Source organism: Hydractinia symbiolongicarpus, chromosome 10 (assembly GCF_029227915.1).
Source record: "Hydractinia symbiolongicarpus strain clone_291-10 chromosome 10, HSymV2.1, whole genome shotgun sequence".
Lineage (NCBI taxonomy): Eukaryota > Metazoa > Cnidaria > Hydrozoa > Anthoathecata > Hydractiniidae > Hydractinia > Hydractinia symbiolongicarpus.
This window is the reverse complement of record NC_079884.1, coordinates 23,676,265-23,900,019: the sequence shown is the minus strand read 5'-3', so window position 1 is coordinate 23,900,019 and position 223,755 is coordinate 23,676,265. Positions and strand designations below refer to the sequence as shown.

Below are 223,755 nucleotides of genomic sequence, written 5' to 3'. Positions count from 1 at the left end.
GGTGTACTTTTTGTAAAACAATAATAATAAAAAAGTCATTATAATTACTTTCACTTTTTCTTGACTCTAGGTCTATACTTTTTGAAAATACCAAAAAAATTATTTTAATTTTTTATTAACAGAATATAGTTATCTTTTCGCAAATCACAGAATTTGAATTTTATTTTTACGACATTTTAAATATACATTCTTGGTGGAAAATTTAATTGACTTTGAGATACAAACCCGTAATCGATAAAATCTGCGGCCTTTTAATTATGTTCCGCCTACTATAAAAGCAATTGAAGCGACAAATTCACACATAACAACGAAGGTAAAAGGGACTTTGTATTCGTAAGATCATAGAACGTACGCATATAGATGAACTTTGGAAAATTGAAATTATAAAAGCCGTAGTACTAAAGCAGTGTTATGATACCATACTAAGTCATAGTTAAATGTGTTGTGTGCTAACACTAGTTCATTTTCATGAAGATTGTAAAGACACCTATCCCAGATATAAGATGACAATTAGTGCTTCATTAAATTCCAAAAAAACTTATTTGCATTTTACACGTTGTTTATGTGTAATCTTAATGGTTTTTTTTATTATTTTTATATTTCTTTAATAATTATGATCATTATATTTACTAAATATGTCCTATATGTTTGCCTACACGAGATTGATAAGTCTTGCTCTGTATTTTGTGATAAAGTCTGCAACGCATAAAGGTCCAATATTGTTTCAACGAGCATTTTAACAGTACTTAATGACACTTAACAAAGTAGCCATTTATGAGATGAAACAAGATGCAGAAGCTGCATATATTATCTTGCATGTCAATGGCAATAACACATCACTGCAACAATATATTTTTAATTTATTTACGGGGTCATTTCACAAGACTTATAAATTGATAAACAGTTGTTCCTGGCTTAAGGGATATGATGCATGGCTATGATACTTACTGACTTTTTATATTTATCTATTAGACACCTGCATGTGAAATTGTTAGGTCCCGTACCTCTGAGATCCTTTGGCCATTTCTTATGAAATCCTTATAATGTGGAAATTCATTAGGTTATTCTTAAAAATAGAAAGTCGCAACACAACTTTATTTCGTTGAGAGGAATCATTTCGCCAAAAAATTCTAAAAAACTTTGTATTTTGAATCAATAAATCATTTTGCGTTAATTCGCAAGCCGTCAAACCAGTTACACAAATGATTAATATAAAAGCCGTCAAATAAAATATTTTTACTCAAGGCGTAATGGGTTGTGGGTTTTGAATCCATCCGAAGGTAGTTTTGCTGAATAAAATTTACATTGGAAACCAATACTATTCTTGTTTATGCAAAAGTTGTCAAAAAGTCTTACATTTTTAATACAATTGGTTATAAAGTGGTTGCTTATATAATAAATAATTCTAAACGTCAGATTGGCAAAGTACTGGTGATAGTGTGAATCTGGACGCGCAAACCAAAACCAAAAAAGAGCCAAAAGTGTTTAAATTAGGCCTTTTGATTATTTCCACAGAGGCAAAGCTAATTTTGTTAATACTTCCTTTTTTATATACATTTGACTTTCAAATTAGCCTTGTAGCATCTCTTTCAAAGCAAAATTGTTGTTTTGTACTGGTTAAAAGAGCTTAAGGTAATGACGTCAATCTCTGACCTTTTTTAAACAAATTTTAAAGGGGAAATGCACTTTTCCACTTCAGTTTCTCTTGGGTTATAGAAGTTTTTACAAGTAGATATTTCATAGGTAATCTGAAACTTTGATAATCTATACATAGTTGGCAACAGGTTGAACTGATATCAGGTAATCAGTGCAGGCGTAAATAAAACTTAAATAAACATGAAGAATTGTTGTTGTTGGCTTATGCATGTATCAAATTTAATTTGCTGTCCAAATGTGCCCAAACATGCATGTCAAATTTTTGGGTCCCATACCTCTCAGAGCCTTAGATATTAGCTATTGCTTAAAACTACTCCTAAAAATCTCAATTCTTATGATCAGGAAGATATAATAACTTTTGTTTCAATTATCCTTAGGACTTAAAACTTAGAAGGCAACTTTATTTCGTCAAAGGGAATCTTTCTGAGAATTTTAATCATGTGATTAATCCGATTTCCCAACTTTATCGAATTTCGCCCAAAAATCAAATAAAATTGGATTTTGATGCAATTTTTTTTTTGTTTTTTTTTATGCAAACTATGTAAAATATTTTAAAATTTTTTTTTGGCTATCAGAAACTTTAAACATTCGCTTTAGAACTAAATTATTGAATTTTAAGCGGATTGTGGTATTGTGGACAAATTTCAAGCTTCCATAAACATCACAAAAGTCGTTCATATAAGCAAAAACATTTTCCTGCCAATTTATTCCTTTCATTACGTACTCTATGTGTGACAAATTTGATTTATCTGGTAAAGCTTATCAAATGTTATAAAGGGGGACGAAATCAGCCTATCTGTCAATAACATGTTGAAAACCCCGGACCAAATGGCTTCCTTTGAGGGTTTAGGCAAAATCCTACATATCAGACAAGTTTTTGACACATTCGTATCTGATAATAACTTGATATAAGCACACCTTTCCATAATATTTTCGATCCTAGATATTTATAAACAAATCAGGGATATAAACCTATAAAACTTACTAAATAACAGTGAAAAAGTGGCTAAAAGAAGACTAATCCTGTAATCTAATTAATCACGTTAAAAACGTTCATTCAACAAAGATATTCCTTTAAAACAGTTTATAATGCCCATTTTTGGGCATAAAAGCAAAAAAATTCATTTGAAACGGACTGAAAGTGACTGCTTGTGTGTATCAGTACTTTTTATCTTCTTTACGTTGGAATGTTAAAAGTGCTTGATGTGTTATGTGGAAAACTGACAACACAAGTGCTATAAAAAGGCGTCTTAATGAAGCCTTTTTATGACGAAAAGGACTTTATAAAGTAATACCACGAGCAAAAAGAACTGCTAATTTTAAGACAGAAAGATTGGTTTAAAAAGAAAAGTTGGTTTAGCGTCTTTTGAGGAAGACTTCCATCACTACGAATTCTGGCCAATCTAGATACATAAAATCGCCGGAGATCAGTTGAAGACAGTATTTGTATAATCATATGACATTTTTTTGCTCCAGTATTTTCTGAAATCTTACTCGTAGAAAGAAATAATGAGTGAAGTAAACGTAGCAGGCGTTATAAGCATTATTGTTTTTTATTTACTCATTCTTTCGACTGGATTATACGCTGCATGGAGGAAGAAACAGAACTCGCAAAAAGCTATCACTACCGATGAAAAAACCACAGAGGTTATTTTAGCTGGCAGAAATATAAGTCTGTTTGTAGGATGCTGCACAATGACAGGTAAACACTGTACAATATAACACTGTAAAACACTAATAAAAATTACTTTTGCTTTTGCTGCCAATCCTGTTGTAATAAATTGGTATAACGGATAATAAGGAGTTGGTCTATATCATTTTTTACCAATAAATTTCAGACTTTATTCGACTGACAGCCAATGCGTCAGGCAATAAATGAAAAAAGAAAAACAGATTATTTTTAGTGGCATAATGTCAAATACGAGATATTCTCTTTTGAAATATAATTCGCTAATTTGCCTTGAGTTAATTAGACATTGATTTCTAAAGTTCTCACGGTATCTGTCAATATTATACTTCACAGTTATTTGGTCAGTTACCACATTCTTTTATATTGTTCTTTCACTGGTGCCAAAATAAACAATAGAAATTCTTTTCTTACAGCTACGTGGGTTGGTGGTGGTTATATTAATGGTACCGCCGAGTCGGTTTATACTTCTGGTTTATCATGGGCGCAAGCGCCATGGGGGTATGCAGTAAGTTTAACAATAGGTGAGTTCATGTTTACCACCTTTATTGAAGCAGGGTTATAAGTCATTCTAAAAGGTAGACGCGTTTAGCAATTTTGTTTTGTTTCTCCAATAGGTGGATTGTTTTTTGCCAAACCAATGCGAGAAGCAAACTACATGACCATGCTGGACCCTTTGCAAGAGAGATATGGTAAAAAAATGGGAGCATTGTTGTATATACCTGCTTTTCTTGGTGAAACATTTTATACCGGCTCAATACTAGCAGCTTTGGGTGCAACATTAGCAGTTATTCTTGGACTAAATATGACTGTATCAGTTATCATATCTGCATTCATTGCTGTTGGGTATACTTTATTTGGAGGATTGTATGCTGTCGCTTTCACAGACGTTATCCAACTGGCCTGCATTACAGTGGGTTTATGGTTAGCTGTCCCCTTTGCCTTAACCCATGATAAAGTCAATAGCATTGTTGACACAGGCAGTGCTTGGTTGGGAACAATCGAACCAAATAGTGCTGGACTATGGACTGATTATTCCATACTCATAGTAAGTTCTTATTCTTATTTTAATCTTTCCTTTTCGGAAGTCACAAAACACAACTTGGATAATTCTTGCCTTCATTAGATCTGTGGAGGCATACCATGGCAAGTTTACTACCAAAGAGTGTTATCATCAAAGACTCCCCGCCAGGCTCAACTTTTATCTTTCATCGCATCATTTGGTTGTTTCATGTCTGCATTACCGCCTGTTTTGATTGGGGCTGCAGCAAAATCTTTAGGTGGGCGTTTAATAATAATGTAAAATGTTGTAGAACTTCTTTTTATTTAGTTATAAAAAGATGTGCAATATTAGTAAAAAACATATTAATAATTTAGTCTTTTGGCTTCCCGAGAAAGGATTAAAAAGAAATTCAAGGATGTACTCAACGGTTTTGGTTCATGGATTAAATGAAGTTCTCAAAACTTAATTATGATTTATTTAGATTGGACAAACATCACTAATGCAGATGCCAATCTTGTGGATGCTAATGGAACAATCATTGATACACGAATGGTTCTTCCTATGGTGCTTCAGTACTTAACCCCTGGTTGGGTGTCTTTTATTGGTTTGGGAGCTATCTCTGCTGCAGTGATGTCGTCTGCCGATTCATCAGTTTTGTCAGCTAGTTCAATGTTTGGGCATAATATTTATAAGACAATCTTTAAGCCTAACGTGAGTGACAAGTAAAATCATTTTTGAATATTCAAGATATTATCTAATAATATAGCATTGCATTCCCCCAATTGTAAACAGTAAGCGTTTGGTTGCGTTGTTAATTTCCTTGCCTGAACTTGAACTACAAAGGTATGCAGTATAAAATATAAAAAGTATGAAGACGGATTAACCAACCCAATAAGCAAATATAATTGATAAACCTCTTAGGTGATGGCATATTTGACGAAATTTATATTCCATATTAATTTTTAGGCATCTGGAAAAGAAGTTATCTGGGTAATTCGAATCGGAATTTTCGTCGTTGGTGCATTGTCAACTCTAATTGGTTTAACAGTCAAAAGCATATATGCTCTGTTTATATTGTGTTCCGATCTTGTATTTGTTGTAGTTTTCCCACAGCTTATTGGTGCACTACATATCCCTTTTGTCAACACCTATGGATCTATTTGTGCGTATGTGATTGGATTGTTTTTACGAATAACAGGAGGAGAGAGTTTGATTGGCATACCTGCAACTATTAAATATCCTTTTTATCAGACAGATGGAGATTTCCAGAATTTTCCATTTCGTTCAATGTCTATGGTAGTGGCTTTTCTAGTATTGCTGGCTGTTTCTTATCTAACAAATTACTTGTTTGATAGTGGTATTTTGTCGAAAAAATACGATTATTTCAACACAATAGAAAGACGGACTGCAAAGAATGGCGCCAATTCTCACGATATTCCGATGCAGGCAAAGTTTACTCAAAAAGAAACTCTTCATAGTTATGACAACAATGGTGTACATCACGACTAGTTAGAACAAAATCGTTGACACCCTAAGAAATTGACGTCTCAAAAAAATATGCGACAAGGGACTACTATTTTATACCGTAATCTAATTCTTTTATATAATATAATCTCTTATAAAAAACAACATAAACAAATGACTAATAAGTCAAATGTTATTTACTAGCTGTAACGCACGTAAAAAAATCCACTTAGGCGGAAAAGGAATGAAAAAGAATAATGATTTTAGAGGTTTTAATGATGTCGTCTATGTCCAAGAAAATTCTGTTTAGCCGTTTTGAGCCTATTCTATTAGACTCAAACACTGATCAAAATACTGTATAGTATCAATTGACTAATTAAAGTATATTCTTAAAGTTTCTTTAACTATCGAAATAGCAAATCTATTATGTTCTTTTGCTGTATAGTGCGTTTGCATTTTATTGTATTATATTGCTGTATTTTAATTTCAAGAAAAAGAGGAAATAATAACTAAACGACCAGCTTTACTAGTTTTTGTAACCAACTTATTTTTTGTCTCCTAAGTAGTCTCATGCAAAAGAGTGTCAAGAATGTTTTTATAAATAACTAGAATTGTTTTCTGAAGTAGATGTTGTTTTTATCGTCGCTTCAACGTAAATGTCCAAACCTCGCATGATTATTGGTAACAACAGAAATACCAGCAATAACAGCAACAATAACAACAATAACAACAATAAAAACAATAAAAAAACAACAATAACAACAATAACAACAATAAAAACAATAAAAATAACAACAAAAACAACAAAAACAATAACAACAATAACAACAACAATAACAACAATAAAACAACAACAACAAAAACAACAAGAGTATTAAAAACAAATAAATAGTAAAGCATCATGATTGCTATTATTATACTCTTTTTACCATATTCCCTATTAAATATTTCATGTTTTATAAGACAATAATCTTTAAATATTCCAAAATCAAGTTTAATTATATTTTGCTAAAGTCATATTGGAATCGATTGCACATAATCTACGCAAAAACAACATTTTTTAAAAATTTATGATGTAGTGCCCTTCCTTCATGAAACGGTCATCTGTTTAGTCAACTGTGTCTGGATGTAACCTGTGAAACAGGAAAAAAACGACGTTGAATATCGTGAAAAAAACAGGAAACACTATACGTGAAATACGGTCAATTCGGTGTGCCTCTCCAGAGTAAAACTGTAATGGACCAAACGGCTTTAGAACTCTTCCTGCCTCATTGGTTTCCTAAGAAAGAAATAAGTAAATCTTCTAGTAAATAAGGCGTGAGTAAATAAAGAATACACATCTATGTATTTGTATATTTCCAAGCACTTGCTGAAATTTTTCTGGGATGTCTTGAACATAAGTAACAAATAAAATTACCAAAGAATATTTCATTGCTAAATATGTAACAAATTGGTTAATATAATTTCGCAAGAGACTCCAATAGTCATTCAAACTTGAATTAATTCGACATTAATGTCACACTTGATTACGAATCGTGATAAATATTTACAAAAAGCAATGTTATGAAAAAAGGGGAGAATGTGTGGGAAAGAAAAAACACCTTACCTTTGATGTAGTTTCATTTTCAGTACCAGCCTTAGTTGCCTTCTTGATAATACTATTTCTGTCGGGCTTGTGATTCAATTCAATGAAGGCGTACTCCACCACAGATGCAAACACAAATAAATTACACACCAACATATAACAATCAAGACTTCTGAACAAACCAGCACTGGGAGAGTTCTTTTTTACATTGTTTGTAAATGTTACTATGGTTAACACAGTAGTTATGCCCAAAGACACTCGTGCTGGAATGGAATTATCATCAATCCAGAATCCAACCCAGGATAACATCACAATCAGAATGCATGGAAAAAAGTCTCGCAAGACATGTAGTGCTAAGTTTCGATATAACTTCAGGGACATGGTCAGACGGTTGAATTTTCCTATGGTGGATACGTTGAAGAGTTAGGGATTGTTTACAAAATATGTCAACTACTTAATTAAGATTTTTGTCCCCCTCCCCCCTTCGTCAATCTGCATGAACTTTGCTTTATTACTTTTCCTTAAGTTGACAGAGACCTTCAAGTAGAGATTAGGCGTTTAAAACTTTTTAAAACTTTTTAAAACTTTTTAAAACTTTTTAAAACTTTTTAAAACTTTTTAAAACTTTTTAAAACTTTTTAAAACTTTTTAAAATTTTTTAAAATTTTTTAAAAATTTTTAAAAAATTTTTAAACTTTTTAAAATTTTTTAAAACTTTTTAAAACTTTTTAAAACTTTTTAAAACTTTTTAAAACTTTTTAAAATTTTTTAAAACTTTTTACATCTTTTTACCACTTCTTACTACCTTTTACCACTTTTTACAACTTTTGCATAACATTCGCTTTCACCCCTAAGGGTTGGCGTCATTTGTTAACAACCCATTATTGATACAGTATCATCCCAAGTAAACATACTTAAGTTCTGATTTTTACTAAATGTTAGATATTGAATGAGATTTATTAAAATTTCTATGAAGTAATATACATGGACAACAGCAAACAAAAACAATAAAGAGATTTAGAAAAAAGATAAACAAACACAAAGAAATAATAACAACAACAAAAGAACAACAATAAAAGCAATAGTTAAAAGCCAATAATAATCATATTCAAGAGAATAACATTCACCATAAAGCGAACTTGCTTCTCTTTCTGCATATAGGAGTATTTTTACTCCTGAGAAATCTTGTATGTGAAGATCTTTGTCATCTCCTTTCACTCCATCCCAATGTAAATTTACGTAATCTTTATTATATGAATCTAAGAAATTGAAATATTAAGATGCAATAAAGGTATCACAACTCTGCTTTTCCGGCTGCTATAGTTGTGAATATATATACTTACACGTTTCAATAGATAAATTGCATTCTTGAATATCAAATGGATAAAATCGCATTTTCATTGGACAGAACGAATTGAACGACAATCTAAATTTGTAAAGAAGTGTTATAAAGATTCTTAACTTCATTCAGACGTACAAGAAGTTTAAAATACTGATTATGGCGTGTTCGTCAAATAGAAAATGGAATTGAGTATAATCTTAAAATACAGATGGCAAGAGCAAGAATGAAGATAAAAACCGCAACATACCCAAAAATAATATTTTTGGATGTATTTTATGAAAGCAGACGGTTTCCATTGACAGAACAAAAATGTTAGAAATGAGATGCGTTGCCCGAAAAGGCTAAAGCGAGTACGTCTTCATTAAAATCTACTGAGGTGTCTTCATAAAATATGAAATTTTGACTAGTTCACAGCATTTGTAACAAAATTGGTACAATGGCATATTTTTTTTTTAAACACAAGATAAAACTTTTGGAACGTATCATACAATACAAATATTTTTATTTATTAGGTCACACAGTTTCAGTTTTGGGGATGAATATCTTCATACCAAACTAATTATGACCCTCTCCACTCGACTTCGAATAAAACTTTGAACGTATTTTATTCAAATTTCTCTTTTTAAAACAGAAATATCGCAAAAAAAACCTAAAGCAATGTATTACAAACTTTTAGAGAATAAACATAGCATATCTGATGCAATGATTGAAGCATCTTCTTGATAAAACATTATGTTGGAAAGGACCTACGTTTAACCGTAAAAAATATACTATTCTCTACGTCCAACTTTATTACTCCACAGTTATAACTTCTGTTTAATCAATTGTATAGAAAACCTATAGAAACTACAAATAAATAATTGAATAATGGCCTCTGATAAGCACGATAGGTTAAATTAATTCCTTTCATTGCTAGCTATATTGTTGCAATCTATTTCTCACGAAAATTTTTGCTGCAATGTGTATCACAATAAATCAGTGTTTACCTTCTGCTGGTATGCACAGTACCATCAGCATACAACAAAACCAAAATATTGGGTTGCAGCAACGAATGGCTAACACCATACTTTTCTTGGACGAAATATATATTTGGCACCCATAATTTATTGTAGACCTTGTAGTCGAATGGAATTTTAGTGATGTTGGAAAGATGACGGAATTTTAATCGGTAATCTTTCCAAGACAACGCAAAATGACCATCAATACCGAAATTCTAAACAGCAATAAATATAGTAAATATACACATATTTAGTGAATAAATATATGTGAAAATTATTTAGAAATAAAAATTGTAAACAAGACATGCTATATCATTTGGTGCACGCAATGGGATGAATCATGAAATCATTCGAGAAAATGGCACGCCATTATGTGATTTGTAAAATAGTAAAATCGTCAGTCACCAAATGATAAATTAAGTTAAAAACATATCTTTGTTACTAAAAGTTGAAATTTTTTTTAACTTTTTAAGTAAAATAAAAAGAAGAAATAAGACGAAGGAAAAGAAGACTACTTTCCAAGGATATTATTGGTGAAAACTGAACGAAAAGTTAGTATGATAAAATCTATTACCATTTCAGCTTTCTCTAAAGGGATCATATCGTTGATATTGACGGAGAACGTAACATTAATAACTGCAACTGTAAAGAGAAGAAAAGATTGTGCAAAGAAATAGTGTCAATCGGATAGCAGCAGTAGGAAGATACTCCAGTACATTTGATGTGTTACCTTAGATATTAATGGCACTTACTGTGTTTAGTAGGTATCACAGCTTTATCATAATTTTGAAATATGACTTTCTTGATTTCCGCCATTTCAGCTGCATTTGGTATAGTTGTTGCAAAAGATTGACTGAAAATGGAGTAAAGCAGTTTTTAAAAGGCAGTAAAAGTTTTATTCAAGGATGATTTTTTGTTTTTGAAGTTTGAGTTAACACTCTTTATTTGTTTTCCAATATTCTCTTTTTTTCATTTTTCGGAGGTCCACTGAAACTTAAAATGCATTTAAGATGTTCCTATACTCGGTCGAAGTCGACTTTAAATGTTTATAAAATCTCAGTTGTCGGTAAACTAAGTTACTATAAAAAATATTTGTCTTCATTTATTAAGAATCTATAAAAACTTTAATTTTGAGCACTACATGAACTACAAATGAAATTCTTGAAACAAACAAACAAGAAATAGCCAATACAAAATATTAACAAAAAAAGTGTGAAAGAATTACACCAAAAAGGCAAGAGCGTAGATAAATAAGAAACGAAATGTTACACGAAAAGCTGAAGAGCATAAGTAAATAAGGAATGAAACGTCGTACCTGTTAAAGCAGTAAATAAAATAAAATAGGTATTGGATAAAAAGTTTCATTTTTGCTTCACTGTTCAAGAGAGTTCACTGTCCTTCTTATGATCATTTCACATGTTCAGTAATGTTAAAATTTTGTTTCAACGTACAGTCTTTATTAATAAATCTTTAATTGATTTTCAGTGTGTATATTTATAATTTAACAACCTTTGATACCAGCCACACCCTTGTTATTAAAAATAGAAAAGCATTGTGTAGAAGGTTTGTAACAAAAAATCACTAAGGTACGGTGGCTTGTTTGTGCCATAATAACAATCACTTCAAAATATTTTTTTAAAGTGTTTTTTAACAAAATAATAGTTTTACATTTTTAAAGCTTACCTCCCGAGAAAAATTAGGTTGACCTTAATTTGCTTATATCCATTCACGTGACTTACAAATATAAAGTTTATTTTCCTTAATTCGCACTATAAGAATGCTTATTCAAAGATTCAAAAATTCACCTCCGACTCAAGGTAAAACATCCGCAATGCTGTTTCATAAATTTCTTCACCTTGAGTGCTCTGACGTCACCTGTTAGAAGATCGTAATCATCTTTCGCATTGAAATTTTTTACTCAAACCTTACTAGTGAAATTCATTGGCAATGAGTGAAAATATCAGGAAACTTTGTAATGAATACTAAATGATTGAGAAATCATTATTTATTTGCAATACAGAAAAGCTGTGACACAAAAAAAAAGAAGAAAAAAAAGAGCAACAAGGAAAATTGTAGAATTTAAATTTGAGCCTATCAGGCGAAATACTAGACGAAGTACTGACTTGGATTCCAGTTGGAAGAGCTGTGACGAGGATACTATTCAAAAAGAAATCGCTTCACGTGTTGCTGTTGCTGTGAGCACGTGGTGCAAGTGTGGAAAGTGTAAGAGAATGCCGAGCGAAGCGGAGTGTCTTTGCTGTTGCGAGTTAGAATCTGCCAATATTTTTAATTTGATCGACGAGTTTTGATATGCCGTTCATACGCACATGTCAGTATTGCGATTCCAATTATACTCTTTTTAGATAACTTCATTGCAGAACAGGCAAACTTCCACAGGATTATACTTTTGAAGGAGGTTTTATGGACCGCATTGGTAGGAATGCATAACACCTTACGAGCCATCTACGATGGCAAGAAAACGTAACCAACAAGTAAATATCTTCATTCTTTTCAAATAATTACAGAATTAAATATCTAAAGTAAATACAAGTACTATTTTATATTTTTAGGACTAAGTTATAGACAGTTTACTTGGTGGGTGCATAATAGGATAGGGAGAGGAGTTCGTCGATTAATACCTAGTTGTGTTTCAATAAAATAAGAGACGTGTTTCCTCAGCAAAACGGAGTTTATGTTGGATATAAAGATGGTATACCCGTACCCGAAATTGACATCGCACGGGCATTGAGGGAAGAAGAAGAATTGGATTAACATTATAGACACAATTTTACATATTATTTAAGCCATGAATACTTTGTAGATAGTTCGATGGTTGTTTCTCTACTTGGCTTTTCTGCATGAAACGCATATGTACAAAGTCAGAGAAACGAAGTAATTAAACATAATGTAAAAAAGCATTTTCGTCCCCATGCCACTTTCACAATAGCTTCAACTTTCATTGAAACGGCTGAACCCTGGCAGAAGAAAATTCACACGACAATCTCAATTACCTTGATGCGATTCAATCTTGCAGTTGACGGTCGTTCAACAGTGATTGGTTCACATGGAAAAATTGATGGAAGGGAACCGGGTACTAACTTGCGTGCACTGAATGTCTTACCCGTCGTCGTAAAAAAGCGTATTCGAATTAGATAATAGCGTATGAGTTCGATGAATGACGATAAAAATGAAAAAAATATTTTAACATTCTTCTTTTGTTTTCTCTTTCAAACTCAGTTTTAATATCAAAGAACTCGGAAGTAAAATGAGCTTCGCAGATCCTAAAATTCTTTGGAAGTGTAGCCCTTCTCTTGATCAGTTTGATCCATATAGTTCGTTAGTTTAGGACTTTAGGAAAGTTGAAAAAAGATACACCTTGTTTCTTTTAGTGTTTAAAACAACCAGGTACTGCGCAAGAAGCCGTATTATTATTTAAAAAAGGATTCGTCCTTATTCATCAAACTTGTGGAACTATTTTTTTTACAAATCACATCCTATGCGCAAATTTTTGCCTCTCGTCCCGGGGGTCAGAATGCGAGCTAACTAGTGACGGCAGGCGCATAATTATACTGTTAAATGCTCACTTGCAAAATGACGAAAAACTGAGGTGTAGGCGTAAAAACATGAGGTAACATTCCGTCCAACATCAAAAATGAATTGTTGGAGAAATGTTGGATGAATGTTGGGTGAATGTTGGATGCCCTTAAAAGCGTTTAATCGTGTCGTTGATTCATTCATTTCACGAAAAGCCTCAAAGGGGTAAAACAAAAGAGATTTTGAGATTGTTTTGAGGCACATTACGATCTCTCTTCCCCCCCCCCTCCCAAGAAAGAGCATTACGATTGCTTGGAGCAAAACACGGCATGCTACATTAGCTTAACTATTATTGTTATTTTGTTTTTATCTTCTACAAAAGCCTTTGTTTTTATTGTAAATACAAATGGTCACGGGTAATTAACTTTTATTATTCCGTCATTCTATTCCTTTTGTTGTGATTCAGTGCACGGACAAAGTAACGAACACTTTATATGGTGCTTTATAACGTAGTCTATTTCATTGAAAACGTTTTCATTATTCCCGCCTTTTTCAGAACATGAACACGAACAGTTCACGAAAAGAGCAAAAATGATTTGTAAGAAGTTATAGTAAGTGAATTTTTTTACGGGCAAATAACTCTTATTGTTCATTCATTGTTCATTTTATTCTTTCAACTTTATTAAAATTAAAAATCAATTTTTATAATTTTTTTATAATTAAGAAGTTTGAAATCTATTCTGTGAGTTTTGTTTGATATTTAACTATTTTTTTTTTAATAATACCTTGCCGTATAAGTTGATTTTCTTACAGGCGCTACAACTTGTTACTATTATATATACAAAGTTTTTCGAGCCTAAGCAAAAGTTCTCCTTTCTAAATATTAGGAGGCTGTAACAAACATGGTGAGCCAACGAAACCCTCATCGTAACCAGTAGATTTATATGGTATTTTGATTTAGAAAGCTACAAGGACGACTACGAATTAGTGTATCGTATTTGACTAATTTATTGCCCCGGGTGTTTAATCTGAGCAATACTTGGTATGGGCATTTATTTGGAAGTTGTCTTTAAATCTGAACGCCCAAGCATGGGCGTTTATTAGAGTAAGTTATTTGAAAGAGGCGTTTATTAGCATTAACCTAGCTTTACCCCTCGCGTTTAATTGATTGCAGACGTAAATCAGTTAGTGTAGCTATCGAAGAAATGATGAAATATTGTTGTAATTTTACTATATAAACAAAACAAAACAACAAAAATTATATACACTTTAGCGCTAGACGCATGTAGTAGGTTATTAAAATATACCAAAACGATATCACTAACTGTGCTACGAAGTAAAAAATTCCAGCCTAATCAGAAAAACTTTCATTGAATTTGATAAAAAATTTGTAATGGTTTGCAAAAATAACAAGGACCATGAAATAATTATAGTCGCAATTATTCTTCATCAACATTTGTAGCATGAAAAATATGAAGAAGTAGCTTAGCAATCTCAGAAACGTAATACAACACCTTTTACCTTTCACTTAATAAAAGGCTGAGCCATAAAGTTCTTCAATCGACGGTATCAGGGTGTAGCCGATGAAATGTGAAGTAAACGATATTCAAAATGGCAAAAAGAACTGGAAAGAGAACGCGCGCAACCTTGTCTATTATATGAGCTTCTTTTTTTACAGGTCCTCTCTGCTCTTGTAGCAATTGTGCCGGCGAAGCTCTTTTATGTACAACTCCGTTCGAATTTGCATTAACTTTGTTGTTTCCGATGTATGCTTCATTCATATACGCCTCTACCTACAGACACAAACAAAATTTATTAAAGTTGCCTGCTTTAACAAACACCCATGGTGAAAAATAAATAAATTGTCCAAGTACTAAAAAAGCAGTACAGGCCTAATATCTTAAATGATATAATAATATTAATAATAATATTTTAAATGCTGCACAAACGCTAGCTGTACATTAATAAAGAAACACCTAGAAGTCTTCTTTCCATTTGCTTTTAAAAAAATTTTGTTAAAAAGATTTTGTTAACGTGCGTACGCGGTAACAAAAACGCTCGTGAGCTTTTTTCTCTACAGCGCAAAATGTAGCCAAATGAAAAGAAGCTCTTTTGCTTACCTGAGCGCGACTTCCATTCATACCGCCGTTTGGTAAGTTCTCCTTCGTAAGTTTTTGTCTTTTTCTTGATTTTGGGTCCGTCATCCCGACCAAGGCGTATTCAACAAGAGCGGCAAAAACGAATAAATTACAAAACAGCATATAATAATCTAGACTTCTAAATGACGATGCTTCTGGAGAGTTGCTTCTCACATTGTTTGTTAACGTTACCACTGTTAGAACTGTCGTGATTCCCAAAGCTACCCGTGCAGGAGTGCTGCCATAATTTATCCAAAACCCAACCCACGATAACATAACGATGAGGATACACGGAAAAAAATCTCTTAGTATATAAAGAGCCAGATTGCGATATAATTTCACTGTCAATGCCAAGCGACTGTATACACCTGAAATTAAAGTGTATTAGCTTTAATGTTTCTACGAGCAGCATTTTAAGCCTTCTTATATGTCTATACATAATATTTTAAGATTTACTGATGTAAGCAACACGCTTACAAATGTTTTGCATAACAAATGCTATATATTTTTATCGACTTTGCTGCCACAGTCGACTTTCTGTAGATTTTTCCGGGGTAAGAACTATTCTAAATACTCTTTTGCTGATTTATTGATGTAAGTATCAGTCTTATAAAACTCAATTGTTTTAGCCACACCCTAGATGGTTATATTATTGTTTATTACCTGACTGATACAAAAAAAAGCAGTTAGTATGGGAAAATCCGATAATTTAATTAATTTACGGCTTATTTTAACATGTCTTTGTATAAAGCCATACTAAATACAAGGAAACTTTCGGCCACAAACATAACTTAAGGCCAGGTGTGTTGACTGAATAAAAGCCTCTGATTGGTTGACTGGGGGTAAATAAAACAAACAAACTTTAAGAAGGATTGCTTACTATTTTGAATCAAGAGCTGAAGGACCAGAAACCCATGCTTTTAAATTTAGAAATGAGATTTAAAGTTCATCAACATATAAACGGCTTGATAAAAAGATATATATTAAGGAAAGTAATTTTTGTGAAATTTAATTTCGTGAGCATAAAAAGATTTCGATTTTTAAATGGCTTTACTCTTTAGTTTGCAGTGGTGTAAATAATTATTCTATCAGAACATTTTAGCGGGAATAACCTTCGCAATTTAAGTCAAGTCTCAGTCTATTTATTTCAGTGAGACCCCTCTTAAAACGTAATGGTAGGCTCGTTTCAGCAACATAAGTTGCAGAGTTTTTATGTCAGACGCCGTTGCAGCCACCACACGTAAATTTACCTTGAAACTGTTTAGTAAATAGCTACCTTGCTGTTTGTTACAGGTGGTATTTAAGTCTTCCTTATTCCTTATTAATCTTTTAAACTATTCGAGGGTAAAGTCCTGTGAACATTTAGGTTTACCACATGTCACTGGTATCGAAGTTAATGAGCATTTACTCATGGCGTCACACTACAACGACACAATTTTAGTGTCTTAACGTCTGACGTTTATTTTCATAATTTGGAAATAAAAGAGAATCTCTGTATTTTTAAAGAAAACAAAAACATAATTTCATTGAATTTATTTGAATAATATTTTCGTGGGAATTATCAATTTCCTTTTTAAATTTGCAACGTGAAAATATGTAATTATTGTGACCACGACTCACGCATGAGCGGAAAGCCTACTAACACGGATATGTCAAACACATTTTCATTTTGTCTTATCATTTCAGCAAGGTCGTATATTAGGCAAAGGAAACTAGCTTAGTCCTTCGCAATTTTAATTCATTAATTTTACCTATATGTACAACATATACCTACTTGGAGAAGTAAATAAAGGTTTTGTCCAATACAGTTTGATTCGATTTTAGACATAAAGTATAGCACATTACAAAAAATACTAGCAGCTTTTACTCACCATATTGAGAATAATCTACGCTTGTTTGGGACAGCGATATTTCAACTTGGTTAAACTCAGTGATGTATAATTCATCTCCATTTGTCGAGTCAGCGTTTCTTTCCTTTCTCCAGTACAAGCGCAAGTAATCGCGATTGTAAGAATCTTAAAATATGAAAGATTAAGCTTATGTAAAAATATCATAGAAATACAGCGGAAAATGCGTGATACCAGGCCGTAAATTTCAAAACAAATATTGTTTGTCAGCACTCACACCGTAATTTTCTACATATCATTACTCAAATAAGCGCTGATACATGTGTTCAACTATTACTAATCAAAAATGGGCGCTCATTAATTGGTGTGCTTTTAGGTCTCTCAAGTGCTAAATAAACGTCCCCCGCTTGTTAATTTCCCAACTTTTTTCCAACCCCTTAATTCTTATTAAGATACCCCTCTTATTAATTTTTAATAAACATTATCATATAGCTAAGTGGCGGTTTTCCACATTTAAGAGATCCAAATGGTGCTTTTCGACAGTTCGAAAAGCTAACTGTCTAACTTCGACAGTTAGGAGGGCTAAGTGGCGGTTTTCAACAGTTGGCACAGCAAATGGCGGTTTTCGACAGTTAGAATAGCTAATTTGCAGTTTCCGATAGCTAGAACAGCTAACTGTCAAATTTTGACTGTTAGAGGAGCTAAGTGGCGGTTTCCAACCATTGGAAGAGGTAACTGGCATTTTTCGTCAGTTAGGAGAGCTAAGTGGCGATTTTCGACAGGCAGAAGAGCTAAGTGGCGATTTTCGACAGTTAGAGGAGCTAACTGTTTCTAATTTCGACAGTTTGAAGGGATAACTTGCGAATTTTTTCACTGGCTAATAATTATGACCGCCTTGCAAGTTGACGAATAGAAATGCTAATTTTTGCGTCAGGTGGCTATTTAGAGTGCCCATTGGATAATAGGCTGCTTTTGCGTGTATTTTGCAGCATTGAAAACAAAGTTTGTGAAAGTGGGCTTATAGACCATGTTTGTTATTAATTATTATAATCATTGGGGAAGGAGTTACAGCAATACAATAAAAAGTCACAATTTTTATTGGTTGCATTAATTTGTAGCCAATATTTCAGCCAATCATTAATTAGATGCGTTTTAATTTTTTTTCTAGAACAGGCTCTTTATGAATGTTTCACAGTTACGTCTTCTAAGTGCCTAAAACCGCCACTTAGATCTCCTAACTGTCGAAAACCGCCACTTAGCTCTTCTAACTGTCGAAAACCGCCACTTAGCTATTCTAACTGCTAAAACTAGGCAGTAAGCTCTTTTAACTGTCGAAAACTGGCAGTTAGCTATTCTAACTGTCGAATTAAACAGTAAGCTCTTTTAACTGTCGAAAACTGCCAGTCAGTATTTACAATTTTAAGTGTACCTATAAATGGCAAATACATGCCATCGTGCAAATGACTACATAGTGCCTTTTAGATTCCCCAATAATAATTCTATTTTATTTTATAATTTGCAGAGATATATGCTTTTATCTCTCATAAATTCTTTAATGGTAAAACCCCTAAAATTTCTTTAAATAACTATGTCTTAAAAAAATTGGTAAAAGGGTAGTGCCTTTTGAAAGTGAAAAGATCCATAGAAAACACATAATTGACTGAACATACTGAATGTCCTGGGACTTTTTTGCATTTCACAGTCTTTTTAGGAAACAAATTGAGTATTCATATTGCAGTTCTTGAAGATTTTAAATATAGGACTTTTTTTTAAAAAAAAAAAGGTGAATAAAAAAGTATTTTTTCGTTTTAAAATGAATATTCTTAACTTTTGGACAATAATCATCCTGATATATATTAGCATATCCTTAGCATAGCTAAGATTGAAAGATTTGAGAATGCAAAATAGTTAAGGTATATTACAGTTTAATTCTACAGACAAAAAATTAACTTTTGTAGGAAAAATACTTAAACTTGAGAAAAATCTTTTTTACATCAATAAGATAAAAGTTTATTTAGAACGCAGGGAAACTTCAAGATGAGTATATTCTGAGGATATTTTTACCTTTTTTCTAATTTCATCTTGAATATTCTTATAAAGTATGCTTTATTTATACAATATTCATATATTCATGCAAAAAGTTTATACGGTTAGTATAATTTATAATTTATAACCTTTCAACCAAAAGTAAAGTGAGAAAACTTACACGATTCAACGTTGGCTGTGCATTCTTGAATATCGAATGGATAAAACCGCATTTCCATTGGACAAAATGAGGAGACAGAAACTCTAAATGTGCCGCAAAATAAAAATAAAATATTTTGTCGCATTAAAGTTAGGAGAATGATTTTGATTTGGGAGTACCTAATATTTCTGATTTTTTAAAACGTGTATTTTTACCGTGGAAAATCCTAGAAATATGGCATATGAAACTTTTCTTTTGACTTTGTTTGTTTTTAAGGCAAAAACATTTAAACATAAATATTTAGTATGTATCCTGGTAATTTGCTGGAAAAGGCTTTTTATTTTCTGCTGATGACTCAATATATTGTAAAAAAAAAGTGTGTCACTTGTCAAGTTGCTTGATTATTAGTCGCTTTTGTGATTTAGAAAGTTTAAAGCCATGAGCTTAAATAAAGATTAACGATTGATTCAACAAAATTTCTTTACCACGCTGCGACGTTGAATATGTTGAAAGTGGTTTAAATTAAGTTAATGTCCAAAATATATTAAAAATTTATCGCTGTATGAAATACTAAGGTTTTTTTCGGCCAGCCTTACAGAATATCAAATATAAATAGCGCTGTCCAAACTTTAGTACATTTATGGCCATTACATAACCTGATACGAATATACATATTGAAGACTTTTCACTGAAATAGATGAAAAGGGAATAATACTAAACAGAATGAGGTGGAATCTGAAATTGAAAATAATTTAGTCGAGCTTGTGATATTCGACGAGGCCTCGACCAAGTGAAATATCGTCAAAGCGAAACTGAATAATTTCAATACCCGATTTCACCGAATTGAATATCTCTTTATCATCTATTTTACTTTCACGAATTATGCATAGAAAAAGTTTAGTATTAAAATATAACACAAAAAGTTTAAACAATTTAACAAGTTGAAAATACATTTTTCCATACAATATTGGTTGAAAATGTAGTAAGCGATTGGCGTTGACTAGTGTGTATTTTTACTATCATTTTCATTCAGAATCTGTTTGGTAACGCCAATACTTAAGCTTGTAAATCTTTCTGTATCTTTGTTTATTTTTGTTGTTTATTACAACAACGACTGAAAAATATATTTTTAAAAAAAATTGTTTTTACGAAATTCGAAAATAGAACGTTTTATGGTATTCTTTTACCCGCCATTCTCCTTCTGTGATATTATTTAAAAAATAAAGTGTTTTTTCAAATAAAAAGGCGGAGAAATGTTAACATAATTCTAACATTCGATATCGATTACTTCTACAGAGGAATTTACATGCGAGTGGACCGTTTTGCGTACAGGAAAATAATGATTCAATATATTATAAAAAAAGTGTGACGATCAAGGTGCTCACCTTTGTTCCGACAAAACAGTACCATCTGGTAACAACGAAACCATCACATTTGGTTGCGGTAAAGCATGTCTAAAACCTGCTTTGCTCTTTGTGAAGTAAATATCTGGCGTCCATATTTGCGTGAAAAAGTTATGATCAAAAGGGATATATGTTACATTCTTTGTTGCATTGTATTTTAAACGTGGATCTCTCCATTTTAATCCAAAATGACAATCGATTGAAAAATGCTGAAGAAAGGAAGAAATTGATCAGTTTTGTTTTAAAAACCGGAAATAATTATTTCTTTTTCATAATTATCAAATGTTACAAAAAATAATTTATCCATGAAACATGCATTCATAGTTATGATACATTCATTTACAGCTTTTGCTTAAATCGCTTTGATAGGCAACAAATCCTCATATTTTTTACTTAAATTTTGCCTTTATTTTGCTATTTTAACTTTATGTACTTTGCATGTATAGCTGGTATCCAAGTTTTGAGGAGTAGGGGAGGATGCAATTTACCCCTTAGAATTTACCCCCGAAGTTTATTTGAAAACGCTTTCTTCGCACTAGACTTGCAGAAGAATACGAGGCTTACCATGGATGCTTTTTCTAAAGGTACCATGTCATTTATGTTTACACTGACGGTAACATTTAGTGGTTGATCTAAAAAAATAAATACTCGAGTGCATATACAATGTATAAAATATGATCGTTTTATACACATGTAAAAAACAAAAATAACAAGCGCTTACATCAGAAATATTTGGAGGGGCAAACCGATTTTTTAATGAACAAAGTTCAAAGGCTCACAGACATTATTTTAATATTATATAAATATCTATGCTAGATATTTATATTTGTTCACTATTTTATTATTAGGATATTATTATTTATCTTAGTGTACACAAAATATTTATATTTAAACTAATAGAGTTATGATATTAGCTGTAACAACAATGATTAATTATTTCCAATATTGACTGTCCCAAAATAACCTTTCCTAAGTTTGTGATAATGTTATTATTGCAACGGTTGAAAAAAAGGTTAGAAATAATCACTCATGTTTGTTTTTGCAAACGGACTTATTTTAAAATTCCCATCTATTGTACATCTATTCCTTATAATTTGCAAATGATTTGTTCACCAAGATTCTGAAAATCTTGCCAAAAATCGTCCGCCGAAATTTACGTTCTTAGTCACTAAAATTTGTAATTGATTGTTAGGCTCACGAAAAAGATTGCATAAAAATATTTTATATAATATGCTTAATTAATAAATAAAGATACTATTTAAAGTAAAAAGCTTCTTACTATTGTCTGTAGGGATAACATCCTTGTCGTACCCACTTAATAGTTTCTCTTTAATTTTTGTGATATCCTTTCCATCTAACGCCATACACATTGTTGACCTTAAAGAAAATAAAACATGTTACTTTCAAAGAAAAACGTGGTATCCTTGCCACATTACAGAATTTTAAGATCATTATCGTTGCAGAGATAAATTTTTCAAAATTATATAATTCATGGTCGAAGGCAAATTAGTTTCTCTAAATATATTTAAATCTGTCAAAAAATTCACGAATTCGTCCATAAGCATAATGTTTTAATGCTCCGGGGAAATAAGTCTCTGCAAAGTCATTTAAACACATAAAATGTGGGTATTAATACAAGTCTATAGGCAGTGAAAAAATCCATCAATCCGTCGGCCCCCAGATCTTTGCCCTTCTCGCATAATAAAATTACTTCCTTAGCGGTCCGAAATAACGGTGCAGTGCAACCATGTTAAACACACAGAAAACATAGATTATTCTGCGGGGATGCTGGAATAAAGTTGCCCGTAAGTATTTTGAACTCACAAAATATGGGTGTTAATAGAATATAATCAACAGAGGGTATTAACAGATTTAGGCACGGGTTAGTTCTGTATAGATTTATAATTACGGATCTAAAATTGCAAAGAAAAAATAAAATGAAGACCAATTATATAATTTTGATTGGTCATTCTTCACAATTGTTCACAATTGTTCACAATTGTTTTCCTTTATAATAAGTTATTTGTTAGTTATTGATTAATCTTTTTGTGATTCAATATTAAGATACTTTACCCTATTGTACCTGGATTAAAGGTGCAGCAAAAAGTCATAATTTTCTTTATCAAAAATCAACGGAAAAAAGCGCGTGCACTATTTTTGATTTCGTGTTGATATGTTGTCTATTTATAAGTTCTGGACGTTTTTATTTAAGGTGTCAACAATGACTTCTTCATCTTCAGAAAAAAAAAGAGCCAAGTTTAGTTTGTTTATCTTATATAGTAACGAAAAATGGAGATGCTTATTATTTATGTTATTAGAACACCAAAAGTAAATAAGATTTCCTACAATCTGTTATCTTTGATGCTCGTTATATATGTTGTAATTAAGTCATTCCGAATAAATGCACAGTACGTCTTTAGGAGGTGGCGGTTATATATTGGGTAATTAGGTAATTTTAGTATGGATTACTTTTTCACACACGGAATACACTCTGTAATCTTCAAGTCTCGTGTAAGATCTCAGTTATAAATATTACTATTTTTTATTCGAAGAGCGTCCTATTAAAACATGCCACAAATAAATATGTTCTATCGAAGCCAATTTATGACTCTACCTGGAATAACACAGTATGATAAAAATTATTCTCCATATGATTTCTTGTGAATGCAAATGATTCATCTTTGTCATTCTGCTAATGTGAAATTGCCCTGAAATATAATATAACCTAAATATTTAATTAAAATTTTTCATCATAAAAGTGACACCACATGCTTACTAAAGTTTAATTTTTTCATTAAATAGACATTTCTGTTGAAGTTCAATCATATGAATAAGATTTCATAAATATGAAAATATAAATAATATATTTAATTAGGTTTTTGGGTTGGCTAAAAAACTTTATGTTTTTTACCGCTGGTGCACCAACTGAATAGCAATATTTTTATTTCAGAAACCGAGATTGTTTGCTGTAAAAGCCAGTCAAAATCTTTGGCAAAAAAATGGTGTTACCCATACGCTACCCATCTGTTCCATGCATTTAGGCTCGTGTATCAAACATTTAGTTACGAAATCATAATGCATTCTGCGAATGTGTCTGAAAGTTTGTTATTTTTCTTGTTTGTATAAAAGCAAACAAATCTCTGATAATCCTAGAGAATATTTGCACTAAAGTTCGATTAGTGCGTAATCTACATACAAAAACACCTTAGGGCGAGTTTCCCAATGAAGCAACAAGGCAAGTTTATTTTCCATCATAATAATATAGATATAATAATAAAATTAATAATAATAATAGTAATAACAAACCCGTGAAACACATATGATTTACTAAATAATGACAGAACAAGTCGAACCTGACATCATTTTGTTATAAGTATCTGTTGTTTTGCTTACGAAAAAGTAATTTTGAAAAGAAAAACGCCACTTTTACGTATGAATGTATGGTAGGATTTATTATACTAACCAGTACGTAAACAAACATAGAACAAACAACAACAGCAAACAATTGGTTAAAAAAGTCCTTTTTTTAACCAGTTGGCTGTACTTAAACTTTTCCATGTTTTTGTTCTTTGCAGTAAAATCTGTGTTTCATTGAAAAAACCTCTGGTTGAAAGAGCACAAAAATAGACTTAGACAGAAAAGAACATTTTTATCTACATAAAAACATAAAATATGTACTCACAAAAACGCTATGTTCTTTGCTACCACGCTACGTCTTCAAAAATGGCTATTTTGAAAGAAAAATCTTTCAAAACGTAAGGGCATATCTAACAAGGTTTTAACTTTAATAAATAATATATTAGGATTTTTTTTTAGTCATAATAACATTTGAAAAATTAATGACCATTTAATTCGCAAAGAAGAAGAAAGTTATAATATATGAATAGTGATTTTTAAGTGTAAAGTATCAAAGAGTTTTGTAAAAGAATGTATCCAACCAGATGTCTTCTGTTTACAAATAATTCATTGAGGTTCATAACAACAATTTTGTACCGCTTAACCTTTCTTGTTCATAGTATTGTTACTTGTAAGTCTTCAATTTACAAGGGAGTTTTACAGCAAAAATTCTGTTACTGAATTACCACTATGCAACCAAAGTAGTATAAAGAAAAGGTTCCAAAAGCGCACTGCCAATTTCTCTGAAATAGATTGAGCTTTTGGCCCCATACCTAACACACGCTGTGTTATTGTAATCGTGAGAATTGCGTTCTAATTTTATGAACATGCATAATTTCTAAAATTGATATGTTTTCAAAAACAGTTCATCGGGGTAACTTGGAAACAGATGGAAATAACTGATGTCATTTCCTACGTGGGTAACTTGCGACTAGCTGGAATCTAAATTTCTACTTTATTAATACCCGTATTTTGTTTTTGATTATCTACTTTGTGTTAAGGATGCGCGAAATAGCGATGTCCGGGAAAAATCTAATGCTCGGGATGTTTCATGACGTTAGTACCTGAGCAAATCAGTTCGTCGCGAGATATATCTTATTCAATCAATGGGCTTTAATTGAATGACGTCGTTGTTGCATGAGGTGTATGGTCGTACGCACTTTCAGTCAATAATGACGGTGAAGCAATTTTGAAAAAGTGGAGTTGTTTGCTGGTTGAAGCTCTTACTTTTGTTCTTCCCTTTTCTTCCTTTGTACTTAAGGATAGTGGATTTTTGTGCATTTTAGACTTAAATGTAAATTTTTAATCAATATTATTAGCAAGGTATGAATCTTAAACAAACGAATTTTAAGATTTTGGTTAAGAACGATAGTGAAGCGACAGAGCCCAGCTAGCTACTTGCATGTTGTTATGAGTTTGGTGTAAGTGCCTTTTATCCTAACAAATATTATTCATCCTTTTTGCGTCATCTTTCATCTTTACCAATGTAATTTTTCTAAGTTGTGGGTTGGGTTAAAGCTACCTAACTATATCTATTCAAAAAAGGAAGGTAGCCAAATACCGTTGCCTTAGTATTAATAATTTATGTTATAATTATACAAAGGTAGCTACACCTTTCACTGTATTTTAGTGAAGTACGAATTTATTAATTTAATGAGGCATTCCGCACGCAATTCATTTATTTTTCCTCAAACGTTTGTAAGTACGGGCTGTAAGCCGTGTTTTACTTTAACGAAAACTTATCCTGCAAAATAAAATCACTGGGTAACTGTGTTACCTGGACAGGGTACTGACAGGCTGTCGCCTTTGTTTTCATTTAGGCCAAAGTTTTGAGAAGGTTATACGTTTGAAAGGGAAACCTCTGCAAGTACATTACACGAATATGCGTCACGGTTTGCTTGTACTAAGCCCTTATCCTGGTTTCACTCGCAATTAATTTTTAAAATTTCACGGGGATTTATTCCAAAAAATGAAAAAAGAATGCTTCTCAACTGATTTGGCTATGACAGGGTAACAACAAGTTGAAACCTGTATTTTTTATTGAGCGTTTCACTGGATTTGCGATATACCGTATACCTGTAGTAAGCGCTTAGCCTTCAACCCGGATGTGCCACATGCCCTACCTACACTTAGGCGATCATTCTGTCGTTCAATATTTTTGCAAGTGGATAATATTTTAAAAACATTCTTTAACAACTTCTTTTAAACGTCGCCCAGAAACTATTCTATCATTTACGAAACTTTACCGCAAAATTAATATTGACGTCAAAAGAGAAGTTTATTATGTTTGGCGAAGTCATTGCATTGCAGTCATAATTTTAAAGTTAAATAACTTAGAAACAGGTGAAAATAACTGACGCCATTTCCTGAAGGAATAACTAAAGACTACCTGAGACCAAGAAGAGACCAATCTAGTAAAGCTGGGTCAGCCCGACCATTTTGCAACAGGCCGGTTTATGTCGTTATAAGCGTTTATAGTTTTACACAATGAAGCCAATAAGTAAAGACATTTGTTTTTAAAAAATTACATATCGATGATTCTTTACTGCCGTCATCAATCTTCAAATGACGAATGATTTTAATTACTTTTTGCCTAAGGGAGTTTTTTGCAGGCTTATCGACTAGTGGTAATAAAAACACAAAGTATACTGGTGGCGGAAAACGTTTTTTTTTTTCAGAAACGATGTAATTTAGCTATGCATTAGATGACGACGTTTGATGGGGGCCGGCGTATATAAGATGACGGCGTTTTTATTAAAGGGCGAAGTTAAGATTGCGTTGTTTATCAGATGGCAGCGTATTTGAGGTTGAGTTGTTTAATGGAAGACGACGTATATTAGTTGGCCATGTGTATTAAGGGTTTTTTTGTTGGACAAAAATGTTTAATAGAGGGCGTTGTGTATTAGGTAGTTGTGTATGTTAGAGTTGGCGTTGCAAAATGATGATTTTAATAGGAGGGTAGTTTTGTTAGGAAAATTATGATAACTATTAGAATCATAATAGAAATTTGATGTGCAACATTAGGCTCTTATCTACAACCCTGGTCACACAAAATAGTTGAATAAAATGAGTAATTTCAAAGATCGTTACCAGGAGCCATTCAGAGCTCCATCTCTATCTAGATAAGTCCAAAGCATGTCAAAGGTTACTTTGTTTGTCAATAAAGACATCGTTAACATAAAGTACGTTGTGAATTTACCACATTCCCCTGCAAAAGTAAAACTATTGTTTGCACAGTACTGGTCAGGCAACGATGTTTGGAAATTTGAGAAAATGGCAAAAAGAACGTTTAGCTCAACAAATATTGAATATAGGGTTATAGAATTTTGACCACTTAAAAAATGTACTTGTCTGAATAAATTATCGCACCTCTGAAGTTTTTGTTTATATTATGGGCCAAGAAAAAGTCATGATACAGACAATTGCGCAAACGGGAAACGAAACCAAGTCCTGTGTTCTTACAGTCTCAGCGGCAACGTTTATCATTTTTTTTTATATTATGATATAGTGTCTATAAGCATGATTTCATTTATACTCAAGCATGATTTCATTTATACTCAATAAAAGAAGTGTGATTTATGTCTTTCAAAATTATTTATATATATTTCAATCGGTATTTTCACTAAAAGCTATAATCTACATCAACCTTTATAATAATAAAATAATATTCAATCAAAAATGATAACGTGCTTGCTTACATTAGCTTTGGTGCACTATATTTCATGTAATTTGTACCCAAAGCATTTTGAAAAAAGATAAACAACAAATACAGGAATTAAGAGGTAAGATTATTAAATAAGTGTGATAAAATAATTGACAATTATGGTGAATGATTGAAAAATAAGAAAAAATCCACGAGGGCCAATATTTACGAGAGGAATGTTGATCACCTTGCACGTGTAGTTTTATTAACAATTCGTGCAAGTTGCGATCCTAAACTGTAGTACGAAGGATAATTAGTCATCTGTCATTTAATGTTTTCATGCGCAGAAAAGCTAGGAAATTGTTTGTTTGAAATGAATCGTAAAACTTAAATAACTCCTCTTAAGCTAAATTTTAATTTTGATGACTTGGCTGGCAAAGGTTTGGGTTAACAAAATCTAGGGAAACGAAACATTTGTAATTAAAATATAATAAATATATTATTAAATATATTGTACCACGTCTTTTTCACTTTTCTTGTGTGCACAGCAGACGTCAACGTCTACCATAGGACACATATCTGAACTGTCAAACTGGATATGTCATATAATGTGTAGCCAGCTATTACACTAATCTTGCATGTGTGTGTATACAACAAGCTTAGATGATGTCTGCCCAGCAGAACGAAGCATGGATGTTCCAAAAACGTTGTTTCAATTCGCAGGTAGTGATGAAACTCTGCAGTTCGGTAGCACTTGATCTTCAATTTTAAATTCCCACATATTGTTGTTGTTCGTCACGACGTTATTATTGTCGTTATTGTTAAAGTGATCAAAATCATTCCCTTGAAAGGCCATATTAGGTAACCAAGAAGCTGTTGGGAAATTTAGTCCTGTATTATATGTTGTATTTGTCATGGTTTCGAAGTTTCTATTATTGACGCAAGACGTTGCACCAAATGTGAACATTTTTCGATATGCTTTTTCTGTATCGTGTGACATGAACGCATTATCAGGTGAGTATTGACCGAAGTTATAGTTCATTGAGTGTTTAAAGTTTGGTGAGTAATCCTGATGGAACAACGTCGGAGATGGCGTCATTACATTCATGTCGCTATATCTGCGACGTTTGGGCGATAGCGTGTATATATCATCAGCCGAAGGAGAGTGGTCACTGTAAAAAAAAGAAAATTATACTTAATGCATTTTTGTTTCCTGTGTGCTGAAAGGTCATGCTACAGTTTTGTTTCGATCTTATTCTCGTGCAATATATGCATTAACCAATTACTGTGTTCAGTAAATTTTCAATTAATCTTCTTTAATAGTTGTGAATTTACTGTAAAATCCAGACTAATAGCTTTTTGTTTTAAAATTATATGTTCTACTTATTAGTTGTGATTAGTCCCAATGACTTCTTTAATTATTAGCAACATAAGCCAAAATTTGAACGAAGCATGGTTAATGTCTTTTACATTAAATGTGCACGAGCAAAATGGTTTCCGATTGTCTACTTTAAAACAAAATTAGGATTCCTTACCCGACGTCGCCTGTGCTGTCACGAAACGCTTTTGCAAAGGGATTGTGATCTATTTTTAGCTGTGTGATGTCATCATTTTGATAAGCAGTTACAGCGATAAATGCTGTTTCTTTGAATAACACCTTACGAGTGTCAATCGTCTCTTTTTTTTCATTCAGTTGCTTGATCACGATCTGTATTTGGTATTTGTGCATAGAATTAAGGACAATCTAAAGAAAAAAAGGACTTAAAGAATATTTTAGTTGTGGAATTCCTTGGATGAGTTTTGTACACAAATTTTACCATAGTAAAATAGAAAAGTAAAAGCAGTTACCTGGTTGGAGCCTTCTTTTGCACTCTTCTTGTTAGTTAGTTTAATCCTTTTAAAGGCTATACCATTTCTTTGCCAGTATTCTCCAGTTTGGCAACCATCAGGATGGATCATACGTTTATTTCCTTCATGCTCTGAAGCCACACCATTAACACGCCAACCGCTGACGCTGACGTATTTGTAACGGTTATTGTCAGCCGGAATTACTTCAACTTCCATGGAGTATAAGTCTGTTTGGTTTAAGCCAAATACACCAAAGGCAAGAACTGGAAACATTCTCCTGGAAGGAAAAAGGTTAAAAATTTAGTTGTCATAAAAGGCCCGAAATATTGTATTAATATTTATAATGAATTCTTTCTTTACGAATATGTATTAATAAAAAATAAAGGTAAGAAGAAGAAAAATAAATTAAAAAATTAGAAATGGTAAAAAAATATGCACAGGGTTTACAAAATTATTAAATTTCATTTTGGCAGGTTCATATATTCATTTGAAGGTTGTTAAACGACGCAGTTTTAGCTGTTGACCTAACTGAAACGAGTCTATTCATAAGGAAAACATTCAGAATATATTGAAACCTCAAATTATTCAAAGTGATTATGCTATCAAGGAATCAGTTATTAGCAGTTCATTACGTTACTTATGACCACGTTAATTTTCTAAATGTTACTACCCATAATGCTGCATCATTCTTGTTTATGACTGAGCTTGCCTAGTTTTGTGGTTTTACATTAATTGCTCTACCCATGGAATGTACATTATTCCTCTTATGTTATAAAACATAGGAAACATGAACAGATGAAATGGAAAATTTATTGTTATGACCATCTTTGGTATTATTTTCAGTCAGGATTATTTGGATTAACTTTCTCAATTAATTAAGGAAGGATAAGACGTCATGATAATTTATGTCAAATATATATGTTTTTTCTTTTCGTAAGTTGTCATTTCCAGTAACCAAGAGACGTAAAGACGTCTTTTAAGGACAAGTAGTGACGTCTCTAAAACGACCCTTGCCTGCTCAAAAGAGTAACGCGCAAATGCCTTTTCAAAAGACAGAAAAAGGCTTGTTTTGGTGCTGTGTTAAAAGACGTTTTCGTAGATATCAAAACATATTAAGGATACCTTTATTCCCTCATTGCAGACCTGCTTACATGTGATGCATATTATCTATTAAAATTACATTTAGTACTGGGTATTTTTAACTTATGCAACTTATCACTGTTAATTTAAAATTAATCGGATTTTCTGAACCCTTGTTACTAATAATATTATCATTGTGGTTATGAAAGGCTACTGACAGTAGTTCTGATACTAACTTTTTAAAATCATCATATCCAACACGGTGTTCACTAAGGATTGAGTGGGCGATAATTTGATGATTTATAAACCGACTAATGTAACATCCTACGCTTTTGGAGACCATCTTTTTCCGACCAAAAACATTTTTATGACCTATCAAAGAAAGATTAGTCACTTTTGAAGCATGCGCAAATTTCTAGAGATATCAAAACCATTTAATGTCAATGTCGCGTTCTTTTGCTGTACAAATTGACCTGCAAACGATATCTGGTATCTTAAAGATTACAATTTTTAAGTGGTTTTGTTATTCCCATCGATTCAAGTAAAACCGATAGTCTATATTACAAATAATAATCTCAACGATTTTTTCTTGACAGAGATAACTCTATCAGAAACAGTACCGACGTTTGTTTAACAAAAAAAATGCTAAAAAGCCTGTTTATATTAATGCTTGGAGGCAGAATACTTACAGGTAGACAAAAATTTTTTATAATTAATGCCTTTGTATCCTGGTTTAAATAAAAGTTTAATTTTTTTGGTATTTTTTCAGCTTTATAAAACTAAAACCCTGCAACTGTTTCTTAAATAGACAAATAAAAAGTGAATGAACGTAGTCATCGGAGAATTTTCATTAGAAATTATTTATTTAATCTTATTTCGACGAACACAGGTCAGGAAAGTTGCCCGCTTTGCGATAAAACCTATGCCAGATTGTTTTTTAAACAAAACAAAATATTAGAAGTACATAAGCATTTAATCTTATGTCTGCTGATGTTGTCAATACAAGATCATCCTGGGGTGATTGACTACAAGATATAGTGATAAAATTTCTAGACAGGCTTCCTTCAACTTTTTAAAGCAAAAAAATAACCAATTAGACTGTTCTTCCTGCTTTCATTGTAATAAAAAGCTCTAAGGAAACCTTTTTAATTTTCTAACCAGAGATTAGAACTATACCTAAAGTTTTTTTCACAGCAAACGGAATTGTCAATATCATTTACCCATTCAAATCACCATCATAAAACAGCGTAACATTCTTGTTTTGACAACAAAAAAGAAGAGTCGGTATTTTATCATGACAACCAAAAGCAATTAGATGACATAAATTATCTTAATTTTGCATTTTCTATTGGCTATAACTTTAAACGAGTTGATTATTATGTCTAAATAGTATATTTTGAAAGCAGTAATGACTCGTTTGGTTACTTTATATAATTATCCGTCACCACAGGACAACTTCGGAAGTAATGCAAGAAGTGTGAGGAAATAATTCTCACGATGTCCGATATTTTGTAAAGAATGCATATCATATGCAGGTTTTTGTTTGTACCCTATTCTAATGCTTCTCTCTTTTTTACCTTTGAATCTACTAAAGCTTTGCTGATGCTTAAAAAGAGGTTTTTAATTGTATAAAGTTGGAACGGCTAATAGCTTTAAAAAATGTACCGGCCACAACAATAGATTAACAGTACAAAGTAAAATAGAAAAATCACAACACTAATTTTTTTAATAACAATAGCTAAAAAAAGCAAACAAAAAATTGAAAGTAAGATAATATTTCGGAAGTAAAATTTTAGTGTGTTATAGAAATTTCTGCATTGTTTTAAATGTGTTTTTTAACAGACAAACTTCAATCATAAAAAATGATTAAATGTTCTAAACATATATGAATTTATTTTGTTTCTTTGGCACACATTTATCACGTGTATCACGTGTTTTTACGGGTGTATCGTCTTACGACTAATCACAAGCCGATAGAATTGACCCTTCCACCCTACCTTAGATTAGAAGGATATTTGTAGGACATATATTAAGGAAAGAAATATATATGGTATATTTTGTGTTAGATATTCAGTCCTTTCTAGACTCTACTATAAATGATAAAGAAGTAAAGATAATAATAAATAAAGTTATTTTCGTTTAAGGTGTGAATTAGAAAATAAACATATTTTTTCCTTGCTTGTTGTTTTTATCTACACAAGGTTAAGTCCTTGAAATATATCTTACCCGAAAATAGACAAGGAAAATTATTTACTAGGGTGAAAATTTTATTTACGCCTACTTTTTAATATTAAGTTTGATTTTTTTATCGTTTTCATAGTGTACCATGTTTCAAAGGATACAATAATGCTTTGACGAAGTAAAATTCTTAAAGAGGTTCTTGGCTAAATGTAATTGATATGGTTTAATTGTGGGTATCTGTGCTATTAAATTCATTCATCTCAAAAAGTGATTAAAAATTATCTTCTGAAACAAGGAATTTACAAAATCAAGGAATTCTGCTATAGCACAATGGTAAAATGAAGGTCTGTTTAAATATCGATGTCACGAGACGAAAAGCAGATAGCAATTACTGGTTTAGCAACTATCCTGGTATCAATTACAAAATGGAATTTTCCTTAAATAGAAGTACATGAAGAGCGTGATAAAGGCAAATCATAGGATTAGATTACAAGGTAAGATGTCTATGCTTTGTTGTAATTTCACAGGAAAATGTCGCCAGGTCTCAAATAACATAATCCCTAGTATCGATAAGAATAAATACATATCTTACCTTCCCATTTTAGTGATAATCATTTCGTTACCAGACATACTAAAGCGTCTCCACAAACCTTGGTGCTCCAACCATACTTGTGCACATGCAAGGGTCACTTTTGATACTTCTTGCTTCGCCTCTGCGGGAGCTTGATGATTATTTTGTGCAAATCTGAAGAATGGGTATCCCATATTCCCTTTGTATGACGGATATGGTTGACCAAATTGACGGTAAGCGTTGTCTTGAAATAAGTCTTGCGTGGTGTTAGTACACATAATATTATGTACTTGCTCTTGGCTGTTCTGTATATTATGCGAGAGGATATTCGTTGATTCGACCATAGGTATCATAGCTAAACAGCTAGTTGATGTTTGCAGATAACGAGTTCTACAATGAATGGTGTAATAGAGTATTGATTTTGCTTTTATATAATAAATGACTATATTAATTATGGTTAATTAGTGGCTAAATCTTTTTTTTGACAAGATTCGTGTAATTAACTGCTCCGCCTTCTCTTATTGTTATAAAAACGGAGTAGAACAATACAATGTTGGTTAATCACATATATATATAGTACTAAAAACTATGTTTTTCAACGGCGTCATTGTTTATCGTGCACAATAAAGGGAGGGCAAAAGTTGGAAGAAAAAATAAGAAATTCTATAAAATAGGCGTAAAATATATAATATTTTTTCTAAGATGCGTTATGTCATGTTCACACGTTATCAAAGTTGCTCAATATAAATGTATATATAGAAAGTTAGGTTTTAACTAGCTGTTTGCTGAAACATTTCACGAATTTTTGTTAAACAAAAATCTTGATATAATCTAAGACATGAAATGCAAGTACAAAGGCCATTTTAATACTTGGATTTGTAAAATTGTATATATTCACATATTGCAAGAAAATTGATTATTTTTGTATCAGTGATCAGAATAAATCTGATATAAAGAATTATACCCCTCCCCTAGTTACAAGAGGTGTCTCAGCTAAGATACAGCGACGCTGGAATTTTCTCACGTCAATAATTGTTTCAAAGTAGTCAGAAATCATTCAATAAGCTATTAAAAGCAATATTGTATCTTCAAATAAATAGTCGTGTCTAGATAGGGAGTAACTATAGATAGGCCAACATTGATTCATAATCCCCCTGAGATTTTTGGAGCTTTGTTGGGCGTACATTGATCAACTTTAATTTTTTAGTGTCATAGATTACTTTTAACGTCACATTAATAGCACTAGACTATCTTCTTTTTGTGCCGTTGAAAACAGAAGTTTTTAAAACGTATGGCATAAGTTTCTTTCACGTCTGCTATGAAAATAGGCGGATGTTTTACTTTCTTGTCGTGAATGTCAACCTAGAAGCTAATAAACCGGTAGACGATTTACTATAATAGCCATCTTGACTGGTTATATTCACATTTTTTTTAACGTATGTTTTATTCAAATTTATAAAAAACAAAATTCTTTCCAATAAATTCTCCAACTGGTAAAAAATTTTTTATAGTTTTTTACGACTTTTTTATTTCTGTCCACATTGCCACCACAACAAAAAAAGAAATCAAATCCACTTTGACCAATAAGTCTAGTTTAAAATTGCCGCCATTACACAATTTCTTAACTTAATAGCTTTCTGGTCTATAATTATTATTATTCTTTTTTAATTTTCTTTCACACCACTGAATGTAATTTAAGGGTTTTGGTATTTGAATATAATTCTGTGGTAGGCAAGCCATAATCGATCGAGATTCTGTCTCCCGCTTTTTTTCTATTAATACTTTCTTAATGAGTATATTTTTGCACATCGACATTACATATAGCGATTTGTCAGAATATTTAAAATATAAGAGAATATAAATTAAAGGTTTAAAATAGTAACACATGACAAAAAAAAAGTAAAAAAAAGTGAGCATGTGAGGGAGGATAGTAGTAGATTAAATATAAGGTTCAGAAGACATTTAGATTCTTTATAATATATTAGCTACTAATGCATAAAAGATATTGCCTTTAAATCAATCTCACCCCGATTTGTTGCAGTAAAGCTGTTAATGTAAAAGATTGATAATTTTGTTACTGACATGAACTGTGTTTTTGAGGTGTTACGATAACAAGACTTTTTATGTAGAGTGAAAGTTGCATAGAATCAACACCGCAATTTTGGATATGTCATTTCGAGAGAACATTTATATGTAGAAAATCCTTTTCTCAGCTAAAAAAAAGACAATATTAGTAGTAATAATAACATAAATAGAAAATGCAACGCAAAGAATGAATATCCATTTTGCGTTAGCCCTAAGTAACTATAATTTTGAATGGCGGTGTAAAAAAGGCTGATGGTTGGTGTTTTTAATGAGAACTTTTGATTGTGAACGAATGAAGTACTAAAAACAACCCACAGTTTGAAAGATATAACTTTGAAAAGAAATAAAATAACAATTGTGTCTAGCATGTAACATTTGGTAATATTTAAAAGCATAAAAAATAGTTTTCACGTTAAACAAAACACACACACGTGACAATTCTCTCTATTGTTTCCTTGGTTACCATCACCGACTGTTGTATTCCTGAACCTCTTACGTCAGTCGTCAGTATTAACAATATGTCGTAGATTTTACATCTTTTAAATCTTTTATATATTTCTACAGGGTCTAAAGTTTCAACAGTTTTCTTCGTGTAAAAGAAATGCCATGTATTTAATAACAATACCTTATAATTCAATTAGCATCGAAAACAAAACGATAATGTACCTTTTAAAGCTTCTAACTGCGTTGTTTTCTACTGTTTATCCCTTTTTAATGTTTGTGATGAGAAGGCTTAAGTGAAGTGCTACATAGGTGATTCAACGCATGATGTGTAGGAAGAAGATTGATTTCTGGTTTGGTGGTATCACTAATTACATGAGCCAACCAACTTAAAATAACATCGATTAAACTTTTGCTTCCAATTGTGTAATTATAATTTAACTTTTTATGGCCTTGATGGATATGCATCCATTCTTATATACTCTATTTATTTTGGTGTGTTTTATTTAATAAGTGGAGGGAAGGTTCTTAAAAAAGACGAAACCTTATGTATGTTATCTATTCTTCCTGGTTTTATATGGTAACGGTCGCCACATGGCTACATTGTGTCTAGAGTTTTTTTTTGGTTTCGTCTGATGTTTTTATTGCTCGTTACAAGAAGCTTTGTAATTATTTCACTAAGGCGATGTCTTAACCACAAGGATGAAACTATTTACAAAATGAATCAAACGCCGTGACTAAGCATAACTTTTAAAAAACGATGAAAAAAGTTAATTACAATACAACTTTCCCGAATTAGATGTGTTTTTAATTTTAAATTTTTTTTCGGCATTATTAACGTATGTGAAATGACAGAGTAATTTTTTGATAGCTCTATTGTTACGATGAAAACCTTTTCTGTTATCGACTTGTACTTACAAGCCTTGTTTCCTAGAAGAGGTCAATTAGTACTACATTCATTAAAGCTGTACATCTGGCAGGTTTGTTATATGCAGTATGATATTAAGGTTTTACACTTTGAAGGACGCTTAATATTGCATGTTCTGTTAAAATTTACAATAACGCTGCAGCAAACCTTAAGAACAATGTGGCCAAGCGCATTAACTAGAGAGAAGACGGAAGAGAAAAGCTAATAGGTCACAAAAGTCGAGCGTTTTTTCATTTTTGTCATAATTTTTCTTTTTAATCTAGATAACAACTCATAAAACAACTTTTTTTAGAACAATTTATTCCTGAAATATTTTTGTTTGACCTGATTCATCACTTATTATTTTTACTTTGTGTCTCATAAAAATGATTAGCGCCCCTCATGTCTAAAACATTATGGTAGTTAATTACATCATAAACATTTAACAGAGTGTCAGCAAGTTAGTTATACTACTAAGAATTTTAGCTTGATTTTTAAAAGGCTTTAATAGGGTTTTATAAAGAATATGTGAGAGTTCATTTTTCTTCTTAAATTTCTGAAATCAAAAATTTGTAGTTGTCTCAAAAGGCTGACTTAAAATCTTCGTAAAAAAGCGCACTAGTCTAAGCCATTAATGCTTTCAAATCCTTAAAACGTTTTTCCTGCTATTAAATTTCTACAAGCGCCACTGGAGAAACGTAATCAGTGCCATCTTATCGCAGAATACAATATAGCTATTGTAAATTAGGAAATCTGAATCAAATTGTGTTTATGGTGAAACAACGATTAGCATAAGATAGTTTACTGCTATCTCACCCACCCCACCCATAATGCAGTTGTCAAATTATTTTTATATATCGGATATATTAACGTTACTTTTTAAGTACGAAACTTGATGTGGGAGAAACAGGAAGTAGCTATGGTCTGATATGTAATAATGATTGCTATGTGAGTTATGCAACTGAAAGTTTAACGAACTTTTTGTGTTCTGCAAGCACGGATATTATAAACTTTCTAAGGAAAAACAAATAGTAATTGCATTCTTATTTTGTCGTGCTTTTGTTCAGCTCCACTGAAATACTTCCTTTGAAGGATGCGGTAAACTTTGAGGTTACTCTTTGATGCACACCGAAATATCATAAATCTTAACAGTTCTGCAAGTGGCAATTGTTTTTGTACCTATTTTCTTGATTTCTCTGATTTATGGACCTGTCTAACTTCAGCATGATCCGGATATAACTGTTTTGTTCAGGCACATAGCATGCTGAACTACTATAAATTTTGACGTTGTAATTAACTTGACAGTATGGAATACTTAATTCCAAAAACGTAATAAAACTTTTTACAACTTCTCTAAGAGTTATAATATTACCTATCACGTACATAGGAAACAGGCAATATAATATTGACAGACCAGAGTCCTACTAAAACGTTTTTTTTAATAAAAACGTCTAGATTTTCGCTAAGGCAGGATCTACTTATTTTGTACACGTTTTAAGTCTCGAATGTTTTTATGTCCGTTCGCAACTAATAATGAGAGTAAATGTTTCGTTATGAGATGTTGTGAACACTAGAATTCTCAAGGATAAGAATCACGTGTCGTTTTATTACGACTAGTCGGTGGCCCGTAGAAAAGTTCTCCGGTTCGACTGTATACTTTATACCGCATTGCGTGCGTCTCGCCACTTTCCGTACCATTTTTGCGTGACAGATAGACGTATACGGGTATCGTTTTATTATATTAGTAAGAACGTCCAAGGAAATTTTTTTTTTTTTGGTTTTAAAGATTTTATATAGCAGTTTGATGTGCTTATAAGAAGCAGGCGTTGTAATAAACATATTCTTTTTATTATACTAAATCTGCATTGACACACCACATAAGAAATATGTTGCTACGAATCAAGCACAGTGGACCTGTTTGTTAGCAACATCCTTCCTACAAAAAATGAGGCAACAAAAATTATGCGGAATATGACACATTTTTACGCGATTTTACGTTTTGTTTAAATCTCCAAAACAGGTGTCATCTGTGCGAACATGCTGCATAATATTTATTGTTTTTTTCCGCATGAAGGCAATTTATTCTACAAACTGCTTAGAGTTATTGCACGAAGATTATCTAACATGCACTGTAAAGACAAAAAAAAAAGACTTGTTTAAACATGTGTTGTGAAATAATTTTTTTGATGCATTTGTATCAACATAGTTTAGAATTTTTTTTATTTAACCGTGATTAGTGTACTGGTGCTTTAAACGCCTGCGCTGGTGCTGAACAAGCCCAAGAAAGCCTTGGACTTCCATTGAAATCCTATCCTTTTTTCTGCCTTTTTCATACGGTATTTATAACCAATTTTTAAGATTTTAAATAATTTTAAAAGTGTTGAAAAATATTTATATGTCAGATTTTATATGTTATTTAGCAACTGCAAAATCAATTACACTTTTTTATTAAAACAATTTTAAGAAAACAAACAATATAAGAAAAAATTGCTTGATTGTTTGATTGCCACGTTTAATTCTTAAAGAAACAACATTTCATACGAGAAAAAAAAACCCGACTATTTTTTGACAAGTTCATGTAAGCTTTCGCCTTTTTTTCTCCAAGATACTTATGCTCAAACATTGATTTAAATTACATTTCATACAAATTTTTATTATTTTCAATATTTATACGTACCCACTTCAGCTTTTGGAACACTATTATAAATGTTTATCATGTGTTTTGAATGTATGCACCAAGTACACTGGGATTGCCTACCCAACTTCTCTCACATGGCTTGGCTGGATCCGTAAACTTACACATTTTTTCTTATACTGATTTTTACTGCTTGTTCTTCGTCGTATATTGTTCTTATGGTGTTGTCGCACGTCTTATACATATTTTCACTGCTTGTTGCTTGTCTTATAATAATTTTTAATTGTTGTCGCTTCTGTGATAGTAACTTTTACTGATTGTCGCTTGTCTTATATTGATTTTTACTGGTTGTCGCTTGTCTTGTATCGACTTTTAGTTGTTGTCGCTTCTGTGAGTGTGACTTTTCTGATTGTCGCTTGTCTTATAATTTTTGCTACTTGTCGCTTGTCTTATACTAATTTTTTTAACTTACACTATAATGTTTTTGATATATACTTAAGATATTTATTTTTATTTTTTTTAATTATTTTAAAATTTTCAGAAGAATCTTGATGTAATATCGAAGTGTAGAAATGTGCTAATTAATAATGAAAACAAAAATAAACAAAATAGTGTTTTCTTGCAACAATAGAAAAAGTTTGGTATGTTTACAATCCAATAGCTATTTGTGACGCAAAAATTGTCAGACCAAAGCTGAAGAAGCATTTTTTAACGTAATGGCCTCCTTTAGAAGAATATTAAGGTATGCAACGGAAAAAGTGTATTAGTAAGCACAACGTGAAAAAAAAAATCTACATAAACCCTCAGTTGAAACCTTTGAAGTTGTACAACAAGAACGATAATTGTTACAATTAAGTTGTCAGTCATAACTTCTTATTTTAATGAGTTATAGATAGTTGAGATCGTTTTTTTTCCTTCGCGTAAGATACATTTTTATCATAAATTGAGTGATGGATTGTAATGAGGATATAAAAAATGAATCTTTAAATAAAATATTTTGTGATAACTTGTGGTTTAATTGCTGGCAATAAAAATGGCGGCAACCCTTTAAAAGTGTAACCAAGCTAATTCCAGTTTCCCCTGCAATTAACTCGAGTATAATTAATATTGTTGACTTCAATTAATCATCTAATTATGTTTGTTTGTTTCAAGAGGGTTAAGGAAATTTTTGTAAAACTCACATCTATTTCCTGCTTAACTAAATTGTTATTTTCCTCTCCCTCACATAAATGCCAAACCGTATTCTAATTAAGAACTTGACAGCTTAATTAGACCCTTTTGAGTAATCACCAAGCCTATCTATTATAATTTTCTATTTTTAAATCAGGGATTGGTTGATTTTGTAATCAGAAGCCCACGTTCGCATCCTTTTCTTACATAACGGTACAAGTGAAACCGCCATGTTATAATTGCAAATGCGTTGCTTGGATGAAAATTGACATTTGTAACAATAGTTGTTTTTTCTGTTGGAAATTAATTCTAATCAAGTAATAGTTAGTCGGATATCTAGTTAGGTTTACATATACGTCTAAATATTAAATATTGATAATTATATTTTTTAAAAGGGCAATGGGAGACAGGACAGCTTGCACATGCTTTATGCTAAAAGTAAATGCATGTAGAGATAGAAAAATCAATTTTTCATGAAGAAAAAATTCAGATTGGAAGATGACGTTCCTCGAACGTTTATTGAGCGTGGTGACATAGCGTTAAACAACACTACACTTTGGTTCCGTATAAAACATGCAACAAACTCAATTAAAGATATCCAGAGGACGTTTTATCCCAAACACCGTAGTAACAGTGGTTCTTATTTCTTGAATGAAATATTCTTGGCAATTTTTAATTTCCTATTTGAAGGAGATGTCGATAAAGTAACCAAATACAAAAAATATAAACTCCCAACAAACGAGTATTAATTACGGCTAGTAAGGCCTTTCCACTGAAATAGCCATAAGCATGCATTTATTGTCACGTAATGCTAAGATTTTTTCAGATTTGGTAGTTTTCTCATAGATTTAGTAGAGTATATAATTACTTTCTTAATTATCGAGGAAAATCAAAGATGCATTCTATAAGATGGCTACGTACCAGCCTCGCATTTGCCTTAATACCAATCCTTCTTGTACATTTTCCATAGTGGTGCTATACGCTACTAAAAAATCTTTAGGTTATTACTCTTTGAATTTCTTCTACCTTCATCACAACTTTTAGCCCCTACCAATCCCATTTATCAATTTACTAAGATGAGCAAAGTAATTCTTTGAAAGCCAATTAAATAGTGCACCAGAATTCAAGTTTTCTCAAGAAAAGAGTAAGGAACCATGTCGCATCGCAATGACATATTATTTAAATGGATAAAGCCACTATAATGGCTTCCCTTAAAATATCCATATTTCTATTTCCCACAATTTCCTATTGTTTCACCCCAAGATAGTTAGTTTACAATACAATTCTCAGATTTTAGTACATTTGCAGACGTTTTTGTAGGTAAAAAAGCAGGACCATATGGGGAAAAATTTTATTATTAAAATTTATGCAGCATATTTGGAATTCGAAAGGAATTAAAATTATTTTATAATTATATTTACCTTTTTAAAAGTAGTTTCACCAACTTTAAACGAATATTTTATTATTTAATGGATTTATTTGACTTCTGTGGTCTGTTGTTTATACTTTATATATACAAAAATAGGGGTGCATATCAATTATTCCTCAATGCAAAATTAAAGCATTTGCACGGAAAATACTCTATAAAACCTACTTAAAATACGAAGTCAAATAAGAATATCTCACATGTGCTTCTTCTACTTTTTTTATAAAACCGTTAGACACCAGACTACAGGTGTCACTGCAACAAAGTCGAAATACCGATATATAATCGTCAATAAAAAAAATTGTTATTTAAATTGTTAGTGTCAGTTTACTACCGCCACTTTTTTAGTAGGAATAACGGTTTTATTTTCTAGACTTTAGTCGCTTGCTAACTTGATTAAATTGCCGAGATTTTTAGAGAATATTTTTCCGTGTTGTTCAAGCACATTAGATAAAATGTGAGAAAATTATTTTCTTTTGGCCAATATATGAAAGTTTGAACATTTGCGAGTAGCTATCGCGTGGGCATGAAACAAGAATAACTTATCCACGAATTAAGTTTCGTTATTTTGCTTGCTTGCATGGTATATATAATGCTGGAATTTTGATACCGGAATTCATCCGTGTGTGTTCGTAATATTTCGTTCTATATACACCGTGTAGCTTCGAAAATTTTTCTGTAGAGGTGTCTAGAAACGTTTGCTTGTTTGTTTTGAAATTAAAATTACACATTAGCTAATAACAAATGCATCGATAAACACATTTACTTAGGGATGAATCAATTTTCTAGCAATTCTAAAGTCATTAAACCAATATCACAGGAGGGAGACACATCCCAAATGCAGTTTAGATGATTGTGGGATGGTGATGAAGTTTTTGACGACTTCACATGTCACCCTTCAAATGACGTTAGTCCATTAGTAATGTTATCATTACTGCATGTATCTAGAAAAACAACTGAACAGTATTCTTGAAATTTTGTTTATTATTTATTTTACTTGAAAATTGACATTTTTTAGTTTCATATTCGATCAATGAAAATCTAGAACAATAAGAACCCTGAAAAGGCAAACTAATATAAAACTGCAACAAAGCATTCTACAAGGTTGCTCACACAACGTAAAAAATACAACAAGAAATATTTATATTAAGTTGCCTACGTAACTATAAAAAGTTTTAATTTTATTATTAATGCTCCCTAAAAAAAAGTCAATCTCATATGAAAGAATTTGTTTAGAAATATGCATAATTTTTTAAAAAATCTTCATTGATTCTCAAGATTTTGGACTTCGAAGTTCCACTAATTATGCATCTACATGACATTATGAACTAGCTCTGAGTTTTCCAAACACAAAAGGTTAAAAAGGTTTTTTGGCCTTGTGACCTTAACACATAACAACTATATATGGTACATATAATGTTTTATGTAAACTAGACACTAACGTGTGGTAACATGTCCCTAGAAGTAGTGGCCACGTGTACAGTAGCGTGCAGTTAAAACACAGAACAGTTTCCAGTAATCACTTTCATTTACATTCATTATGAATTTCCAAAATAAAAATTTATTTTGGTATGCCATGTTCAAATGCGCAAAATCGCGTTCTTTAGAGAATCTTGATGGACATAAATTAGCGGAAATTAATGAAATTTTAAACTATTTCTGATGCAGTTTCCATGGCACCTAATTTGGTTGGAGTTCTTGTTATTATAACCCACGCTTATCGCCCAAGCTTGTGAGCACGTATTGTCAAGAGATTTTAAATTCTTCTTAAAATTATAAGCAATATGGCTGCTTGACAGCAAGCATATAAAAACATTTCCACTACGCGACATTGTCCAGGAATTATTCCTCCCGTTTGTTGGGTACACAAAATAAATAGCTAAGTTTGCTTCATTAAATAAAGGTGTGTAACGATGAGTAATCCTGATAAATTGGTTTCATATGAAAGAGGTTAAAAAGTTAAATCCCGGCCAACTGCATTAAGGCTGTTTTCCATTAAATAAAAACTGAGTGAGCGGCGGGTGTCTGTCAATGAGCGGAAAATCTTTTTTAATCCAATTTTAAAATTTTGCGAAAGAGTAAATAAAAGGTAAACAAACATAGCTGCTATAACAATCGGTTTTTTACTCAAATAGAAAAATAGTGGTGATCCAATGTCTCGTTTTTCGTTTGTCTCCGATGGAATTCGAGGAGGTACTTCACTAGATTGATTCATTGATAAGTCATCTAGAGAACGTCCAACAACATCACTTTCTAAACAAGTTGTTATTACCTTACGGTATATGGCACCTGAGGATGGTTAATTCACCATTTTATCCAGCTATTGTGTAGATCCCACAACGGTTTCTAGTAACATTCGTGAGAATAGTCAAGTCTTGTGGGAAGTTTTGTGCGCAAAAGATCTCCACCCTCAAGCAAAAGAAAATGGATAAAAATTTATTACGAATTTCACGAACCTCGGAGCCATTTAAAGCAAACATATTATTATGCAAGCTTTCAACAACAGTAGTCCTTGTGCTTTAATTATCAAAAAAACTTTTAGCTTGATTTTGCTGGCGATGTGCAATACCAAATATGAAATTCTGTTAGTCGACATTGTGGAGCCATGGCGTAATTGCGATAGTGGGATACACAATAACAGTGACCTGGAAAAAATGCCATGGACATTAATTGATTTTTCGAGAAGAGTAAAACAAAAACATTTTTTGTCTTACGTTATTGCAGCTGATGAACGTTTTCTTATGCGCTAAATGTGCCGAGACCTTATTTCAAATAAAACACATTTCAGAATTTATATTTAAATCGGCTGGAAAAAGGAGTAACATTAACTAGTTTATGAAAACAAATTAAAAACAGTCATGAGTGTGCTAATGTGGAAAGTTAGCGTTGCATATCAAAGAAGGTAACCAAAGCCTAGACTCTTAAACATGCTACTCGTTGCCTTTCCAAGATTTCCCAAGATTGAATACCAAACTCTGCAATTTTGTTTAAATCTTTGTAATCTTTACTTTTAAAATTTCTGAAGCCGGACTACTGGTGAACTTTGTTTGGTTATGTAGCTGTTTCAAAACATTATTATTTTCCTCTTTTTTGTATTCTTGTGTTGGTGAAGCAGAAGTGTCATGATGGACCGATAAATTCTTAATGATATTGCTAAGTTTGTTGTTTTTGCTCTTTTGAACACCACGAGTCTAAATCCATAGCGATCGTGATCGTCATGTTGCTCATTTCTTTTACTCAGGATAGCATTTTCAGCTCCTATTGGTACTGATATCAACGAGAGTCCTGGGAAGGGGGTCTTAGTGCATTCAAAGCTCCTATTTGAGCTACTAAAGTCGTGCAAGTACAGTAAAGACAAATTTACTAAACCTTATCCCCCCACACACACACCTCACTCTCTAAGAGGCTGGTTTTGCTTAAAAAGAACAGAATTCTTTTTAATAATAGTGAACTATAAACCTAAAGACGCATTAGTTTTTACGAATCTGATTAAATTTTTTGTTTGTTTAAGATTTTTATTGATATATCTGCTATAAACATAACATTTAATTCTTCTGAAAAAAAATCCATAATCTTAGCAATACACCAAAGAGGAACGCAGTATTTCCTGACTATTGTCCCGCTTTGCAGAAAATGCGCGTTGAGTTAGTCAGTTTATTGACTTGGTGTAACCGTTTTCTATTTGGCTATGCACAATGCACGCACTTCTAGGTAACCACAACAATACCAAGGTAGCCATTCAAATCTGTATGTGGCAACGCTCTGATTTTATCACAACTTCTTTCTTTCTGCGTAAATAGCGTCTGCATATTGTTTATACAATTTTAATTTTTAAAAAATGATAGCCACTCTTTCCACCCTTGTCTATAGTGTGAAAAAAACTTCTTCGAAATCTCTTTAATAATAGCCGTATTCTGTCTGAGACACGAAATGTGATGTATAAAGGACGGGCAACCCCGTGGACTTTTCCACGGGCTAACGAATATCTCTTTAATAATAGCCGTCGTTTGTCTGTCTCTGCGCAAGATGACACCTTAAGTAGCGAGGCATACGAAATGCGGTATAAAAAGGACGGGACCGCGTGGATTTTTCCACGGGTTAACGGCTAGTCTCTTCAATAATAGCCGTATTCCGTCTGTCTGTCAGCCCGCGAAAGACGCGTCCTGTTATGGAAACACGAAATGCGACATACAAAGGACAGGCGACCCGCAGACTTTTCCACAAGTTTACGACTAGTCTGTATAACAATAGCCGTATTTTGTTCAAAATGGTTGCGCGCAGCTTTTTTTAGGAAAATTATCGCAGGGCCCAATTTTTCGGTTGGAGACGCAGCTTAATTGCGGAATAATTTCGGAATCACGCCAGAATCGGATAAACAATGGAAACATGGTTCCAGGCCATTTTGGTTTGAAGGCGATGTTGTCTGGTTCGTAAGTCTCCTTTTGACCTTTTCTCTTTTAAATACGTTGTATCTGTAGGAATGTTTATTTTGATTTTTCACATGTTAAGATGAATATATTGTCACGTTTTCTAGCAATATATAAATCTTAAACAAACCAATTTTCAAATTTTCAGCTAGGAACGTAGATTTCAAGGCAGCAATCTGCGAGGATGCTATAATTAGCCTTATTTATTCCTATTCTTTTGATGTTTTTATTCAGGTTTGGTATATCAGTATTTATTTTTATGTTTTGGTTGTGGCTAGCTCTTCATAGCTCTCTCTGGCAATAGTAAAAGTAGCCAAATGCAGTTTTTAGCTAGCTACAACAAAATTCTTATGCGTTAAATGCAGTTAGGTAGCTACACCTTTCATTACTGTCATGAAAACTTATTCTACAAAATTAAATGGCTATGTGATATTTTTAGCTGGACGCGGTAACGGCAAGCTCTTTCCTGTATTTTTATTTAAACCGAAATTGGGTTATTTTTTTTATTTTTTTGGAAAAGGGTATTATGCGTATATGCCCGTTCAACTCTGTTTAACTATACTAACCGCTCAGTCATGTGTTAACAATGGACTGTTTCTTGTGTTTTTATTTAAAAAGAGGCTACAATGAAGTGTTTTTCAAAAGGGTATCCCTATTCGCCTGTGCGACAACACTTAATTGTACTAAGCCTGGTGTCACGATTAATTTTTTAACTTTCACAAAATCTTATTCCGACGATTGTTTTTTGCTATGACGGGGTAACAACGGCTTGTGAACTCTGTTTTTATTTTCTAACGTTGCGGTAAAAGTGTTTTTAAAAAAAATATGTTACAGTCGCAACACTATAATGGTGTATGCACTTACTTTGATTTTCGACATACTGTATACCTGTACTAAAGCGCTTCGCCTGATCGTGTGGCACAGTTTACGACTGTTATTAAACGCTCCATAGAGTGTTCAACGCTGGGTCACACATTGACTTGTGGCTCACCCCGCGTTTCGACGCATGATATTACCCGCATTCTGTCTGTTTGAGCGCAAGAAAGAAGTAGCGCTAACACGAAATGCGATTAATATTTGTTTTTAAGAAAGCTTTTGTTGAATTTAAAACTTCGTATACAACAATTATACAACGGGTAGTTAACTTTTGTTATTCCCTCGCAGTTTATTTCTATAAAACGGTGAACGGTCAAAGTTACGGACAAATAATATTACGTTGTCTATTTCATTAAAAACTTCTAATATTCTCGCGCTTTTTTAAAGAAATTAACAAAAACAAGTTATATGATAATAAGAAAGAACACTGAGTTTTAAGAAGATTTTGTAAGTGATTTTTTTTGTTATAAACATGAACTTAGAATTTATTTAAAATATTAAATTTGTTTCATCTTTAACCATTCACATTTCTTATAACAACAATAAATTTTGTCTGAATATGTACTTATTTTTTTGTTGAAATTGTTCCTATTATGTTTTTAACTGAACAAACAGTGTAAGAAAATGTCAATTTAGTTTTCTAAAAGCTCTTTCCAAGAGGAGCCACTTTCTTAACCTCAATCAGGCGGTAAAAATGCGCAAATTATTGTTAAATATATTTACGAGAAAGTGGCGTAACACTACTTCCCATAAACTATACATTAAAAAAAGAAAAATGTGTAGTAATTTCACAACAAGTTTGCGAAAATAATTACGACTTCCACTGGCTAACGACTAGCCTATGTTATAATACTCGTATCCGCCATGCAAAATGATAACAGTAGTTGCGAAATACACAGAAAGCGCTGAATAAAGAACTGACGAACCCGCGGATTTATCTACGGCCACCAACTAGCTGTGTTAACTATCATTTTCTAAATGACTGCGTATTTTCACAGCAGATATAAAACAAGAACTTAATTGAAATATGAATACAGTGAAACCTCGTTTATAGTGGACACCATCGGGACCTCAAAAAATGTCCACTATAGAGAGGTTTCCGCTACATAGAGGTTCTTCCTAAAATTAGAGGAAAGACAGTGAAGACAATATATTGAAGTTATGCTACCTTTCTTTCAAAACTAAAACAAGCTCAAGACTTGACAAAAAATATTGAGACATTTTGATTCATTAAAAAGTTTAGCAATTCGCCCAAATGTTGCAACGCTTTTGATGGAGAAAGTTGCTGAGGAATGTTCTCTTCTTCGTCGTCTTCTGAAGCAACTTCTTCTTTTTCAAATAATAATGTAAAACACTGACTTAAGTAAATATAAACAATTCTTTGCAAAAATTTGTTTTGTATGACGCATCGTTAAGCCTTCCCGCTGTAGAGAGGTAAGTTCTAGGGGGTAATGTCAATTGGGACCTTGAAATGATGTCCGTTATATAAAGTGTCCGCTACATGGAGGTTTTGTTATGAGAGTTTGACCGTCGTTTTATCCGTTCCTAAGAAAAGTGTCCAATGTTAAAAAGGATGTCCGCTATAAGAAGGTTTCACTGTATTGAATGGACACGCATGCTAACTTTTGTTTTTTAAAAGTTAATACAGTATCTTCTCAAATGTATTTTAGACCTGGAAAACGATATCTGATTTCTGATATATGAACAAGTATGTGAAACATATGAAGAAAAACGTTTTGGGGCTGTAATAGCAAGCTTTACTGGTCACAAAAACAGATTTCTGCAAGAAACTTTCTTTGTCAAGGAATAAAAAAATTGAGTTTGTGAGAGAAACATAAACAATGTTGACGAAATTCTTACATTTTATTACACTATAGTCAGCTATCCATATACATATACGGAAGGATGCTTTGGCAATTTTCTCCAATCCTATTCTTCTGAAACATTGTTTTAGGGTTGCCATTTGATGACTTTTCAACATGTTAATTACCTTCAGGATGGTCAAAACATTTTTTGGCGTGACATCGCGTCTGTTGTCATGGTAACTCATCGGTTAACAGGTAGTCGGGAAAAAAATCGGGTAAATTGTTTTTCTTATTCCATAGTTTGCGTTTAACCGTTTAAGAATGTTTCTGGGTTCGGAAACATATGTTGATGTTTTTATTTGGAATGAATTGTTAATTGTGTTCCAATGTTCTAACAAACATTGGTGGCAATTTTTGTGGCGATACGATGTCTACCTCATCATTTTTGGAAGGCTTTTCAAATACACCATCCCGACCTCAACAATCATTATCTAACATTTGAGATAAGAGCTTCCAAATTTTTAAGTTTGCTTAGTAGCTTACTTCTCAATGTTACTCTAGACTTCTTAGAGATTATAATTCACAGTAAAGTAATAACTCTGCTTTACGTGCATGAAGATAATATTTTCGGGAATTCACTGTTTGTGTCACAGTGGTCAAATCTACAGATAAAGATATTAAAATATACGTTCTTCAGTTACCAATCTTTCGGTTTCAGATGTAGAGTAGCTAAACAGCGTTAAAAATTGTGTTTCTGTAATATTCCGAAGGGCAAAAGGACTGGAGAATGTTAACCTAACAAATTCTATGCATTGTGGATATTGTGAAGATATTAGGTGACACCAAAATTTTGTGACTAATGACACGTCAACGTTAACAAGTTCGTATTGGGTATGTGTTTTATAGAAACAGTGTTTTTAATTGCTTGTGGGACAAACTCTGAAATTTCGCCCTATTTTGAAATACATCACGTCTGAAACGGTATAGCAAAAAAATATCTTGACAATTATGGCGCTAGCTAACCAAAATTGTTTATAGTTTTAAGTTTTAATTTTTCTTTTTTTACTGACTTGATAAGTAATAAATATTATTAGGTGATGTTGAAATAACGTCCTTTAAAATTATTTTTCAAATAGAATATTTTAATCGTGAGTTGTTTCCTAAAAACTAGTTACAAGAGAAACCTCTTCTTAACCTGAATTAGGCGGTAAAAATGCGCAAATTATTGTTAAATATAGGAATTTTACGAGAAAGTGACGTAACACTACTGTCGATAAACTATACATTAAAAAAATCGTGTAGTTTATATTACCACCGTGACTATAAGTGTATTTTTCTAGGGGCCATGAATACCGTAGAGTAATTTCATAACATGTTCGCGAAATAGTTGATGGCGAGGTCGTTAGCCCATGGATTGTTCCCCATGCTAGAATAGTCTATAATATATTACCCGTATACATCTGTCTGTCACGCAAAATGATAACGACTGTAGCAAGACACATGAAAAGCGGTAAATAAGAATTCGTGGACTTATCCACGATCCACCGACTATCATTATTATGAAAGGACTGCGTATTTTCGCAACAGATATAAAACAAGAATTTAATTGAAATACGAATATTGAATGCGCTTTGGGTTGCACGTTACTATTTGTTCCACAGAAGGTAATAAAGTATACTCGCCAAAAGTGAAATCGGTAAAAAAGATCCGGTTGTTAGACAAACATAAACAATGTATACGAAATTCTTACATTTTATTTCACTGTGTTCAACTATCCTTATACCTACATGGAAGGATGCTTCAGCTATTTTTTTAACCCTATTGTTTTAGGGGTTGGCATTTGGTGACTTTTCATCATTTTTAGTTAGCTTCAGGATAGTTAAAAAATTTTGGGGTGAGATCGCGTCTGTTGTCACGTTGTTTAATCGTTAACAGGTGATCGGAAATAATATCGGCTAAAAAATTTTGTTATGTTTTTCTTAGTCCGAAAGTTTAACTGTTGAGGCATGTTTTTGAGTTCGGAAACATATGATGATGTTATTTTAGAATGGATGACGATTTCCAAATTCTTCTAAAATCATTTGTGCCAATTTTTGTGGCAATGCGATGTCTACTGTATTATTGCTGGAGGGCGTTTTTATTCTCCGAACATTCCAGCATAAGCAGTCATTAACTATCTAACATTTAAGGCAAGAGCTTTCAAATTTCTATTTTGGTTTAGTATCTTACTTCTCGATGTTGCTGTTTTATGAGTACTTGAAAATTATAATCTACAACAAAGTAATAACTCTGCTTTACACATATGAAGGTGTTACAGTGGTTAAATCTACAGATGGGAAGAATTTTTGTTTGCTAATTGTTTGAATATTATTCCTTTTAAAATATACGTTCTCCAGTTCCCATTCTTTCAGATTTAGATTTGGACCAGCTAAACAGCCTTGAAAATTGTGCTTCTGCAATGTTCCTATTACGGAACAATCAACGCAAAGGTCTGCTAGTAGCAGGAAAATTGGAGAATGTTAACCTAAGAAAATATATGCATTGTGAAGGTTTCTAGATCTTACCAAATAACCTAAGATGTAAGTTTTTTTGTGACCAATGACAATCAACGTTAACAAGTTCGTACTGCGTGTGTGTTTTAAAGAAACCATGTTTTTAATTGCTTGTGGGACGAACTGTGCCTTATTTTGCCTTATTTTGAAATAAATTACGTCCGAAACTGTAGAGCAGAAAAATTACCCTGACAATTTTAGTGCTAGCATAGATTTTATCAGGAAAGAACCAAGATTGTTTTTAGTTTCAAGTTTTTTTTTCTTTTATATTTTTATTAAACTGATAAGTAATAAACATTATCAAGTGGTATTAAAAAAATCCTTAAAAATTATTTTTAGAAAAGAGTTTTTTAGTCGCGAGTTGCATTGTACAACCGCACGTGCCATGTTCATTATCTAGGAAAAATGTTTCGCAACCATTTGAAATATTACTAAAGCTACAAAATATACTTGGTAAAAAGAAAAAAACAAAACAACACAAAAACAACAGATAAGAAACATTGTTAACTATATTATCTTCACTATTATTTAGTGAAAATAAAATTTTAAAGTAATTTAAACCGGTTCCTGTTGAGGAATTTGAATCAATGCTTTCTATTCTTGATATTAATGCGAGATGAAATATCACGGCTAGTTGCACAAAAGCATATCAATGTTTTGTTGAAGTAAATAGAAAATATATAGCTGGCAGGTGGTTCCATGTTTATAGTACTTCATAATGTTTTTAATGTGATTTTAAAAGGTTTTTGAACAGAATAGATAGATGCTTATTTATCACAGCACATAAAAGATAACTCTTTTCATCGTAGTAATCCGTCGCCTTGAAGTTTTATATTCCATTGTATTAGATAGATAGGAATTTGAAATTCTTTTCAATCTTTCTATTAATATGGAAGACGAACTAGTCTATTTCCTTCTGAACTTTTGAATAGGATAAAAAAGGGTTAATGAAATTTTATTTAAAAAGGAATAGCGATATATCATCTGTCCTGTATAGATTATCTATAAAAAAATAGCCCAACCAATCGTTGCTTTAAATCTACAGACAAAGATTTATTTATTCATTTTTTTTTTCTATTTCACACTTGTCAGCAATAACATCCAATCTGTCTGAATGTTGCGCTTGAAAAATTGCCACAAAAAATAGTCAAAACAATCGTAATAACACTTTTTTCATTAATTTACAAGTGTAGTGATTGCTATATCGGAATTGTTTTTATAAAATTTGACCAGGTACAATACGTGGAATTTTGGTATTATGAAATACCTCTGCGACAATATATAACACAATAATTTTTTTAAAGAAAATTTCGACGATAAGATTCTCAGTAAGTAGATCCTTTGCCAAAGTTTTTTCAGGCCATATACCTCGGGCGATATTTTGCGGTACAGCCCGGGGTAATCGTTTATTAACCTACGAGTCAATAAAAAGTGACTAAAGGTAAAATAGGATTAAGGTTAATATTCTTCTGACTGCGTATTATTAAATTACTAGCCGCAATTTGCTGCTTAAAATATTGATCTAACTTGATAGACTGCCCGAAAAGCTAGTTGTAGTTTTCTAATGCACTGAATCAATCTGTTACGCTACATTTAAGTACATTAAAGTAAACACTAAACAGTTATTGTAGACTAGTCGTTAAAACTATTTTAGAACAGTCGTGGGAAACTCAAGGGGATTTTTTAATCGGCAAAGTCGATAAAAATATATTGCATTTGTTATTTGTAGCTGGAAGATTTTGTGCGTGGTTTAGCATGACTCTGTTTTGACCGACAAACAATCAGAATGCGGCTATTAGAGATTGTTACCTGGATTCTATCCATTGTTATAGTTTTTGTGTTAGTGTTAACGATATCCGAGGTAGGTATGCTAAATACTAACATGAGCTGGAATGATGCGTTAGAGTTGTTGCTACTAAGATGTCATAGATCTTACACCTATTTTACTGTAGATAATTAACATTGTGTCGGTTGAAAGTTTTGTACATTTTCCAAAAATTACTTAGTTATTATGAAAGTCTGTTCCATTAAAAAATAAAAAAAAAAACGTTTTCGGTTTCTTTTCTTAGAAATACATTTTACATCAGTTCAGTATTAATACCTGGGATCGCTATCCAACAACATTTATACAAAGTTGCTTTATCGAATACGCATATGTTACATGTCTGTTATGAATATATATATTGGTCATGAATAGCATATTTTCCGCAACGCGCAATTTATTTTTTGCCAAAACAGACCGAAAATTAATTCCACAAAATTGGACGAAAGAGACGACGTAAAAAAAAATATAGCTCTTTTAATGAAAACCGACAAAAAGTCGTTGAATACTCAACTCCCCCCCCCCCCCCCCAAAAAAAAAAAGAACAAAAGAATGAAAAGAATTATTACGCTGTTCGGAGTTTGTTATTGATAGTATTTCCGTATAACATTTTTTATGTTTCCAGAAAAATGACCTACCCACTACCTTTCTTTTACGTGGAAAACGGAGACCTTGTTTTGGGAGTTCACCTATATCTGTGCATACACAATGACCATTTAATAATAACTTCTCCGGCGTGGTCAGTCCTGTCCTTGTTTCGCAAGGTCTCTATTATCACGTCTGCCAACACATTCATGCCAGTTATCAGACGAAAAGGTGGATATAAATGCTTATCAGGTAAAGTTTTGAAATTATTTTTGAGAAAGATAAAAAACACAAATTATTTGCGTCAGAGAATTTAAAAATACTTACGAAGCATAATAACAACGGATTTTTTTCTGTCGTATAGGTAAGGAGATTGTTAAAAATTGATAATTATATACAGCCACTTTAAAACCAAATACCGCTGTATTAATCAAATTGCGTCGCCAGTACACACGACATTTAAGTGATTTCGGAAAGCTTTAGAAAATATTTGATTTTTGACTGTTACACCAATTTTTTTTAACAATGCATGATTTTGTTAGCCCTATTCCAATTTTCCAATTGGGCTTTGTCCCTCCCCCTCCCATAAAAACAATATCTGCAATTTTATTGTTGTAGTCCTTTCAGCATGAAACGTATCACAAGTGCTGGTCAAACCTTAAAATAAAAGTTGGGTAAAAAAGCTGATGACAGCATTTTTGCAAATGTCTTAATCAGATCCGCATAAACGTTAAAAATTTATCTTCAATTGATGGTAGTTTAATCGTTGCCATGGGTTCAATTTGGTATATTTTCCAAAATATATTTTCTAAAAAATCAAAGCTAAATGTAAGTTAGGCAAATTAATAAAAAATCAAATAAACATGAAAAAGAGAGGGGCTGTCCCCAAAGCATGTAGGGTTGAGAACTAGAAAGTGAGCTACAACTTACTAGAAGCCTCTAGACTGCTTACTAAAGTAGCGTTGATCATGACACTTGGAAATTGCTGAGACGTTTTAGCACTGGGAACTTTCTAAACTTTTTTATTAAATTTTATAAACTTTTTTAATAAATCTCGTACAATTTTTTAAAAAAAATACAAACAACAACAGAAGTCGCTTGTTAAAGATTTTTACTCAAAAATATAAAAAATTAAGTCTTAGTAACTGAAATCGATTTTTGTAAAAGAAAAAGCAGGCAACATTTAATGGAGAGAGCGAATTATCAGAGAACTTAGACAATGAAATTGATCAGCAAATAATGGTAAACAAATCACGAGACGCGCGGTTTCAATTTTTCAAAAAAAGGAAACTCCGAAAAATTCATAAAAGATTTTCCTTATAAGCATTATAATACCATTATAATAAGTAATTAATGTATGAAAAATAAAATGATATAATCAAGAAAACAATAAGAATGAAAAATAATACGTGATGAATGAATTTTTGATCGCTGATTTATTAAATATTTGATAAAGTTTAATGAAAGGGAAAACAGAAAGAAAACGTTGTATTCAAATTAATTTCAATAGTTTTATTGTAAAGTGAGTAAAAGACATAGGGATTTGCTGACAGTATATAAAGCAGGCCCCAGTTGTACACTACTAAAATCATTTATTTCACCGCACGTGCAGTTTGGAAAACATTACTGGAAAAGCAAGGGAGCATCTCTTCACCAACTGAATCAAGTATTTAGAAACAGATAAAAGAATGGATAGGGAAGATAACAGAATGGATACAGGTATGTTTGGTTTACCTATTACTTTCTTTTAAATTCATTAACGTTGTTAAAACCGTATCATTACGCTATAAATATTTTAATTTATTATTAGAAACTGAACAGATTGACGTTGAAACTGATCCTGTTGAGTATGACCGCATGTCAAGTCCAACATTTGATGTCAATAATAACGTTAGCAGATGGTTAAATGAAAATACCGAAACTGATAGCCTGGACAAAAAAGACATTCGCAGCGAGACTCTATGTCGCGTTTGTGGTGACATCTCATCTGGTCGTCATTACGGTCAATACACTTGTGACGGATGTTCCGGATTCTTTATGAGGTCAGTTCGCAAAAATATGGCATATCGTTGTAAAGGCAATAAGAATTGTATTGTTGACAAAAAGAGAAGAAATCAATGTCAAGCCTGTCGTTTTGAGAAATGCTTAAAAGTAAATATGAATAGATATGGTAAGGATTTTCTGTACCTTCTCTGAATGTTGTTTAGACGTTTTGCTGACATCTGCTAAGGCAGTGATGTCTTTCTTTCATGTGCCGGATACATGTTCCATGGATACTGCATGTTTGTCTATTATACGCAACAAGAAAAGACATTTCCCTTTCTTATTCTACTGTTTTATCAACAAGCTTTAGTTGTTTTCTTGTGTGCCATAAAACATAGTGAGCATATCTATGTTATCGGCAGTAAGTGGCAGGGTTACAGAACAAGCGTGGTTAGTATTTACTCTCTCTCTAAGCTTTTTATACAACCCTTTTATTGTTGCTGCTTCCTCATAATTTTTTTTTTATTTTAGCTGTCCAGCAAGAAAGGCAACCAAATAATCAATTTCATTTATCACAACCACGATACCATCATGGACTGCCGTTTATGTATCCCAGAGCTGAATTTATGTTCTCCCATCACAGCTTACCAACGAGACTTGTACAATCTCCACCGTATATAGAAAAGCGGGAACTACAAGAACTTAGAGAGCTAAGAGTATATAAAGAAGAGAATGTTCGTTTTAAAAAAGACAACCATTCAAATTTGAAGGAATCTAAAGAAAATGTATCTGACCTTTCGTCTCGCCTCCTCTATCACACCGTAAAATGGGCTCGATCAGTACCAGCTTTTTTGGAACTACCTTTCAGTGATCAAATCCGGTTATTGGAAAGTTCTTGGGCGGAGATATATGTGTTATTCGCATTTCAATGGAGCTTGCATATTAGTGCAACTGATATACTGAAGCGAGTTGGTTCACGGTTACCAGAAAAGAAACTGGCAAAAGTTACACAAGAACTAAAATTATTTGAAGATCTGTCCCGTCGATTTGAAGATCTAAGAGTTTCTGAAGATGAATTTATTTATTTAAAATCCGTTGTCCTCTTCAAATCAGGTAAGTCTCTGTCCCCATCTTTCATGGCATTTAAATGTCTTCTTCACTACATTTCTGAAGAATTGTTGTTGTTTTGGCAGTTTGTGTGTAGATTTATAAAAAATCATTTATAAATTTTTTATAATTATTTATAAAAAATCAGAACCTCTTATCTTTCATTTTAATACCTGCTGAATAGAAAGACATTGACCGAACAGAAACGGCTTGTGATAAATAGTGTTATGTATAAACAGCCTCCAAATTAAATGCAGTAGTTTTATGTGGTGATGAATACCTGATGTCTACGTTAAGTTAAAGCTATTTTAACGAAATAATTATAAATATATTTCTTTTTAGAAGTTCATGGACTATTAGATGCACACCATATTGAGAAATGTCAAGACAGGGCGCAAATTATGTTACGTGATCACGTGATAGCTTATCAGTCCAATCAACCTGCTCGATTTGGAAAGCTTTTGTTGCTACTGCCAGAAATTAAACATGTAACAGCTAAAACACTTGAAGAAATGCTCTTTCAACAATCCATGGGAACGTTTTCGTTCGAAACGCTCCTCGCTGACTTGTTCAAATCGCCATAACTTTTAGTCTTGTGACTTAAAATTTCAAAATGTTGTCATCAGAGGATTCTGTAAACCTATATACTATGAAAACTGACTGAAAACAAAACTATGTGTATAAATTGTAAATTTATAAATAATATATACTTTATAAAACATTTCCCCTTATTCTTATGCACCTGATCTATATCTAATGATTTAGACAAGAGTTACCAATTCGGTAGATATGCATGACGAGTGAATTAATGTGCCTAGTTATAAAGTTCATTCTAAACCTGTATGGCATTACAACCAGATAATTATCGGAGTGTGCAATAATCAACTGGTTAATATTATCACTTATTAATTGTTTACCTTCATAATAATATCAATATAATAACGATACTAGCTGGGACAATCGGCGTGGCACAGTGGTTTAAGCTCTTAATCCGGTAAATCTGGCTGAATGATTATACAGTGTGGTGAAATGTCGCAGAAAGGTTTTACCTGGTCATTGCCAAAACTGTGTTATTCTATTTATCTTGATTGTTTTGTTAATTTGTTTGACTTATTCTATGACCGGGAATTTCCAAGAAGAAATAGCAAATTTTTTCATAGATTGTCTTAACACCACCTTAAAATCCATAAGAAGATTTTGTGGACGAAAGGATGAATAAACAAACCAGAGCTGCAACCTATCGAGGAGAATTGTGGCCAGGGAACTAGATAAATACTTTATGTTTGTGGGTAGTTTCGCATTAGGTATATATTTATAACAACCACTGTAGCTATCTATATCTAGACATATAGCTTACCACCAAATTGTCTGACTATTCGTAAGCGCGTGAACAATTATTCGTAGTTAGCCCATCACTTCTGATACCGACCATTTTTGACTCGCAGACAGACAACAGGTGTTATAATACAAACTAGTCTGTAGCCCGCTGATAAATCTCTGAGTGCCCCCGTTCTTTATATATCGTAGTTCGTGTTTCCGTAGCATGGCCTTTTTCTTGCAAGCAGATAGTCAGAACGCGGCTGTTATTAATATAGAGACTAGTCGTTGCCCAGGGAAAAATCCACAGGTTCGCCCGTCCTTTTATTTACCAGTTGCAACAAAGGGGATAAAAATATATCACAATTGATATTCGTGTTTCCGTAACATCATTTTCTAACTCAGCGGGGGTCCGCGCAGAGACAGACAGACGACGGCTATTATTATAGAGACTAGTCGTTCGCCCGTGGAAAAATCCACAGGTTCGCCCGTCCTTTTATTTACCAGTTGCAACAAAGTGGATAAAAATACATCGCATTTGATATTCGTGTTTCCGTAACATCATTTTCTTACTCAGCGGGGGGTCCATCAGAGACAGACAGACGATGGCTATTATTATAGAGACTAGCTGGGTAATTCAGCGTTTAATTGGAAAAAACGTCTTAAACACCTCCAGGTAAAGCGCTTTAGTATAGATATATTTCGTTGCAAATACAGCATTTCAAGTGTAAAGCATATTTCAAAGTAAAACGTTTCATGCAGGTTAAATGCCTGTTGTTACTACGCTATAGCAAAAACACCCAAGGTTCAACGATTATATTGTGTTTAACGCTCAATGCGAGCAACGAGCTGCGAGTAGCAACTTGTAAATTTCTGTCATGTGATGGACCTGCAGTTAGCATATAAATGTCTGTGCACTTGTACTCCATAAACGGCAATGTTTATTTTGTGTTTAAGTTCTTTCCCGCTTATTTATTGTACATTGTTTACATCAACGTCCGTTTCATCACCGACCAGAATCTTTGTCAACACTTGCACGACGGCGACCAATTTACCTCTATTGACCTTAGAAATCTCTAGAACTCAAACTGTTACTGAAAATACATCATTTTCTTCGGTTTTTCTTCCGACTTTAATAAACGATTTTTAAGAAAACTTGCAATCAATCGTTTGTTCTTCTTTAAATTCCTATTTTGTATGTGTGTAAGTTTATTATAAAAATTTTTCTATAAATAATTGACTAGATCAACCCATCACGCTAAAATAGCCTACGGTTTGACTGTCTGTTAAGTATCAGTCCAATGTTGCCGTCGTTACAGCTACACGAGCCATTTCAAAGCCATACGTTGTCACGTGTGCTGTTTTTATTACTACTAAACGTATCATTCTGATAGAAAATATGTCGTTAATTGCTAGTCAATCAGAAACTATGACGGAAATATTAGTTTAATTAACGAAACTGTTAGGGATACAACCACACTAATAAGTTCGTCCACTAACATTGGAGACGTGGGGTCTACCATAGACTTTCCTAAAAGAAGTCAAGTCAACAAAAACAGTTTAAATTGCATGTGAAATGGATATATATGTTCTATATTTGCCTTGCTTTCTTAGAAAAAGAATTTGAATTTTTTAAAGGTAATTGTCGATTATATAAGGGCTAAGCAAAGATTGACTCACCTGATTTTTTTTCGGGGAATGTTTACAAAATTATGTACCAGACAATGTGCATTACCCACGACAACAACAATCACATGGGAAGGCTCTTCAAGAAGCAAAATAGTAGATACATGCTAACTTCATTGATAAGGAAAATAAAGACACCACTTGTCTACAAATTTACACATAAGAAAAATACATTTATAAGCTACATAACTGTCTGTACCAGCTGTTAAATTTTTTAATTAACATGTAAATGTGTGTATATGGATGATGGCCCTGTCCTGAGTTATCCCCGCAGTTAATTTCATCATAACAAGAAAATTTACTGACTTGGTGGTGATAGATTTTGATTCTGATGAATAAGTAAGCAGTTGTTTTTAGTCTGAATCAATTTGGTGCATTATTTATTATGTGCACTATTACAACGAATATTTCACTTACTTACTCATTCATTCACTTCCTTTTTTGTTGTCTACTAATTGAAAAACAACTGAAGATTATTTCGTATATAAAAACCTTCGGGGTCTGCCCCGCTAATTACGTATCTGTTTTTTAAAGAGTTTTCTTTCGAGAATTAGACAAAGGTATTTCTAGCGAAAAGGAAATTGTCCACTTATCAGAGATATCCGCATGTTAGAGTGTCTGTTGATTAGAGAAAGAGAAAGAGCTTAATTACACATGTCCGACGAAAAGCACACGTAGACAAAAATGTTGAGCAATCATAAGTTGGATTGGCTGTTAGGTTACTCTAGATCACCACCAACTTTACCTCTAGTTTATTCAATACTCTGAAATATTTTGAGTATTTTGAATTTACCTGTAAGTTTAGTCATTATTCAACAAAAAAAATAAAGTACATAATAAAACTTAACTCGCGATGACATTGCACAAAGAAATGAAATGATGGACTTTGTACTTAGGTCATGCATGATGTAATAAGTCAAGCAATAACAGTTTTTTGTGGGTCAACAATGTCTGTTTCTATGTTGGATGTATTGCATGTATGCTTAGAAATTCTTGTACAGGAGACGAGTGGGAATAAATGTTCCTGTCTGGATCGTGCATCAGTTTCTATTTTTTCCATTTATAAATGAAATTCATAAACATAACATTTTTAACACTGAAAATAACATTCTTTTATCGTTTGAGTCATACATCACGAGGAAAGCTATGCCTCTTATTTTAGGTACATGTATCATTTTTATAAGGCAGCCAGTATAATAAACAACTGAGCTAAACTTCGCAAGATTCCTATACCACTTTAGTATATGTATAATTTAGGTCATGCAACTTGTACTTCTACTGCGCACAAATTTTCTCAATAGGTACAGTTCCATGTAAACATGGTTCATGTTTTAAATTACCAAGGCAGAGACAAATGCTTCCTATTATACCTGGGAGATGGGGTTGAGTTGAAGGTGGTAGATTAGGCATAACGTTTGTCAGGCAGTTAATTCAGTGGTGAAATTTTGTGACTTTACTGAAATAAATATTTTTTTTTTGTGGGGAAGTTGGAGAGCACGGCCAGATTCAATAGGCATAAAGTTAGCTGGGAACGTGATTGAGTGTTAAATTTTGTGACTTATCCTAACTTTTACTTGGGATCGGATAATTATATATTGCATGTATGTTGGCCACTAGATGGTTACCAAGATGTTGCTAGGTCATATATAGGTACTAGGGATAAAATGCGGACCAGATTTGAAGAAAATATTAATACAGCAAAATGACATCATTTCTGATTTCAATGACTTTATTCTACTGTTTTCTGCACTTCAAACGTCTCTAAATGCAATATTCTAAATATTTACCAAAACGTAAATGTGAAAATTTCCGGAAAAATATCTTTTATCTCATCGGTAAAACAGCTAACTTTCGTTCAAGTATGACGTCATTTCTAAATAAAATAATTAGATATTTTTTTGTAGCATCAAATCATTTTTTGGTATACAGTCCACATCCAGGTATAATAGGGTTGACAGGTTGTATTTATAAAATATAATTTAATAATCAAAATTGCACTTTTACATATAGTAATTCGAAAAAAAGGGAAAACAATGCAATATATAAAATTGATGAAAATGCACTACACAATTCGACGATTTACTTTCAAAACAAGGTTAATGAACCAAGTAGTTCAACATTTAGTCCTTGTAAAACAACAATATTATTTTGTCGAAGTAATCCTCTGTATAATAAATATGCGAAATCTTTATATCGTTTCCAAGAACTTCAGGAAGCGTGTGAAGTTAGTTTTCGAATGCGAGTTTCATAGTTACTTCAAATATAACCAATACATTCAAATATGTAATTTAATCCTGTTGCTACAAAAAACAAGTTGGTTTTAATTTTTTTCGATGTGAGTTGTGTGTGTTTTGTTCCTATGTAGTCACGTATTTCTTACATAGCTAGCTGGAGTGTTGTCAAATGCCAACCTCGTCCCCAGGGCTTGTTAGGCTTTTTATATTTGGACGGCCTGAACAAGGCCCTGGCCCTGGCTGGTCACGTGCCGACAAAATACCCACGTATGGTGGGTATTTTGAAAATAATTATTGTGCTCGCTCTTCCAACGCACACGGTAAAAATATACACAGGCAGTCGAGACCATCATCAAAAATACTTATTAAATGTTTTAATCTCGGCGAGTTACAATTTTAGTACGCCAAATGCAGAAAATGGACAAAGTGGTGAATTTATTTAGTCGTATTCAAACTTCACTTGAATGTAATAATGTGGCTGGCTTTTTCTTAAAACCTAAGCAAGTTGCCTGTTGGGAAAGCTTGCTTAATGGCCACGACGTACTGGCTGTTCTTCCAACTGGATATGGGAAGTCTTTGATATACCAACTGTTGCCTGATTTTCTACCAAGAAAATGTTTTCAAAACATTGTAATCGTCGTGACTCCATTGACGTCAATTATTGAAGATCAAATAAAAACAATGGAAGCTCAATGTGTTCCAGCTGGCGTTTTAAATACAGAAAGAGAGGAAACTAGTGAAATTATCAGCTTATTTAGCAAAGATATCACTCACAAAATCCAAATAACAGAAAATGTGAAATTGGGGAAGATCAAGATATTGTTTTCTCATCCAGAGTCGATTTTGAGTGCAGAAGGCATGAGATTGCTAAAAAGTCCTATATTCCGCCAAAATGTAGCTGCCTGTGTAATCGATGAAGCACACTGTGTTGAGTTATGGTAAGTTCTTACACATCATAATAAAAAAACGCAGCTCATAAATATACACAAGCTATAAATATTTTTCACTTTTCATAAACAGAATAAAACTGTGGATACAAATATGTATCAAAATAAAAAAACGCAGCTCATAAATATACAGCTACAAGCGATAAATATTTTTCACTTTTCATAAACAGAATATATAACTGTGGATACAAATATGTTGTTACATATAAATAAAATTTATTTTAAAAATGTATGTGTTATACCTTAAATGGAAGAAATTTTGACAGAAAGAAAATTTGGCGGATTTGACAAAAAAATTATCTGCCAAATTCCATTTTAATTTTTATTCACACAATTATATTCCACCAATTTTTTTTTCCTCTAAAAATTTATTCCTTCAAGATATACAATAGATATAATATATCTAAAAAGTAAAAAACTAGGTAAAAAATAAAGCTATAAAAAATCTATAAAAAAACAAGTTAAAAATAATGACGTGATAAATATATATATAAATATATATATAATATATAAGTTAACAAACACATTTTTCTCTTTATAGGGGCGAAGATTTCCGTAAAAGCTTTGGCGATTTAGCTACACTTAAAGCATTGTTCCCAACAGCAGTTACGTTAGCCCTAACAGCAACAGCACCACTAGCAATGGTTGAAAAAATTACTGACAGTTTATCTATTTCCTCGTGCAAAATTGTCCGGAGCAGTCCAAATCGTCCAAATATAAAACTAACTGTACGAAAAAGAATGCCAAATAACTATAGCAAAGCCAGTTATGATGAAATTCTTTTGCCAATGACCAAAGGACTCAACAGACTTAGAGAAAAATTTCCAATGACTATTATATATATGAAGTTAAAGTACTGTGGATATGCATTTAAGTTGTTCAATTCGAAAATTAAAGATCCGTTTGTTGGTGAAAATTGTGTTCCGGCCAACAGATTATTTGCACAATTTCATGCACCCACTACGAAACTAATGAAATATGACATAATTGAAGAAATTAGGAAAGAAAATTCAAACATTCGAGTAATTTTTGCCACAGCTGCACTTGGTATGGGTGTAAATATACCACATGTTACAAAAGTCATACATATCACACCACCAGCTACATTAGAATCGTATTTACAAGAGTTTGGTAGAGCTGGTAGAAATGGAAATTCCTCTTCTGCAATAATATATTACAATAACTCTGATATAAGTGAAAATAATAAAATTATGTCAACTGCAATGAAAGAATATTGCACAACAACAAATTGTTTGAGAAAAACTATTCTCACATATTTTGGATTTTCTTGTCAAGCACAAGTTTCATGTTGTTCTAATTGTAATGGAGATGAGAATCATTGTGAAGACAAAGAATTAAACCACATTGAAAAAAAAACTTTCAGACCACTGGATGGTGTTAATTTCGAAAAGTTACGAAAAGAACTATTTGAAGTAAAAATCCAATCTGAATTAGCGTTATTCCATGTCTTACCGCAACAAGAATATAATTCAAAATGTATTGAAGACATCTTACAACAGTTACAATATATAAATACCTTGGACGATATGTTTGATAAATTTGGTATTTGCGATGAAACGTATTCAAAATATATTTATATGACCTTGTTGAATGTTATGCTCCTAGGTGTTAAAAATTTGTGAGGTTATTTTTTAAAACAAGGATATGAAAAAACTATTTTTATGCAATATAAACACTGACTTTTCTGTATATTTTATTAAGGAGCAAATTTGACAATTTTTATGTCTCTGGTCCATCAAACTTAGAAAAGAACTCTGGTCCATCAAACTTAGAAAAGAACTCTGGTCCATCAAACTTAGAAAAGAACTCAAACAAAAAAAGCTTCCACTTGTGAAATTTCAGATGCATATCTTTTTTGTACGTTAACTCGAATTAATATTTTTTCTCACTTTTAAGGTATATAATATATATCATAACATAAAATTGTAAAAAATATTTAAAAAAAATAAATGCAACTAATTTCAAACTAGTTCATCTCTGTGTTTTTTCAACCAATTGTGAAAATCTGTCACGTTCATATAGCGCAAAGGTGACCTTTTTATAGCTGGGAAACTGTTATGGAAACGACCTGATGAATGGTGAAAAGGTTTTAGTTCGAGAAGATCTAATATCATTTCATTCTCATCTTCAAAAGCATCACTGGTGCTATGTTGTGTAGAGGATCTGTGTATACTAGCATTTTTGTCATAATTTTCCAGGATTTCTTTAATTCCGTTAGCAGCTTTAGTAATTTTAGTTATAGATGATATTGTCTTGTTAGGACCCATTCTCTGAACTATATTTTTGGAAACTTTATTCACAATCTCCTGAGCAAGGTCGTCTTCAATATTTTTCCCCTTACCGCCACGCCAGTTGACAAAATTCCCCCACTTAAACTCCTCAGATAATCGTGGTGTCAGTAAACACTCAACTTGAGCAATGCTGACAAACATTTCCAGAGCATATTTGCTGTAAGAACCTAAAGATTTAAACACATTTAAAAGCATCTTTTGGTTGATAAGAGTACGGTTTCCATCACCTTCTTTTGCTGCATCCTTGAGTTGCAGAACCAGAATCGTAAGAAATATTACGCAAAAACCATAATTTTCAACAAAATCATCACCATCTCTTGGTGGGGATTTCTGCAGCAAGTATTCATCTAAAAACTTTGTCAATATGTTATTCATATACGCGTCTTTCTCAGCATCAGATTTATGAACAAAGTTAGTAGGGAAAGGGTAAACAGATGGTTTATCCTCCAAACTTTCCATTCCAAAAAACTTCATCAGTGCAACAACAATATATGCACGTCCAAGACTGATAAATAATTCCTCACAACCATCAAAAGAATCGAGTACTTTAGCAGGAGTAACATTTTTTCGACGAAGCTTCTCCCTAAAATACTTTATCGTTCCATTCTCAGCAATGGATTCAGGTTTATGCAAGAGGTGGTATGAATATTGCAAAAGAGCTGCTTTGGTATGCCACATTACTGGTTTAAAAGGAGAGCAGTGTTCAAATCGATGGCTAGGAGTATGTGCACCAGCTAGTAAATCTTTTGCACCAGCAAATCTTACACGTGTTAATTGATCGCCACCAAACACAATTTTCATTTCTTTCATGGGATCAGAATCTGTAAAATTGATGTGTGCAAATTTCTGACCAGGGTTGGCTTGGAAGGTTTCAAGAAGTGGTCCATCATCAAGGTTTGGCATGTTTTGCAACATGCCTGTTTCATGGTAAATTTCTGCGATCCATTTTTCGTACGTTCGAAGTATCTTTACACAATCAGCATAGTGTGCTTCATTTGCATTAATGATAGGCATAGATGCAATGAATGACCGTTCCCCCATTTCGTGGCTATATTGATGATCAATGTGTTGTGGAACAAATGATTTCAGAAATTTGAACTTTGGGAAAAAATCCAACAAAATACGCCCAACCAAAATTTTTGAAGTTCTGATATATTCCCTCCACTCTGCAATGTTTAATGAAAATGTACTCAGTGGTAATAATGCAATATCACGTTTTGGATTGTCATTATCGAGATGGTCAAATGATAGACGGTTTTCAATCAAATTTGTGGCAAATATATGGAGATCTTCATTTTGATTGTTTTTATGCATATGACCTTTGAGAATTCTTATGTCCCAATTATCTCCTGTCCCTCGAAACACGGCTCCACCTTTAACTTTATCAATGACACCATCACGAAAATGACCACCAATCAAATCCAATAAAACCTCTCTTCTGCTCGGGCACAAGCAAACACCTAATCTTTGAAACCGTATCTGCAACTAAAAACAAAAGCCAATATAAATAGATTATTTTCAACAAATGAGGCTGTAGACTACACTTTTTTATAAGAAACTGGAAATTTGGCTTCAGCCCTTGAATTGTTTTTTTTTTTTCACTTGTTCAGCCTTACTGATAAGGCTGAACAAGTGAAAAAAGGTACTGATAACTCAATATTGAGAAAATTAAAAAAATAAATTGATAGATTCACAGGTCTCTTGCTGAAAAGCTTAAAAGTAATGTGAGAATAAATAAAAATCAGTTCAATTGCTTACACAAAATCCTTTATTATTATATTATGTATATACATACCTGTTTACTGCAACCACCTTCTATTAAAAGAGTGGTGTTAATTCTTTGAAATAAACTTAGTTCGTGCCAACGTGACTGCATCAGAATTGAGTAAATGAAAGCATATTTTATTTCACTCTGCCTGTTTTCAATATCACCAGCAATTGTTTCCAGAATATCGACAAAATAGGGGATTTTCAACATCTCAGTTTTGATATTTTTGATCTGCAAATTTGAAAGTCCATCATAGGTATTGTTAAGTAAAGTTGAACCATTTTCATCTCTCCTGCATAGACTTTTACATGCCATATTCAGATCAGAGAGTAATAATTTGACAAAAACATCTTTAAAACCAGGTGTCTCCCACATTAATTTCCCAATAAAGGGTACTTCTTTTGTGCCAAAAACATTGTTCAATTTTTTCAAAATACTGTCACTTGATTCAATATTCTCTTTATCAATGTTATCTGCACTTTGTACGTTTGTTAAATCAAATAATTTCTTACGAGAAGGTTCATTTTTGCTTGTGATTGTGTTACAATCTTCTGGTAGCAGCATTCTCTTGACAGACATGTTTCGATTAAGTTCACCTTGGACGTTGTGACAAGAGTTCCTGTACTCGTCAACCTTGGTAATAAAAGATTCGCATGTTCGGCAAACGACTTTCGTTATACAGTCATGCTCGTTGATACCTATGCCACACACTTCATGCACTTTTGAAGCAAGATTTTTTGCCAATCCAATTTTAGAAAAAATTTTGATTAGGTGTCTCTGCTAAGTGAATTTTCCACATAATCTACACACTCCCTGTTGCGAAACATTTTTTCTTGGATAAAACTTCTTTGGTGTTACAGCTGCTGCCATGCTATGTTTGCATTCTCCATTTTCTGAAAATTTAAGAATTAGAAATATTACAACAGAACAAACAAAACTACTGTAAGGGTTTTACTGACAAGGATTTGTATATATTGTCCATACACAAGAATATCATACAATAATGATGAATGTTGAAAGTACAGTGAGAACACAAATTACAAAGTAATACTTTAACAGAACACAAAATGGTACATAGCCTAAGGTTCCTGTGTAGGATACGAGGCCTACCCATATTCAATGCAGGAACAAGAAATCATAAAGCAAAATATTAAATATTAATAAGAATTTTTAAGTCTACCCTAGCACACAAGATGATATGCACTTACTTTTCCATAGCTAAACATTATGTTACATATAGCTAGCTATATATGTATGACAGTTTTGATCGCTTGTGAAGTTCGTTCCTTCTTCAGTTCATTTAACAGTGTGAGTTTTTAGCAACACAAGATGCTCAAACCTGCTTTCAACCAGTTATTGTTAATCTTCTTTCTGGTAAAATACTTTCAGAACTGTTGCAGTTCCATATCAAAAATAATGTTTTTCCAAAATTTTGAATCTAGCTACATTTAGCTAGTAGAACAACATCAAAAACCAAACCAAACGCAACACCCACAAAATAACAGCCACCATTTTTAAAGAGCTACTTTTTGAATTGCTAATCCGCGGTCCATCACCACGAAAAGTTCTCGAATTTTGATTTTTTCTCGCCACATAATTTTGCCTCTAATATCACTCGCGGGACGCGTTTTAATTATGCGAGTTCTTACGGCCAATCAAATTTGTCACGTGACCAGCCAGGGCCAGGGCCTTGTTCAGGCCGTCCAAATATAAAAAGCCTAACAAGCCCTGGGGACGAGGTTGGTCAAATGCCCTACCCTCCCGTGTTTTACTTGAACTTTTGTCTACCTGGCTTATTTTACTTGACAATTTTAGTAGCTGAATTTCTATCTATATGAAGTTGATTTAGAAAAATGAAGAAAGAAAATTGAAATTGCGCCCTCAACAGGCCAGCTACGCCCATATTTCCAAGGTCCCTTATGCAAAAATTAAACATGAAAATTTTATTTAGAATATTAAGCGCATTTTACGATATGTGATCAATATACTGGATTTATATTTCAATGTGTGATGTTTACGCCCTTATTACGCCATGTGGCCGCAATTTACGCCCATATTTTGCGGTAAATCACTTTTTCATTCTTCTTTCACTTTTTGTTATTCTATAAATATTAGGGTTTCTTAGCATTCATTCCAGTTGTAATTACTCTAAATGTTGGCGATTTTGAAGTGTATAAATCTCTAACCAAACTTTTTTCCTTATGTTTTACAAATGTTAGGGTTATTTTAGCGCCTTAATAAAACAATAGGAAGACCTGTAATGGAAACAAAAGACAAAAAACCGAATATTCTATGGCTAAAAGAAAAAAGTTGTGCAAATTGATCTTTTAGAGCATATTTGCATATTATATACTCAAAAAAATTAGAAAACAGCAATTTTCGAAATTTTGCGGACATTTTAATTATGTTATATCAGTTAACATTTGTGCCAAATATTTTTCCAAATAAACAAGTAGATCAGAAAATATAGGGGTAGGGCATTTTTCCCCAGACCCCCCTCCCCCCCCCCCCAGCCTTTGACCGGCCCAACCTGAATAGCGTTAATGAAAATTGCATGTGTACTTCCATAGATTTGTGCTTGTTTAGGAAATAGTGATGGAAAATGAGTTGCAGATTTTTGAATCAGTGGAACCAATGATGATGTTACTGTAAGCATTTTTTCTTGTCTTCTCTTGTCCTCAATCCTCAAGAAAATCTGAGTATACAGGAAACACCCAAAAACGTTATTTTTTGTCAAATGTTTGATTTTGATATCAATTGAAAGCTTAATTATCTACAGCATTCTTAATAAAAAAAAATTGACGGGAAAAATATGAAAATTTGTAAAACATTCGCTTCAAAAAAACTTTTTTTTAACATATATTGCAAACACTCCTTGCTCAATATGCCTTTGGGCTAAAAGGTACAAGCCTTGATGAATATGGAGACAAAATTAAATATTAATTTTCTTAAAATGTTATTACAGTGTAAAGGTACAACGGAGAGGCACAAAAAGCAACTTTTCGATGTAAATTTAGAACTATACCTTAAAAACCAATATCAAGACACACTAACAGTTTAGTGGAGTAGATTTTTCGATGGATGAACTAGAAGAATAGTTTGAGAAGTAGAAGAATGGAATAGAAGAGAAGAGAAAGGGTTAACAGTAAAAACATCAAGATCTAAAGTCATGATTAGTAGCATTGAAACCAGGTGTGATATTGTAGTTAAAAAGTCCTCTTGTTGAGTTTGCAGGAAAGGGGTTGGTAGTACATCAATTTTGAGTTAAACTTGTAAGCAAGCATTAGGTACATAGTAAGTGCAGTAGTATTACAGGAAAGTTAAGAGCTAACATTCAGTTTGTATGCAAGCAATGCTAAGGTGAGATTATAGACAATGAAGTATTTCCTGCTGTAATGATGTACAAAATTGGCTTGTTAGAGATAGTTGAGAACTTCTGTTACTTAGGTGATATGCTGAGTAGTAAAGAGGGTGTTGAAAAAAGTATTGCAGGAAAAGCTCTGCTTGGAAGAATTTTAGAGAGTTACTTTCTTTGTTGATTAACAGAGTCTTGTCAATTGAGGTAAAAGGCAGGTTATATATGGCCTGTGTAAGAAGTGTTATGTTGTGAAGCAGGAAGATCTTGACTGTTTAGAAAGGAGTGGTATGAGAATGGTTCGGTGAATATGTAACGCAAGTCTGAGAGACAGAAAGAGTTCAGGTGAGCTAAGAAGCAGGCTAGTTATCCGTAGCATTAAAGATGTTATCCAGATAAGAAGAATGAGTTGATTGAGACATTTGGGAAAAATTTGGAAGGATAATTGGGTAAGGCAATGTAGAGACTGGAAAGTTTCTAGGGCAAGGTAGACTGAAAAATACTTGGCATGAAATAATAAAGACAGGCCTGATGCAGAGAAATTTGAGTTTAGATCTAGCCCAGTCTAGATCAAAATGGAAGATAGAGGGGTACTAATATAGCCTGTCTAACCTATGATAGTATGGAAAACGGACATTAGGCCGAAAATGATAATGATTTGATTGATGATGGTGATGATGATTTGATTGATGTGATTTTTTAGACCTGATATTCTACTCGATATTCTATAAATCTTGCGTCAACTTATCATTTTATGACAAAATTAACATTAATTCATAATGAAATTTATTTGTCTTTCAGAAAATATGCATTTCTATATAGTTTTATCTCATAATAGATAATAAGTGTTTTATTTATCCTTAATCAACTAAACTAATACATTTATATACGTTTAGACAACCTTGTTCTTGGTTTGATGTTCACGTTTTCTATGCTGTCCACTTTAATTATGACAAAATTTTGCACCCTTAATTTTGATTGAAGTTAAATGGTTTCGTAAATGCAAGTCAGGTTAGCTAACACCAAATTTGAATGTCTTTTGTGGCTTTTTTATCCTTCTCATCCGCAGTCAAAGAGCGATCTCTTGTAAAATTTTATTGTAAGTAGCTTGGGATTTGTGACTCGTGGTTAATCCCTTTCCTCCCCCCCTTCAAACCTCCCCTACATATAATACATTAAAGACAGCCCAGGCATAATAGCAGAAAAGATAAAAAAACTCCATTTTTTAACTTAATCAACCCTCATTCAAAAAGGAAGGAATTTAAATTTTCTTAAAAGATAAAAATACACAAAAACTTTAAATGATTCATTTTTTACTACAGCCATAGTGAATTTCAAACATCAATATACTGTTAGCTATATCCTTTCTTAAATCTACTGTGATGATGTTATTATCCTAAAGAATTAAATTAGATGTGCAATAATTCGATACTTTTTTTTCATATAACACCACTGAAGCCATATCATATACTTATAGGGCATAACACACCTTTTGTTGACTTTGCTATTTTGGTAACACCTATAGCTCTATGTGATTATATTTGGTTATTCATGCAAATTGAAACCATTTTTTCTTTTTTATTATTATGCCCTACACACCTGTTTTGACTACAGTACATTATACAAAAAATATCTAATGATGACAACAGATCAAAACTAAGGAGTTAAGCATTAAAAAACTTGAGAAAGATTCGACAAAACTTTGTATTATATATTTATTTACAACTGGATATACACTTGTTCTAATCATGTATTTTTATACTGTAAATAGAATTCAAAACAAAACACTTTGGACAAAGACCTTTACTTACAAAAATAGTTTACAGCTTAAATTTAGTGCAGCATTATCCTATTTCATTAAATTCTACAGACAGGTAGTAATTATACGGCTTTGTAATTATCTTGCAAATGTCTTCATACACATACACTTTTCTTATAAAAGAACATGAGGGTGAAAAAAAGAACAGTGATAAGGTTATATTTCTACTGATTTTCTCTCTTTCCTGAAGAAAAAGCACAACAAACATGTGGCAATGTGTACAGACGAAGCTTGGACAACCTTTCTGACTTATTACCTTTTTTAGTAGCAAACACAATAATAATGGTAATTCTATATATACAGTAGTGACATTATTTTTTCTGGCTTATCAAACTTAAACGACAGTGTATACGCCATGAAGATTTACGTTAAGTGCATGTAATTGAGCCACTTAGTTCTCTTGGTAAAAAAAAGGTTCAATCTAGGCAATAAGGGGTCTCAAAAACTTGACTTATGCCGATTTAAGCTTATTTAGAGTCTGCAATAATGCATTTGCTCGCACCCGGCTTAAGGGGTCTAATTTTATTTTAAACATCAACATAAGACAGCATTAAAAATTATTTTACATTGTGTCGTCTAAAAAATTGAAAGGTTTGTAACCGTAAAATTTCAGTTATAAGCCTTCTAAGATATAGACTCAACCAGATATAGATCCACAAGATGAACGCAGAATTTATCCCAATTTTAAACCCAACCTGGCCTATATTCGGGATTTTACGGTATTTTTATATCAAAGCAAAATTTTGATAGTTAAAATCTATTCGACGAAAAATTATGCCAAGTCAGCAAAAAGATTCAAGACAGCGGGAATTTTCGAATTAATTACATTAAGAACAACAATCATATTGTAAATAAAAGTTCCGATTATATCATTTATTGCCATCATTCAAATGTCGAAATAAAAGGAGTAAGGGTTTTAAAAGCAATCAGGCTTATTTAAAATAAATGAACTTTCTTATAAATACGTTAGCAGTTAAGCACAATTATTAGAAGAATTGAGATAGATTTGACCCTTCCACTTACCCTGAAAATAAGAAAGAAAGAAAAAGGTATTGAGTTAACTAATAAAAAGGCTCTTAGAATTAAATTAGAATTAGAATTGTAAGATATATATAAAGAAAAGGAATATATAGCAGTACTAATTGTATAAGATATTGTATCACACTCGCTCTACCTTTCTCGTCTGATACTACTATTAATAATAAATATATTTATTTTCTTTTAAGGTACCAATTAGAAAATAAGGTTCTATAACTTTACATCATTGTGATCAAAAGAGAATCTATTAAAATACTTATATATACTTATATATACGATACTGTAAAAAAAAGGGGGAAAAATCCCCAATTTTGTATCCTCTAATATTATACGCATTCCTCAAAGGAAAAGCAAATATCGCTTGGAAATATTAGTCATCAAGTTATAATTTGGTTACTTTTTACTGATTATTTGATTCATTCAGAAAGTTTATAATGACGCTAGTCTGGTACGTACAAAGAACGTTAAAAAAAATTTAAAAAATTAAGACCTGTTTGAAGTAATTAAGAAACGAGACTTTCAAAGTAAACACTTTTTTTTATCTACGTCAACAAATCTTTTTTATAAGATCTTAAAGTTCAAATTAAGCTAAAAATACCTAAATTAATATTTGAGGCATTTTTTGTCTTAATGCACTGAGAGAAGGAAAACAGCAAAAAAATATTAGTGCGCAAAAATAAATTTGATAAAAAAAGGTTAATGCAGAACCAACCAGAAAAACATTTCCTCTGGAGGTCGGTAGATCTATTTACTTGACTAAAATACCCAGGAATGTCTTTTCTTTCTAAGATAACTTGCACAATTCACCGCATAAGTCCTGCGTCATGGAAAAGAGAAAACGGGTTATCGCATCCTTCCTCTGCTTTTTGTGGTCTGGGAAAAACATTGTAAAGGACAACTTTAATTGCAGTGGACAATTTTCCGCAACTTGATGAAGGTGGTCTTGGCAAGGATAAATCTATCATTGCCTGTCTTCAAAGAAATTTTTCATTTTTGTGATATTGGACTAAATAATGATTGACACTGTTCATAATTAGCCTAATTAACTGTCACGTATTCATTTCGTGTTTGATTGTACGTGCTCATTGTTACGAAGCAAGTCAACGACAAATTTCTTGAAATGAATGGAAAGTAATTTTTCTTGTTTTTACAATCTCAGCACTTTTTTAAAAATTGCTGGACTTATTAGCTATGACTAGAAATTTGCAATGATGTCAAGTTATTGCAAATAATTGATTGTTGCGGTTTTAAAGCAATAATTTTAAACGATCTTTAGATTTGTTTTACTTTCCTGCATCAAACAGATTATGATGTGGGTGTAATAAGCAATTGACCCATTCAGGAAGTTTAAAATGGTGCTAGTCTGGTATGCATAAGGAACGTGACAAAAGTGACAAAGAAATTAATTTTGTATATATCATTAAAATATAACAGTACAGGTAGATCTGCTTGGTTTTAACATGAAACTTTTATAATATACACTTTTGTCATATTTAACAGAAAACTACAGACAATTTTTGCCCACAATTTTTTAGTGCCAAAACATGGTAAACTTCCCCAAATCCACATCAAAACCGTTTAGTCAGCCTGATGTCGTCTCTTTTCGTTCAATCAAGACGGTAAACAGGCTGTGTTGTTTCTACATCTATGTGATGTTCACTCAAAAAATCTTCAACGTAAGATTAAAGTATCCTTGCCCAGACATAAATGCTGAAAATCATAAGCTGGCAATATTGGAAGCGAAAGTGATATAACTTTATCAATCCCCAGATATTTGATCGATGATTTCAATTGTAAAAAGATCACACATTGTCATTTTGTTACTTTTCTCTGAAATACATCAGCAACATATAAGTATTTTATCTTAAAACTTAACCAGAAAGTGAAAGTCATTCCCAAATTAATTGGTTAATCTTCTTAAGTGCATTTCTTATAACGTAATTTTTTTTTAGAAAACATAGGATAGCTTTATTTTGTGGTTTCATCAGAGTATTTTCTATCTGACTGTTGCTTAAAACAAAAACTGTATAAGACGTTCTACTATCTGTATAATAACTTGACATGGTGATACCGGAGAATAATGATTGACGTCAAAGTATGTCCCAGCTTGTGAGTATAATACGTGGCGGAGGTCAATGTTTGAAGGGAGAGTCGTTGTCGCTTGCATCTTTTTTTATTAATGATTAATCCTTAATTAGCTAAAAACCCGTATACTTGCCTGCATTAACCACACTGATGACAACGAAGGATATTGCCGTTAGGATGTACAGTATAACGGCACATTAAAAGCACTGATGCAACCCTGTTAACAAAGTAATAATACGAATACTTCACAAACTTTATGTTGTACATTTTTTGAATTATAGTTTGAATATGTCGACAATTACCCAAATTCTTTATTCATAAAAAATTTCAGGATGGGAATAATTTTTTTTCTACTTAACGACCAGCTATAAAAAATATTTTATATGGTATTTCTCCAACACAGAATTTACATAAGAGTAATTAAATGAATTTCTAACACCTATTTTAAGCCTAATCTAACTAGGCGCTGAAATCAGCAATTATTTTGGACCAAGTTGTTACTTAAGGCCTGGTGAACGTTTGTTGGAAGTTTCAGTTTCATGTTCAATGTACCAACAAATGTAGATATTACAAATGGGAAGGGTGCAAATCAGCTCCTCGCCCAGCATTGAGGACCCTAAATAGGGTTAATTATATGTTATCGGTACGGTGAAAAGTCTTTTTAATTGTGTAGTAAAAGTTTCAGTTTAAATTCACATGTCCTTTGATATTTTTCAAAGTCGATCCACCAAAACAGCAGCACAGTAAGGTTCTTACCCACAGCGTAGGGAGTCAGAATATTGAAATTAAAGGAAATGTAACCTATCTAGTCAGATATGATCAGTACTTTCCCCCATACAAGATGTTCTCACAAGGAACATTTATTCGCGCTTTGTTCATTATGCAATGAAATCGCAATGTTCTCATTCACATGGGTGGCTAAATATGTTTAAAATTTTGGTATTTAAAAATGCATTTTAGGAACAGATTTCTAAAATGTAATGTCGTTTCTGCTACCTTTTGTATTTTTTATTTCGATGGAACTGCTACCTGTTAAGACCACGCTTGGACATATTTATTAACTTTCTTTTGCAGTAAAAGCGTTATGGTATAATGAAATAAGAAAAGAATTTAGGCTAAAGCTATGGTATGTTACAATGAATTATTCAAGCAAATGTGTTATACTACATTGTAATGAATTTTTCACTGTAACTAAAGAAGTCAATACAGAAAACAACCCTAAAATAGACAAGCGAGGATACTGAATGGAAAAGAAATAAATTTACTGAAGGATTTTATTTACGCATTTAAACATGCTTTATATAATAACAAAATCGAATAACAATTAAAAATATAAATATAACTTTCATGGTCGCTGAATATTTGACAGCAATGTACCTGTATACTTGATACCATTAACAACAATTGACAAGGCCATAGCTGTCTCAGTTCGTTCTTCAATTGTAATATTCATTTCACTTGGATTTGTTGACAGTCTAACGTTCTTTACAGAAGGTCTATAATAATTAACAAATTTTCTTTTGTACATACTTCGCTCTCCTGAAAAACTTCTCTCGTCTAAAGATCTGCTTAAGTGGGATCGAGCTCTGGAATCGGGATAATATTCACCATTATGTGGTTGTCTGTGCAACATGTGGGACTTCACACGCGTATTTTCGAGAACACTCTGTACTCTCACAGGTTCAGGCGAGCTTTGGCTCACGATGCAATCTCTGCAATCTCTTGGATGTGAATTACTATGTTTTTCTTGATAGGTAAACGACGGATAAACAAAGTCTTTGTAATTTTTGTCTTCTTCAGAAAAAATCATTCTTTTGTATTGGTATCTTTCCTCGTCTTGAAAGTTTTCCTTCTCTAGCATATCTCTTTCAGATTCTCGTACTATATCCTCTTCAGTTGGCTTTTCCTCTGTAGGAGTAACTCTTTCCTTTTTAACAGGGTCGCTATCTGAATAGCGTCGTCTATCTTCAATTACATTGTAAATCATGGGTCGATTTGATAATAATGTATTGTCAAATGATTGTGGTCTGGTTACCTACAAAGAAATTTGCATAAATAACCTTTGTAATTTACTAAGACTGAAATTGTTTTTCTAATACAAAAGCTTGTATGAAAGGCATTTGAAATTTAAGCAGAAATTTAACCATTTCAGTTCACATACCTGTACATTAGAAGCCTCGTATATATCTCTATCTAACTCTTCGCTTTTGGCACGTTTAGCAGAAGGACTTGCAGGGGATTCATATTTCCGTTTAAAACCAATCTCTTCCCTCAATTTCGAGCGAATGTTATCCTCGGATTGCGAAGAAAGTTCAACATAAGATGACTCAGGCTTAGAGTGATATCTTGGTTCCTTTTGATATGACGAATGTTTATCCTCTCGTAACAGTTTCGGTGGACGACTATTGACATCGTAGTGATGTTCAGAAAGTTTACTCGACTCGGGACTCCATCCAACTTCATCTTCATAATATAAAAAATTGCTTGGTATTCCTTTCTTCTCACATTCGTATGGGTATAACAAGCGCATATATCTGCAAAAAAGAAAACGTATATGTAACAAAGATACACGCGTTAGTGGAGTTTTAACGGTCGGTAATACATATTTAACGCTGCTCAATATCTCATAACTTAAACATAATAAGTTTAAATAACTTTACTTATTCTAAATCTTATTACGGATTACCGCGTAATATGAATTTAATGCTCCCGGGAGTGAATATTTAAATTAAATTATCCAGAAAGGAAATAAAACACCTCATACGTTGCTTCTCTGACCATCATGATGAAAAACTGATAAACTATACATTGTTATGATATAGTGATTTGTTTACGTCGGAAGAATAGCGTCGTCTTGCGATAAATTACTTGTCATGAATGCATTAATATACTGGTTATCTGTAAACATTATCCCTCAAGAAAATAGTTGGACCACTTTCCCCCTTCTTCCACACTCTCTCTCACACACACACACTCTCATTTATTGTCATGATATTTTAAAAGTGTACTTACTGCGTTCTGAGTGTGAAAGCAGCACTTGTGATGGACGAAGGTAAGTCCAGTTCTCTCACAACTCTGCTCCATTTTCTTTTTTTGACAACCTGTTAAAATCAATACATAATGAATTTATGATGTCACCATCCTTCTTCACCAAACAAAAGTTGCGGAGCGCGAGATGTCATAGTGTGGCAACAACTTTAAAACAAACTTCCACTGTTGCATTAAATTCATATTAGTGGAAATAACGTTTTAATTGCGATTTTATTAAACCTCCTTGCCAAATAAATAATAATCGTGGTAGTGTTTTCCTCGTTATGTTTAAATTATATCACGTCTCGAATTTCATATATTGTTTGTTCACATTGATTCGCAATGTCATCTTGGAGCTGCATGACAAAGCAGCAATACATGTGAATATACTAAACAAGTAAACTGACTTTCGTCAGACTTGACATTATATAATACACGCTTTTCTAACATGAAACGATTAGCTATAAGGCGATAATAACCATAACAATTATTTTGCAGATCATGAATTTGTTTACGTTTTTTTTAATAATATACTTGGCAGAGTTAAAGTTTCTTTTAGTCATGTTTTGATACATAAATTATCAACCTTTACTGTTAACCATTGCATCTGCATTAAAGATTGCGTGAATCTTAAAGAAATCATTAAATTAAACAGTAAGAGAATAAACTTACTTGTGCAAAGCCTCCTAACTTCTGTACCACGTGATATAAACGAAACAAATCCAGCGGTAACTTAGCAACAACAGGAACCTTTGACACTGTCGCACCTAAAGCGTCATAAATACATACATAAACATAGAGAAAGGAATAAAACTTATAAGAGACAAAAATCAAGTTTCGTTGTTTTTTTACCTCTTGCCTTCATAAATGCAAAGTATTCGTCCAGAAACAATTTTCTTCCGGGGTTTTGGTCCAAGTCATACAGCTAAAAGAAGTCACATGGTTAACACTCAGAAAAGTATAAGTTGTTTTTAATCATAAACCCTCCTTAAAAAATAAATTTCCCTATTTTAAGTCAAGGCACAGCTTTAAAAAATATTAAAATGTTTAGTTGTCTGTTTTTGTTATGACTCGTGAATATTCATACTGTACCTGACGTTTTAGCTTAGGAAAATTGTAAAGCGAAATCAGTTTCCATACAGAAATGGATTAACTTGCCTCTGTTTTAAAGCGGTCTCGAAAAATATACATTGTTTTTTTTCAATACGTTAAATTATTTTTAAAGTTTCTCCACTGTTATGTTTCCTTCATTTTACAGACAGCGTTTTCTCTTATCTACCTTTTGCAAAAACTATAACACTTTGAGAATTCTTTTTGAATTAAATAGAATAAATAAGAAAAATTTATGTTTTGTTACTGTTAATTCCAATTCATACCTTTTTAATAGTCTCGCCTAAATACCACACTTTTCGACCATGTTCAAGGCTTTTCAAATCTCGTCTTTCTTGCCCAACTCTCAAAGATTCATATGAACGAATTGAAGGCATTGAGTGATATTCAGTCAAACCATACTGGCTCATTTTGTATTTTTCTCCGCCGTAGATCTTACCAATTGTAGAAGATGGAGATGGATAATCGTGTTGAGTCATTTCATCCATGTTTGTCAGTAAACCTAATGTGTTTATTAAAGAAATACTTCTATTATCGTGGGTTAATTGCTGCTACAGAAAATATTGATATATAGGATCATTGGCGATGCATTAATAGATTTAATTATTGATTATATGAATTTATAGACAACCACTAATTATCAAAATTTCACCTTTCAACCTTATGCGTATCTTCTGATCAAAAATATACAAAAGAAAGTCATAAACAATCAGAAATGTTTTGTTTGGAAAACCACTTAATCTGCGTGGCATTTTATAGAAATTTATCAAAGTATAATAAAGATTATACTTGATGACTATGAAGTTATAAATATATACCCTAACATTTTGAAATTTTTAAAATTTTAAATACATGTAAACGAAATACATACACAGCTACAAAATTACAACTTATATCATCACGTTTGAAAGACAAAAATACAATTATAACCAATTAACAAAAAAACGCAAACTGCATGCATAACCATGTTAAACAACCCACATCGATACAAACTGTTATGCATATTTCATTTAAAGTATAATTTGCTTCCTCAGACGTGACTGAACGTTTAGAATTCAAATAATTAGTATCCAAGAATTAAAGCATCGCGCTTGCACATTTCTACATATCCTTTCACAACATCTTTGTGCTAACTTAGTTGGTTATAAAAAATATTCAACTGAGATAGACTTACTCTAGTAACTTTATTATTAAACATTCAAAGAGTCACGGCTCGATAGTTACGCATTAACCTTTGACCTATTAGAAATATAACTACAACTGAAGCTATGCAAACAATACAGATCATGAAAAAGTGATACTCTCAAGTTCATTGCAAATCTTCATTTTTTTAAATGGATTCGAAAGTTCTAATTTCTTCATGGAAATGTTATTAAGTCAACACTTTGTAAGTCTTGCAATACAATAATCATCAAATGATAGAAAGTAATTCCATAATTGGTTGATGTCATCAACCGCGTGATTTAAATGGACAACATTTCATGATAGGGTACAGAAAGTGAAAGACATGAGGGGATTGAAGGATGTTGTGAACTTTGATTTTAAAAATTTGAATGTGTTCCTTCCTCTTTTGTGATTATGTTCTAAATTACTTTCTTTTTGTTCGTTTAACACGATAATTAATCACAAGTATTTTATAAAGTTTTTTGTAACAAAATGTACTTTATTGTTTTGGAACAAAACAGCTTATCAAAGAAATGGCAAATTCAAACATATTTAAAAAAATATTACAAAATAAAATAAAAAGATTATTAATATCGAAATTAAAATGTTTGTACTTTGCTTTGGAAACTTCTGTAATCGCTGTCAAATTGTGAAATTGTTACGCAAATGTAAATTAAAATTTTAAAAGCACATTTCTAGAGTTATTCTAACTAAATAATTTTACACCAAACGCTCATAAGCTCTATCTGTTTTTGTTTTATTTTTACTTCAAGGCTATAAAAATTATATTCACTACAGAACTATTTTTTTGTTTTAGTATGACGTAGAGTGCAAATCGCAATTAAATTTTGAGACTAGCTTATAAAAAATTAAAAAATTAAAAAGATATTGTATAAAAGGGGAAAAAAACGTGGATTATGATCTTCCATACAATGACCAAAAAATAAATTATGATACGATAATACAAAAAAATAAATAAATTTTTAAGCGTTGAAAGTATAGTCTCTGTTTTTGTTTTACAAGCTAGATTTGAAGTGTGCAAACTATATGAGATTTTTTTTGCAAGTTGCAAATATAAAAATACATTCTTTTCATTGTGCATCGAAAGAATCTGAAAAAATTCACAAATATCAAAAGAATTTCGTACCTTTAGAACTTTCTTAAACGAACGCAAAAAAAATATTTGTGAAGTGAGGATGTCATTTAAGAAGTCTTGTCAACTTTTATACCCACGCCTACATTTCCCTAGGAACATGTCATCAATTTAAAATTTACTTAATTTTTAAAATTTCCTATTGACGTTTCGCAAATTTTCAAATTCCCTTTAACAGCACTCGTATCATCGAGGTATTGTCTTAATTAAGAAGTTTCTGATGTTTTCAGGGTTTCCTGCTTTGTCAGGCGTCACTAAAAGTTTTAGACAAATTTGGTTATAATATCGGTAAAGTTTGATGGTAATGAAAATTTGTTGCACCCTGACGACCTTAACATTATCGAAATTTTTCGTGTGTCCATTCGCGAAAATAAATCTCCGAAAAGCCATCATTCGTAAAAATTCTTCGAACCAGAGACCTTTAAAAAGTCATAGCCATAATGCTTCCTTAGAAATGTCTATTTACATTATCATGTAAAATATAAAAAAATGTTTCATTCTGCAATTATTTTCAAACTTGACATTAATCGAAATTAACCTGTATATATCGTTAACTTTTTGGCAAAAATTCCACTATTCAACTATTTATCTGAAAAGATTTTGTGATTGCTAGTTCATACTGTCCCCAATAGTGTTCATAATGGTTGCAATGTATCTCTTTATTAACTGAATGTGCTGAATTTGCCAATTAAAGGAGAAACGAAAAACAAAAAACATTACAAAATTGTACTGTAAATATCAACATCGAATGTAATTAACGACGTTAAGGAGACGTTGTGATATATAGATGTCCATTTGGTGTCATGCACCTATTGTTTTAACTGCAAAAAATATTTAATAAGGTCAGAGTTTATTTTCCGAAATTTTTACTTCATCAAAACAACTTTTTGAATATTTTTTTCGAGAATTATTTTACTAAAATCATTTACTATTTATTTATTCGAAATCTGCCGCATATACAGTCGCTTGTGTTGTTAACAAGAATCCACTTAGGGCTAAAGTTGTTCTTAAATTTTACCTCGATATAAAAAGGTATACGAAATGCAGAAATTGTCAATGTTAAATATTTGGAAAGTCATTGTAAGAATTTTTTTAACACCTAAACTTGCGTGCCACACAAAAAAACTTGCCAAAAGGTAACCTTATAAAACATCAAAATTAAATATGATTCTGTTATCAAGTATACAATCACATATGTTATTACGATAATTTTTGTTTGAATGTATGGAGTGAAATGTTGTTTAGTAGGAAACAGTTACGTGCATGTTTAAACTGTTTAATCTTTCGTTGATAACTAAGAATATATGATAATACGTAATTATTTCCCTATTATACTGTACAAAAATAATCAAAGTTATAAGCATATCGTTTGCAGCATCCGTTAGGCTATGACCTTTTGATAATTTGACTTGTTAATGTTGAGATATTGCAAAAGTGTTTGATAACTTCAAGATAGTTGAATGTTTAATTTAAATAGATGATTACATCTGCGTAGAATGATATCTCGAGGATATTGTCGCTACTATGCAAGTGCAAAATGACAATGAGGACACTGCCATAATATGGAAACAAAAATATAGATCCCTGAGTAGTGAATTTTGAACGTAAATTTTTTTATTACTTTCTTTCTTTTAAAAATAAAACAAGTGTAAATAATGAGAAGAAGTATCCCCTTTAATACAGCAAATACATGTGTGGTGTCTTATTTTTTAGAGATTTTTAAAGAGTGGATCTTTACAATGAGAACGTTAGAATGTAGAGATGCAAGAATTACTTTTCTTTAATGCAACCTTACAGTACTTCATGACAGATTAAAACATTTACAAGAGGAAAAAAAATACTCTGGCCTATTTTCAAATGAAAGTCTCCTTGATAATAATGATGGGGCATTAATAATGTCAAGTAATCAAAACTGCTTTGTTTAACCTTGGACACTTCGGTACTCTTTGTAAGTGACAGATCGTCACAAATTGTAGCAGAAAGTACTATTGAAGTGGAGACGATAATTTAATCGGAATTTTTTGTTTCGTTTTGGGAGGTTTTTACTTTAAGCTGATATTGCTAAAAGTGACAACTTATTTGGATGCAATTTCGTTTCTGATTAATTCCTAGAAAAAAATTGTAAAAAAGGCAAACTGCTAACCGATGCATGTACGAATCGCCGATCAGCGTCAATAATTAGTTTCCCATTTTGAGACGTCAATACTTGCATATTGAGGTAAATCATAAGTACTTCATAACGATTGTACTACTTGAAATTATAAGAGAATAATATTTTAATGAACCTTGGTAATTAAATATCTTAAGTCTAAATTGTTTGTTGAGTTTAAAAAGAAATAAAATCCCTTACCCAATTTTATAGGCAACGAATATATTTGTGCTTCCGTCTTAATTGTGCCAGCTAAATCGGTTTTCTAGACTGTAAATTACAATAAAGCAATGCGAAGTTTGATATGAAGTCATATCAGATTTTATTGGCTAGATAAGTTCAATAATGCTAAATGTTGAAATGACCATATCAGTGGTAGGTAACAATGACCCCGAGTCGTAAAGATACCTTAAAAAACCCGAAATTCAATAGGATTTATTTAAGTTAACTATTATAAAGCATCACGCTTTGTAATTTTCTTACTGCTGTGATCATACTACAAACTGTTTTTGCCATTCTAAGCAAATATTTTTGTCAGGCACGTATTTTGAAGTTAATAAAAAAAGATAATAAATTTGCCTTTCTTTCATTCGGAGACATGATAAATAAAATGAAATTTCAGAGAGGAAGTGATCTTTTGACTTTTGACTTCATTTATACCCCAATTTTCCATGATTATTTTACAGCGACAAATTTGACCTATCATATTTCCTTCTCGTCCTTTGTCTTTAAAGATACATTTGACTGACCATTTCGTGCTTTTTAAACCAGAAAAGAGTCTATTAAAGTCCAGAATTTACTAAATGTTTTCGTCTAACTTATCAATGTTTACTTTATGGAGTATTTCTAGGTGCACAATGCAATTGAACCTAATTTGCACTTTAAGTTGTTATTTTTGTCATTTCCCTGTTGATCCTGTCAGAAAGTACATGTCCGTAAGTCATTATAGTAAAATGTAACTTTTAAACTAGAGTCGGTCAGCATTTAAAAGCACCTCCTTTCCCCTTGTATTGTGTCTCTGATGCTATTTTTCATACAAGTGACAAATGTAACGTCCAAAATGAGAAAAAAACTGTCATGTTTATTATGTACAATAAATGTGTAATCAACGTCGCCAGTTAAGATGCGATCCCACGAGTATAATTTTCTAACTGTGTTTTGGTAATCACAGGAGATATGAGCCCACGAGTTTAATTTTGTAACAACGTCGCAATGTAGCAAGGTAAAGTGGGTGCCTAATATATACAATTCTGCTCAATTAAGTCGGTGGGAAAGGGATAAAGTTATGTATGGAACAAATTGTCATACATTAATAATAAACGTTTGTCTAAACTGTAAGTTGTTTTGGGCAGCAAAATGTTCTATATTTTTACCTTGATAAAAATTTTATAGCCTTAACTTTTTAATGTATTTAGCTACAACTATGTTTTAAACTTTCGCAACAAAATTTAAATTAAAAGCATAAAATAAAAACATTAAGGCAACAATAACAACAATAACAACAAAAACAAAAACAACAGTGACAACAAAAACAACAACAATAACAACCATTCGTTTCAACGTTAACGAGACACATCATTTTCAAAAATGCCTTAATTTGAAAGAGACAGAAAAGTTTTAGTTGGAATTAAAAGTTCGTTTTAGTGGATTGATTACTTTAATTTGAGAAAATATCCTCGAATTTCGTGAATACTATTCGCGAGAGTTTATTCACTACAAATCATCAATTAATAAAAGATTATCCATTATTTTTATTAATAAAAAGTTTAGTTCTAAAACCTATTTTTTACTTTCGAGTGGTCAAATATCTTCAAAACTCTGAATGATATTTGCATTAAATAAATAATGATGCGATGATGCTTCGAGTGTAGAAGTAATAATCCAATGACAATAGTCTTTAAAAATGGTTTTTTGCTTTTCTATCATTAACTATGTGAGCTACTTCATCTGCATGGACACAAAGAAGAAGTTGTTGTTGCATTGTTTATATCATCATAAGGTAAAAACAGAAAACAGGTCATTTGCTGTTAGACATTTCGTTTTATTTCATAAATAGAAATTTTTAAACTTATGAATCACAAATTCGCAAATTTTCATTTTGCAAAAACTTTTCATCGTAATTTTTCTCCGATTAAAGTAAACAGAATAGAAATTTAAAGAGGTGAAAACATTGTTTTAGTTGGCCATCTTTCTCTTGCTATAAAGATAACTTATGATAAAAGTGATTAACAAATATGCTCACCTTTCTTATAAAGAATATTTTCCAGCACTGACATGCTCTTAACCTTTAATTTTTTTTGCCTCCTTTACTCTTTGTTCATCTGAAGGTAGTAACATCAATTGATTATTACTGACAAAAATCACGCTTTATATATGCTATTCAAACGAGGGGGCTGATTATCTCCGTCATAATAGGCCGATGTTAACCTCATAAAACATAAGGTCAATCCCTGTGAGTTTATTTACCACAACATAAACTAAATTTATATTGCAAAAAGTCTTAAAATGTCTTATATGAAAGAGTGTTTAACACGGAAATAATACCCACATTTTTCCGAGATTGATAACCCATGAGACATGACGTAGCCAACATTTCGATCTTAGTATTGCATCCGGGCCAGTCAAAATGTATTGAAAACTAAATTTCATTGGAAGGAAGCCAGGATTCTGATAAATTTTAGTCGTACCGGGCTTACTAATTGACCTCGGACACAATAATGATGACCTATTTAGGTTTAAAAGTAATGAAGGATTTTGTAACAAGCCCTTGATGGGATACTTGACCTTTAAAAATTAGGAGAGAAAAAGTGAAGACTAGGATAATCAATTGAGGTTATTTTATTTTATTTGAAATTTATATAAAAAAGCTGTCATTTGAGATATAAACATTTAAGTGACCACGCGAGATGTGATGTTTTCTGTCACAAAGTGTTATGAAGCTCACTTTATTAGTTTATCAAAAAATCCTAAAAAATATTGTGTCACAATTTTTTTTTTTAATATGATTAGATTTCAGCACTGAATGCAAATTGAGTAAATGCCTGTTACTGCACTAAAGTCGCTAAAAATTTACATGTGGCTTTCGTTTTCTAAATAGTCTTTGTTATTTAAAAAAATCATTTTTTATAGCATCAAAGATTTGTTATAGATCGACTACCCTTAAGAATTGGTGTGATTGTCAGTCTCTGAAATTAACTAAAAATCATCAATAATGAGCGCTAGAGACATTGATTAATCCTAGTTGTATCAAGAAATAATTTCATATTTTTCGAAACCACAAATTAGATACTAAGCCACAGCACAGTTCCGTTGTACGTGATCAAATAAAACGAGTGGGTTTGCTATGGGTAAGCTATTAAACTCGCCCTCTATTATAATCAGACTCTTCCAGACATAAAAATTTCAATCATTTATGAGAAAGGTTATCCCTTAATTACATCTCTGGTCAAATCACGATTACGTGGTTATGTGAATCTAACTTTTTAAGTAAGACCCACTGTTCGGGTTTACAATCATTGGTGTGGTTTGATTTTCGTTCATTTTTATTGTTCGATTCGAATATTTGAAAAAGTTCGTTCACTGTTTATTTTTTTGACATCATGGACATGACCCGTCAACAAAAAAAGGAAGTAAATCGAACAAATACGATATTGAGAAATTTACTACAAAATACTGGGTTATTACTTCATTCCGGCTTCACGCTTTTAGCGGAAAAGTTATGTGAGGTTTTGACGTCAACACTAATAGGCAAAACAAAACCATCTTTTTGGTTTGACGTTTTACATCACATGGGACGTTTCTAGAACTAAAACGGAGAAGGTTTTAAGGTCATTTGAGCAAAATTAATTTCCTTTTTCTAAAAAAGTTGATTCCATGGTGGTGTCAACCATCTCGTGTTTATGCTGCAATTTCGATTCTGCAATGATTTTGTTGACTTCCTTTTCTACATAACAAATATAACTTCACTTCAACATTGACAAAACGTTAGTTAAAACACTAAACAGAAATGTTATTTGTAATTTACGCGATTACATTTTTTTAAATATCATCCTACACATTTTATAATTTTTATACTATTTTTTTCTCTTCGGTACTTCTCTGTTTAACCTGCAAATTACCACCAGTTCCACCCCACGCTTGTTGCCGAACTCAAAATAACTAAATAAGATTAAATGCGGAGAAAAACCAAACATTGATACTTTTTTATATTTACGATAGGAAATGGAGTTTTTGTTGCTCCGCAAAATACATAAATAAGGAAAAGCAGATGTGTATTATTCTTTCAATCATTTACTTATTGATATTATTATTTACCATTTTTGTTTACTACGATTTCGTTTATTTTTTTCCAGCACTTGTATTTGACACATTGATAAGATTAATAATTCCTTAAAAAGGAAATAACAATACTCTCCTGCTAGATGGTAAATACGCTTTGTTTGTTTACATGAGATGTGAGGTATGACCTGAAATTCGTTTGAATAATATTAGGCACTGTTAAAAAGACAGTACTGACAAAAATTAGGGAGCGCTAAGGTGGGTCAAAACAGTAGCAAAATTGAATATATTTTTCTTTGTGCGATAAGTAGTTCGATTACCTTTGCAATTTTTTTTTTATTTAATCATCTTGAAGTTTAACAAAAGCTTATACAAATTACTCTACATATGAACGTGTACAAGGCCCAATTTTAGGAGCAAATTAGGGTTTGGCAAGCTTAGAAAAGTATTTCAAACTTAATGCAAGAGATGCGACATTTCGTCAAGGAAATATACAAGTGTAAACTGAATATTTTTGTGAGTAAAATTGCGTGACAAACTACTACATAACGTTGGGAGCCGTATTATACCATATCTTTAAAACCACAGAGCTTTATATACGGATCAAAATATGTGTATCATTTATAGGAATAATCGTGAAAGCAGAAGTTGTAAAAATAGGCTAAACATAATTGAAAGACTTCAAAATTGCTTACTTGACTTTAAAAAACATTTTTTATGTCGAGCATACTGTTAAATAAATATGCTAGTTCTCGTTGTCACCAAGTACTTTACGTGATACTTAATCCACGTTTTACAAGAGTTATTTTTTATCATTAAGAAGTTTACGAAGTTTTTGTAGTATTAGAATTTATCAATGTTTTGAAACTGCAGAAAACTTTTAATTTGGTGTAGTTCGCATTTTTTTTTTTTTTTTTTTGTTTAAAATACGGTCAAGTGGGCAAGTCAATTTTACTAGTTCTTGCATCTTTAATTTTTGTAAATATTGCAACCAATCATGAAAAGAACATCCCAAAGATTGGTGCATCATTCTTATTCTTATTTTTCTTCCAATAAATTTACACGGATGATCAATAGGATAGGAAAAGTATAACAAAAATGTTTTAAATTCTTCCCAATCCTACATAAGATGATGGATCAAAAACAACAACAACAACCGTAACAAAAGCAAAAACAACAACAACAATAAAAAAATGATTGAATATCGGCAGTTACTAAACAAGACAAAATATGAAGGGCATAAACATTTGACTTTTGTTATTTATTACCTGTTCTGATCTGACAACGAAATATCCTAACCGTTTAATGACTGTTATTTGATCTAAAAAACATTGTCAAAACAGAAGTCGTCGATTTCAACAATAAAACAACAAAATATGTATAAAAATGTATTGACATATTTTTAAACGTCATTTAAACTCGTTTTACGGAACATGTGACCAAGGCAAAACGGAAGCATGTACCGGGTAAGTTAGAATATATTTATTTTATAATTTCTGTTATTTTGATTTACTCTGTTTACAGCAGTCGCTTATTTAGGCCACCCGTCAAATTAACCATATCCTTGTCGAATTTGATTCGCTCATTGTCGCATGGTAAGAATAACATGCAATGCAACCTAATGTATTCTCCTGCACATCCGAAATATTCACTAAAATAAAGTCTAATTTGCAGACACCAGAGATATTTAAAATCTTTCCAAAGAAAAATATTGGTTCAAGAATTTTTGATATTATTGCATGTCATTGAGTGCAAAAATAACTAGTGCTCAAAGAATAGTAATGTTTTGGAAAGAAGTAGGAATTTAGATCATAAACAAACCGCAAAAAGACTTGTGGTTCGGACATTAAAAATGTTCTCATCAAATCCTTAGGCTATTTATAGAATGGTAAAATGATGCTCAGGCTATTCCCAAACTTTCTGACCTTCAGAACTAATATTCAAATATGGAAATAAAGATATTGAAATGTGTGTAACTATGGTAGAAAACAAATTTCTTAGCCTTCATTACTTTAAAAGATAATAAAGCTTTATTTTAAGGAATTTAATATCTACTTACTAAAGGGTAACAATTAGTAACAAATAAAAACCATAAGAATGAAATTTACAATTACGCTAATTTATTTCTCTAATTGAGGTTTCTACTTTAAGGTTTCTTCAAGACTTACGCAAAAGTTCAACAAATGTCATTTGTCAAGAAAAGTTTTGTCTTATAATTCAAGGGCAATGAAACATAAATATTAAACAAAGACGAAGTTAAGGTGTTAGATTTAAATGGCACTAGATTTGGTACACGAGTTAGTCAGAGGTGAACAAAGTCATAATTGGGCGTGACCTGATTTTAAGGTTACTCTAAACGTTGTAAAATTCTTATAATTTCCAGTTTTAATAAATATTTTTTTTAAAAAGTTACAACTTTGTCACTGTATTTTTTATTACTTCCATTGTTATTTTTTAATTTTTTTTGGAAAATACTAAAAATGCTAAGAAAAAATATTGGTTCCATATCCTGAGAGTATGAGTTCAACCAGTGATTTTAAATTGTCAATGTTACTTCGTAAGACATCTATACAGGTACAAATCACTAATTTAAAAAAGAATTTATAATTTGGTCTAATGTGGTCGTGCGCTATCTTGTTTGATAACTCATTTGTAACCAATTTGAAGAAAGAAAGCCCTTTACAGCTTTTATTACACACACTTTTAGGTAGTAAAAAAATTTAGTTGAAGCTTTGTGAACGATGTTCATGCATGTCTATTTCTCATTAAAACTATCACTTAGCTACTCATTTAATATTTTAGGTATTTTTATACATTCGCCACATTTAGACAGTATTTTTCCATTTTTTCACAAAAAATATATCACCTTGCAAGTCGCTGAAACTATATGAACCTCACACTGTCATCTGGGACTAGTATGGCATAGCTAAGATGAAATATTTACTGTTTTCAAGAAGGTGCCTGCGCCGAAAGTGATGCTCTCGATAACAGGTTTCTCTTGTGTGCAACCTTTTTATATGATACTGAGAATTGTTTGGGTTAAATTAGATAAAGGCGTCTTGGTTTAACCATACATTGGATCTGGTATTAAATTTAGAAAGTTATGCAATAGAATATATAAACATAAAAAATAAATAAAGAGTAATAAAGAAAATTAATAGAAGCATTTAATAAACTACGAAAAAACGAATAATTTTTAGCTTAATTCTTTTAGACAATTTAGGTCCAGCTAATTTTATTACCAAATTTTTCCTGGATCAAGTTTGTTTTCATATTTCCATTTACAGTGGAATCTCTCTATCTCGAACTTCTCTCGAACTAAAATCTCGGTCTTTTTGTGGTCTGCGGTATTTTCCTTTCTTTATCTCGAACCTTCTCTATCTCAAACAAATTTTTTGGTCCCTTGCGAGTTCGAGATGGAGAGATTCCACTGTAGTTATTTTCTTTTTGTTTTTATATCGTAAATGGATAATTTTCGTTGCCACCCAGATTTCTAACACTTTCCTTATTATTTTACGAACTTTGCTTTGCTGAAAAATAGTAAATAAACGAAGAATTCGCGTACTTACTGGAGATTAGATGAAAGCGAAATTTTGTTGACTTGCTGAATGTATGGCTACTTAAAAGTGTCTGTGTGAAGGTCAATTTCATTCAAAAATATTAAAAATAGATCATTAACAAGGTTATTTTAAAAGTCGTGATTTTAACTTTTTATTATGATTTCTCAACCTTTAATCTTTTTTCTTTGTTACAATAATATGTATATATATATTATATAACTTTTTTTGATTTATGTACAATGACTTTGTCTAAGAGTTTAAAGCCTTTTTACACCTAAATCATTTAAATCATTTTTAAATACATCACTGTCAATTTATATTTAACATTTTTAAGTTCACCCTGCATTCGTAATAATTATTTTTTTTATTATTATTACTACTGGTTCGCCGAAAAAGAAATTAAAATAATGTTGAATTTTTAGGATCTTTAGAATTTATTTTTATTGAATAACAAACAACGGCGCGAAAAGTTAATTTTCTTAGCTACTAAGAAGATATAATTTATTAGCTCTTTGTAAAACTTGTTAAGTGTATTTCAAAAGGAAGCTTATCAAACTTAAAAAAACCCGTCCCCCCTCTCCTGGTGAAGGAAGTACAAGTATCAATAGTAGCTACTAGTTACCTGCTTTTAACTGTTGCATTTTGGTATTCACATTCCGACTTATTATCCAATTTTGGTCATTCTTAGCGTTTGTTTACAACGAAAGCTGCCATTTTTGTACAGCGATGGAGTCGGTCCCGGTAATTGAGTGAATAAACACAAAGCCAAAACCACTTAGTGTATAAAATGGAGAGTGTTACGTTAATGCTAAGCTCTGGTTGTTCTTTTATTAATCTGATGCTTATTAAGTAATTTATAAGAGAATTCCCTCTTTAATATGACTAACTCGTTCGGGGTTAAGAGCAAGTAACAACTTTTTTAGCAGGGACCGCACTCCTTAACCATGGTGGTTATACACTATTTGCAATATGTAAAAAATTGTAAACAATAAGTAAACAATCGCAATTCACCCTTAGGCTGGCCGCGTAACCAGTCGCATACAAGAAGATCGCAGAAACCTTTCATGAATCTGTGGAGAGCTATAATTCTTCGTCCACTTTTCTTTACAACGCACATGCGAGTTGTTAATAGATTGTTCTCTCTTATGTACAGGTTTGTTGTACATTGTAGTTTATGGCTTAACAGTTGAGACTGTTAATATGTTTTATAATTAAACTATTGGTCTATTTCTGAGTTCCTACTATTTCGAGGATACGCCGCTTTACAATTTCTTTATAAAAAATGACCTGCGGTGAGTTTCTGAATTACACGTTTAAATTATTTAGATGTAGCGTTAACTTTGTGCGTTAACTTTTTTCCCACCCAACGTCTGCATCACAAAACTTATTTATTAACTCATTGGAAAACAATGAGGTTAATTTTTTTTTCTAATGACGTAATCAAGAATAGAATGACGCCTTCGTTTAATTTCAGCATAAAAGTCTTACAAGCCATTTGAATTTTGAAGTATGACTGTTGAGTTGTTAATAAGCATATTTGAATAAAAAAGAATTTTTCTTGGATGTTTTCTCTGACGGATGGGTCAGCAAGCTACTTAAATACCGGTGTGACGTCATACAAAGATATTACCAGAAAATTAAAGGAAGGTTTTTTAACGCAAGATTGAAAGCTTAATAAACGCTGTAGACTTAATCAGAACAAGGAATGAGGATGGTCAGACGAGGAAAACATCTTCTGCACCTAAAGGTAAATTAATATTTAAGAAAAAAAATGGAAAAATCTAATCAAAAGCTGTTGATAAAGATGTGTTTCCTTTTCGAACAAAAACGGATCAAGTTTCATCGAAATAAATATTTGATCTCTTCATATTACATTATAAAGTCACCATCACTTCTTGAAGACAAACAAAAAGCCCTAAAATTTATATTTTCTAAGATAGATTTCCTCAAGCTTTATGACCAAATAATTTAAAACAGTAACTTCATTTCATAATTTTTCCGTTCAGGATTTGCGTTATAACTTCGTGTTGTCTGGTGCATCAGCATTTTATTAAATTGCACAAGAGGATGCTTATTTCAGGCATGAAGCCTTTATCAAAGTCTACTATTTGCCAGTGCCAAAATATTACTTCTACGTCATTGCACATTTTCCTTAATGATAACACGAAACTGACACCATTTCGCTGCCGATTAAAAATAATTCCATCATGTCACACGCAACTAAGCGCTATCGCCTGGAAATTGTTACAATTGATAAGATTTCCTCAACATTATCATGGTGATGCGAATTTTTATTAGTCGGTTATGATATTGTTTTGTATAAAAAATTTCCGAAGAATAGAATAACCACATGGGGAGGAGGGCTATATTATCTATACTGTCCACGTCTAGGATACATTATTAAAAAGTTTTCTCCAACATGAATTAATTGTAGTTCCTTAATTTTGTGAACATACTCCTTAAATTTGGTAATTAAATTTGCTATCCTAAAATGTTTGATTTATACCCCGCATCCAAACAAAATACTTGCCGTTTGCTTGTATTTATACTACAGCGTTTGTGGTTCTTTAAAATCAAAATTTTGAGCCTTAAATAATTTTCAAGGTGATTCTTAATTGTTGAAAAAGCGACAACGCTTTAATAAATTCTGTTAAAAATATATAGTAACAATTTCTTTCACCTAATGTCCGAGCCTAAATTTTGGAAATTGAGCTTTAATGGTTCCAAAAGAATCCCCATGCAATACGTGTTTACTTTTCAGTCGAACAAGGAGTGTCATATAAACATCTATTTTCATTCTGATATAAATGTTAAAGCGACCTTGCCAGGTAAACGGTTTTTCTTTTTTTTAAAAACTGTGCGCGTTGTTGGAGCACTCTTTGCTGATTCCTATCGTTTATTAAAAATACTTTAATTATATTATTATTTTACTCAGTACTTAGAGTGAATACTGTAAGCTATTTACTACCACCTTCATTAAAAAAGAAATAAAAACATAGGACTTATCAAGTTCGCAAGGGTCCAGAAGATTCGTTTGAGATTGGGAAAGCCCGAAAATAAGGGAAAAATCTGCTTGATTGTGACAGAAACAGGACCACTGTCCACTGGGTTCTAAACTTCACATCGATAGTTAATGATGTGTGAACTTACGATGTTCATCTATCATGCCCGTTATGCTTGAAAGATGTGACATCGCTTGCCAAATTACTGACGGTTAATTTTCTTTGAGAATATGAAGAAGGGTCAAACTTCATTTCAATATAATAATTGCATTTCCCTCGCAATTTTCAAAACTTTTAAAGTGCTTACCCCGTTGCTAATTAGAAAAAGGAGTGTATATCTTTGTGTCTAAGTGTACTTTTTAAAACAGTTAGATTTAACCTTTGTAACTATTGCTAATTAAGATCGTCACGAGATGCCATGGTAGTCATCAATTAAAAGAGGAAATTATAATTAAAGGGTCCTGATGGAATACCTTTCAGCCGTATCTCTGATACTAATACTTTAGTTCGGACCTCCTGGAGGAATAACAACTAGTCTAGCGTTGTAATGCTCGTTGTGTATCTGTGATTTAAAGATGGTAGCTGCAAATAACAAAAAGTTTTTTCTCTAGCTAACGACTATTTTTATAAAAGGGAGGCACGTAAAAATATTTATTTTTAATATATACCCAATGTAACACAGGTCTTAGGAAAAGATTCATTAGCACAAAATATTTTTTCGAGACAATCTTGTGATATTTTTCTTCTATAATAATTAAATAAGCCAACTGATTATAAGTCGGCAGAAAGCCTTTTAAAGACGGAACAAGTGGCTATTCTAACAACGTTTGATGTTATTTTGAAAGTTGTAAAATCTCCTTCCTCGTGTTAAAGTGATACATTTATGTTACATCCTCATACGTAATTTTTTTGTGCGTATGGGTGAGAGCGTCTGATATATTTCACGATACATTTCGTGTTTCTTTTGGTGACATTAATACAGGAAGGAAGATGTACATAAGAGTCTTATAAAGATTATTGAAATCCGAAAAGTATACAAATGAACATTTAACTTTTGTGATATTTCAATAAATAACTTTTAAACAAATGTTCTATAGCTAGCCTGATAGGTTAGGAGACCATTATTATCGTTGCCCAATATTATACTGTCACGAAACTAAATTGTCTATAATAATATTTTCTTTGTTTGATAAAGTTTCCAGCGTCCATTTTAGAAAGCATATTGACAAAATTTCTACTAATAAAAAACTCAATTCTTGGTAAAAGAAATGTTGAGCAACAGTTGTGCAACGGTCACGCTACAGTCACTGATACAGATTTATTGGAAACACTTGTTGTACAACAAAACAGGGCAACTAATTCAAATTTCATTGAGACTAGATTGACATGTCGTTGAATCATGAATGTTTTGGAAGTATTAATATTTAACTTTTTTAATAAGAAAGCTAATATATAATATGTCGGTGTACGTTTGTTTTTACCAACACATTTACTTAAATCCAACAGTTTTGATAACTACTTAAAAATAAGATGAAAGCTGTTTAAAGGGGGGTTTTCACGAAGCAAATTCAACGACGAATTCAACGGCAAACAACTACAAAATATATTAGACGTCAAATTCATTGTTTACATTGGTTAACCGCGTTCTGATTGGTCTAAAACTAGCAGCAAAACCTTTAGCCGCGAAAAAGTAGAAACTGTTTCTACTTTTCAGCGAAGCGAATATTCGATGCAAAATCATAACAAACGAAACTGCGCATGCTCAGATACAATTCGCCATCGAATTCGCCGTTCAATTCGCTTCGAGAAAATCCCCCTTAACTTGAAATGATGGACTCAAAGATTATACTAAGTGAAGTTTTTATTGTTGGGTATAGAATACAATACAATAACGCATGAATCTTTTTTTCATCTAGAGAGAAAGAATTTTGATTTTTGTATTTTTTTGTACCTGACTAAATAGAATATTTAGGTAGTACATCTTTTTCAAGTCAATTTTTGGATTCCCTTCTCCTATTTGACTACTTAATTGGGTTAAACATGTTAATTGCTTTTCTAACCGGTATTGGTCTGAGTTTTACCGTTTGTTCGTTGGTTCGCTCAAAACATACTTATTCGGCGTTTCTTTTTTCTCTATAATGGAAACACAAGAGACAAATTTCGGTTAATTTTGTTTTTGAAATATTAAAATCTATATTTCTTGTTTAAAATAACACATTATTCAGGAATTTTTCACATTTTTTACATTTCTCTTGTACAATTATAGATTTTATAGATTTCAATATTATAATTTCGCTATTTTTATCTACGAAATTCATCTGTCCTTTTTACTTCGTTGTTTGTCTTCGTAAATAATGATATTTTTCTTCAAAAGTAGTTCTAGACAGTTACCGGTGCTATGTAAGTCTTTACAAAGCTTCCTTCGAGGATATCAATTTCAAGTTTCATTTAAACAAAAGCTAGACGCAAACAAATGTCAGAGCAAATCCCTAAATTCAAATCCACCTCATAGTAAACCCCAAATTACAATCAACCAATTAGCACAAAGTCGGCGTGGTCACATCCTACTCTCTTAAATAGTAAGAGAACTAATTATATTTTTTTAGGTGAGTGAGGCCATTTGCGCTTAAAACAAAGGATTTCTCGATATTGACCACGTGACCAAAAACCAATCCACATGTGGGGTCAGTTATCTTACCGCAAAAAAATCCTAGGAGACTTCCAACCTTAACTATTCTGATTTCTTGATGGTAAGAAGAATTGTGCTAGGTCTCCTGGCTAGTGCTATGTCTATAAGTTACAATCCCTTCTTATCATAAAAAAGGATGACTAACTTGTCTAGTTTGCTTTTTGTGTACATGGACTAAAACCGTTATCTCCGGTCAAATTAAATTTTCTAAAAGAGAATCTTGTAGTCGATTAGGCTCATGGAAAAATTCACTTAGGCAGAAAAGTAATAACAAAGATCCGTCATTTGAGTTTTGATGATGCCAGAAATGATCCGTCAATATTATCACCATCTCGACGGAAACACAATAATACTTGATATCTATGTTTCATAGTGTGATATTCCATACTATGCTATGCTATGCTAATCTGATTTTAAATTATTATTATATTGTTAAAATGATGTCCATATTTACGACTGTCTGCGAACGTCGTAAGTGTACCTGCACTTATCTATCATGACCGTCCAATCGGAAGATGGAGCTGCTTAGATTCAAAAAAACTTTTCGTTTTTAAAAGCCGTATTATAAATAAACTTTCGCCTTCATAAAATAGGTAATCCTGATTGGAGACACTTTTTCTGTAAAAATTCTTTTTGTAAGAATAATCAAGACTAAATTTTAGGAATATTCTAAAAATAAAGCGGGGTCTCTTTCTTCGAAAATTCGCATAATCCGAAATGTTAATTTTTACAACGTTGTTTACGAAGAAACGCACGGTGCAGAAGTAATAATATTGTCGTGTCAATCAATCGTGCAAAATTAGGAAATTTTTCATCATTGGAAGAAAAATCGCGCTCGATATCTTGATTTCATTAGAACTAGAGACCATGGGAGTAGAAAACATTTTAATAAAAAGCTAAACCCACAACACGTAATATTTGCATCGATGCACATTTTAACCTGCGCAGACTTCATAAAACATGATTGGTTAAACTTAAAATTTAACCGAAAATCAAAACGTCATAACTATTCCGGATCTTATTCTTTGTGCTAATCCGTGCAGTATTTGAAACTGATAAAATGTGTAAAATTGCGCTAGTTATTTAATAGGGCTTTGTTAAGGATGACTTGATATTACACGAAACCCTTTTTGGGATGGAAATTGAATGCATTTATAAATGTCTCCAAAAAATTCCAAAAGCCAGGTTTGTTCTTCACCTAACTACTTAATTTACAAATTCATACAGAAATTTCAAATCAAATTGATTTTAACATACATTTTGGGAAAAAATGACTACTAGTGATTGTCTGTTACGTTTCAAGGAAACGTATGATTGTTTTGTTGTAAACATTATAGCAAGCCTTCCAATGCTGCAATTTGCGTTGCGTGCTTGTGAAATATTTCATGGCGGATTCTTGTTGTTAACCGCATCATGATATCAGCTCTCAAACAAGTTTGTCTGATTTTAATTTTTTCTTGGACAACGATGAATTATCTATTTTAAGGCTCAAAAAAGATTTCATACAGGATTAAAGTGGTTGCTATATTTATATTTTTTGTGGTAAAGTGTTTTAAAAATTAAATAAAAAATTTAATTTTGAAACACTACTTAGGAAAAAGTTCTGTTGAGTAGCCACTTGTTTTGATTTCAAAGCGTTTCTTGAAGTGTTAAGTTATTTTTCTGTGAAAACAATGGCCATATTTCTAATCCCGATGCCACATAATCTTCTTCACTTTTGCCACTTCCTGTTTAAATATGTGAGCCTCTTGGGATAGCTACCATAATGGAAAATAGCAGTCTTCTATTTCTGTAATTTTTTTCTGAAAGTTTTATAATGTCCTTACAGATTTAAAGAATTGTTCTCCTAAGATAGCTGTCAATATATTGAATTGTAAATAATAATACAATACTTGTGATGATAACATGCGTTATCTCTTCGAAAATTTGCAGGACATTTTTAAATTCGTTATAATGGAAAATCTGGAACTGTTTGCGGCTTTCATTAACAGATCAACCAAATTGTACAAATGCAATGAAATGATGCACAGAAAATAAAATTCTAATGAACGACGTTTTCTCGATTTTTGGATATAATGCAAAATCTTATCCAAACGGCGTTTACTTATTCATTTCTTTTCTCTCAACTAATTATTGTCAAAATTGAGGTTCTTTTTTTTCTCTCTCTCTCTCTCTCTCTTTCTCAAACTTACAAGGAATTGGATATTTTGTTGGAGGTATTAAAAGTTCAAGATAAAAAGGGGAAATTTTAGGTACGGAAGGAAATTAAGGTGGATGTTCGAAATAGAGGGAGTTCGAAATACAACGTAGTTCGAAAAAAAGAGTCGTTCCAAATAGAGAGAAGTTCGAAATAGAAGGCAGTCTGATCAATAGATAGATTGTTCCTTTTTCAAGGAAAGTAGAGCAATGGAGGTGAGATAACAATCTGGATTTTTTTATAGCTACCAAATTTTGGCAGAAATGGGCTAGAGAAAAAATTTCAATTGTTGGTGAAATCAATATGATCATATTTTCAAACATAATTTCAACATTAACTAGCTGACACTTTTAGTGTATTTAATGTAAATTCTAAAGATATTTTAAGTTGATTTAAATTTCTCATAGCAACCCAAGGGGATATAGCAAAAGTCAAAAAAATTGAAGAATTGATATTTTTGGTTAATATTTACAAACATTGATATTATTCATATAATAATAATATTTATCAGTACAAAAAGGAAGATCAGAGTAAGATCATACTCTGAAAAATCAATTTTATTTTTTAAGCAATATTCTCAACTCTTCGTTTATTTCAAATGTATCACATAAGAAAATAATATGCACAGGATCGAATTTAAATCTTATCTTACCACGGGAAATGACCTTGTTCACTTTAAGTTTCTGATGATTTAGAAAAAAAGATATGCATGGCTATCTAGTTCGTTTAGGTAGTAAAATATGTTGGGGAACAAGACAACCAAATGTGTTTGTCGTAAACTCTTTCTACTAAACGACAGGAACAGTTTTTTTGTGAGAACACTGTTCAACCCTAGCTTTTTTTACTATCATTTTTCACCAACTAAAACAAAACAAAAAACATATGATTGACTTATGATATGCATTACTTTAAATAGTTTTGTACAAACTGATATTCTGGGCGTAAGCCTTTATCTTAATTTAATTTTATATATTTGTGAAATACAAAATAAAAAACCAAGCCGAAACAACACACATGAAGCAACAACATAAAATTGTTTATTTATATTATGTCAAAAGGTTTTAAAAGGTTTTAATTTTTTTTTCTTTTTGGTTTTGTTGGAAAAGTTATTAAAAAGCAATACTGTTTCTGCTTAACCAATTGCTACCTCTTCTTAGAACATTTAACTTTGACGGAGCTTTGTCCAGAAGAGGCGACCCATGTCTCATCAAAGGAGCTAGCGGTGACACCTTGGCCGTCTTTTTTCCAATAAATTGACTAATACTTCTTTTTTCCAAAAGCCAGTATGTTTGAACAAGTCCAACATTCTAAAACAGTGAATAGTGATAATGACAGCAAATAAAAAGATATATGTGACAGATTATAACTCAATACAATCTGGAACAAAACTTGGGACAAAGGCAGTTTTTTTGTTATTTTATAAATATGGAAAATAGCGTCAAATAGTTTATGCTTTACAGCCGACAGGTTGCAAATTCGCTGCATGTGTCCCCATGTAGACCAGGTGGACAGCGTTTAAAAAGTGCTTTTCACATTCTCTAGAACATCCACACAACGGATAATCCGCATCGGGAATATGGTGCAAAACAATGGCGCAAGTTCGTCAGCAACAATTATCACAATTCAAGAGTTTTGATTTATGCAAATAACCTCAGTCCTAAGTTCACTTTGACCATTTGCAAGTAAAATTCGGCAAGACAAGTACTAAATGCGCGAGTCTGATATCAAAATAACTTATTTGGTAAATGACATTATTATTATAAATGATATTATTATATATTAATATCAAAATACCCTATGTATTTACTTGTAGCGACAAGCTTTGAAATTAACAGACTTTTCTCAATATATTTAGCCATTGTGGCAACTTAGCATTAAGGGATCTTTAGAATGTAATTTTGGTCTTTTAATAAATACCTTGAGATGTACTTTACCCTCCCTAGGGACAATGTTGTAATGTCCATGTGTGTCAAGAAATCCTTTTGTCTCAGCACTGATATGGATTCTAAGCTCTAGAAAAGAAATTTGATTATTGTATACCTTAAAGTGAGCAGTGTTATTTTAAATGGATATTCATTTTTACTTTTTTAATGCCTCCTTTAATGGATATTAACAAATGCATCGTTACTAAGATAGTAAGCCTGTTTGTCAAAGCAAATATACGCATAATTTCAAGTGGAGGGCTCAGTTTCGGTCTTGGGACACCATTATGATTTTTTTTACAGAAGTAGATGTCAACTCGTTAATATTCATACATCGGCATTATATCGTGGGCCACAAGACCTCCTCCCTCATCATGCTTCACTTTAAACTTAGCATTGTTATTCGTGTGGTTTGATATGATAAGACCACTGAGACGTAAAATACGATATCGATACGTGTATAAGTATAAACATAACGCAATAACAATGTAGCCATGTTACCGAGAACGGCTTGTACCGAGATAAATAATTGGGATCCTTTTTCTAACATAAATACAATTACAGCTTGAGTTATAAGTAGATCCATATTAGTCGCTCTGTGTGGAAATTGCTTATAAAAAGAACCTCACATGCTTTTACCTTCTCCGTTTGATTCCATTCTAGAGGCTTTATTGACTGTATCACCAAATAGACAGTATCGCGGCATTGCTGTGCCAACTACTCCAGCTGCAACAGGACCTAAATGACAAAGGCAATTATATTTTTCTATTAATTTTGTACTTAAATACATTGCAGTTACTTTTCACCAGACTGCACTTTTTTTCAAGGTTTTTAAGAACTCCTAAGAAGATTATTTTCCAACGCTTCTTGATTGATATGCGATTTAACATTTTGTCATTTATTTTACTTGCCATTGTGCCAATATATTTTCGTACTTGGAAGGTAGCCGTCAGTGTGGATAAATCCATGGAAATTCCCCCGTCGTCCATTCTCCGAATTAGGACAAAGATAGAAAACAAATACTTAAAAAAACTAAAGCATTCAGAAATCAAGAAATTAATAAATGATCAACCCATCTCAACAAATTTGGTTTTTTTTAAGGAAAACTGGAGATCGCTAAAAATTGCTTAGTGGACTTCGTGGTTTGTTTAATACGTACTGCTGCGATAAGTATATTGGATAAAGATGTATTGCATTTGCCATTTTTAGCTTGAAGATTTTGTGCGCACTTTAGTCCAATATAGGCGTGTGTTACAGACGGACAATGGTTGTCAGATATTGATTCTACGCATTTTACTAAATAAAATAGTACCCGAATGGACTCCAATTCGTATTTGCAGTTTAGCCTTAGGCATATGTCGAATTATAAACTGTTCATCAACAGCTTTAAGGAGATGCAAAGACAGATCGGCTATTTCAACAGCGTGCATGTGTCCATTGCGAATCGGGACGCCCGAAACAACCATGTATGCATCACCAATTGTTTCAACCTAAACAAATTGGAAAAAAAGAAATGTTTGTAGGTTTTGTGGGTTTTTTAAGTTGCTTACTTTATCAAACCATATTTGAAGTGTAAAAGAAGTGTGTATAGACTTCTTTACAACGAAAGATATTACGTAAGAAAGAAAAAAACATCGACGGGTTGTTATTCTCCTATTTATCAATATTAACATGGTTCAGATTTTTAATAGGGAATCCTAATTGTAAGGTTTTCATTGTGCATACCTTGTAAACGTCATAGTTCTTTATTATGGCATCAAATAATGTGTATAAATCATTCAGCAGATCAACAACCTAAAATGTTTCCAAGTTCAAAAGAGTAGAGGTTTACCGCACTTCACAGTTTTCTATTTTTATGTCGAACTTCACTTATGTCTGTCAGGATTCAACACAGACACATTAATTTGTGGCTGTTAATTGTTTTTTTATGTACGATATTTTACATTTTTCCTGTGGATTTGTTGGATCAAAGTTTAAAAATACTGATAAAAACCCAATTCATACTTACGATTAGTGAAGTAGTAGTAACTCAAATGTTTACGTCATAGCTAATCCAGTGTGACATCGGTAGCTAGTCTTAGATTATCATGTCTGTAACTTTTCAGTGTGGCTTCGACATTCAAGTTAAATTACGTACATTTGTTAGTTATCCAGACATGTGAAATAACCTGAAACTTGGGCATTATTTTTGTAACGAGCCCACCAAACTCACACTCATATTTTAGATTAGTTAATATTGGTAGTTAATCTATTCGTTCAACTAAATTAGACCAGCTATGACTATATAATAACTAAACCGAAAGTAACTAATATATGGACGTCACATAGGCTAGTTAATTTATGACGTAGAAAAATTAAATACTCTCTTGCTTTAATTAATTGAATTCATTCTCACTGTGACTTTCGACTAATGAGGTACAACACGTGTCTATAAGAACAACTATTAAACCAAGAAACATTGTTTTACAGACCTGCATGGGTGTAGACATCCCAGAGATAGTTGTAAAACCGACAATATCACTGAAGTAGATAGTGGACTCGTCGTAACGCTCGGCCTCTACTGCGTTGTTTTGCTTCAGCTGTTCAGCAACGAAGCTGGATTAAAACAGAAATAGAAAAGATGGGTTGGTACTTAAAACTTGAAACATTATCTCAATATTTACAGATGATAAAGAAATTTTGGCAAACCAGCAATTAGATAAGTGAAAAGGTATTTAGTATGCCACAGCGGTTCAGACATGAAAAGTGTTTCAAAAACAGCTTCGAGGTCAATTTAACAGTCGAGGGTAGTTACCTTGGCAGTAGTCTGTATATTAGGTCATCAGTTTTTTTCTTTTCTTCAATCAGCAGTTTCGTTCTTTCTTCTACAACGTTTTCTAAATTATTACTGTATTTTTCCAGCATTTTCACCATGTGTTCAAACACATTTGTTTCTCTAGAGAAAAAAGAACGAAGAATAATTTATGTTTTAAGGGCGGAAAAATGGACAGAAGCCTGAAAATGTAAGTTGGAAACTTATCCGTTAAAATTATTGACTGGAAAAAATCATTGTTGCTTGATTTAAAAGTAAATTTATTCGAAATTCCTAGTTTCACGTGCGTTAGAATTTCAAAACTTGTACTGTAAGTGGCATCGGTAGCAGATTTTGAATTGCAATATACAGAGTTTCATACTTGCCAGTCGAAATTTTTTTGATGAATTTCTTTATTTCATTGAAAGATGGTCTCACAGTAGGTTCTTCTGCATAACACATGACCATTAGATTGTATAGTTCTCTATCATCATTTTTCTCTCCTACGCTGCTCAATCTAGATCTGTATTGTTGCACTGAAGGCCTAAATGGCGGGTTTGACCTTTCTTTTAATGTCTGAATGATATCTAAAGACAGCTATTAACATTATAAAGCCTGGCCTGTAATATAATTTGCTTTGGACCAGACTATCAGAGTGCCTTTTAAGGACAATCAGTCGAAACCACACTGAAATCTACATACAAAACCCTATTAAATTGAAAATGTTTTTAAAAACTGATTACGTCTGCAAGAAATAGTTAATGAGATTTTTTTGAGATTTTTTTGAATTGTGCTAAGAATTTGCTTGCATCTTTGCGTTAAAGTTATAGATCATGTTTATGGAACTTAAATTATGTCTAAATTATATTAGGCAAAAATGAAAGGTTAAAACTTCGTTTTAAATTTACCTGATTTCAGCGAAAATTGGATACATGTTTTTGTAAAATTAAAGAGCCTCAATAATTAAGCCAAAATTACGTTTTACCTACTGCTTCCAACTCATGCATTGAATAAGGTTCACTCCTGGTTATTATTTCTTGTAAGATGATACCAAAACTATAAACATCTCCCTTCTGTGTTCCAATAGATGGAGGATTGTTCATGCGAAGAAGCTCCGGCGCCGTCCAAAGAAGACCTGTAACGACAGCGATTGTGCAAATAGCTATTTGTAACCTTGTTGCTGGAATTTTATCAATTTTCTTGATGACGGAAATTAATATTCGGCACATAGGAAATGCTTAATTTATATCTTTTCATTTTATTTTTGAAAGAAAATTAGCTTGGTACACTTACTAGAATAGAAGGAATTGACGTCGCACTCTTGCAATGGGTTTAAACCAGTTCTCAAGAATGATGTTCCAAAATCTGTAATTTTTATCAACCACCTACTATCGACGATGCAGTTGGAAGATTTCAATCTACCAAATGATTTCAATGGAGAACTGTGCAGATACTGCATTCCCTGCAACGTAAGTACTTTGGTTTAGCAGTATGTCGCCACAAAGATAGCTAGGAGAATACAAAAATCGCAGAAGCACATTACCTTTACAATGTCACGAACAAATGATGTCAGAAACATGTTGTCTAACTTTATGTCATCATTTGCTAAAACATCCTGAAATAAGTAAGTCGGTCTTCTGAGAATTATGCAACACGGGAACAAGAGACTAGGTAGGAGAGCAGGGATGGTGGTTTAGGTGAAAGTGAAAGTAATAAATAATGATCTTTACTTCTGATGCATACATTGATGAAAAAAGAATAAAGATTTGAAAAAAGGGAAACAAGGTTTTTCCATGATGTAGTAAGCATTGTGACATTTCTCTTTAAATCATCTGTGCCAAAAAATCCTGAAAATATTAAGTATCATGTCAAGGAAGAAATACCTGCAAGCTTCCCTTCGGACAGTACTGAAAGATGACTAGACATTGGTTTGATTGAAGAGCCATACCAAGAAAAGGATTGACATTCTCGTGACTCAAATCAAGCATCTGCAAGACATAACATCATGTAGAATTAATGCTTGTAGTAGTAAGCTTGTATTTTTTTCTTCAGCGGTTTAAGAACTTTAAACTTACGTCTCGTAATTCGGTTAGCACGGTTCGAGTCAACACAATTCGAACGTTAGTTAACGTCTTAACAGAAACCAATTGCGACTAAACAAAAAAAATAATTATAAAATGTGTAAACTTTCTTAAGCTACAATGCTCTATATATTGCAGTAGAGCAGAAATGTATACAGGCAGAAATAAAATAATAGAATATTCATTTTTACTTTAAATGCTGCCACGAAGGCAATTTTTTCAACAAAGGAATTGCTTCCTTTTCATCGGCATAGGATTATGGTTAATATCTAATACTTTCAACGTTTTCTTTCATTTTAGTACCAATTACTACAACTGCCTGGACAGAATGTTTCTAGAAAAGCTTTTGTTCCCCACGTTATCATTAATCGTAATAACGGGTAACATAAGAGCTGCAAGAAAAAATGCTAGTCGAATTTCACTGACTCGTTGTTCAAACTATATAAAAATTAGTTGGTACCTTGTAGTAGGCTATTTTGGTGAATATCTGCGTACCAAATCCATCATCCTGAAAAAGAAGAAAATCTAAGTCTTATCTAGATGGCAGCTTTCCCTCTGCTACTGATGGATTTCCCACCTTTGTAACCTGACAAAAACGCTAGCATATAGAACTGTAAATAACAACTCAGACCAATTAATGTTTTAGGAATAAAGGGTATGCAGGGGAAACAGGAGTGATATTTTGCTTAAGTGGCACAAAAAGAGAAATATCTTCACCTCCTCATTCTTCACTATAGTGTTTATAGATAATCTCGAACTATTAATAGCTGAAGGTGCCATCATTATTTCATTGCCATCAATTTTCCAACTCATATTAGCAAGAATTAACCGTTGTCTAAATTAAAATTAGCAATCGCGCTTCAATAACATAATGATTTTTTGCGCTATTTTTAGTTTTTGTAAAAATATTATTAATCTGATTTCATGCGGTAGGAGATGTAAACATAGCGTACCTGTAAATATATATCCCTCCATACATAGCACCAACTAACAACAGACCAATAATGCAACCTGCGATGATAGCTGCCTCATCTTTAAAACAAAGCGAAAAATCTGTTATATTGCGAGTTAAAATGACCAACACTCTCCTCTACTCCCTTTCAAAAGTTTACTTTTTGTTAGTCAAAGTTTTTATACATTGTTAAGCATTTCTAATGATTTATAATGCCTTCAAGACACCTGCTCAAATCTTCATTTGGATATACTGAATAAATTGATCGAATTAGCCGAATAAATTGATTTGCAATGAAAACACATTGTTGTGAATTATAGCGAACGTTTTAGAAGATCTCACATCTACTTTTACAAAGTGAGAGTAGCTGTTAAATTTAATACCTTAAAATCAAAATCAATTTAGCGGCAACAAATGCATTATAAGTCCTATACGTTCCACACTGGTGCATTATGGGATTCTATTTCCGGCCAGGTTCATACCAAAAACTATGAAAGTGTGAATCGACCGTTTTTGCTTTGCGTTCAGCGACTTTCTTAGCTCCAATGGGAACTTCAAATGCACTAGACTCCTCCGAAAGATCCGCCCTGATAGACACTGAAGGGTTTATTCTTAATAAATATTTCCAATAAGTAAATAAAATAAAGTAATAAACTTTATTAAGAGTGCTCCTTGAGGTCTTCCAAAACCTGGGCTCACTCCATAAGTTTTTTAGAGGTTATAAACAACACTAACAGGCGGTAGATGATGAACATAAATTGATGTTTTTTTTTGTACTTTAAGGGATAGTGAAAACATCGATATACATTCATTTAGCCATAACATGTGACCACTCAACCTTTTTATATCAAAATGTTGGTCTATATTAAAGGAAATTAAATTATTTTTTATCAAACTTCCAATTTCCGTCAAAGAGGAAATAGCAGGTAGATAGAATTGGTTTTAATGAAAACAGACTGTCGGCAAAAACTCTTGGATAACGTTAAGTTTTTTTCCGAAAATCTCTAGTCGCTTGCTTAAAAAGCAGACCTCCAACTTTTTAATTCAGGTTTTCGTGTAAAAATGATACAATCTGCCAACATCATAGTTAATCATATTGCCGAAGAACTACTTTATCTGGTGGAAAGTTAATTGCTTCTTATCTTATAACAATACACATAAAAACAATTTTTTTAGTCTTACAGTTCTGTGTGTCTGGCTTTGGTGTCGGCTTAATACACAGTTCTCCTTGAAAGCCACATTTCGGAGTATCAGGAGGGGGAAAGTTATCCCAATTGGTTACTTTGGCTGTTGTTTTTAACACGTGCGCGTATTTGTCATCTTTTGTTGGAGTTGACATAAACGAGCCAAAAGGCATCCATTCTAAACAATACAGATTTTTTTTTTTAAGAGGTAAGATGAAAAAGAAGGGAACAAATTTTTAGTTTCATTAACTTCAATTTATTCATCCCTATTTATTTTCTATGAATCTCCTGGCTCATGTTATACAACTAATAGTACCCATTATCTTCCCAGCAGGTGACAATGGTGTTTCCACTTCCTGCAATGACAACATTGTCATATTAAACATGGCGTCCAGTTGGTCATTGATTTGCACATCAAATCCAGTAACACCTAAAAGACAAACAGAAGTCACCACGAGTTTAGTTTGGAAGAATTACTTCATCAAATCAATGACTTTTAAAAACATAAGGATTTAGCGCAATAAGAAAATTCACGTGTATCTACTTAAAACATAAAATCTCGCGTGTACATAGATTGAATATGGGACTTAACTGGGATTTTTAAGCTTTGTGTCTGTTTTATATAAATATAGTTACTTCTGACATTGAAAATTTAGAATTAAAGCATTATTAAAAACAGAAGCAATAAGAAGTGGATAGATCGTACTTTGAAATGATATTCCTTTTGCATTATTCATTACAACTTTACCATCTCTTGTGTTTTCATTTTTCAGTTTGGTTTCCAACAAAGATTTGTAGTAAACTACAACAGCGTTGTAGAGGTAGGCAGCCTCGTTTGGTAACTGAAAAATTTGTAAATGCAAGTTATTTTAATATGTGAGAGTAATCTTTTTGTTGTTATCTAATTATTATTTTATCCAGCACATGTTTACTTGTTGATTATGCGCTTTATATTGCAAAAAAAGAAAACAGGTACATTTTTCCATTGTATCGGATTGGTTTTGCGCTGAATCCATACGCAACGGGTAGGTTTCTATAGACCTTTTTAAATGTTTATAATTTTCGTGGTAAGTCCTATAAGCCTTAGCAAGATGCGGGCGGTATGCGAAGTGCGGTCCTTCTTAGACTGTTTTCCGTACGAAAGAATTGCGTTTTTATATGATTATCTTATAATCAGAAGATATTCCTCTACACTAAGTAATAATTTAAAGCCTCAAGAGTGTTTTTGTAGGAAAAAATGGAAAGAAAAAGACATTTCTTTAGCAAACTCCTGCACCTTTCTGCTTACTACACGCAGTTCTTAGAGCCAAAAGGGCTTACAGCGGAAAATGCAAACATTCAAAAAGTCTATTGGGACGAATTGTGAGCGAATCAATTAATGTATCGGACAGCTTTTGGGGGCCGCTTTAAATAGGGATACGTCTCGTATCGGATAGTTTTTTCTTTTGTTATTGTGCACATTTTCTTTTATGACGTAAATAACGTATATGTTTACAAAATGCTATTCGGTATATATATCGGTATATATATATGTAATATATATTCCCTTTTCCTACCCTTTGTACCAGGTACTAGCAAGATCCTTCGTCGAGTTTTAAGGGAACACAAGATCAAATGCATTCTTAACTCTAAATACACCCTAAGAAGCACTTTGTCTAAACCAAAAGACAAAATAAATCTAGAAGAACAAAGCAATGTTGTTTACGAAATTCCGTGTAAAGATTGTGATGCAGTGTACACAGGCGAAAAAAAAAAGAAAGTTTAAGCAACGAGTATAAGAACATATGCGCGCAGTGAGAAACGGATATGCAAAGAAAAACGAACCACAGCTGGAGCAGAAGTCATCAGTTTAATTGGGATGAGAAGAAAATCATTGACAGAGAATCCAGAACAGCGGCCAGGAAGATTAAAGAAACTACAACAGTGTAGCACGTAACAAACACATAAACAGCATCTCGTATCAACTTCCTGAGATTTGGTTACCAGCCCTACAGAAGAAGTAGTTACCTACATCTAGGTCCGAAAATGTTAATTACCGTAATTAACTGTAATTATCAGCTCGTTTCTGATTGGTTAATTTTTTATGAATTTCGATCCTCTGCAATTATATAAATACATGCTCAACATCACTTTACTTTGCCCGATGATGGGAGAAGGATCTCCCGAAACGTAGCCTACTAAACTATCATGTTTAAGAAATGATAAACTTTCCACAGTAATAACTGTGGTGTCACAAAAGAAAAAATCGATCGAACAATAAAACAAATTAAATAAATAAGAAAAAAGCCCAAGAACTCAAACTAATAAATTGTACTGCTCTTGTATATTTAAAAGATTTTTTTTGGAATTCGAGGAAAATGCTTTGACTTGTGTCGCAAATGAAAAATCGGGAAATCGAGATTTTTTATTTATTCTTTCTGGATCTCACTTATTTATATTTGCGAATAAAGTTGCCGCTATATCATTGGCTCCGATTATAAACACATATTCTAGTGTAAAGAATAGAATTTATTATACACAACTTTACGGAAGCTTATTAGGGGCATGTCTACGAAATTTAATGGTCAATGTTGTATCTCAAAATCGCAGCTTCTTTCTCAAGATCGAAGAACACCTTTCGATCTCGCATATCAAACCTTCCATTTCAAGATCGAAGCTTCCTTTGATCTCCAGATCAAAGCTTCAATCTCTACATGGAAACTTTGATCTTAAGAGGGAACTTTTGATCTCGAGATTAAAGAAAAGCTTTGTTCTGAAATGGAAGGTTTGATATAGGAGATCGAAAGGTGTTCTTTGATCTCGAGATGGAAACTTCGATCTCAAGATACAACATTGATTAATAAAATGTGTAGACATGGCCCTAATAACCTTCCGTAAAACTTACATGCGAGCCCACACATGGACTTAATATACCATCCGTGCAATTAAACAACTCTTTTTTTCTCTCTGACACTTCACGTTCAAATAAATGGTATCTTTTTTGGTCAGTAACCCATGATGCAATCCAAAATGAGCGTTTTATGGTTTCAATTACTCCAACCAACTTCCACGTTGGAGTTAGACGGTAATGTGTTAAGATCTGGTTGACGATATTTCCCCAATATGCTGGTATGTTGTCATCGACTTGTACTGTTGAATTAGGATCGAAGGTTACAATTGATGTCGTGTCGACAAGAAGAAAAACGTAATCGCCATTAGACATATTATGGACGTAAGCCTCAAAGACGAAGTAGTTTTCAGCAAAATTATCGTTTAAGAAGACAACAACTAAAGAAAGAGAAATTTATTTCAAGTACCTTAAGAGAAATAATTTTGGCGAGAACTTATATTCACGAAGTTGGCAAGTCTTAATATTTCGCGAATTTTGCGAAGAAAAAATTTGATAAAATTTTGTTTCTCAATCTGTCGTTTTTATGGGAGACATTAATAAAGACTGCAGAAGTTCAAAACGATTTGTATAAAAGCATTAAAAACGATCTGTACAAGTATGGTAAAAACTTTACTCGTTGTGAATGGTCATACATTTGCAGTAAAGAGAACATTGATTTTTTTTCCTTTAAATCCCATATACTTACTGCGAGCAGACTGTTTCAATCTCCTAAAGAAGTTATCATTGTTATTTGTAGATACATTTTTGCTAAATGGTTCATTAAAGGAAACCGTATATCCTCTCCTTTTCAAATCACTGACTAGTTTCTTTCGTGTAACATTTGTTCGAGGTGAACTGTCTTCGTTTCCACTGATAACAGCTAGTCTTTTCCAATTGTATTTTTCCAAAACTGCTATTAGTGGCAAATACACATAAGAGTCAGGTGAAGCCGTTCTAGCAAAGGTTGGGAAAATTTGTTTATCTGATAAACTGGCTTCATTACATATCTAAATGAAATAAAATAAATTGTTCCCCTTCATTAAGCAGTTTATACAAATTTTTTTAATCTCTTCTCTTCTTTGTTTTATTTTTATACCTTTTCTTTTCTTTAGCTTTTCTTTATTTTTCTTTTTTGTCTATTATATAGACATCATAAAAATAAAGATCTTTTTGGATTTACCTGTTTTTCATTTTCACCTTCCTCAAAATTGATTAAGGATTGCGTAGACACAAAACTTAGCAAAAATATTTGTTAATCCATCGGGTTACAATTGGGACAAAAAATTTCTAGTTACGACTACGACTTCAGAGACATTAGTGTGGTTATTTTTAAAGATATTTTTAAAACAATTTTTAGTCCATTTTTATTTTCAATTTTTCTTTGATCCAATAATTAGTCAGGTATCCGGGAGGGGGCACTACCTTACAAACTTTAATACCGATTTATAAGCCCACCTCAAAGTTACCTAAAGGCCATCTACAATAGGAAGTTATTTGATGAGATTGTTCCTTTCACTTCATCATATCTTGAAATGAACAATAATTAGAGGTACTGACATTTTATATGCTCTTCATGTACAAGTTAAGTTTTTTTTTTACATTGCGTAATATTGTGCGTTACATGCCAAAAAATGATGTAAAACTGACATTTTGTGCTGCGGTTTAATATGTTTTCTGGCCATCGGACAAAATAAGGGTGTTTTATTATAGGGATGTCAAACACTTCTTTTTTCTTGATAAATTCAATGTTAAGCATAACTTGGTACACACTGTAGTGTTTTGCAGTTCATAAGCAATGTCTCCTAATCTAGGCATAATCATTGAAACTTCACATGTTTATGACAACACTTTTTCGTTAGGGCAGATAATAAACGTTTTTGAAACAAATAAAATTCTATATAAAAAACACTTTTTAATCGGGCAAAGATTCATTTTGACTCGATATAAAATATTATATTCACTTACGTAACCAATAAGCGGTTTATTATACGCCACAGCAAGTCTACCTTGATACCCACATGTTTTTAAACCAGGACCAACAAAAGCGTCGTAGTTTTCTAAAGACCTTCTTGTTATTATCCTTAAACTTTCTAGCTCTCTTACACTCCGAGGTCTATTAGGTGGACCATTGTTATTTGTATCGTCTATCGTATACAACAATGTAATATTATTATTGTTCTCATATGAATGATTGTTCGCATATTCGACGGCCATCACAAATGAGCTGGCATAATGTATGAACCCTAACGAAAAATGGTCTGTGAAAGGATATAAAAGTGATATAGTGTAATTCTCGCATTGTGTGCTGATTATTCTGCAGAACAGCATGGAAAGCAGAGTGTATATAAACATTTTTTGCAAATACTTTCTTTTTTAAATTTTATTCACTAAAAATTGAAAAAAAACAAAGTTCAGTGAATAATTATTCAAACGTGACTGTACAGTTTGTCTTGATACCCCAACATAAATTTACTTAAACGACCCAAAATATGTTAAGCAAACGAGATAAAAACTTCAAAAATATGAAGGTTTATTTATCTTTAACATTGAAAGAAATATAATCCAACTAGACAATAGAGTTACCAATAATTGTATTTTATTTCAAGTCACAAAAAATCTTGCAAAGCACAGCTAGCTCAACAACGCACAAGTTACTTCTTCTACTTCATTCAATTTAATCCCTTAGCAGCACCCATGCGTGAACAATTAATAATCAGGTATCACAACTCAATATTTCCATGTAAAAATCTTTTTCTTCCTTATTTTTCAACCTTCTTTCTTCTTTAGAACATATTTATCAACTGTTATAAAGATATCAATTTTCTTTTTAATTTTCTTCCCTTTGCTGTTCTTTATAAAGATGCCTTAATGTAATTATTCACAATCCAATTCTTTAGATAAAAACAGTCAAAACATAAGATCTCAATTTCACAATCAAACTTTTTAAACCTTATATATCCCATCGTAAACTAATGTATTTTTTATATGATCTGTTTTTTAAAGTAAAGTTAGAATGAACATCTAAGTTCAAAAACATTATTTAAAGTTTATCGCATAAACGCTATAATTATTGAAAGGAAATAAAACTGAATAGAATCTTATTCTGGTCGTCATTTTATGCATCAGCAAAGCTTCTATAGTAACGTTAAGCTTTTTGTAGAATAATGAGTTGGTTGATAATTTACAGAGCAGAAATAATAATTTACAGAGCAGAAATGATTGTTGCTATGTACACAGGCAACCATGTTTGTTTTTAATATTTACATAACGATATGAAAGTTGGGTATTTTAGTTAAAAAATCAGCGACCATTTACAATTAGTGATAAAGACATTCGTAGAATGAAAACACAACAAATATTTTTGTTATGACTACGCTTATTTTTGCAAACAAATAAAAAAGCACAAATACTTTAATATTTTCATATCTATTCCGAATATTGTTTGTGAATGTAGGTAAATACATATATACAACAATCCTTCGTTTTCCTTCTTAATTTTTTTTATTTACTCAATTCTGAGTCCGTCTTTTTAAATAACATAAAGTATTTGAGATTGTATTAACACATATTTTCAACGATGAAACAATAACTGTGTTCTTTTTAAATTATATGAACATAACGGGCGAAAATAAATATCACAAGTCTATTTTTAACACCGAGGTCTTGTGTCGCGTAGCACCATGGAAGGGGTATTAAACCACTCGCGGGATATATATCCTTAGGTAACTACGTACGGGGGAGGGGGCACGCTATAACTAAAACATACTGCGGTCAACAAATTTTGTTAGTTACGCATGATATTCAAGACGGGACATTTATGACTTTCGTGGAAAAGTTTCTTTTCGGCTCCAGATTACAACAGGGAAAAACCGGTGCATGCGCACTTTGCGTGAAAAAAACCATTTAAAATTCGCCAGGCAGTGTATTTATTCACTGACTCACAGAAACGTACCAGTGCAATCAACTTTTTCAATAATAAACTAATTATTTCACTAATGTTAACAAACAAACATCGGAGTCGAAAGGAAACCATTAAGAAAGGGAATGCTTCACGATAATCTGTAGAAGAAAGACCAAAACAGATGTAATACAGATCACAAACAGTTATTGTTATTGTGATATGTCTGCATTATTTCTCATTCTTTGTACAAAAAATGTAACAAATAATCAGGCAAACTAATGCTCTAACTTGAAAAAAACAGGGCCATTTATTTAATATACAAGATCAAATTTATGGTACTTTTGCGCAAGTCCAAAGGCAGTAAACAAATTAAAGATGTAGATCATGCACTAAAAATAATTAAAAATATCTGTATTATACATAAAAATTCTCTGTTACATAACAAAAGAGCTCTGTCCAAAAGAACTCTGATACCAAAAATTTAGTTGTGGATGGGGGCACCCACCACTAAATTTTTGTAACAGTTTGTAACAAAAATGATCACACCCCACCTCTCAGGTGTTACGTAATTATTGTATGGCCCCATATACATTGAGGAATTAAATGAATCCAAATTAAGAGACAAAAAGCCACTTCTTTTTAACCGATTGAATAAATAATGACCAAATTTCCAAAGAAAATCATCGCCTTCCACTATTTTCGAATTTAGTTTTTGAATCAGATGCCGTACATTTAGGAATTTGTCGTTTTAGTACGGTTTAGACAACAACAACAATAAAAAATTCCCTATTTTAAAACAATATTTTCTGTTGGACGGAATTTGATATTTTAATAAATATAAAAGTAAATTTAAAAGGGACATAAAAGTATTTGCATCAACATGTTCAAATCTTTTTTTTCACTTTCAGTCAAGATACGGTAAATACAATAGAAAAACATTGCTCGATTCACTTTTTAATAACAACTCAAGGTATTACAATCTCATGGACGACAAAAAAAAAATGTTTAATTTTTTCATACTTTATGTGAAATGCAAACATTTAGACAAATTTTTTAACTTTTACGTTAAGATACTAGAAATGCTTATACAAAATATCTTGTGATACGAATGATGAAATCTTGTGATTAATGAAATGTCTTTAATAATAGCTGTATTCTGTATGTTCAAAATGTCTGCGCGCAGTTTGATTTCGGAGAATCCCCGCAAAACCCTATTTTTATTGACTTGGGTCTTTTTGTGCGTAGTAGGCCAATAACAAAGACCGATTTTTAGGGATCCAATATGCGGACTAAGAAATATAAAACACAATCTGATCAGTGTTATTTTGGCCTTTTTCAAAAGTTGTGGCGCTGACCTTAGTAAGTTATATAGTGGCATGTATCTGCCAAAAAAGTTGTTCCTGTTTTATTTTTTGTAATAAATAATGCTTTAAAACAAGCGAATCCACTCAATAGTGCTTCAAAACGAGGGAAAATGATGAAAGCGAGTGTATCATTATTGAGCGAATTCGCTCGTTTTTAGTCATTATAAAGCGGATATGCTCATTTCGTAGTATCATTGAGCGGATTCGCTCGTTTTTAGTCATTATTAAGCAAATTCACTCGAGCGGATTGAAATATTGTTTAGCGGATTCGCTTGATTACAAAAATTAAAACTTGCACGACTTTTTTGGAAGATAAAGTTAAATAAATTTGATGTTTCACTCCTTTACCTGCACGCTACAAGCGCTCAACCTGGCGTTTGTCATTGAAGACTTACCTCGGAGTTTCGACACCAAGTGTTCCAGCTAGCTTCTATAATAATAGCTTTCGTCTGTCTGTCACAGCGCAAAATGGTACCACAAGTAGACGGACATACGAAATGCGGTAAATAAAGAACGGGCGACTTATTCACGGGCCGCTGATTAGTTTCTTTAATATTAGCCGTATTCCGTCTGTCTATTTGTGTGTGAGGAAAAAGTCGTGTTACGGAAACACGAAATGTAATATATAAAGGACGGGCGAACCCGTAGATTTACCTGCGGCTACTGATCTATTTAATAATAACCAAAATCCACCGGTTCGCCCGTCCTTTTTATACCACATTGCGTGCGTCTCGCTACCTGCGTAGCTAAGCTATCATTTTGCGTGACAGAAAGTTTGCGTGACAGACGTATACGGGTATTATATTATAGATTTGTTTTTATATGTTTTTTAAAGGTTAAAATAAATATGTTGTCACGTTTTCTAGCCAAATATAAATCTTCAATGAACCAATTTTACGATTTCGCTTACAAACGCAGATTTTAGGGTAACATCCTTAACGTAAAGAGAGCCACCCCGTGAATTTTTCTACGGGTTGACGACTAGTCTTTTTAATAGTAGCTGTATGTCCTTCGAAGTAGTTGTGCAAACCTTTTTTTGGAACATTCCCACATAACCCGGTTTGTACGGACTTTGTTTTTCTTGCATACATAACTGTCTTATTATAACTGTCACGAATACTTTTTCCGCCAAATAAAATTGTTGAGTGACTTTTTTGCTGGACTAGGTAACAGGGCTGTGTCGTGTGTTTTTATTTAAACCGAAGTTGCAATAAAGTCTTCTTTGTAAAGGGTAATACGCCTATACGCCTGTGGAACACCGCTTGTTTAGCTGTGTTAACAGCGAACAGTTTTATGTATTTTTATTTAAACCGAAGTTGCGATGAAGTTTTTTGAAAAGGGTATTGCGCCTGTACGGATGTGCAACACGTTCTACCTGCACCAGTTGTATGACAGCGTGATTAAGTGCTCTATTAAGCGCTCAACGTGGCAACGCAGGGTCATTAAGTTACTTCTCCTCCGGCTAGTCTCTAAACTAATAGCCGTCTTTTGTCTATCTCTGCGCGAAATGGTATCGCAAGTAGCGAGACACACAAAATGCGGTAATTAAAGGACAGCCAACCTTGTGGATTTGCCACGTGCCACCCACTATATTATAATATACTCGTTGCCTGTTTGTCAGTCTGTGAGTCATTTAAAATCCGGGAGGTGGTATAATCGAAAACGCTATTATAGTTGCACCTGTAATCATAGTGATAACCCCTAGTTAAGTAAATTTCATTATTTCGTGTTAACAGGTGGCAAGGATGCATGAAATACCGATGGGAGAAATTATTAGGCAGATTTGCAAGACTGTTCGTTGAATATCAAGATTTATCCAATCGAGGTGAGCAATACTCTACGAGGTGCAGCAGGAATATTGCCTCACCAAGAGTGGATAAATCTGATATTCGACGAACGGGCATGCAATATATGCTTTATTATATACCTAACATCTCTTTTTTTGTCAGACATTTTTTATTTTTTTATTGCATTTTTGCCAAATGGAAGGCCCATGAAAGGAAGTAACGATATCTCGATTTCGTTTTTGTTTCAAAAATCATTGCATTTTACAGAAGTATTTGCATTGTAAATTGAAAATACCAAAACAAACGTGGAAATATCGCCTCAGTTATTGCACGGTTGTACGGAACACTTAGATTTATTGTATATAAAAAAGAGTTGACAGTATATAATAAGTATTCTTGTTAACCTGGTTTTCTTTTGGACATTTCTGTTATTTAAAATACTTGGATATTATTTAGTCCAGTTTTGTTAACTAAAAATGCATATTATTTTATGGAAATAATTGTATTCAAAAATTCATTTTTGATTTGAGACAATTATTTCAATGCGCTTAAGCTAAAAAGATAATCTAATAATAACTAACATCTGACTATAAGTCAGATGTTAGTAAGCAAAATGCCCGTCGAATATTTTTAGAAATACGATGTCGAATATTAGAGTGTCGTCATCTTTTCATTGACTCCGAGGAAAAACAATTCAATTAATTTTAAGGAATCTCTACGATGGAAAGTGGCGGGGACTTTACCTCAAGATAACTAAAAATACTTTACGTACTATAGTACAGTATTTTATAACCTTCGTTCAAACTTTTTAGAAATATTTGTTATGACCAACAACAATATTATTTTCATGTTTTCATGTCCTTTTCCACAACGTACTACGAGCTTTAAACGATGAAGTTTGTTGTGATGCAAAAACAAACAAAATGTTGCTTTTGTTACAGAGACTATACAGTTTAATTCTAAAGAAATACTACAAGTTAAGACCGCTAAAAAAACGTGCTTCCTTAAGCAGGGAGAATGTGATTCAGAAAAAATATTTGAGCTCCAGAACTGCAATGACTTCTTTTATTTATAGTCACGATTCATTTCTCTACCGTTTTTGTACATTCCTAATATTCGGCTCAATGCCTTCGTTTACTTATTTGGTATATTTTAAATAAATTTAAAACCACATTAAGGTTGTGCCGTTGAAATGTCATATTTTTTGGCATGAATATGTCCAAATGTCGCTATAAAGTTTAAATAGTTCAATTTCAGTGGAATGTACTATTATGCATCAAATTTAATGATTATGTACGCATTTGTGAATTTCGTAGTGTGAAACTGACTCGAATAGACTTTTTAAACTCGCTGCTAAACGCACCGAATAGGATTGGTTCGAGAATTGCATTTACTATTGCAGGAAAGTACGCAAACCATTTCCATCTTTGCCGCTTGATTTCTCCATGGTATGTAAACGGAAAATGACCAACCACTGACAACAACCAATAAACAGCGTAAGGAATATGTGATACTATCCATAAGATGATCAGTGTGCCAGTCAACACAACTATTCGTTTGCGATATCTGAGTTTCGCAGTTTGAATCGATGTTATCTCGCCATGGAAAAATTCCCAAACAGTTAAAACAAACGCCACAAGCATGGTAATAATTGGCACAACTAATCCAACAACATACAAGGTAAAAACATACACCACTTTAAAAGTTGTTCCCCATTTCCAATATCTGTAACAAAAACCATCGTGATGTCGCCATAAGATTGCATTTGGAAAATGCAGGATAACACACACAATCCAATCGAAACACAGCAACTTTAACATTTTCTTTTTCGTCAGACCCAATCTAAATGGCTTCTTTACTGCTAAATAACGCGAGATTGACATCACACTCAAAGTATGTATACCACTAAATATGCCAACAAAAGAAAAACACTGCCCTTGTGAGAAACCACAAAATATATCAGTCAGAAATGTTGCGGATAATTCAGGATTTTTATGCATATCAATTGCTAACATAGGCAGAAGACCAGTAAGCATTACAATGTTGGTCACACATAGATTGACAAAGCATATGTTGAACTTTTTCAGCGGGGTTTTCATCAAGTAATGTGAAACACAAATAAAAATATTAAATGCAATTCCCATAATAGTCAGTACTGAATGCATCACCATAATGGCAATTCTTGAGGGTGTGTCTTTAAAGAGGTCTCCATGCCAGCTGTGGTTCCGAAATGTTGTTATGTTCATTATGTCTCACAATTTCTGTTGCCTATCTATCTCGTGTGCGACTCTCAATCTAAAATATATAGTAGCTACGGATACGAAAATAACAACCAGCTGTTTAGTAAAAATTAGATTTTCTTTCCTATTTGTTTTTGTATCATTGTTTTTAACTTTCTTTCAGCGTGTTATATTAATTTTTTTGTGAAATACTTTTCTTTGCTCATGAAAAGGTAAAAGAAAATATTGAGAAAATTAATTATCGCTTTAATGTTATTTTCTTTGTATCTTTTAAATGATTTCATAACAGAACAGTCTGTTTCAAATAATTGATTATTATATTTGCAACGTAGTTTGTAGTTTTAGACGAGGTATAGCCTTTAAATTGTGTGAATTTTCCTATCTCTATACGACGTGGAAAGTTTTTTTTTATATATCGTCGGAGCTGATTGAAAAAGTATATGTCGCTATAAAGAAACATTTTTATAGATTGAAATGAAATTACCAAAATTATCAACACCAACATCTCCTTAACACGAGATCCAAAATCGCCCTCCCTATAATAGGGTTAATACCCTTTTATCATACTGTATTATGTTTCTTAAATAACAACTTTTTTTGTCGTTTTCGAGCTAGGTATAAATTGTGATCTGTCTCGCTTACTGGATCATTTAAAGCCAAAACACCGGAAATTTGGAAAAACACAATAACAGGGCATCCTCGTACTGATTTTTACTAAATCTTCAGCATCAGCAAAAATGTTTTATGCAAAAATCTTCATCAACATTTGACATATATATATATACAATCTTTTAGTTAATAATGTATAAATACCGAGAAGTAATTTTCCTAAAACATACAGTCCAGCAATAAACTCTAGATTGCCAGATTAGCCAAAACTTAATATTGTTTATATAAATTGGTTAGGAATCTAGTATTAAAAGGGGGATGGTAGGTCAAACTTTTCTCAAAGAGATTAGGTTGAAAAGATATCATAGCAAAATTACATAAATATAAGAAAATGTTCTCTTTATACTTATTCACAAGAATTTATTTCAGCGAACAATTTGTAAATACATGTCTGACTCTTAAAATTTGTTGTGAACTTGTAAACTAAAGAAAAAAAAAATCATGAAAATTTCTTTTTGTAAAAATCACTTCTTTTAAAGATTACCTGTACCCACAAAAAACTTTTTCTCATAAAAAAGAAAACAGTTAGCCAGAAAAAGTTAAATTAGAAATTTAAAATACTTTTAAAATTTAAATTTTAAACCCAACGGAATTGACTATGAATATGTATCATTTCCTTATGCATTACCTGAAATTATGTCTTTATTCCATGTCTTTGTCTGCAACGAAACAACAAAATTATAGTAGCTAATGGATGTTTGAATGTTTCTACTAATTGCTTTTCATCCGATGACTTCCCATTCAATCACAACAAAGTTATTTTACGAGATGCTTAAACATAGTTATGTAGTCGGTGGAGTTAAATATTCGCTTTTAGATAATCACGTAATTAGGACAATATAAGTGATATGCAGTCGTGGCATTTTTAATAACCTTTCGTCCAAATTTGACAATGGTCTTTGATGATTATTCATATCTTGATTCTTTCTGCTTGATATTGGATTATCTATTTCTTCTACTTTTGCTACAATTAGATAGCTCTAATTCATGTTTGGTTGTCCTGGTTCTCTAGGTAGCCATAGCCAAGCATACATTTTATATTGGTGGTTTCAGTCATCTAGCTATATTTAGTTTTTACCATGAAGGTTGATTATAAGGATAAGATGTGTCATGTATTTTTTAACAAGTACTTCAGTCCATGCTCACTGCTCTGCAGCCACATAGATAAAAATACCCTTTGTCCCATCATCCAACTTTGAAATTTATAAAAGTGAATAACTGTAAGTTGTTCTTACTTGAAGCGTTTCAATAAAGTTAATATATCACAGAGAGCACTAGCAGCGCCATATCAACACTTTATTTAAATGTTAAACGTTAGTATAAAATGCAAAGAATTAGGAAAGAAACAACAGAATGTTACACATTTCTGCCTTTTTCCGTATGACACATATAATTCTTTGTGAGAAAGTGACTAAGAAACTTGACTACACTATCGAGTCAAACAAAAACAGGCAAAAATTTGTCTCTACACGCGCGTTACTCGTGCCCAGACTGGGCTGTATGAAAGGTCGGTAATAGCATAGAAAGCTTGATCGAATGTTTCCCTTTTATTTTATTGCGTTATAAATAGAGAAATTGTGTCAGCATCTATGTCTATAATAAATATGAAGTTTTTTCCCCTTGCGCTGTTTAAATTTGTCAAAGTTTACTGTTTGCAGTAAAGCTAGGACCTTACGCTATTTGCTCATATCCAAAAAGATGTACTACTTGTTGCTGACATCAGTATGACCATCTTCCCAAATTTCGAGGACCTCGTAGGCAAACTGAATTCTCCCGTGATGTGTAAAACTACCAGATTTTACTTTAAGTGAGTGAGTGAGTGTCGGCTGTTAAGAATACACCATTTTTTATATTGTTGTGAACAATGGTTAAGAACAATCGTTGTCTCAACAATTTTTGACAAGGACCAACACCAACTTAAAATTTCCTTGGAAGATATGCTGCATCTCTTTTCCGAAGACTTCTGAAGCATATTTATAAGCCTGGAAAACCAAAAAAAAAACAATGCATAAAATACAAAGCATGAAAACCACTTTCCATAAAGCTAACTAAAATTAATGTAACAAAGGGCGTTTGTTTTTTTGGTATTATTTAAAAGTAGAAAGCGTTTAAAATTTACTAGTGGCATTCTTATGATTGGAAAAAATTGGTCGTGCTGATGTCGGCTACATTTACTATGTTTCAAGAGTATGTATTTCACCAAATAACTTGAGATTCTAAGACCTAAGTCAGTGAACAAAGTTGAAAAATAAACTTTGACTATTGATAAGTTTAAAACGCCCGACTCTTATATAGAAACAACCACTTGAGGCAATATGGAAACAATCACTTGAGGCAGCACATTCGAAATTATCCTTCCTGTTTCATTATATATTGTTCATGAACGTAGCTAGCACCTTGTTTCTTTTTTAACTAAGGTTTCTACAAAATTATTAATTTTTTTACACAGCACGTTCTCTTGCTGCATTGCTTTATAGAAGTGGAATTGACTGGGTTATAAATTTTTCTACTTTTGGTCACAAACATTTTGTGACAATACTTAGAAGTAACTGGCTGGTTGAGATAAAGGGCTACGTTTTCCATTTTTTCAAATTAATAATGGATCTGATGAGTGGCCAATTTTATAACCGGAAAATAATTTTGCAATGACGTTAGGATAGTGCTGTAATAACAAGAATTATAACGAAGAAGATAGTAATAAAGCCGGCTATTGATAAATAAAAACTTATGACGTCTACGACTTGCTTTCGTTGTAGTCTGCGCACAAAGTTGTGAATAAATAAATTACCGCCTGAGCTAGAATTTTCTTTCACTATAGCATTCTGTGAATATATTAGAAAGAATATATTAGAAATTTCTTAAAACTTTTGTTAGGCCTTTTTTTCAGTTTCGTTATTTACATTGTTCATATCTAACACTACTTTTCTACATGCTGACATTCTCGTCCCCAGGTCTTCTTAGGCTTTTGTCATATTTAGACTGGACCTTAGTTTCGCATGTGGATGAATAACATAACGTTCGATTGTTTTCTTGACCAATCAAATTCAATACACTTCAAAAATGACAGGCGTCAAAAGGAATAACGTAAAAATGTTTTTAACTAATCGCATCAGGGATAAATCTTTTTGTCTACCTCCATGATTTTACACCATAAAAATGATAGCTACATTCAGATCACACTAAGTTCTTTTTATCCATTTTGCTTTTTTGCAAACTTTGCAAAGTTTGCAAAGTTTAAAGAAAGATCGTGTTGTGTACTTTGTCAATTGTGTGGTTTAGGTTCTATTTAACCTTTTATGACTTTGTCTACACTTTGGCTCTTAAATCAGAACTTTGGCTATGCTTTATGCGAAGTGTAACCTTATGAAAGTTGCTAAAACGACAGTTTCTAACACGACGTGTAAACTCTACATGACTAACTTGGCAAAATTTCTTGTGCAATCTACGAAAGAAGTACTAGGTTCTAGGTTGTTGTAATATTAATTTCGAATTATATTTTTTAGCATTAGAAGATAAACCAATGTTACTCAGATTTCCACTGGAAACTTTTAGGGAGAAGTAGGAATTGCTAAGGATGACATCTATATACGCAACAAAGAGTTTCTTTTGGCTGGTAAAAATCTGACCTTCAATGATAGTTGAATGACATTTTTGTTTTAACTAAGTTGTAATCAAGTTTTTTAAAATATTGGATTAGAATTTAATTATGTTTAATGTTCCTGCATGACAACGAAACGCCAGACGAGTTTCAAATGCCCAACTTTGATGAAAAGATTAGTGAATATCAGTGGGAGAACAAAAGATTCTAAACGTTTAAAATTCTCTTGGTAATAGACACAACGAAGCTAACGAAACGTTATTAGTGTTGACAGCTTCTATTGTTTATCATTAACTGTTTTTAATATCATCTACGATGGAGGGGTCAAAACAAAGTGGAGAGGCCTAATAATTCAATTTAAACCGGTATCAAATAAATTGACATATTTGGTGTTTTATTTTTATTTTTATTCTCGGTACTCTACTATACCAATGCAAAGAGTTTGTTTGCATAAGAAGGTTAATGTGTATTACCAACAGGTTTAACCAAACTAAATCAAAGCAAAGCTTAAAAGTTTATTTTTGCTGCTGCAGGAAATATGTGGTTTTATTTAGTAAAGCTCTTCTCCTTGAGGGTAGAAATATCTCTGCACATTCACTTCATGTCTTTGGTGTGCTATGAAGTAGAATATTTTAACTTGATTTGACCGAGACAAATGGTAGATTTGTTTTCCATCTGAAAAGTTTAACTATCAATTACCAACCCAAAAATTTTGTATACGTTTACTTAGATATACTAAGATGTAAGAATGTTAATACTTCTTCTTCTTTATAAACGTAGCCTACGGAGGAGAGCGTTAAACCACAAAAATTACTGTTGGTATCAGCTATAATTATACTTATTATTGCAATGCTTTCAGCTACAAGCTTGATCTAAACATGTTTGAGATATTCTATACGCTAAGAAAAAAATTGTTTATGAAATTGTTATTTATTTTTATAAAGTTATTATTAATGAGGTATTACTCAAAGTAGATTGGTACATTTAGGTATCTGGTATTGTATAGTTTCTGTTTTCGGTTCATGTGTACAGTAGTGTTTATTTATTTCCAATTCTAATGTTTACTTATATTTGTATAAAGATTTCCTAATGTTATTTTATGACTGTTGTTTGCGGTTAAATGAAAATTACCACTCTTACTGCCGCTGCGATTACAGGGCTAAAACTGTGAGCTTGCCTACAAGTATTCTGAAAGAGAAAGAGAAATATTTTTATTAGAAGCATGTCAAAGTTAGTTAAGTTTTATGGCATGAGTAAAATGTGATAAAAAATGTATGCCCATAGCGTTTCTTTGTTTTATGTTTCGTAACCAGAGCTGATGTGTAGCAGTAAAAAGAAAGTTTGATGCTTTTATAGAAATGCAAAGTTTTATAATTAAATGCGCTGTGAGAGATATTCAAAAAAAACGTTTGTATATATGTTTGATTTGTTATATCCTTGGCATTGAGAGGTGTGACCAGCTTGAAATTTGTTTTGTTTTTCAAACATATTATGGCCGAAATGGGTGATGTAGAGTAAGGATTGGTTTCACATACCATATTTTTGACAAACACTATCCGGTTATAACAGAAGAAAATGGCAGCATTAAATTTTTACTGATGTTAGTTTTTTTTCTTTAATGAAGGTGAAAATTTGTCCAAAATTCCTACATCTGCTTAGAACTGTTTGATAAAGGTAGTTTTGAGTAATAGCAAATATCTACAACAACTATGGAAACTAAACTTTAGCAAAATTGTGTCTAATAAATAAATAAAAAAGTTCAGTAGCTATATAGCTTAGTTATTCTCTTTATCATAAATTAGTAGTTGTGTAAGGGAATGATTCCTTTTGTAACTAGCATTTATTTTTCTGGCAAGTTAAAGCATTCTCACAAAACATATCTATTATGGATTATTAAAGATAAAACGCTACTCGTTTTTGTCAGTGTGTGAATGACGTTGTTTTCACGATTTTACATGCCATATGTTTTATGTTATTTTTGCTAATAATGTTATTAGCTTTTTTAATTACACTTGTTTGTTATTTATATCGTCTTTTTTAACTACTTACATCAAATTCTCAAGTATTGTTTACTTGATATTATTTCATCATTACTAAATATTTACATATTGTTCTCGAATTTATACTTTTTTCTCTATTTTGTTTTTTAGTTCCAACGGGGAAAAAAGTGATGTTCATATATATGTGTCAATTTTTTTTTTGTATTTAGTACCTCAATGATGGACTTGATACGGAAATTCTTTTCCTTTGTAAACAGAACTGGCGAAAGCCTTACAGCTGCAAATGGTCCATCATCCATACCGGGATATTATCTCGGTCATACATACACAGCTCAACCAACTCCAGAAGAACTACGTCGTGCAGCTTATGTTTTGACGATAAAAAGTAAAAAAGATCTGGAAAAAAATACAATTCCCATGCTATCTTTATGCTTTGAGGACAGTTTGGTTGTGCTGAGAGATGGCAAGAACCACAACTGTTGTCATTACGATATCCGTAAAATCGTTGTGTCTTGCGTTGATGCAAAAAATCAAAGACTGTTAGCTATCTTCTATCACAATGACAGCCCTTTTATAGCTAGCCCAACAATGTCACGTGGATTAGAATGCCACTTGTTTTTATGTAGGACAAAAGATATTGCAAAATTTGCAGCCAATAAAATTGGAGAATTGCTAGCAAAACAATATGACAAGCCACCTTCCCGTAGGCCTGTTAATTTTAATACCACCGATATCAGACTTTCAGAAGCGATAGGACAAAATGATGATCTTGACTATGAAAACATCACTAAATTTTTTCGTCAAAAGGTTTTTAATGATAGACATGATATTCCAGATCGTTCAATGTTATCTACACCTTGTGCGTCATTATCCACATGTGCAACGACCACTGGATGCGATTCGGGCCGTGCTTCTACTTCGGCAAGTATCGATATGAAGTGTTTTGACCCAACAAGCAGATACAGCGACACTAATGCAGATCCCGGTTACATTATAGAAAATCATTGTGATGCGCACACCAATCGAAACATTTATCAGAATCGAGATTCTGTTCACTACGATCTGGAAGAAGAGTATAAAGATATTATAAATCATTCCAAAAGTTCGTATGCTGTCAGGACGTGTGATGAGGCCGTGTGTAACGGTAGTGTTAATGTCGTGTCTGAAAACACACGTCATTTATCGAATAGTCAAATAAGCAAAAAATTACAAAATGTGGATATGGAATACAAACCATTCAAAATAAGTAATGATTGTACTGGGATAATATCGCACGCGACAGATGTTCTCACAAATGGTACTGTATACAGAGTTGATAAAAATGCTAATGCTACAATTAATGAAATGTGTGATGTTAAAATGAAACAAAATGAATTAGAACGTCTTCTAGAACTCGATGAAACTGACATATAAGTTAGACTTGTTTTCGTTTTTATATTTTTTTTGTTTCGTTTCATTTCGTTTCGTTTCGTATCGTATCGTATGGTATAGTATCATATCGTTTCGTATCGTATCGTTTTGTTTTGCTTTGTTTTGTTATGCTGTTTTTTTATTCTTGTTTTGTTTAGATTTGTTGCGTTTGTTTATTTGCTTTGATTCACAATTCTTGGAAAATTTTAAATTTAACTAAATATGCTGTACCTAAAGTAAGAACGACTTTATACCCATTTAGTCTTCACTCTTGGATATACTTTTCCAATAACTTTATTCTAATATATACTGCTCAAATAGACTAATTAATTTTTCTTGAGTGACCATAAGAAAAAGGGATAACATTTCAGACAGAAAAATAAATCAAATATTTGTTGTAAATTCAAAATAAAATATTTTACAAAATCTGTCAAAAATCAAAAATGACTTTAGCTCTCAAATCTCAGATTGGAGAGCTAAAGTCATTTTTGCAATGAATTGTTTCTGCAATGTATTAAAAGTGTTCGTTTGTTTTTTCACAAAAATAACTTGGTAAATTTTACTCACAATTCAGATTGGTTTTATAGTTTGTTATCAAAGCTTAATATTTACTGATCAATTAACAAAATAGAATAGACATCAAGATTGGTGATTCTTCGTATGTCTGTTTTCCACTTGCTCGATTGACATTTAATACATTGTTGCAGTTATTTAAGTCATCTTTTGAAGGACGGGTCACAGACATATTCAAGTATAAGCCATGCCAAACCGCTTCGCCATAATTTCTTGAGACTAGATTGTTCTACTGTTGTTGCTCCTATTCTGTTACTCATAAATAAATTCAATTATATATATAAGTATACATATATCAATTATTTTAAACATATTTATTTATTTATTTCGATAGGTTTATCTGTTTAAATATTGTGTCTCTTCCTTAGTTTAATGTTTCAGTATATTCGTTTTTTCGTTTTAAACCTATTCCTTTTCAAGGTTTCAATTTTTATTTTGGAGCTTTAGGTTTTGTTGTTTAATTTGAAATGAGAATAACATTTATCACCCGAAATAAAATTTTGACAACGATAATCTCGCGGCCTGATTACTTCATTGGCTTATTAAGTTTTGTTAAAAGCACAAAATAATAATTAACTTTCAGACGATAAAAAATTCTTTAAAACGGTGTAAGGATGACATTGGAAATATTGATTTTTTCGTCAGTGCCCTAGGAACCGAGAGGAAGGAGGGATTTAACCCTATTCGATCCGGGGTTTTTCGAATATATTATGAGGGAATCTATATATATATTTATTTTTTACACAGTTGTCAATTTTATTTTAACAAACCGTAGACATGTCAATTTCAATTTAACTCTCCTCCCGCGCTTTCTTATTTCGTTGTTATCAGAAATGAAAAGTGACGAAAATAGTTTAAACATTAGTAAAGAGAGCAAAAGTCCAATATCAGAAAAAATGACTTGTTTTTTTTTTGACGGCTGAGTAATATATTTTGTTATATGTACGCCTTAATGAATTTTAAGGTTGAAAACAAAGTTTGTGAAAAAAATGTTTAAGAAACGTTAAAGTCAAATATCCATGAATAAATAGAATAATGATTAAATGAATGAATGTTTATGGTCTTAAATTCTTTTGTGGAAAAAATAGATACTGCTTTTTAACTCTGCTGGACTTATTTCGTAAATTCTATCAACCCTGGGAATACGCATTGTACGTTTCCTTTAATGTCCAATCGTGCTAAGTATCTTCGAATGATAACAATGATGTGTGATATTATCTGTAGTCGTTTTTTGGTTTCATCAACTTTGTCATTGACAGAGAACTACCAAGAGAGAACTATATAATGACAAGGTAGGTCAAAGCTACATTTTTTTGATTCCATCCTCTTCTTACCACTCAATTTTTTCTAATGCTGTTTCTTCACGTCAGTTTCCTTGGATGCCAAATCTTACTAATTCATTTACCAATATGTTATTACTAGCAGCATATATTTCAGATAGTGCATGTCATATATCTTACAAAATAATTATACCACTTTCTGAGAATTTTTTTTTTTTTTTTTTTATTCAACCCTATTTAGGTAGGGGGGTTTTGAGGGCTCTTGGAAAGGTGGTGGAGACTATAAAAGCCTCAAAAGTGTCAAGGGTATAAGAAAAATTTTTAAGTACTATTTAAATGTGTAAAAATACTTGATAACGCATAATAGTTTACAAAATGGTTTCGAAATTGTTAAGGATGCTTGTCCATCTCTTTCATGACCATCTCCTGACCAATTAGTGTCCATAGTCCTTCCTTCAGCTCATCATGTTTTATATGTATATGTCGAATTGTATGTGTTCTGAACAACCAAATTTGGTACTAGTAAGACTAAGTTTAAGGCTAATTACAGTGCAAAGCTCAGAAACCTATTGAAGCAGGTGGTTTTATATAGTATGAATCAAAACCTCTCACAATTTCTTCAGTTTTGCATAAGGATCTGGAAAATTAGATTGATTTTTTAAACAAACAAACAACATCAATTAAGATAGAAGTACCACCTACGTAGAAGCTAGAACAATAACATTTTAGGCTCAACATCCTCGCATGGCAACGTAATTTATTTATTTTTGGCATGCCACTGAGTATTTTTTTTTCTTTTTGAGGTATGTACGCTTGTTAAAAAGACATAACTGGTTTGCTAATAACTTTAACGACTTATTAATAATATTGCGAAACCTGTAAATATTTAAAAACAAATCAATTTGGAAATCTATTAAAATCTACTATTTTTGTTTTACGTTACTCGCTAGTTACTCTTTTATATGCTTCTTTACTAAGGTTTGCTAACCGTCTGGATTTTACAAGCGGGCAATACGGTTTTTTAGGCATTCTGATTGGCTTAGCGCTCTTGACGATGGGCCTATATGTAGCGGTATTGCCCGCCGTCTAAAAAAATGGCAGCTTAAAATGTAAACAAGCGCGAAAAAGCAAGTTTCAAGAAGCATTGGAAATGATTATTTATATAACTTCTACAATACATTTATTGATAAAACCAATTTCATAGGATAGAAACAACAACAATGTCAAGTTTAACAGTTAAACTAACCAGATTCAGCAACATTTTGTCTGGATGCTTCATCGTAGTTAATTAGCTATATTGTCCATAAAAAAACGATGATCTGATGTTTTATTGAAAATACTAAATACAGGACGCAAATTTATAACAAATGCGTCCCCCTCATTTCCAGACTCGTTCCTTCAGCTTTTTGGTTACCCATTCAATACAAAACTTGTTGAGGCCCATATTATTCTCGGCTAGCTAGCTATATCTAAAGAAATTGCTTGATTATTCGCACTAACTAAACTTTAGTTTTACATTCAACTTTACATATTACTCTGTAAGTGTCGAACATCGTAATGTTATTTTTTACAAAAATTTATTCTTTTGAATTCTGCATAGAACGTTTGTTTTTAAACAGGACTGTTTCGAATTTTGACCTCGAGTGTTAACGAAAGTAGTGCTGGTTAATGATATTATTATAAGAACACTAAACCAAAATTCTTAATTTTTATTTTTAGCTAACTTAGTCGGTTAACAAATACATTAATAACCGATTATCCCGTGCTGTACCAAAAATATCGCCCAGAGTCATTGCACCAACCTCGCAAGCTCGGTCGACACTTAGACCTCAGGCGATATTTTGAGGTACAGCTCGGAGAAATCGATTATTATTGTGTTCGAACAAACTAACATATGGGGGCGGGAAACTATTTAATTTAATACAATTTGAATCTAAATAATTTAAACATATTTAGGCTCAATTTGCAGCATATTGGATTTATTTATTTTCTTTGATCTGTTGTTATCTACTTATGTAGTGTGCTGTACTCTTGCTGTATAGTGTCATTGTGATTGGTATCTTAGTAGATGATCAACGGGGTTTGTGTTGGCTGTAGACTCTCTATACACCAATTTCTGTGCGACGTTATCTCTCGATTTTGTGATGAGAACAACAAACATGCGCACCCACTTGTGTAAATGGAAAATATAGACAACGGACCATAAAAGTGAAACATATCCATTTAAACAAATGAATGTTCGAGTAAAAATAACAAAAAAAGAGGATATAGTCATAAAATAATAAATTAAATTCCCTTTGGATTTTGTACTTCCGAACATGGATTTCAATAATACACACAACCCTATACTTAATATTTGTGGAAATAGTGGTTTTGGCTATTTCGCCAAATGGATGTACAGCATCTGCTCCCAGTACTTTGACAGAGGTGTAAACTACGTCGAAAGTTCGTTAGCTGCACTTTCCACACTGTCTGCATTATAGAACAATCCGCTCGGCGGCCAAAAACGTTTAGGAAAATCGGGGGAATTGGAGCCAGATTTAGGATCTAGTCAAATAACCTAACATCCTAAATTCTAAGTTCGCTGTGAACAATGGCATAGAAATGGCTTTCTCAATTATTTGTGGTTTGGAATTTCGAAATCAACCTTTCTTTCCACTGATTAATATCTGAAGATACAATTTACTCACATCGACTCATATAGTCCTGCTTTTTTATTCACAAGAACATGTACACAAACAAAAAAATCTAAGATGTTTTGTAAACTTTTGTGAACATTAACAAGGACCTATATAACGGATTTCGACGGGTGACACTTAAAGAGAAATTTTAAGAATTTTTTTTAAATTTTTTGTATCATTATAATGTTTATTAAAATCTAGAATTCTTAATATCAGAAGTTTTTTTCTAGGCATTTGAAAATTATATCAACAAAGAGATGTGACTGATGTAAATTCGATGTATCAATATTGTCCGATTAATACTAATGCAAGATTGTGGAAAAAGGGTTGCCATGGAATTGTTTACTCCATGTGATACATGTTACACATTCATGTTACCAATCGGACAACGGGCTTTCCATATATATCATTCTCTTAAAAAAATTTTTTCTAAATATTCTGCTTTTTAACATTATTGAAGGGTCTTCCTTTCCTAAAATGTCATTAAGACAAAAGCAGCTTTTTCGTTCATTTCTTAAAGAAGGACAAAATCGTCAAATGGGCCAGGTAAATAGCATTCAAAATTTACAAATTTTTAGCATGCCCGCACAACTAAATAATCCACGTCTGAGCTAATTAAGGCCTCCTTAACTCAGCGAAAATTGTTGATGTCGGCAACATGTATCACAAGAGCTTGGGTTTAACCCGTTGATTATAATTATATTATACCGTTATAATGAAATTTCCTTCGATGATCATTTTTTTTTTTTTGCGATCGATATTTTTGGAAAGTCAATTTCCACTACAGCTAGCGATTGATATTGAAAACAAAAAATTAACATGGCACCCTTTTGAATCGGGAGAAGCTTCATCCTTGCATTTTAACAAACTAACTTAAAACATGATTTTTTTGTGTGTTTTTGACAAAACAAGGGGTGCAAAATTGTTACATGAAAGCACCTTAAACTATTTTAATTAACTCACAGTGGAGTGATTTCGAAGGTTTTTTCGCCATACTTTATTGATTATTTATAATCGGTCCAATTAATGCATTATAAGCTGATGTCTAGCTGTATATACCGAGAGATTTTATGCAAGATCAAAAGTTTAGACCGAACTTGCGAGGTCGATATGGTGATCGAGGGTTAGATAAAACAGTTTATATTTTATTAATATGAGCAAAAGTTCAATATGATTTTTCATTTCATTTAAAAAAAAACAATGTATAAGAATGTTTTAAACGCTTGTTGATTCTTAAAGCTCATTCTTCGTCAGCAGAGTCTATCCTACAACCTTGACGCTGTTTTGCTTGTTGCCCATTGTCCTGATGGATGTTTATAGTAAAAACGCAGTAGATTTAAAATTATTAACATTACTTGCTGGTTTTTTTGCCGAAGTGATATAAGATTTTGGATTTAACGTAACTTAATTTTTGAGCCTGTATGTAGATATGTTAAATTCTCCGGCAATGTTGTTTGTTTACATTTATAGCTGCCATTTTGGTTGCTATGAGGTTATAAGTTATATTGTGCTTTATTAAACTTTTAGCTATTTTCAACTGATGTAAGCGGGGAATCCGCAGCACTGATTGGCTAAAAAGCCTAAACAACGGGCTTTATACAGCATGGTATAACCTTTAACATTGTAGCAATTATAATGGTAGCTATAAATGTAAACAAATACGATGACCAAGAGTAATATTTCTCGAAAGAGATAGATAAAGCAGTTTATATTGTATTTATTAACTCATAGCCATTTTTTTTTTTTTGGGGGGGGGGTGTAAAGACCAGGATTGTTTTCTAAAGATTTACCTGTGACGAGGTTGTAAAAACCAGGTTTTGTTAAAAAAAAGAATATGTTCGACTTGAATTCGAAGAGTACGGCAAAGAGTCTCCATGAACCAAACAAATTATACTGTTTATAATATGCTGTTTTAGAATGTTTCATTTTATGTGTTTTAAACATTAGAGTATATAAAGGAGTTATCCGATTTCATTCATTGTTTTGCTTTATTCAAACAACAGATCTTATTAAAGTTACTTTTTTATGGTTATTTAGCGAGGTAATTTACGTCTTATTAACCTTTCAGTCCGTCTATATTGCACAATATAAACCTCTGTCACTCGCATAAACCTCATTGCGTTCGGTCCATACATCGTGACCTCGGTCTAAATTTTCCCTTATAGACCGGCTAAACGGTTACTATGTCATTTAATCTGCACGTTTTGGTTTGAGGACCAATTAGTAAAATATGATGAGGGTTTTAAATATGTTATATGCATTGTCTGTAGAATATAAGGAAATAAGTTGCGCCACATCAAAGAAAAGTAATTTAAGGAAGGTGAACCGATATCTGGAATTTCATTAGGTAATTTTGGCTAAAAAGAAAGTTACTAAAATAAAAATATAAAGAGCATATTTTAAATGAAACTTTTTGCCAAATAATCACAAGTATTTCAATTAAAGTAACCTGGTTCTTTTTAACCATTCTTGTGTTTAGCACATTTTATTACTACACAAAGGGTTTGTTGATAAAAAGAGGTTACCTTTGCATTTTTCCTCACGATAAACCTTGTATTGTAAATAGGTTTACCAAGTTATAGCAACAGAGACTTCAAACATCAAAAATGTAAACCATGGGGAGATATCTTAACATGAAAATATGAATTGACATACAGGGTACATGTATGTGTAGAATCTGCAGAACTTATTCAAAATTCGTCTCGATTATTTAGGACTTTGCCTTGATTACCCCTGAAATAATATGTTGATGTAATTAAAACACATATGTGCGTTCGTTTTATACCAACAGGCCACGTTTTAATTATAATAGCAATATATAGTCATGACGTCACAAGAATGAGAAATTTGAATAATAGTTATTAAATTAGACAACAATTTTCACGTGAAGTTCCTTTTTTCCGAATGTTTTGCAATATACCTCCTGCTCCACAATTATTCTCTCCTTTTTAATATCCCGTTTGTTTCTTTCAACTTGCATGCTTATCGCAATGCAGTGTATTCGTATTTAATTCAAAAGAATTTTAAAAGAAGGTTAAAGCAATCTTTTCACTGAAAACTGCAGGAAGAACCGGACTTTAGAATAAAACAGTTTTTTTAAATATATATTCACATTAGGAAACTATTTAACATGCACCGGCTTGCTATAATTTTTGAAATGATGATAAAGTCAAAAGTATTTTTAGTTTTTTACAGATTAATTTACTATCCCATCAGTGTAGAAAAGTTTTTATGTGAAGCATCATCGTTTGTTAAATACAAGAAAAAATGTAAGAATCTTTTTGTTGTTTTCTCTTAGTAACAATGGTAACAAGAGCGAAGCTGAAACTGAGTAGACAGCATTACATGATCTTATATTTTTCACCAGTACTGGTTAGCTTTGGAGCAAAAAAATCCACACAATATTATGTTAGTTTAAATCGCAGAAAGAACGCTGAAAAATGTGTAGACGCTAAATTTATGCTGTCAAATAAAAAAAAAGTTGTAAAATTGTGTAGAAAGATTTGAATTTAGAAAAATTATCATTACTTCGTTAAACATAACTAAAAAATAAAGATACAGGTTTAAATACAGGTTAGGAATGTCTGAGTCTGATGGGCTTGTTGGTTTTTTTGAAGTGTGTGTGCTGTAGCTATGAAAAACTTTAAATATATTTTTGATCGTTTCTCAATCATCTATGTATCTAAATTCTTACTAGACTTTCATTCAGCTTTTTAAGTCTGTATTCATCCAACCTGAACTAAAGTCGGATTTACACCTAGAAATGCAGCGTATCGTATCGTATCGTAAAGTATTATTTTACTTTCAACGATTGGTTCAAAAGATAAATATTCTTAATTACTCTTCCGGTAGTTTAATTGTTGATAAGCGTGCTACAAAAAACGTTGAATCCAACACAAAATCCAATATAAGTGTCCACATATATCCACCAAAAGATCAAGCTTGTCCATTAGATCAACTCGTTTCGGCACGATACGCGTATCATTTATAAGTGGAAATCCGGCTTTTTAATGACAGTTTACCTATATGCAAAGATAACACGTTTTAGCTAATTCTTTTCTTGTGTGACCTTATCATGTTAAGAAGGTTAAACAGATTTTGTAGAAAAAAGATTTCCGTTCCTGATATGAGAAAAAAGTTTTTTAGAATTGTTTGTGCATAGAAATCTTATTAGCTAAATACATTCTATTGTTTCAATGTAACTTGATTTTCAGACGACGCAAATTGCCCGCAAGCCACACATCCTGAACTTTTATGGCTAAATCGAGTTGTAAAGTATCTACATGTAAATTTAATGATGTGTGCAAAAAAATTCTTATTTTACTGTTTGAATATAACAAACGTTTCTGCAGATAAATAGAGCTATTTCCGTGCCATTGATGGTAAATTGAATTAAAAATAATCAAATTACAAATAAAAAACACTGTGGACGGATTTTCTTTCACAAATTGATCTGTATTCCATTCCTGATAATTTCAATTACCATAATAATCACTTAGTACATATATACCTGGCAACCAAAAATTCGAAAAGCAGACAGTGTTGTTTTAAGAAACTGTTCTCTAAAGTGTAAGAAACTGTACTTCAAAGTGTAAAACTTTTAAAAAATAATTTTAGCTACTTAAAAGTTTTGTGATAGGGATAAGTTCGGCGTCAAATCATGCACATAATAAAATTGACGCCGCAGCAAGGTCGAATTACTACTATTAATTCATAAGTCGTTATCCACTTAACTTTAAGATATCATAATACGGTCATATTAAAAAGAATTAAATTTTATATCCGAAAGTGCTTGGTTCTAAAATGAAAGATTGTCAGTGAAAAACAATGCATGCTATTTCGAGTTTGTCGAAAAAATAGTTCGGAGTCTGATATATATGATAATTTCCTTTCATCCTCCAAAAATATATAATTGATGTAATATGAATTAGAATACAACAGTTCGGAGTTTAAAAAAGGTTATATATTCTACAACAGAACTCTGTGACTGCTACCTATTTACTTCCTTATCGATATTAATGATATTAATTTACACCTAATGTTGAAAATTGATACATCTTTCCTGTAGGTCAGCCTTGTCGTTTCTCTTATGTTATTACCTTCTTTAAGATATTATTATGCTGGACGTTTTAATATCACAGATCATTTTAACTTTTAACATTTGTCATCAATCATATCAATGACAAACATATTAATGCTGATGGGAATTAGCTACTCCGGGAGGGCATCCATTGCAATTGATACTGTCGAGAGAGGATTGATTGCACTGCTATCACTGATAAGTCATTAGAGGCTTGCTTAATCATCTTGTTTCTCTTTTTTCAAAAAGTTTCACATTAAAGAAAGCATGACAAAATTTTCACTCAGAAATGTTTATTCAATTACACACATAATCAAAACAAAAAACAGAAATTAATAAAAATCGAAATAAAAAAATCCTCCTTTCTTCATCTTCTTTTTCTACAATTACGGATAATAAATTATCTTCACGATATATGCCTTTCCATTGTATTGCGTTTCCAAATCGAATTAATGGCACCCTGAAATTTCATGTAAGTAAAAAAACAGTTTAACAGATTCAAGACAATTTAACAAACCGATTTTAGGGAAACCTAATGCATATTTTCAAATAAATTCATCTTGTAAAGATTATAACTTACATTTCAACCAATGGAGTTACACAATAATTTTTTTAATTACATTTTTCACATGGTCTAAAAGTGTGGCGTTCCTTGTATTGTTACTTTCGGAAATGTTAATAAAGATATATAGTTCTATTTTAGGTTTTAGAAAACATGAAATTATTCAAGCAGTGCATGATATTACAAATTAGTTTTTATATACCCAACCATAACCATACCTAAAAGCATTTAAACACTTTCAACATAATATAGTTATAAAAATGGGACACACCCTAAACAATGTCTGGTATGAGATTTTTTATATGATTTTTCATTCTAGACGTATACTGCTATGATCACACAATATTGTGTGGTAGGGAAATATGTTAGTAATTTTGTCTCTACCGCCTTGCTTGTCATTTATGGTCAACTTTTGTGTTATTTTCAACTAATTTTGTCAAAGAATGTGGATATAATTATTTTTATAGTTAACAACACGATGTTAAATTTCGTTGTCTGTTATTCCTTTGTTCTTTTTTTTGCTTTTGAAATATTAAAAGTTAGAGGCACATGAGTAGAGAAAGAACTTTTAATATTCCGTCTTCCGAGAACTATTAACATCATGCGCTTGTATGTTTCGTAAAAATTAATTGTTGAATTTTGGGCCATATTTTTCATTTTTGTTATTAACATTTTTTATTTAGGACAATTCATTGGAAGAGAAATGTGTTTATCTTCATTAACCTTGTGAATGTGATAAAATACGGTAAAAGCACCAAAGACTTTGTTTATTATTCTCCACCATTGAGTATATTTATCAAATTATGTTGCAGATTGTATCCCCGTGGCTACTTTCTACCAAAATTGGATATTCCCTTTATTAATGATCAATGCATGTTATGTAAACTTTAAATGTCACCCTGCTAATATTTTACTTTCAGCTTGAAAATTACATCACATTTTATTTATTTATTTATTTGTATAAATACAGTGCAGATAAAGAAGTGACCTTTATGACACATTTTATTTTGTAGCTAATGTATATTAAATCAGAAGATATTAAGTAGCCTAGCTGTCTGGGTCCCTTTCATGGAAATGCTTTTCACATTAAAACTCCAGACTGACAAGTTCTTCAATCTATATTTAGCAACAGCAACTTGCATTAATGGAAAGAAGAATGGGGAGAGCTGGACAGAGAGTTGCAAAGCTTGTTATTGTTCAGTAAGAATTGTTTATATTATAACTGTGAAACTGATTTTGTTTCCCATTTAGAAGATACAAGGATTTTCTTACCAATTAACCGTTTTCCATTTCTGTCTACTTTTGATATTATTGCGTTAAATTTCATTGGACTGCTTCCTGATCAGTTTTCTGGCTTGTCTTTCATTACCCCTTGACGATGCTTTGACGTTTAACTTTTAAATTCGCAAACTCATAAAATTCATTTTATTTCTAAATATTATATTATTTTTTTAGAATGATAAAATTATATGTAAAACGCTTTGCCGTCGACGTGATCCAACAGGTAGGACGTTTATTTTCGTGCTTGACCTTGCCATGACTAAAATAAGCAATAAAACATCTGTAAAATTTGTTTTTAAAAAGATTTTGTGAAACAGAAAAATATTTGCGCAGATAATATAAATGAAAAATGTTCAAAAAATATTGGTAACTTAATGAATCGTGTAATCAATAATATCTTTGACATGTATATCATTAGAATTCTTTTTATCAGAATTCCTTCAACGGCAGTCTATGCGTTCTAACGATCAAGTAAAACCATCTAAGCCAGCATTACTACACGGCGCGTGTTCCCATGACAACATTCAGCGTAAACACAACGAGACATGGAATGAAGTGGGACAACATGCTAGTTCACTCGATGCTACTAAAGAATGTATGCAATGTAATTGCAATGTGAGAAATTGATAATTTTCTAAATTTGTTTTGTTGACCTTTACTCGCTTCCATTAAAGAATGGTAGCTGCTAAAGGTCGATTTCTATACGGCAGCATTATCAGGATAACCACTAAAAATTCATTGAAGTTAATTTTATCTTCGGAAAAGAAATTTTTGCGAATTGGCGTAAATTTCTTATCACGCAATATGAAAAAGTCAGTCATTCGTGAGAATTAATTCCCGCAAATAAAACTCTGAAATTCCCACATTTACGTAAATTTGATAATGTCCGTATAAATTTCTTAAATAGAATAGCATCGAAAAAATAACACAGACATCTTGCAAGAATGTAAGATGGTAATTTCTGCCATAAATTTCTATCTTTTCCAGCGCAAATTACTTCTCGTAGGGTATTAGCTACATATAAATGTTTACGGCTATTCTGTTAAACTTTTATTTATTTATTTTTAGAAAGGCAATGTAATATGCACTATACGACAATGTGCGCCAACCACATGTTTAAATCCCATAAGAAGGGAGGGTACTTGCTGCCTTGTTTGTCCAGGTACGTATTATATATAATATGGCTGCAAGGATAATCTTCTGCAGATAAAGTTAACTTTACGAGGGTATTCTTGAAACATGCTTAACTTTATTAGCATGTATTCGCATTTAATTTTTTCTAAAAAGATACTTTACAATATCCCTAACAATGAAGGACACCTACTTTCCCGGACATAATATTTAGATGAATATCGCAGTTTTATGGGTATTTGTTGAGAATAAGAGCAAACAGTATCTCCTAACCAATATTCTTTAGCCTGTAGGCTACGAAAGCTTTTAAGGCTAGCAATGTCAAACATCCGCTAGTCACAGCTTCTGCAATGTCCGCATTATAGAATAATTTCAACCACAACGAGCAAAGGTCCACAAAATTGGGGAGAAGGGCTGTACTGGCGACAATACAAAAGGTTTTTGGTATAATTAAAAAAACTGTGGGATTTAAGTTCAAAGTGCATATGCCTTGTATAGAGAAACTGCACATAACTGATTGTTTGGATGACTTTCAAAATTAGGCCATCCTTTCCAGTATACAATGTCGGAGGTGGTATCTATATTTAATCAAATTTTATATTAAAAATTTAAAAGAAGTATGATTTTTATCTTTTATAGATGACGTAAAAGAACAATCAGCAACAGATGGTAATTTCTTCTTTTTCATTTTTATAGCACGTACCTAGGAAACGTCTTCTTGTTAGCAGCCTATGTGTTTGACCCAGTAAATATCTTGTTACGCTGTTTTTGACAAACTGAAAATATCCATAACTTTTGCTGACGATGTTTCATTTTTCCGCCGTCTTTCGTCTTTCATCCTTACATTTATGACATGAAATTATCTTTAGTGTGTTACGAATCTGGATCAGTTTTCACTGAATCTACCACATGGAGAATGTATCTGCCATCAGGTGATAACCGTGTCCGCTGCCTGGAATGCACCTGCAAGAGGGTATGACAATTCCGATTAACATTACTACTTTAGAAGGCAAAATCAAAACAAAGAAAATTATTGCAAAGAAAGTCATTCCAAAAAAAGGTCATAAGACTTTAACAATGCAATGAACTTCATATCGTATTCACAAATATACTTCAAGGCTTTTGATGTCACATTAACAAATGAATAGTTTTTTGTTTTTTGTTTTTTTGTTTTTTTTCAAGTGTAGTGGTTAGCCATAATGAAAATGAAAATTGTAATGTTCTGACGCGTAAGAGCTGTTTTTAGTAAGATCGAAGCGCCTTATTGCTTGTTTACTGGTCCTACTATACTTAGCAACTGCATCAATAAATTCTTTTTGTACCTCTAAAATATCCTAAGTTTTAATTTTTAACTTTTAGGAAGATGACGGAGAGTTACATATAGTCTGTCCCAAACACTCATGTCCACAATTATCATGTGCAGATGTCGTTGGAAAACCTCGACAATGTTGTGGAAATTGTAAAGGTATATTTTCACTGTGTTATGGTGTTTTCGTTTTTAAATAAAAGATATTGAAGTTAGAGCATGTTAAATGTGTGAGCGGGCAATAAGAGATTATATCAAATCAAGCAGCCTGATTGGCTTAAGATGTTTAATTATTGTGCAAACAGGTTACTGCTTGCTATTAATTCGCGAAGTTGAAATTTGAACATGGTATGCTTTTAATGTCAACAAAAATGAGGCAAGGGGGCTCTGCAAGTATATGATATACTACTGGTAATATGGATTTCTGTTAACATTGATCAATGTTTTTTGGTAAAACCTTCTCTGAATAGTTGCCCCAGAAAATTACTGCTAGATAATTCTCAGTTTATAATTAACCCTACCCATGGTTACCTTTTATCTTGGATAGTTGCATATTTCAATGTATTCTTTACACGTAGCCATTGAATTTCACATTTTTGGGTAATATTCGATCTCCGGATGTGCATCGTTTGATTATGTACCATTCGCACATAAGGTATATCGCACGAATATATATATAAGCCTTGTCCTCGTAGGTAGTTTCCTCGCCGTCTTTTCAGCATTTGATTAAAAAATAGCATGAGATTAATAGGTCAGTCGGTAAAAGCAATCGTATGGAGAGTTTGTGGGCTCAAATCCTACTCGTTATACCATCTTATATTGCTTAAAAAACACAAACTTAGTAATAGCATGATCTCCAACCGGGAAAGTTTTGTTAACTTTGTTTAAACGGGAGAATAAACTTCGACGGGACTTTTTCTTGCAGATGAGCTAGTTGCCAGGTTTAAACTGTTCTAGATGTTATATAGGGCGTTCTTCTTCAGAGAGTTGATGTCCAGAACGGAATTGTCCTACAATCGTGGTCACAATATGTTAGGACAAGACAGTAAATTTCAAAGTTCGCCACCACAAGTAATTGCATAGGCTATTTCTATATTAGATTCACACATCTTGAACTTGTCAAAGTTCACTAATGTTCAAAGTGATAATTGTTGCTGACGTCAGCAAGACCCTTAATCACGAATTTCGGTGCCTTCGTGGTCCCCGACGTGAATTATTTCGTGTGCGGGCGTGCTTAAGAATGTGACTCGCAACTTTTTAACGCTGTCTGTCTGACCTACGTGTGTGCACAAGTAGCAACTTTGTAGTCTGCCGGCGGCAGAGCATTGACTGTTTGACTGTTCTGTCCATAATTGAATAATGAGTAAAAACTGCCTTTCCCTCAATATTTTTGTCCACGATTGTAGGTAGAAGTTACCCAGGGTGGCAATTATTCAGAGATAACCTGTACCGATTTTCTTCTCGATTTATTTTTTGTATACAATCAAAGTTACCATATTTAGATTTGAGATCCATACGTTTCTATGATGTTTTAGCAGGCATTACCAATCAAAGATAATTGGCTTACACAATACTCGAACATCTTTTAATCAATCTGGCTGGTCCAACTAACCAATTTAATTTTTTAAACCTTATTCCCCGCTTGTCTAGGTAATAAAAGTTTGAGACAATACGTGTCCAAAGCAGCTAAACACATTTGTTTAATAAAATTCTCAATGACTCTTGCTTATCTAACAACGTTATAATTTTCAGTCAGTGCAAATTTCCATCTGACTGCTATGTTACGATCCATCTTAACAAGAACTTTATTATAGACGGTGCATCAGTAGTATCAAATACAACGACAAATCATAAAGAAGATGAAGAATCATATTTACCCTTTACCTTTTTATTTAATAACAAGCCTATTCCCAATCCATCTCAGAACAAAAGAAAAAAGAAAATCATATTAACCAAGAAAGGAGAGAAAGGTTAGAATCTTTTGATTATATTACCATTTATACTATTATTATTATTATTATTATTTCTTAATGTATCTTATCAATGCGATACCTGTGATGATCGTAATGTTTTATGGTCCTAATTAGGTATACATCCGCATTTGCTTATCGCTTTTCCCTTAAATAGATTTTTTTGACAAGCTGCTTTGATAAACCCACTTTCTAAATATTCCTGCGCTGTGGGCCGTGCCACGGGCGCCGTGATTTAAAAGCGAAATTCCTAAACACTGGGCAACTAGCTTATTTAAAGTTTTGTAGTTTGAATTTTAATACTACTGTATTATAGATTGCTCACTCGATAATACGATCTATAAAGACGGTGAAACGTTTATGCCATATGGTGGTTGCATACGATGCCTTTGTCAGGTAATATTGATGTTCAATATAAATCAGCCGACAAATACTTCGCTTTATTAGTGGGTATTTCTATTGGTTAGTGTGTATTCGTTTCATTTTATAGAACTCACACGTTAGTTGCAGTAAAGTTATGTGTAGGAGAGATGGTAATTGCAAGCATCCAGTAAAACGATCGGGGTTGTGCTGTCCGGTTTGTCCAGGTATAGCTTTACAAGTTTATTTGAGTACTTAATTTTTTTTATATTGTTGAAAAGTAATGATTCGTTATTTTATATATCATATTCACTTGTAAATGAAATATGATTTTAATAATAATTTTTCAAATAAGTCTGTGGAATTTCTTGTAGGTGTTTCAACCTCCGAAGCAAAAATTCAAGAGCAAAAAAATATCTTTGCTATAACTAACAGGAACAAAGGTTGTTCCAGCAAAAGCCGAATCAAAGTTTACGAACATCAATCTGTCAAGAAAGATTCCAGCACACTTAGAAGGTAACATGAAAAGCTATCATGATTAGCTACTGTGATCGTTGCATGCGAGAGGATCTGGTGAAATTATGCCTATTTTATTCTCTCATTCTTTTTTTATCATTAAAATATTATATTTTGGTGTAATTACTTGAAGAAAACAGACTGTGTTCCAGATATTCATGAGGATTTAAAATGTAATATCATCGGAAGCTTTTTTTCCACATTCTGTTTAAACTTCATGAAAGCAAAATAAATTTATTCAGCCTATTTTTAGGGTTTCACATAAATTCCCAAAAAAACGCCAAAAATTGTCCAAAAATCCGAAAAACGAAAGTCAAGTTAACTACGTGTTAAAAACATACAGAATTTTTTATCCTGTTTGTTACTTAAAGTAATTTTCTTGCTCTTTTATTAAATTATTTTTTACTCGCAAATATTTTTTGCTTTTAGACTTTATTTATTTGATCGAACAGCAATCGGCCAACCTGCAGAAATGCATTCCTGGGTGCTACAGGGTGATAAGACTGAAGTCATTGTTTCTGAGATACTGGACGCCCGATTAATGGCAAACTGGACATACCTTGGCTCTATAAAAGAGAGTAAGTAGTCATAGCATTTATATCTATTTTTGAAATAAGCTAGCTGAGTAAGCCCTCACATCTAACAATAGGTTCTTGCATACCTATTGCTCAAGTATTTTATTGCTAACACTTCTACTAACAGGGTATTAAAAGGCATAACTCCATTTTTGTTACTTTCTTGTCATAAGGTATTGATTGTTATTATTATCATTATCATTATTATTATCAAAAGTATTCACTAAGGATAGCCTCTTCAGTTTCTTTTTTGGCATTACTATCAACGAGAGTCCTGCGAAGGAAGTCCTAGTGCATTTAAAGCTCCCAATTGAGCTACGAAAGTTGTGCAAGCACAGCAATCGCTCAACTAGGCAACTGCCTAAGATTTAACACTATTCTCATGCTAAGAACTAAGCAGAAAGAATAGATTCACCATTATAGTCTGTGGCATGATTCGACCAGGGTTTGAACCTAAGAGCTCCCGCACTGGTAGCGAACGCTCTACCACAAGGCTATCAGTCGGGTAACTGTTTGTGACAATTAGTGTCATTCTATTCTTGCATCTTTTAAAACTTTCTAGATGTCTATAAAAAAGGACATTGTCTAAACTTGCACAAATGGAAATGCTACCAAGTGTTTTACTACAACTTAGCGGATAGAGAGAAGTTTATTTATGATGCTTTTATATTTACAGTTATGTTTGCACAAATTTACTTACTATTTTTTGTAATTTCGTTAATTAATTTCCGATTTAATTCTGATACAAAATACGATATGCATGACTAGAAAAAAAAATGAATACAAAGCTGCAATATTTGGTATCTTGATTTTAATTTTAGTGAAATGCAAGAAATTAATTTTTACTTTGTTAATTTTGTCTCTCTCCTCCGAAAAAAATGGCATTAGCCGTGACCACCAACATATAAAATTTAAAAATCTTCTCATCTCTGTCCCTTGTCCCTTATTATTAGCTAGCATTTATTATACATTATAGAAGTCCTCAAACGAATACTGCGACACGTGGAAGAATTAAAGCATCTAACTGGGCGATTATTATGCATAAAGAAAATATCCTGGTTGCAGAATCTTATAAAAGAGAGATCAGCCAAGAGAAAACGTGTTTGCAAATCTATTCCTTCAACGAACTTTGAAACGAGAGGTATATTTAAATCCTTAAAAGAGGGAGAATAGAACGTATGTATAAAAAATGGACGTTGCATTCACTTTATTTGTAAAACTGCATAAATTGTTAATAAATTTAATAACATTAAGATAATAAAAAATGTAGTTTTTTTTATTAACCAATAGAAGTTGTGAACAGTTAGCAAATCACCTTGCATTTACGTGGTAGCTATTAACATTGACTCCGATTGCTCGCATCTAAGCGAGTAAACAACTGGACGACCACACAAAAATAAAACACGACAGTTTTGTACATTGTGTAGATTATGTGGAATTGGTGGTAGCGCATTTTTATTGTAGTCATAAGGTTATATAATCGAGTCCCCGCTCCGCTTACAGGTGCAATGTTATCACCATCTGCAGGTGGCAGGCAAGCAAGCGAGAACAATGCTATGCACATCTCTGCTGGTTGTTTCTTAAGCACAGTTTCGCGGTTTGGATTTATTATAAAATTATTTCTTTATTCTCAAAAAAGGATATTTTCTTATTTAAGATATTCAAATTGTGTTACCATATTTCTTGTATAAACGACATAGCTACACTGCATATTATGCATCATATTTATCTGATGGTGTATATTTGTAGTTAGGTAGGTGGAAGGTTACCAGAACAATACATTTCATGTCTGCAATAAAGGATATGAATAAAATTCTGTCAATACTTTTAAAGCAATTCCGCTTCGAAAACAATAAACCCTCAAACGTTGATAATGTTGTAAAAGAAGTAGACGGCTTAGAAACTGTATTTGTTTGTAAGTAGGCAAGTAAAAATCGGCTCGAGTAATTTGAAACTGCGCAACTTAGATGTATATATTTGAATTGTTTTTTACCCAGGAAAGCCTCCTCAGTACCTATTGATACTGCTATCAACGAAGGTCCTGCGAAAGGGATTCTAGTGCATTTAACGCTGCCATTTGAGGTACGAAAGTCGTGCAAACACAGCAATCGCTCAGTTAGAATAACCTAAGATATTAATTATATTTTATAGTCTCTGGCATGACTCGACCGAGATTTAAACTCAACATCTCCCGCACTGTAAGTGAACGCTCTACTACAAGGCTACCAGTCGGTACTGCTAAACAACAAGTCAATAAAATGGGCGTCACTGCCGCAAGCACTTTTAATGTCTTGTAACTGCTTTACTGCCAGTTTGTTTGTTTATTTAATTGTTATACATGTTAATGTCTGTGCAGTACCTTAGCTTTTTTCAATGTGTGTTAGTACCTTTATTAGTCTATTTTTATGTCGTTAAATGTGTTAGTACAAGTGTGTTCAGTAAGTGTTCATGTGGGGATTAGTTTTTATGTTGTGATGTCACACTGTATTGTTTTATTGTTGTGATTCTTTATATTGTTTGTTTAATTGTCTATTAGGGACTCTGTTTTATTTGTTTGTAAGGTGTGTAGTTGTTTAGTTACTGCTTGTAGTGTACAGTTAGCATGTGAGCTACTTTGTAGACAATAATATGGATAGCAAATTAGTAAGTCCTCTTTTATATTTTTAAGTTTGTCTTTTACTTTATGTTTCTTTGTTCTTTTTGTTCTTTTAAAGGGAACTTCTGCATTTTGTTTTAGCTTTGTGGTTGTAACAACCGGAACATGTGTAGTTATTTATTACCTGGTTTGTGGCAGGGTCAGAGTGAGAGGGTGAGAGGGTGTTACCTTAGTACTTACGCATGCATTCTTACGAATATTGTTCTGACTTTCCTATCAGTTTGACTTGTTTAGCCGTATTATATCTTTTATAACATTGACTACATTTGATCACACAAACATACCATCAAATCTTTATTTTTAAGTACTTAATCCATTGTGATCGGTTTGTTGACTTTATATGTGACAACTGACAATTTTCTCATTCCCTTACCTTGCAAACAAACGTACAGAACAATAACTTTAGTATTCTTTTATAAGGCATACGTTATTGAAATTATTGAAATTGTTTTTACCAAAGATAGCCTTTTTAGTTCTTATTGGTACTGCTTTCAACGAGGGTACTGCAAAGAGGGTCCAAATGCATCTAAAGCTCCCATTTGCGCTACGAAAGTTGTGGATGCACAGCTATCGCTCAGCTAGACAACTGCCTAAGATATCAATCCTATTCTCATGCTGAACGCTAAGAAGAAAGGATTAAGTCACACTTTTGTAGTCTCTAGCATGACTCAGCCGGGGTTTGAACCCGAGACCTTTTGCAATGGAAGCTAACGCTCTACCACTAGGCTACCGGTTTAGTAGCTATTTGTTCCAGCTGTCGAAAGTCGTAATGATCGTCGCTATTTGTAATAACTATCACAATTTATTATATGGTAACACATTTTGGTTAACAATGCAAAGTGCACAGAATAAATCGACATGTATCATTCAGTCTAGAATACTTTGATGATCGTGTCATGATAAAATAAGGATGGGGAAAGTCAGTGCTTGCATAAGCTGTATCCCATTCTGTTGCAGATTGATCATTATCGTAGCATTTGTTTAATTGATTTTTAGCCAATGATGTTACCGCGTTTTTAAAAGTCGGCTCTCGTTCTTCTCAGATCGCGCACAGTCTTAATTCAGGAATACATAATAATTTCCTTGACCTTCTGCAAAATGGCTGATGCTAATATAAGTAATGGGTTCCAAACTTTCAGAGGTTAAAATAGCCCTTGCTTTATCTCTTAGAGACATCTTCCAATTCCATCTTACACATGTTGGCGGCAGTATTGAGAGTAATGTGGTCCCCAGATGTTCCAGCTTAGGACATTTCGTCAAGAGACTAGGACATGTTAGCAGAGTCCAAAGTTTCTCTAATGATATTGGGATTTTCAGTGAGGTATCGTAAATTTATTTATTTAAGAGGCCTGGAAACAAGGTTGGTTTTGAATATTGGATATGGCAGTCAAATTCGAACGTTTTAATTAACTAATAAATAATTGTTAATCCAAAGTTATTTTTCGCCAACATAGCGACGGCTGTGTTATTACAAATTGGGGCGACAAAAAATATTACAAATTGCCATAGGTATTACAAGTTGCGACAAGTTTATTATAAGATACGATAGTTACTACACGGTTATTACAAATTGCAACAGAACACCACCTACCATAAATTTTGAACAATCTTGGACATAAATTAATGGAGATATAAGTCTACCCCCTTATTAAGGTTAGTGTTGGAGTCAAAGCAGTGGCTGGCTTTCAAATTTTAACCTTGTAGTTGAGAAAAAGTGGGAAATTATTAAAAGGTCTATGCATATTTTTTTGAAGAATGTGTTGGCTGTTATAATTTGGTGAATTTTCAATACTTATTAGGCATTTTTAGGGGTTGTCATAGCAATGAAAAATATTCCATATTGGCCCAACAATTGAAAAAAAGTTTTTTAAAGTGCGTATCAAAGCGAACATCCCCAACCCTCGGACTTGATGATGTTTAAAAATATCCTGCCATTATACAGTAACAAGGTGTTTTTTGTTATTTCCATATCATTTGTTGCATTGTCGATCATACATATAATGCTCACCACCAAACGAATGGAAGGACTTGAAACATGTTTTCTCGAAATAGCATACTCTACTTAAAAAAAAGTCTTTATACGACTACTCATTTTCTTGTTTCTATGAGCTCCTTCAGAACATTTGCAAGAAATGACGCGCTGGTGGCCGAGATGTGATTGACTCATGCGTGTTCAATGCAATTTCGCTAGAAGCTCAAAGTTAGGCTTTTGACCCGCTACCTATACAGCAAAATACAACTGAAAATTTATAATCTATGCGAAGAGAGAATATTCTATGACTGTTTTACATTTTCCTATTAAAACAAATGTATATCTCAGCACAATTTATCTCAGCACAAGATCTCTTTTTAGATTAGAATACAAATTGTTTGGTATACACGAAATATCAGAAACCCTAGAGCTGAAGGAGTTGCCTGTGTTATTTTAGAGAATACCTAAATGCTCATAGGACACCTAAATGCTTGCACAAAAACTTGAAATCCCCATAGGACATAGTAATGCAAATCATGCGCAGAGTTGCGCTCGCACCAGACCATTGGTAATTAAAATCCTCTTTCAACAAAAAAAACAATGTGACAGCATTTCAACAGTGAAACTCTACATTGCAAAGTGATACATTATGTACAACATTAACTATATTATTTATATATATACAGTTCAAATAAATGACCATAAAAGTTGTTTTCTTCTCGCTTTAGTTATCAACCGCATCAATGTCATGATTTTTTTTCATATGTTTGAGTAAAGCATATTTTTGTAAAAACTCACTCGGGCAGAGACTACACTTATGCATTTCTTCGCCAGTGTGAATTCGTCTATGCTGTTTGTATACATTTGACCTCATAAATTTTTTTCCACAGAACTCGCACTGGAATGGCTTATAGCCGCGATGTATAATCCGATGTTGTCGCAAATTGCTACTTAGAGTAAACCCTTGACCGCACTCACTGCATTTAAATGGCTTTTCGTCGGAAGTGTGACCACGTAGGTGCTTATAAAGCAAACTTTTCGTTGGAAACACACTGTTGCAGATTTTGCAGTATAATTTTTGAGATCCATTTGTGGATGAGTCTGGACTGCCACTCCCTTCTTTGGGCGATTCACTTCCATTGGAATTTTGCGGTGATTGCCTTTCTTCCTTCACAACATCAACTTGTGAGGAAGCTTCATCTTTTACTAAATCTTTTTCCTTGCTAATCACATTTAATGGTGACCTAACTCTTCTTTCTTGTAAACTTGCGAGTCTAGGATCTATGCCACTGACTACATCATAATCGTTTGGTAACACAAACACAGGCGGTTCCTCAGCAGGTTGAACGACACGAAGAGCCTTGTCATTCTTGACTGGATAATCAGCCAAAGTAGGCGGTATTTCATGCTCATTACCGTGCCGTAGAAAGATTTTATCACGATTAACAGCAGGGTAATGTTTTTCATCTGTGTGTTCGTATTGAAGTGGAACACGATGCCCTTCGCGATGAAGTGCGTGTCGTTCGTAAAGTGGCTGGTGCAACATATGCATATGTTTATCCCGCATACTATGATAATGCAAAGGGTATCCTTCTCCTGTTCTTGGTGATATTGGTGAGCGACTACGTCTTGATGGACTTCGTCTGGCATCAGGGGAGTGGTGATCATGATGGGGCGATCTATTATGTCCGTAACGAGATCTAGCGATGGCCCACGCGTGTGAAGGCATAAAATGCTCATAGTGCATTGGTTCCAACGATGAACGGAGTGGGTAACGTGCTGTACTGAAATGAGCATTGTAGACATCTAAACCAAATGTTGGAGATGGAGAAGATCTAGAACGATCTTTATCAATCTCCTTATGATGATTACCATTTTGCACTGATGTTGGAAAAGGAATCAAATAATCTTTTTGAGATGTGGAACTGTAGCTTGGTAAACTTGTTACCGGGGTCAGGGATTTAGACAGGGATGGATTAAAATTGCTTCTTGGTGTTTCATCATTACTTAATGTTGGAGAAGGTGATTGTGGCTTATTAGATGTTTTTTGCTCATTTTGAGTAAGGAAATCACCATCTAATTCATTCAGAGGGTTAATGCTAATCTCCGTGTTCATCCCCACATTTGTAAAACGTTTTGTTTTCCACGTTTCTCTGGAACAATCAATACAACGGCTTGTCATTGTTTCTTCGTCATCGGAAGACTGGCTGCTTTTCTCATTACCTTCATCTAGAAGAAGAAATATACATCTATTAATACTGGCATCTGTTTGTCACAAAATATTGATTTATCATCTTTGCAACAGTGCTATACTTAGATATCTATAAAATCTTAAAATTAGACAGTAAAACAAAGAAAGAGTTATATTTCAACGTTGTGTCATCATAATTTTTTTTCCTTGTTTTTTGTTTTGATTTTTTTAAGGAAAAAATAAAATAAATTATTTTAAAGCTTTATCCATCCAAAGACGAATTTTCTTACAAAAACAATCATTTTCTAATCCCTGTATTTCTATTCCTTGTATTTCCCTGCTTTGACGAAGTGATTTCGTAAACTCAAAGGAAACATCTGTTTGCATACACAGCATTAATTTATCTTTTTTTATACACATTTTTCTCATCAAAAACAAAGAAAAGGCGTTGTTACAAAATGCAAGAAAACTTAGCGGAGCTTTTACAATAATTATTAGTTAATAACAGCACATTGATAAAAGTCCGATATGGTAATAGAACAGATACAAATACGACCACTTTTGTTACAGGAAAAACCTACCTGATACTAATATGTCATAGGATAACTCATTTAGTTTTGAGTCGTCCAGAGTGACAATGCAAGGGATGCCTTCGGAAAATTGTTTCGGTCGAACACCAAGAATTTGACTTTTCCTGTCATACTCTGCCTCGTATAAAAGCTTTATCACTTTTAAAGTGGTTCCAGTTTCGACTTTTAAAACAGGGTTTCCAGATTCATATATAATTACCTAAATATAAAGTTTGATTTTCGTTGATCAAGAAACTCAACTCTGCTTGTCACAATTTATACATCCTGTGTTTCCAGATGCGATAATTTAAGCGACTGCTGTGGAAAAATCCCTATCAAAAAAAAATGCAAATGAATTCCTCCGATGGTACTCCCTTTCTGGCTCACAGAAGGAAATTGGGTATTATAACATAGACTAGTCGTGGCAATTGAATTTCTGCAAAAAGGTGGATAAAATATGTCGCATTTGCTAATTTTTGTTTCCCTAGCACGGGTTGTCTTAATGCGGAGATGCTGGTATTATTAATGTAGAGATGAAATTTTAATTCTTTTTTTAATGTTGGGTTGGTTATGGACACAGGTTATAAAAGAAAAATAGTAGTGTTCGTCTTTAAAATAAAGTGCAATTTAAATGGCGGGAAATTTATCTAATTAATGAAACACCTAAACATGTCTAGATATTTGTTCATCTAGCATTTTAACTTGCATATTTTCTTTTTACTAAAGATAGATTTTGTTCTTGTTTTGTTTCTGTTATTGCATTTATTTGCATTTTTTTATTGTTATTTTTTATTTTTATTTTACAATCTAAATAAATCTAAATCCCAGTTTCGCAACATTGCAACAAATGATTGTACTAAAAGAACTGCCTTAAGAGAAGTACTCTTCCGTATTTCTGCGATTTTTTCAGGAGTAAAGAGAATATCAGTAAAATTTCAGCTTAGCCATTGTTCTAATTTTGTTTTTGTTTTTCAGCAATTGCTCTTATGAATGACTGTATTATAATAGTATTATTTTAAATATTTTTGTTTAATTTTAATGCGCATGCGCATGCGCATGCAATTCAACAGCATACAAATTATTAACGTTGTTATTTTTAATTACACAAAGAGACGCGCATAAGACATGGTGACATATATCTAATTTTAAAGATTGACAAATCTGGCTTCCTTTGAGACGGTACGAAGACGAATTAAACACATGCGATTTCATACTTTTTAAAAGGTGATAATATAAGGATTTCCTAAGATGCTTCAAATTTGTTGTACCGAAACAACAGAACACGTGTGCTTTTAATAACAAAGCGATAAAAAGGAGGAAATTTTCTTCTTACGTGAATCAATTCATATGAAAACAAAATACTTCTTTCGAATTACCTTCGATTATGATATTGGTAGACGCTAACACAATGATAAAACAATATCCCGCGTAAATTCTCACGCCTGCAGGATTGCTAAAATAGATTCTTTTTAATGATAACGTTAACTCCCTTATGTTAAAATTGGATCCAGTGAAGAAGCACTATAGGTGTAATATTCTACAGAACAGTTGATGATTTAAAGAGAAAATTTACCACTGCGTTCGTATCCTGCCTAATTTGATGCTGATCTAGAATTATTATTGTCCTTTAAAAGTTTAATAATTATGAAAAATATTTACAATGAAAGTCAGGCCTGATATACAATAAATATATATGAATTTCATTAACAGCGTAAGAGTTTCTTGAGACAAGCCATTTAAAAAAATAATCTAAAATCTCGATAAAGACTGGTAACTAATCCCCCATGAGTCATATCGTTTCTTGCGTTGTTCGTCACAGCTAATCTTTTCCCCATAATACATTGTAAACAAAAACTTAATGAATCAGGTATTTTAAATAGAAGATGGTGTAATTCTCAATATGCAGCATTGTGCAGCGAAACAGCCGAACAAATAGATTTTCTGTTTGAATGTTCTTAAAAGGAACATCTGTTTTCTCGTCTCGATAGAATTGTAAACAATGCGTTATAATAAATAACTTCGAAAAGCTTTTTGTGTTTTGTAAAAGATTCCTGTGTGCAAGTTTCGTGTCACACAACCGATCTTTTTTCTGTGGATAAAAAACACAATCATTTTGAACAAGAATATCTTAATTCTAAAGAGTAGACTCAACCCATTTTAAAAATAGATTACAATAAAAGAGATTACTTTTGGCATGTTTTAATTTATGCCTTTTTAACACTGTCAAGTAAACTGTTATATTTACGAAGGATTATTTTTACTTCTAAACCTAAACTTAAAGATGGTGCATAAGCTTTGGGAAGTCTACATTACATAACTAATGCACAATATAGCATTGTATATGTATCAACCATGCATTCTTTTGACAAATTTAATATAAGTTCTTTTTTGGTTTTCGCCTGCATTATGTGCGCAAATGCTATTTTTATCGGGTGTTTTTTATGAATTCATGACGCATTGGCATTCAGTTAAATCTTAGAATTTTAATAACGCTTTAGCCAACCTGGAGGTCTCACAAAACGTCTAGTTACTCAGTGACGTCTCCAATTTTTAACCAATTTGCCTTCGTTGTGAGTTTTTCTTATGTAAATTAAATGCTTTGAAGAAATAAAAATACCATGAAAGGAGAATAAAATAAAATGAAAATAAAATAAAAAAGAAAGGAAGAAAGAAAGAAAGAAAAGTTAGATAGGGCAATAATTATAAAAAATTATGTTATCTACTTTCCAGATGTAATTTTTATTATAATGGCAAGAATATGCAATACAAAAGTGCCATTTGTTTTTTGTTGTGTGCATATTATATTATTTTATATATTCATGCTTTGTATTTTTAGTGTTTTATTTAGTTATTCTCTGTGTAAAAATATACCGATTATGCTAGAATTGGCGTATATTTATGATTGCTCATGCCGCTCTGCAGCTATATTATGCCAACTTTCACAACAACAACAAAACTCATTTTTTCACGCTTTTGTTTGTTTAACTGCTGTACCGAAGCTTTTTTCAATAGCTGTTTTTTTCACTTGATATTAATTATTCTGCTTATTCACTTCGGCATTTGTGTAAACACGTGCAGGCAATGTAAAGATTTCCGTTTTGTGTTTCATTTTTATATTTTATTTTTCGCTTCCACACTTGTTGATTTACCAATCTCTACAAAATTTTGAAATTAAATCTCACAGTCGCGATAGCCTGTGAAACATCAGTCATTAGATTGCAGGCAAATAAAATATGGCTTTCAAACTGCGCACAAATTAGTATCTAGTTTTCGCATTATTTAACTTTACTGGTCACAGTCATTTTTCGTTTAACATACATTAAATATCGCCATATGTCTTTCTGTCAATAAGTGAACAAAGAAATCGAAGCTACGAGCAGCGGCGGGCGTATCCTTTTGAATTTTCCACAGGCTAACGACTAGTCTCATTACCAAACTCACATATAATTAACCTAGTATAATCTTCTTAACAAGTTTTATTCCTCAGTGGTTTTTATTCATTAGGCTAAACTCATTTAAGTGGTACTTTTTTGTCTCATCATTCTAGATAACCTCGTGAAATTTGTCTGGTGTGACCTGGTTATTTAACAAATTTGTGTTATGACGACTTGTTTGCTACTATCTCTTGTAAATACCTAGCTTTACAGGGTTTCTAAAATACACGTTTTTTTATAAGTAGCATTTTATAAGCTACCTGTGGCTTAAATGTTTTAAAAATGAGAGCAACTTTTACACAAAATGTCGTATTGCTCATAAAAAAAGCGTATAACAGGTAGTAAATTAAAATCAGACCTTTAAATTATTGCAGTTTATGCATCAAAAAAAAAAACGATTAAAAAAAACAAAATATAAATCTTACCTCGTTTGTTGACGTTTCGTTTATTTTCTTCATTTCTACAATCATATTTTAGTCTAAAAGAGAGAACACTTTTAGTACCTAAAGTATTTATTTATAACATAACTTTTTTAATATTCCTTTAAATGTAAAAAAAATCCTGATAGAAACACATACGGTAAAGCTTCATTGAAGAATAAAACAAAAAACAAAAAAAAAACATCTGATGAATGCCCAAAATGGTATTAATATAAAAAACAATGTATGAAACATCCGCTAAGGAAAATGCAATTATTTTCACTTCATAAATAATAAACGAGAGATTTCATAGTTCTGTTGAGTCGAATATGCTTCGTATTGTTTCGAGTAATTGTGTATTTTCACTTTCAGAAGCATTGTTTGAAGACATTACGGCATATTAAGTAGTGCCACTATCATATTCATTGTTGTTTATGGTAAACAATACTATAAAGGCGAATTGTATTGTTTCATTATGTCCTTTTCAAATGTGTTTTTTATGTTTTCTCTTTGACAGATGCTGCTAAAAAACATATGTAATCGACAACAACAAAACAAATCGTGAGCAAGGCATGAATTTTACAACAAAAGAAGAAGCCTTGTATTTACAATAATAATTACAATTGACTTTTGAATTTATTCATAACTTCAAGCCAATGCAATTTTTTGGTCGCACGCAAATTAGTAAACAAAAGCATATGCTACCATATGCCAAGAGTTTGCAACCGGTGATAAAAGAATGAACCATGTAGTGCTTATAATGTAAATTCTTCGATCAGAATTCCAAGGTAGTAAAATTATAACCTACACCTTCAATCTCTTTTTAACGTTTTTCGCATAACCTTTTTAGCTAACGAAATAACTATGTGTATTCAAAAGGCCTATAGAAGAAAAAATAGATTTTTTGACAATTTAGAAGAAACGGAACAAGCACAAAGATTCTATTTTATCGATGGACATCTTAATTCAAAATTATGTTTCGATTGATAGATATGATACTGTTAACTATTTAAAAGTTTATAACAACTAAAGAATCAAATTTAAACAACGCGCCCATCTTTCATTTCCGTTTTTTCTTTCTACTTTTTTTTAAAAAAATAGTATATAAACCGACACGATTTTAATATATGTATATATATACATGTTTATATATTGTATTAGCACCACAGAAATAAGTTCATAGGCAGTATTTGTACACTTTGCTGGTGTTCGGCATAATCTCCCTTGTTAAAGCTCTCACAACAGGTGTTATGTGAGAAAAACCTAATTCTCTGATAATAAGACTTCCTTAGAATATACAAAAAGTTATTTATTATTATAAATATAAGAGGCTGGGACAAAAAATGTTTTGTTGAATATGTTTGCTTTCAAATTGACATGAAACAATTCTAGGTCAAAACATTCTTCTAATGGGTGTTAAAAAAAGCTGCTTTCTTACGTAACATGACAGTTAAATCTATTATCTGCGTTTATAAAGATACAATTAGTATAAGTTAGAATAGAGTAAATGTCAAACAAAAATAGAACAAATAATAAACAGACGCAAATAAGTTTGTAGTGAGAAGGACGGTGTATCTTATAGAAACAAAAAAGTGCATATTTTTTTTTTTTTTTTTGGATGAAACAGTTTCCAAAAATAACTTATTTATATTGACTCATTTCACTTTTTTTGTCCCCTTTTGTTTTTGTTTGTTTGTTTCTGTTGTTTTTTAAGTAAATAATTAAAAAATACTTAATAAATAAACAAAATAAGAAGTGATGTTTTAATATATATGAACAAAAAAATCATTTTCTTACCTTCAAACAAAGTTTTTAAATAATTCTTTTTATAAGTTTATTATAGCAAGTTGAATACCACGAACACGCAATGAATTATATTAGCCGGTAATAAAATATTACCAAATGTTTTTTGTGTACACTTACACATATGACAAGTATAGCGTGTGAATACCAGTAATCGAGTCACAAAACCACTGTCTCGATAAGATAGATCATAAACAATCTTATAAAACATACGCGACCGTCCACAAAAGCATAAAAATAAAAAATGTCAAATTCTGCCATTGTAATTATGACAAACAGAAGATACCATACCCGCCTTTTTAGGAGAACTTCACGACAGTTTCAAATCTGTTTTCTTACGCAGTATGCACTATATATATACTTATTTTTTTATATTCATTTTCCTTTATATGGCTTGCCTAATATTGACATCATAATGCATAGCATATCCTAGAAATGTTTATCCATCGCAAAATGACCGGCCAATTAAATTTGAGCATGATTGCTAACGTTCACGTGACTATTACGTGATAGAGATGCTAAATCACCTTTTTATTTGCAAACAAAATAATTCATAAAAATGTATGATCGATCATTTACAACTTCAAAATTGTTTGCCAGTTGGAATTAATTATACTTTTATTTACATGTTTGTGTTACAATGCGCACTTTTCTTCTGAAATGTTAGCTTTTAAAATTAATTTAAACTAAAAGCAGTCTCTATATGAAGTACACCCAGACTCATACCAATAAAATTATTTACAGAAAAAACAAACTTTAAACCGAACTTTCTGGCCAATATTTTCTTCACGTGCACGACAAAACTAAAGGAAACATATATACTAGTTATACAGAAAAATGCCATCCTGCATATGACGTCATCAATAGGTGTGATATTGTCACACCATCTCGTGTCACACGTACACTTCACACTATCTCATGACGGCAAATGAAATATTTTGCGATTATTTATGCAGTTCTTGATTGCCAGAAGTAATGAAAGATTTAACAACAAGAAAATGATCTATAACACAAAATGCTGCTTTTTCTTGCTTCCTTTTTTTGCATGCATAAAAATTTAAAAGAAATTTGTCATTTAGTAAATCAAAATTTCCAATGAATATACAGTATTCTGCGGCTTTCTTAGCTTGTTTAAATTTTAAACAACCTTTATTCAGTTTTAAAGAAAATGCATCAGATAAGAAAAAGCCTCGGATAAGGTCGTAAAACTTGGCATTCGTCATAATTACTGTTCCAAAAAAATAATACGACATCAATTTGAATAAAAAATAAACAACGCCTAAAGTTTATCATTGTCTTTTCTTCGTTCTGTTTTGTTATAAATAGATTTCTTTTTTCACTGAAAACGTACCTCTCACTTGAGCCTGCTTTCTCTAAACTAATGTAAGTCTCCCTTCTGTGTGGCATTTCAACTAAAGTTTATTTTGATTTTTAGCTCTCTCGTGACAAAATGCAGAATCGCCTACCAAGAAAATCTAGACAGCATTCTTCTAGTGAAATATATATGCAATAAAACTTATTTTCTGAAAATAAAAATCGGTACAGCATAAAAGTAAATAAACATATATAAAGGCAGATATACGAAATTACTGATGTTTCATAGAAAAGTGTTTTTGAAAACATAAATAACATGTCTGGATTTCATTGCAAGAAAATCTCTTTGAACTTTTATAAAACTACAAAACAAAACTGAAATGCTCCCTGCTATGTTTTCCGTAATAGATCGTGCATTTGTTGTTTAAATATTTTACAGAAATAAAAAATATAGAAAAATAAAGAAAAATATATTAATTACCAGTGCTTGCTATTCCTTCTTCGTTAATAGAAACTTTTTGTATTTCTTTTTCCTCTTTATATCTTTATATATTTATATTTCTTACTCGTATTCTTTTTGTTGAAGGCGGGAGATATTGCTTTTAACAGATAAATGGTATTGTTTTCACACGTTGAATTTTAAGTAATTTTGCAATATTTTTAATCATACTTTTTAACGAGAAAAACAGATGCCGTTTTAGCTAGCATGCGCAAATAAACACACGTGATTTGATGCATTATGATTGGTGTATTCTCTTTGCTACATCTATATTTTCCCTTTGTAATATTTTTATTTCCTTTTTAATTCATCACAGATTAAATCATGAAGACAAGGAAAATTGATGCCATGTTTTGCAATAACATAGATGGTTTGATCCAAATTCTTGAAAGAAGATAATGTTGGTTGTATATTATATATGCAGAGATGAATAGAATAAATGAAAAAGCTTAAAATCTGATTTCGATTTTAAAAAAAACTTTTTATGCATGATTTTTATTTTTGTTATATTTACTTCTATTGTTTTTTAGATAAATTTTCATAGCAACCGACATGCCGAACCACGGGTGACACTCACATATAAGAGATAGGGACACAGTCCTGTTTTTCAAACGAAGTAATAATACCTTTTTCTTATCAAGTGTAGAAGGGTTATTTATTTGTCAAGAAAACAAAAACACAAAAGACCATTTTTCAAGCAAATAGTCTCATTAAAACTAATTTGGAAAAATAATTCTTGTTTACAGTTAATGAAACTTTTTTCCTGAAGCGATTGAATGCAGTCTTTCTTTTTCCTAACAAGTACGAAACACCACGAAAACATTTTGACGTCCTTAAAAGCCTCTGTTCCGATCTGCCAGTTTGAAAAGTGAGGATCTCGAAGTGACAACAAAATTAATCATCACAAAAAAACAACACCACCATTTGAATAGCTAATTACTTCTTAAGTAGATAGGTCTTATTTCTCTTTTTAACCCTTTCTGTCCCAGGAAAGTCGTGATTTTTCAATAAAAAAGGCAACGAGAGTCGCAGTAGGGTAGAGAGACTACCTAATCTTGTAGGAAACTCAGTTCACTTTCAGAAAAACCTATTTAGAGTGTCCAAACGTCTAGATTTTGATGTTTTGATAAACATGTTAAAGAATTTACGATTCATTGATTCTGCTATGCCCCTTGGCGATTTTAAGGTCCAACTAGGTATGAACACAAGTAACTTGGTTGGTAAATAATGTATGCAGTAACATAGTGTATTAATAGCCATTTATGACTCATCTAGCTACCTCCTTAAGATGTAATAATAAGAAATCTTGTGCAAACCAGCTGGTGTTTTTATGGCAAGAATATTGATTAAAACGGGTGGTCACATAAATCTTTGTGTGATTTGAATTATGTTTTAATGGTATTGGACTTTTTCTTCCTGCTACTAAATATAAAATATATTGAGTTTAAAAATAATAAGATAATTATAATAGAGAAAAATAGCTAAGTAAAAAAATAATAAAAAAATAATTCAATAATAAGTTTTTTTTAGGAAAGGTATTATTTGATTTACTTATTTATTGCGATCTGTTATATATTTTTTTTCTTTTCGCCTTTTTTTTCTTTTTCGCCATTTTTTGATTTATTTTTTTTATAAATAAATAATTCTTCCGTAAGTAAAAAGAAAGATGGATATTCACAAAGTCAATTAATTTCTCTACCATAATACAAAATGAAACGATAGAGCTGAACACAAAATAGCAGCTACTGTGTGGTATGTCCTTCATAAATATTTCACGAGCCACGAATGCAGATCGCTTTGAGTTACATTTATAATTTATAAGCATTTTAATTAATCTTTGTGAGAGGTTTTAAGTTATATGCATTTCATTTGGAAATAGAAAAGTAGAAACTTAATTCTACGTGAACAAGGATTATCTGGATATAAGAATTCGTGTTTATTTATGAACATAAAAACTATATAGTATTTTTAATGTATAAAACAAAACTGGCATTGTTAACATATCTAATGCGAACATTTGCATAACATAGAGACCACCTGCCATTCTATTTGATATTCACCATATGTTCTAGTGGTTTAGTGTATTTTTGAGACGCAGTTGCCATGCCTTAACTTTGGTTTTGCCATTTTTATTTACACTTTGTCTGTCCCATGTAGGGCGAACTATGCGTCATGTGTTTTCCAATTAGAAAAGTGGAGGAGTAACATTATTATTTATTTTACCCAGGGTAACAATGAATGATTGAATGATTAAAGCGATCAGGTTGTGTGTGTGTGTATGTGTGTGTGTGGAGGGGGGGGGGGGTTCTCAGAAGGAAAATGTTTTTTGTTATTCGTTGCTTCCTAGTTTTTTATTCTTTCCTGTGTTTTTTTAGTTTTACTGTTTTACAACTTAATTTCAAAAAGACATCTATCATTAAAAAAGGACTGAAGACAAAGAGAACTGTGATGGAAAGTTATCATTAACTCAAAAACAAATTTATTTGAAACTTTCATTTTTAGTTCGTGTTAGTTTTTATTGATTTTTTCCTAACCTTTTTTAGTCAAAGTTTTAAATATAGCTGTAACAAACTCAAATAGACCTTTGTTGTTACAAGTAGTTGAGTTTCGATTGGATCAGAAACTACATTACCGATTTCCTAATTTCGGTAATTACATTTAGTTCTTAACAAATAGTGTTAGGTTAAATTGAAGAGCACGCTATTTTACATATTTTAAACACTTTTAAATACCGTTGCTTAGTGGAAATTATTTTCACAAAACCATATAACGCCATATTTTTTAGTTCCACAAGACCCAGTTGAATATTTTTAACATTTTGTGAGACCTCTAATAATTAAAAGTTTAAACAATGTAAAAATAATATAGCGTCAATTACCATACTAAAAGAATCGTCTTTTAACATCAAAATTTATAAATATAATAATAGCGCCCTTGATTGATTTCCAACAAATGGGCGGAAATGGTCCAAACAATAGAAAATTCAAATGAATTTTAGCAAAAGAGACATAGTTGGATTAAAGGGGTTTACCAAAGTTTCTCTTTCATTATTCAATAATTGATTCTATTCATAACCTACAAGTTTAGACAGTCTTGTCATTAGAACTTTTTAGACATACATTACAAAAAAAATACAAAAATATGACATACTAAGCCATCTTACCGTAAGAATGTCTCGACCAACTGACTCACATCTAATGCAATGAATAATTTGATATGCGCACGTATTTAAAAACGTTTCGCAAAAAAAACCGCAAGCATTGATTCTGAATTTGCAATAATGAATACACTTGATTCAACTCATTGCTCTAATTGAGCAAAATGGAAATGATTACTTCAATGAAATCAATGAGAAAATCTAACTTTAGTTCCTTCGTTTCTACCTCCCAGTGTGTGTTTACATGTAAAAATGTTTTGTTACCGCAAATATTATTTTTTATTTAAACTTTATTTTACATTCATTCTAGGTAGCTAGCTACAAGTGGCTTTTTAAGAAACAGGAGAATCTCCAAATGTTTTATAATTTCCTTTTTTTGTGCAGTTTTGTCGTTGTTAAATACATGTTGTTGTTTTTTTATAAGCATGTCATTTATAAGCATCCGTAGGTTTAAATTTGGTCATTTTTTAAGCATATGCTAAGCATTATATGAAGCCTACGAAAATGTTTTATGTTTTTGTTTTATTCTTTATATAATTACTAATGTTTAAAATTCAAATGCAATTTTTTTTTCAAATAAGCATATTTTGAGCCTAAAAAGTACTTTTCATAAGCATTCTTACTCCATTTTGAAATTTCAATTGCTTGTAAAAATACATAACTGCTTCTTTAATTTTTTTTTTTTAATACATTATGTCATCAACTTACGTCACCAAGGCTCAAAAGTAATAGATCGAAGATGCGTGAAACTATACATTTTTATCATTAGTATGTGGCACGTCTCACATCAAACAAACTTTTGATGTTCTGTGAGTCAAGTTGATTTTTTTGTGGCTTCAGTTTAGCATGAAAGAAATTATCAACTCCACATATTACTATTAAACTTTATTTCATATAAAGGAACCCGCTCTTGAAAGTTAAATTTTCTCAGTCCAGGACGAGTTAGGTAGGTGAGTTGACTTGGTTCATATACTATCACTTTGCCAATACATTGAGAAGTTGAAAATACAAAGGTCCGCGCATTGTGATTCAAAATAGAAGAAAAAAATTTAGTGAAACGGGTGACAAATTTAAAAAATCTTCACAGCCTGTAGAGTTAATAAAATCCTAATGAACTACAAAGTAAATCGCCTGTTGATGATTCAAAAATTGTACGAGTTTTTGTTTTGTTAAAAACTGGCAATAAGTTCTATATCAACGGGTTTCGTTTAATAAAAAATAAACCTTCGTTTTGGAATGATAAACCGTTGGCGATCAAAATACTCAAAAGAAAATTTTAATTAAGTTCCCTGGTTTGTTTACATGTATCCGTCATATTTTTTAGAATAAAAACGAGCATCTATTTCCAATCTGGCAACTGATCTTGTCTCAAGTTGACTTTTCCAATATCATTTAATCTTTTTCCAAAAAATTAGTTTTACTCACTACCTAAGTTACAAACGAATAAAATCAAACTCCTAGATGGTTACCAAATATATTAATCTAAAACGAGTATAAAGTTTTTCAACGACAAAAAATCTTCTTTTTAGTTACGTCACTGCATGTCTTTTTTTCTTTTTAACAGTGACGGCTTTAAGTTGGATAAAAACTCCTACTGCACACATGCTTGCATCATATTCAATTGTGTTAATAATTACCTTTTGGTTAAAAATTATCACCCCAGAGTATAGTTAACAAAATAAGTTGCATGATTGAAATTTTTTGGCAATTTAAGTAGGTTAAGTGACTTTTTCAATAAATAAAAAAGGTAGGAAAAAAATACCGTAAAATGAACTTTCCCATATTTGCCTGTGTATTTTTTTTATTCTTCTTATATAATTTTTTTTTTCAAAATGCACCTTCGGATCATTTTCTGCATATTTGGATTTCATACTCAGAGTATGTTTACGTCATCGTAGAAAAAAACAACCTAAACATTGCTTTGGTACTTATTTGGTACCTAGGATGCATAAGTCCTGTTTTTAACTTCAAAAAGATGCCACAAATGCTTACAAGCGTTATGCCTATATAAAGAAACTTGTACATGGACAGGCAAAAATCTAAATGACATGAATCGAATTGATGTCTTTTAGTACTAGACCATCTAGAAAGTTAAGAAACTTATTGCAACTAAAGTCAGTATATAATTCTTGCATAATCTGTAATTGCCAAACATCATATTAAAATATATAAAAAAAATATTTTTAAAATTAAACTTAAGAACTAGACATTTCGCTAGGTTTTTGTATAAAACAAGTATATTCAATATCTCTTGATTGCACTGAAAAAATAGAAAAGAATAGCCTGCTTACCTTCTTGTTGTCTGACACGTGCGTTGCGAGTTTTTTAAGAAATCGATATTGTTTGTACGCGCAGTAACTGTCAATTAATACAAGTCAAAACATATGTCATGCAAAATCTCGAACGGTAATTACTAAGGCATGACAAGTGTTTCTAAAGGCATAACAATGTGCTAATGATTTTGCTGACACAATGGAAATGAACACATATGACATGCTCGTTATCTTAACACTGCGTGAAGGATAAACAATAGAATAATTAGTTTTTTTAGTTTCATAGCTTGCGTAATCAAAGAGAACTGTTCTGAAATGCAATTAAGTAGCGAATTTATTGAAGGAATGCGTCAGGGTATTTGCTACTAAAAATTCTTTTGCAGGTCTCCGATTCCATCTACTTGTAACAGCAATTCCCAATTGGGGACTAGTGACACATTGTTTAAGTTTCCATCCGACACAATCATGTTTTACTCAGCTCGCGTTAAAAAAACTTAGCGAGAGGTGTCATTGCAAACGTTTCCTAATTAGTTTCTTTCAATCATGAAAGCTGGCATGTATACTTAATTAGGTATGTCCTGTATACAAACAAACGCATTAAGTTGTCGCTACTTGGTAGTTGTCATCATAGAAAATAACATTCGATTCTGTAAAGTTTTGAACAGTCTGCTTCCGAATACCGGTTAACTTATTCATTATATCCTTTTTGAGCAACAAGAAACAATACTTTGTAATGACTGAAATCATTTTTTTTTTATGTAAATCGCTTAAACAATAATTCGAATGTTATTGCACACTTAGTTCAATCTAACTTAAAATTTTTCCATTTTTTAATTTATTTTATTGCTTAAATGTACAAGGCAAGGCAACGAAGTTATTGTTTCAGAGGCTCAAACACGCGAAATAGAACTTTGTTCATTCATTTTGCCTTGCATGTGAAAAATAAAAATATTTAAAATAATTCTAGATTCTATATCTCAGACTACTGCATTATTTAGAGCGGAGGCTGAGAGCGTTTCTTGACAGCAAAATTTTAAACTGGCATTGGCTTAACGAAGCATGTAGCTAATTGAATTGAATATTTGAATATTTAGATGCTATCGTAATGAACGAATTCGCTTCTTATTTAAACTGAAATTTGACTTAACAATACGATTGTCTCGAACAATTTTAATTGGTTTTGTTCGTATTCTGAGCAGGAAGCTCAATTTTTTTATTCACATGCTGCAGATGATACATAAAAAGTTCACAATTTTGACTTTTCTTAGTACCTGGTTAAGGTATCTAAAAAACAGGGATTTGTGAAAGATTTTTTTTTTAAAAAAAACATTGTTCTATCAAGAGTTAGAAGTCGATCGATCTAATTAGTATCGCGTCATTATATACATTGCAGATGACTTGATGCGTTAAATGAAGAATAAGTAAAACCATAAATGACGAAAATCATTTTGTTTCTGATGCATGTTGCGCGTCAGTTTAATGTCCAATTAATATGACTAATTAGATTGTAATTAAGGACTAGGAAGTCACAAGACTAATTACGTATCTGATGTTGATTGTTATTCCGTATTGCAATAATGACATCTCCGTCATTTTACAACAAAACGAGATGCAGTCATTTTGGTTTCTTTTTGTATTTTATAAAAAAAAATACTTGGAGAATACACCTTTGCGAATGACACGAATGGGGAATAGAAGGAAAACAGGCATAAAAAGGTTGACTTTTAAATAAACATAAACAAGTCTATAAACGTATTAACGTACTAGAATAGATTAAAGTTATCAATGGTAAAATTGAATTTTTACGAAAATAGAACCTTTACGGTATTAAGACTATTTTTTTATCATTTTCTTTTACTTTCAAGTATGTACTCTGCATATTTCGTTCTTATGTCATACAAAAATACGAATGGGTACGGTTGTACACATAAAAGTCGCGAAATCGCAAAATTTAATACTCCAGAAAATTTATTCCATTAAGACAGTTCCTTTATTTAGCGTACGAGAAAAAAATAATGATTAAAAGAATAGAATGGGAATCTTTAAAACTAGTTTTCTTTAAAACTAGCGTGAAACAGATGTGGCCACCAGTTGCTAACATTTGTTGTGCTATTGACGGTTTGTTAATTTAAAAATAACGTTGACGCTTAGTACTTTTTTGAATATTTAAAATAAATTTGTGAATTAATATTACAATTATTATTATTTCTATTATTATACATTTAAATCTCTATGGTACAGTTTAACTATAATGTCAGAGTTTCTTGATTTATATATTGTTGTATGATAACAGATTTAAGATACCGAAATATGCAAAAGCGACGATCGTCCTATTTCTTGGTAGTTCTTGTATGTGACACAGCGCCTTAATATCTTATTCCAATCAGGTAAAATTGTCCCTTTCATGGCCAGAAATAAATAAATTAATTCCGTGTTTTTCAAAACAATTTTTCTTCGTTATCTTCTGCCACGGGTTTGGTTGGAAATGATAGCTCTTTTACTAATTTGATCTTCAGAGCTAAGTATATTAAATACATCTTCAATAGAACGGTGGTAAGTTGTTGTATTTTTCACTTTCGGCATGACTGATCTTGTTATATCGGCTGGATTAACTCCTTCATAAGACGACTCGAACAAATTCACTTTGCTTTGTACCTTTTTATTTACTGAGCCAGGTATGATTACATTCGAGTCAGATAGACTTGTATTCGTGTGATTTATAGTGATTATTTTATTGGACGTTGACACGGGTACAAGAATACTACTGTTCTTTATATGGTGTTTGTGTTTCCTGTAAATTGGCAACAATAAGCGTTTGAAGGTAGCATTGTGAAATGTACTATTTTCATTGCCAGATCCATTCATACGTTTCCATTGTTTTAGGAACTGGTTTGTTAAATGTCTCTTTAAAGCTAGCATTCTTAACTTTTGTCGTAATTCTTTCAGTAAATACGATTTTGGTTTTTTGGGACGTTTACCAAATCCTTTCTTTGTTGCCACAACATCAATCAGTTTAGATGATTTCGGTTTTATAATTCTGGCGTATGGTGTAACATTTACTTCGTTAGAATCTGCTTGAATATCTATTTCAGCAATAGTAGAAGGAATTGTTTTATGTTTTAATAAATTAGAGATCGTATTGGGAACTCCGTCATTGGTTTTATCGTCTGTTAGTACTGCGTGATGGTCAGAATCGTTATGGTAAGACACCAAAGGAGAAGGCTCCTGTATGGGATAGACATGATGGGCATTGCTACCATCTTGAACAGTTGGTTTTCCCATTCCAGCTGGCGGCATTTCATCAATAGAATCTAGTATTGTCGGACCTCTTGGTTTTCCATGCTCTCTTTTTGTATCCATGGCTTCTCTTAGTGGAGAGTGGATTGGTGAAATAAAATTTAATGGAGCTTTTGACGGCGAGTGGCCTGATCCATCAAAACTATGGAAAGTGTGATGGAAATGAGGGTGTGGCTCCATACTGTTGTCATCTTTGGGCGCAGGATTGGTTATTGGCAGTCCTAATTTTTCTGATTCCTTCTGATATCGCAGTAAACCGTTTCTTGACGGTCTGTCAAAATCACCAGAAGTTTTGTTTGAAACCTCTTCTTTATTTTCAACGCTGACAGTCGAATGCAGATCAGCATTCTCATGGGCATCATGAGCGTCAACAATCTTAAATTGTTCTTCGTTTTGTAAATCATGTGACGCTTTCGCTGATTTATCTGACTTTTCAACTAATTCTTTTTCTTTTGCATTTTCCTTTGGTGTTTCTTTGCTCGCCTTACCGTCCTCAGGCTCACTTTGCTTTTCTTTTTCCTTCACTGCCTTTTCTTTGGATGAATCTTCGTCCGGTTTTTTCAGTTTAGGTGTAGCTAAGTGCAGTAAGTGATCCACTTTTTCTTCAACGGTTTCCTTTTCATTTCCTTTCGGTTTTTGCGCACTTTTTGTATTGTTTTGCTTTGAACCACTTTCTGCACTGCCTTGGCGTTCCTCATTCATCATTTTCAGCTTTTCTTCTTTTATTTTTAACAATTCACGCTGCATTTCGATCTCTTTTAGTTGATTATCAATTGACTTAAATTCCTCTCCATCGTCATTTCCAGCTGAATTTGCCTTTTCATCCTTAGTTGTATCTTTTGCTTCTTCTGCTTTAGACTCTGTTTCTTTTGTGCCATGAGAAGCAATAAAATTTTGATATTCTTTACCGTTCTTCACCACGTTATAAACATTTTCTCCAAAATTATCCTCCTTTTTATCGGAAGATGCAATTGGTTTGCCTTCGTCACCATTATTTTCTGCAATTTTTTCATTTTCTTTTTTATTCTCTACTCCTTCCTTTAAGAGCTTTTTAAATTGCTCCACCATTTCAGCCTCATGTTGTTTGCGTAGTTCTTCGTCATTCTTCTTCATTTTTATCATCATCTGTTCAAGTCTCTTTAAATCATCCTTGGGACTGTCAGCAGGTTCCTTAATGTTGTTCACAGCAGCTGTTTCTTGTTCCAGATATCCCATTAAAGGACTGGCAGCACTTCCTATAAAAGGATGCAGGGCATAGCATTAGGAATTACGAAAGCTCCACAAAATGTTCATGGTAATTAGTACATTTTAACTTTGTATTAGCTTGAACTTCAGACGATGCTTAAGCGATGTTTCCGTTATGAGAGCATTTTTTGTAATAATTAGTAATAAGACGGAGCCTTATATCTTAAATTTATGTGACTACAGACTAAAATTTACTTTAATGCGGATATTTCTGTCTTCTCTTATGTCCTTCTTCTGATTCCAAAGATTTTAGCATTTGAGGATTACAGTTATGCTTTCTATTTACCTTAGCCTGTTGCTTAAGTTTCTGTATTTTATGGGCAGAACTGGTAATTACTTGTTGCTTGTTAATAACCACTTGAAAAGATTAAATTCAGGTCTGTGCTTTCTCAATTAAAGTGGTGCTCCAATTGGAATAAAATATTTAATCACATGAGTTTTTTGTCATCCCTGTGTTCCTCCTTCTTTAAATTTACTTCTTTATAGTAACTGTTGCTTACCAGTTGCTTCGTGTTTTAAAGGATATCAGTAACATGTTGCTGATAGAATGTTGCTTATATATATAAAAAAGCATGTACATAGGTGATGAAAGATTTATAGAATGCAGAAACTAAAAAGCGCTCTTGCTCCTTAACTGAAAGCTCCGGCAAAAAATGTTAAAAATTTTTGAAAAACAGCCCTTTCTTATTTGATGTTTTGTGGCAACAAAAACAGATGGGGATTACGAAAACTTACCCAATGGATGATCAGCATCCTCTTCTGCACGATGATTTGCCGAATGTTTGTGTTGCTGAACGAATTCCTTAAAATGCTGTAAATAAGGATCAGACATAGATGCATGTTCGGATGTTGAAGTACTTGGGGTGTCAGTGAATTCTGCTTCCATTTTTGCTGCTTTATTTTCCGAAGATTTTAAGGCTGCCAAAAGATCGTGAAGTTCGTCCCTTTGACTGCTTCTATTATCGCCCTTCATTAAACTCTTTATCACATTGAGAAGTTTAACGTCATTCTTATTCGATATCGGAGAAGTTTGCATGGAATTTCGTGAATGTTGTTTTATATGTTCCACTGACTCACTGATCCCTTCAGATTTGCCATTATTATCAGTATCCTTTGAATAAGCTTTATCATAAGCTTTCAAAAACGCTGCAAGCTTTTTTTGTTTCTTAAATACTTCGTTGTCTGTGTCAGATGGACTGGCTAACAATTTTGCAGCATTTGTTCTGAATATTTTACTGGTCTTCAACGCTTTAAGTAATTTCAACGTTAAGCCTGTGGTGGGTGATAATGGTCGACGGTGCAACAATTTTGATGTTGGTTGATTGATTACAATACTATGTGACGGAAAGTCATTTACGTCTTTCGTGGAAACAGGTTTTGTTGGTTCCACATTAGCAAAACTTTTTATCGGCTTTGCCTTAATTGAGTCAATATTGTTACCGTGTTCGTCTTCGATTGTCATAGCATTTGGTATTGTTACAACATCAATATTATTTTCAGTGTCGTGATTAGCAATAGGTGACATGTCAGGTCCTGCGTATGATATAGAATGAGCTGTAGGACTATATCCATCTGGAGTTTCCAAAGGATCGACAGTGGGAGAAGGGTTATTTGATTCAGCGTACTTATTTATCTCTGCATTCATTTTATTAGCTTGTTTCTCTAGAGCGTGAGATCGCATCTCGGATGCTACATCAACATTTTGAACTTTTTTCATCAACGAATTAATTTGTTCTCCCATTTCAGTGTTATCTGTTGTATATTCCCATAAGCCATACTTGTTCACATCACCTACGATACTTGCAGCGTCCGCCTTTCCAATATTATTTTGAGAATACACCTCCACACCAGCATTATTACCCTGTGATATGTAACCGCTATTCTTTTCGACATCATCTCTTTTTTTTGTTATTGCCTCACTAATGATATCGTCGTCTTCGTTACGGGTATCAACTATAAAAAGCGAAAAAAGTTCGTTGGAGTTTACTGTCAAAGCTAAGGTTTGTCTTTGGATAAAACTCTGAAGCCTTAACTAGCTTAAATAAATTTAGGTCGAGCATACTACGAAAGTGTCTTAAAACTAGTAGATTGAGTGTATACCGTAAAGCGAAGGGTAACATGATCGACTTTCATGCTGAAGTTTGCTTTTTACCATCTGACAACAATATACAACATTTTAAAGGGTCCTCGTGACAGAAAAAAAAGAGTTGCCATATTTTTTGTTCTCCTATTGCTTGACGCTCGATGCAGCGTCAAGCAATTACAATACTGGCTGAGACACGCCAACGCTGTATCATACCAAAAACACTACAAGGTACAACTGAAGGTAACATATCACAAGAAATCATGTATTTTCAGTGCTGTATTCTTAACAAAATGCAATGCAATGTAAGTAAGCTTACTTCTAATAATATTAGCTTCACCTTTTACTTTTGTGATTTGTTTTAGCTTAACTTAAAAAGGTCTCATTAACATCTTAAACCAAAACATTCATCCATTCACATGCAATTTGATACTAACTGTAGTGTGAACGCTTACCTTGTTTAGTGTATACCAAGCTTGTGAAAGTAAGGATCGTGAAAAGTTGGAAAAATATCCGATCTGGATGCATCCTGAAATGGTAATATGAGAGCTGATTGGGTATATTAGTTACACTTAAACTTCTGTGTGACAAATTACCAACAACGCAGCGAATGTATTAGCAGTAGTACTCTAGTCCGTCATTATCATAAGTTACATATTGGGGTATTTCTTAAAACAACAGAAGTCTTAGGCTGATGTGCAAGTTAAGGCAGTAACTACAGGCTTATTTTGTTATATTTTTAATAGTTTTGCTTCTGATATGCATTTTCAAAGTATGCATTTTATATACACGACGACGAAATTTTGAGAAAAAATTCTAAAGGATTTTAAAAATAGTTTACACAACACATGTATAGTGAGATGAGTTTAAAGCAATAGTGAGGTGAGGTATTGGCATTCCAAACCAACCATATTGGCAGCATAAAATGAGACTGTTTGTTTAAATATATTAAAGGTAAATTGCATGTAAAAGTTGAGATATTAATTGCCTACAAATGCCTTAGATGAAATCAGAAAAAAAAAATAATGCAACTTGAACAACTTCTTTATTCCGAGTGAAAGTTAAAACGGATTTCACCCCAATCTTAACTTAGGCAGATACTTTGCAAGTGGAAGTTCAAATAAGGTACATCTACTGTAAAAGCAGCCTGATACCTCTGTTACTGGTGGCAAAATTTGATGACATTGCTTTACCTAAATAATGCATATATGTGACGGCTATCTCCATACCTGTTAAATATTCATTTGCCAAGTAACATTGTTAATTAATCCAATGAGAAAACGTTAATCGAAATACCAGCATGATTTTTAATTAAATTAGCTTCGTTCTCAGCATGTAGAGAGAGCTGAACATATTATGCTCAAGTGAGCAAAGCTGCACAAAAATTTAATGAAAGTCATTGAAGCGTTTCGGTAAACAAACTATTTTGTTCACTAAAAAAAACATTCATGTTACTTTGAAGAAAATGTACATTCAGTTTTTGAATGGAACGGAAAGAGAAAGCGAAATGAAAAGGCTAATTTTGTAGTTTCCTGTATGTTTTCCGCCTTCAAGACTTACATAACGTTGAGCGCTTTTTACGAGGTCAAATATTATGACAGCTGACAAATACGCACGGTAAATATGCGGAAGATAAAATGTGAAAACTAAAATTATTTTCTTCTTAAATATTTTAAAACCATAATTTGTTGAAATCTTAACAAGTGTGTGGTTTACATGAAACTTCAGAAGTTTTGTTATTTTCCGTTGGAAAAAAATTTAATTTCCTGAAAGAATAGGGTGTTTATTTTTAGTTCTGTGCCAACTCTTAATAGTGGTAACTTTTGTGATGTAACGTTAAGAGGACAGGTGTCTTTAGACGTCTTTAAAACACACGCAATTGAGGTGAATCATTAAAATATTTGCATTTTCGTCAGCCTCGATCTCTGGGTCAGTTGCCTCTTTTTGTATATCTGATGCCAATAAACGCAGCGCCGGTGAAAGATAAAAGCACTGTCATGAGGTAGCTTCTACGCAACCATGAAATGCACAACCCATGGTGTCGTTGCAGACGAATGTGTTTGGAATGAATAAAGCATGATTCTTTAGACATTTAAATCACTAACAACCCTCAACATGGTATTTTTAAAAGTGGCTGGTATACGGGTATTTCTTGTAATGCTCAAACAACTTTACCCGGCCAGTAAACTGCAGACTCTTTTTGACAGAGGTTAAGGCTAATTAAAAATAGTCGAAATTGCGTAAGCTGCACTTTCTAAAATGTCAGTTTCGATTTATAACAATCCGCTTCAATGCATGAAAAGGTCTAAACAAGGAGGTTTAAAAAATTTAAACCTCTGTTTAAGCCTCCTTATTCTAAAAGATCGGGAACTGACACGAAGGGTAGTACCGTACTGAGGCAAAGAGTAGTACCGTTTAAGACTTCAAATTTAATCTAACGAAAAAAATAATGGGTCTAAGTACATTGTATCATCCTTAAGTGAACGATAAAAAGTTCTGAGTGTTTATCACTTGAATTGAAAAAGCGTTTTTAACGCTCGCGGTTACGACCCTTTTGAAATTCTACAATCATTTCCGTTAATTTATATCCACGATTTAAACTCTGTGACTGAATATTTAAAAGATTTGCACTATACAAAAGGAATGCGCTAATAGGGAAATATTCGACATTCTAAAATGTTCATAAATATGTTTTTAGTCAAACGAAAATCGTTGGATCTCCTAACTTTTTTCCAAGTTTTAACAAAAAGCCTTTCAAAATTAAAAACAAGTCAAATTTAGATTTGTTCGCACGGGTATTAATTTTTAAACCTCTTTGTTCTCAATCAGGGGCGTTGTTTTTAAAATAACTCACGATATTTTATTAGACGCACCACTATTGTACAAAATTGCATGCGCGAAACGAATAGTGCGGTCAAAGTTTCGTAATAATTTATCACAATACTGTCAAATAAATAAGACCGATTATCGCCGACAAAGTTTGCACGAATAAGGAAACCACAAACTGGATAAAAAAAAGGAATAATAGTAAAATTTAGAAAGGAAAGCTACCAAAGGGTAGCGACAAAAACCCAAAATTGATCAATATAATACAAAGTCGGGAGTCTTAAAAATTTATTTTCTTAAAAATGCAAAAACACAATGTTAAAACCAATTGACATAGAAATATTTTATCCAAAATAAATATATTTATAAACTACCAGGATTTTGGAACAATTACACCACACATTCGCCAATTCGAAGAAATGTGTTAGAAAGGTATAGAGAATAAAAACCTATTCGGAGAAATTACATTTCGTTAGATTATATCGCAGAAAGCATAAGAGCTTGATAAAAGAAGGATCCAGAAAATTGTTTAAAGCTAGACGAAAATGGAAAAAAAAATAAAATTAAAGAAGACCGGGGCAATTTTAACTGTATATGAACTAAAAGGCGAATGCGACTAAAAAAAATATATTATACGTTTTTCAAAACATCAAAATTGAGTGTAAAAAGCGTGCGACAATTTATCTCTTGAAGTATTCTAAAATGATGAAGTAGACAAAAAAAGATATCGACACACTTACAGAAATAACAGGTTCGAATTATGTCACATTCTAGGCTCTTTTTGCCATAAGGGATTATTTGTAACTGTAACATATTTCTTAAGCCTGCGATTGCATACGGAAAAACTTACTCCGCTACAGAGATTTGCATTTGAAAAAGCAACACAGAATTTGTTAAAAAATTGGTTCTCATAAAAAAACTCACGCACTTTACAATAGTCAGACAGTAGTCTCATTTCTGTCCTGACTTTCATTAAAAATGAATAAAATAACATACATGATATGGCTCTCATGACTTATCATGAAAGAGATAATTGATGCTTTACAATAGTTGATCTGACTGCAATATAAAATCCATTTTGATTGAAGCAAAAACTTAAACAACGTTAACGTCTCACTTTTTTAGTGTTTATTCTCAGATGCAAAATACACACAAGGTCTTAAGGAATGAAATTTAGTTTAAAAATATATTGAATTACTAAATAGATTCTAGATAGATTACTAGAAACGGTAACACATTACAACAAAAGATGGAAGTTTTTGTAGTACTTTCAATCATTACTGAAATTTCTATAAAACCTTAAGCACATTAATCAAATTTGGTAAATTAAATAAAAATTACTGTGGAAGGGGACTATTCAAGTTTCAAAGGGCGTACCTTAAAACAAGTAGAAAAAATCCTGGCGTAATTCCGCCATTTGTCTTTGCATCATAATTTCTAAAGCAGCCCTAAAACTGGCTCTCTGCACTTAAAATCAAAGTAATCTGCTGACAGCAGCACTGTTTAACAATGCAAATATTATATCACAATATATAACAGTATTAGTTGGGATCTGCACCTCACCATATTACTTTTTCCAACGCCAGAATAATGTACTTAGTAGCATTCCAGCAAAAAATACAGCTAATAATTGTGAAGTGGGCGAACCGAAGTACTCGCGAATGGAATTCTAAAATAAAACATTGAATTTGAAATAGCAGTCATAAGAAAGAACAGAGTGTTTGTCTATTTTAACACTGCCAATTATTTTGTTGTTTTTTAGTCTCCTTTAATATTTGTTCTAAGTAAAAACATAAAAAAGCAGCGTTTACACGATTCATCTAGTTGACAGTTGCTAATATGAAATTTAAAGTAAATTTTCTCAAGCTGGATAATGTTAACTTTATTATGTTTGAGCAGAAAGGAAAATGGAATGTTTATGGCTGCCAAAAGTGAAGCGTGAAAAGTAAAAAAAAGTTTTGGAATTTTGAAAGTACAATGTGACAAAAGCTTATGCATTTACGAGACGTTGAAAGACTATTACACTTACCACTCAGAGTTTAGAATTTTAGGATATTTTAGGATCATTTAGCAGGAATAACATTTTTAGTAGGCATGCAAACCCTGCGAGCCCAAGTTGTAAACGTTGTTTAAGACTCAATTAAGTCAAATTAAAAAGACCAAAAATGGCATTAATAAGGACATTTTTATGAATTATTCTATAGACAGTTACTATAGTATCAGAAAATCGTGGAAAGTTCTTACCCATCCACCTCTGGCTGCAATCCACCCAGCTAATGTCTCAGCAACATATTTTGTCACCCAACTAATTATTAAATCGATTAACGGAAGCTGGTTAACACACTGCAGTGCCAATTTATATGCAAAGTAAAAAAGCGTCACGATCCTGCCCCAATTTATTGTTCCATCTTGAAATATTTGGGCAGCGACACTTACAAAAGTTTTATACGCAGTATTTGGAGTAACTTGTATTTCTGATATTAGATGGTTTAGATTTTGATTGTTTGACATATCATCACCAATTTTTTGTAAAACTTTCGCAACTTCACTAAAATAAAAAAATAAAGAGAATTTTTTAGGTATATTACCAGAAAGTGTTCTGGCTGAAATGGCAATGGCTACCTAGCGACACTTTTATATACATACAAGTACTTTGTACTACTTTTAAGTAAGAACAGGTCTAGGGTTGCTCAGACCCCTGCTTTTTTCTTTGGCAATCTGGTATCTTCCAAAAAAACTCTGGATATATTGCTGACACCAAGCGCTAAAGGCATTATTTTAGTAGGTTGCACTGGTTACCATCTCATAACATTAAAAATTCTACAGGGGCTGATACAAATCTTTCCTGAAGTAGGTGAGACTTTGCAAAGGGAACTATATTGGGGGTGTAAAATTTACCCGTTGTTAAGTTATTTTGTACTAAATGGCGTTAGTACCTAGACTGTTGTTTCCATCTTGTCAAGGATGTAAGAAACATTAAAGCTTGCTTCATGTTTTTGAAAACCCCTGATAGGCTTCCTAAATAATAAACTGAAACAAATTTTATCTACCTTAGGGGAATTAATTTTTGCAGGAATTAGATTTCGCAGATTTGGCGGTTTTTGGTCAAAACTGCGAAATTTAATTCCTGCGAAAAATCCAAATGTGCCTCATCCGCGAAATTTCGAAAACATGTTCATCCGCGAAATTAAATTCCCTTTTTTTCGCGAAATTTCCTAAAAAAAAACTTCACGAAATTAAGTTCCCGCGAAAATTAATTCCCTTAAGGTATGTTGGAAAACATCTTTCAAAACAATCCTGACAAAACGCAAAATGTGCTGAAGTACAAATAATTTTGGGTATGTGCTACTGTGAATGTCTCTCCTGAAGTTTGACATGATACAGCATATATACACAATGGCAACAAGTCCATGGCAAATAAACAACAAAAATGTTTAATGAAAAGAGGTTAGAAATAACTAAAAGGCCTTACCTTTGGACTTTATGTTGTCTTTGAGAAAGACCAGGTGGAACATCTATTCCATCGTTTTCCATTCGGTCCACAATAAACTGGGTAAGCAAGCTGGGTGTATCTTCAGCAACTTCATCAACTGTACTTCTATGATAACTTAAATTAACATCTAAACGAGACCGAGCACCTCCTGATCGCCCATCAACTGTATCCTGTGAATCTTGTGCTGGTAATTCATCATGTTCAGTAGGTGGGGGTGCAGATTGAGCGGTAGAAGTACGTTGTGGTTGAACATATTGTGGTGACATATCAGGTGGTGTATATGTTGGAGGTCCTTTTTTACCGCCGGGAGGCCCCATGTCATCCAAGTAAAAAATGACAATAGCAATTTATATAAAATGTTTGGTCACATTTAAAGGGTTACACTTTTTGAATATATTGCCAATAAATAACAATGGCAGTTCTAAAAACAAGAAAGTTCATTATTAAAATTAAAGGGTTTCTCTTTAGTGAGTGCAAACAACAATTTAAACCAATGTATCCAAAACCCAAAATCGTTAATTGAAATTACAGAAAAACTTAATGGAATGCTGCTAACAAGATTAATATTACAATTCCAACTATGGATCATGATAATCATAATTTAAAATAATATTCTGTTTTTGAACTTTTTAAATTATTTTAGTTTTATTTTCCAAAAGACAATTATAAAAAGATTAAAATATCGTAACAGGTTTTATATAACGCCTAAATTATAGAATTACAAAAATGCTACTTAATGGAAAATATATCTCTGTGTCTCTTTAACAATATTTAAAATAAATAGTGCAGCCACATTAAATAGGTTTCTGAAAAATAAAAAGATGTAAGTTAAAAAAAAGGGTTGTAAAGCCTTCTTAAATCTTTTTCTGACTTTATATTTCACATTCTTAATTTCGATAATTTCGATAATTTTGGAAATCTTTTCCTTACATCAGAAAAAAGATTTCCACATGCAATGAATAGCACACCTGAAAAATCCCTGTATATGTATAGAGGCGTGCGCTTGTTTGCATGTCTATCATGAAAAGGATCTGGATCTGTGACACTGGGCAACCATGTCTATTTACACCTTTTTTCTCTTTAAACAAGTGGCTTCATATCAATTAGAGATTATTGTCGAAGCATGTTGTTTCAACTGCCTTAATTAAGGTTGATTATGAGATAACAAGACAGCAAGCTGTGATGATGGAAAGGATTAAAATTTTCTTAATTAGAAGCAGTAAGTAAATTCAGGTTCATGCGCAGTCTGGATATAAACATGTTATTGTTTATTCAGCTTAGTGCATAAAAAAAAACAAAGTTAGACTTCTTGCAAAATAAATTAAGTCGCAAAAATAGGTAGATTTAGCGGCAGAGTTCAAAAAGCAGATAGATAGATGTGCATATTTAATATCGCTAGCCTCACAAATATCGAGGGATACCGTCTATTAGTTCCAGGAGGGCCATGGCTTTGATGGGGAGTCCTGGAGTAAAAAACGCCCCTAAGGGGAATCAAACCCAGATCTTCCGCACAAAGTACGAGAGTGGTTACCACTAAACTACAGCGCCACAGATAAAACTAGATGCATGCAATAAACAAAAACCCAAATTTAAGTTTATAAAAAAAAAATTGATTTATCCACAATTTTTTGCCTTATTTACATGGTCTTGTTTTATTACCTTAGTAATACCTGCCAGAATAACAACTTTTCTACCCATTTTAAAATCATCAACCTACAGGTATAGTTAATACTATGCTAAGCAAAGCCTTCTAAAATGGGGGACATTGTTGACTGTTAGGGGGTGAAACACCTTGCCATGAAAATAAAAATGTATAGATGAGGACTAACTTTACCATCTTTCGTTGTAATCAAAATAAAAAAATACACCAATTTTTAAGCCAAGAACTTCACTATTCATTATTATATATATATAAAAATATATATATAATAAGTACTATATTATATATATATAAAATATGTATAATTTTCAGAAGTGGAGGTGATCTATACTGGTGAAAATGAAAACTTGGACCGAGTGGGATTTGAACCAGCGACCATTGAGTTAGCGCGCCACTGCTCTAGCAACAAAAAAGTTCTAGCTAGCTAGCTGGCTCGTTAGGGTATATATACTGTACATTACATAAACCTATAAATTACATGATTTCACCTTTCTTTCTATAAATTTCTCTGTTCACTGGCAACACTGCATGTGGCTATGACATGATATCCTTAGCTTCAACTCTAGGATCCACTATATTTAAGTTTGTTTTAAAGAATGGAGGAAAAAGGATAGTAGCTACCTATCCTTTAATCCAGGTTAACAGGCTTGAAATTTTCACTTCACAGTGTAAGTTGGTCGCTTAAAATGATTATTTCACTTTTCTGCATGGTCAGAGACTTCTTAATTCATGACAGTTTACTTCCGTTTTGCAAATCTCAATAAGAACATTATAAACAAAAGAAAGATGTATTTAAACAACGGTGCACCAGGGTGCAGAGAAGCCGCATACACTGTAAAAAGGGGGGTAAGTTCGGCGTTTTGAAAAAAATTGAAGTATTCACCCAAAAAAACCTGCAGAGACCTGAACAATGCCCCCCAAAAAAGAAAAAGAGACACTAATGATTCAAAAAACTATAAAAATTAAAATAAAATTACGATGTGGTAGCAAAGTTCTTAAAAGAACTGTTTATGATAAGATTTACTTGAACTCATACATAAACTTAATTAAGGCCACCATTAAAAATATGTTTGGTTAGCGTCATTTCTAGTTACAAACTTGAGTCTGTTGGTTGGTTGGATAAAAATTTTCCCTGAAAAATTACAAAAATACTACATTTTGCAGCCTGCTATATATTCGCAAATATTATATTTTTAGCCTCTGCTTTAAGTTAGATTTTTGTCAATTAACGTTGTTCCCATAGTTTTCGATTGTATTGCCGTATAAATGCGAAGCAGGAAAATAGCGTGGCGCAGTCCCCTATGGAAATAACATTCAGACGTAACAACCGTAATTCAGAGGACCGCTGAAAAGGAGAGCAATGCTTTGATTGAAAATTTATCTAATAATAAACACACATGGATTGCGACATCAAAACTAAAATACCCATATCGTAAGAATACGAGAATGGATTGCGACATCAAAACTAAAATGCCCATATCGTAAGAATACGAGAATACAAACAAATATCAGTCTTATGAATAGTTGTGAAACGTTCTTTACACAACCTGCTATTTCGTCGCACATTTTTCCACTCACCATTTTCTGCAGAAACCAAATGTGCCCAGAGTTTACATATATCGCAATCAACCCACTTCACAATTTGTTTACACCTGGGTGGAACTTAACAACTGCAAATGCTACAACTTTCATCACCTGCATTTCGCGCGCCACCCATTACATTCAACCTGATTTCCGTATACTCAACATCAAATAATTATTCATTCTACGGTGCACTAACAAGAGCCTTGGAAACAATGTGGGAAAAAGACAAAACAAAGAAACCACTTTGCTCAATAACGTGCAAAGATGCCAATGCAAAAGGTGAATGGTGAATTTTGTTGTGTGTCGATATTGTGTTCGTGGATTGTTTGGTTTATTTTTTACAAACTTACCAACTCCCTGACTCGACTTTCGCCTTTCAAAGTGAATCGGTTGGGTGACGCTAACCAATTATATTTTTGAGGGTGGCCTAACTCCTTTCTTTTAAATGTCTTCTTCCTACTATCGTCAACATGGTGTGTTACAAGAAATTGCATTTCAGAAATTCTTTGGGCGAGTTTGGGAAAGTGAGGGCGCCTTCGGAGGACAACCGCAAATTTGATTCGAAAAGTCGCCCGAACTCGTCCTTATATATGCAGGCGTTTGAAGCTTATCGGCACCCTCTTATTGGTGTTAGCTACAGTGCCGATCGCGAGTAAAGCTACACATCTTTGAGAGTACGAGTGCAAATAAATGCGAGTAAAATAGTTCAGAGTGAGAGTACAATGCGAGTGCGAGTAAAATAAACGAGAGTAATCTTTTTAATAACGCGAGTACGCAATAATTAAACTACCCGCGAGTAAATCTTTAAAAAAATATATCATGTTACTCGCGAGTTATATTAAAGAAAAACATAAGACATTAATTTTAATTCACCATTTAATTTTTTTTTAATTTAGTTTATAATTAAAAAATAAATTTTTAAGTTCAACTTTTGTGTCTCTTCTTTAAATGCTTTCGCTACTTTCGTTATGTGAAATCACTTCCAGCATGTTCTTTCGCAAACACAGAGTCAGAATGATATCTAATTATAGTTATGGTGATCAATTGCCACATGCAGACTTTGCTTTCTGAATATTTTTCAACAAACATTGCTTTATAACTCAGACAACAATCTGTATAATTTTAAAATATCGCCGTAGAAACAGGACGTCACTAAGCTTGTTATCTTTTTGTTTTTGTTGGGATGTTTAAAGATCGAAGCAACAAAATAACGTGAGGGATTTTTTTTATAAAAAAAAACAGTTTAATGTTTAATGATATATTTTTTTAAAAAAATCTAAAAATAAAAAATATTTACATCTAAAAAAATATTTACAAAAAAGTTATTAACTGAAAGAGTTTTATGACTGCAACATGCATGATTTATAATTTTTCTTTGTTCTGTTGCTACGTCGTATAAATTCATCAATTGCACGTTGACAGTCCCTCCATGCACCCGGTGCAGCCATGTTGGTTGGATAAAACTTCCAACAAAAAGCTTTAACAATATCTTGTTTGTAGCCATCAATCGCAGGTTTTTTAACTCCTCGACAATTTCTTCCTACAAGCTCCTTGTGGTCAAATAATTTAGCCAGCAACAGATAGCTAAAGTTTTTGAAAGATGTCGCCCCTTGTCTCACTTCATTGGCTATCGGCCAGAATTCGGTCGGAATTTCTATAGTAGGAGCTGTGTCAAACTGTGTGCAATTTGACCATTCATCTAAAAAGAAAGAAAAAAATCATTATTACTAACAGTAAAAATTTAACTTAGCCTCTGTTTTTCTTTAGGTCGTTTACAAAACTATACTTACTGTTTAGAAATAAAATTGTAGCTTTGTGATTTTGTACATTCTTTCCGCTACCCCATCGCACAAATACATTGTCGTCAACACTCAGTAACTTTTCTTCCCTATTTACAATATCTTTAGTTTTGACAGAACCAATACATTTATCTTCATCGAAGAAGACGCATGCATATTTGTATGTTTTAACTCTAATACATTTTTTACTATACTTTTGTTGTTGTTTGTTTTTTCTCTTTTTATCCTCAATGTTTTTGATGATATTGAAACATAGTTCTGGGCACAGACTTTTTATTAATAGGCAAAAAAAAAATTAAAAAAAAACATGTAATCTCTTACTCTCAGTTTTTTTATGCCACAATAAATTTGTTTTACTTTCTAAACAACACAGTCTTTTTCACTATTTAAAATTAAAGTTTAATTTTTTTAACTTAATTTTTTTAAAGTTTACAATATAATATCTCTCGCAAGAAAAGTTTAATTTTTTTAACTTAATTTTTTTTAAAGTTTACAATTTAATATCTCTCGCAAAAAAAGTTTAATTTTTTTAACCTAATTTTTTTAAAGTTTACAATTTATTATCTCTCGCAAAAAAAGTTTAATTTTTTTAACTTGATTTTTTTAACGTTTACAATTTAATATCTCTCGCAAAAAAATTAAATGTGTTCACGCGCGTATTACTTTGACTTTAAAAACTGTACTTATGTGAGTACACTTGCGAGTAAAAATATAATTAATCATTGAGAGTATGATTAACAAAAATGCGAGTAATATCATTTTAGTTGTACTCGCGTTGTACTCGGGAGTGAATTACTCGCACTCTCACTGTTTTATTTTTGTACTCTTACTCTCGAAAATGTGTAGCTTTACTCGCGATCGGCACTGTAACCTTAAACTGTAAGCTTGTGTTTTCAACATCAAAATTTTAGGGAAACATGCAAATTTTTAAGTTTATACACTAAGCTAAGTAAAGGCTAAAATGCACAGTAAGTTTAAACGGACCGTTTAAATGTAAGAAAAAAAACTTACCGTGTAAACAGCAAAGATGTACAACTTTTCTCGGTTTCATAAGTTTTTTTAAAAGTTGGACATTTTCAACTTTTGCTAGTTTTTTCTATTGAAATTAACAGAATAATTAATGAGCTATTGTTAAACTAAAGATTTGAGCATATATTTTCGGGTTCTAACCAGTAGTCCCCTTCTTTTTTTCTACGATTACCCCTTCTGCTGCTATAGCTAGCTAGCAATAACCGCAATGAAAGATAGATAGATGTGCATATTTTACATGGCTAGCCTCACAAATAACGAGGGATATACCTTGTCTATTATTTCCAGGAGGGGCCATGGCTTAGATGGAGAGTCCTAGAGTATTTAATGCTCATTTTGAGCGACGCAGACCCAATTAGGGCCCGCGCTCTACTAGACAACTCCTGGCAACATCCAACGGCCCACACAGTGTGCCATCTTCCCAATTTCCCTCACATGGCTTGGGTTAACCCGAGGCTATGGTAACATTCACTCGCCCATGTTGAATCGCCGTCAAGAGGAATCAAACCCCGGTCTCCCGCACAGAGTACGAGAGCTATAACCACTAATCTACGGCGCCATAGATAAGTGTTTTTTATTTGGTATTTATTGTAAAAAATTTTTTTTTAAAAAAACTTATACATTTTAACTTAACGTGTAGACAGGTGTAGTACCTCCAACTAAACGGTCCGTTTAAACTTATGGTGTATTATAGCCTTAAAACTGCCTGCCAGATTTTTAGTATTTTATGAAGAAATGACCACACAAATCAACTGCATTGAAAATGTTTCACTGTAGTTGAATATTAAGACTAAACTCTTATAAAATTTAAAAAGAGATTTTTGTTTCGTCCTAACATTTGATGATGTTAACAGTTAGGATCCGAAAATATGTACTAAAAAAAAAGCTTCTTCTTAGCTCCTCCTAGCTAAACTAAACTAAGAAGAGCTTTTTCATGCTTAAATCAGTCAAGCATTGCTGTGGGTAGTAGCTAACTCTACATCAATCACTACCTAAAATATCTACTTAAGGATTCCCAATAGTTCAAGTATGGTTTTGGCTGAAGTTTTAAACTAAAGACAAGAAACTAACAAGCACCGGCTCGCATTTCCGATTCTTGCTACACCATCTTGATTACCAAGTTAACGCATGCGCAACTTACGTCTGGCACTGCGTCTACGCATCTTCTTGGGCATTTCTCGTCCTCAGGGTCTTTTGACCCCTGAGGCGTTATACACGGAGGTGGCCAACCTTAATCCCAAGGCTTTTTTGCTCTTTTTGATATAAGGACATCAAAAAGGGAGAAAAAGCCCCCTGGGATTGAGGTTGGGAGGTGGGTATCCAAATTAATTTAAAAGGCAAAATGCCCTGAGAACGAGGATGCATTAGGAGACCAGGTCTGAATTTTTCATGGTACTTCTTTTAGATTAAAATCTTGGGCATTTCATTAAAGGAGTGGTCCCACGAAAAATCAAAAAAAATAATTTCATCTTATTTTATCGGAAATGTTTTATTTATTATTATAAATAACTTTTTTTTTAAAAAAAAAGTTCTATTTTTCTCTGACTTGGGCCTTTTTTACAATCCTGTTTAAATAGCCGTGACGTCATAGTTGGCGAATGATTTTTTGTGTGTTAAGACAATTCAGCAAATAGAATGATATTCTAGAGAATCCAAGATTGTAATTTCATAATTAGAAATATCAATTTTTTTTATTTTCTATAATTATAATCACATATTATATATTATATATTTTTGTGTTTATTCTTCCGAGTAAGGGACATAGACACCACCCTCTTCGGGGAAAACTTGTCTTATTTTCCACACAACACGCAACGGTATAACTCGGCGATTGACTTTTCCAAGTCGTTAGAAACAATGGTTGAGAGCACGGCTAGAGCTCTTGCACTGTAGAGTTACACAGTGTTGGTCTTGTTCTTTACTTGACCACTTGATGAAGAATTTGCTCAGAATATTTTCTTGTTCTTGCGATTCCACTCTAATAGTATTTTTTGGGGTATCTTGCTTGCGTTCTGCTTTGCTCATTTTTTTCATCTTATTATTTGATAAGGACCATATAGGTTCACTACATCAAGATTTCCTCATCTACTAGCGTAGACATTTTGTCTCCCTACCAATTAGGCTCCACTGCATCTTCTTTCTTCTTGGATAACTGTGCCTGATTTAAAGTACTACCCACCAAAATTATAAGTGTGAGAAATATACCCAACTAGACAAGTACCCCAAGGTTTGCAGGGAATCCCTGATTATAGAGTTTTTCTTTGGACCTTCCACGTTATCCATGTTATGAGAGTCTCTGTAACATTCGCATAAATGCTTACTCCATGTGCAGAAGGTGCTTTAAATGTTTCCTCGTTTAGCACGTAGGCATTGTAAATCTTGTCTACAGCCTCATCCAGAGCCTTGTCTACAAAGCCTTTCGCGCACTTCCTCGGTGAGAGATACGCCTTGCCTTCCTGTATGACTGGTTTTAACGCATGGCACTTGTCGACCGTCGCCTTCTATAGATTTCACAGTTTCTGCAGGTGTATGCACTACATCGCACATTTCTGCGAGTTCTGACATAGAGTTTATGACTTTTATTATAACGTCGGTCCATCAAATAGCTCACCAATATCGTAAAGCCTAGATCAAGATGCTTGAACAGAAGTAGAGTACAGGAAATCGCCGGGATAGCTTACATTGTCATTTATGTCTAGTGTATTAATAAAGCATTCTAGACTATCAATATGTCAGCGTGATTACGTCGTGGTTTATCATTTAACACTATAGATATTGGTATTTTTGGAAGTTTCCAGACAGGCGCAGGGGTTACTATGGTGGTTTTGCCTTGGGACTTTGCATTCGTTTTTTCGCTGTTAGTTTTTCTTTCCAAAAAATTGCTCTTTCTTTTTTTTCAACTGTGCAAATTAAGCGTTTGTAATTGCAGGACATTTTTTATTGTTGTTTTTTCAGGCACGAGGCTAACAAAACATGCTAGACACACTATAACTATAATGGCATTGTGCGTTTACCGTAACACGCTGTTAAGCTTAACTAAGATTGCTCATGCGTGACCCATTCCTTGGTAATGTACACGAAAACTTATGTTTTTGTGAGTATCTATTTATGTACTGCTTTTAAGTCGTAACTTTGCAAGAGAGCTTGGTGCCATTTTTAATTTGCAAAATAACACTTGTTTGTCAGAGCAATTATTCAAGAACCTATCAATCCCGGTGCAAAAAGATCGTCTGTACGACCTGAATACACGTCAGTCACAAGACATATTTTTTGTTCTTCCTTTAGGAGTGCAGGGGTTTTCTATCAGCTCTTCTTCAGAGATCGCGAATTACGCACCATCTCCTTCAATATAGGTATGTTAAAAAGTCTCCACAATCTACATACTGGCTAGGTAGGTCACAGTATAATTCCAGCGTCAGTAGTTTTACAATTTGGTAGACAGCAATGCCGCATTGGTAGCCTCTATACTTATCTTGTATTCAACCTCTTATATAGATCTTTATGGAACGGAACTTCGGGGCTTCTTTTCGTCTTTTGTTAAGGTTTTATTCATATGGCTTGCCACACCCTCAATCATCTTACTCTAGGACAATTTCCCCTTGAACTTTAACGTATCTCCAGTATTTCACTTATCAGTGTCTGTATGCGCTCTTTTTTTAGCGTGAGCAGCTACTTGGGAAACCATGCAAAAAGTTTCCCTGCTGGTATTTACGGAGATGGTCAAAGGCTGTCACTTTTAACTTATAGTCCAGGTAACACTTAAAAACAGGTGTATGCGGCAAGATCTATATTTGTGTATCAGGAATAGGCTGGTGCACGAATGAATGAAGGATTTGTTCATCAGCTATCTCTTTTATTACAAAAAGTGGTGCTGTTTCGCTGAATGTTCCATGGCACTTTGATGTTGACCTGTGCAAATCTAAACAAGGACCCGTTTCGCACACCTTTCGTGAGCAACTTCAGGTTGTGCAGCTTTTCTTTGCCGCAGTGGAATGCATCAAAGTACTACAGTCTAGCACCAGGATTGTTTTACAAATTTTTGATTCCTTGAAGATGCGAAATGTTATACCCGTTACATCTTTTTATTGTCATCATTTGCAATTTGTTTGACACTGCTTAATTATTTTGGGATCATACTTCCACTATTATTTAAATACTGCTTCTGTTAGGTCGTTTCTCACATTCCCATCCTGTAACGAGTTTAAGCCTAGTTCTCTTAGAGCTATGCGGAACTAGGCTTTTAAATTTGCCAATATATGCTTATAAGTTATCCTGGATAGATTTTACGCTTTCAATTTACTTTCCCATTTCTAATAGTAATCAAGGCTTATTAAGACGTTGAAGTCAAGTGATCCAATTGCTTAGAAACGGGGGGTGCCTTGATTTGTGCGGAATCAATAAAACGAGAAAAGTCTAACAGATAAAAGTAAAATGTGGACAATTTCCATCTCCAAAAAAGATTTTTAGAGAATAGAACGAGAGATTATGCCTGCGATGGTTATTCAACCATTTCTAAAACCTGAAAAATAAGGCTCTTCGATGACTGTTTCATATGGTTCCATATCCTAACTAACCACTTTGGATGCAGATGCTTCATATTTGACAAACGCACATATCCCTTGATGTCGTTGAGCTGCATATCTCTGTTTATCTGCTGCAAGACTCGGTTGGTATATCTATTTTGATATTTACCCTAGATGTAGCATTTTGCAGTTTTATTAATAGAAGTTAGAAAATAAATACATTTTTGCACGTAACAAAGTTTACTTCCTTATAAGTTACAGTCCTCTTTTAAATAATAAGTTCTATTTTTTTTTAAATGTCCACTATACACTTTTGCATGTCATCACCATCTCCAAGATGCTTTCAATAAGGATCGGCACGTAGAAAATATAAAATTGTTTTAGCAAACTTTTCGTTTTTCCCTAACTGCAACTGACCAATCACTTTCCCATTTTTCTTAACAGCAACAGCATATTTTTCCACAGAGTTGTTAAGTTCCTATTCGCCATAAACCCTTTTTTGAAGCACTGGTTTCCAAACACTTTGATAGACATTAACGTAAGAAACAATGTCAGTCAAAGTCACAAGTCAGAGTCACACTGAAGATATCCCATTAGTAAACGGAGTTACCGGGAGTTAACCATGTAACTATTGGATACATAAGAGATATCTTCGTATGTTTTCTTCGCAAGGGATGTTCAGTAAGAGGGACACACGCAACCATTCACCCCGCGAGCAGCACCAATACGAAAACGGGAATTCGAAATACCAATATTGATGCATTTCTTTTACACCGACCGTACAATTTAAAAAAAAAAGTTTTTGTAGAGAAATACAAGTGCAGAAGATAGCGCAGCCATTTTCTTCGACGACCAAGATGATGATGATGATATGATCGAGGGTGACACGAAGGTGAAACCGATGTATTACAAATAGAGGCGGAGTCAAAAACCGAACAATAGGAAATGAATTATGACGATATTGTTGCTTTAAAAATTGAAAAATCAAGGAGGTTGGGAAAATATGATATAGCGACGTTACACGCAGCTGCTGTGCCAAAAATGGCGGATAATCCAATGCCCCCCCGGTGGCAAAATAAGGGCCGCGTAAAAAGGGCCGGCGCAAAATAAGCTTTTTAGATGTACGGGTCTTTGACCTCAACGCTCTGAGATACAAGGGTCTTTCTCTTGACAAATGCTTCAAGAAAAACGAAGAAGAGAAGAAGAGAGGATACAACGAAAGAGTTATGCAAGTAGAAAATGGAACATTAACTCCCCTTGTTTTTGCAACAAACGGTGGTATGGGAAGAGAGTGTAAACGATTTTATCAGAGACTGTCTGAAATGATTTCAGAAAAAAGAAACATCAGATTCGCAGAAGCCACGAAGTTTATTAGAACTAAAATTTCCTTTAGTCTGCTGCGATCAACACTACTTTGCTTGAGAGGTTGCAGATCCTTCGCTCGGGACCACCAGCTGACAGATATGGAACTCGGAAATGTTGTATCACTCATTCGATCCTGAATAATCAAGTGTGTTAATTATAAGTGAAACCATGTTGACCTGTAAATTGTTAATAACTTTTTATTTTGGTGTTGTTGTAAGTTTATTTATTTATTTGTGGCAAATATATGTAAATGTCGAGAAAAAAAAAAAAAAAATAAAAAAAAAAAAAAAAAAAAAAAAAAAAAATAAGCTAGCACGGTATGCGCATTCTCGTCCACAAAGCTCTTTGAGATGAACTCACGTGACCAGACAGGTCCAGAGCCTTCGAGTTTATCTCAATGTGCTCTGGGGTCGAGAATGGGTATGCTGATCAAATTTTGGGTGTTTTTGCGCGGGAAAAATACAATCGTGCACGGGGTTCCAGACTTTACGGAATGCAGGATGGCTGACATGCGCGGCAGTCTTGTTTATTATTTTTTGGTCGTTAGTTCAGCTTTTTTTCAATTATCGCGGTTGTTTTGCATTTGTTATATCCTTAGATTTTTATTGCTTGGTTTTTGGCATGATATGACAGTAAACGAAATACACGACCCATTACATTAAATGGTTTTTTACATATACGTAGTTAAGTTAGCTACGGTTTGTAGCTACAGATATAGTTTATATAATACGAAAGCTTTTTTGGCTAGCCTAAACTATGCCTGCTTAGAACTTTATAGCTGGCTACACGTTTTTATAAGCTTTTTAGGATTTTGTTTAAAAAATAAATTTTCCTAATTTATTCAAGAAGGAAAAAAAAAGGAAGTCATAATTTTTGTTTATATAGCTAGGAAACTGTCAAAAATATAACTGTCATGTAGCTAGCTAACTGTCAAATAAACTTGAGTGTGCAAAGAAGTATATGAATAAACTTTTTGCATTCCTGGACTCGTGCTCAGCTATTATGGCTACATTTTTCTATTAATACTAGCTCACTTGCTTATAAATAGTGGCTTACAAAAAATGTGTAGCTATATTATGTAGCTAGCTTAGCTTATCATGTGATCTAAACTTTTCTACAAAGCTATATGTATAGCTAGTTAAAGCTATTGCTAAATAAAAAACCTAGATATATATACTTTGCTAGCTAGCTATACTTTAGGTATACGGTTTATGTCGGCTGATCATTTTCATTGGTGTTAGTCTATTCCTTGGTTCTGGTTAAATTTATATAATCGCTTCATTTGATTACTTCAAGTAATCAATATATTTTATCTACAGGATAACTGTGTATGCAACATTTTAGCTTGGCACTGACTTTTCTATGAACATTTTTATCACCTATTAGTCAAGATTTTACCCTGAATGAATATAGTCATGATTAAGTTTTCCCCTGGGCCTAATTTGTGGAAATCTAAAATAAAATAACTTAAAGTATGAGCAATTTTTGTGATTTGAAAGTTGTTATAATGTGCTTACCAATATAATTAATTTGGTGCAAAAAAAATTTGTATAATCTAGCTATATATCCTTTTAAGACTTTAAGTAAGTATATATAAGATTTTGAATATGATGAAGAAATAGCGGTATGATTTTTTTAAAAAAAATGCGGCTGTGCACATGTTAAAAAAGTTTCGAAGAAACTGAGGTTATTACAATATTGGTTACTACCTGACACATTTTGATATTCCAAACCCTAGTAAATATATATGTAGCGTTAATATATACTCCGCATAATTTACCACTAATTTATTGTGAATCTTCTAAAAGGTTATCAGAATTGAAGCCATAATATGCTGAAAGTAATCTGGGAACAATGAAGGTATATATATATTGGCACACACATTCAGCCAATATTAGAATTCACTACCAGACACAAATAAAAAATACCAGACACATCAATAAAATTTTGCATCATTCTTAAAAATGAATGGAGAAATCTGATGATTATTTATTAGGTTTCCAAGTTGTTATGACAGTTTTTCTTAGTTTATAAATTCATGTCAGTAAAAAATCCTATACGATGCCCACCTACTGTGTCACAGAGTATTTCTTTCTGTAGTTAATAAGTGGCAATGTAAATTAGAATATATAACCATGTAAAAAGGGTGAGGATGCCATTATCAGTGACAAATCTGCTTTAAAAAGGCTATTTTCATATTTATATTTTTAGGGTGCATATATAATATATATGGAAAAAGGGTAAAATGAAAAGAACCTTTGATCAATCAGTTGAAAAGATTGAAAGTAATGGTAAGATACAATTTTTTTTAAGTGATGCAATTTAAAATTTTTGTCATACATTTTGTTGTGTTCAAATATACATGAATTATTAAAAATGATATACAGTACTGGATTCAGGACACTTATTATCAACTTGAACACATATCTTGAACGATGCACACAGTCAAAAATGCTAATGTTATCTTTGTGAAAGGGAAAATATTCGCAATATCCAGGCCATGCCTTGAGACGAGTGCGATCGCACGCGCACTCTCCCGCACACTCTTAAAAGATTTACGAGTGCTTTTTATCGCACTTGTGAATCTTTTCTTTTTCTAAAATATTATAAAGCGATAAAAAAGGCTATTATGCTGATTACATAACATTCATTTCTTTCGTGATTGATTTGTTTAAAAAGTATAGAGAACATTAAAGTCAGCCCTTTTCCTTCATGCTGACACTCGGCTGGTGCATTTTTCAACTTTTTTTTTAAAAAAAACATAAAAGTATATATGTACTTGTTAACAAAAGTTTCTTTTACAATATTACGAAAAAATAAAATAAAATGTTTTCTTAAAAAGTGGGTGTGGCCAACTGTGAAGGGATTAGTCTCAAAAGTATATAAGTTTACAGAAAAAAAATATGTCTACATGTTAAGGATAGTCTAAATTTAAATCTAAAAATATGCCATAAATCATCTATAAGATCTAAAAATTAACACTCAATTTTGTTGCTTTTTCTTTCAATCACTTTTGCAAATCCGCTGACCAAAAATTAAAATGAGACATCATCTAATGTTTTTTTTGAGACAGATCCCTTTTAAGAAGAGTAGGCAACCACAAATTTTACGAAAAAATTATTCATTGATCATACCAAGATCCTTTATCCAATACCTTTAACTCTTTTTGTTTCTCTGAATCAAATTTCCGTTGTTTATTTTTCTTTTCTTTTTTGAAGTTTTGAATGGATTTCTACATCAACTTATTTTTAGTACACATAAATCATGTCTCACTTCATGTACAGAAATATTTGATTGCCAGAACAAAGACATAGGGAGTGAAACACTTTGTAATACTAAATCCTTTAATTTTAAGGAAACATTTTGGAATAAAAATTAGTTCATTGGAAAGAGCAGTTTTAAAAGTAAAATGTTCCATAAAAATAAAATGTAAAAAAAAAGTAATTACTTACCATACCGCTACCTTAATGATATATAAGAATGTTTTTATTCCAAAAAAATTTTTTCGTTAGTTTTCTTATAAACATTACATACGCTAAACAAAGGTATATTTGCTGATGTTATTTTTCCAGGGTTTATATCTTAGTTTTAGAGAATAATCTCTTAATTTAAAATCATGGTAAATTTGTATAGGAAATGAGAGAAACTACACATGTTCTGCCAATCACAGCTACAAATACATTATTACAAATTTGCAGCTTAACAAGGCTTAAAATTTATCATAATAATATTTCATAGTAAATTTGAATACACGCTTTTTTATAAGAACAATCTTTAAAATCATTGTTGCCATCATTGAAAACAGTTTTTAGTTGAACAGAAAATCATCACCAAAACTGTCATTGCAACGACTAAAGTACCACTTTGACCTTTAATATCTTAAGAACCAATGCTCACAAATATAAAAAATATTACACGCTTCTTATTCACACTATAATGATTACTTTTTATCAATCGTTAGTTCTCCTTTAAGCCTCAATGTCTCGGAAAGCACATGATCCTGTAACATTTGTTGATCAGCATTTCAAGCTTCACGCAAAGATTACTAATAAATTCCTAAAATAAAATAGGATATGGTCATAGGTGACATTACAAAAATAAATCTTTTCACTTTTTGGTTCCCTAAGCGAGTGGATTTCTCCACATGCTATTTCACTTGTGCCGAAACATTTCATGAGTATGTGTACATGTAATTACTTGTGCATATGCCAGGACATGCACTAAGTGCTTATATATGTGATATTGGATGGATTCTTTTTCTGCTTTTTAGTTGTTGTCATATCTGCTGGATATATATCAACTGACTCAAGTCCAGAGCCTGAAGTTGTTAAAGATAACAAAAAAAGCAATGCTAAGGAACAAACAAATGCTGTAACTTTAGAGTCTGAAAATCTACTAGGTCAATCACCTATGTACGCAAACGTGAGATTCCCACCAGTTATCTATCAGCATCAGATACCATCAGTTCGTATGGGACCACCTTATCCTGGTGTCAGACATCAAATGTCTTATCGACCACAATTTCAACCAGCCAGAAAATTTCCTACAATACCAGTTTTCAGAAATCGTTTGTTTTTACCAGGTACGTAGGTTATTTTTAACTCTCTTCCAAAATGTGCATGTTAATAATTTTTGTTTTTTATTAGAAGGTCAAAAGTTTGTTGCATTTTTATAGGCATAATTCTTATTAGCATATTCAACCTCAGATAGCGAAATTTTTAAGCAATATGCTAAACATATTGGCTAGCTTTGGTGAATCCTTCTGATGTGTTGTTTCTTGTATTGGGTATTTTAATTAAACACAAACTTATTTCTTATACACAATAAGGCTTAATTAACACGACTATAATTTTTAAACTTGACTATTTTTTTTATGCAATAAGTTTATTTTTTTTTCAAATGAGCATCAGGTCAGCACGCTCTGAGCCTGATTATGTTTTTCGCAAATCCTACAAACTGCGATATAAATAAGTGAAAAATGCCAAGATGTAATATTTTCTTCCCCTCTTCATCTTTTTAATGTTGTGGATTCTGTATACTTGGCTTTAACCTGTAAAGTATTTAATGTGTTGCGTGAACGTCAAATTGGGGGAAAGATTTTCAATTGCTTATAAAACAATCATCTTAAAAACAAATTGTCTTTATCATGCTACAATAAAAGATTTACTAACTATTTTTAACCATTTAAATTCTTGTCATCAACTCAATGACATCAACAAAATGTTGCATTTTGCCTTTTTCAACTGGAACAAAAAAAAAATAATATTGATCCATGTGTCTAAATTAAAATACTGAATAGCAGTTCCTCTCCAGAGAACTTATTCTCTTAATTGAATTTTTATCACTAGTTGTTTATTTTATCACTTTTAATGTCTTTTTAAGCAAAACTTGTTTTTTACTTGCCTCAAACACGTATACGTTGTTTATGACAGCCTTTAATAGCTTTTAAGTTATTTTCCTTGTTTACAAAGCAAATTTTGTTGCAGTAACCCTTTAACCCTAAATATTCTGGGAGCGACACCCTGCCATTTTTCTTTAGTATCTACTTATTGCTATACTACCTGTTAGATAGATTTTAAAGTTCCATAACTCCCATAATCATAGATATATACTAGAAGCTACTTTTTAGATTTCTATGAAATTCCTGTAATTGGTAAAATCTAATAACTTCCATTGGGATAATGTTGAAAATATGACACTTACAACGTAGATTTATTATTAAGAGAAATCATTTTGTATACTCATTTTTCGAACACTAGCATGAAAAGTGTATTTTGAAAAAAGAGGAAGCAGGCACCTGATTTACAATTTTCAAAAAAACAGTATATATTACATTAGCATTTAGTATTTCTATGGCCGACTATGATTTAATAATACAGTCTGAGGCCAGGCTGCTTTTGCAAAACTGCCCTGATCGTAAGATGGCAGTTAAGCCTTTTTTCTGGTTCAAACAGATGGATTTTTTGGTTTATGTGTTATCTATACAAATATTCTTTGTTATTTCCTGGAAATAATGACCTTCAGACACATAGAAACAGTTTTGTTTAATTTCTTATTTTACTAAGTCAGCAGATATACTCATTTATAATTATGCAATAAAGAAAAAACGTAGCCTTTACGAGCTTCATCTTTTTACGACCTCGTGATTTTTCATTGACTTATCTTTTAAAACAAACATAGTCTGATGGTATGCAGAAAGCTGCTGTCCCAGCAAAAATATTCACAAACAAAAAGAGAAATTGTTGAAGCTGAATATTGTTGGTGAATGATAATAGTATTACAGCTATAAATCACGCCAAGTGTTGTCTAACCAAAAAAATATGGACAGTCTGAGAATAACCTTTGGTAACTAATATGAATTTTTTTCGAATTTAAAAAGAGTTACTGTCACCTTAGAATATATTGTTTATTGGTTTAAAAATGATTCTGCATCTTATTTTCTACAGCGCTTTATGTTTTATACATCAAAAATTTGTATATGGAAAACCTCTCTACTTTGGCATGGAGGGACTCAGCACAAATTTGAGTGTCCTTGATTTGGTAAGGGAATATCAAGTTGCAAAAATTTTAATAACTATAAATTTTAGATCATGTTGCTTGGATATTCTTCCAATTTAAGACATAACTCCTTAAGGTGGCAGTAACCCTTTTTTAGCTGTCCAAATAGCCTAATTATTTACTCAGTGTTCTATTTATACCATTTTTTTACTATTTCCTGAAAATATAGGCCTTAATACATAATAAAATGATTTTAAGTTAACACTAACATTGCTGAGTCAGCAGAAACTCCTTTTTAAAAATGTATCATAAACAAACAAAAATCAGCTTCCACGAGCTCCAACTTTTTACAATCTCGTTATTTCTCAGCTTTTGTTTTTAAATGAACCTTGGGTTAACCCTTTTAAAACGTTGTGCGGATTTTTTTAGTTCATTCTTATTTTTTTAACAATAGCCTTTTGTTTTTTTCAAAAGATTCTTTTTAAGCATCCCCTGCTGCATCGAACCCTGTTAAAAGAAAAATATTCCGAATAAAAAGATTTCGCACACTGTATCATGGCTGCATGATTCACCAAGCATGTCTGAAAATTTTAAAGTAAAGCGAAAATGCTATCGAAAGTTAAAGCTCGTGCAGTGTGCATAATGAATATCCCTGTAAATCGTTTTAAATTCATGAAAACGGCATCGTAGAAGCTAAGAGATCGCCGTAAATCGTTTAAAAATCATGAAAACGGGATCGTAGAAAACGAAAAGATCGCCGTAGATCGTTTAAAAATTATGAAAACGGGATAGTAAAAACGAAAAGATCGCCGTAGATTGTTTTAAATTCATGAAAACGGCATCGTAGAAGCTAAGAGATCGCCGTAAATCGTTTAAAAATCATGTCCCTTAGCGGAAGTGCTGTAAAAATGGGAATTTTCTATTTTACCTAGCTGAAAAAAATCAGGTATGAATAATATATGAAAAAACCCAGCAATCAAGGAGGGGGAGTTGATTTTGCACTGGAAAGTAAACATTTTTAATCATTGTTAATATGCCTTAGTTACAATTTAATGTCATAATAGGATCAGATGTGCCATCAACACTGATAGCAACAATAAACTTGGATGATGATGTCAGTTCTACTTCATCAGCTACCTCTACTGCTTCAGAAGGTAAATTTAATTGACAATATTTCTTTACTTGCATACAAATGTAAAAAAGTGACATAAAAAGAGCGTATTGCACATTGTTTGTTATTATGTTTTTTCTTTTCAAGAAACACTATCAAATGTTGTGGTCTAGTTTGTTTGTTTTTAACTGCAAAGCTAAGTCAATAAAATATAAACCATAAAAGTAACTTGGAAATGGGCATTCCAAGGCTTTCGTATAGTTTGGTGTTCTAATAGAAAAAAATATGCATATGTGAATGATACTCTAACTGTTTAAGACGAAACAGATAATGGAAGTACACAATCATCCTCAAACTCAGCTAAACCAAGCCAAGCACCTGTTGTTAAATCAGAGTTTAGAGCTGAAGGGAAAGCTATAATGAGCTCTGGTCAAGCTAGAGGTAAGTTTTATTATTCACTTTATTCTCTTTTTCTTTTAATTATTTAGACTTTGTGTCGATTAATATTACATATATGGTACAGTAAAGTCTTTTTTCATATTTAAGGTGTTTAATAGGGGTTTTAATCAACTGCAAACCCATTTCCTATTACAGTCCTTGCCCCAATTGTAATTGATGACTCTGATGATGAAAGTCCACAAACTAGTCCACAGGCAGTTGTGAAAAAAGGTAATAACTTTATATAATGTGAAAATCAACTACAAAAGTGTTGGGCAATAATTAATGCTCTACTGTTTTTTGGTATATTACCCTTGTTATCATTATAATAAGTTGTTTACTAATGACAATCAAGGCAAGCTACAACATAACTTTATATAATGTGAAAATCAACTGCAAAAGTGTTGGGCAATAATTAATCAATATTTTGGTTATTTTGAAAAGCATGACGCTCTACTGTTTTTTGGTAATTATCCTTCTCATCGTTATAGAAACAAGGTCGCCTCAGATCCTTTATCCTCCTAATTTCTTCTTATTGTGGAATTAACACCTTAACAATTCATCCTTCTCGGCTTTGTGGAGTTTTTCCCTTATTTCTTCTCAACCCTTTCGCACAAATTCTCCATCTTATGAAGAGGATGTGCATGAACAAAGAAGGGACAATAATTTAAAGCAGTTAATAGACACCTTGTGGGCGTCTCACAGTTCAGAATGCTTTTAAATACTGGACAATAGCAAGTGGATGGCTAATGGGTCAAATTATGTACTAAATCTTTGCTCAGCAACCTTTAAAAATAACTGAGTATGACAATTCAAAGGTGAATATCCATTACAGTTTTCCTTCACTGCTGGGTCAACAATCAAGTTTTTGCTAAGAGCACTATTAATGTTTAAAATGATGTTGTCAAAATGGTGAATTATTGAATGACACTGTCACAGCCAGAGCATCATCATCGAAGGTGTGCCCAAATTGAATCAAATGAAGTAGCAGTTTGGAGCAACAGTTTAATTTTTTTTTTCTAATTTCAAACAGACAAACCATTAGTGCCTGTTTCATGTATAACCTAAAGATTAGTGCCTTCAATTGCACATGGAATAATATTGGAACAATAATCACGTGAAACGTTCCAATATCCATCCTCAAGTTTCGTTACCCCTTCTTCCATGCATACTTTCTTTATAAATGTTTACAAGTGCTTAATTGCAACTGTATTAAGAACTTTTGGTGCTTAAAAAAGGATGTGGGCTTGCTAGGATTGAACATTTTAATAGTAGGCTTTGAAATGAGAAACGGTTCTTAAACGGGAAAAAAGATACATAGTCTTTTTTAATATTAGTAATTTTCAGGCTACTATACACTTTTTTGCCATAGCAAAAATTTCAGTTGAGAAGTATGCAAAAAAGTCATCACCAACATCAGATTTGTCGTAAGTTTCTTTTCTTAGTGTTATCACAATTCTAAGTTGACGCTCGTACTTGTAAAGCTATTTGCAAGCACTTATGTTTTGTTTTTGTTTTGTTTTGCTTTGTTTTATTTTATTTTTATTGTTTAGAGATTTGTTGAACCTGCTTCCATGCAGTGATTCAGATGAAGATATGACAGAATTCTTACAATGTAAGATCACATAAGATTTTCTGTCATTTATTTTTTATTTCCTCGTCTTATATATTATTCCTTTTGTATCTGTAGATGGTATGGGTATGATTAACCAAGAAGATCTCATAAAGAAAATATTAACTGCTCCACTTTCAGAGAAGTAATTATATTTGTTGTATAGCTGTTGTCTTTGTCGTTCGGTCCTGCTATTTTTTGCCAGGCGACTACTTTATGCATTTTCTCTGCGACTTTTTTATTGAGGGAGTGGTGTATGATCACATAGTAGCATATGATTAAAGACTGATTAAAAGGAATTCTCATTTTAGCAAGAAAATTATTTTAATCAATTTATTATTGTAATATCTATGCATTGATAAAGTTTGAATGCACATCCCTTAATAGGTCTAAAATTACTGATGACAAAAAATGTCGAAATTTGCTATTACTCAAATATGACATCATAATTTATGCAGCATAATTAAATCTAAAATCCTTTAAATGTAAATATCTGGAGAACGAAGAGAGCTTTTTAAAAATTAAAAAAAACTTTCTAACCAACTTTTTAAGCTTTATAGTTAAGTCCCACATTATTTTATACCTGGAGTCCCCTTTCAGCATATGAATTGTCATAAATGGTGTCAAAAATTATTGCTGACATAATTTTCTTACAGATTTTTGTAAAAATCGCAATAATTTGTATCACAAAACGCAATCTACTTTTGTGAATCGCAATAATTAATGTCTCAAAATTGGATTAACATACATTCATGGCAAAAAAACTTTACTCCTAGGCAGAATTTACAGAAAGTAATTCACTGTTACAGTTGCAAAAATAAAAACAGTCTGTACAGGGTCAAACAATTATTTTCGGCAAATTTTGTGCAGCCGTATTGAAGAAAAAATCTTATTTTGCTTGTGGTAGCGGTTTCTGTAGTATCGTCAAGAAATATATGTTTTCTATAGATGTGTTCTTTGTTATTGTTTTAACAAAATATTTATTGTAGACCAAAACGATTGAACCAAAAAGGGTTGTATTCTCATGTAAAACATGGTTTAATAGGAAAGGTCATGGCATTTTTGAGTAAGCATATTTTTTAAATCTTTTCCGGTTTTTGTTTGTTTGTTTGTTTGTTTGTTTGTTTGCTTTTTTACTTTTGTCAAGTATTATGATATTTCGACCAACTCATTGGACATCGTCAGGCAACAATTTTGTTCCCTTTGCAACAGTTTTTATAAAAGATCTTAGTGATTTCCGTTGTTTTTTTAGTTCAGTGAATGTCGTTTAATCTATTGATAAATGATGAAATTTTTCTAAAATTTAGTGTGCTTATTCGAATTTGTCTATAAAATCATATAAAACACGAATCCACTCTTAACAGGCTCTAATTTGATATTTTACATAGAAACAAATTCATAGTGTGAAAATGTTGTTGATTTTTTTATTATATTACAGTGTTCTCTGATGCCATCACTAAACGTAAAAACCTATGGGAAAAAAATTTTTAGGGATAGAGGAATGCGGAATATTTTGTGATCGGAAAGGTTTCCTCGATGAAATCTGTAATTTCGGAAAGCATAAACTTTTTCAATTATAAAAGGTTTGGCCTTTAAAAATTTGATGCCTAAAGTGTTTATCGTCCGTTCTTGGCTTTCAACTTATTCCCAATCATTTTAGTAATACTCTTCTATATAAACATCACCTGATCACAATTAACTTACCTTGTATATAGTATTTGACATCCAAAAAATATTATAAATTATAATAATTTTTAAGGTCTTCTGTAGTCTCATAAACAAGTTTGTTATTTTGTAAATTTTTACAGTTGTTTTTGTTATATAGATGTTGGAACCAACCCTGCTGCCCAAGTGAAAGGTGAAGAGGGTAGGACAGCTCTACATATAGCTGCATCTAAGGGTTATTTGGATATGCTCTTGGTATTACTATATAAAGTAAGCGATTTAGGGTTAAATTTGCCTTTCCCTTTGACATCAAGATTCTCGCTATTGAAGAATACAAGTCCTTAAAAAAATTGTTTCTTTTCTTAGGCTGGCACTAAAAGAGTTGACATTAGAGATAACAACAACAGGACACCATTGGTAAGTCATTTAGTACACTTAAATCAGATAAAAATATTGTGTGCACAAAATTAGTTTTTATAAGTAATACTCATAACTTATCCATGCTTTATTAACCAAATATCTATATAAGTTATCAGTATATGTAGTTAGCTATATAGTTTGTTACCAAATTTTCAAACTTTGTCCCATACTGTTTCTAAATTATATAACTACTGTAAAATATTGTGGCAATCTTGATCGTTTTAAAAGTTATTTTCAATTCATATAGTTTAAATTCTAGAAAGATGACTATCCCTTTTTAAGTCAGGTAAAGAAATACCCAAGAATTATTTTAAATTGTCACCATAAACATTAAACTAGTTGTTTTCAACCAAGTTTATTTGGCAAGGAATACACACACACAAAAATGTTGTATAAAACCTGAAAAAATATAAAACTGCGTTGTGTTTACATCTGCTTTTTAAATCTTATTTCTAGTTCTATGCTGTGGAAAAAAAGCATTTAAGTGTTGCTCAGTTTCTAGTAAAGGCAGGTGCTGACTTCAGAATTAGAGTAAGTAAAGATGCACACATCAGCTTTTAATTAATTTGCATACAATGATCAATTTTGTTTGAAACCTCTTTAGAATACAGAGGGTATGAACTTGCTTCATGCTGCTTCACGAAGAGGTTCTATTGAGCTTGTTAGATGGTTGGTAAAAATTGGTATATCCTTGAATGAACAGGTTAGGACATTGCATAGTGCATATAGCACATTCTCCTGCTATGAAATTGTAATGATTTTTTAAAGCTCAAAAAGTCTCTATACTCATTTGAAATGTCAGTGTGAAGTTTTAACAAAGCAAAATTTTGTTATTTTGTTTTAATTTTACAAAAAACACAAGCATTCCTTCTTTCCACCCGATATTTCCTGTGCTATTAATCTGCTTTTACATTTTAACAATAAACTAACATCACAAGCTGCACTTGCATCAATAACCCAAGGCGACATATATCGTTTTGTTTCAACGAATTTGGGCCTTGTCTTTACACGTTTACCGTACAATATTCCTTGCATAATTTGCGTCTTTCAATTATCTTCACCAACCATTTTGTGACCAAGAAAAAAATCATTTCAAATGTTTCTACAAGGGTAGCATAATTTTTTTAACTAAAATTGTGACTACCCGGTGATGCTAGAATAATTTTAAAATAATCCTTGTTTTTATATTTGCTTCAGGATAAATATGGTTGGACTGCATTGATGTGGGCAGCAGAAAATGATGCTAATCATTTGTTGATGAGATATTTGATTAAAAAAGGTGCATACACAAATCTGTTAGATAATGTAAGTTGTGTGTATAAAAATAGTCACAGAAACCTTACATGATAAATATATATCATAAACAAAACGCTTTAAGCATTGTGGTCTGTATCTTTTACTAAAATTAAAATTGATTTCTCATTATTACGTGTAGGAAATGAACATTTGCTTGCATTGGTCTGCTATTTCTGGATCATTTGAATGCACTAGAGAGTTAGTTTCCGATTCTGCAATTGCTGATGTTAATACTAGGAACAAATTCGGTGAAACTCCCTTGTAAGTTGTGCTTTCGTATAATACTATGTTTCAAGAGTTTTGTGCAGTGTTGTTAGTTATTAACACAATTTTTGTCAAAATCGTATCTTTCTTTCTATTAACAATTTGAAACATAAAGCCAACCTTTTACTTAAGCTGTTAAAATCTGCCGAGACATTGATGCTGTTCCTAGATAGATTAATTTAAAAATTTAGGAAACATAAAATTCTGAGAAGATGTCAGTTAAAATTTTGTACTGTTTGTACAACTCTACCAGATAGCGTTAAAGAGAAAATAAGAAAATGTATTGTATTTCAATTTTACTTGTTTCCTTGCAGATGAGAGTGTAACGAAAAATTTGACATAATTATGTCGATGTCATCCTTTTTTTGTTGATTGTAGTTTTTATAAAATGGTATGGTTTGGTATCTAAATCTATAAATTTGCCATTAAGGAGATTTTCAACAATAAAACACTTGTTTCCCTAATGTGTTCTTTTATCTATCTTTTAGACATGTTGCAGCAAAAGGTGATCATTATCATGTGACGCAGTGAGTATTTCTAAACTGATCTGTTACGTTCTGTAGTTGGTTTTGACAAAATTGCCATCGTTATTTTTCTAGGTTCCTTTTGCTTCATGGGGCAAATCACAAAATAAAGAACAAGAATAATGAAACAGCACTTGAAGTTAGTCTATAATTTCTTGGCATTGTTACTTTAAAGTTTTAAATTTAGACGTGCAAGTTCTGAGTTTGTTATATCATACCATAAGGTAAAAAGTGAATGCGGAACATTACTTTTACGTTTATTCCGAGTCTCCAATAGTTCTTCTGCCTTCACCATCCATTAATGCCAGCCAGAACATTTTTATTCCACCCTCCTTCTACTGACAATATTTGAATTTTGTGCCACCCAGTACTGTGCCACCCAGTACTGTTTCAGCATTTTAAATACTGTTAAAATATCGTTAATTTTTTAATATTAGAAGTAGCAAATTAATGTAATGATATATACCAAGACTTACCCAATATTGTTATAAGAATGCAATGTTTAAACCACTCAAGATGTCCCCTCCCCCTAATTTAGTTAGTTTAGTTAGCTACTCTCACTATTATTGGTTCCGAGGAGTTAATATGCAATGAAATGCAATTATGCAATTTAAGTAAGTTTAATAACCCATCCATTTCACTCCTACTTTGTCAAATTTTACCACATTTTGGAATCTCAAAATGTAATACCTCTAATACCATATACTGATGATGGACCAACCCGAAAAGCCTTTATGCAAAAAATAAAGTCTTTTATATTTCCTTTTTAATACATTTAAGGTGCTAATTTCTTGCAAATATAGAATTGACCACTTAGGACAAGGAAAATTTTAGATCGTAATCAGGGTCTTGTAATGAGTAAACCGATGTAGCCACGTAACTCATGGACGGCAAGCGCCTAACGTAGCTAAATGTGACAAACAAGCCACGCTAGTGTTGTTTAAATTCGAAGGAAAAATGACCAGCTAATAGAATATAATGGTAAAGAGATATTGAGCATTGCAATACTTCCTTTTTCTAATTTTAGGTATGTCCAGCAAGCTCTAAAACATTTCATTGTATCAGAATAAGAGATGAAGTTGTGGATGACGATCTGAAAAAATCACACTACATGTATATAAAGTGAGCTGATGTTATCTTGTTTCAAAGCTGAATATACCAATACTAGGCGGTCATACCTTTAACCAAGTGTCTATTCTTTTCAGATATAAAAAAAAACTTTATTTATATGAATTAAATACTGTATTCTTTTTTACATTAGAATGCTGTTCTTTACTTTTGTATATTCTTAGTGATATCTCACATGGAAAAGAAAGAATTCCTATTAGCTGCATAAACCAGGTACTCTTAACCCTATTCCTGCTGGGCCTTTTAGGGGCTCCTCAATGCTGGGGGGGGGGGCTGATTCGACCCCCCCTGTGTAATTTCTAAAATTGTTGTCCGTTGGACCTGAAACTTACCACAAGTGTTGTCCAGGTATTAATAAACAATTTAATGAAAAAAAATTAGATGACGTCAGCATTTGAATCAAGTGATAACTTACGCTCGAACTACAAGGGGGGACATAATATATTGAGAAAAAGGGCGGAATTCAATGATCCCAACCACAAGCCATTAAAAATGCTCTTTCAATATAACACGCACTCCGAACTTGTGAAAAAGTAATTGGTCAATGTTCGAAGTGGAATTGGGATCTTAAAGTATTTGTTTAGATCCAAAATCTTAACGGGTGCTAATTTTTGTCAACGTCGGCATGTCCTAATTCGATATGGTGTTAATAATGATTTCTTTGTAAAAACTTTAATGTGTTAGATTACAAATCCTTTCACACACTTCGGGTTGTAGTTTGTCTCATTGTCGTGTTCTTTTTAAATATAGCTTGATGATGAACCTTTTTTGGATGATTTTATTTATATAACTAAACCTGAAGAATCCGGTCATGTCAGTGTTAAGCGTGGACTTTCAACAGTCAGGGTAATGTACTGAATATATATATATATATATATAATATACACCATCTTTCGTGAGAAGAGAGCATAATACTCTCGGATAGTTCCTTGCAACAAAAATGTTTGTTTGCTTCTTTTGGAAATTTGCGTAATTTTTCGAGATTTTTATGAACTTGGTTACGGCTTAATTTTTCTTCGTTCAGTACATTGTGATTTATTATTATAATTTGTCATTAAAGACCAGTATATTGCCATATAGAATAGAAAAGCAGCTTGCTTCTTTTCCATTGTAATGTTTATAATAGTATGGAAAATAAAGAATGAACTCACTCACCTTAGCTTCAAAGGAAACACTTACAGGCAATTGTTGACTTCTGGCGTATACTTTATATATGTATTTTATCGTAACTAATTGTTTATTTAAGCCCTGTAAATGCACTGGAGCGTGTGTTGACTGTAAATGTATACAACTATCTGAAAAACAAAAACTTTGGTATTTAGATGTAAGTAATTTTGTGTTGCTTTGTGTTATAAGATGGACTGAAAAATTTTTGTATTTGCTTATGCCCTAATAAAGGTGATTTTATTATTTCAAAGCACGCCAACCAACCACATACATGAATTTTTTATACTTTGTGTTGAGTAATTTTATCCATCTTCACCAAAATTTGTAGAAAGGTCAATTCGCGAAAATAAGTTTTTGCGAAATTACTAAAAATGACTTTCTTGCTAAAATTAACTTTAGGTAAAAACAAAAGGATTGTTCGTTTTTTCTTATATAGTTTTTCTTGGTAATTATTTTTACTTTGTAGTTGATTAAAACAATGGGCACACTCTGTTATACGAGTCAAGTACAGGCTACCTTCTCGATAAATAGGCCCGAAATAAATTACAATTGCAAAAAAAATACTAGTTTCGTAAAAAGTTTTTCCAAAAACAAAAAATTGATTCATTGGCAAATGTCTTCGCGATATTATCTTGACATGACTGCTTCGCAAAAATTATTTTCTGCGAAATGTATTTCTCGGGGGAATTCATAATAAATCACCCCAATGAAGAAAATGGTGTCCGCCTGGCACAAAAAACTTATCTTTACCCTATTTTGGCCAGGCTTCTTGTAGTTTCTGAAAGGTGATATAGCGCCTAAAAATCTTTCAATAAAAGTTGGCACAAATATTTGCTATCACATTGGAGGACAATTGACATCATTCAGTTAAATATTACGTCCTCATGTATTCCTGATTCTGAAAAAATGCTAATGCGTTGAAAGATTACCTGTTGGTCAGAATCAATATAAATTGTACTGTTTATAGGATGGAAAGATAGATGTAGCTATATTTGACGAAGAGTCACCAGTGCTATATGAATGCACTCCTCTATGTTCTTGTTGGAGTTACTGTCCAAATAGGTTAGTTCAAAAAGGAATACAACACCAATTGCAAGTATTTAAAACACGAAATAAAGGTGTGTTGGGTTTTTAAAGATACATGACTTATGTATATACAAACTGTCTCAATGGTTCATTATGTATTCGTGTAGGTTGGGGCTTACGTACTCTCGTTCCGATACAACAGGGAGCTTTCATTTTATCGTATGTTGGTGAATTGATTACAGATGAAGAAGCGGAAAGAAGAAATGAAGATACTTATTTGTTTAATTTAGATTTAAAGGTATATTTATAATCTCGTGAGCACTGTGAATGAACTAGATGTGTTCCCGTGTCTAAATCTACTGTGAAGGATACCAAAATGTTAATGTGAAAAACTAAGACAATCCAAGAGCAATTTAAATTTAAACATTAGCCTTATATCATTTGAAGGTTTTGACACAAAATGTTCCAAATTATATAAGCACAGTGAAAACAAAAACTCAAATTTGATTAAATTGTGTAACAACTGCAGAAGTAAAATGTAAAATAAAAAATATGACATAAAAACAACATACTTTAGCATGTTAAGTCATACTGAAAAAAAGTTTAACAAAACGACCAACAAGTTGTGACGTGTATTATTATTTCTCCTGTATATTGTACTGTGTCGAAATGGTAAAAAGTGTAAAACAAACGGTCTGGAACACACGTAAATTCTTATCTGTATATGTATTGCATGGTCCTCCCATGATATATATGATCCTCCTGTCTAAACTAACATGAATCAATGCTATTGGTATACATCAAAACTGGTCCGGTCGTTCTAACTAAGTTCAACCGAAATGTGCAAAAGAAAGAAATTTGAAGACGACGAAATTAATTTACCAAAATCAATTTCAGTATATTTTGGATAATACCTGTCAACTAAAGTTTTCCTGTAATAATGGACATTAACATTTATAAAGATCATACCTTTAGGTATTGTACTGCATCTTATCTTCTCCCACAAATTTATACTAAATATACATCTACCAAAAGTAAAAGCTTACAAGTTAAATTTTCACAGTATAATGCAAACTATAATGTAACATGAGTTTAACGTAGAAGTCAACTTAATCAGTTGCAGTTGTAATATCTACAACAACAAAGGTCAGTCCTTTTTGTTTCTTTGTAAATTTCTCCTTTGCCAACAAATTTCACCTAAAATCTCAAAGACAGTTTGCAATGACACGAAGAAAAATTTATTCGGATTATTCCATCCAATGGGGATTGTGAAAAATGCAAAATACAAAACAATGCGATTGCGCATATTTTTAATAAAATTGCAGAATTAAAGATGCAAAGTAGCATCGTCTAATAGCTCTTGTTTTGCGTATATCTAGTCTGAAGTGAACTTTATGTTAAATTTCAATTTAAAATGCGAAATAAAAGGTTAAATGCCCTTGATCAAAAAAGTATGTAATTTAAGTGTGCAAACACGGAGCAAACTTGCTAGCATTATTTCCGCTATCTTTTCTTCTCCATTCATATTTTGTCTTAGGGTTAGCATCAAAAAAATAAATTTCATTTCATTAAAATAAATTTTAGAAAAAATATTTTGAAAACAGATCTTTAACTTAAAAATAAAGATGATAATTTCCTGGTAAAATAAAAAAGTTCAAATAATATTAATAATAACTAATATTTGACGAGTGTGCTTTTTTGTATATTTATATTTATCTATTCACGTTTAGACTTCCGGTGACGAACCGAACTGCATGGACGCGTTGAAATATGGTAACTGTGGAAGGTTTATTAACCATTCTTGTGATGCCAATATGAGAGCTGTAAAACTATTCACATCACACCGGGTAAGAAGGCTTTTTTATTCTACTTAAGCTGCCAAATGATTACTGAGACATCAAGCTTATTCTGTTGTCCTTTAGACTCTACTTTCCAACAAAGCAATTTCTGAATTTTTATTGTGCAATGCTTTTACTACATAAAACACAAGCCCTGTAGCAACTGTTGATTTTGAAAGCCAAAGTGAAGGCTTTAGGACTAAACAAATATAAAAACAAAAGATTTGATATTTTACTCTGATATAAGCGTTATTCGAGACATATATGTGTCTTCTTTTTTTACTTGGTGTACAAGGCAAGCCACTGCGAAGCAGTTGCTGGTTAGCTGTACACGATTTTGAAAAATTATTGAGTAACTTCAGTTCTCTACAAATATAACAAGCAACACAAAATATTTAGTTACCAAAATAGAAAGTAGGGATACGCTTTCAAAACAAAAGAAATAAAAACTTAGAAAAGAAAACTACAATTAATTTTTGTTGCATACCAAAAATTTGACTTCCTTTTTTTCTCTTTTAAATAAATTACAAAAATTAGTTAAATAAAAATAAACAACTATTAAACAACTTCAATTATAGAAATTGATTAAAAATAAAGAACTTGAGATTTGACGTATAAAATGTGCTTAAGTGGTTACTATGCGATATGCATGAAATAGATGAGCGAGAGAAAATGTGTCTACTTAATCGAAACTCATGTCAAAAGGCGGCCAAAGAAGGGGTGAATTAAAATAAGAACGAAAAGATGTCTTTTTGAACGATTATGGTAGCAAGCCTTTGTTTTATGGTTGCAACGCTGACATTTAAAATCATGACGAGTCGGCTTCATTTTGTGAACGCATCTTTTCACGACAGAATTATGGAATGATAGATAAATCGAATGTTCCTTGAATGGTTTCACAAAAGTTGCATTTCTGTGAATGAAAACGTTTCGAAGGAATGAAAAATGGCGCCATTATCAAAAGTTTCGCTAATTAAAGGTTAAGCAAATCCAGGGTACCGGCAGAAATGATTATAATTTGTGAAAGTTCCACTCTCCCACGGTTTTATTTACCGAGGGTATAATTTAAGTTGTCAGCAATTGCATGGCAACTTCAGATATAGTGACACAAATGTTTGGATATATACAACAGCAACAATAACTGGTCTAATTTCCTCACCTTGCCTTCTGTCAAATTTGGTATCTTGAAAAAGAAGAAAGGTTAAAACCCTGTTAAGAAGAAAGTCACACATGTCATTGTTTTTTGAAAATCTTTGTTCGTGCTGAGAACGATACATTGGTGAGACTGTCAGGTATACTGGCGTTAGGTGGAAGGATCATGGTAACATCCATGGAACATCTGAACCTGTAAGGTATGATGTCCGCGTCATGAATAATGGTATTGTGTTCTGCCTCTATACAAGGGAGCAACGGTTATCAATGACCAGAAATACATCAACCTAATATATTTATTTAGAAATGGTATCACTTTCCCATGAGGCGAATCGTTTTTGTAAATACTGTTACCTGATATATTCATATGAACCTTTGATATTGCAGTTTTACTCTTTTAACTTTTCTTCTTTTGGACTTACTTTAACCAATGACTGGTTATTTCAACTTATTTTGGCACAGTAGTTCCCAAACCTTTGCGCCCTTACAGTCGCAATATCTGAAAAGCCATATTGCAGGAGAGTTTTAAAGAAAATGGTTATTTTCTCCGAAACTAGAAACAGGATTGTACCTGCTCAAAACGTTTTTACCACCAGTCAGCAGGTACATTATTGAGCGGTTATGACTTTAAAATCTGGTCCCATCTGCTTTGCTAATACCTATGTTTTTTGTGCACAAGGAGGTCCTTTTGATGTCTTTAGTGCTTCATTTTTTGTTTTACTTTTGTCATGCTATTTTGTTTTTCTCTTAGGACATTTCTTTTCCAGAAATTGCATTTTTTGCATTTCGCGAGATAGAAATAAAGGAAGAATTGTGGTATTATATTTGTTTTACATTATTTTGTTTATCTATGTTAACCAAAATGTAACTCCATTAAGTTCCGTCGTGTTACGAAATACCCTGATGAAAACACGAAGAATTTTACGATGACTTTATGTTGCTATTATTTGTGATTGACCATCTTATGCAAAATATAAATGCAAAGTCACAAGTGTATCGCAAACCAATAAGCGTGTGTTGTTTTTCGGGGTTAAATTAAAGCAAATATTTCAATTTCTGTCTCAAGATCTCCAACAAGCCCCTCCCCATTCCCATAAAATTACATCTAAAGTAACGTAAAAAAAAGAAAAACAATTCTGGGTAAACATTGTCACTGACTCAAAATTGATTTTTACTGTAAGCCTACTCGAATATAATAAGTTTAGCGATCTCGATCAGGGATACGGTATAATGCCTAAGGAGAAACCACGGTCTAATGCCTGAGGAGAAACGTTTTTGACCTATTATATTATTGTTGAACTAAATGAAAGAATTTCCACATCTTTATTTACATAGCTTGCCTGGCACTTTTTATATATACATAGGATTCTATGCCTCATCCTAAAACAAGTTGCAGTATGTTACTCTTGCATTTGTGGGCATTAATATTCGTGAAGCACTAAACGGATGAAAAAACCAATGACAAAAGACAAAAAATCAATCAATGTTCGATTCCTTCCATTTTTTTTTTCGCGTTCAAAACGGATTCTTGGAATGATAAAAAAGACTCCTATTTCATAACAGCTGCCTTATTTTTTTTCTTCGTCTTATTTCTGATGCTGAACTTATTAGTTTTTTAAAAATATAGATTTTAACTTTTGACGTCATTGCCCACAGTAGACTGCTTAAGACTATAACTCGTAAACAGCAGTCTAGTGCCCCCTTCAGTTTTATTTCGTATATGTAGAATGAATGTCTTGTCTGGTATTGCCGTCAGCATTTGTGTGTATAACGTCTGTCCTAATATGACGCCCACTATTTAGGCTTGTTTCTGGTGAATGGTGCATTGGTATATTTCTTGCATGTACCTTGGTGGCTTATTATATTTTACCTATTTCAAGGATTGGGACCTTTCACCTACGTTTTTCAAAAAAAAAAATTTTAAATAAACATTTAGAAGTAGCAGTAACATTTCCTAAAAATTATGATCATGGCCTATCATTTCGTTTCATCAATGTGAAACATCCAAAAATCTGATTTTGCACAGATATGATGCCCTGTTTTTTGTATAAAAAAAAGACTGTAAATATATCATTCAGTCATTTTAATTTCAATATAGTTGCACACAAAGAAAAAAATGCTACCCTCGAAGTTTCACCTTGTTGTAGCTGATAGTATCAAGAACTTTTATTTAGTTTTAATTATGGAGATTCGTTTTGGGACGTCAAGTTGGAATATGGAGAATACTGTAAATGTCACTCTGAAAACTGTCAGTACAGCAGTAAGTGATTTCTTTGTGTACGTAAACAACAATGTCGAATAATATTCATAACACACGGAAGCCCAATTTATCTTTACTTAGTATCATCTTAGAATGGGGATTTGTATATTTTATTTTTTATTTTTATTGAGACTACATCAAACACGCAATTTATTTTTGTCAATTCATTTATTTTTATATCATTAGAAAGCTTATAACTCATAAATGTTTGTTGTAATGATGAAGGGGATATAAAAAACAACAAACCTTTTTATTTTAAAGTTGTATTTCGAAATCTCGAAAAAAATCTCTGCTTGGTACACCTCTCTAAGAAAATTATTGGAGAACTGGTTATTTGGAAAATTCGCGAAAATTACTCCTCGTGAAATATTAGGACTTGCTAAGTTTTCCCATATTAATATATATTTTTATAATCAATATTTATTTGTATAGTTTGTCTTTTTTTCAAAAAAGAGTTCTCAACCCTTCACGCAGAACTATAATATTTGTATGTGAAATTCATGTTGTGATCAGTTGGGAGAAGCCAACCTAGCCAACAATACGTTACATTCGTCCGGGAGCCTTTATAAATGGGAAACAAATAGGTTTTTCCAAAAACTTATAAAAAAAACCCTAGTTCAATTTTAATCAATTTTTATTTATTTAGGATGATTCAAGTTGTTCGTAAATCCTTGGTCCTCCAAGGTAAATCTTATTAATCCAAATATTTGCCTCGCATTAGTTAATTTATTGAACTACTTTTAGGCATCTCTTCATTGTAAGAGAATTTTATTTTATAAAAAATAGGTGTATATTTCTGTATCGAATTTTGTTATATATTTTAATATTTTTACCTAAAATCACCAAATGTATATTTGTAACTAGAATATTATTAAATAAATAGTTAAAATAAATAGTTGAAAATTTCTGCAGAAATATCTTCATTGTTACGTTATGCAAATCATGTTATAAGGAATAATTCAGATTTGTCCTTATTTTGCAGTATACTGAAGCAAATCTCGAGCCCCAAATACACTTTATATTCACAATATGACAAGAAAATTATTCATACATTACAAACAAAAATTTTAGAACGGAAAAACTTTCGGATTTTTTTTTTTCCGTCCGAAATTTGTGTCTGCCGAAAGTTTTTTGTCCATAATTTTTGTTTTTCTAATTTTTTTTAAAAAAAAAAGGACCAGTGCATAAAAATTATATATAAGGTACTCAGAAAATAAAATAAAAATCAGTTTTAAATTGGTTATTTTTGTTATTTTTACATTTGGCTGGGGCTCTATCTATAAAGTTGGATCCTGAAGACCCTTTTTTCAGATTTTGACTTAATATATGTACAGTATAAATGCTTCCAGCCTTTTTGTGTGTCATTTCCCCTAATTATCCTTTTCAAATTTGGTAAAATTCGTTCAAAAGACTTACCCATACATTTTAATTTTTTTTTGTTTTTTACGAGAATTATTGGTTGTTTCGTATGTGTATCAGATCTCCTTCGAACAAAATGTCTTTAATTTAAACGAACTTGGCACTACGTAGTCGTCTGGCGGCACAATGCTCACTGGAATCAGAAATGCACACTAAACATAAAATGTCCCCGCTTCAAACAAACTAGTTGGTCGAAATCATGAAATTACGTTATACTCTGCCGCGCTTTTGTGTTCATAAAAATTCTACAATGATATTGACAAAAAGCAGCGCGTGCATAAGCGTTCCTAAATATTTCTATTATTTTTAAGCACTTCGATGCGTGCCCCTTGAAACCACGTGCTGAAAAATGAAAGCGGACTTTCCGCATTTATGAACGTTAACGTTATGAAGATTCATTCGCTTCAAAACTCAGTCGACAAATCAAATGCTTTTTGTCAATTTTCGTAAATATTTTTATCAACCCGTGTCCCTTTACGTGGCTGTAAATACCAGGCTGCTGGTCTTGCATTTACGACACCGTTTTCAGTACCCTATCGATGCTAGTTTGTGTAATAAAATCTTAATATTGTAGCAAGAGAGCATTTGAGTTACAGACCGTATTTAGCGAAAACAAAGGTTGGGAATCGACGACTACAGGCAACCCGATTTTGAAACGCGTTTTGAAACTGTTTTTAAAACCAATAGTCGTTTAAACCAGCAGTGTTCTAGTATATACCTTAAGTAGATAAATTTTTGCGAGTATTTAATTTAGGATATTTGGCGGGGATTTAATTTGGCGAAATTTGCCAAATTTAATCTTCGCCAAAATTTATCCACTTAAGGTAGATACGTTTTAAAACATTTTATAACAACTTGGTCAAATTTAACCAATAGCTTAATCGTCGCTAAAGCTTTTGATGATCACACGGGCATACAAAAAACAACATCACTGGTATAGAAACGCGGGACGATGAATAATTTTTAAATGGTTTCAACTAAAATAATCCTTTAAAATTCATCATGAAGGATTTGACCAGATTGAGTAGCTTTGCTGCCAACAAATACGAAATGATGCAAAACTATTTCCTTTGAAGATAACCGGCCATCCTAAAAAAGTTAATTCCATAATGAAAAACGATTGGAAAGACAATACAGGCTTTATATTACTAATACGCCAGACATACGTTATCGTCGTCTGCCATTTGTATTAAGTGCTTAGCTTCTAATTTTGCTCTGTCGAATAATTCTGGTGTTTTCCATAGTTCGACTTCTTTCTATAAATGAATTAATGGAGAAATGGAGGTGAAAGATTACCAAATGCTCTTATAAGAAGTAGCAAGAAAAGTCCTTTAGGAGTGGGGAGGAGTGGGAAGGATGAAATTGTGTCAACCCAAGAGCGAAAAAACTTTATAAAATTGACCGTCTTGATAGTTCATTTAATTTACACTGAGTTTAGTTTTGATTACTTAATGCTGAAGAGTAGTTTAATGTCTGCGTTACAAATTAAGTAGTCTATGTGTCTTCGATACATTAGTCACTTTTGGTTTAGATATTCGGTTTAGCCTGTTATTTCACTACAGTCTTTGATTAGCTGCCGAAATCAAGCTGGACTAGCTATAACGTAAACTTATCGTTAATTTAACCAATCGTTAGTGTAACTTGGCCTAATTATCTATTCATACATAGACATTTAAATACTCTTTAACTTTAAGTGATCGTAACTAACCTCAGTGTAATTTCGGCTAATAACTAACACCTCAATGGTTTGCTTCCCAGCCTTTGTCAACCCTCTCTCTCTCTCTCTTTAGTAAGTAAAGACAAGATCTAAAGCCAAATAGAATTTTCTACAAAATTATTTCGAAAAAGGTTTTTACCACATTCAGTTTACCATCTTTATCCAGATCATATTCTTCATGAAATTTCTTTTCATCCCATCTTTTCATATCCGGCATGTGAAGAGAGCCTATAGAATAGCCTAATGAATACGATGCTAAAGTTTTAAAATATTGCTTGTAGACTTTATATATTAGGTGTAAACTATACCTTTATATTCTTCTAAAGAGACATAACCATCATTATCTATATCAGCTGCTTCTAGTTCTTCCTAAAAGAACAGTTCAGCTTACAATAAATACTTTTTGGTGTAATTTAACATAAGAAGCTGTTGGATTAAAGGGGATTGATTTTCTTTATAAATTTTAGCAGGGACAGGTATACCCTTTTCTTTACGTTAGAATGAAATATTAAAAGAGTTATTCGTTGGGACGGACCAAGTATTGAATAAATATGATGAAATGTACGACCAAATAAATGAAGTGACCGAAATGAAAACATTACCTGAGCAACTAAAGACATCATTTTGGAGAATTCTTTTGGTTTCATGAACATGTGAAATTCGTTCTCATTTAAAGTATTATCTGCGTTCAGGTCTGCATACTTCCAACGTCTGGTATCACGTACGATGTAGGGCGCAAATTGTTCTTTCATACTCGATGTCATTGCATCAGAAGCTAAAATTTAATATATTAAGGATACATGAACACCCATGTTGAGAATACTGTCTAAACTGTGAAGTAAAAGTATATAAAGTATACTTTCTTAAAGCCAGATAAATTTCAAAAAATGGTTTTAAAATGATAAACTGAGTAGAAGTAAACAGTAATCGAACAACTTTCTATACTTTAATGGGATAAATTTTCGCGGGGATTAAATTTCGCGGTTGAGGGATGTTCAACTTTTTCGCAGGGATTTAATTTCGCGGATATGACGTCATAGTAGCAATTTTTTGAAGAAGGTAAAATAAGTTGTCAAAAGGGTTCGGGGCGGAATGGCACTGTCTCATCGAACTTCGTTAATCGGTCATTTCTACACCGACCGAGACAAAGTGTAATTTTGCATTTTAGTTCAAAGCTCTATCAACACAACTATAACCTCAGGTAGAATAAACACGATTGATAAAAAAATAAAAAAAATTTTAATTGAAGAAAGCTGATTCCTTATCTGTAACATGCACTGCTGCTATTTCACTTCGCAGGGTGTCAGGAACTTTCGATTGTTTGTACGTAAGGCCGGAAGGAGGACTCAAATTTAGTTGATCATCTGCATTAGAAGCTCGCAGTAAAAGATCGATATTCTTAAAAGGGTCAACTGATTCGAGACCTTTTTTAATCCCAGTTTTCCCTTATCTTTTTTATTTTCAGTACTCGGTTGAAAAATTAGGCTTGTAAAAAAGGAAGCCTCACACTTTGAAAACAAAGAAAAACAAAAAATTAAAATTTCGCTGATCGAGCAATTTTTCAAAATTTTCGCAGGACAAATTTTTGCGGATGGCCTGTTCCCAAATTTTTGAAGGGACATATTTTCGCGGAGTACCCAATCCGCGAAATGTGCGAGATTTAATCCCCGCAAAAATTTATCAGAAAAAAGGTTTTTGCATATTTCTACTGCAGAGCTTCCTAACATTAATGATAAATACAAAAACTTTGGATACAAGTTAAAAAACACCATTTTACACCAAGGGAATAAATTTTCGCTTTCTCAGAGAAATTAAACTTTCGAGTAAAGTAAATTTAGAAATTTCCCAATATAATCAGGTGTAAATGACAGTAAAGAGAGAGAAAGGGGGTACCTTAGCCATTGATATACCTAGCAAGAATCTAATTTTTTGGCATACTACAGAAACTTAAACTTTTCGCGATAATTTAATTTCGCGAATTTGGAAGATTAAAATTTGAATACGCAACTTAAAAAAAATCAAATATTTCTGGGAATTTAGTTTCGCAAATTCGACGTTAAATCGCAAAACTCGCGTAAGTTTCTTTTAGCGAAAATGTCTTCCCTAAAGTTATTTAATAATTTCATATCGCTTTTCGCATATTGATGCGTCAAAATATGTCATCAGGTTTAAGATGCGTTAGTGGCAGAATGCATTAAAAGGAAAAGAAGCAAGATCACTGTTGCTTACTAGTCGTGACCGATGTCTTATGTTAAAGAATTAACTCACTTACGTTGGTGATACCCTGTTCGCTTTATATTTAAAAGGGAATTATTCATAAACAAAGCATTAACAACTCTATAGACTTTAAGACTTTTGTCAAGGAAATATTTACCATTATCCCGAATTCCAAAATGTCGCCAGAGATATTCAGACCATGTAACTTCATTGTCAAAGTTGACATCTGCCTCGCGAAATACCGCATCAACATCATCAGTATCCAATAATGATTCGTATTTATCTCGTACCCAGATCTCTAACTCCTTCGCGGTTATAAAACCATCTTTATTTAAATCAATGTGCGGGACAAGCAACCTGCAAAGACAATGAGATAATGATACCGCTTAAAGTTTTCAACAATTTATTTTGTTTGTTTTGAGCCTGCTCTATCCTGGCTGTTTTTCATTTTTTTACAAAAAACGTATTTTTACAAAAACATAGAAATGAAATAAAATAAAAAATAGGGGAATGGATGCCTTTAAATTTACAAAAGCTTATGTATAACAGAATATGTCTTAGAAATTAATACTAAAAAAGCAATTGTCGCAGTTTTATAAAGCCGGATCTCCGCAAGGCAAAAAAAAGTGTCGAGGCGGACTACTTTTTTCGCCGCTATTTTTTCAGCCTCGTGGAGATGGTTACAACGACCTTGCAATTGTTTTGGTTGGTTTGCAGCTAAATTCATATTATTATTAAGAATCATACCAACAAAGGAAGGAGCGTATGATGTTTTTCTTAAATGCTTAAAATCAAGAAGTTTGTTTACACTTACGCTAATTTTTAAAGTAGACGCGAAAAGTAGAAAAAGATCCTACTATTCGTACCTCTACATTTTTTGCCTCTACTTTGAAAATATTAAACAATATCTACCAGTGCGCCTGTCCCGCTGCGAGAAAGTAGTCCGCCTCAACATTTTTGGCCTCGTGGAGATCCGGCTTAAGACACCAATTCGAAACTACACATAAAAAATCCACAAGAATTCGCCTCCACAATTTTAGTCTTTTGCTCACAGACAAACAACACATTTTCACAGTATAACTGAATTGATTACTGTACAAACCTCAGCCTTCGCTTGGCCTCTTCTAAGGATAACTCGTCAAATTCATTCTTTCTGGTTCCCAGAAATGCTTTATGATCTTGCTCAATATGAGACTCGTGCTGACATAAGCACAGCTTGATTGATAAAAATAATATCAGGTAGAAACGTACCATTTTAAAATTACTTAAAATATTATATTTACAAAAAATTTTATCAAAAATTATTGTTTCGTCTTTTGCTTGCTAAACTTTTGTAAATATTTTTATTTAATAAAAATAATCCTTTCTGATGACCCCCGTTTGTTGTGTGTTTTAAGTTATTAAAATATAATATGTTTACTGTTTCATATTTACTATTTTCAGGAGGTCAAAAAAAGTAAAATTTGTTCAGGCTGTTCACTTACAACAAGCTGTGTAAATTGTACCCTCCCCCAGCATGCTAATTACTGGGCAGGAAATTTGCCAATGCAATTATTCAAAATAAATGTTTTTAATAAAGTGCCTCCATGCTAGAGTGCGACGCATCCATAAGTTTTAAGTCAAGATTCCGAAGTATATAAAATTTTAATCGTACCTCAACAAATATATTCAAAACCGCTGATGTGTGTTATCTTGGCCTCCAAGGTGTTATCTTCCTCCAAAGTGTTATATAGATTCACAGACCAGACTCACATTACAGTTGCCTTGATACATATCGTGGGCAAAAGAACAATGATAATAAAAAATATAGCTGTAAATTATTTCCGTTCTTAGGGAGTTTTTTTACAGTATAAAAGATTTTTAGAATACTTACGTCGACAAAAGCCAGAACAATGATACTAGCATCCAAATTTCTTACTTTGATCAATACCGCAATTCTTCAAATAAACGCCCGGGGCGTTTATAAAAATTTTGGACATTCTTGGTGGGCGTCTATTCAAGGGGGCGTTTATTAAATTTATGCTATAAAGGTTATGCTATCATTTCATCAATCAAGATTCAGGGAATAAAATAAAAGCAAAACAACTGAAAATGACTGAAAAGGAGGGCGTCTATTCGACGGAGGGTTTATTGGAAGCATTACGGTAATAAACGGATATCGATATATATATATAGTTATGATTTTGTACTGTGTAATACGAAGCCAAGCTTGCGGTCTGTACTTTTGACCTAGGGATTTTTATTTTACAGTACAATATCAAACACGGTGGCCCGATTATAAGGATTTCATAGAAATATAAGGGGTGCTATTGAGTCAATATCCAAAGCTCTAAGAGGTATGGGACCTAAAAATTAGCATGCAGGTGCCTAATAGACAAATATAAAACCTAGCGAAAAAGAGTTATTACTAACATTTATAATCTTGGACAAAATGTCATAAAGTATAGAAAGAAAAATTCCAAAAATTGTTCCACAAGTGGTTACAAACGTATTTTCCATATAAAACAAACAGTTTTAATATGGCTGTCTCTTTACGTAGACTTAATGATTAATTTGCTCCGGTGTCAAATCTTATTTAACGGTAGCATTACCCTTCTTAATTCCAAGGCTTTTTACGCGAGTTTTTCGCGCAACTAGAGGATTTAACACACCAGTTTACAGTCTCTGCAATCTATATACAGTTTTTTTTTAGCTAAAATGATGATTTGCAGCTAAATGTTATCCTTTTATGGCCTGAAACAACTATACCGTAAATGATCGATTAAGACCCTGGGGACTTATTTGTCAAAATGGGTTTTGGGGGAGGGGGCTTATTCGGGAGGAGGGGGTGTTAAATGGGATCTTTCTGGGCTATTTTGTTTCATAAATTTAAAACGCCAACCATTCGTTGCTTCAAGTTTTTCGTCATACCCATCTGGATCTGTACGTTTCAAATCTTCATAGACAATAATTGCTTTCTTCCTTATAAGTTTTTTTGACATACTAAGCATCTTCGTACGACGTTAAACAATCCATTCTAGTACTTTTTCCTCCATTTCATCGCTCAAAGGTTTTTTTCTAGTCCCTTGTAAACGTTTTCTTTTCTTGTTACTAACTGACTTTAAAAGCTCTTGTAAGTCATCCTTTTTTTTTCCAATCACGAATAAAATGGTGGTCAACTTTATATTTCACCGCAGCAGCTCCAATTGATTTTTTTCCGCAAATTCAACAACTTCAAGTTTAAACTTAATCGTATAAGAACTTATTTTCTCTCCTTTGTGAGAAGTTGTTTCCGGCTCTCCTAGCTCCATTTTCAGAAAAAAAAGAATTAAACAAAATTCTATTCAAAAACAAAACATTCGAATTACCTAAACATTTGAATTCGAATTCTCAGAGCGAGAACGATACGATTATAACGTTGGTTTTATTTGTCACGACGAATAAAACTTTAAAAGATGTCTAGAGCATTGTCAGTATCGTATAAAATGAATTTTAAAATTGAGTTCCAGACAGTTATTTGTGGACATCATATTTATAAAGACGCTTGGGCACCACATATTGGACAAAAATTAATATGCAAAACAGACACCCGGGAAGAAGCAATCGAATATGATAAAAATGCTATTGGCGTTTTTAAATCAACCGATGAAGTAACACTACTGGTTGGATATCTACCAATAGAAATTTCTTGTTTACTTACAAACTTTTTAAACGCAGCGCCTGAAAACAAACTTGAAGCATTTGTGGTTGGAAAGAGAAGAAGGGAGGTCGGACTTGTTGTTCCAGCAAAGTATGTTGCTTTGACAGGGAGCAAAATATTTGGAATTATATTGTTCGACAAGTTGAAAAAAAAAAGAAAAACACCCTAACTTTGAATTGGATATTATAACCACGAGTGTTATTAATACCTCAACCTACAAAATAAAAACCATTTAATCAATTGTTTATAGTAGTATTTTCTCAGTCTCTATATACTATATTGAAATTACAGTGAATTCGAATATTATTTATTCGGGAGTGGGGGCTTAATCGATCATTTACGGTAACTTTTATAAGCTTGTAACAATTAAGCTGTGAGTATGCTCACGTAAACTTTGTTTATATTTGAGGAATCATTTTTGCTCAAAGTGTTTGCAAAGAACAGTCTCCTGTACACTGAACATAAAAAGAACAAAAACACAAAGAACATTTGCTGTATTTTCTTTCGTCTATGGTGAATAGGGATAATTGTTCCTTTGCTCAGATCGGTAAAGACCGAGCAGACGATATTCGCTTGATGGAGATCTTATTTTTAAACGTTGCATTCGATACAGATCTGAGTAATTAAGCCTGATTCACATCCATGCGCATAACGTTATTTATTTATTCGCATGCTAATTTTTATCTAATTTGCACGAATGCATACAGAACATAACATGAAAATACGTTATTCGCATTGGTGTGAGCATGGCTATAGAGAAGGCTTTGATATATGA

General features: G+C 32.4%; 17 protein-coding genes across 29 annotated transcripts; 6 read left to right on the top strand and 11 right to left on the bottom strand.

Moving 5' to 3' along the window:
- Positions 1 to 1,250: 1,250 nt before the first annotated feature.
- LOC130612989 (high-affinity choline transporter 1-like) lies at positions 1,251 to 5,160 on the top strand. Its single transcript, XM_057434315.1, has 7 exons — positions 1,251 to 1,257; positions 1,417 to 1,481; positions 1,582 to 1,632; positions 2,034 to 2,096; positions 3,157 to 3,358; positions 3,760 to 3,851; positions 3,936 to 5,160. Exons 1-7 carry the CDS (start codon positions 1,251 to 1,253, stop codon positions 4,467 to 4,469), a joined length of 1,014 nt encoding a protein of 337 aa, XP_057290298.1. The 3' UTR covers positions 4,470 to 5,160.
- Positions 4,815 to 5,072, top strand: LOC130613102 (high-affinity choline transporter 1-like). Its single transcript, XM_057434429.1, has one exon. It carries the CDS (start codon positions 4,815 to 4,817, stop codon positions 5,070 to 5,072), a length of 258 nt encoding a protein of 85 aa, XP_057290412.1.
- Positions 5,161 to 6,684: 1,524 nt separating the features above from the next.
- Positions 6,685 to 11,146, bottom strand: LOC130613101 (gamma-aminobutyric acid receptor subunit rho-3-like). Its single transcript, XM_057434428.1, has 8 exons — positions 11,051 to 11,146; positions 10,488 to 10,588; positions 10,310 to 10,377; positions 9,724 to 9,950; positions 8,739 to 8,821; positions 8,523 to 8,654; positions 7,417 to 7,796; positions 6,685 to 7,089 (listed from the first exon to the last, which is right to left on the bottom strand). The coding sequence occupies exons 1-8, from the start codon at positions 11,098 to 11,100 to the stop codon at positions 6,919 to 6,921; spliced, it is 1,212 nt and encodes a 403-aa protein (XP_057290411.1). The 5' UTR covers positions 11,101 to 11,146; the 3' UTR covers positions 6,685 to 6,918.
- A 3,337-nt stretch (positions 11,147 to 14,483) lies between these two features.
- Positions 14,484 to 24,613, bottom strand: LOC130612519 (gamma-aminobutyric acid receptor subunit beta-2-like). 2 transcript variants are annotated; one of them, XM_057433838.1, is made up of 9 exons: positions 24,525 to 24,613; positions 23,457 to 23,550; positions 22,122 to 22,219; positions 21,407 to 21,474; positions 20,825 to 21,051; positions 19,461 to 19,543; positions 17,279 to 17,422; positions 15,390 to 15,775; positions 14,484 to 15,062 (listed from the first exon to the last, which is right to left on the bottom strand). In XM_057433838.1, exons 2-9 carry the CDS (start codon positions 23,528 to 23,530, stop codon positions 14,826 to 14,828), a joined length of 1,317 nt encoding a protein of 438 aa, XP_057289821.1. In that variant the 5' UTR covers positions 23,531 to 23,550; positions 24,525 to 24,613; the 3' UTR covers positions 14,484 to 14,825. The 2 variants fall into 2 exon arrangements, with proteins under 2 accessions (XP_057289821.1, XP_057289822.1); XM_057433839.1 differs by having other exon boundaries at positions 23,457 to 23,567; positions 24,525 to 24,597.
- Positions 24,614 to 26,517: 1,904 nt separating this feature from the next.
- LOC130612988 (uncharacterized) lies at positions 26,518 to 35,812 on the bottom strand. The gene is made up of 10 exons (XM_057434314.1): positions 33,583 to 35,812; positions 33,383 to 33,398; positions 32,306 to 32,414; positions 32,030 to 32,138; positions 31,774 to 31,834; positions 30,949 to 31,224; positions 30,374 to 30,438; positions 29,730 to 30,006; positions 29,417 to 29,625; positions 26,518 to 29,053 (listed from the first exon to the last, which is right to left on the bottom strand). Exons 1-10 carry the CDS (start codon positions 33,912 to 33,914, stop codon positions 28,594 to 28,596), a joined length of 1,914 nt encoding a protein of 637 aa, XP_057290297.1. The 5' UTR covers positions 33,915 to 35,812; the 3' UTR covers positions 26,518 to 28,593.
- Positions 35,813 to 55,869: 20,057 nt separating this feature from the next.
- Positions 55,870 to 59,665, top strand: LOC130613068 (photoreceptor-specific nuclear receptor-like). Its single transcript, XM_057434384.1, has 4 exons — positions 55,870 to 56,011; positions 56,103 to 56,462; positions 56,807 to 57,388; positions 57,725 to 59,665. The coding sequence occupies exons 1-4, from the start codon at positions 55,981 to 55,983 to the stop codon at positions 57,964 to 57,966; spliced, it is 1,215 nt and encodes a 404-aa protein (XP_057290367.1). The 5' UTR covers positions 55,870 to 55,980; the 3' UTR covers positions 57,967 to 59,665.
- Positions 59,666 to 62,812: 3,147 nt separating this feature from the next.
- On the top strand, positions 62,813 to 65,556 carry LOC130612210 (ATP-dependent DNA helicase RecQ-like). Its single transcript, XM_057433512.1, has 2 exons — positions 62,813 to 63,557; positions 64,108 to 65,556. Exons 1-2 carry the CDS (start codon positions 63,028 to 63,030, stop codon positions 65,207 to 65,209), a joined length of 1,632 nt encoding a protein of 543 aa, XP_057289495.1. The 5' UTR covers positions 62,813 to 63,027; the 3' UTR covers positions 65,210 to 65,556.
- Positions 65,538 to 69,509, bottom strand: LOC130612209 (uncharacterized). The gene is made up of 3 exons (XM_057433511.1): positions 68,855 to 69,509; positions 67,674 to 68,539; positions 65,538 to 67,363 (listed from the first exon to the last, which is right to left on the bottom strand). The coding sequence occupies exons 2-3, from the start codon at positions 68,223 to 68,225 to the stop codon at positions 65,549 to 65,551; spliced, it is 2,367 nt and encodes a 788-aa protein (XP_057289494.1). The 5' UTR covers positions 68,226 to 68,539; positions 68,855 to 69,509; the 3' UTR covers positions 65,538 to 65,548.
- A 7,694-nt stretch (positions 69,510 to 77,203) lies between these two features.
- On the bottom strand, positions 77,204 to 93,119 carry LOC130612651 (protein dead ringer homolog). Its single transcript, XM_057433999.1, has 7 exons — positions 93,010 to 93,119; positions 80,350 to 80,585; positions 79,826 to 79,898; positions 79,646 to 79,740; positions 78,956 to 79,044; positions 78,105 to 78,477; positions 77,204 to 77,978 (listed from the first exon to the last, which is right to left on the bottom strand). Exons 1-7 carry the CDS (start codon positions 93,026 to 93,028, stop codon positions 77,289 to 77,291), a joined length of 1,575 nt encoding a protein of 524 aa, XP_057289982.1. The 5' UTR covers positions 93,029 to 93,119; the 3' UTR covers positions 77,204 to 77,288.
- Positions 93,120 to 100,808: 7,689 nt separating this feature from the next.
- On the bottom strand, positions 100,809 to 115,071 carry LOC130612204 (atrial natriuretic peptide receptor 1-like). Of its 4 annotated transcripts, XM_057433504.1 has the most exons (23): positions 114,040 to 115,070; positions 112,781 to 113,081; positions 112,090 to 112,472; positions 109,912 to 110,047; positions 109,522 to 109,635; positions 109,204 to 109,383; positions 108,023 to 108,101; positions 107,787 to 107,904; positions 107,530 to 107,577; positions 107,064 to 107,141; positions 106,872 to 106,976; positions 106,532 to 106,603; positions 106,282 to 106,450; positions 105,974 to 106,123; positions 105,371 to 105,575; positions 104,992 to 105,132; positions 104,669 to 104,792; positions 103,923 to 103,991; positions 103,510 to 103,687; positions 102,837 to 102,935; positions 102,193 to 102,287; positions 101,423 to 101,582; positions 100,809 to 101,136 (listed from the first exon to the last, which is right to left on the bottom strand). In XM_057433504.1, exons 1-23 carry the CDS (start codon positions 114,424 to 114,426, stop codon positions 101,123 to 101,125), a joined length of 3,405 nt encoding a protein of 1,134 aa, XP_057289487.1. In that variant the 5' UTR covers positions 114,427 to 115,070; the 3' UTR covers positions 100,809 to 101,122. The 4 variants fall into 4 exon arrangements, with proteins under 4 accessions (XP_057289487.1, XP_057289486.1, XP_057289488.1 ...); XM_057433503.1 differs by lacking the exon at positions 100,809 to 101,136 and having other exon boundaries at positions 101,162 to 101,582; positions 114,040 to 115,069; XM_057433505.1 differs by lacking the exons at positions 100,809 to 101,136; positions 103,923 to 103,991 and having other exon boundaries at positions 101,162 to 101,582; positions 114,040 to 115,071.
- Positions 115,072 to 120,415: 5,344 nt separating this feature from the next.
- LOC130612987 (C-C chemokine receptor type 5-like) lies at positions 120,416 to 121,372 on the bottom strand. The gene has a single exon (XM_057434313.1). The coding sequence runs from the start codon at positions 121,370 to 121,372 to the stop codon at positions 120,416 to 120,418; it is 957 nt and encodes a 318-aa protein (XP_057290296.1).
- Positions 121,373 to 130,507: 9,135 nt separating this feature from the next.
- Positions 130,508 to 147,752, top strand: LOC130612298 (chordin-like protein 1). Of its 2 annotated transcripts, none has more exons than XM_057433608.1 (15): positions 130,508 to 130,908; positions 139,903 to 139,964; positions 140,346 to 140,419; positions 140,675 to 140,723; positions 140,934 to 141,115; positions 141,569 to 141,662; positions 142,271 to 142,300; positions 142,501 to 142,604; positions 142,991 to 143,096; positions 144,752 to 144,907; positions 145,224 to 145,303; positions 145,398 to 145,494; positions 145,642 to 145,783; positions 146,213 to 146,361; positions 147,335 to 147,752. In XM_057433608.1, exons 1-15 carry the CDS (start codon positions 130,901 to 130,903, stop codon positions 147,529 to 147,531), a joined length of 1,530 nt encoding a protein of 509 aa, XP_057289591.1. In that variant the 5' UTR covers positions 130,508 to 130,900; the 3' UTR covers positions 147,532 to 147,752. The 2 variants fall into 2 exon arrangements, with proteins under 2 accessions (XP_057289591.1, XP_057289592.1); XM_057433609.1 differs by lacking the exon at positions 130,508 to 130,908 and adding an exon at positions 134,863 to 136,846 and having other exon boundaries at positions 147,335 to 147,751.
- Positions 147,753 to 151,594: 3,842 nt separating this feature from the next.
- LOC130612189 (PR domain zinc finger protein 1-like) lies at positions 151,595 to 164,417 on the bottom strand. Of its 4 annotated transcripts, none has more exons than XM_057433487.1 (4): positions 164,379 to 164,417; positions 157,606 to 157,658; positions 153,759 to 153,966; positions 151,595 to 153,215 (listed from the first exon to the last, which is right to left on the bottom strand). In XM_057433487.1, the coding sequence occupies exons 2-4, from the start codon at positions 157,648 to 157,650 to the stop codon at positions 151,711 to 151,713; spliced, it is 1,758 nt and encodes a 585-aa protein (XP_057289470.1). In that variant the 5' UTR covers positions 157,651 to 157,658; positions 164,379 to 164,417; the 3' UTR covers positions 151,595 to 151,710. The 4 variants fall into 4 exon arrangements, with proteins under 4 accessions (XP_057289470.1, XP_057289471.1, XP_057289469.1 ...); XM_057433488.1 differs by lacking the exon at positions 164,379 to 164,417 and adding an exon at positions 161,198 to 161,355; XM_057433486.1 differs by lacking the exon at positions 164,379 to 164,417 and adding an exon at positions 159,397 to 160,152.
- A 4,469-nt stretch (positions 164,418 to 168,886) lies between these two features.
- On the bottom strand, positions 168,887 to 174,626 carry LOC130613097 (uncharacterized). Its single transcript, XM_057434425.1, has 4 exons — positions 174,500 to 174,626; positions 173,726 to 173,799; positions 171,923 to 173,140; positions 168,887 to 171,177 (listed from the first exon to the last, which is right to left on the bottom strand). The coding sequence occupies exons 2-4, from the start codon at positions 173,796 to 173,798 to the stop codon at positions 169,103 to 169,105; spliced, it is 3,366 nt and encodes a 1,121-aa protein (XP_057290408.1). The 5' UTR covers position 173,799; positions 174,500 to 174,626; the 3' UTR covers positions 168,887 to 169,102.
- Positions 174,627 to 176,371: 1,745 nt separating this feature from the next.
- LOC130612142 (apoptosis regulator BAX-like) lies at positions 176,372 to 185,742 on the bottom strand. Of its 2 annotated transcripts, XM_057433437.1 has the most exons (4): positions 185,644 to 185,742; positions 179,569 to 180,010; positions 178,341 to 178,644; positions 176,372 to 177,765 (listed from the first exon to the last, which is right to left on the bottom strand). In XM_057433437.1, the coding sequence occupies exons 2-4, from the start codon at positions 179,904 to 179,906 to the stop codon at positions 177,664 to 177,666; spliced, it is 744 nt and encodes a 247-aa protein (XP_057289420.1). In that variant the 5' UTR covers positions 179,907 to 180,010; positions 185,644 to 185,742; the 3' UTR covers positions 176,372 to 177,663. The 2 variants fall into 2 exon arrangements, with proteins under 2 accessions (XP_057289420.1, XP_057289419.1); XM_057433436.1 differs by lacking the exon at positions 185,644 to 185,742 and having other exon boundaries at positions 179,569 to 180,332.
- A 7,993-nt stretch (positions 185,743 to 193,735) lies between these two features.
- On the top strand, positions 193,736 to 214,837 carry LOC130662786 (histone-lysine N-methyltransferase EHMT2-like). Of its 3 annotated transcripts, XM_057461718.1 has the most exons (27): positions 193,737 to 193,840; positions 195,820 to 196,131; positions 199,112 to 199,201; positions 199,477 to 199,599; positions 199,753 to 199,827; positions 200,969 to 201,023; positions 201,150 to 201,211; positions 201,287 to 201,353; positions 202,198 to 202,274; positions 203,034 to 203,143; positions 203,240 to 203,290; positions 203,750 to 203,824; positions 203,898 to 203,996; positions 204,491 to 204,598; positions 204,729 to 204,850; positions 205,342 to 205,380; positions 205,453 to 205,516; positions 206,405 to 206,499; positions 206,670 to 206,718; positions 207,256 to 207,351; positions 207,752 to 207,829; positions 208,640 to 208,790; positions 208,866 to 208,996; positions 210,429 to 210,545; positions 212,440 to 212,504; positions 213,863 to 213,948; positions 214,595 to 214,837. In XM_057461718.1, exons 1-27 carry the CDS (start codon positions 193,795 to 193,797, stop codon positions 214,597 to 214,599), a joined length of 2,448 nt encoding a protein of 815 aa, XP_057317701.1. In that variant the 5' UTR covers positions 193,737 to 193,794; the 3' UTR covers positions 214,600 to 214,837. The 3 variants fall into 3 exon arrangements, 2 of the variants coding, with proteins under 2 accessions (XP_057317701.1, XP_057317702.1); XM_057461719.1 differs by lacking the exon at positions 214,595 to 214,837 and having other exon boundaries at positions 213,787 to 213,918; XR_008989101.1 differs by lacking the exons at positions 212,440 to 212,504; positions 213,863 to 213,948; positions 214,595 to 214,837 and having other exon boundaries at positions 193,736 to 193,840; positions 208,640 to 208,734.
- Positions 214,838 to 216,304: 1,467 nt separating this feature from the next.
- Positions 216,305 to 220,630, bottom strand: LOC130662787 (calumenin-B-like). 2 transcript variants are annotated; one of them, XM_057461720.1, is made up of 7 exons: positions 220,404 to 220,630; positions 219,459 to 219,658; positions 217,687 to 217,859; positions 217,393 to 217,453; positions 217,224 to 217,324; positions 216,534 to 216,623; positions 216,305 to 216,456 (listed from the first exon to the last, which is right to left on the bottom strand). In XM_057461720.1, exons 1-7 carry the CDS (start codon positions 220,553 to 220,555, stop codon positions 216,358 to 216,360), a joined length of 876 nt encoding a protein of 291 aa, XP_057317703.1. In that variant the 5' UTR covers positions 220,556 to 220,630; the 3' UTR covers positions 216,305 to 216,357. The 2 variants fall into 2 exon arrangements, with proteins under 2 accessions (XP_057317703.1, XP_057317704.1); XM_057461721.1 differs by having other exon boundaries at positions 217,224 to 217,312; positions 220,404 to 220,629.
- Positions 220,631 to 223,755: the final 3,125 nt, after the last annotated feature.

What these genes read in the sequence shown, in the direction of transcription:
- LOC130613068 (XM_057434384.1), top strand. Translation starts at nt 55,981, where the DNA reads ATGGATAGGGAAGATAACAGAATGGATACAG. An exon ending in AGATAACAGAATGGATACAG is followed by an intron (nt 56,012 to 56,102) that starts GTATGTTTGGTT and finishes ATTTATTATTAG; the next exon opens with AAACTGAACAGATTGACGTT. An exon ending in AGTAAATATGAATAGATATG is followed by an intron (nt 56,463 to 56,806) that starts GTAAGGATTTTC and finishes TTTTTATTTTAG; the next exon opens with CTGTCCAGCAAGAAAGGCAA.
- LOC130662786 (XM_057461718.1), top strand. Translation starts at nt 193,795, where the DNA reads ATGAAAAGAACCTTTGATCAATCAGTTGAAAAGATTGAAAGTAATG. An exon ending in GAGCTCTGGTCAAGCTAGAG is followed by an intron (nt 199,600 to 199,752) that starts GTAAGTTTTATT and finishes TTCCTATTACAG; the next exon opens with TCCTTGCCCCAATTGTAATT. An exon ending in ACTGCTCCACTTTCAGAGAA is followed by an intron (nt 201,354 to 202,197) that starts GTAATTATATTT and finishes TATTTATTGTAG; the next exon opens with ACCAAAACGATTGAACCAAA.
- LOC130612209 (XM_057433511.1), bottom strand. Translation starts at nt 68,225, where the DNA reads ATGTCTGTCAAGAGAATGCTGCTACCAGAAGATTGTAACACAATCACA. An exon ending in AAGGTGGTTGCAGTAAACAG is followed by an intron (nt 67,364 to 67,673) that starts GTATGTATATAC and finishes TTTTGTTTTTAG; the next exon opens with TTGCAGATACGGTTTCAAAG.
- LOC130613101 (XM_057434428.1), bottom strand. Translation starts at nt 11,100, where the DNA reads ATGAAACTTTTTATCCAATACCTATTTTATTTTATTTACTGCTTTAAC. An exon ending in TTTATTTACTGCTTTAACAG is followed by an intron (nt 10,589 to 11,050) that starts GTACGACGTTTC and finishes CTCCATTTTCAG; the next exon opens with TCAATCTTTTGCAACAACTA. An exon ending in ACTGTGCATACCAGCAGAAG is followed by an intron (nt 8,822 to 9,723) that starts GTAAACACTGAT and finishes TTACAAATTTAG; the next exon opens with ATTGTCGTTCAATTCGTTCT.
- LOC130612988 (XM_057434314.1), bottom strand. Translation starts at nt 33,914, where the DNA reads ATGATACCTATGGTCGAATCAACGAATATCCTCTCGCATAATATACAG. An exon ending in TTTACAAAATATCGGACATC is followed by an intron (nt 32,139 to 32,305) that starts GTGAGAATTATT and finishes TGCAAAATTAAG; the next exon opens with ATAATTTATGTCATCTAATT. An exon ending in ACATAAGATTAAATGCTTAT is followed by an intron (nt 31,225 to 31,773) that starts GTACTTCTAATA and finishes TGATATCTCTAG; the next exon opens with AAATTTGCGCATGCTTCAAA.
- LOC130612142 (XM_057433437.1), bottom strand. Translation starts at nt 179,906, where the DNA reads ATGGGGCCTCCCGGCGGTAAAAAAGGACCTCCAACATATACACCACCT. An exon ending in AGACAACATAAAGTCCAAAG is followed by an intron (nt 178,645 to 179,568) that starts GTAAGGCCTTTT and finishes TTTTTATTTTAG; the next exon opens with TGAAGTTGCGAAAGTTTTAC. An exon ending in TTGCAGCCAGAGGTGGATGG is followed by an intron (nt 177,766 to 178,340) that starts GTAAGAACTTTC and finishes GTTTTATTTTAG; the next exon opens with AATTCCATTCGCGAGTACTT.
- LOC130612210 (XM_057433512.1), top strand. Translation starts at nt 63,028, where the DNA reads ATGCAGAAAATGGACAAAGTGGTGAATTTATTTAGTCGTATTCAAACT. An exon ending in GCACACTGTGTTGAGTTATG is followed by an intron (nt 63,558 to 64,107) that starts GTAAGTTCTTAC and finishes TTCTCTTTATAG; the next exon opens with GGGCGAAGATTTCCGTAAAA.
- LOC130613097 (XM_057434425.1), bottom strand. Translation starts at nt 173,798, where the DNA reads ATGCATCCAGATCGGATATTTTTCCAACTTTTCACGATCCTTACTTTC. An exon ending in CTTGGTATACACTAAACAAG is followed by an intron (nt 173,141 to 173,725) that starts GTAAGCGTTCAC and finishes CGCTTTTTATAG; the next exon opens with TTGATACCCGTAACGAAGAC. An exon ending in GGATGCTGATCATCCATTGG is followed by an intron (nt 171,178 to 171,922) that starts GTAAGTTTTCGT and finishes ATCCTTTTATAG; the next exon opens with GAAGTGCTGCCAGTCCTTTA.
- LOC130612204 (XM_057433503.1), bottom strand. Translation starts at nt 114,426, where the DNA reads ATGTTTATATACACTCTGCTTTCCATGCTGTTCTGCAGAATAATCAGC. An exon ending in AAAGCCAGACACACAGAACT is followed by an intron (nt 108,102 to 109,203) that starts GTAAGACTAAAA and finishes TTTGTTTTAAAG; the next exon opens with ATGAGGCAGCTATCATCGCA. An exon ending in CGTCAATTCCTTCTATTCTA is followed by an intron (nt 106,124 to 106,281) that starts GTAAGTGTACCA and finishes CTGTCGTTACAG; the next exon opens with GTCTTCTTTGGACGGCGCCG.
- LOC130612519 (XM_057433838.1), bottom strand. Translation starts at nt 23,530, where the DNA reads ATGACAAAGATGAATCATTTGCATTCACAAGAAATCATATGGAGAATA. An exon ending in CTTTAGAAAAAGCATCCATG is followed by an intron (nt 21,052 to 21,406) that starts GTAAGCCTCGTA and finishes TCCTTTCTTCAG; the next exon opens with CATTTTTCAATCGATTGTCA. An exon ending in ACTGTTTTGTCGGAACAAAG is followed by an intron (nt 19,544 to 20,824) that starts GTGAGCACCTTG and finishes CGGCACATTTAG; the next exon opens with AGTTTCTGTCTCCTCATTTT.
- LOC130612189 (XM_057433487.1), bottom strand. Translation starts at nt 157,650, where the DNA reads ATGATTGTAGAAATGAAGAAAATAAACGAAACGTCAACAAACGAG. An exon ending in ACGAAACGTCAACAAACGAG is followed by an intron (nt 153,967 to 157,605) that starts GTAAGATTTATA and finishes CTTTATATTTAG; the next exon opens with GTAATTATATATGAATCTGG. An exon ending in CTATGACATATTAGTATCAG is followed by an intron (nt 153,216 to 153,758) that starts GTAGGTTTTTCC and finishes TTCTTCTTCTAG; the next exon opens with ATGAAGGTAATGAGAAAAGC.
- LOC130612298 (XM_057433608.1), top strand. An exon ending in TGTGAATGTGATAAAATACG is followed by an intron (nt 139,965 to 140,345) that starts GTAAAAGCACCA and finishes ATCTATATTTAG; the next exon opens with CAACAGCAACTTGCATTAAT. An exon ending in GTATGCAATGTAATTGCAAT is followed by an intron (nt 141,116 to 141,568) that starts GTGAGAAATTGA and finishes ATTTATTTTTAG; the next exon opens with AAAGGCAATGTAATATGCAC.
- LOC130612989 (XM_057434315.1), top strand. An exon ending in ACTGGTTAAAAGAGCTTAAG is followed by an intron (nt 1,633 to 2,033) that starts GTAATGACGTCA and finishes AATTATCCTTAG; the next exon opens with GACTTAAAACTTAGAAGGCA. An exon ending in AGGATGCTGCACAATGACAG is followed by an intron (nt 3,359 to 3,759) that starts GTAAACACTGTA and finishes CTTTTCTTACAG; the next exon opens with CTACGTGGGTTGGTGGTGGT.
- LOC130612987 (XM_057434313.1), bottom strand. Translation starts at nt 121,372, where the DNA reads ATGAACATAACAACATTTCGGAACCACAGCTGGCATGGAGACCTCTTT.
- LOC130662787 (XM_057461720.1), bottom strand. Translation starts at nt 220,555, where the DNA reads ATGGTACGTTTCTACCTGATATTATTTTTATCAATCAAGCTGTGCTTA. An exon ending in CTCTTTAGAAGAATATAAAG is followed by an intron (nt 217,325 to 217,392) that starts GTATAGTTTACA and finishes CGTATTCATTAG; the next exon opens with GCTATTCTATAGGCTCTCTT. An exon ending in AAGATGGTAAACTGAATGTG is followed by an intron (nt 216,624 to 217,223) that starts GTAAAAACCTTT and finishes ATTCATTTATAG; the next exon opens with AAAGAAGTCGAACTATGGAA.
- LOC130612651 (XM_057433999.1), bottom strand. An exon ending in TAGGCGAGACTATTAAAAAG is followed by an intron (nt 79,899 to 80,349) that starts GTATGAATTGGA and finishes GACTTCTTTTAG; the next exon opens with CTGTATGACTTGGACCAAAA. An exon ending in ACGAGGCTTCTAATGTACAG is followed by an intron (nt 77,979 to 78,104) that starts GTATGTGAACTG and finishes ATTTCTTTGTAG; the next exon opens with GTAACCAGACCACAATCATT.
- LOC130613102 (XM_057434429.1), top strand. Translation starts at nt 4,815, where the DNA reads ATGATTTATTTAGATTGGACAAACATCACTAATGCAGATGCCAATCTT.